The sequence below is a fragment of the Pongo abelii genome, chromosome 9 (genome assembly GCF_028885655.2).
Source record: "Pongo abelii isolate AG06213 chromosome 9, NHGRI_mPonAbe1-v2.0_pri, whole genome shotgun sequence".
Taxonomy (NCBI): Eukaryota; Metazoa; Chordata; class Mammalia; order Primates; family Hominidae; genus Pongo; species Pongo abelii.
In genome coordinates, this window is record NC_071994.2 from 104,027,155 (window position 1) to 104,315,512 (window position 288,358).

Consider the following 288,358-nt stretch of genomic DNA (forward strand, 5'->3'; position numbering starts at 1 on the left):
GTACGCCTGTAGTCCCAGCTACTTGGGAGGCTGAGGCAGGAGAATCTCTTGAGCCCGGGAGGTGGAGGTTGCAGTGAGCTGAAATTGTGCCACTGCACTCCAGCCTGGGTGACAGAGCAAGACTCCATCTCAAAAAAAAAAAAAAAGTTTAATATCTTTTGTACACTTAATCATTTATCTATTAAGGAAAAAGCCACTTAATTTGGATGAAACACTGAAATAGTGCTTGCTATGTCACACACTGCTCTAAGTTTATTTTTCTTATACTGACTTGATCCTCATAACAACCCTATGAAACAGGTACTATTGTTATATCCATTTTACAGATAAGAAAACTAAGGCAGAGAGTGAAAGCATGTTACAAGCTCACATAGTTAGCAAGTGGTACAGCCTGAAATGAGATTGAGAAGGTGTAGCTCCAGAGCATATATTCTTCCTATACTTCTTCCCTTATATCAAAGCATAATTATGGGTAGCTGACATAATTAATTCAGACATAAAAATACTTTGCTTTTTCATAGAGTACCTAAGTTGTTTAAGCTTTATGAATTCCAAACTGCTCACAAATAACTGGTCACGGATCTCTGCATATTATAGTTATTCTACTTGTTTGGATTCGATCATTTATAAGATGGGATTCAACTTCATCTGATTAGGTAAATATAACCTCCTGCCATTAAAATATAGCTTTAAAAAACTTGATCTTTGATATTAAGTATTTATTCATGATTAGTGTAGAGAGAGCTATATTCTTAGTTTGTTATAGTGACTCCATACAGTGACATACAGTGACACAAGGGAAAAGTCTCATGTGTGTTGACATTCACAACCACTTCCCACATTTTCTCTTTATTCATTAGTTAACTTCGATTGGAAAAACTCCACCAACGATCAGAATCAAGTATTTATAAAAAAACAGCATGTTGTTTCATAGGTAAATATGAAGTTTCTCAACAGTATTTACATTTGTAAATCTGAATATGGTGGCATGTTTAAAAACCGAAAACATAGTATTAACCAGGAATAAATAAAGTGTTTAAGTGATAGGAACATTTTCATGGCCAAATGATCCAATAAAGCTTTCCAGATTTTCCAGTCTATTCCAAATCTAGTTGATTCAATAAGACACAAGTATTTTGACATTTCAAACAATAATATGTGGCATTGTATCAACTCAAACTTACAGCAAGAATCCTGTTCTACTCATTTATCTTTGTGTCTCCAAGACCTAACATGGTTCTGAGATAAAAGATCACCAGGACTTGTTTTCATGACCCTGCTGATCAAAAAAAGGATGTAGCTAAGAAACTGGCCCAAATCAGCTAGGACTAGAAATTATAATGCATCTGCAGGCTATGAGACACTGCCACCAGCACCATGACACTTTACAAATGCCATGGGAACACCCAGAAATTAACTTATATAGTTCCAAGAACTCCCTGCAGCTTTTCCAGAAAATCTGTGAATAACAGACATCATATTTAGCATATAATTAAGAGTTGGTATACATAGAGCTAGCCAGCAACCCATGAGGGCTACTCTGCCTATGGAGTAGCCATTTTGCTGGATGCTGTTGCTCCAATAAACTTGGCTTCTTTCACTGTGGGTTCCCTCTTGAATTCTTTTCTGAATTAAGCCAAAAATCCTCCCAAGCTGAGCCCCCATTTTGGGGTTTGCCTGCATCAGTTCCTTATAGAATTTAGGCATTTATTTTATTTACTAAAGGAGCATATTTGTGTATTTCTAGAGCTATACTAAATTATACTCCTAGTAATGAAACCAGTGTAGTCTGAAATACTTTGTTATTACAAGTAGATTATCATTCACCTTAATGTGAAATGTATTAAATTTCATATGAAAATTCTTGTATAATACCAAACTTTTTAATCAATGTGAATAGCCAAAACAGTATATTATTGAATCTCACTAGATGTCAGTTGATTGTATTTTGTCTTTCTGATTGAAACACTGTGTAGTTGGTTTCAACTTAATTGCCTGAGAATCACTCTTTGCTTTGCTAAAATGCATACGCAGTCAAGGATATTTTCTCTATAATGCCAGATCTTCCATATCAATATCTCACCTTATGCCACATACAGCATTGTACAAATTGAAATGTTTGTTATAAATTTAAAATGACTGGTAAAAAATGTACTGATGATTAGTGCGTGTCTTGTATGTAATTGTATTGAGGTTTTAGATGCTATAATTCATTAATAAAGAGAGATAGAAATTAGTTTATTCTTTATTATCACACAGAATAACAAGAATTAGAGTTAAATTCACAATATTTTTAAAGAAAACATTATGTGAAAATGATTCATTTCAAACCACCAGCCAATTTAACATAAAACAATTGTCAAGCTGAGTAGACTGTTTTCTTATGTGAACCACAAAATATTTTCTCTGAAATCTACACTTAGTTTAAAAACAGAGATGGGATTTTGCATATTAGCTTGAAAATAAGTATATGATGATGATATTAGGTGCCCACTAGCACCTAGTTTTTACAGCTTTGCATTGTCACCCCATCACTGCCAGGGACCCAGCCCCAGGCATACACAGATGAAAGGACAGTTTCACCTTCTCAGCAAAAACCTTCAGATCAATTGTCAACATACTCTCAAATGTCTTTCCCACTCAGAAATGAGGAGCAAAGTGTATGACTTTAGACTCAAGAAGTATATGGGGCTAAATATCTTTAAAAGTATAACTCTGGACAATGTACTTAGTGACCTACTACTTACTCAAAATAGGGTAGTAGCATTAATAACTAAATAGGGCGTGAGTCGTGAGAAAGATTCCCCGCATCTCTTGCCAAGTATTAACACTAGTTTTACTAACAAGCAACGGGGTAGATAATTTTGAAGATTTCATCAACTTCAACAGAAAAAAATGTGAATATCTACCATGTGCAAAACAGTCAAAGTATGTTAGGGGAAATTTAAAACATTACATAGAAAATAAGTATGTGATGATATCGTTAAAATCCATGATCACCTAATTTTTACAGTTTTGCATCTGTTACCAGCCAGTGCCAGGAGAACTGTCAGGCACACATGGATGGATGAAGAGTCTCACCCTCTTGACAGAAAACCTCATATGAATACCCAAAGCACTTTGAAAGTATATGCTTACTGAAATAATTAATCTTTGTGTTTTTCTCTTTGGCACTGGACCTTTCTCCTGGTCAGTTGGAGGCAGGCATATTGCTCTGAGGAGAATTGGAATTGTTATAGCGGAAATGTTCAAAGAAAGTCAACCTTCAGCTTTTGACTTCCTCAATTGGTCTTTGAAATCCACAGAAAGGCAAGTCTGGAGATTAGGGCTTTCTCAAGCGAAAAACATGGTCTAAATCTCAAAGGTATCCTTAGAAGGTGGACTTAAGCATCAAAAGCTACTAGGACTAGATGAGAACTCATTCTAAGACCTGACAGAAGCCTCCAGCACACAGCAAGAGGAAGTGAGAGGCTTTCATGATTCAGAAGAAGGAAGAAGTAGGACAAAGAGGACAAATGCCTACATTCTGAGACTGAAACTTGAAGGAGGTGAGATTCAGACAAGTAAAGGGAAGTCCAGGAAAATCAAGCCTTTCATGCTTGCCCGTAAAGTCTGCGACATCTTAGAGAAGCTTGGATTTAGTGTGGTGGCAGCTGAGTGGAGGCTTAGCAGGCAGTGGTAAGCCATGGCTCTCCTGAAGGGCAAGGTGACTCCACAGCAGGGCCAGATGAGAAAACAGCTGGGCCTAAGAGGAATGAGGAATGTGCTAAGCCAGCAAGAAATGGAAGTTAGCAAAGTCCCAGCACTCTGCAGTGCTAAAGCTGAAAGAATAGATAAATTCACAAGCCAAAGACTTAAATATGAGACGACGGCAACGGGGTCTATGACCAGGCATAACTAACAAGGGACTGGTGTATGGCCAGTGAGGACCTGGAGAAAGAAACCTTCTTCCCACAGCTACTATGTACACATAGAAACCTTCTTCCTTCCCAGCTGCTGTCTGGTTAGTGGAACTAAAAAGGAAAACCAGCCCTTGATGGAAATTGAATAAGGTAATCCAAAACCAAGGCTCTTTTAGATGAAAAAACATGGATAAATTATTAAGCGCCAAGTTTTCTCTTCAACCTACTGCTCACCAGTGCTCCCTCCTCAGCTCCAAGGCTGTGGAGGGCTCATGAAGTCACAACGTTCTACTGAGAATGTAGCTTTTTTTTTTTGGAGTGGGTATACCATTTTGTAATTCCACTTGATAATGGCATCTGATTATTTGATCATAACATCATTATTTGTATACAATGCAGCAAGAATTTTGTTTTTAATGTAGGCTTTTAAATGGGCTTTGATGGAACTTTGTTCCATAGAAGGAATCCCAGATAAGGCTTTTTAAAAGCTGAGCCCAGCCATGGATTCATACCATCAAATACCTATGAGTTAGGTGAATTCCTCTCCTCTTGAGGTTCCAAGAATCTATACAAAGAATGTGTTTATTTTGTGTGGGTTCAGCACAACTCAGTTCCTCTTTCTCATTTTCTGAACCTTGAGCTGCTCTAGTCTTACCCGTGTGTATAGGCCTGGACTTTGAGGTTGGACAGACATGCAAAGGTAGGGATATAGGTGGAGTGGTACAGATTGTTTGGACAGATAGAATTCTGGGACTTGGGAAAACTAAGTTTTGTAATTTTTGGTTTCTTGCTTGATGAAAAATTTGTAATTTCAACACATAAGCAAAATGATTAGACATCTGGCCTTGTGTTTGACAATTTATATGGTGTATTTCATCTGCTTTCATCAGTCCTGTCAATGTTCCTATGTTATATCTTTCAAAACCCTTCGGGAAAATTAGAGAGGAGGTCATGATCACCTACAACTCTTCATGTTTATGACCATCATTTTCACCAAAATAGTGCAACTTCCTCAAAAATGTTCTCCCTGCTTCCAGGATTAGTCATCTCCAACTTTATTCTCCATATTCCAGTGGGAGTCTTCTAAAATATTCATATGAATTGTGCTGCTTTCCTGTTTACAACAGAATCAAGTCTACACTCTTTAACATGGTGTACAAGGCCACTGATTATCTAGACCTGGCTTTCTTCTTCAGTCTCATCATCCATCCCCACCCCACATTCTCTCTCCCCATCATGTTTGTGAAAATGTTGTTTGTGATACTCTTCTCTTCTTGCCTTTGGCATCTCCTCACCCTGCGCGTTCTGCTAATTCCTAAACTGCTTGTAGATTGTGGCTTAGCCTTGACTTTTTTCAGGATGCCTCTGCTAACCCCTAAATTCAAGGTAGGTGCTCCTCTTAGGTGCTCCAATAGTTCCCTGTACTTCCTCCAGCATAAGCATTCACAGTACAATATTGTAACTATCTGTTTACCTGTCTTTATTCCCCATCCAACTCTAAGCTCGGAGAAGATGGGAACACTGGTTATCTCCACAATCTGGCAGAGTGACTGGCATACAACACAGTAAAGGCTTCAAAGCTAGTTGCTGAGGAATAAAATGATGCCTAAAGTAAGACTTTTCAACAAAAAATAATTAATTTAATGTTTTAGGGAGCCCTCCATGTAACTTTTGTAAATCATATTTAATCCTCTCAAAATATAAAGAACTTTGATATTCTGTTTCTTTCAAATTTCAGTAAAAAGGCTTTAACTTAAACCCTTTGTGCTGATTTTTCTTATAAACATGCACAACTCAGAGAAGTTAAAATACACAGAATACTAAGATCAAAAGGAGATACTTTACTGGCTAAAGTGAGGAATTCTAAAGTCTGCCATGTGAAAATCTCTTCCTATCCCTAATCATAGCAAATTCAGGGCTTACTAGTCTAGGCAAATTCTGGAAAGTATTTCTACCTTATGGAGAACAAGCAGAGCCACATCTCTGTTTTAACAGGAATATGGTATGTTTGTATTAACTCTCCACATACTTTTTTTGGTTATTCTCATGAATTTTAAAGCCCTTAGAAAAAGATAACTTAATTGTATGTAATATATGATGACTCCAAAGCTCTGGATCTTAACCTAGTTTAGGAAAGCTGTGATAGAAGTCCATTGACTAGCTATTATTTAAAAAGCAATGACATTTTATACTATCAAGTTAAGGCTGCACAAAATATATCAAATCTGTGTGGATATAATTGTTATTCATGCTGCTCAGCAGCTTTCATTGATATGTCTTTGAGTAACAAAACATTAAGAAAACAAAATATTTCTTAATAGAAGTACAGTTTGGTGGATAGATACTTCAAGGTATAGACTTTTCTGGGGGAGGAGAAAATAAAAGGTATTTTTAGTGGCAAAAAGCTTAAAACCACTGCTGTCTAAAATAATTCATAACAGTAAAAACTCAGATTAGTAAACATCATAGACAAAGAGATCAGAAACAACATATAACTGACAAGACAAAAACATTGAACTGGGCTTCATTTAGAATAATTTATATCTGATAAATTGAATACATCAGTATTTGATGTATTAAGAGCAATTTCAAAAGATAATAAAAATAAGCTATAGCATATGTCCTGAAAACTATTTACAATACCATTTAAATATTTTATTCATACCTATCCAAATATTGACCAGGACACTAATGCCACAATGCAGAGTTAATAATCTGTACATTTTCTTTAAAGTAATGGACAGAGTATGCTTTCTTAGCTGCCTGATTCACATTTCGCTAAAAATGCTTTATCGGTTAAAGCTTTCAACCAGCTTAAAAATAATGCCTCTCCCATGTCTCCATGAGTGGAAAAAAAGCAAACAAACCTGTGTTTAACAATAAGGTCAGCATGACATACAGCAACAAGAGCCAGTAAATCGAAAATGAGGCTGACATTCTGGGACTAGGCCAGCAGTCCTGCAACAGTCTTCCAGACTCCACAGCTGCATAAGGCTTCGGACAAGCTTGGGCGCAGCCCCTGTGCCTGTGACCTGAGCTCTGCCTTGGAATGAGGTCAACTCCAAGGAGGAGAACAAACCCCTCGGTGTTTTCCTTTGCTTTGGTTATAGGATATTCAGAGAAGGTATGTATTAAATCATTTCAGCCATGAACAGCTGCTGTGTTTAACCTACTACCAACACCCCCAAATTCTTAAATTTTCTCCAGTGACAGGGTGTACAAATTATTGAAGAAAACTCTTCTTTCCTGCTTCTTTTCATAAGGCCACATTGATTCTAGGCCTAACTTTAGAAGTGTAGGTTCTATTAGCTCCAGCTAACTGATGGTCTGCAAGGCCTTCTTTCCTGAGTTTATTAATAAATAGGGATGTGATCCAACCTGAACTCAATAATCTAGGCCCAGTTCAGCTTGGATTCATCTTATGGATGTTGACTAATCTGGCTTGGATTATATTTTATAATGTGGGTGAGTAGTCAGTTGTTTTACTGCTTTTTGTTCAATTTTGGATTTAATAAGGACCATAGAGTGTGGAATAATGGTACATTAAATAGTCTGCAGATGCTAGGGAGAAACAGAGATTGTTCTTTTCACTCAGCCATGAATAAGAAAAAAAGAAACCACAAAACCTAGGTGATGTTCTTTTCATTAAAATCATTTCATGACTTAGTGTAGTAAGGATAAGCAATTTAGGACTTGGTGAACTTTTGCTAGACTATCTGGCTATGTATTTCCTGTAAAATTTTAAGAGATGTAGAAATTTCCCACATCCAATGGCTATTGAACAGGCATACTTTGGGAAAAACAAACTTATGCCATTACTTGTCTTCTTGTCCACTTCACTTTATCAGTGGGGACCACAGTTGTTGAGTTATTGAATATAAAAATAGAGTATCTTTAAATTTGAAAAAAATATATGTTTTGGCAAGTTTTGAGTGCTTCTTATGCACATGGCTCTGGAGTTGTAAAAATATTTAAAATGATTCATATTCTATCCTGACTTCTGATGTGTGAAGGATAAGTACAGATGAGAGAAACTGCTCAGGTATTCACAGCAAAAACTAAAAATGTAATAGCCATCCTACCAAAGGAATAAAAGACAGATTAAAGCAGACATAGATTTCTTGTGGGCATTTTGTATCATAACCTTCTTAGGGGTAGGAATGTTGTTTTTTGGGTTGATGACTTCATTGTAATTTCTAAACCCATTGTTCCCTTTTGTGGAATTGCTGCCATAGTAAAAATAATTTGAGCATGGGTTTTTGGAGGGGCTGTGTTCTAGTCAGGCTCTCTGTTCTAAAAAGACACTTAAAAATGTTAAAGTCAGTGTCATTATTTTAAAATGTCTACAATGAAAGAGTGATAGGCTCTTTAGAACTTTGATAAAAAACAGGCCCTAAACTCAAAACACTGTATTTTTTCAGCAGAAGAAATTACTTGAATACTTCCAGCCCTAATTTCAAATGAATTCAATCAAATATATCATAGCACATGGTGACATAAATAAAACAATGAGACTTTCTAGAATCCTGCTTTCACTGTAGAATATAGCTGGTGAGTTTGATAAAATTATAGCCAGAACTATGGCTTAATGAAAACAAAATAGTAGCAATTACTATTTCTGAAGGCCTGTATATGTTTTTTTTGGTTTCCATTTCTATTCATTACAAAGCACTTGGGAAAGGCAAGTTTAATCAGAGCGGTTAAATGACTTGCTTAATCTCATCCAGCTAGTAAGTGGCAGAGAAGGGGGGGCACAGTCCTATGTCAGCTATCTCCACAGTGCCCATCATCAAACACATGACTATCTGTGGATAATTTAAGGTTGACATGCCATGGCTACTTACAAGGCATAGTTTTGGCAAAAAAACATATTGTTCATCATATTTCCATATCATCTGTATAGCAATAAATTATCTTAATGTTAAATGTGAAAAAATAGCATAGCATTGCCTTATTAAAAAGTGCCACATCTTTAAACATTAAACACACACACAATTGTCACATAACTACTGATAATGGAGGTATAATGCTTTAGACTCAAATGGCTTTTCAAACCTTTTTACGGAAAATATTTTCATTAACTCAAGAATCTATTTCAGTAACTCAAGAATCTATTTCAGTAACTTTCAAGTATTTCCTGATATGTAACCTGTCTTCTTATGATTTAGTGTCATTTTAGAGCTACCAGAAAGAACACGACGTGTAAAATGAAGATAATGGTTATGATGACTAAATAGTAATGGAGACATTAGTAGATAGGACTTTGTAGAGAAAAAGATTTAGAAATTAGGTATTTTCCATTTGGTGAAGCCATATTCTTTTTAAAAAGGTGTTTAATTTTTTAAGCTTAGCCTTAAATATTAAATCCTAGTGTTTAGACATCTACATTGCAGACAGAGATCAACATCGAAGATATCAAACATTTTAACAAAAGCCAAACCTGTGGCCACCACATTCTATTTCCTCATAGTTGAGTGAAATTAGAAAATTTTAAAGTTATTATGGAAATTAAATCTATGCTGGTGGAAATGATTTATATCATCAAAATATTGGTTTAATTCAAAGTAACAAGAATCAGATAATAAAATGATCACAACATCAACTGTTCCCTGAGTCCATCACTTAAGCATAAAGGGCTAATAATATTGTTTTTGTTTCTTGGGTTTTTTTTTTGGATAGACCTACATTCATTTTCTTATGTCACACAGTTCATTCTGAGAGGTGTCACTCTCACAGAGGTAGATTTCCTGTAACTATTATATTTGGGAGATGTTAAAAATACTTTTTTCTTGGGATGACATTTGTGGGGAAAGTATATTGAAAGCCTTTTCAATAAGATTTAATGCAAATGAATTACTGACACATAAAGGTGTTATTTAATATTTACTTTAATGTTAGTACCTTTGTGCTGCACGGGTATCAGTAAAATTATATGTAAATGTTTTGCACCTATCTAGTATATGTTGAGTGTACAAATATTAAAATGCCTATTTATCAGGCACTGTAATTTATACCTACTACCGGACTGTAACTTTCCTGAGTTATATAGTCTTTCTTCAGCTCCAAATTCTCATAAGGCTTATTAGCACATTTTTCTTGTGCTAATACCAGGTATTCAATCAATATTTGTTGAATTAAATTAGAAATGAAGAAAGTTTTTATGCTGAGGTTTACAGTACAAAACAATTTAAGGCTACATAAACATAAGAAATAATTGTTTTGTGGAATTTTGCTTAGTGAGAGAAATAATATTCCATTCATTCAGTTTAAAAACTTAGAACAAGGAATCTAAAGTATTGTCCTTAAGACAGATAAAATACACTTCTATTCTTCTATGTTATAGTCAGTAAAGGGAGAGATCTCACAAAGTAGGAAGCAAAGGTGGAAAATTTAAAAGTGATGAAGAAAATTGATGGAGATAAAGCATGGGAGAAGAAAGTGATAAAGTCATGGGTACAGAAATATGCAAAAATGTAACCAAAGAATGATCGAAATCTACAGTAATACCAAGACAGAGAGAAAATGTCATTCAACTCTCAGTCAACAAACACTATTGTCCACTTTATATGGCTCCCAGACTCCTAGGAGAGTCACAATTGTAAAATAACATGCTACTGTAACTCAAATGTGCACAAAATGGCAGGTAAACTCTAGGAGAAGGCAAATTACTGCTTGGAAGACTCAGGGAACATTTTACAGAAATGACATTTGGCTGAGTCTCGAAGGTTGAAACATGCATGGAATTTGCGTCAAAGGTGGAAAATTCTGGAAGAAATTTCATGGTAAAAAGATCTGCATGGCTGAAACATAAGATGAATTCATGATAGTGGAGGATAAAGAGGAGAAAGGTATGTGAATTGATATCTCCCTCTTCCTCCTCTCCCTTTCTTCTTTCCTTTGATTTGAAAAGATGTTAATAAGCTCTGACCCAAAGGAGCAATTGGCAGGAAAGATATTTTACTACTTTCAAAGGTGAGAGAATTGAGAATCAGTAAGAGTGACTAACTTTCAACATGCCACAGGTGGTAAGGAGTACAGTTAGGCCATAATCTTCTGATTTCTTATGTCCACTCGCAATACCTCATTAGAGGACAATTCTCTCCCCAAAAAAGGTTATTTTAAAAACCTACAAAACCCACAATACTATTTGCATAATGATACAAATCTACTTATTAACTTCCTAAGAGATTTGTGTTTCCAATCTGGAAAATGGTCTTAACATATGAGTTGTTTTGCCTGGTTTGAAGAACATCAATCTATTTTAGTGGTTTTAAATTTTCTACATTTTTTGCATCAAAAATACTTTTGAAAATCTGAGGAAAGTTATGAATTTCCTCCTCACACAAATATATATAGACAAAATTTTGCATACCATTTTAAAGGTTCATTTTTGGAAATATAATTGAGACAAAGGGAGTTACCTAAAAATAACATATAATAGCTTTGTGTTATTACATGTAAGATTTTTTCTCTTAAGTCGACGATTTGTTAGATGCAAAAGTTAAAAATCCTCACCTACATGGTATGAAATAATATGGATAAGATATAGTTTACTTTAACAATTTTAGTACTTTTTCAATCTTGTAAATTCTTCAAGAAAATATGGGTACACAAAACAGTTAAACATTCTAATTATACTTTATAAAGAAAAATAATTAGAACCTCACAATTTTTCTCTTAAACTTACACACTATGATATGTTATAAATGTAAGGCTTTCAGAAGAACATTATAAAAACTCAAGACCTCACAATCCTGACCGAAACAAAAAGACATACCACAAAATTTAATTATTTAAAAGAAAAAGATGACATTCACTTTTTATGAAAGAGAAGGGGTTTCACCATCCCTGCCAATATCTTGGGTAATTGTGCAGCAATAACTTCAGACATCATTTCTGGAAATTCAACACTCAGTGCCCGGGACTGGATAAATGTATTCAAGCAGTACAGATGAAGTTGTTTGACAAGCTGTTGGTTTAACAAATGAGTAGAAAACATGTAATAAAAATAATAAATTCATATGCTATTCAAACATGACAATTTATTTTTCTATTTATAATATAAATACTTCTCAAGGTGTTTTTTTCTTACAATGAAAATGACTCCCACCATTTTCTAGAATAATATGTAAAATATTATATACTCGTGATAGAACATTCTGATATTATGGAAAGATTAAAGAAATGAAAGTTATTCATAATTCTACAGGATAAGCTGTGTGAACATTTTGGTGTATTCAAGTTTTTTTCTTTTTATACATGTATACAGACATATCCAAGTATACACACAATATTACACGTTTCATAAATTCTATTTGCTAATCTAGCTGTTTTATATAACAACATATTGGTTCTTCCTATGCCAATAATCCAATATCATTTAATTTTTATCAAAGTAATTCATGTGTATAATGTTAAAAGTCAAGTAGTACCACATGATTATAAAAACAAAAACAGCAGCAGCATCATCAATGCAGCCTAGCAGTTTCCTGATAGACTTCTTCCCATCCCTATTCCAGCTCCCTAGACACAACTACCTTCAACTTTTTGTAGCCAGTGTCTTTTGATATTTCTATATTTCCACTAAAGTTAGTTTTAGTTTCTACTATGGGAAATGAAGAAAATGAAGCTCTCTTATACTAGACACTCTCTTCCTCAACTACATACACGTTCTCTTCTCCCCAGAGAGAGCTTTTGGCTCAATTTTTAGCTAAAGTCAATATCCAGCATTTATATTATAAAGATTTTTTTATGGTTTTCTGCTGGACTGCATCTCCATTCTTATGACTCATTTTTATTTTGCAAAAGTGAATCACCTTGTGTTCTTGTTTGCTTTGTTTTCTCTATATTTGTCACAAAGCCATAGTCAAATTCTCCAACAGAATTGTAAAAATCACCTCAATTACAGTCACACTTAGTGGTAATCTCTCAGTTCCATTTATTTTTCCTAGAGCTGGTATCCTAGAACCCTTTGTATTACTGCTCCCATCTAGACTAACTACTGCTCTGCACAGTTATTGTGCTGGGACATCACTTTGCATCTCTGTTGGGGTGGATCTTTGGCTTAATCCCATGTTTTGTTATAAGACATCCTGTAGCAGTTCTTGAGAAAGTTGTATCTGAGGTAAACTCTAGGAGACCGTGCATGTTTGAAAATACTTTCATGCTGCCATTGTACTTGTTTGATGGTTTGGCTAGGTATGAAATTCTTTGAAGATTTTCTTTTCCATCAAATTCTGAAGGCACTGCTCCACTGTCTTCTGGCTTCCAGTGTTGCTGCAGAGAAGTCCAACATCATTCTGAATCCTGATAACTTCTATGTGACCTGTTTCTTTCATCACTGGTATACTTTAAAATATTCTCTTCATTTCTGGCCTGGTACAATTTTACAATAATGTACCTCAGTTCAATCGTGCAGTGCCTCTACACTGGACCCTTATTGTTAGAAAACTCATATGTTTCAGTTCCAGCAACTTTTATGATTCTTACATAAATTTCTCTCCTTGATTTTCTCTATTTTTTCTTCTGGACATTCCTATTAATTGGAGGCTAGAATCCCCTGAATACTAAATTTACTATAACTCTTCTTTCTAATTTTCCATGTTTTGATCTTTTATTTTTCCTCAGATTTTCCTTTCCATTTCAGCCCTTTCATTGAATTTTTAATTTCTGCCTTTCTTCATTTAATTATCCAAAAGTATTTTCTTGCTAAATGTCCATTTTAAAAATGTTTTCTGTTCTCATGTCATGGATACCATATCATTCTTATTTCTCTAAGGATGTTAGAAGTTTTCTTCTGTTCTCTGCACTGGTGTTTATTTCCTTCAAGTTTCTTTTTATTTTGCTTTCTGCCTTTCATTTTAGAGGCTTTACTCAAATAGCTCATAATCTTGGCTGTCTGTTCATATTCAGGAGTAAGACCTCAAAAGTTGACCTGGAGAGTGGGTAGCTTTTTTATGTCTTCACTGTCATTTTAATGTGATCTGAATATAGTAGCAATAAAAGCTTGTATTTCATACATCTTGACAAACCACAGATATCTTGTCTTAGTAATCCACCTCTGATGTTGGGCATTTCTTGTTTGCTTTTCTTTTTTCCCCCTCTGCTATGGTGAACATCCTTGCATGTATATTACATTTGTCTAATTATTTCTTTAAGATAAATCCTAAAAAATAGAAACTTGAAAAGCATGCAAATTTTAACTTTTGCTATATATTGCCTCATTGCCCATCCATCAGCAATGTTATTTTTATTCCACTGAAAATGGCATGAGTCTTATTTTCCACATACATACCTTTGTTTTTACTGTATATATAAAATCTTTTATAATTTTAGGCACAAATATTTTAGAACATATTCAGGAAATGTACCATAATTTCTATCAGCTATTAAATTACCCTCACATTATACAAATACTTGTAAAAGAATATTTGGGTGGTCTACATTGAAAATGAAAAAAAAAAAAAAAACCACAATACAAAGTCTGAGCAGCGTGATCCAAACACTTTTAAAATACAAGTATTAATCTGAGAAAATCATATAAAGTAAAATTTACATGTAACATTTAAAAAGTTATGGAAATTCAGAGAATAATCATTGATATTCCGGAATCAACCAAATACTTACATCATGCAAGTTATCAAGAAGTTTCGTAAGTTGATAGAAACGCTGTGAGCTCGACACAACTCCTTTTTGCCTCAAACCAATTGCCTTGATGAGCTCTCTAATGTAGCTTGACCTCATCTCCTCAAACTGGGTTTGACTTCGTAGCCCTTCCAAAGGAACTGTAAGAAGACAATTAAAAGTGGCAGTTGTGTATAAAAAGATGACATTAACAATTTATACCATATATTTCTGAGCTATATAATGATTTCTTCTGATACATGACTCTAGAAAAAAAACACCTTATATAGGAAAGAGATAGTGTTATTGATAGCTTCAGGACATATAAACTTCTAGTTCACTGGAAGAATATAAGAACTAATAGGTATATTAAAGAACACTTCAGCTGACCTATTTTAGACCTGTATCAATGGATCATGCATTTAACTTAGCATTTGCTCAAAAGAGCACCTGGCCTTATTCTACGTGCTTCTTAAATACTTGGTTTGACTTAGTTTACAGCTGCATGTAATCTGGATCTTTTTTTCCCCTTCTTTTTAATGAATACTTGGATCTCTTAGTAAACTTTTGTCTTCTTTGTATAAATCTCAAGTATTTGCCATTAAGATTATTCCTAGATGATTTATCTTTTTGTTGTAATTTTAAAAATTGCTTCATTAAGTTTTCTAATGCCTTTCTGCTGATATGGGAGAAAGGTATTAATATTTAAATATTTATCTTATATCCAGCCACTTTGTTACACAAGCATATTTTGGAGATATAGCCGGTTTGGTTCCAGACCACTGCAATGAAGGAAATATTGCAACAAAGTGAATCACATGCATCTTTTTGTTTCCCAGTCCATGTAGAAGTTATATTTACACTACACTAGAATGTATTAAGTGTGCAACAGCATTATTTAAAAAGTGAACATACCTTAACTAAAAAATACTTTATTGCTAGAAAATGGTAACAATCATCTGAGTCTTCCATAAGTCAAAATCTTTTTGCTGGTGGAGGGTGTTGTCTAAATGTTGATGGCTGCTGATTGGCCAGGGTGGTGGTTGCTGAAGGTTGGGGTGGCTATGACAGTTTCTCAAAATAAGGCAACAATGAAGTTTTCTGCATCAGTTGACTCTTTTGTGAATAATTTTTCTGTAGCGTGCAATGCTAGCAGTTTGATGGCATTTTACCCACAATAGAACTTCTTTCATAATTGGAGTCAATCCTCTTAAGTCCTGCTGCTGCATTACCAACTAAGTTTATGTAATCTTCGAAATCCTTTGTTGTAATTTCAATGATCTTCATAGAATCTTCACTAGAAGTAGATTCCAACTCAAGAAACCACTTTCTTTGCTCATCCATAAGAAACAACTCTTCATCTTTCAAGCTTTACCATGAAACTGCTTCAATTCAGTCATGTCTTCAGGCTTTACTTCTAATTTTAGTTCTCTTGCTCTTTTCACACATCTGTAGTTATTTCCTCCACTGAAGTTTTGAACACCCTCAAAGTCATCCAAGAGGGATGAAATAAACTTCTTCCAAACTCTTGTTAATGTTGCTATTTTCACCTTCTCCCATGAATCACGAATGTTCTTAATGGCATCTAGAATGGTGAATCCTTTCTAGAAGGTTTTCAATTTACTTTACCCAGATCCATCAGAGGAAACACTATCTATGGCAGCTACAGCTTTACAAAATATATTTCTTAAATAATAAGACATGAAAGTGGAAAATTACTCTTTGATCTATGAACTACAGAATGAATGTTGTGTTAGCAGAAATGAAAACATTAATCTCCTTGTATATCTCCATAAGAGCTCTTGGCTGACTAGGTGCATTGTCAATGAGCAATAATATTTGAAAGTAGTATTCTTTTCTGAGCAGTAAGTCTCAATAGTGGGTCAAAATATTCAGTAAACCATGCCATAAATAGATGTGCTGTCATCCAGGCTTTGTTGTTCCATTCATAAACCACAGGCAGAATAGATTGAGCATAATTCTTAAATTAGGATCTTCAGAATGATAAATGAGCATTAGCTTCAGCTTCAAGTCACCAGCTTCAGCTTCAAGTCACCAGCTTCATTAGCCCCTAACAAGAGAGTCAGCCTGTCCTTTGAAGCTCTGAAGAGAGACATTGGCTTCCTCTCTGTAGCTATGAAAGTCCTAGATGACATCTTCTTCCAGTGGAAAGCTGTTTTATCTACCCTGAAAACCTGTTTTTTAGCACAGCTACTTTCATAAGTAGTGATAATCTTACCTAGATCTTCTGGGTAACTTGCTGCAGCTTCTACATCAGCACTTGCTGCTTCATCTTATACTTTGTTACGGAAATGGCTTCTTAAATCTCATGAACCAACTTCTGCTAGCTTCAAACTTTTTTCTGCTCCTTCCTTACATCTTTTAGCCTTCCTAGTATTGAGGAGAATCAGGGCCTTCCTCTGGATGAGGCTTAGGCTTAAGGGAATATTGTGGCTGGTTTGATCTTCTATTCAGACCACTAAAACTTTCTCCATATCAGCAATAAGGCTGTTTTGCTTATCATTCATGTGTTCACTGGAATAGCACTTTTAAACTCCTTCAAGAACTCTTACTTTGTATTTGAAACTTGGCTAGTTGCTTGGCTCAGGAGACCTAGTTTTCAACCTATATCAACTTTTGACATGCCTTCCTAATTAAGCTTAATCATTTCTACCTCAGACTTGCAACTCTTTCTTTTACTGGAACACTGAGAGGCCATTCTAAGATTGTTAGTTGGCCTAATTGTTTTTCTTTTCTTTTTTTTTTTTTTTTTTGAGATAGGGTCTTGCTCTGTCGCCCAGGATGGAGTTCAGTGGCACAATCTCAGGTCACTGCAACCTCCGCCTCCCAGTTTCAAGCAATTCTCCCGCCTCAGCCTCCTGAGTAGCTGGGATTACAAGTGTGTGCCATCATGTCCGACTAATTTTTGTCTTTTTGGTAGAGACGGGGTTTCACTATATTGGCCAGGCTGGTCTTGAACTCCTCACCTCAAGTGATTCACCCACCTCAGCTTCCCAAAGTGCTGGGATTACGGGCGTGAGCCACCATGCCCAGCCTTGGCCTAATTCCAATATTGTTGTATCTCAGGGAACAGGGAGGAAAATTACTATTTCTTAAGCATATATTTATCCCCTGCACCCTGATCAAACCTTGGTTTCCATTTCCCCTAGAAAATAAGGCCAGAGATACAAACTTATGAAAAACAAATAAGTTAATTCTTTGGTTTTGAGTTTTCAAGATCTTGTATATAAAGGAGACTCTGAAGAGTAATTCTGGCAATTCAGTATATCTATGCAAATTTTTGTCAATTGAAAACTTAACTCTAGTATGTACATCTATATGTACATCTAGAACCTCTTTTTATTAAATTTATATAAATTTAAGGAACATCTGTGCAGTTTTGTTACATGAATATATTGCATAGTGGTGAAATCTGAGCTTTTGGTATAACCATCACCCAATAATGCACGTTGTATCCATTAGGTAATGTCTCACCTCCCTCCTACCTTTCCAGCCTTCTAAGGCACCACTGTCAATGATTCTACACTCTATGTCCATGTACATGCATTATTTAGCTCCCACTTATAAGCGAGAACATGTGGTATCTGACTTTGTCTTTGAATTGTTTCACTTAAGATATATGACTTCCTGTTCCATCCATGTTGCTGCAAAAGACACATTTTCATTCTTTTTGATGGCTGAATACTATTCCATTGTGTGTGTGTGTGTGTGTGTGTGTGTGTATGTATGTGTGAATACGTCACATTTTCTTTATCCTATTATCTGTTGATACACACTTGGATTGATTCCCTATCTTTGCTATAGTGAATAGTGCTGTGATAAACAAGAGTGCAGGTGTCTTTTTGATATAATGATTTCTTTTCCTTTGGGTAGATATCCAGTGGTGGGATTGCTAGATAGAACGGTAGTTATATTTATAGTTTTCTGAGAAATCTCCATATGGTGTTCCATAGAGGCTGTACTAATTTTCTGGACTACTTCAAATAGCAGTCATTTCAAACCTTCACAACTCTCTTTAAGGTTACCAACCAATCCCTATATTTCCCTCAGCTATAAACATGAACGTAAAATCATTTTTTCTTAATTTTTCATAGTAAATCCCTTTACTAAGACTTTAGTGTAATTTTTTTATTTTTATTTATCTTTATTTATTTTTTATTTGAGACAGGGCCTCACTCAATCACCCAGGCAGGAGTACAGTGGCACAATCATGGCTCACTGCAGCCTCGACTTCCTGGGTTGAGGTGATCCTCCCACCTCAGTTTCCCAGCTACCTGGGACTACAGGCACTTGCCACTATGCCTGGCTAATTTTTTGTATTTTTTTTTTTTTTTAGAGACGGGGTTTTCCAAGTTGCCTAGGCTGGTCTCAAACTCCTAGGCTCAAGCCATCCGCCCGGCTTGGCCTTCCAAAGTGTGATTAGAAATGGGACCCACTACATCTGGCCTTTAGTGTAATTTTGGAGAGAACAATGTAAAAATGTTTGTTCAACCTACTGTCTATTCCTGGAGGTTTATATTTTCATATTTAATGGCAAATGAGAGGTTTAAGTTCATAACTACCAAATCATCAAAGTTTTATTTTGCCAATCTTCTCCTTGCATTTATTTTATAAAAGGTATTTGAGATTGAAGATGATTTCTATTTCTTCTAGTTTGTTTTTTTAATTATTTGAGTGTTTACATTTAACTCAATTATCTGTTATTCAGTGATATAATTTGAGCTACATATCCAAACAGTTTTTTTTCCAAATATAAAACTATTTTTCTTAACATTTATTTGTTTCAGACTCTTTGATTTGTGCTTTCCACTATACTATTTATGTTCTAATATATACTTGTCTGATTTGCCCAAAAGTTCAGTATATCTCTTCTCCCATGCTGTATTAATTATAGCAGCTTTCTAATTCCCTGCATATTTTTATAATGCTTGTCTATTTATTCTTCTAATTTTAAAGATGGATTTTCAGTAGGTTTGTCAAGTTCAGCCTCTTCTCCCCAAATCTCATTAGAATCTTGATTAGAATTTGTGGAAAGCGTTAAGTACTATTCATTAAATAATTTCTTTTTCTTCCTTTTTGTGAAGTGGCAAGTGGCTAAAAATCTTGCTTTCTATGGTATGTGAGTGGAAGTTGTATGAATCTCACTTCCTTTTCTTACCACTGCTCTAGTGATCGCCTAAGTTTCTAAGTGACAACAATGAGCAGAGCCTCCCTGTTGATTAATTCCATTGTTGTTTAATTCCCCAGCATAATGTTGCCTATCCATAAATAGAGAATTATGTTAAGGATATAAGCCAATTTGGAAGATCTAGGACTATCTGTGACATAAGTGCTATAGGATTCATTCCTTCATGCAAAAAAGGGCAGGAGCTAATTACTGTATTATTAAATGTATTCCAGTTGACTCTCTGGGCCGGTTCCACATGAATATCCTTTGTTCAATCGATGCTGTGTCACCAAATTAGGCTTGAAATTCCCTGTCCAAATAGGGTTCCCAAGAGGGTTATGTATTCATCCCTGTCTTTGCATAGATTCTATGAGGAAGCCTTCCATTTCAGGGTTTAGCTCTCCTGCCCTTCCCTCCTGATCTGCACCCCCTAGCCATCTGAGATTTGGGACCTTAGAAAGAAGTCCCTGTAAAGAAGTTGCCGAGAAAGACCTCAGGCTCACCCTCGGCCTGAGGTCTTAGCTCCCTGTGGTTCTCATACAAATCACAATGAATCACAGAAGCATCAGCGTGTACATTTGAGGGCTGATCCTGCCTACGCAAGGGTGAAAGCAGCTGGTTTCTCTCTTTTTTAAAACTTTTCCCACCCAGACCCTTGGGGATCCACTGAGGCAGAGGTAAGTATGTTCCTTGGATATAAGAAAAAGTGGAATGGATATTTGCCTGTCCTTCTGGTGATCAATGCAATGCTTTATAAAACATAATTTCCTCTTTCTTCTGGGCCTATAGCTAGGCTGTATTTCCCAGCCTTTCCTGCAGCTTAAGTGCCTTGGAATGTGGGTGAAAGTGATGTATGATAGTTTCAAATCTAGCCTTCAAAATCTCTCTCACTCAGTGCTCATTTCTAGTCATGTCCAATAGAGGTTTGCAAGCCACTAGGAAGGGGTGAAGCCACTGGCTAGAAGGAGCCTGGGTGTTTCTTGCTAACTCACTGGACTGTGTCTGTGATAAAGAAACCACTATTATATTAAGATGCTAATCTTTATAGTTACATGTTTTAACAATTTATCTTGATAAAAATAATTCTAAACAAAATTATGTATTTTATGTAGTAAATACTTTGGGGATGGGGTGAGAGTGGTGGTAGCGGAGAGTATGGTTTGTGCTTATCCAATTATTAATTGCAGTCGTGTATCACTTAATGATGGGGATATATTCTGAGAAATGTGTCCTTATGCGATTTCATCATTGTGTGATTATCACAGAGTGTACTCACACAAACCTAGATGGTACAGACTACTATACACCTAGGCCTTATACCTAGGCTATGAACCTGTACAGCATGTGATTATTGAATACTGTAGGCAGCTGTAACACAATGGTAAGTGTTTGTGTATCTAAACACAGAAGAGGCATAGTAAAAATCCAGTATAAAAGATACAAATGGGACACTTGCATAGGGGACTTAACATGAATGGAGCTTGCAGGACTGGAAGTTGCTCTGCGTGAGTCAGCGAGTGAGTGGTGACAGAATGTGAAGGCCTAGGACATTACTATACACTACGGTAGCCTTTATAAACACCCTACACTTAGGCTACACTACATTTATAAAAATATTTTTATTTCTTTTATAATAAATTAGCTTTACCTTACTGTAACTTTTTTACTTTACAAACTCTAGTTTTTTAACTTTTTGACTCTTTTGTAATAACATTTAGTTAAAAACAAAAACACAAGGTACAGTTCTCTTTCTTTCTTTTTTTAGAGACAAGTTCTCACATGTTGCTTAGGCTGGACTTAAACTCCTGGAATCAAGTGATCCTCTCACCTCAGCCTCCCAAGTAGTGGGGACTACAGGCACACGACACAACGTGCCTGGCTTTCTTTCTCTATATCTTTATTCTATAAGCTTTATCTATTTCTAAATATTTTCTTTTTTGCTTAAACTTTTTTGTTAAAAACTAATACCCAAAACACACATTAGCCTAGACCTACACAGAGTCAGAATCATCAATATCACTGTCATCCACCCCCACATCTTATCTCACTGGAAGGTCTTCAGGGGCAGTAACACACATGGAGCTGTCATCTCCTAGGGTGACGTATGCCCTTTTCTGGAATCCCTTCTGAAAGACCTGCCTGAGGCTGTTTTGCAGTTAACGCACATGTACCATAGAGCCTAAAGTATAATAATAATAATAGTAATAATAATTAAAAAAAATAATTAAAAAAAAAAACTCGCTTTGTAATGTAAAAAAAAAAAATTAGAAGTAGTGACTCTCAATAGAAAAGTATACTACAGTAAATACATAAACCAGTAAGAGTTGTTTATTATCATTACCAAGTACTATGTACTGTACATAATTGTATGTGCTATACTTTATATGACTGGCAGCACGGTAGGTTTGTTTACATCAGTATCACCACGAACATGTGATTAGTGCATTGTGCTATGATGTTATGGTGGCTATAATGGGACTAGGCGATGATAATTTTTCAGCTCCACTATAATCTTAGGGAACCATTGTACATGTGGTCTGTTGTTGACCAAAATATTATTATGTGGCACATGACTGTAGTTTATTTTACTGAATTAGGTGAATATGAAAGAGTAATTAAATCATTTTATCTAAAATAAAAAGAAATTGATGAGGCTATTTTAGTATTACATGGTAGGTAAAAGATGAAAAAAATTGAGTCATTTTATTAATGTCTATAACACTATATTGGGTATTTCTTTATACTTATAATCCAAGATGTCTACCTCATATATAACTATATAATCATATTGTTTGCAACTTTTCTAATGAATTAAGAAACTAGATATCTTGCATTAAGTTACTTGAACTCACTCACTTGTATTAAGAAGTAACAATACTTTCATACAGAGGAACTCTTCTTGGCTAACTTGAAGCTTGACAAACTCCTGTGGGATCTGCCACATGGTAAGGCATAATGAATAGAATGATGATTCTTTCATCCGCTGTCTTGCATCACACACAATACACAAAAGAAAAAGCAACAGGAAAAAAAAATAGTGTCTCAGCCAGTTTAGGTAATTTATCAGGGAATATGATTTTGGTAATTACCTTACATATTATTGAATATGACTACTACTATTAACAAACAAACCCAATATGCGGAATTTTAAACATCTTCTAAACTTTTCACAATACTGAATTTTTGAGGTTAAGAAATCTTAAAACTAGAAAATTATATTAAATACACAGTGACCAAGATTAACATTGTTTCTCACTTTTATTATCACACTTTAAATACCTAAACCAAGAAAACACAGTAGAGGTGTAGGAGTTGAGAATGTGAAGCTGAAGAATTCTCAGAAATGTTTTATTTACTTGCAATTTATTTTCTATGAAAAATTATATAATTTTGTGTGCAATTAAAGAGGAGAAGTCAGTTCACAAAGCTTACCATATTTTGAACTTTTCTAGGGAAATATACAATGATACAGAAAAGAGTAAAAGAGGACATTGGGAAGCATTAATTAATTCACAAAGTTAAACACAAGTGCTGAAGGCTGAGAAAATTTAATTAAGGCATTTTCCCAACGTTGTGTTGTTTCATAATGTCCACATTAGTCAAATGATGCTAACAAGAATAATGAAAAGAAAACTAGATTTTGACTCAAAAGAGATAAGGAATCTCACTGTCATTCAAATTATTTGGCAGATTATATAATTCTCCTGAGACTCAATTTTCTAAACTGTACAATGAAGAATGCTGATTCCTTACTTATCTCAAGGAATTGCTGGATAAAATGTAATGAAACATGAAAATTATCTAAAAACTGTAAAGACTTATATAAGTGTGAGTTATACACTTCTAAGTCAGCATTCACCATTAGAACAATATAAATATTACCATGAAAATATTCTTATTCAGTTAAAGGCTATATGTAGAAAATTAATTAAAATTATTTACATATAAAGCAAATTGAAATATTTATCTTTCAATTTTTTAAATAAATTACCAGTCTAATTTGTCATTATGAAGAAAGATGTTTTTACTTTTTGAATGTAAGTCACTAACAAAAATATTTCTCATTTATTATTGTCATTAGTACCAAGCTATGAAATTTTAAATTGATAAATGAAACATTTAAGTTTATCTTTAAATATATTTCTTGATACATTCTTGATGTGTAAGCAAATTGGATTTGATAGAACTATAATATATTTTGAAACAAGAGGAAAAAGCTCCAAATATCAAATTACCGTAAAATGACATTAATATCATCATATCAAGAACACTAAATATGTGATCATCTATTGAAGTATAACTTTCAAAATTATCCTACATGTAGACTTAAAATAACAAAAACAACAAAAGTTACTACTTACTCATTTAGTATTAGATCAGGTGCAAAATACAGCATCTGCCCACTGACGTGTTTGTAGGATCTCCATCCTAGACCAAACACCATTAAGCTCATCCAAGAATACTGAATGAGAGTTATCTGGTCATCAATATGTAAGTTTCGAAAACCTACAAAACAAATTTAAAAATATGGTGACCATAAAAATGACTGAATTATGTCAAAAATGTTGAAAATACATATAAATCTGGAAATAGGTATGCATAGGGTAATATAATGTTTTCAATCTCAACATATTTTACACTGAAAATCAGAAAACATTAATAAATAATACAGCCTAAAATATCAGCAACTTTGGAAGTCACTTGAAATTAGTCACTGTGATTTAGCATTTCTGGGATTTTGCTAAGTGAATCCATCATCCATCACTCATTCATGCAACACCCATTTAATGAGAACCATTTGTGTGCCAGGCACTGTATAAAAATGAAGATGAGTAAGACTCAATCCTAGTCTCAAAAGAAGCTCACAGCTCAACAGGAGAAACAAGCACATGAGTGCCGGGGTAGAGAAGGTTAAAGGGAAGTGTATCGGTCAATCAGGAGGGAGGTCAGGAAAAACTTTCTAGAAAAAAAGAGAGAGAAGGCCTGAATGGAATATAATCAGTTTGTTAAATCTTTGGGATTTAAACATAAACTGGTCTTACTTTGTAAAACCACTGCTTTCAGTTGTGTTATATCTAATTTTCTTTTAACAACCCTTAACTATGTCGGGTAGATTCCACAGTCATCAGGTCACTTTAGTTCTCTGAAACTTAATCCAGTCTTGTTTTAAACTTCCTTGTGGCGTAAGAGATTTAGAATCTGTGTGTGTGTGTATTGGGGGCTGTGGTGTGAATGCTTTGGTCTTTCATCCTCTTTTAGGCTGTTCCATGCTGTTGGTGGCAGAAGGATGGCAGGGAAAGGGCAAATTAATCTTGACTTAATCATCACAAGTCTCTCCATGTCTTCCCAATTCTCAAGGGAAGATCACCAGCTCAACAATGAGTAACTTAAAGGTGGGAGAAACAAATATGTGTTTAGAGATGGAGGCTGGGTCAGATCATCCAAGGTCTTGCATGTCTATTAAGGAGCAATGGGAGTGACATAGCCTTGCATTGTAGATAGATCGTTTTTAGCTATGTGGTAGGTGGATTCAAGGGAATAAGTCTGGGGTTAGGGAGGACAGTTTGGAGATACTGTCAAAGCCCAGGTAAGAGATGATAAAAGCCTGAAGTAAGTCAAGTCGACACATTGGAATTAAGAGGAGAGAGTGCATCAGAAAAATATTTAAAGGGAAAAATAAAAGACATTTGTCAACTGATTGCAGGTAGATGGGAAGAAGAAGGAATCAAATACATCTTTCAGTATTTTTCTTGAATGGTAGATGATGATAACAGCATTGCTGAGATAAAATAAACGAGAAGAAACTTGCTAGGGAGAAAATAGTTTTGGATAGGAGTCAGGGGTCAACATCCTGATATCAGCTGCACATATGAATTAGAAGTATGGGGAGATATCTGGGCTAAAAATATTAATATAAATTTGAAAGTTATTTGTATCTGAGTATAACTGAAACGATGAAAATGGAGAATTTTTAAAATTAAAGGTATGGAGACAATGTTTTGCTGAGAACATCAACCACTTTCTATAAAGCTATTTTAAAAACATCTATTTTCTCTAAAAATCCACTGATGTTCTTACAAATAATCTGTTTCAAAAGTAAAACCAAAGCAAAACTTAATTCATTAGCTATCGAGAGCAAAAGAAAGTTATTTCCTGACAATGTTAATCATGTCAAGGTAGGTAGCAAAAAAGAAGGCTCTTCTCTTCATACACTTCAGATCGTCCCATCTTCATGTGAATAGTAGAAAAATTGCTATTCTCTTCTTATAACTCCTTAGCCTCAATAAGACCAAAAACTCAAATGCATATTCATAATTAGAGATGCCATAGTAAGCATTTACCTTTTACTGAGAAGGGATGCTCTTCAGTGTCTAACCTTCTTTTCTCCTTCTCACCTTTCCTCCCTCCCCTTCTCCCTCCTTTCTTCCCTCCCCTTCTCCCTCCTTTCTTCCCTCCCCTTCTCCCTCCTTTCTTCCCTCCCCTTCTCCCTCCTTTCTTCCCTCCCCTTCTCCCTCCTTTCTTCCCTCCCCTTCTCCCTCCTTTCTTCCCTCCCCTTCTCCCTCCTTTCTTCCCTCCCCTTCTCCCTCCTTTCTTCCCTCCCCTTCTCCCTCCTTTCTTCCCTCCCCTTCTCCCTCCTTTCTTCCCTCCCCTTCTCCCTCCTTTCTTCCCTCACTCCCTTCCTCCCTCCCTCCCTCCTTTCTTCCTTCCCTCTCTCCCTTCCTTCCTTTCCTCTTTTTCCTCCTCCTCCCTCACTGCTCCCTAATAGCTTCCTCCTTTCCTTCTTTCCTTCCCTCCTTCCTTCCTCCCCTCCTTCCTTTCTCTGTGTGGGCAGAGTCCCCCATTGGTTGTAGTTTTGTGAGAGCAAATGTCTCACCTTCCTACTTTCCCACTGAGAAAGCTGGGTAAAGCTTCTCCTTCCCTGGGCTTGGGGCATAGGTTTGGCCCATGGAACATATACAAACAGGAATTTGAATCAGAAAATGCTAAAGCAAAGACAAAGATATGACTATTTATTCTTGATGTTGGTGGTGTCCAGATAATGAGAACCAATGGGAGGATTTGTGATGCTTGCTTTTTAGCCCTTCAGATGTGCCTTGGCTTCTGCCCATATTCTAAGCTTGTCCTCTAGCTTCTATTCAGTGAACCCCTGGTGTCCTCTCAGTAAATTATTTTTTTTCTTTTTCTTTTGTTTTTAAAAGTCAGGGTTTTTTGTTGTTGCTTGTGTGTCTTATAATTAACATAGTTGATTTTTAATACTGGCATCCAAGAATCCTGGTTTACTCAGGTGCAGAAAGACTCTCTAAATAAGCAGCCAAAAAAATTTTTGGTATGCAAGTTTTATCATTTTTTTATTTGCATATGACTTGAATGTGTCTTCAAGTATACGTCTACATAATAACTTTTTAAGAAAATTATAAAGCTCAACACAATAAATCTAATACATAAATGCTGCTTGTAAGTCAAATATTTAAGAGACTACAAAAATGGGTAATTTTGTGGTAAGATTTAGAATCATCTGAATCATCTGACAAAGAGATCAATGAATTGTCTTAATTTTTGAAAAGGGAGCCTTTCTAAAGGGATGCACATATAAACCTCCCTATTGCTGATCTGTCTCAACAACTTGGAAGGAATTCAGGACAGAAGACCCAAGTTCCAGTCCTGGCTCTACCACTTACTAACAGCCACTTTGGAAACATCACTTATTATCACTGAATCTAAATTTCTTCATAAGTAAAAATCACAATTGACAATGATAACTAACTCAGTGAGTTGCTATGAGACAAATGGGATAATTACGCACATTGTAGAACACTATGGAGATATTTATTATTGGTCTATCAATGCAACAGAATTGCTCATTGGAGTAATACTAGTATGAAATCCACCAGTCAGTTTAATGGGAAGTCTCTAATACTAAAACACAATGGCATAAAAAAAAATTTTAGGAGGCATTTTATATATTATAGAACATATAAGATAGAACTGAAGTATAAATATTAATAATGGTGAAAAAATTTTAAAGATAAATTATGTGTTTGTTCTGGAATATGTATTTTCCAGAATATATATTTTATGTATGTTGTTATATATAACAAATTATATATTTCATATAATAGAAAAAATGGGCTGGGCGCAGTGGCTCACGCCTGTAATCCCAGCACTTTGGGAGGCCGAGGTGGGTGGATCACGAGGTCACAAGGTCAAGAGATCGAGACCATCCTGGCCACCATGGTAAAACCCTGTCTCTACTAAAAATACAAAAATTAGCTAGGCGTGGTGGCGTATGCCTGTAGTCTCAGCTACTTGGGAGGATGAGGCAGGAGAATGGTTTGAACCCGGGAGGCTGAGGTTGCAGTGAGCCGAGATCGCGCCACTGAACTCCAGCCTGGTGACACAGCGAGACTCCATCTCAAAAAAAAAAAAAAAAAAAAAAAAAAGGCTCCTAGAAAGTTAGTTTTCATTAATCAGATGTATTAAAACATTAACCAAGTGTTCAGAATAATCTCCACAAATACATTTATTACATTTATTATTTTCTATATCTTTCTTGGTGAACTTTATAACTTTCTAAAAAAAGTATTTTATAATATTTAAATATCTGACTTAACTATGCTGTAATTTTTCACTTCAGGCATTTGTTTTATGTTAACCTTTGAGTAGTTTTAAACATTTAAACATTTTACAAAATTATATAACAATTAAATTGTTCTTTATCCAAAAACAGATCCTGTCTACATTTACATGTTTACTTTCACTTTATCCTACTCTTAGTTTTAGTTTTTGTCTTTTTGCTTTTTTCTTTGTTTTTGCATTCTGGGACTAGAAATTCAGGCTTACTTTTATTTTATTACAATATTAAAGGCAAATATTATTACAATAACTTTAAATTTATAAAATTACCAATATTTATAGCAGAAACTATATTTCTGTTTGATAGAATGGAATAGAACTCAGAAAATAACATTTACTCCACCTTTTACAGTGCTTATCTGTGATAAATGTACAATGTTAAATTGACTTGAACATGCCTAGTACAGAAATGCTATTTTTTTCCTTATTAACTGTAATATCATTCATTACTTTATGCTGAAACAAAGACAGGAACACGGAGATCAAATTCCCAATGATGATAATGATCAGGTAAACTTAGTACATCTGAGATGACCAAAATGAAAAACCTTCACATAGAGAAGTGATGGATTATCACTAGGTGTGTTTAACAAATGTTTTAAAAAACCCCACTCTTCCTTTTAAGTGACTTGACCTGATAATTTCTGACAAAAGCCCTGTTACAGCTGTCCAATTTTAGCTTAAAGAATTAACAGAAAGTGTATAGTGAAGAGATGGCCTGGGGCTGGGTGTGGTGGTTCATGCCTGTAGTCCCAGTACTTTGGGAGGCGAGGCAGGAGAGTCAGTTGAGGCCAGGAGTTTGAGACAAGCCAAGACCCAGTCTCTACAAACCAATTTAAAAAGCTTGTCCAGGTGTGGTGGTGCACACCTGTAGTGCTGGGGAGGCTGAAGTTACTGGGGAGGCTGAAGCAGGAGGATGGCTTGAGCCCAGGAGTTGTAAGCTGCGGTGAGCTATGATCATGCCACTGCACTCCAGCCTGGGTGACAGAGTGAGAGCCTATCTCAAGAAAAAAAAAAAAAAAAAAAAAAGACAGCTTGTATGACCTACTAAGTTCCTCAGTCTTACTCCCAGAGTTTTGATAAAATATGTAGGTTTTGGTTCTGTAAAAAATGTCATGTAATTGAAACAGATAATCTACAACAATGGCAGAGCATTAAATATCTCAGAACCTTCTGACACAAAGCAACAACTTTCATACACAAGTATCAATGTTGAGAAGCACAAAGAAGCTTCAATATGATAAGTATAATCACCAACGTATGTTTGATGACTTATTCTGAATAAGAAGTTAATGTTTAACAGTCTGAGGTAGTATAGTTCTTTGCATATCAATTCTGTAATTTAAATTTCTATAAATATTCTTTAAGCACCTATTTGGGAGGAAGCATTATACTTGCAATTAGGATCAAGATTAGAAAGATGCTGTTTCTCCTTTAACACTATAGGCTTGTGAGACAGATAGAAAAGTAGAACACAGTTGTAACTCAGAGTCATAGTGTTATGGTTGACAAGCACAAAGGAGACAAGGGAGGTACAGGGTTCCCTCACCCAGTCTAGGAAGGCTCAGAGAAATCTTCCCAGAGCAAGTGACAAGTAATGTGAATCCTGAAAGATAATTACAGGTCAGTCAAAGGAAGATGTGGGAAAAGAGATGAGCTGCCAGGTAGGAAAAATAATATGGGCGAGAGAAGGAGGCTAGAATTTGAGCAAACGGCATTTAGGGAACGAGATCTTAGAGTCGTGTGAAGAGGAATGATGAGAGATAACACTGCAAATTCAGGAGCCAGATCACAGAAAGCCCTTGGATATTGAGGCTATGGAGTTTGGATGCTATTTGGAAAAAGAAATGGAAAATCTGATTGATAATAACTGTTTTAGAAAAATGATTCTGGGGGTAGAATAGAGGATCATTTGGGCACCATGTGAAATTGATGGTAATAGAATCAGTCAGGAGGCTGCAACATGAATCCAAGTAAAAAAAGACAAGCACCAAACTAAGTCAGGGAAGTAGCAACAGAAGTGGCATGTATAATGAATCATATATTTAATAAGTGGAGTTGATAGAATTTGACAATTTATTGGATAAGGGGTGAAGGAGAAACTGAGCCAAGGATGATACCAAAAATTCTGACTGAGGTGACATTTCAAGATACTGGAAAAGGCCTTAGGTTTATGGGGTCATACTGACTTAGAAGTCATCTGGGTGGAGCTGTGCAATAAGCAGTTGAAACTTCAGTAGTTTTGTAGAGGGTCTGGCTAATACTACATATTTAGGAGTCATTGAAATATAGTGGTAGTTGAAGACAAGACTATGAATGAGCTTATGCAGACTGTGTAGAATGAGAAATGACTGGAAAAGATAGAACCCAGAACACAAACAAATTTATAGTGTGGGTGGAAGAACAAATCCACACAGGAGTCGGGCAATGTACATAGGGAGAGAAACATACCCACCTGGAAGGGAAGTGACAAATACCTAAGCAAGAGTTTTAGCAAGAAATAGTTACTTTGCCAATAGTCCTAGAGGTAGGTGAAACACATTAAGGGCTGGAAATATTCATCTGATTTGACAAGTAAAAATTTTTGTTGCCACTGACAATCAAAATTTCAGTGGAATAGGGTGTGAGAAAAACCATGTTTTAGTCTTTATCAACACATTTATTAAGGCCTTTACTCTCAGTACGCTACTCTCTCTCTCATTTTTTTTCTGGAGAGCAATAATTTAATTATCTTCTGATTCGGGAAGGAAGAGAAAAAATCCTCTGTCAAGATGCAATGACTGTCACTGACTCAAAAGTTGTTTTAGCATGCTTCAAAAGCAGAAAAATGAGGTAAAATACTGTTCCAATATTCTGATACTAATAATCGCAAGTAGTCTGGTGAAATGACACAAAAAATAAAGTATGTCCTAAAAAATGCAAGGTTTAAAAATTCAAAGCATTGACCTAAATGGAGTTTTCACTAAGTTAACTGAAATATCAAGACAAAATTTGTGCAATGGAAATGTTTCCCTCATACCCCTCTGTCACATCATCAATTTCACTGCAATGTATTGATGTACACGATGAGGACAATTTAAAGGCGACACTGAATTGTGAATTAGTACTTTTAATTTAAACTCTAACATCTACAGTAATTTTTAAGACCCTCCTTGATCAGCCTATAACTTACACCTCTAAGTTTACTTTCCATTATTCAGTTCAAAATAAATTTATTTTCAATGGTTTCTTACCATTTGGGTGATTAAATCTCCTGAAGGCCAGTACTTACTGTAGCAGTGTCCAAGGGACTGTATGTACAAATGTGTTTTCTCAATCCGTAGCTACTAAAAGCTTTAATTACTACTACCCTATGGGGAGACTGTATAAAATTTTTGATGTTACTAAGGGACCCCCACACTTGAAAAGGTTGAGAACCATTAATATGCTGGTTTAATGCATTATTCACCAAACCTATCTCATCCTTTTCTTATTTCAGCCATACTGTTCGTTCTATCTAGAATGCTTTCTCTTATCATGATTTATCAAAGTCTTGTTTCTCCTGTAAGATGCAGTTTAACTGACATTTTTGTCTCTGAAGGCTTCTTTAGTCCTTGACGCCAAAAATGTTCTTCTGCCCCTACTTTCATTATATCTGTATCTTACATCACTTTCACATAACACTATAGTTGTTTGGGTATCTTCTCTCTGCCATTGGATTGAGAATTCCTTAATAGAGGGAATATGTCGTGTTCACTAAAAAAATTCAAATATTGTGTTGCTCTACATTTCAAATAAGAAAATATTGCCCACTAAGGCTACAGATAAAAGCCAATGTAAAATCACTCATTTGCAATGTATCCTAAGAGATGGTTTATAAATGTGCTGACATAAGGCTAGAGCATCTTGCAAGTCTCTATTAAAGAAAAAGGGGTGGGGCGCGGTGGGTCATGTTTGTAATTCCAGCACTTTGGGAGGCTGAGGCGGGCAGATCACTTGAGCCCAGGAGTTCAAGACCAGTCTGGGTAAAACAGTTAAACCCAATTTCAACTAAAAATAAAAAAAATTAGTCAAGCAAGCTGGCGCATGCCTGTAGTCCCAGCTACCAGCTAATCAGGAGGCTGAGGTGGTAGGATAAATTGAGCCCAAGTAGTCCGGGCTGCAATGAGCCAAGATCGTGCCACTGCGGTCCAGCCTGGGCAATAGAGTGAGACCCTGTCTCAAAAAAAAAAAAAAAAAAAAAAAAAAAAAAAAAAAAAAAAAAAAAAAAGAAAAAGGATATATCTAAAATATTTTTGAAGAAATATAAACTACCATTATTATAACAGATCCAAGATAATGGAAGAGTATAGACAAAGAAGAAATGAGAAAGCCCTACCAGGCAGTAAGAATTCTCAGGGCACCTGCAAATATATGCCTAGTTGTCTTCATAAATGCTGTCACCTTTGTTATGATGGTCTTTCTGCATCAGATCTTAATGTGACTTCCCAAATACAGCTTCCTATCGTGAAAGAATGATCTGATCTATTAATATATTTTTCTAGCAACAGAAGTATTATGTATATTTATATTGTGTGTGTGCGTGTGTGTGTGTGTGTGTGTCTCACTGTAAATAAGCAAGTTAGTTGACATTCTGGCTTATTAGTGAGGCTCACTTAACAAAAGTCTGTCTTCCACAGACTCATTAGTTTTATTACACATGAGTGAATGAATGAAATAAATTTCTTTTACATGCAAAACTGATGACCAGATGCTAGGATGTGCTGCACCAAAATGCATTCACACCATGAACCCAGCCTTGTGGCTTTTCTTTCTAAACCACTGTTTAATTATTAGATATTGCACACAGCAGGTACATAATAGACATTTATTGAGTGAATAAGTGAATAAAAACTGTAAGCTTATTTCAAGTCAATTGAAATTAGTTTTAAGTAGCTGATGATACTAAAGTACTTTCTACACGTGTCCCTCCAAGTCCTTTCTCAGAGGTCAAATAGTCACTCTAGTTCACTGACCATTTTCGTAATTCATTCAGTAGTGCTATTCCCAAAATGCAGACCATGAAAATATGGCTTTAAAAGTCCACAGGCCACAGGAGACTTTGATAATCTCAATGTTTCCCTGTTTTCAATTAATGGAAACAGTATGGGTAATACTAGTGTTACCATTATTCTGATTTACTACACAAAAATTACATTTTGCAGCATTAAAAAAGTTGCCACCAAATTCAATGTAAGAGTTTTCTCTCATTCCTTTTTGAGGTTGCGTGGGGGTCAAAAAATCCTGATAGATAACTGTTTCCAGTTAAAAAGGTCACTTAGCTTTTATCCAAAGTGAGTAAGTCATCTTTTCAAGTATAACTGGTTATTTTCTAATGTTGCCAGCTGATGCTAGAATCGTTTTAAACAGTAAAGAACCTCCAAAATTGCAAACAAAAGGAATATAAACTATATCAACAAAAATCAATGAAATCATATTTTCCAAATAATAGAACAATGGAGAAAAATTAAACACATGTTTAAACACTCATTTTTAAACAGAAAAAGTTCATCAATGCTATTGGGTTATTTTTATTTATTAAAGCTCTGTCAAGTTTGATAACCAGTATGTGATAAATCTAAACATTCAGAATGTTCAAAAAATTATTATCTGTTTAAGGCCTTTTGGTGAGACTGAAGCCAATAAGAATCTGGGCATTTTGATTTTTCTATAAAATTACTTCATCCCCACTAAAATACTGAATTCTATTAACTTTTCTTAATATGTATTTTTTGAAAGATTCAACAAACAGATATCTATTTTTCTTTCTGTTTCATGTAATTGAATTTTCAGTAACAATTCATCTATTGTATTTCAAACCTTTCAGGTAGAATAATAACTGAGAATTATATTAAGGAGAATTGGGAAGAAATTCTTTTTCTAAAAGTGCCATTGAATTTACTTGGGGACTAAAAGGACATAATATGTTTAATTATTGATCGGATATTAGAAAAATAATTTGATCTATAGCAATATAAGGGTATTACTGATGTGAAGAGAATGTAGTTTTTAAAAAAGTTCTATTTCTAATTATAGGAGTAATGCCTTCACAAACAATTGCTATACACGTATTCTCCTGGCTCTGCAGTCTAAGACTTAACCAAATGAGAATTTCATCCTTGTTATTCTTTCAAGTACTTGGCTCCTACAGAGCTGTGGTGAGGGAGCAAAAATAGCTGATAAGTAAAGTGACTGAAATTCTTCTGTGATGATATAATTCAAGTTCTCTCTGTTGCTGGGCGATATACTCCCTTCGGGTATAAATTAGAGGAATAGTGACTAGAGATTCTTTTCTCTGTGTGCTATTATTTTTTAAAGCAATTTATGTTTAGGAATTTTGTTTTCTTAATTTACTTTTGACACCTTACTGTACTCTGACTACTACTTTGATTTGTTATATGACTTTATACATTGTTTTATTTTCAACCAAATGAGGTTGGTTGAATTAAGGGTTAGAATAAATGGGGCATTTATAAAAAATGCTCAATTTATCATTTCTGAGCTATTCTAATATCTATGGTTGAACACATAAACCTAAGCTATTTCTTATTAGCATAAGTTTAATGTATGCCATTTCTGACTCATCAATAAGACTCAGTGTGTTCTCTAATTTTTTATATTTCTGTAACACATATTAGGGTCCTAGACAAATATTTTGAACTGCTGAAACACATACTGTCACATACTGTTTTATATTGTAGTTAATTTACTGCATAGAGTGTTTTATTTAACAATCTACTAATACAACAAACATAGTACATTTTTTATTACATGCTGTATATAAAAATTATTATTACCTGGCAATGATTTAGACCACTTGACTACTGAAAGAAGTTGCCTCTCGCCTAGTTGATTAAGACTTGTCAGCAAAGAACTGGAGGTGTCAGGTTTTGTGTTGTCATGTCCTGCATAGATCACATCTGGTTCAATGCTCATTAACAGGTTGATCAGTGGTGGAATCAACTGTATGTCTTGACCTGGTGAAAAAGTGAATCTCTGGCTTAGGGCTTGGCTTTCATTTGGAATGCCCACTGGCTGTGGGAGAGCAACAGCATCCAGTGCTCTCACAACTCTGACTTTATTGAACTTTTTAAATTTTCGACCTACAGAGAAGAAAAAAAAGTTCATGTAAATATATATAAACTCCAAATCCCAGTATAGTATTATTTTTCCTAAGTCTTAGAATCATAGCATTATACATTTCAGCATCAATCGAATAAAATGAAATAGAATAAGTGTTAGATACTAAAATTACAAAAAATTAAAACATGTAACTCTTGATTAAAAATAATTTAGGCCTCAGACTTGGATTAAATAGTTACATCAACAATCACTGGGTGGGTGAGGTGTGGGTAATTATACCAGTATTCTGCACGGGTTATGGAGCTTTTTAGCAGAAGATACGAATAAAAAGACAGAGTTTTAGCAGAGACTAAGCTCAGTATTGGTCCATATTCTGATAGAACAACCTTCCAAAAGCTAATGCTACAGACTACATTAATTGAAACTTAAGTCTATAGTGGTTGTTAAATCTTCTTTGAGGTTTTATTCTTTTAAGAATACGTTAAAAGAAAAGCATTTGTTTGCCAGCCCCACAAAATCTTTTTATACAATTTCAGTAGGTTCATTGATCCCTTAAAATCAATCCAGCTCTACTTTTATGAGATCGAAGACTCAAAATTAATAATCCTTTTTCTAAATTAAGGAAAGAGAAAGTTTATACCTGTGCTGGTCAGATCACATTTGTATTTCTGGATGATTTCTAGAGTTTCTACTTTGATGAATTCTGATATGTTAGGGGAAAAAAGATGGATGGTGAGATGAGTAGAATCTGCTTTATGAGAAATGACTGAAGGAGAAAAGGATGCTTATTTGGGCTGCTGGTAGTTTACAGATGCCTTGAGGAGAATTAGAGAAAGTTCTGGTGATGTGATATCAGGCTGGATTCGGCCCCACCTGCTTTGTGCCAGGCAAAGGGCTACTTATCAGTATGAAGTGGCTGTTTAGCCAAGGGAAGGCTGATACCTGCAATTATCTAAGCAGAGGTTGCAATCTGCTGGCTCTAGTATCTGATCATGCCCATAGATACGTTTTGTTTGGCTCAGACAATGCTGACCAGAATTATGAGACTATCCGTGAATTACTTAGGTGGCAACAATCTGTTAAAGTTTAGTTGCAATGGTTGCTTTTGGATGGGGCATGGGTATTCCAGTTTGTCCAGTTCCCTCCACAAACTGGTGGTACGCCAATGGTCTCTTTTCTTAAGTCTTGTCACTCTAGCTACTTATTTACCTGGTCTCTGTAAACATTTGTCTCTGAGATTTCTGAACTCAGGGTATTGTCATAAAGAAAAAGGATTACACTTGTTCTGTAAAGCTCCAAGGAATGGCCAGGCACGGTGGCTCATGCCTGTAGTTCCAGCACTTTGAGAGGCTGAGGTGGGCAGATTACCTGAGGTCAGAAGTTTGAGACCAGCCGGGCCAACATGGTGAAACCCCGTTTCTACTAAAAATACAAAAATTAGCTGGGTGTGGTGGTGGGCACCTGTAATCCCAGTTACTCCGGAGGCTGAGGCAGGAAAATCACTTGAACCCAGGAGGCAGAGGTTGCAGTGAGTCAAGATCACGCCATTGCACTCCAGCCCGGGTGACAAGGGAGAAGCTCCACCTCAAAAAAAAAAAAAAAAAAAAAAGCCCCAACGAGTTGAGCTACAACTTGTAGGAGATGGGAAAACAAAACAATTGCCATGGTTAAAAAACAAAGGGGATTCAAAATTATTTGCAGAGATCAAATGAGCTTTCTGGGGGAAGGAATGAGTCACAAAGGGAAGGGAAGGAACAGTTACAGAGTATATAGCATATGCCAGGAATTGTGTGTGTGTGTGTGTGTGTTTGTGTCTAAGGGAAGATAATGTTAAGAAGAGGGCTAAAGTTTCCCTGTCCTTGACTATAATCTTCAACAAAGGCACCACCTGTTTGTCCTCTTTATTTATTTTTTCCAGTGTCTTTTAGCAATACATGTCTGCTAAATGAATGAAAGAATACATTATTGTCTTTTCCATCTCCCACTCTGAATATCTTGTCTTTATTATCTATTGCTGTATGGTTTGCACTACATAATATTGTTTCAGTCAATGACAGACCACATATACAAGTGTTTTCATAAGATAGTATTTTTTACTGTACTGTCTCTATCTTTAGATATGTTTAGATACACAAATACTTACCACTGCATTACAGTTGCCTACAAAATTCAACAGAGTAACATGCTGTATCGGTTTGTAGCCCAGGAGCAATGGGCTACACCATACAGCCTAGGTGTGTAGTTGGCTATACCATCTAAGTTTGTGTAAATGCACTCTATGATGTTCAATGATGAAACTGACTACTTCATGACACATTTCTCAAAACGTATCCTGACTCTTAAATGACGCATGACTGTTTTTGTTTCCTTCAGAGAACATAGCTTTCTCCACCAGGCTTGCTGCCCTGTAAGGATAGGGGCTAGGTCCATTTCATTCACCAATGTAGATCTGAAGCTTTATAAACTGCTAACTACACAGTGGACTCCTGACTGATAAATATTTGCTGAGCTATTATAGTAGTTGTTTTGACCTAACATAGCTTAAAAAAGAATATCAGAAGAGAGTACTAAAAAGGGAATGTGAACTGCAATGTGATTTTTAAAAACCACTTTGTTGTTTTTTTATATAAGATATTTGTTCAAAGAAGTTATTCCTAACTTTTATGCGTAAGAACCTTTACTAAGTAATGCAAGTAACAAATAAATCTGTAGAACTTCATATAATTGTACTCTTAGCATTTGTCGATTGAGAAAATAGACAATGGCAAAAAGTACTCTGAATTCAGTGACAGTTTAGAATGACTTTGTATTATATTTTTGCACCTCTGAAAAATAACGACACCTGGTATTTTGAGTAATCTAAGCAGAGAGTAGGCGTGTGGGGTCAGTGGTCCCCCACTCCCCTGCCCGCTGAATCGACATCAGGAGATGACAGGCATGGGAGCTTTGTTTGCTGGAAGGAGGGAAGATTTGGGCTCAGATGCTGGGGATGAGCAAGGGGGGATAAGAAAGCGGATGGACATGGTGGCTGAATAGTTGTCTCTCATTCAAGCTGATGGATGAGGTTTTGAGGGATTGAATCAGAAGCAGAGGTAATGATTTGGGGGAGGCTTGGGGGAAAGAAGCTCCATTTGGAGAATATATTCTTTGTGGCCAATCTACAGTATGGCTACCCCTGTACTCTGCCTTCCCTCCTGTTACAATTCATACTCCTGACATTTCAGTGCCAAATCTTAGTCCTTCTCACCCACTCAGGGACTTTTCTCTGAAATCATTTGCCCTCTTGTCTGCATCCTCTAATAGTCCCTCTTACACATAATGTATTCCATGGAGAAACATCACTCTCTTCATTTCCTCTCCTCCAATTCTCCCTTGAACCTTTTCCAGTCGAGTCATTCCTCTCCTTATCCCAACCAAATTATTCTTGGCAAGGCCTTCAAAGATTTCTAAATGTCAAAAAACAATGGCCAATTCTCAGTCCTGGTCTTAACCCGGGTAAGTACTTAACACATTGATCATTTCTTTCTTCTTTTAACGCTCTTATTCATTTGGCTTCCACATATTTCATTCTTGTAGTCACTCTTTCAGTCTCTCTCTCTCTAGCTTTTTTTCATCTTCTTAACTTCTAAATCTTTGAGTACACCGAGCTCAGTCCTCAGACTTCTCTTAGATATCTATGCTCTCTTTCTAGGTGTCTGCATCTAATTCTACATCTCTAATATCATCTAGACATTAATGATTACCAAATTTACAGTCCTAGACCCAGCTTTTCCCAGAAACTCTAGACTCAACTATCCAACTGTATTCTCAGCATCTCCACTTGTATTTCTAACAGACCCCTCAAATTAATATGTTTAGAGGAGAACTTTGATGCATTGGTCCAAAAATGCATCTTCTAGGTTTGTAACTTCATTTACACACCTGCTGCTCTAGCCCCAAACTCTAGAGTCATTATTGATACCTCACTTATTTTCTCACCTCTTATCTAATACATCAGCAAATCCTGGTGGATAACCACGAAAATATAACCCAAATCCAAATACCCGTTTCCACTGCTTGCACCATAATTTACGTCCCCACAATCACAGTTGGACTACTGTAACATATGCTAGCTGGTTTCCCAGCTTTCACTTTTTGTAGACTATTTTCTATACAACTTTACAGGCTTAATCAGACTATGTCATTCTTGCTTGATATTTTCAGTGACTCCTGATCCTACTTAGAATGAAGTTAAAATTCATATCAAGCTCTACAAGGCCCAACTTACCATTGCATAGATGGTCTCTCTTCTATTCTCCCTCATGCTCCACCCATATTGATGCCCATCTTGCCCTTGAAGTGTGTTTCTGCCTTGGGGTCTTACACTGACGGTTTCCTCTGCATGAAATGATTTTTTCCTTGGATATTTGCATGGCTTGCTTCCTCACCTAATTTATATTTCTGCACATCACCTTATCAGATAGCTTGTTTTTATCTATCCTATAGGTATTTATAACATATATATCCAAAATATACAAAGAATTCTTATAAATCAGAAAGAAAAGGCATGAACAGATATTTCACAAAGGAAGAAATATATAGATGACAAAATACAGCAATATGACTGACCTCATTATTAACCAGAGAAATGCAAAGTAAGACTACATGAGACATCATCTACCTAAAATGGCAAGGACACAGAATACAGGAACACACAAAACAATGAAGAGCTGCCATGGAGTGTAAACTACTACTACTTTAAAAACAATCTAGCATTATCTAGTAAAGCCCAACATGAGCATGTATTACAATCAGAAATTTCATGCCCAGGTGTGCAGGTTACCTACAGAAACTCTCACACATGAACCACCAGAATACATGTAAAATAATGTTCACAATTGAACTGTAGGTAAAGTACAGCAAATATAAAGTGGAAGTACATGTCAATACATAAGAATAAATAAATGGGAGATACTCATACAATGAAATCATACAGTGTAGGAAAAAACAAACCAGAATAATACAAATCAAAATAAAAAACACAAATATAATATTAGGCAGTAAGATCAAATTGCATAAATATACATACCATTTCTATGGAATAGAAAAAAAGATCTCAAAACTAAAAAATCTATTGGTGAGAAATACATAGATATTAAAAAATCCTATAGAATAATATAAGAAAATGACCAACTCCAAATTAAAGATATAGAGGTTTCTGGAGAAAGAGGAATGTGATAAGGAAGAAATATGCAATCAATTTCAAGTGTAGTGATATTTATATTTTCTTAAGCCAACTGAGTCCAGAGGTGGATGTTAATCATATTGTTTTTATATGTCATTTGCTTTATATGCATTTTTTTATGAATAAAATGTATTAAAAAGTATGGCTTATTCTTAGGATACAAAATCAATGTGCAAAAATCACAATCATTCCTATACACCAATAATAGACATACAGCCAAATCATGAGTGAACTCCCATTCACAATTGCTACAAAGAGAATTAAATGCCTAGGAATACAACTTACAAAGGATGTGAAGGGACTCTTCAAGAAGAACTACAAAACACTGCTCAAGGAAATCAGGGCACAAACAAATGGAAAAACATTCCATATTCATAGATAGGAAGAATGTATATTTTGAAAATGGCCATAGTGACCAAAGTAATTGATAGATCCAATAATATCTCCATCAAGCTAACAATGACTTTCTTCACAAAATTAGAAAAAAACTAAATTTCATATGGAGCCAAAAAAGAGCCTGTATAGCCAAGACATCCTAAGTCAAAAGAACAAAGGGGGAGGTATCATGCTACCTGACTTCAAACTATACTACAACTCTACAGTAACCAAAACAGCATGGTACTGGTACCAAAACAGATATATAGACCACTAGAACAGAACAGAGGCCTCAGAAGTAATGTCACAAATCTACAACCATCTGATCTTTGACAAGCCTGACAAAAAAAAGCAATGGGGAAAGGATTCCCTATTTAATAAATGGTGTTGGGGAAACTGGCTAGGCATATACAGAAAACTGAAAGTGGACCCCTTCCCTACATCTTATACAACTCAAGATGGACTAAAGAGACCTAAAACCATAAAAACCCTAGAAGAAAACCTAGGCAATACCATTCAGGACACAGGCATGGGCAAAGACTTCATGACTAAAACACCAAAAGCAATGACAACAAAAGACAAAATTGACAAATGGGATCTAACTAAACTAAAGACCTTCTGCACAGCAAAAGAAATTATCATCAGAGTGAACAGGCAACCTACAGAATGGGAGAAAATTTCTGCAATTTATCTATCTGACAAAGGGCTAATATCCAGAATCTACAGGGAACTTAAACAAATTTACAAGAAAAAAAAAAACATCAAAAAGTGGGTGAAGGATATGAACAGACACTTCTCAAAAGAAGACATTTATGTGGCCAAAAAACATGAAAAAAAGCTCATCATCACTGGTCATGAGAGAAATGCAAATCAAAACCACAATGAGATACCATCTCACACCAGTTAGAATGGCGATCATTAAAAAGTCAGGAAACAACAGATGCTGGAGAGGATGTGGAGAAATAGGAAAGCTTTTACACTGTTGGTGGGAGTGTAAATTAGTTCAACCATTGTAGAAGACAGTGTGATGATTCCTCAAAGATCTAGAACCAGAAATACCATTTGAACCAGTAATCCCATTACTGGGCATATACCCAAAGGATTATAAATCATTGTACCATAAGACACATGCACATGTATGTTTACTGCAGCAGTATTCACAATAGTAAAGACTTGGAACCAACTCAAATCCTCATCAGTGAGAGACTGGATAAAGAAAATGTGGCACAGATACACCATGGAATACTATGCAGCCATCAAAAGGGATGAGTTCATGTCTTTTGCAGGGACATGGATGAAGCTGGAAACCATTCTCAGTAAATTAACACAAGAACAGAAAACCAAACACTGCATATTCTCTCATAAGTGGGAGCTGAACGACGAGAACACATGGACACAGGGAGGGGAACATCACACACTGGGGCCTGTTGAGGGGTGGGGAGCTAGGGGAGGGATAGCACTAGTAGCAACATCTAATGTAGATGATGGGTTGTTGGGTGCAGCAAACCACCATGGCACATGTATACCTATGTAACAAACCTGCACATTCTGTACATGTATCCCAGAACTTAAAGTATAATAATAATAAAAAAAAAAGTAGGGTGGTTGCTGGCTGGCAAGATGGCTGAATATGAATAGCTCCGGTCTGCAGCTCCCAAAGCGATCAACACAGAAGGTGGGTGATTGGGTGATTTCTGCATTTTCAACTGAGGTACCAGCCTCATCTCATTGGGACTGGCTAGACAGTAGCTACAGCTCATGGACAGCGAGCTGAAGCAGGGTGGGGCATTGCCTTACCCGGGAAGTGCAAGGGGTGGGGAAACTCTCTCCCTTAGCGGAGGGAAGCCATGAGTGACTGCGCTGTAAGGAACAATGCGTTCTGGCCCAGATACTATGCTTTCCCCATGGTCTTTGCAACCCACAGACCAGGAGATTCCCTCGGGTGCCTAAACCACCAGGGCCCTGGGTTTCAAGCACAAAACTGGGCAGCCATTTGGGCAGACAATGAACTAGCTGCAGGAATTTTTTTTCATACCCCAGTGGCGCCTGGAATGCCAGTGAGACAGAACCATTTACTCCCCTGGAAAGGGGGCTGAAGCCAGGGAGCCAAGTGATCTAGCTCAGCAGATCCCACCCCCACAGAGCCCAGTAAGTTGAGATTCACTGGCTTGAAATTCTCGCTGCCAGCACAGGCAGTGTGAAGTCGACCTGCGATGCTGGAGCGTGGTGGTTGGTGGGAGGGGCGTCCACCATTACTGAGGCTTGAGTAGGCAGTTTTCCCCTCACAGTGTAAACAAAACCACCTGGAACTTCAAACTGGGCAGAGCCCACTGCAGCGTGGCAAAACTGCTGTAGCCAGACTGCCTCTCTAGACTCCTCTCTGGGCAGGGCATCTCTGAAAGAAAGGCAGCAGCCCCAGTCAGGGGCTTATACATAAAACTCCCATCTCTCTGGGACAGAGAACCTGGGGGAAGGAGCGGCTGTGGGTGCAGCTTCAGCAGACTTAAACGTTTCTGCCTGCTGGCGCTGAAGAGAGCAGCAGATCTCCCAGCGCAGCACTCAAGCTCTGCTAAAGGACAAACTGCCTCCTCAAGTGGGTCCCTGACCCCTGTGCCTCCTGACTGGGAGACACCTCCCAGCAGGGGTCGACAGACACCTCATACAGGAGAGCTCTGGTTGGCAATCTGGTGGGTGCCCTGCTGGGATGAAGCTTCCAGAGGAAGGAACAGGCAGCAATCTTTGCTGTACTGCAGAGTCTGCTGGTGATACCCAGGCAAACAGGGTTTGGAGTGGACCTCCAGCAAACTCCAGCAGACCTGCAGCAGAGGGGCCTGACTGTTAAAAGGAAAACTAACAAACAGAAAGGAATAGCATCAACATCAACCAAAAGGATATCCACACAAAAACCCCATCTGAAGGTCACCAAATCAAAGACCAAAGGTAGATAAATCCATGAAGATGAGGAAAAGCCAGTGCAAAAAGGCTGAAAATTCCAAAAATCAGAATGCCTCTTCTCCTCCAAAAGATCACAACTCCACCAGCAAAGGAATAAAACTGGATGGAGAATGAGTTTGACAAACTGACAGAAGTAGGCTTCAGGAGGTGGGTAATAACAAACTCCTCTGAGTTAATGGAGCATGTTCTAATCCAATGCAAGGAAGCTAAGAACCTTGAAAAAAGGTTACAGGAATTGCTACCTAGAATAACCAGTTTAGAGAAGAACATAAATGACCTAATGAAGCTGAAAAACACAGCATAAGAACTATGTGAAACATACACAAGTATCAGTAGCCAAATTGATCAAGCAGAAGAAAGGATATCAGAGACTGAAGATCAACTTAATGAAATAAAGCATGAATACAAGATTAGAGAATAAAGAATGAAAAGGAACAAACAAAGCCTCCAAGAAATATGGGACTATGTGAAAAGACCAAACCTACATTTGATTGGTGTACCTGAAAGTGACGGGGAGAATGGAACCAAGTTGGAAAACACTCTGCAGGATATTATCCAGGAGAACTTCCCCAACCTAGCAAGACAGGCCAACACTCAAATTCAGGAAATACAGAGAACACCACAAAGATACTCCTCAAGAAGAGCAACCCCAAGACACATAATTGTCAGATTCACTAAGATTGAAATGAAGGAAAAAATATTAAAGGCAGCCAAAGAGAAAGGTCGGGTTACCCACAAAGGGAAGCCCATCAGACTAAGAGCAGATCTCTCTGCTGAAACCCTACATGCCAGAAGAGAGTGGGGGCCAATATTCAACATTTCTAAAGAAAAGTATTTTCAACCCAGAGTTTCATATCCAGCCAAACTAAGCTTCATAAGCAAAGGAGAAATAAACTCCTTTACTAGACAAGCAAATGCTGAGAGATTTTGTCACCACCAGGCCTGCCTTACAAGAGCTACTGAAGGAAGCACTAAACATGGAAAGGAACAACCAGTACCAGCCACTGCAAAAACATGCCAAATTGTAAAGACCCTCGATGCTCGGAAGAAACTCCATCAACTAACGGGCAAAATAACCAGCTAGCATCATAATGACAGGATCAAATTCACACATTAATACTATTAACCTTAAATGTAAATGGGCTAAATGCCCCAATTAAAAGACACAGACCAGCAAACTGGATAAAGAGTGAAGACCCATTGATGTGCTATATTCAGGAGACCCATCTCACATGCAGAGACACAATATGCTCAAAATAAAGGGATGGAGGAATATTTACCAAGCAAATGGAAAGCTAAAAAAGGCAGGGGTTGCAATCCTAGTCTCTGATAAAACAGACATTAAACCAACAAAGATCAAAAGACAAAGAAGGCCATTACATAATGGTAAAGGGATCAATGCAACAAGCGGAGCTGACTATCCTAAAAATATGTACTCAATACAGGAGCATTCAGATTCATAAAGCAAGTTCTTAGAGGCCTATGAAGAGACTTAGACACCCACACATTAATAGTGGGAGACTGTAACACTCTACTGTCAATATTAGACAGATCAACAAGACAGAAAATTAACAAGGATATCCAGGACTTGAACTCAGGCTCTGGACCAAGCAGACCTAAGAGACATCTACAGAACTCTCTACCCCAAATCAACAGAATATACCTTCTTTTCAGCACTACATTGCACTTATTCTAAAATTGACCACATAATTGGAAGTAAAACACTCCTCAGCAAATGCAAAAGAATGGAAATCATAACAAACAGTTTCTCAGACCACAGTGCAATCAAATTAGAACTCAGGATTAAGAAACTCACTCAAAACTGCACAACTACATGGAAACTGAACAACCTGCTCCTGAATGATTACTGCATAAATAATGAAATTAAGGCAGAAATAAATAAGTTATTTGAAACCAATGAGAACAAAGACACAACATACCAGAATCTCTGGGACACAGCTAAAACAGTTTTTAGAGGGAAATTTATAGCACTAAATGTCCACAGGAGAAAGTGGGAATGATCTAAAATTGACACGCTAATATCACAATTAAAAGAACTAGTGAAGCAAGAGCAAAGAAATTCAAAAGCTAGCAGAGGACAAGAAATAACTAAGACCAGAGCAGAACTGAAGGAGACAGAGACATGAAAAACCCTTAAAAAAATCAATGAATCCAGGAGCTGGTTTTTTGAAAAGATTAACAAAGTACATAGATCACTAGCCAGACTAATAAAGAAGGGAGAAAAGAATCAAGTAGACACAATAAAAAATGATAAAGGGGATATCACCACTAATCTCACAGAAATACAAACTACCATCAGAGAATACTGTAAACACCTCTATGAAAATAAACTAGAAGTCCTAGAAGAAATGCATACATTCCTGGACACATACACCCTCCCAAGATGAAACCAGGAAGAAGTTGAATTCCTGAATACACCAATAACAAGTTCTGAAACTGAGGCACTAATTAATAGCCTACCAACCAAAAAAAACCCAGGACCAGACAGATTCATAGCTGAATTCTACCAGAGATACAAAGAGGAGCTGGCACCATTCTTTCTAAAACGATTCCAAACAATAGAAAAACAGGGAATCCTCCCTAACTCATTTTATTTGGTATCATCCTGACACCAAAACCCAGCAGAGAAACAACAAAAAAGAAAATTTCAGGCCAATATCCCTGATGAATATTGATGCAAAAATCCTCAATAAAATACTGGCAATCCAAATCCAGTAGCACATCAAAAAGCTTATCCACCATTATCAGGTCAGTTTCATCCCTGAGATGAAAGCCTGGATCAACATATGCAAATTAATAAACGTAATCCATCACATAAACAGAACCAATGACAAAAACCACATGATTATCTCAACAGATGCAGAAAAGGCCTTCGACAAAATTCAACATCCCTTCATGCTAAAAACTCTCAATAAACTAGGTATTGATGGACTGTATCTCAAAATAATAAGAGTTATTTATGGCAAACTCACAGCTAATATCATACTGAATGGGCAAAAGCTGAAAGCATTCCCTTTGAAAACCAGCACAAGACAGGGATGTCCTTTCCCACCACTGCTATTAAACACAGTAGTGGAAGTTCTGGCCAGGGCAATCAGGCAAGAGAAAGAAATAAGGCATATTCAAATAGGAAGAGAGGAAGTCAAATTGTGTCTTTTTGTAGATGACATGATTGTATATTTAGAAAACTCCATCATCTCAGCCCAAAATCTCCTTAAGCTGATAAGCAACTTCAGTGAAGTCTCAGGATACAAAATCAATGTGCAAAAATCACAGGCATTCCTATACACCAATAATAGACAAACAGAAAGCCCAAACATGACTGAACTCCCATTCACAACTGCTACAAAGGGAGTAAAATAGCTAGGAATACAAGTTACAAGAAATGTGAAGGACCCCTTCAAGGAGAACTACAAATCAATGCTCAAGGAAATCAGAGAGGACACAAATGGAAAAACACTCTATGCTCATGGATCAGAAGAATCAATATCATGAAAATGGCCATACTGACCAAAGTCATTTATAGATTCAATGCTATCCCCAACAAGCTAACATTGAATTTCTTCACAGAATTAGAAAAAACTACTTTAAATTTCATATGCAACCAAAAAAGAGCCCGTATAATGAAGACAACCCTAAGCAAAAAGAACTAAGCTGGAGACATCAGGCTAGCTGACTTCAAACTATACTACAAGGCTACAGTAGCCAAAATAGCATGGTACTGGTACCAAAACAGATATATAGACCAACGAAGCAGAACAGAGGCCTCAGAAATAATGCCACACATCTACCATCTGATCTTTGACAAATCTGACAAGAAAAAGCAATGGGGAAAGGATTCCCTATTTAATAAATGGTGTTGGGGAAACTGGCTAGCCATATACAGAAAACTGAAAGTGGACCCCTTCCTTACACCTTATACAAAAATTAACTCAAGATAGATCAAAGACTTAAATGTAAGACTGAAAACCATAAAAACCCTAGAGGAAAACCTGGGCAATACCATTCAGGACATAGGCATGGGCAAAGACTTCATGACTAAAACACCAAAAGCAATGGCAACAAAAGACAAAATTGACAAATGGGATCTAATTAAACTAAAGACCTTCTGCACAGCAAAAGAAACTATCATCAGAGTGAACAGGCAACCTACAGAATGGGAGAAAATTTCTGCAATTTATCCATCTGACAAAGGACTAATATCCAGAATCTACAAAGAACTTAAACAAATTTCCAAAAATAACAACCCCGTCAAAAAGTGGGCAAAGGATATGAACAGACACTTCTCAAAAGAAGACATTTATGTGGCCAATAAACATGAAAAAAAAGCTTATCATCACTGGTCATGAGAGAAATGCAAATCAATATGACAATGAGATGCCATTTCATGCCAGTTAGAATGGTGACCATTAAAAAGTCAGGAAACAACGGGCGCTGGAGAAGATGTGGAGAAATAGGAAAGCTTTTACACTGTTGGTGGGAGTGTAAATTAGTTCAACCACTGTAGAAGACAGTGTGGTGATTCCTCAAGGATCTAGAATCAGAAATACCATTTGACCCAGCAATCCCATTACTGGGTATGTACCCAAAGGATTATAAATCATTGTACGATAAAGACACATGCACACGTATGTTTATTGCAGCACTATTCACAATAGTAAAGATTTGGAGCCAACCCAAATGCCCATCAATGATAGACTGGATAAAGAAAATGTGGCATATATACACCATGGAATACTATGCAGCCATCAAAACGGATGAGTTCATGTCTTTTGCAGGGACATGGATGAAGCTGGAAACCATCATTCACAGCAAACTAACACAAGAACAGAAAACCAAACACTGCATGTTCTCTCATAAGTGGGAGTTGGATGATGAGAACACATGGGCACAGGGAGGGGAACATCACAAACCGGGACCTGTCGGGGGGTGGGGGGCTAAGGGACGGATAACGTTAGAAGAAATACCTAATGTGTAGATGATGGGTTGATGGGTGCAGCGAAACATCATGGCACGTGTATACCTATGTAACAAACCTTCACGTTCTGCACATGTATCCCAGAACTTAAAATATAATAAAAAAATTTGAAATAAATAAATTAAAAAATTGAAAACATTAAAAAGTATGGCTTATTTAAATATCATGCATTGAAAAGATAAGATGAAGAGTCTAGGAAACAGTATTGCACAATTATTCTTGATGTATATGTGACTGAATCTGGATGATGATACTATGAGAAGAAATTTTTATGACAAGTGATATGAAAGGTTTTTGAGAGAGATTAGAAGTGAAAGCTTAAATATAACCTAAAAATAAAAATTCTGAAATATCTCAGCAAAAATCCTATAGAGAATGGGAGCAGGGAGAAAAAAAGCTTATAAACTTCTTTAGCGTGTTTTAATAAAATAATTTGGTAAAATAAGGCAGGCATAATTATTAAATTCTGATATAATAAAAGAAGAATACAGATTTTTGTATTTTCTACTAATTTTTCTATATCTTTACTATTTTTTTAAAACTACAAATGGAATTTTTTTTTTTTTTTTTTTTTTTTTTTTGCGACAGAGTTTGTGTCATACTGCCTCATAATTACCTCTTTTCCATTTTCTTTCTTTGCTAGCTTGGTCAAGTTTCCCTTTATTTTCTCTTTCCTATTTAACTTTTTCTATTAATTCAGAAGTTTTAATTTGCTTTTCCAATTTCCTAGTGTTTGTATTACTATCCTGAAAAATCTCTGTATTTTTCTTTTATCAGAAGAATCTCTGTAGTTCAAATGAATTTATAGACAGTCATCCTTACACTACCTATATAAAATTATGGAAGGATGTCTAGAGGCATGCTTCTACTTCAGATTACCAAAATGATAATGACCACTGCGCAGTGCTGGGATCAGTCCACTGGCACTACACTTTAACAATCCTTCATAGCACTGATAGTGCTTGCCTTCCGTTTTTCAGGATTCACCACCAATTTCCAGATCAAAACAGAGTGTGCCTTTGTATATACTTCAAAGAAAACAAAGATGCTAGACAACAGGAAATATAAAGTGAAATCAGGTATTTTCCAAAAACCAAAACTATACTAGAATTGATTTTTTTAAACGTATATGTCTTAATCATTCAAATAAAGTCAACTACAATGGAGGAGATATTTGAACCCCTCAATTCTAACTTTTTACTGAGTCTAGAAAATAATAAATGCTTGTAGATACTACTGAAAAGTTCTAGTTGGCAAACCATAAAAGACATCCCATACAAACACAGAAAAATTTTAAGCAAAGAAATGAGAATGAATAGTCTGAGGACTATCTCCAGCTAGCATGTGTGAGATGGTGTTTAGGGTAAACAACCAGACTGATGAGAAAGACATCAGTTGGCTGCAGGCTCCAATGCAGCGAACTTGGGGAGCAATGTGAGAGGTGCTATCTCTGAGAGATGCTGATTCAAAGGCCAGGATTTGGGTGGAAACAGAGATGCCCATAAGAAGAAGATTCTGTGAGGTCTAGAGAGGCAGGTGGTAGCCATCACCCACAGTAGATCTTGCCTTAAAGAGGAAAAATGATTTTTGTTCTTAGGGTATTAAAGGCACAGAGCAGGACTCTATACTTCTAGAAAAGATACCACTGTGTCTTAAATTCAAGAATTTTGCAGTTCTTCCAAAGAAGACTTGTAGCCTTGTTGGCTTTCAAGTGTAGGAGGAGAAAACAAAAAACAACAAAAATCTTTACTACACAACCCACACTCTCTAGCCCAGAAAGTTATTCTCTTTGCCATAAGAAGTGGTTGAATCTAGGTGGAGGAGGAGGTAGGGGGAGGAGAGCAACTGGCTTTCTAACACAACTTTTTAAAATGTGAAGATAAAGCTCTCTACCAAAAAAGAAAATAGAAAAAAAGAAAAACCCATAAAACCTATAACTGTGGATTTAAAAAAATTTCAACGAAGATAACTATTCACTTAATCATTCTTTTACGTAGAAAGCTACTTATTTTTGAAAAAGCGAATTACCTTATACTAGTTTAGCATTTTTACAACTGCAAAATATAAAGCTGTATTCATTTCAGATATTTTTTTGTGAGTCATTAAACAAAAATGTTTTCTAGAAGAAAGAAGATGGAAGCAGAACACCTAAAATAGAAGATATATTACCATCCTTAGGGGTGTAACTATCTTCCCACTCAGTGCTGTACAGCAGTGAACTAAAGCAAAAGTTCACTGTGACCTGTTCAAGGTAGGGAAGTGATTCATTAAAAACAAGAATCATATGCAACAAAGAAATCAAATAACTCAAAACATAATTTTTATAATCAAAACATAGCCACGGAAGCAGATAAGAACAAACTGCTCCTAACAAAATCTATGTCATGACATGTCAAAACATATTTATTACCTCTATTATTCTACTGTAAGATTTTATTAAATCTTTTAAAAGCTTTCTAATATTCTCTCATGTTTTATCTTTTGTTATTCAAATGGTCTCTATGTCAGAAATGAGAATTCTTAGCCATAACAGCATGATATTGGTATAAAAACAGACACAAAGACCAATGGAACAGAATAGAGAACCCAGAAATAAAGCCATGCATTAACAGTCAACTCATTTTTGACAAAGGTGCCATGGACATACATTGGGGAAAGGGCAATCTCTTCAATAAATGCTGCTGGGAAAACTGGCTACCTATATGCAGAAAACAGAACTAGATCACTATCACTCACCACATACAAAAATAAAATCAAAATCGATTAAAGACTTAAGTGTAAGATCTGAAACTACAACACTACTACAAGAAAACTTTGGGGAACTGCTTTAAGACATTTGGGTAAATATTTTTGTAGTAAGACCTCAAGGCATAGGCAATCAAGGCAAAAATTGACAAATGAAATTTCATCAAGCTAAAAATCTTCCGCACAGCAAAGGAAATAGTCAACAATGTGAAGAGACAAAGAATGAGGGAAAATATTTGAAAACTATTCACCTGACAAGGAGTTAATTATCAGAATATATAAGGAACTCAGCTCAATAGCAAAAAAAACAAGTAATCCCATTTAAAAATAGGCAAAATGTCTGAACAGAAATTTCTCAAAAGAAGACATACAAATGCCAACAGATACATGAAAAAATGCTCAACATCACTAATCATCAGGGAAATGCAAATCAAACCCACAATAAGATATTATCTCACCCCAGTTAAAATGGCTGTTACTAAAAAGACAAAAAATAAATGCTGGTGAGGATATGGAGAAAGAGAAATTCTCATACACTGTTGGTAGTAATCTAAATTAGTACCGTAACTACGGAAAACAGTATGGAGGTTCCTAAAACTAAAAACAGAACTATCATGTGATGCAGCAATCCTATTGTTTGGTATAAAGCCAAAAGAAAGAAAATTGGTATATTGAAGATATTATCTGCATTCACATGTTTACTGCAGCACTAGGCATAATTGTCATTTACCCCTCCTGTGTAGAGATCTTGGTGCAGGGGGCCCCTCTCTATTCCATGCCAAAGCAGATCTCTAGGCATCTGGAGCACCCACTCTCCTGAATCAGGAGCTTAGGATGCCTCCCATGCAGAGAATTTGCAGCTGAGGAGGTTTCCAAGCTTCAGGTCTGTGTACAACTCTGGGTGGCCACCCATTGGATTCTTCCTTGGCACTGGTGCTTGTGTCTGCCATCAGGGACCTGCAGGTGGACCTGCTCGGTCCAAACCTGCCCTTTGTGGTTCCCATCTCCTTGGGGCTGAGCAGGGAGTTCCAACTACTGTGCATTCTATGAATCAGAATCAGCCCATTGCCTGAGGCAATGGAGAGCTTTCGCTCGGAAACAAGGATCAAGTATATTTCCAGCCACATTGGTCACAGCCAGCTCTTACCTATACGTGCCGCCTATCGGCTTGTGGGATGACCTGCAGAGCCCAGTATAAAACCTGCTGAAAGAAGCACATAGGGCTGTAGAATCAAAGTGAAAAGATCCTACCCAGCATTCTTTAGAGGCACAACCCCTAGAAAAGGGGGAAAAGGGAAACAAAAAAATATTAAAATAATAATACCATTATAGGGAAAGAAAAAAAAAAAGAAAAACTCCTACCCACATGAAAATAAGTACAAAAATTTGAAGTGCCAATGTCTCCAGATGAGAAGAAACCAGTGCAAGAATTCTGGCATAATGAAAAATCTGATTGCAGTGACATCACCAAGGGATTGCACTAGCTTTCCAGCAATGATCCCTAACCAAGATGGAAACTCAGAAATGACAGATAAATAATTCAAAGCATGGATTGCAAGGAAGCTCATTGTAATCAAAGACAAGGTTGAAAACCAACACAAACTTCTAAAGCAATCTAGGAAATTAAGAAAGAAATGAACATCTTAAAAACCAATAGTAGCTTCTGGAATTGAAAAACTCACTTAAAGCTTTCAATCATATTTTGAAATTCGTTATCAACAGACTGGATCAAGCAGAAGAAAAAATTTTAAAGCTTGAAGGCTGGTCTTGTGAACTAACCCAATCTGATAAAAATAAAGAAAAAAATTATTTTAAATGAGCTGTTTTTGAGAAATTTAAGATTATATAAAGCAAAAAAAAAAAAAAAACTATGAATTATTGGCATTCCTGAGAAAGTATGAGAAAAAGAAAACAAACTGGAAAATATATTTGAGGGAATAAGTCAATAAAACTTTCCTAATCTTGCTAGAGAGCTAGAAATCCAGAGAACATCTGTGAGACACCACAAACATGAACATCACTGGCTAGGCGTGGTGACTCACGTCTGTAATCCCAGCAGTTTGGGAGGCTGAGGCAGGTGGATCATGAGGCGAGGAGTTCAAGACCAGCCTGGCCAAGATGGTGAAACCCCGACTCTACTAAAAATACAAAAAATTAGCCAGGCACGGTGGCAGGCGCCTGTAATCCCAGCTACTTGGGAGGCTGAGGCAGGAGAATCCATGGAACTTGGAGGGTGGAGGTTGCAGTGTGCCAAGATCTCACCACTGCATTCCAGCCTGTGTGACAGAGTAAGGCTCCATCTCAAAAAAAAAGAACATCACCAAGGTATATAGTCACTAGACTGTTCAAGGGCAACATTACAGAAAAAATCTTAAAGGAGGCCAGAGAAAAGTGCAGATCACATAAAAAGGGAACTCTATCAGGATAATAACAGATTTCTCAGCAGAGGTTTGCAAGCTAGGAGAGATTGGGGGCCTATTTTCAGCATTCTTAAAAGAAATTCCAACCAAGAATTTCATATCCTGCCAAACTATGCTTCATAAGTGCAGGACAAATAAAATATTTTCCAGGCAATCAAGTGCTAGAGGAATTTGTTACCACTAAACCATCCTTACAAGAGATCCTTACATGGGAGTTCTAAACATGGAAACAAAAGAACCATACCTGCTTCCACATAAACACACTTAAGCACATAGCCTGCACACCCTACAAAGCAAAAACACAATAGAAAGAACAAAGCAAACAGCCAACAACTAAACAAGGGATCAAAACCTCACATATAAAAATTAACCTTGAACATAAATGGTCTAAATGCCTGATATGGTTTGGTTCTGTGTCCTCACCCAAATCTCATGTTGAATTTTAATTCTTAATGCTTGGGGAGGGACCTGATGGGAGGTGATTGGATCATGGGGGCACATTTCCCCCATGCTGTTGTTGTGATAATGAGTGAGCTCTCAGGAGATCTGATGGTTTAAAAGTGGTGGCACTTCCCCTCTCACTCCCTCTCTCTCTCCTACTCTGCCCTGGTAAGACATGCTTGCTTCCCATTTGCCTTCCACCATGATTGTAAGTTTCCTGAGACCTCCTAGCTATGCTTCCTGTTAAGCCTGCAGAACTGTGAGTCAGTTAAAGGTCTTTTCTTCATAAATTACCCAGTCTCAGGTAGTTCTTTATAACAGTATGAGAATGAGCTAATACAGAAAATTGGTACTGGGAGAGTGGAGCACAGTTAAGAAGATACCTGAAAATGTGGGAGTGACTTTGGAACTGAGTCATGGGCAGAGGTTGCAACAGTTTGCAGGGCTCAGAAGACAGAAAGATATGGGAATGTTTGGAACTTCCTAGAGACTTGTTGAATGGTTATGACCAAAATGCTGATAGTGACATGGACAATGAGTCCAGGCTGAGGTGGTCTCAGATGGAGTGAGAAACTTATTGGGAACTAGAGTAAAGGTCACTCTTGCTATGCTTTAGCAAAAAGACTGGTGGCATTTTGCCTCTGTCCTAGAGATCTGTGAAGCTTTGAACTTGAGAGAGACGATTTGGGGTATCTGGTGGAAAAAATTTCTAAGCAGCAAAGCATTCAAGATATATGTGGCCTGGCTGTTTCTAAACATGTATGCTCATATGCATGAAAAAAGAGATTATCTGAACCTGGAACTTACATTTAAAAGTGAAGCAGAGCAAAAAATATATTGGAATATTTGCAGCCTGGCCGTGCGGTAGAAAAGAGAGAAAAAAAAAACATTTCCTGGAGAGAAATTCAAGCCTGCTGCAGAAATTTGCATTAGTAAAGAGGAGTCAAATGTTAACAGTCAAGACAATGGGGAAAATGTCTCCAGGGCATTTCAGAGATCTTCACAGCAGCCCCTCCCATCACAAGCACAGAAGCCTAGGAGGGATTAATGGTTTTGTGGGCCAGGCCCAGGGCCTAGCTACTCTGTGCAGCCTTGGGACATGGTGCCCTGCATTCCAGCTGCTCCAGCTCCAGCTGTTGCTAAAAGGGGCCAAGGTACATCTTGGGCCAGGGCTTCAGAGGATGCAAACCCAAAGCCTTGGTGGCTTCCACATGGTATTGGGCCTGCGGGTATGTAGCAGGCAAGACTTGAGGTTTGGAAACCTCTACCTAGATTTCAGAGGATGTATGGAAATGCATGGATGTCCAGGCAGAAGTCTGCTTTAGGGGCGGAGACCTCATGGAGAACCTCTACTAGGGCAGTGTGAAAGGGAAATGTGGGGTTGGAGCCCCTGCACAGAGTTCCCACTGGGGCACTGCCTAGTGGAGCTGTGAGAAGAGGACCACCATCAACCAGACCTCAGAATGGTAGATCCATCAACAGCTTGCATTGTGTGCCTGGAATAGCTGCAGGCATTCAATGCCAGCCTGTAAAAGCAGCTGTGGGGGCTGTACCCTGTAGAGCCACAGGGTGGAGCTGCTGAAGGCCTTGGGAGCCCACCCCTTGCATCAGTATGCTCTGCATGTGAGACATGGAGACAAAAGAGATTATTTTGGAGCTTTAATATTTAATGACTGCCTTGCTGGGTTTTGAACTTATTTGGGGCCTGTATCTCCTTTGTTTTGGCCAGTTACTCCCATTTAAAATAGGAGTATTTACCCAATGCCCATACCCCTATTGTATCTTGGAAGTAACTAACTTGTTTTTGATATTACAAGATCATAGGTGGAAGGGACTTGCCTTGTCTCAGACGAGACTTTGGTCTTGGACTTTTGGGTTAATGCTGGAATGAGTTAAGACTTTGGAGGAGTGTTGGGAAGGCATGATTATGTTTTGAAAACTGAGAAGGACATAAGGTTTGGGAGGGGCCAGGGGCAGAATGATATGGTTTGGCTCTGCATCCCCATCCAAATCTCATGTTGAATTGTAATTCCTAATGTTGAGGGAGGAACCTGGTAGGAGGCAATTGGGTCATGGAGGCAAATTTACCCCATGCTGTTGTCATGATAGTGAGTGGGTTCTCCCAAGATATAATGATTTAAAAGTGTGTGGCACTCCCCTGGCCCACCTCTCCTACTCTGCCATGGTAAGATGTGCTTGCTTCCCCTTCACCTTCTGCCTTGATTGTAAGTTTCCTGAGGTTGCCTAGCTATGCTTCCTGTTAAGCTTGTAGAACTATGAGTCATTTAAATGTCATTTCTTCATAAATTACCCAGTCTCAGGTAGTACTTTATAGCAGCACAAGAATGGACTAATACAGTGTCCCATTTAAAAGTCATAGAGTAGGTCCAGGCACAGTGGCTCACACCTGTAATCCCAGAACTTTGGGAGGCTGAGGTGGGTGGATCACCTGAGATAAGGAGTTCAAGACCAGCCTGACCAACAAGGTAAAGTCCCATCTCTACTAAAAATACAAAAATTAGCCAGGTGTGGTGGCAGGTGCCTGTAATCCCAGATACTCAGGAGGCTGAGACAGGAGAATTGCTTGAACTTGGGAGGTGGAGGTTGCAGTGAGCTGAGATCACACCACTGCACTGTAACCTGGGAATCAGAGCAAGACTCCATCTAAAAAAAAAAAAAAGTCACAGAGTGGCAAACCAGCTAGGAAAACCAGACTCATCCATGTTCTGTATTCAAGAAACCCATCTCACATGTAATGACACCCATAGGCTCAAAGTAACGGGTTGGAGAAAGATGTAGCATGCAAACAGAAAACAAAAAAGAGCAGGGGTTGCTATTCTTAGATTAGATAAAACAGACTTTAACAACAGTAAAAAAGGAAAAAGAAGGGCATTGCATAACAATAAGGAGTTCAATTCAATAAGAAGATTTAACTATACTAAATATATATGCCCTCAACATTGGCACACCCAGATTCATAAAACAAGGACTTCTAAGGACCTAGAAAGCCACACAACAATAGTGGGGGGACTGATAGCATTAGATCATTAAGGCAGAAGACTAACAAAGAAATTCTGGACTTAAACTCAATGCTTGTCCAATTGGATCTAATAAACATCTACAGAATAATCCACCCATCAACCACAGAACATAAATTCTTCTCATCTGTACACAGAACATATACTCCAAGATTCACCACATCCTTGGCCATAAACCAAGACTCAATACATTTTAAAAAGTCAAAATCATGCCAGTCATACTGTCAGGTCACAGTGGAATACAAAGAGAAGCCAACATCAAGAAGATCTGTACAAACCACACAATTACATGGAAATTAAAAAGTTTGCTCTGGATAACTTTGAGTAAACAATAAAATCAAGGCAGAAATAAATTAAAATAAATGAAAATAGAGACACAACATACCAAAATCCCTGGGATGTAGCAAAAACAATATTAAGAGGAGAGTTTACAGCTCTAAATGCCTACCTCAAAAAGTTAGAAAGATCTCAAATTAATGACCTAACATCACACCTAGAGGAACTAAAAAAAAAAAAAAAACAAGAACAAACTATCCCTAAAGCTAGCAGAAGAAAAGGACAAACTAAAGAGCAGAACCGAATGAAATTGAGACCCAAAAATCTATACAAAGAATCAATAAAACCAAAAGTTTTTTTTAAGGATAAACAAGATTGATAGACTGCTAGCTAGATTAACAAAGAAAAAAAGAGAGAAGATTCAAATAAACACAAACAGAAATGACAAAGGTGACATCACAACTGATCCCACAGAAATATGAAAGATCCTTAGATAACTATTGTGAACACCTCCACACACACAAACTACAATATCTAGAGGAAATGAATAAATTCCTGAAAATATACAATGTCCCAAGTTTAAATCAGGAAAAAACTGAAGCACTGAACAGACCAATATTGGGTTCCAAATGGAATTAGTAATAAAAAACTTACCAACCAAAAAGAAAGCCCTGGCCAGAGAGATTCACAGCTAAATTCTACCAGATGCACAAAGTAGAGCTGGTACCAATTCTACTGAAACTATTTCAAAAAATTGAGAAGGAAAGTCTCCTCCGTAAGTCGTTCTCTGAAGCCAGCATCACCCTGATACCAAAACTTGTAAGAGATACCATGAGAAAGGAAAACTACAGGACAATATCTCTGATAAACACAGACACAAAAATTCTCAACAAAACACTAGCAAACCAAATCAAACATCCAAAAGTTAATTTACCACGATCAAGTTGGCTTCACTCCTGGTATGGAAGGTTAGCTCAATATATGCAAATCAATAAATATGATTTACCACATGAAAAGAATTAAAAATAAAACCACATGATCATCTCAATAGACACAGAAACAGCTTTCAATAAAATGCAATACCACTTCATGATAAAAACCTTCAAGAAACTAGGCAACAAAGAAACATACCTAAAAACAATAAAAGACCACAATGACAAACCCACAACCAACATCAGATTGAATGGGCAAAAGCTGGAAGAATTTTCCTTGAGATCTGGAAAAAGTTAAGGATGCTCACTCTCACCACTCCTTTTAACACTGGAAGTGCTAGCCAGAGCAGTCAGGCAAGAGAAAGAAATAAAAGGCATTCAAACATGAAAAAAAGAAGTCAAACTATCTCTCTTGCATATTACATGATTTTATAACTAGAAAACCCTAAGGACTCCACCAAAGGCTCCTAAAACTGATAAATGACTTTAGTAAAGTTTCAGGACACAAAATGAACATGCAAAAATTAGTACCATTTCTATACAATTATAGCATTCAAGGTGAGAGCCAAATCAAGAAAGTAATCCCATTTACAATAGCCACATACACACACAAAATACCTAGGTATACATATAACTAAGCAGATGAAAGATTTCTACATGGATAACTACATAACATTGCTAAAAGAAATCACAGATGACACTAACACATGTGAAAACATTCCATGTTCATGGATTAGAAGAATCAGTATTGTTAAAATGGCCATACTGTCCAAGCAATCTACAGATTCAATGTTATTCCTATCAAACTACCAACGACATTTTTTCCAGAACTAGAAAAAGCTATTCTAAAATTTATATAAAATCAAAAGAGCCCAAATAACTACAGCAGTCCTAAACAAAAAGAAAAGTCAGAGGCATCACATTACCCAATTCCAAACTATACTGTAAGGCTACAGTAACCAAAACAGCATGATACTGGCACAAGAGCAGACACATAGACCAATAGAACAGAATATAGAACCCAGAAATAAAGGTGCACACCTACAGCCATCTGATCTTTGACAATGTTGACAAAAATAAGCAATGCAGAAAGGGTTCCTTATTCAATAAATGGTGCTGGGATAACTACCTAGTCACATGCAGAATAATGAAATTGGACCCCTACATTTCACCATATACAAAAATTACCTCAAGGTAGATTAAAGATTTAAATATAACACCTCAAACCATAGGAATCCTAAAAGAAAATCTAGGAACTATGATTCTGGATATCAGCCTTGGAAAATAATTTCTAACTAAGTTCTCAAAAGCAATTGAAACAAAAACAAAAATTAACAAGTGAGACCTAATTCAACTAAAGAGTTTCTGCACAGCAAAATAAACTACCAATGGAGTTAACAGACAACCAACAGAATAGGAGAACATATTCACAAACTATGCCTCCAACAAATGTCTAATATCCAGAATCTATAAGGAACTTAAACAGTTGAAAAAGCAAAAAAAAAAATCTCACCAAAAAAAATGGGCAAAAGACTTGAATAGACACTTCTCAAAAGGAGACATACAAGCAGCCAACAAACACTTAAAAATGCTCCATATCACTAATCATTAAGATATGCAAATCAAAACCACAATGACATACCATCTTACACCAATCAGAATGACTATTATTAAAAACTCATGCCAGGCATGGTGGCTCACACCTGTAACTCCAGCACTTTGGAGGATCACTTGAGCTCAGAAATTTGAGACCTAACTGGGTAACATAGTGAGACCTTATCTCTACAAGAAAAAAATAAATAAAAAGTTTGCCAGGTGTGGTGGTTCGTGCCTGTAGTCTCAGCTACTCAGGATGCTGAGGTAGAAAGATCACTTGAGCCCAGGAGATTGAGGCTGCAGTGAGCCATAATTGTGCCACTGCACTCCAGTATGGGTGACAGAGTGAGACTCTGTCTCAAAAAAGAAAACCCAAAAAACTCAAAACCTAATAGATGCTGGTGAGGCTGTGAAAAAAAAGGGAATACTTATATACTGTTGGTGGAAATGTAAATTAGTTCTGCCACTGTAGAAATTGGTTTGAACACTTCTCAAAGGACATTTTTTTTCTTTTGAGACAGAGTCTCGCTCTGTCGCCCAGGCTAGAGTGCAGTGGCGTGATCTCAGCTCACTGCAAGCTCCGCCTCCCAGGTTCATGCCATTCTCCTGCCTCAGCCTCCCAAGTAGCTGGGACTACAGGTGCCCACCACCACGCCCGGCTAATTTTTTGTATTTTTAGTAGAGACGGGGTTTCACTGTGTTAGTCAGGATGGTCTCGATCTCCTGACCTCATGATCTGCCCACGTCGGCCTCCCAAAGTGCTGGGATTACAGGCGTGAGCCACCGCGCCCAGCCCTCAAAGAACTTAAAACAGAACTACCATTAGACCAGCAATCCCATTACTGGATATATAGCCAAAAGAAAATAAATTGTTCTACTAAAAAGACACATGCACTCACATGTTCATCACAGCACTACTCACAATAGCAAAGACATGGACTTAACCGAGGCACCCATTAATAGTGGATTGGACAAAGAAAATGTGGCATATATACACCATGGAATATTATGCAGCCATGAAAAGAATTAAGTCACGTCCTTTGCAGCAACACGGATGTAGCTGTAGGCCAAGACCCTAAGCAAATTAACACAGGAACAAAAAACCAAATACTGCATGTTCTCACTTATAAGTGGGAGCTAGACATTGGGTATTCATGAGCATAACAATGGAAACTGAGGACTACTAGAGGAGGAAGAAAGAAGAAGAAAGGATTGAAAAACTATTGAGTACTATGCTCAGTACCTCGGTACCTAGGTGATGGGATCATTTGTACCTCAAACATTAGTGTCACACAATATACCCAGGTAACAAACCTGCACATGTACCCACTGCAGCTAAAATAAAAGCTGAAAAAATAAATAGAGCTGCGATTGCTGGAAAAAATGGTCTAATACACTCTTTCCCAGAGTGTAACACATAATCATTTATGGTATACAAGCAGTTTTTAGGTGGTACATCGAATATATATTTTAAATAGTTAAGAATGTATATTAAAGTCTTTTAGAAAAATTATAACTGGCATATCAAATCCATTATTTCAGAGATATTATTGCTTAGGAAGAGGCTAAGCAAACAAAAATATTAGAGTAATGAGTTTAGTAGTGAGTCTGCTTCCTGATAATCCCCACTAACTCTGCTTAATGTCTTTCCACAGCACTTATCATTATTTGACGTGTACATTTGTTGCTCGTCTTCCCACAGTGTAAGATCTATGAGGGCAGGAATTTTGTCCATTTTCTTTGCTGCTATATGCCCAGAACTTAGAATAGTATCTGGTAACTAGAAAGGGCTCAATATACAGTTACTGAAAGAAAGGGATGGGGTGCAAGTTAGAAAGCAACTGAGGGGGAAGAGGGAGGAAGGAAAGAAGGAAGGAAGGGAGGGAGGGAGGGACAGAAGGGAGGGAGGGATGGAGGGAGTAGAATTAAGCAAATAAGTAATATAAAAGGTATGAAAATGCAGCAATAGCTGTGAAGTCCATAGAATATGGCTTGGGAAGCATAGGAATAACAGGCTAAAGTAACAAGCAGTTTGGTTAGAGAAGATAAAGGATTACAGATGCTTGAATAATATGCTAAAGGCCGGGTGCAGTGGCTCACGCCTGTAATCCCAGCACTTTAGAAGGCCGAGGTGGGCAGATCACCTGAGGTCAGGAGTTCAAAACCAGCCTGGCCAACATGGTGAAACCCCATCTCTACTAAAATACAAAAATTAGCTGGGCGTGATGGCGGGTGCCTATAATACCAGCTACTCGGGAGGCTGTGGTATTTTAATCAAGAAATTATAAAATTCTATAAGTGATCTAATTACATGAATTACTGTAAAGTGCCCAGCATGTTACCTGGGTGATTAATTTTGGTCCAGCATGTTTGCAAAAACAAAGGAGGTGACAGTTGTATATGCTTTAAACTTGACAAGCATTGGTCTAAATATAGCATTTCCCAAAGGAAAATACACATGTTGGTGGAACGCAAGCTGTTTATAGTTAGTGCGCTGAAAAAACATTTTTAGCTGTAATAATTACGTAATATTTTTATTATGTTTTTAAAAAGTTATATCTAGATGTAAAAGCCACGATTCCCAGACAGTGTTGTGCAGGATGTGGCTAAGCGAAAAAATGCAAGGGAGTAGGGGTGTCTTGCATAACCGTGGCTCGCTTGATCTCCCTGACTCTGCTATGTTTTTATTCAAACTATCTGTCACAATCTGACATTAATTTTTTAAATGTGTGCTATATTACTGAAAGTTTTAGAGATTCTAATAAAAATATGGGAAAAGGGAATTACTAATATAACTCTTCATCAAATGGACTCCTACCCCAGTTACAGTAATCTTGCTTTAATCAATCACTTGGAGAAGCTAGTAAGCAATGTACCTGACCAATTTGCAGAGTCAATTTTTTGAGCTGAAAGGAATGTTAATGCTCTGGAAGAGCTGTGGTCACACAGGAGATGGGCAGGAAAGCCTAGACTCCAACACATGTTACTTAATGACAGGTCAGTACATTGCCCATTACCTCTACTTATAGGCAATATAGATGAATGGAGTTTTCTCCTCTTAACAGATCTCAATGTGCTAGAAAACTGTAAAGTTAACGGAATGGTATTGGTTGCTTCATTCAGACACTCACATGTGCAGTCACTGCCAATAATCAAGACAGAAAAAACAAAACAAAAACAAAAATGAATAAGAAATTGCAATTTTCTGACACACAGTTTTATGGTATAAAGATTACACAGTATGCTATTGATGAAAACATGAGAATTACCTCCAAGGACCATGCCAGCCTGACAGCACTTTCTAAGGCGACATGCTGGGCAGTTTTTTCTGCGGATTTTATCAACGATGCAGTCATTTCTTCCAGCACATAAGTAGTTATGCTGCCCTAAAAAAACCAAAATGAGTCAAAATTACTTACAATATCTACGATTCACTGGAAATTCTATGCAGTGACAACTGAAATAGAGACTAGATACACATCAGCAAGTACATGACTCAGCCAGCTTCCTGCCTGGCACAGCTGAATGTTGGTGAAACTATAAAACTGCTCAGTACTTTACCTGTGCCTTTAGGAGCCTAAATTAGGTGAGCATAGCTGAAGAATCAATCCTAGGGCTCCTTTAAAAGTCTTTTGCAAAAGATTTCTGTTTATCTTCTTAATGGTGTCAGTATCAGATTGCCTTCAGATGTCATTTCAAGATTAGCTACACGTTTCTGATAAGCATTAGTTGTACAAGGTGGTCAAACTCTAGTAAAACCTTTCTTTCTGACATTGATGCCTTCAAGAAAACAGATACAGACTAAAGAATTGGAGAGGTCTCTGGAATAGACCTTTTAAAAAAAATCTAAATGCTTAGTTCTATTGGAAAAATCCCAGAGCTGGTTCTCTCTTTAAGGAACCAACGGAAGAGCATGTAAAAAAGATCACTTATTGTACTGAATTTAATACCTGCCTTATTTTGACTACACATTAGAAAATACCTTGAACAGAAATAATGATAAAGGGAGAACTTAAAACAGATAGAAGTACTCAATAAAGAAGAGAAACATTATAGAAGTATAGATTATACACATCGCACATCACCCTGGGGTCACTTTGTGTAGAGGAAACTATGGATGCCTTCAAAAAGGTCTGGCACATGAATTTAATATTCAACAATGATTTTTAAACCACAAATATGTTAATAAGGCATGGAACAATCTAATTTATTCAGATTTAACAAAAATAAAAAAATTCAGCTTAAACATGTAAACGTTAATTTACTTTTTTTGACACTCTCTTTTTTTCCCAATAAATTTTTTTAAAACAGACTGTGAGTCTTTTAATATCATCAGCCTACTTCAGCCTACTTATACTTCTGAAGCATGACACATAATTTTAAAAGATCATGGAATTTTCCTGTAGTATTTTACATTAGTTAAGATTAAAATCAGAGTTTTCTGGCCAAAGTTTGTAGTAAGGGAACTCAGAGGTACCTAAAACATGTACTTAATCAAGCAGGGGAAAGGATTAGCCTAAATGACAAAGGGCAAAAATGTCAAAAGGCCTATCTATGTGACAGCTGATATCAAGAAGGTTCCTGACCTCAGGCATTTCTGGAAAAGCACAAATATTTTCTTAAAGATGCATGCCTCTATAAACTTATGTTCATGTACACTCACATAGTGTTCATCTCTTGTTTAGAGTCCCAGGAATTAAGCCTTCACCTAATAAAGGGTAACTGTGAAGCCTCATATCTATGCTGACTTTTGTGCACATAATGCCATTCCTACAGGAGGTTAGCAGAGTGTACTGCATACTACTTTCTGATTTGACTCTAATTTTTTTTTTTTTTTTACCACAAGTTATATATTTAGGCTATAGGAGTGACTGTGAGAGCAAGGTGTGTGTAAGTCAGTCTATCAATTGATCATCTATTTCGACCCTATACTGATATCTCATAAGAAGAGAGAACAGAAAATAGCAAGATTTTCTTTTCTCTTTTTTTTTTTTTCCAGACGGAGTTTCGCTCTTGTTGCCCAGCCTGGAAAGCAATGGCACAATCTCGGCTCACCACAACCTCCACCTCCTGGGTTCAGGGAATTTTCCTGCCTCAGCCTCTGAGTAGCTGGAATTACAGGCATGCGCCACCACGCCTGGGTAATTTTGTATTTTTAGTAGAGACAGGGTTTCTGCATGTTGGTCAGGCTGGTCTCGAACTCCCAACCTCAGGTGATCTGCCCACCTTGGCCTCCCAAAGTGCTGAGATTAGAGGCATGAGCCACCACGCCCGCCAAGGTTTTCTCTATACAGAAAACAGACTTCAAGAAATAGAACACGCAGATGTAATTGTTTGAAGAGAGGCTGTCCTACTCTCTGCTCCTAGGTCATAAATACGCACGAAAAAGGTCTGATCTAAACACCAGAAGCTGGCATGCTGTTGATCTGTCTCACTTACATTTCTAAAATGGCCTACGATATCATCTCCTTATTCAGTGTCTCAAGGAGAGTCCTCCTTACCAACGGTTTTTGCTTTTGTCCCTCAACAATTCCTTCCTACCTGCTTTCAAGTCCTGCTCCATCAATTTCCTCCTTTCTCTCCTAAAATCTTTAGTCTCTCCAGTTCAATGATGTCCTGCTCTCTCATTATTTTTCCATCCAAAAAACTTCCAGCACCAAAAAAAGGAACCCTAGCTCACTCTAGATTCTCCCTGAATACATTCCCCTTTTTTTGGTCATCAAAGTTGTCGAAAACATCATCTACATTTGCTGTTTCTACCTAACTTCCTTTATTCCTATGTGGTAATTTGACTTGTATATTCACTATTCTTATAAAATGTCTTAACATCGTCAAAGATTTTTTCATTCCTAAATGCTGTGAATGCTTTCCTGACCTGAATCATTTGCTTCAGGTAATTTCTTTGCCCACCTGTCCCATTGATTCATATTTTGGGGCCTCTCTTTTCTGACTCTTGACCTGTCTTTCCAGCAGTTCCTTTTAAATTCCCTTTGTCAACTCCTCTTACTTTGCTTATTCTTTATATGTTGTGTGCCACTGCACACACTTTGTGGGTAGTCTCATTATCTTTTGATGGTCCCAAAATCTCAACATGAGCTCTGACATTCCAGTCATATTTCTAGGTACCTCAAACTCAATATATACAAAATACAATTAAGTGGTTATCTGTACAAATTATATCATGAATTGTATTATTAGAGAAATTCTATAAGAACATAAGGAAATTCAAAACAGAAAATAACCTACAATTTGATAATCATGCATCTATTCTCATTTTTGCTTCCTTCTTGCTAGGGTTTGAATGTTTGTGTCCCCTTCAAAATTCATATTGAAACTTAATCCCCAATGTGACAATATTAAGAGGTGGGGTCTCTGCCTTCATGGATGGAATCAGTACCCTTTTAAAAGGGCTTGAGGGAGTGAATTTGGTCCTTTTTGCCCTTTCTGCTATGTGAGGATGCAGCAAGGGGCGCCATTTTGGAAGAAGAGAGCAAGTTTTTACCAGACATGGACTCTGTGCCACCTCGATCTTGGACTTTTCAGCCTTTAGAACTGTCAGAAAATATTTCTGTATTTATAAATTACCCAGTCTAAGGTATTTTTTTATTGCAGTGGAACAGACTAAAGTATTTCCAAACTGTCTATACAAATCTAAATGGTATTTAATATCTATTTGTTAATATTTAAGTTAATGTATTTATACTTTTATAAAACTCTCATTCAACAAGTATTGAGTATCTACTATATCCCAACACTATTTACTTACTAATCCATGTTTTCCCCCACTAAATTAAAATGTCATCTTAGTTGCTGACACTACATTGTAGTACCGAAGAGCAAAGTTACAGAGGCCAGACTGCTTGTTCAAAGCTCAGATCTGCAACTTACTATCCACAAATAAAAATAATAAAAGAAGAACAGACAATTATTAAGCACTTACTATGTGCCAGGCATTGTTATGAGCTATTGACATATATTAACTCATTTCATCATCAAAGCAACATTTGGAGGTATTATTATTCTCATTTTATACAGAGTTAACTGAGGCATCTAGAAGTTAAATAACATGCTCAAGGTCACACAGTTAAACATTTTAGGTTAATTATCTTGAGAGGTAGTATAGAAAGTTACTGTTTAAGTGTGAATGTCAATCTCATCACTTAGTAGCTGGATGACATTTGGCAATTAAAATGAAGATAACATTAGTACCTTGGATTGGATCTAAGGAATACACAAGCTCATGTAAGAGCTTAGAATAGTCTGGCACATAGCAAGTACTTAACAAATGTCTATTATAATTATGATTACCACTCATCTAAATCTCAAATATAGTTAGATTTTTTCTAGATGTGGTCCAACAAGTCTATATCTAGTTAAGTTATTCAGTTTTTAAAGGCAACTTAAAGATATTCTCAAACGTGCATGAAATTGGGAAATAAGACCCTAGTATGCTCTTCCTAAAGATGTAATCCAGTCAACAATAGATACGTTATAGCAGACAATGTATGAGGTAGGAAGTCTGGTATGAAGAGACTGATGATAAGTACCAAATAAATTTAAACATAAGTATAAATTTAAACATGAGTATAAATAAGGAAATTATAGTTACCAAACAGAATGCAATTCTTATAAGTTTGGAAGAAAAAATGACTTAGATGTCCAATATTTAAAGTTTGAGTTGGAAGGATAATTTTTAATAATTAAGGTCACTGGCATGAAGTCACGACCTTGAGGGGTTGGCACGACTCATATCATTATAGACTGCCTGTGACAGTCTGGAATGGTTTAAAGAAATCTGGAAGCTCAATTCACTCTAACTTTTCATCATCTTTAACATTAAGTGATGAGCCATCAAAACTGCAAAGTAGATGCATTATTATGCAAACAAAATATGGGGAGTATAGTTAAAGGTTTATCTTCTCAAGCAATTTTTTGGCTTAAAGAAATGTTGTAGCCAGTCAGTTCCAACTAGAGCTGACTAAGAGAATTTGGCATGGGGCCCAGGCATTGCCTCTGAACCATAATGCACAGCCAGGACTCAGAGCCACCAAGAATGCAATGAATGCAGTGGGAGCCACTCACTACATCAGGTACCTGGCTGTATATGCAGGTGAAGAAAGGTCAGGCACAAGTGCATTAGCCCTGTCACAACATTTTCCTGGAAATCTAGAAAAAGATGAAAATCTAACATAACATCAGTTGCTACCATTTTCTTCAGACAACAGTCCACAGTTTATATTCTGGTTTTGAGAAACACATCCCTGTCTAGATCCACTCACTCACTCATCATAAACCGTAGGTTGATGGCTCAAATTGCATACTATTTCTTCTCCTCAGTCCAACATAACATTGTGACTCTACAACAAGTGTAAAACACGTCACTATATTAAACCACTCAGAGAAGTCCATTTGCTACCATCTTTGCTATTTACCTACATTATCACCACCAGGAGTTATAAGACATTTAGGAACACTTATAAGCTATAAGCCACCACAAACAGGTTACATGGCATAATGATAAATAGGGGAGTTCACCCTACTAGGAGCCACTATCTAGCTCTCTCCCTTAATATATGCATCATCTGCCCCTGTTGAAACCTGGGGAGCTTAATAGAGCACTATGCTTCTTTCTCCTTGCAAAACTGATCTGTTTTAGGGTGGGGAAAGCAGGGGGTGAGTTCAAATTGTTATGTCTTTTCTTTCTAATCACATACTCTTTCCCATGTTCTTTATGCTCCAGAGTACTAACATCCTTGGATTACCCCCACACTCTCTCATGCCTCTATGACTTTCCTCCCTTCCTTCCAATTTATCAACTTAACGAAATCTCACTCATCTTTCAAGCCTTGGCTTAACTGTTCCCCTCATCTGGTCTTACCTGACTGCTCTCATAAAGGCTTTAGACATTTCTTCTGTGTACCAAGTGCACACTCAACGTATTCCTATTGTATATACTGTGTGCCTATAGCTACTAGGTTCTATAAGAGTAGGAACTACTTAGTTTGACACTTTTAACTCTTGTGTAAAATACAGTTTGATAAATATTTTTTAGATAAGTGTATATACAATTATACCTATCGTTTCACTTATATTTGTAAATATAGTTATACTCAACAGTATAAGACATATTTCACTTATTGTCATATATAGTAAATAGTCACTTGCTTCTGATTTTTTTACCACCTTTTAACTTTTTTTCTTACAGAATGCCTTTTATTCAGTAATCTCTTGCTTTTTTATAGTAATAGACCATAATTAAACGTGAAGTCTAACAAGATTATTTTTAACATCTAATTTCCAAGTGTTACTCTTTTTTTTTTTTTTTTGAGCGGGGTCTCACTCCATCACCCAGGCTGGAGTGCAGTGGAGCGATCTCAGCTCACTGCAAGCTCTGCCTCCTGGATTCATGCCATTCCCCTGCCTCAGCCTCCCAAGTAGCTGGAACTACAGGCGCCCGCCACCACGCCTGGCTAATTTTTTGTATTTTTAGTAGAGATGGGGTTTCACCATGTTAGCCAGGATGGTCTCGATCTCCTGACCTTGTGATCCTCCTGCCTCGGCCTCCCGAAGTGCTGAGACTACAGGCGTTAGCCACCGCGCCCAGCCCCAAGTGTTATTCTTAATAAAAAATATTCTGTGAAAATAAAAGCACTATCAAAATGTGATTAGATCATTTTATTTGCCTAGTGAGTTACAAAAATTTTAGATAGATGACAAAATTCCATTTTAAAGGAAATAAAATATCTTTATTATAAACAAGAAAGGGACTTACCTGTAAAATAAGAAATCTATATTGTTTGTGTTGCTTCTCAATATGAGCACAAGTGAACATAATTCACTTAGGTCTGAGAGATTTCACAATTTTTCATGGCATTTTTGAAAAGAAGGGGAAAATACATAGTCAAATGGCAGGAAATAATATATGTTCAATAGTTCAAGGAATGAAATAGTGAAAGTCAGTACGGTATGACCCACAAGTCATGGGCTTGAAGCAACACGAACTGGTCCATATGAGGGCAATCTTTCTACCACAAACACAGAAATACTGGATAAAATATAATAGAAGCATGTTGCTTAATTACAGTCTGGAAAAAAAGGTAGGTAAATCTCTATAAGCCAGAAAAGAAAAAAGAAATGAAAGCCAGAGGAACAAACTTAACTGAACTCTGCAGCGATCCAAAAAAGTTTCAGATACAGATATAAGAAATGCCTAAAAGATAAGAAATGGGGTTTAAAGCCCATGAGAGGATGGGATATATTACTTCAGTCCCAATGGAAGAGAGTAGCAAGGCTGAACTATATGCATAAAAATGTAGAACCTTAAAAGGCTGCCTTAGCAATGAAAACAGGGCTAGAAAACACTATCCAGAAAATGCCAGGAAGCCAGGAATCTGTCCAAAATTCAGGGTGAGGACAAAAATCATTTAAGCCAAAAACAACATAAACAAAATAAAATATTGGCCTTTAATGGGAGGTGACTTTTCACTATCACATGGTATAGGAACCTGGGCCAAGGAACAAAGACTGGTACAGGACCAGTGAAATTGCCAGGGTCCTTGGAGAGGCAAATGAAAAGCCTATCTGTAGGGACAGGTGTGTACACACGCAAAAAATAAAAGATTTGTACAAGAATATTTATAGCAGCAGTGTTCATAATAGCCTCAATCTGAAAACAACCCAAATGATCACCTATAGCATAATGTGTAAACAAATGGTTTTATTTATTCAATGCATTATTACAGCAATGAGAATAAATGTCTAGCTCCATGCAAAATGTGGATGAACTACATAAGTATAATGTTGTGTAAAATAAGCAGACATAGAAAAATACTATCTGATTCCATTAATATAAAGTTCTAAAATAGTTCAAACCAATCTATCATGTTAGAAAGTGGGATGGCAGTTACTTCTGGGGAATGATTGGAAGGGGCAAAATGAAGCTTCTGGGAACCTAATGATCTTTAAATTTTTTAGTCTGGGTGATAATAACATCGTTTCATTTACCTACGAATAAGCTCTACATCTTTGAGTGCCTTTCTGAAAATATTTATCAATAAAAGTTTCTTTCTTTTAAAAACTGGCTCCAGCTAAAAGGACAACCTAGAGAGTATTGTGATCCAACAGAATCTGTGTAGGGTCAGTCAGCGGAAGTCCAGAAGCAGAGGGTCATGGTCATGTCCAGAGAGAAGAGAGGTGTCTACTGCATTACAGTGTTACAGGATTACAGTTAGAGCCTCTCAGTAAAGTATCTCCATGAATCTCACCAAAGTAACCCACTAGAGGAAGAGCAGCCTGTAATCACCCACCAAACACAGATAACCCCAGTGACACTAAAATTCCTACTTGTTGTGTAAAACTGTACTCTCTGTCTAACTTCTCTTCCCACACCTTGGCCCTGGAAGGGTCAAAATCAGCTGTCAGTGGGTGAGTGTAGGCAGCATAAACAGAGAAGAAGCAGATCTTATTTGTTCTTCCCTTTAGGCTTCAAGCTCAAAGCAGTGAATGCTGAATTGGGGCAAAGAAGAAATCTAAATTTAGAAGATGATTTATAAATTTGGCATAATGCTTCCCTGGGCATTTTGATTACTGATATGGTTTGGCTTTGTGTCCCCACCCAAACCTCATCTTGAATTGTAATCCCATAATCCCCCCATGTTGTGGGAGGAACTCAGTGGGAGGTAATTGAATCATGGGGGTGGTTTCCCCCCATGCTCTTCTCGTGATCATCATGAGCAGTGTGATCAATCAGTGAATTCTCATGAGATCTAATGGTTTTATAAGAGTCTAGCATTTCCCCTACTGGCACTCATTCTCTGTCCCGCTGCCTTGTAAAGAAGGACATGTTCGCTTCCCCTTCAGCCATGATTGTAAGTTTCCTGAGGCCTTCCCAGCCATGTGGAACTGTGAGTCAATTAAACCTCTTTCTTTTATAAATTACCCAGTCTTAGGTATTTCTTCACAGCAGCATGAGAACAGACTAACACAGTTAGTGGAATGAGATTGTTCTTCTGATTAAAATCTATGGGACTGGCCTAAGATTTTATGCAGGAGATGGAAGAACTAGTCTACAAAGCAGGTTTTGTTGTTAGAGGTAATAATGCTGATACTAGTATTTTGAATCCACACACACACACACACACACAATACATATAGATAAAACAACTAGTAATTATTTTGATTTTGCTAGAAATACAAACATAAACCAGTAATTCTCAACTAGAGGCAATTTTGCTCCCTTCCTCACCAGGACATTTCACAATATCTGGAGACAATTTTGGTTTATGCAACTAGAGGGCAGGTATTATTGCAGAGAGGCCAAAAATGCTGCTAAACATCCCATAATGCACAGGACATCCCCCCTGCAACAATTATGTGGCCCAATAGGTCAATAGTGTAAGGTTGAGAAATCATGGTACAAACTCATGATCCCCTTACTTTTTCAAAAAGAGATATTTTCTAGGTCTGTTCACTGAAAATGCCCAGAAGTAAAGACAACTCCAGCAGGAATTCAGATTTTCACATCTAATATAATTTTCATCTAAAAGGAACCAGAGCTCCTTGGGGAAATGACTGATCCAGGACTAGGGCAGGAAATGTGCAAGTTGAGCCTGGGATGCTTTGCTGTGACAGATGATTTGCTTTTACTGAGGGCTAATAAAATTGTGTTTCATTGACCACTGATAATTCACACCAACCAAAGTTAAAACCATTTGAACATCAAAAAGAACTGGTTCAAGTGATTAAAACACATTGAATACATATTTAAAAAAACACGAGTACATAATGATATGTAAGAAGAGAAAGAATGAAAGAAACAAGAGGAACTCACTGGAAACCACTGGAGATTACTAGGGCACAAACTTAACAACTTTGAAAACTGAAAATTAAAAGTAAATAATAAGTATCTGTTAGGCTTTCCATTATTGAGCATATTTTAAGATTACCAGATTGCCTCTTGGAAGAGAGAGAGAACTATTAAAAATATTTATAGCTGATAAAATCAGAAGGGATAATAGAAATAGAGAATCATCCTTTTGCAATTCCTAATGAAATGGCCACCACTTGTCAAGTCTGAAAAGACAATTAAAATACTCCTCCATTTTCCAACTACATATCTCTGTGAGGCCACATTTTCTTCCCATGCTTCCACCAAAACAACATATTGGAACAGACTGACTGTAGATCCAGATATGAGAATCCAGCTGTCTTCTATTAAGATAGACATTAAAATGACTTATAAAAATGTAAAACAATGTCATTCTTGTCATTAAATTTTTTGGTTTGAAAAATTAGTATCTAATGGGTTTGCTTTTTTTTAAATGAGCTAATAAAAAGTTTTTTTTTCTTTTTATTATTATTATTATTATTATTATTGTTATTATAATACTTTAGGCTCTATGGTACATGTGCGCAACGTGCAGGTAAGTTACATATAATAAAAAGTTTTAAAACATGAGTTTTAATTTCTAACACAGTAAATACTGAGAGAGATAATTCACGTATACAAAAGCTCTTTGGGCTTGCAGCAATTTTTAAGCACATAAGGGGGTCATGAGATCACTGTCTGAGAACCGTTGGTCTGTGTAGGATTCTTGTCAAAACGTTTAACTGGCATATAATTATGTGGGGGAAAATATCAGACAAAGCCAGATTATGGAACTTTCTACAAAACGGCTGGCCTAGACTCCTAAAAAAATGCCAATGTCCTGAAAGACAAAAAAAGGTGGGAGATCTTTTTAGATTAAAGAAAACTAAATAGAGTTGTTAACCAAGTAAAATACACAATTCCTGACTGGATCCTGAATGAAAAAAAAATCCTATACAAAACATTTTGGGAACAACTGAAGAAATTTTAATACTGGCTGAATATTAGAATTGTTTTATCAATGTTAAAATTTTGGGATGATAATATTATGGTTATAATGGAAGATGTTCTTGTCCTTAGGACATGAATTTTGAAGTCTTAAGAGGTGAAATGTCATGATGTCTGCAACTTACCTTCAAATTGTTGATTATAGATATTTGCTGTACTATTCCTTAAAGTTTTTTGTATGTTTTCTGGAATCCAGCATATTCTGAAGATGCATGCAGAATGAGACAAAGGTTCAGACCAGTTTTTCATGTTAATAAGTCAGGGGATGGTCATGTAAAGTAGAATGAAGAGTGACTATCTAGCAGAGTGTGAAAGACAGCTGGACAATAACAAACCAGTAGGTTTTAAAATATCTTCATGAAGATCCAAGGATTTTTGATAAAAGTGAAGGAAAAAGGTGTGGGGTGAAGGAGAGAAGGAAAATCTTATTGAGTATATTAGAGACCAATATACTAAGCATTTAACTGGTTTATTTCATGTAACCTTGTAAATAAGTAGATATATAAACATTTAATTTTCCCTAGAACAGCAGTCCCCAACCTTTTTTGCACCAGGGACAGGTTTCATGAAAGACGAATTTTCCACGGACCGGGGGCAGTGAGGGGTGAGGGGGTTGGGGGAAGCGGTGATTTCAGGATGAAACTGTTCCACTTCAGATTATCAGGCATTAGTTAGATTCTCATAAGGAGCACAACCTAGATCCCTGGCATGCACAGTTTGCAATAGGGTTTGCGCTGCTATGAGAATCTAATGCCGCCACTGGTCTGATGGGAGGTGCAGCTCAGGCAGTAATGCTCACTCACCTGCTGCTCACCTCCTGCTGTGTGGCCTGATTCACAGCAGGAGGTGAGCAGCAGGTGAGTAAAATGGCAGGAGAAATGATAATGTATGTTCAATAGTTCAAGGAATGAAACAGTGGAAGTCAGTATGGTATGACCCACAAATCGTAGGCTTGTTCTAGGTTGGGGACCCCTGCCCTAGAAGAAATAATAAAGTGCGTGGAAATTCCCAAGGATGGAGCAGATCTAAATAGTCTTTGGACTGGAATCTAAGACAACACAGAATATGCTGGCTAGAGAACAGACCACTGGGCACTGAACACCAGGTGTGAGCATCTGAGACCTTAAGGGTGATCCTGGGGAGGGATACAGCACACTGGTGAGCAGCAGGGCAGAGAATAGCACCTCCTGTCTCTTACCCTCGCATGTTACTAAACTTCACCCTGAACTACAGGACACTACAGGAATCCCAAATTAGTCCAACCATCAGACAAACAAGTACTTCGGTAGAGACTGGGCATATTCCTGACCTCTCACATATATAAGAATATATGTTATCTTCACCCAAGAATAGCAACTCAACCTGATGGAATTTTTGCCAATCTCAGCATTTAGTACTCAAAGAGGAAATCTAATGTCAACCCAATTTTTATGTCTTAGTAGTTAACCAGTTTTATTAATCCTACTTAAATGCATATAGGGTGTTTTTTCTTCTTATGAAAAATTAAAAAAAAATTACCAATATATGCAAAGTTTTAGCTTTTTAAAATTATATTTACTTGGGGTGCAGTGAGTCCTTTTGATCTAAAAAGTAAAATTTTTATTTAACTGCTAAACTTACTTCTGTTATCCGTGTTCTACCACCTATTATTAGCTATATAACCTTGAGCAGATCATTTAACTTCTTGGCACTACATTATCCTCATCTATAAAATAACAGTTTAAAAGTTGCTTTGAGGGTAAAATAATGTATATAAAATCTATAGCACCATAACAGACACAGAATAAATGCTTAATAGTAATTATGACAGTTCAATAAACAAATATTTCTTGAATATCTACCATGTGCCAACATTGTTCTAGGTGCTGATGACACAATGTAGAAATGATCTCGTAAAAAAGATACATAAGGAAGAGTCATTTTCTATAATCAATTAATACTTTTGCTTGCCTTGTTTTTTAGTTTCTTCTTCAGAATCACTGGATATTTATGGGTTGCAAATGTGCTCTCTATTCATCATATCTGTTGTCCAACAGCATAGTGATAAGGCCATATGCTTTAGAGTCAAATAGACTTTCATTCAAATTCAGTTCTGTCACTTTCTGCAGCATGATAAAATTATTTAATCAAAATCTTAGTTTTCCCACATATAATATAGAGATAAACATTTTATAAGGCTGTTATATGGATTAAGTGAGCTAAATTAGATGAAATGTTACCACAATGACTGGTACATAATAAAAACAATAAATCATAGCATGTAATTTTCACCAGTTTACCAATTTCTCTTCATTCTGAAGTAACTCCTTAAATGTGAACTCTACATAATTGGTGTCATTTCCTGCTCTTTATGACGACCAATATGGATTTTAACTCTGTTATTGCATTTTGGATCATACTGCAGTATTTTCTTATCTCATCCAGCTATGCTTTTATCTAATCTGGTTGTTTCCTTATGACACTCAGTCTTGTTTCACAGATACTGTTGTGTTTGTAATAACTCAAAGCAGATTATTATCCAAATTTTTATTTTCTTTTTCAGCAAATAAATTTTAGGCATATTTTTCCTAAGATAGAATCTGCCTATTACTGATATTAAATGTTACTGGTGTTAAATGAAACAACTTGACAACACTCTAGTGGGGGAATGTGTTAAGTGAGACACTGGCAGTAACCAAAGATTGCTATGTTTCAAGATATTCATGGAAGCTAGAAGCTGGAGCTGGAATGGGTTGAAGAAGTGGGGAGTGTTGGGGAAAGGAATTAGAGAGGAAAGAAGAAATTGCTAAGATGCTAAGAGATGACAGGGATTGTTTGAGGATGTGAGTAAGGCTAGAGCTGGCTAAGACAGGGAGAAGAGTAGTAGATAGTACAATCAGAGTGCAGCAGAGTGCAGATGCTGTAGGGCCTTGAAGGCCACTGTAAGAAATTTGATTTTTCTCTAAAAGATATGGTACCACTGGACACACTGGAGCAGAGGGGTAACATGATCTGACTTATATTTTAACAGTATCACAATGGCTTCTAAGTTGAGGGCAGACTCTCAACCTCCGGAATCTAGGAGGGTAAGGATAAAAATGAGACTGTCAAGAGACCACTGCAATACATCCAAAGGGGAATAAGAGTGGCTTGAACCAAAGTGGTCAGTGGAGGTGGTGATAAGAGGTCAGGTTCTGGATGTTTTCTGAAGGAGGAGCCAATTGATTTAAAGAGTCCTATTTGGTAGCATATTCCTTTTTTTTTTTTTTAAAGAAATGAAGCTTTCAGGGACCTTTTCAAGGAGAACTACAAACCACTGCTCAAGAAAATCAGAGAGGACACAAACAAATGGAAAAACATTCCATGCTCATGGATAGGAAGAATCAATATCATGAAAATGGCCATACTGCCCAAAGTAATTTATACATTCAATGTTATCCCCATCAAGCTACCATTGGCTTTCTTCACAGAATTGGAAAAGGCTACTTTAAACTTCATATGGAACAAAAAAAGAGCCCACATAGCCAAGACAATCCTAAGCAAAAAGAACAAAGCTGGAGGCATCACACTACCTGACTTCAAACTGTACTACAAGGCTATAGTAACCAAAACAGCATGGCACTGGTACCAAAACGGATATATAGACCAATGGAACGGAAAAGAGACCTCAGAAATAACACCACACATGTACAACCATCTGATCTTTGACAAACTTGACACAAACAAGCAATGGGGAAAGGATTCCCTGTTTAATAAATGGTGTTGGGAAAACTGGCTAGCCATAAGCAGAAAACTGAAACTGGACCCCTTCCTAACACCTTATACAAAAATTAACTCAAGATGGATTAAAGACTTAAATGTAAGCCTGCAAACCATAAAAATCCTAGAAGAAAACCTAGGCAACACTATTCAGGAGATAGGCGTAGGCAGAGACTTCATGTCCAAAACACCAAATGCAAGGGTAACAAAAGCCAAAACTGACAAATGGGATCTAATTAAACTAAAGAACTTCTGCACAGCAAAAGAAACTATCATCAGAGGGAACAGGCAACCTACAGAATGGAAGAAAATTTTTGCAATCTATCCATCTGACAAAGGGCTAATATCCAGAATCTACAAGGAACTTAAACAAATTTACAAGGAAAAAACAACCTCATAAATTTGGCAAAGGATATGAACAGACACTTCTCAAAAAAAGACATTTATGCAGCCAACATACATGAAAAAATGCTCATCATCACTAGTCATTAGAGAAATGCAAATCAAAATCACAATAAGATACCATCTCATGGCAGTTAGAATGGCAACCATTAAAAAGTCAGGAAACAACAGATGCTGGAGAGGATGTGGAGAAATAGGAAAGCTTTTACACTGTTGGTGGGAGTGTAAATTAGTTCAACCATTGTGGAAGACAGTGTAGCAATTCCTCAAGGATCTAGAACTAGAATTACCATTTGACCCAGCAATCCCGTTACTGGGTATATACCCAGAGGATTATAAATCATTCTACTATAAAGACACATGCACACATACATTTACTGAAGCACTATTCACAATAGCAAAGACTTGGAACCAAGCCAAACGTCCATTAATGACAGACGGGATTAAGCAAATGTGGCATGTATACACCATGGAATACTATGCAGCCATAAAAAAGAATGAGTTCATGTTCTTTGCAGGGACATGGATGAAGCTGGAAACCATCATCAGCAAGCTAACACAAGAACAGAAAACCGCATGGTCTCACTCATAAGTGGGAGTTGAGCAATGAGAACACATGGACACAGGGAGGGGAACAATACATACCTGGGCCTGTCAGGGGATGGGAGGCTAGGGGAGAGATAGCATTAGGAGAAATACCTAATGTAGATGACAGGTTGATGGGTGCAGCAAACCACCATGGCACGTGTATATCTATGTAACAAAACTGCACGTTCTGCACATGTACCCCAGAACTTAAAATATAAGTAAAAAAAGGAAATTAAGTTCTTCATGTCATCATTCTAAATAATGTGTTCTTTTTTCTTCCCTTCAATTATCTTACATTGAATTATTTCTGACCATGAATCAGCTTTTCATCTATCTTTCCTGAAGCTGTTCTGCTCCTCTCTTTCTAAATAAAACAATCTCTCTGGAACTCTTGCAAATGCCCTAATTATTCACATATCTTCTAACTTATAAAATGTGAAATTGTATAAAGTACTTAGTTATACCTGACATCCATAATAACATAGTTAGCTAACCAGTAAGCATTTAGAGAATGTAAGGAACTACACATTACATGCAAAATTTTAAAAAGAAACCACAATCATTTGACCTCACATACTATCGAGAAAGGAGTTTAAGACAGCTACATAAAAAACATTAAAAAATTACAAAACTATTTGTCAACAAAGTTGTTCATGTCCTTGTGCTACTCTGATGCAGGATTATAACAGTTACACACATGCAAATGGTTAATTCCTTCCCTCATATCTATGAAGTTTAGTTTTTTCTTCCTGATTATAGAAATCCTAAATTTATCAATGTTCAACTTCATTATTTCTTCAAATTCTGTTTAGGCATATCAGGTGACTTAAGATTCTGTTATAACTTTCTAGAATCTCCCCAGTCTCACTTGAAACTGGCTTTGTAAAAAAAAAAAAAAAAAAAGGTAGAACTATTATGGATAATTAATTAACATTTTCCTAAATGTTATTTAAGTCTAGGCACCAAAATATATAAGATTTGAGCCGGCCAGCCACAGTGGCTCATGCCTGTAATCCCAGAACTTTGGGAGGCTGAGGCAGGCAGATCACTTAAGGTCAGGAGTTTGAGACCAGCCTAGCCAACACAGTGAAACCCCGTCTCTACCAAAAATAAAAAAATTTGCTGGCCTTGGTGGTGGGCACCTGTAATTCCAGCTACTCTGGAGGCTGAGGCAGGAGAGTCACTTGAACCTGGGAGGCAGAGGTTGCAGTGAGCAGAGATTGTGCCATTACACTCCTGGGTGGCAGAGTGAGACTCCGTCTAAAAAAAAATAATAATAATAAATAAAATAAAATAAAATAAATAAATGAGCCTAGGCAAGGTGGTTTATGCTTGAAACTCCAGCACTTTGGGAGGATTGCTTGAGGCCAGGAGTTCCAGACCAGCCTGCAACAAAGCAAGGCCTTGTCTATTAAAAAAATATCTGGAGGTTGAGGTGGGAGTATCACTTGAGTCCAGCAGTTCAAGGCTTCACTGAGCTATGATCATGCCAGTGAACACCAGCCTGTCTCTAAATAATAATAAATTTTAAAAGTAAAAAATATTTTTAAACGACTTGACTACAATAAGATTTTTAAGTCTTTTCAATAAATCTCTCAATCAGTTGCTAGTATCATCTCATGCTTCAAACACAGTGCCCAGTGGTGTGCTTTAGTGAAAGCAGTTTAATTTTTGGAGTCTGCCAGAACTGGGTTTGGTTACCAGCTCCATTACTAACTGGCTGGGTATCTTTAGGAAAGTTAACTTCCTTCCTTGTTTTAATTCTTGTATCTGAAAAAAGGAGATGGTAGTAACTTCTCAAACAGCTCTTAGCTGAAAATTAAGGGAGATACAAGCATATCGTATCTTATTGTGCTTTGCTTAATTGTACTTCACAAATATTGTATGTTTTACAAATTCAGGGTTTGTGGCAGCCCTGCATCCAGCAAGACTATGGGCATCATTTTTCCAACAGCACATGTTCACCTCCTGTCTCTGTCACGTTTTAGTAATTCTCAAAATATTTCAAACTTTTTCATTATCATCTCTGTTATGGTGATCTATGATCAGAGATCTTTGATGTTATTACTGTAATTGTATTTGGGTGCCACAAACCTTGCCCATGTAAGACAATAAACTTAACTGATAAATGTGTGTGTTCAGACTGCTCCACCAATTGGCATTCTGTCCTTGTCTCTTTCTTCATGATTTCCTATTCCCTGTGTCACAACAATATTGAAATCAGTCTAATTAACAACCCTACAATGGCCTCTAAATGCTCAAGTGAAAGGAAGGATTGCATATGTCTCACCTTAAATTAAAAGCTAGAAAGATTAAGCTTCATGAGGGAGGAATGTCAAAAGCCAAGACAGGCCAAAAGCTAGGCCTCTTGCACCAGTTAGCCAAGTTGCAAATGCAAAGGAAAAGTTCTTGAAGAAAGTTAAAAAGTGCTACTCCAGTGAACACGTGAATAATAAGAAAGCAAAAAACAGAGCAAAAAAAGCCTTATAGCTGATATGGAGAAATGCTTAATGGTCTGGATAAAGGATCATGCCAGCCACAACATTCCCTTAAGCCAAACTTAATCCAGAGCAAGGCCATAACTCTCTTCAATTCTATGAAGGGTGAGAGAGGGATGAAAGCTGTAAAAGAAGAGTTTGAAAGTAGCAGAAGCTGGATTATGAGGTTTAAGGAAAGAAGCCATTCCCATAACATAAAAGTACAAGGTGAAGCAGCAAGTGCTGATGTAGAAGCTGCAGCAAGTTATCCAAAAGATCTAGCTAAGACCATGGATGAAGGCAGCTACACTAAACAACAGATTTTCAATGTAGATAAAACAGCCTTCTCTTTGAAAAAGATGCCATTTAGAACTTTCAGAGCTAGATAGAAGTCAATGCCTGGCTTCAAAGCTTCAAAGGAAAGGCTGACTCTCTTGTTAGGGGCTAATGAAGCTGGTCATTTGAAGTTAAAGCCAATCCTCATTTATCATTCTGAAATTCCTAAGGCCCTTAAGAATTATGCTAAATCTACTCTGCCTGTGTTCTAGAAATGGAACAACAAAGCCTGAGTGACAGCACATCTATTTACAGCATGGTCCACTAACTACTTTAAGCCCACTGTTGAGACCTACTGCTTAGAAAAAAAAAATTCCCATGAGCACTGATGGAAATGTACAAGAAGGTTAATGTATTCATGCCTGCTAACACAACATCCATTCCGCAGTCCATGGATCACTGAGTAATTCTGACTTTCAAGCCTTATGATTTAAGAAACTCATTTTATTAGGCTACAGCTGTCATAGACTGTGATTCCTCTGATGAATCTGGGCAAAGTACATTGAAAACCTTCTAGAAAGCGTTCATCATTTTAGATGTCATTAAGAACATTTGTGGTTAATGGGAGAAAGTCAAAGCATCAGCATTAACAGCAGTTTGGAAGAAGTTGATTCAAACCCTTATAGATGACTTTGAGGGCTTCAAGACTTCATGGAGGAAGTAACTGCATATGTGGTAGGAATACGAAAAGAACTGGAATTAGAAGTGGAGCCCAAAGATATGACTGAATTGCTAAAATCTCATAAAATTTGAACACATGAGGGGTCTTGTCTCATGGATGAGCAAAGAAAGTGGTTTCTTGAGATTCAATCTGCTCCTGGTGAAAATGCTGTGAGCATTGCTGAAATGACAACAAAAGATTTAGGATTTAGGATATTATATAAATTTAGCTGATAATGCAGCAGCAGGTTTTGAGAAAACTGATTCCAATTTTCAAAGAAGTTCTACTGTGGGTAAAACACAGCATTGCATACTACAGAGAAATCTTTTGTGAAAGGAACAGTCTATGGATATGGTAAACTTCACTGTTGTCTTATTTAAAGAAATTGCCACAGATACCCCAACCTCCAGCAGTCACTACCTTGATAAGTCAATGACCATTCACATCAAGGCAAGACCCTCTACCAGCAAAAAGATTACAACTTGCTTAAGGCTCATATGATCATTAGCAATTTTAGCAATAAAGTATTTTCAATCAGGGTATGTACATTGTTTATTTAGACATAATGCTATTGCACACTTAACAGACTACAATATAGTATAAACATAACTTTTTTAGATATAAGAAAGCAAAAAATTTGTGTGACTTGCTTTATCGCAATATTTGCTTTATTGTAGTTGTCTGGAACAGAACCTGCGATCTCTCTAAGATATGCCTATAACAAATACATATAATGTGTCTACTATAGTGCCTGGTATATAGTAAGGACACAAAAAGTGGAAGTCTCCAACCTCCCTCCCTAGCCTCTCACATTTTTTAGAATTCTTCCTAGAGAAGGGAGCATTCTTGGTAGGGGCCACAGCCTGCCTGCCTTCTATATTTCAGCTTCACTGCTTTAGGGAATGAAAAGTAGTGTTTTCTCGGCAAAAGACTCAAGGCCCCCAGATCTCGATCAAAGAGTATTTTAAATAATCTTAGGTCTGATCTCCCTGGCATGACCTTCTGCCTCTATTCCCCATTGCTTCTAGAGTTAATGTTCTCAAAAACAAAGCCAACCATATTACCTCTCAAGCTTTGTATCTGGCTCCCCTCTGAGCCAAGTAGAACTTTAAGAAACAGCCAAACAGCTAGCTGAAATGCCATTTCTGGGTCCCTTTCTTAGATATTTTGACTTGGCTTACCTGGAGCGAGGCACAGAAATCATCTCAAACCAGTACCCAGGTGATTCTGAGGCAGATAGCTTGAAGACCGAAAGAACACTGGCTTACCAGACAAAATCCAAAGTCGATCAGGAGCCAACTTTGGGATGTGTTGGTTTGAGATATTCAGTCTGGAGTTCAGGGGAAAGGTCTGGGCTGGAGATAGAAATTTGGGAGTGATTGGATTATGGGTGGTTTATCCACAGTTTTGAGACTAGATTAGATAACCAAGGAAGTAAGTATATAAACAGAAGGGAAGAGGACCAAATACTCAGCACTGGACCCTCTCACATTAAAAGCTAAAGGAGAACAGTTTGAAGGGGAGCTAGTGAGGAAAATCAAGAGAGGGTCATGTCCTGAAAATCAAGCGAATAAAATATTTCCAGGAAGGTGGAGTGATCAATTGTCAAACGCTACCAATAAGTTAAGTAACATGGGACTGACAATTGCCCATAAGATTTAGCAACATGGTAACCTTGACAAGAGAAGTTTTGGTGGAGCAACAGAGGTCAACAACTGATTGGGTTAGGTTTAAGAGTGAATGGGAGAAGAAAAGGTGTTAGAAGAGTTTTTCTGTAAAAGAAGAAGAAAAATGGTGGCTGAACAGTAAGTGAAATCAACAAAAGTATTTTGTTTATATTTTAAGATGGGAAAAGGAAGAGCATATTTGTAGGCTGACAGGAATGATCCAGTAGAGAAGGGGAAAAATGATTTAAATGTTGGGGGAGAATTGGTGGAGCCTGTCCTTGAGTCAGCAGGAGTAATCTGGATCTAGTGGTCAAGGAGAGAGGGCTGGACTTGAGAACTGCAGATCTCTGGTAACAGAATAAAAATGGGATTATAGTTCAGATGCCACTTCTGTCCATACAGATGGTGGTAGCAATTTCAGAAAGTTTTTTCCGAAAATTAGGAAGCAAGGTTGTTAGCTGAAAGTGAGGACAGCGGAGTGCTGGCAGGCTGAGAAGAGAAGGCGGAAGACACCCATCCAGAAGCCATGGAGAATGAGGGGACTGTCTGCAGGGCAGATTATCTAGTCATAATATTCACTTTCAATTCCACATATCAGTTATGAAAAGCTTCTTTTACCCAGAAATTCAGCTAGCAAGTATCTACTCTCCCTGATGTCAATCAATTTACATTACAAATACTTAGGACAAAGAGACGCTAGATAATGAATAAGAGGTAATGTTAACAAATAAGAGAGAAGGTTCTGTGGCTTCCAATCTCAGCTTTACCATTTTATTTACTATTTATCTGTGCAAGTGATTTAAAATCTTTGTGTTTAATATAACACATTTAGCCAAGTTCCTGACATATGTGTTCAATAAATGCCACTATTATGAAATGTGTTCAGAACCTAACCACTGAAATTTTTTGGAAGATTTTTTAAAAAGTTAGAAAATCTTATTTCAAAGTGTTTATGTATGAAACTATAAAATTTTGATCTCTTATAATATCTTCACAACAAAATCAAATAACAGTGGAATCATCCCCAAAGACTTGTTTTCAAAATGCTATCTACAAAACAACAGTGTCTTTCAAACGGAAGTCACCTCCTTCTTTCTATCATGAACATTATCTTTCACTTGAAGGGGCAGATTAACTGTACCTTCTGCTAAATATCTTTTTTTTTTTTTTCGAGACAGTCTTGCTCTGTCGCCTAGGCTGGAGTGCAGTGGCGTGATCGCCACTCACCGCAAGCTCCACCTCCCAGGTTCATGCCATTCTGCCGCCTCAGCCTCCAGAGTAGCTGGACTACAGGCACCTGCCACCATGCCTGGCTATTTTTTTTTTTTTTTTGTATTTTTAGTAGAGACGGGGTTTCTTTCACCATATTAGCCAGGATGGTCACGATCTCCTGACCTCATGATCTGCCCAGCTCGGCCTTCCAGAGTGCTGGGATTACAGGCGTGAGCCATCGCACCCGGCCTATATATCTTCTAAGTATCATACTACTGAGACACTTGTCATCATAGGAAAAGTCAGCAATCTGAAATGCATATCCTTTTATAAAGGACAATGTAAACAGCAAAAATTTACTTAAGGTTTGGGAGGTAGCTGGAGGTCATTAAAACATGAGATAGTAAACAATTCCAAGTTTGCTATGAGGCACTACCAGCCTAGGGATTTATGGATTATTACCTGCAGTAGGGAAATTCTCACAGGCATCGACTCTCCTTGAGCCTTTGCTTCCTACTCAGTTGTTAGGCCCTTTCTATTTCCTACTCCTTGCCCCAGCTGCTAGCCTGCAATTCCCTAATTTCTATTAAAATAGTACATAGAGAGGTTCATTTCTTCATACTTTCATCCCCCGCTCCACCCCATCCAAAGTGGCCTCTGGATGGGCTTTTGCACAAAGAAACACTCACTGAAATACTCGGCTTAAAGAAGATAAACCATTGTGGTCTCCACTGTTAATAACAAAAAAGTTGCCACAAACTTTGAAATTACAATAATTCTTAAAATTTAATATTTTTCATATAATACTTAGTCAGGATTCAGACTTTTGCCTTCCATACCCCGCATTTAAACACCAGGGTTAGATCTCCCTATCCTATACTTCCAAATTCTCAGCTCACACCTCTCACAGATATTACCAGACTGCATTTCTGCAATGTGTTTACGTGCCTTTCTCCTAAGTTATAAATTTGGCTCATCTATTTTTGAGTCTCAATATGTAACACAAATCCAGGCACAAAACGGCATTATTTTTGGTATGAGTTAATAAATAAGCAGATGACTAAATGAAGTGACAAACCAGAACATCTCAATTCTCAGAAGTTATTTTGTGCACAAAAAATTATATTATTTCAATATCCTGCTGAGGACATTATGTAGAATATAATACAAACAATTGGAAATTAAACTACTTCTCAGAATCTGTGTTATCGGTTTCCTAGCTGTTCTCTCTGACTTCAAGCTATCTAATCTCTGTTCAAATACATTCTGCTTGGTGCTTTGAGGATAATCCTCCCTAAATACTACTTTCAACATCACTCCTTTACTGAGTAAAATGATCATGTACTTCCTATTTCTGAAGGTGACTTCCCCCACCCCCACAATTCTCTTGTGTTGCTTTCATCACCCTTCTCAATTGGTTCCAATCTACCCACTGAACCCATTCCTCTCTCCACAACTCTGGCTCAGGTCCTTAGTGCACCATCCCCAGACTGTTTTCTTCATCCCTTACCTTTCTGACGTTAATCTTTCCAATATACTGCTGATATACTAATTTTCCTAAATATTAAAATATGCCACTACACTGCCCAAAAATATTTAGGGGCTTCTCACTCTTTACTCAATTAATTGTAAACACCCCATTGTGTCATTCCACATTTTCTTGACCTTCTGTTTTATAATAATCCTCACCATTCCTTTAAAGCAGTGGTAAGCTAACTTTTTTGGGGGTAGGGATAAGGGGTCACTGATCTCTTTCAAAAGCTCATGAAAAGAATTATCCTAGAAAAAAATACAAATAATTTATATATAATCATAAGGGATTCTGACCATGTTCCATGCTTTAGCCAAATTGTCCTGCTGCTCAGTCTGTAGTTTTTGTTTATAAAAGCCATTACAATTCTTGCTATCAAAAATTTCATGCATTCTCAGCAGCCCATCTAGCATGCTACCCTTTCCATAAAAACATATTTTGGTCTCCCTAGTTAAATATGATCTTTTTCCCCTTGAAATAAAAAACACATTTGGTTTATATATTACCTATATTATACTTGAATATGGGATAAACTCCATGATTGAATGAAAACTATATGAAGTTAGGTAATATGGCTTATTTATCTTTTATAGCTCCCTGCAGAACCCAGCACGGTAGTAAGAATTTATTAAAAAGGATAAGAATAGGCTGGGCGCCATTGCTCACGCCTGTAATCCCAGCACTTTGGGACACCAAGGTGGGAGGATCGCTTCAGGTCAGGAGTTCAAGAGCAACCTGGCCAACATGGTGAAACCCCATCTCTACTAAAACTACAAAAATTAGTGTGTGTGGTGGTACATGCCTGTAATCCCAGCTACTCGGGAGGCTGAGGCAGGCAAATCGCTTGAACACAGGAGGCAGAGTGCAGTGAGCTGAGATTGTGCCACTGCACTTCAGCCTGGGCAACAGAGAGGGACTCTGTCTCAAAAAAAAAAAAAAAAAAAGATAAGAATAAATGATAAGAATTGTTTATAAAAATTTTCAGGGCTGCTACATTGCAAAAAGCCAGCAGGCACTACTCTCAACATAGTCTATAAATCATTTCTGAGTACATGACCAAAATCTCTTAGCTGAAATGTATCGGACCAATTGTGTTTCAAAATTCAAAATTGTTTGTATTTTAGAAAGATAAAATAGAGCAACACTTAATAAAACATTATATTTATGCAGCAAAATGTATGAATATTTACATAGACTACAAGATGTCCTCATGTGATTTCAGATCAGATTTTGCTGCCAAACAAATTCACGTCACGTTAGGTATTGTTGACAAGTGACTACAACAAAATTTTTGTTTGCAGTGCTTTTTGAATATTGAGATTGTGTGTGAGGAATTGTGGGCTGTGTCCATTCTTGTCTCCATCTAGTCAGGAAGGATTCCTTAATTCATGATACAGAGTAACCTCAAGCTTTTGCTTCAATATTCTTCAAGTTTCATTCTTTCTTAGTCTCTTTCAACATTCTAGGGTACCTGAAGGTGAAAAGTGACACATATGGTCACTAGACAGCATTAGGGCAGCAGAGGCTAGCTGAGACTAGGCGGGGCCAGTGTGGAGGAAAGTCAGGCACCAACTTGGTGTGTAATTGCAGCCCCTTCAGTAAATACTTGCTTAAAGAATGAAGCTGGGTGCAGTGGCTCATGCCTGTAATCCCAACACTTTGGGAGGCTGAGGTGGGCGGATCACCGGAGATCAGGAGTTCGAGACCAGCCTGGCCAACATGGTGAAACCCCGTCTCTACTAAAAATAAAAAAATTAGCTGGGCATGGTGGTGGGCGCCTGTAATCCCAGCTACTCGGGAGGCTGAGGCAGGAGAATCACTTGAACCAGGGAGGCACAGGTTGCAGTGAGCTGAGGTCAAACCACTGCACTCCAGGCTGGGTGACAGAGCTAGATTCCATCTCAAAAAAAAAAAAAAAAAAAAAAAAGACCAAAACATGTATCAGAAATTGGAAGTCTCTCATCCTGACAGTAAGCACTTAGTTATTTTCTTTTAGATAGCTCTCTATACCTAGCAAGATCAAATGGGTACAATTTTTTACCCAGAATGATATTGTTCCTTGCTTTTTCATAAAATCAAATATTTTAGAGACTTCTTGACATCTGTAGTATAGACAGCTAACTCACTCTTTTCATTGCAAGGGTATACCACAGTTTGCTAACCTCTTTTTAACAGACATTTGGGCTGTATTCAGTTTCTCAGTATTATAAATAATGTAATACTGCAATAAACATCCACCTAAAGGTATTCTAGAGTTCTGTAAGGATGAGTTTCTAGAAGTAGAATTGTTGGGCCAAAGTAACGCATATTTTAATTGACAATACCAAACTATCTTCAGATTCTCCAATGGTCATTATTTGTTATTCATTATTATTCCAGTAATCAAATTGCTGAAATTCCCATTATTATTTTAATCAGTAATGCTTATTAGTAAGTTAAGCCTTTTTCATACTTCTGTGGGCTGTATTTTGTGAACTGTCTTAATATTTTTTGTTCATTTTTCTTCCTGTTTGTCTTTTTCTTGATTTGTAAGAATATTTTGTATATGGGTAATAATTTCCTTTTGATTTACATATATGTTACAGTTTCCTAATTTGTTGTTGTCTTTTGACTTTATGAATTTTTTGCCTTATATAAGAAATTTGAGATTATATAGCAAATGGAGCAAATTTGTTTTTGAATTCTGGATTTTATATCAAATTTAGAAAGTTTTCCATCCCAAGATTATAAATACATACCTCCATCATCTTTCCATACTTTTAGGTTTCTTTTCTTTAAATAAAAAAAAAATTAAGTTGTTGACCCACCTGAAATTTTTCTTGTGTATAATAAGCCAGGAGTCACAATATTATTATATTAAAAAAAACTATCAAAAATAAACGTTTCTTAATTACTGTCTGTGTTTTTAAAGGCTTTGAATAAGTCTCACTAGCTCAATAAACTACCTTTTCTAACTACTGCAGACAAATCTCTGCCAGTACTACTATTACTCGGGGTAAGTTAATTAACTTCTGAGTCTTTGCTTACATATGAAGTGGGAATGGTAAATTCTACTTTTTAGGATTGTTGTGAAGAACAGAAATATTAAATATAAAGCATTTAGCATGGTTTCTATTACATATAGGCAATCAGTAATGACAACTCTTGGTACTTTCCTCTCTAGTGCACTTATAGCACCCTAAGTCTGCAACACACAATTTAATCAAACACTAAATTGCAGTGTTGTCTGTTAATCACTCCCACACACACATTGCAGGCTCCTTGAAATCAAAGACTGTATCTTTTGCTGCAAAGGAATATCCAGTGGAAGTTAAGGGCACTGACTCCAGGAGTGGAGTTCTGCTCTACTGTTGACTAACTGAACAAATCTTATCTGGAAAATGAGGAAAATAGAACCTGTCTCAAAGGTTTGTTGCAAGAGTTAAATGAGTTAGTAAACAAAGAGACATTAGAAGAGTACCTGAATTTAGTAAACACTCAATAAATGATAACCATTATTTTTACCCTTTAATTTTTATATTTCCTACAAATGCTACAGCATTGTTTTGAGTTCACGGTCCATACTCACTACATGTGTATTCAATCTCATAAATAAATCACTTGATCATAGAAGAGTAAATAGCATGAAAAGTATTTGCATTTTTTTCCTAAAGAAATAATGATTACTACTAAATACTATGCTTTAAGAAAAAAGTTATGATTCCTTAAAATGTCATATAAAGTACATAACACAAGATGCTGTAGTAGCAGTTAAAAATAAAGCTCAAAATCTGTTAATTTTTAAAAAATGAGCATTAAAATGTACTTGTTTTGTAGGAGTTAAAATAAAAAGGAAAACACAATAGGCTATTTACATATCACTTATTAGAAAGCATAACATCTCATCAGAGGAGAAAAAAATGTCTTGATGATAAACTATATGACGTATGCATTATATTGTTAATTATATGAGGGCCATCTAGCCACAAGAAGGATATTGTGTTCATCGGCCCGTCCTCAAATTAGGTAGATAGGGAAGACACACAGAGTATGGGACTTTCTGATGTTCTTAAATGACAATGGAGTTTAAAAACCAAGGTGTAAACCAGCAGTCCTCAACCTTTTCAGTATCAGGGACCAGTTTCGTGGAAGACAATTTTTCCACAGATGGTGTGGGATGGTTTCTGGATGAAATTGTTCTACCACAGATCATCAGGTATTAGATTCTCATAAGAAGTGCGCAACCTAGATCCCCTGCATGCACAATTCACAATAGGGTTCTCACTCTTATGAGAATCTAAGGCTGCTGCTGATGTGACACGAGGCGGAGCTCAGTCTGTAATTCTTGCTTGCCCACTGCTCACCTCCTGCTGTCTGGCCCGCTTCCTAACAGGCCACGGACCCGCACCAGACCATGGACTGGCTGTGGTACCAGTCCACATCCTAGGGGTTGGAAATCCCTTGTGTAAATGACTAGTGTGCCTATTTTTGAGTGTCTGTCTTAAGTGTCAATTATTTCAATCAATCCTTTAAAGAAGTGACGGATAAAAGATTCCCTGAACTTACTTTGTTTTTTTTGACAAAAGCAAAAGCTCTATAACTCAGATGTGATTTTCGGCTGATAATGTGGCTATGCTGTTAGAAGAGTGAGCAGCTGGACTTTAAATCTTGATCACAAATGGTCATCTTGTCTTTGCACAAATGCCAAAAAGATACCAGCAAATAGAGCCAAAAAATTTCTTAGGAGTCACTCGAATAAACACTTGATTGAGACCTAAGGGTTTCCTGTTATAAAGGAGCGTTTTTTAAAAAAAAGGTTGGCTGAGAATCCTTTGTCCCAATAAAAATCTCAAGTGGAAATATAAGCCAAATAAAGAAATACAGAGCTGTTCTGAGCAGAAGAAGGAACTTGACTGAGTTAAGGAGCACAATTTGAAAACCAGTCTCTTATAAGAGACCATGTATTTACCTGAAAAAGTATAAAGTAATTAATATTTGCTCAAATACAAAACAGTCCAGGAAAACAGCACAGAAGCAGGAATTTAAGACACAGAAGTTAGAGTCAGACCTCCTGAATAGTAGAAACCTCTCTTTATACCCATCTGTAAAATATAGATACTAACAGAACCTCCACCTCAAAGGACTCTTACAAGGATTAATTGAGCAAATCCAGTGAAGCAGTTAAAACAGTGCCTGGGTTATAGTGAAGGCGACTTTAGTGACTATTAAATGAATAAGCCTCTTGCACAACATCAAGATATGTTAGTAGAATAAACTGCCATCCTTCTCCATGTGTCTAACTGAATACTACGGTGTGTTGGCCATGGCTCTGGCATAACTTGAATCAAGGTATTCTCATGTTCACTAGTTGTACCACGGGTTTGTTCTGTTTTGTTTTCTTCTTCTTGGTTTTGTGCATGTCAAAGACAGGGTCTGCATACATTTTCATCTTCAGTCCCAGCACAAGCGACTTTTAAATGTAGGATCAATACATGTATCTGAAGTGAATAAATTAGTGAATCAAATCATCTTTGCAGAAGGTAGAAAGTTAATCATCTAGTTCATTTAGAACTGTATCAAAATACTTCAATATATTCTGGAAAGAGAAGCAAGACATATACCAAAGGAGAAAAGTACAAAAAGGGTTTACTCAAGTAATAGTGTAAATAGTAATTCCTAAATGTAATGATTTTTCATATTATGAAATATTAAGCAGTGGTTAAAAAAACAAGTTAGAACTACATATATGAACAATAGAGCTTCAAGTCATTTTTGTATCAAAATAACATGAATGATGCATACATTATTATATATAATACCATTTACACATTAACACACCCCAGAGAACATATTCCACACACACATACACATGGGAAAAACTGAGGTAGAGGTATAGAAAAATGGTAGGCAAGGGAACAGATTAGAGGTATTGATCAAAGAGGACTTAAACCTTATTGATAACATTTTCATTTTTTAAAGGAGATGGATTGTTGTGTTACTTGAGTAATTAAAGTACAATGATTCAGTGGCCAGAACAGGAGCAGTTATTAGCACTAGCATGCATGGCTAATACCACTGCTTCTCCTCTGGCTCTTGTAGTGGTATTAAAGTACATGTTCTGAAAGAGTATTAAAAATTTAGGAGCTCTAAATAACCAAATATGAACAGATGAAACCAAATGCTATCTTTTTAACCATTTCTTTTTCAGTACAGTAGAGGTTTATTTCAATGAACCATAATGTAAAGTGGTGCTTAAAACCAGTCTATCATTATCCATGCTAAATATTAAACTGAGAGACTTCAGCTTGAAAAGAAATTGGATATAGAGTTTTGAAATAAGGTCTAGCGAATTACCACATATTTATTTTTAGGGTAATGTGAAAGCTGCTATAGAGTAGACTCTATTGGAGATTAAATGAATATAAATAAGATTATTGGCAAAATATCTTCTCAGAGCCCAAATATTATTCAAATTCAAATAGATTATAGTGGAAGAGATTGATGGATAATCTGTGCACTACAAAAGATAGAGAAAGCATTACAGAGTTCTAAATATAGAACAAATAAATCACAGAAGTTGCTAATGAAAAATTGGATGTTCAATCTATTTCTGATGCTGTGTCAAGGAGAACTATGCTACCAAACCAGTTTTCATTACTAGTCTATGATACCAAGTATACCCAACTTTTGAAAGAAACACTTTATTCATAGAAGTATTTCATTTCTGTCTAGTTTCCTCTGTAGTCTATTTATTGTGATGTCTAGGTCTGAAAAACTTTCCCCATTATCTGACAGAGGGGTCAATTCTCTAGTTGTCCAAACACTGCATAAACGAATCACTTACCACATGTGCAATTAGTCATGTGTACACAAATAGGTAAAATGTCTCTCTCCACCACTACACTATAAACTTCAGTCAACAGCCAGCAAGGTCTCTCTTGTTTTACTGCAGTTTCACCAGTACCTAACATAGTGCCTGGCGCATGGCAGGTACTCAATAAATATATGAACTAATGTAATTAAGGTAATTACTTCATGAACAATTAATATATGAATAAAAGAATGAGGATAGGCCGGGTGCGGTGGTTCACGCCTGTAATCCCAGCACTTTGGGAGGCCGAGGCAGGCGGATCACGAGGTCAGGAGATTGAGACCATGGTGAAACCCTGTCTCTACTAAAAAATACAAAAAATTAGCCGGGCATGGTGGCAGGCACCCGTAGTCCCAGCTACTTGGGAGGCTGAGGCAGGAGAATGGCGTGAACCCGGGAGGCGGAGCTTGCAGTGAGCCGAGATCGCACCACTGCACTCCAGCCTGGGCGACAGAGCGAGACTCCATCTCAAAAAAAAAAAAAAAAAAAAAGAGTGAGGATAATATTGCAATACAATTGAAAATCCTTCAATACCTACTTAGCTTAGTGTCTTCTAAGTAATACATTTCAACTGTATTATAACGTGTTTAATGATATTACATCAAATGTATTCACAACAAATGCTGTCACTGAGTAAAGCATCCAAAGAATAAAAGTGTGGCATTATCAGTTATGATGACTGGATCTTGTAGCAGTTATTTACTGGATGCCTAGTATATTCCTAGCACTGGGCTGGTTATTGTGTACTGGCAAAGATAAGCCATTGAAAAATAGTCCTTTCCTTCATCACACCAGGTTAGTAGTCTGCATCTGTAGGACTGGCAGGTCATTATTACTTTCTCTCTTTGGAAGGCATTAAGTCAATTCCTGACCCTTTCATGGTTCACTCCAAACCTACAAGTCTTGGTAAAGAAATGCAATGGGCTATCCAACCAACTGGTTTTTGGCCAATACTATATCTTAAACAGTTCAATTAGCTTAAAAGAAATCATCTTTCCCAACTCCTTTCTCCCATTTCCTGGGTGGTATCTTATTTCTTTATCTCTTTTCTCTTCTGTCTCATATCCAGGGAAACCCAGTCATCCAGAATGACTTTATAGGCTTTATCACCTCCCATTCCTAACGTGGGAGGGAGGTGAAGAAACTGGCTGTTGGCTCCTGCTTATGTCTTCTTATTGCTGCGCTAAATGTGAAGTTAATATGATCCATCTTTTATATCACACACTTCTCATTACCCCTGCTCTTGCATTCTCCTTTAGGATTCACTTTTACCTTCCTAGATGTTTCATCACTTGGCTCACATCTTTTCTTCTAACCCTCCATTGTTTTTCCTTGACTGCATTTCCTGTTATGAGAAAGGAAGCACAGTGGTCGAGGGCAGGGATTCTGGATTCATATCACCTGGATTTGAATCCTGACTTTACCATTTCCTAAGTGTATTAAGACAGCTTAACATCTACAGGTCTTAGTTTCCTCATTTGTAAAGTGGGAGTAATAATAATAATACCAACATTATAACAACTAAATAAGTTAAGACCTGCAAAGCACTGAAATAGTCACTGGCACAGAGAAAGCATTTTATAATGCCATCATTTTCATTATAATCCTTGGCAACATTAGTATCCATATTGTTGCCTGTTTACTTTAAACTTCTGGCCATATTGGCATCCACACATAGCGCCACCTTGAACCAGCTCATCACGCAGCATTGCTTTATTGAAGATTTTGAACCTGATATAAGTCCTTCTACTTATCTTTCTCATTCCTGAAAACTCCTAGAACCTTCTCTCTATTCTCTTGCCTTAAACTACCGATTCTCCAAATTCACCCAAACACTAGCAATCTAGTTTCTCAACCTTTAACTCTCTCAATTTCCTAATGTGAACATTCAATGCTTAGTCAGTGTAATCTTAATTTCTTCACTCTTCTTTGACTGTTTACACTTAAAGCTCTCCTCAATGCCTAGAGAGCTTATTTGTCCTTTACTAATCAAATGTTCATATCTTCCATGAAGCCTTCTTCATCATTCAAGAATATACATATTCCAGCCCATAACCACCTCGCTCTGTCCAAATACAAACACTCACAAACCACACAGTTCTCAAATACATTACAGAATTGCTTACTGGGCATTTACTGAGAATCTTTATTTAGATATTTTATGTGCATATGTTACCTCCCTAACTGTTCCTTGAAAGTAGAAATGTCAATGGAAACTGATAATATGTCAGGCCTTCTTTTACATACTTTACAAGTATCAGCTCATTTAATCTTTAGAGCAACCCTAAGAAATAGCCACTGTTATCCTCATTTTATCTCAAGGCAGAGAAAAGTGAAGTCAGAGAAAGGGTATCTTTGGCATAAATTGCTGAATGAACTTACTAATGTAGTTCATAATCTTGTTCTAGTTTCATGAATGATTTATCTGCATCAATCTTAAGCAACTCTTTGTAATTGTTGCTAAATAAAGGTGCTTCACTTCTAGTACTCAAGACTATAGGACCATGCCAACAGCCAGAGTCCAACAAATGCTTTCTAAGAGTACATTTGGAAAGACTTCCTCTACAGTTTTGGATGCTATTCTAACAAAATGATGAGAAAGCATTTGTATTTTAGTTAGGGTGCTCTTTGTTCTACATATGCACTTTATGAAATAACTTCTGTGAATCAAACAGTTTATATATCTAGTTTTGCATATCATCTCTGATTTACAAGCGCTGCGATGTAAAAATATTTAACCTATGTTTACTAACAATCAGCTACTAACTAGTTTTGTGACCTTTGGAAACTCATATTTATGTCTTTGAGATTTGCTTATCTTTCAAAAGAAGGAGCTGGGGTAGGACAAATTGGCCTTCAGAGGATTCTAAGGGAGTCATTCACTTATAAAATTATACTATCCTTAGGAGACTTTAAGAATAGAGGAAATCATATTAATGCAGAAGGGAATGTTTCAGAAACCAGAACCAAAGTCAGATAAAAAAGGTAACTCCAATTACCCATTGGAAAACTGACTTTTCCACACAAAGAACTTCCAACTGTAACTGTAAATAAATTATGTCAATGGGTAAGAGCCACTCTCAGTTGCCCTATTTTCTCAAGTACCACTTTTAACACTGCCTCGATTAGTTTAAAAAGCAATCAAACCCCCTAAAGCTGAATATGTTCAACATCAGTAAAATACATTCATCTTTTGTGTGAAAAAAATCATGTTCTAAAAATACACGAAGCAAATATTTGTTATGAAGAACTCCTTTGAAAGCTCCCTTAAAGTGAAATTTCCTATTACCTGCTTTTCTGCTTGTAAGGAGAGGGCTCTTGAAACAAACCAACAAAAAAAAAAAACCTCAGAACAGGAAACAAAAAACTAACATTCAGATCTTTGGTTCCTTGTCTAGGTGTGATCTCAGCACTCCAGAGGGAATCCTAAGCTTCATTTTACATAGTTATACAATACATTTATTGCTGGTATTAAAATATGAAATCTTTCAATGTATTTTTATCTTCTAATGTAAAGATGTTTGGCTGCTTAGACTTTAGGTAGAAAGAAATTCAAAAATATTTTCTTTGAAAGTTAAAATCTGAAACACACTATGCAAGTAAATCTGAAATCATTAAGCATGTTAAGTTCACTGAGTTTAAAAACATGAAAGTTTTACTTAAAGCAAAATACTTCTTTAGAAATTATGTTACTGTGATGTCCAGATTTTTTATTTTAAACTGTTTAATCCTGTCCTCTTATACACTTACAAAAATATACTGAACAAAAAGAGAATTCAAAAATTTGTTTAGAATTACTATTTTGTAAATATTACATAAATATTCATGTAGTCAAAAGACAGTATCATGTAGAAAACTGCATCATATATATGTTGTGATATATGTTCGTGTATGTACAAATATGTATACGCATACATGTACATATGTGTCAACTACCATTTTTCTTTTAATCAAAATTTTAAAGTACTGCATACATATATATCTGCATAATAGATATATAAAAGTACTATTAGAACAAAGCTGTTTCCTGAAAGCTAAGCAGTTAAGGAACAACAGCAGAACTGTCCTCAAGATTTTTATGACTTATATCTAATACTGAAAGTGTTAGTCAAAGAGTATGCAATTATAGTACCCAACCACATTCAATTTGAGTATCATAAATAAAAACATATTGTTAAAATGTCATCATATATTTTAAATTATATGGAAATATCACCATTTCTCAGAAGAAACAAGGAATAACTGAAATCTATACAATATTAGATGGTCTCCATTTACAATTAAACCAATAATAAAGGATCGGGGAAAGGAGCCTACCTTCCATTGCCCTTTTAAAGAAGACCTTACAGCTCCCACAGGTAAGGACACCATAATGACAGCCTGATGCTTCATCCCCACAGATTAAACAAATCTTCTGAGGTAATGACTCGAAGCTGTATTGTGGGCTCTGGCTGGCTTCTGAATCCGGCCTTGAAATGCAAAACAAAGTACTCCATTTATTTTTAAGTGCACCACTATCTAATACTAAAGGTTTCTTAAACCAGTATTAACAGGGTGAAAGGAGATTTTAAAAACAGAACTCTATATATACACGTGAAAGACATGCAAACTAAACTTGGTAACAGACTACCTGTAACTGGATGCACCACATTTGTAAATGATTAGCCATTCATCAGTAGCACCAATATAAAAGAACAATAATTAGTGTATAACATTATGTCCTAGAAAGCTAAAGTCGGTTAAAAAGAAATCTTTCTACAAAACTCTTTATATAGAAACAATTTAGTCTTTGACAAATGAAATGTTATGTCCTTCCTGTCTGTATGCTGGGTCAAAACAAATACGGTTTGGCTTTAAAAGTTCGATGGTACTTTGCTTTTTGGTTTTGAGTTTTTAAAAGACAACCCTGTAATCATTGCTTACTTAAACAAGTATATGTTTGTCATTTTAAAGTATTGTCCAATACACTGACGCTGTTTTGCCTATTCACAACATAAGATTCCAAACAGAGCATTCTTTTTTTACATTCCATTACTTCAGTATGCAAATTAGTGTTTTTTAAACCTGTATATAAAAAAAAGTTGTAGTGAATCGCAAGCAACAAGAAAACGGTGCAATGCAGTGATAGGTGTTTAAATCCACAGTTTAAACATTTCCCACGTGAACTTAATTTTAATCTTGAGATTCTTAAGAAAACTGAGCCATTAAAGTGTTCAAATCCCTAAGATGGTGCTGCTTTCGGTTCTGGCCGGCCACCTCTCAAGTCCCACCCCTCCCGGGGGAACCGTGCCTTAACTCCTCTCCAAGACAGGCACTCCTGGTAAACGTCCTTCTTCTAAGAAAGAAGCATTTCATAAAGCCCCCAACTCGCCGTGCACTTTCTGCCCCACTGGGCTACAGCGGACCTAGTGTGACGCTGCACGTTTTAAATCAGGGTTGGTTCCGCTTCGGAATCTGGAAGATTCGGAAAGTTAAAAAAAAAAAAACAAAAAAAAAAAACAGCTTTCACGGAGGCACGCCCCAAAAATAGTATATTCTGCGCCCACCTTCGTGTCCCCAAAAGAGTGAGGAGAGGAGGGAAGAAGAAGGGAGGCAACTGCCCCTGTGCTGTGTCCCGCTGCCCACCCCCTCCGGCCGCCCGGGGGAGCGCAGCGGTGCGCCGGGGCTGGGGCTGAGGGTTGGCCGCCGCCGCCAACGGAACCGCTACTCCCGGACGCGCTGGGCGCGCCCCGTCCCGGGCCCTCACCTCAGGTAGTTGAGATAGGGCGGGTAGACCTGCGGCAGGCCCTCCTTGAGCACGGCGGCCTGGTAGCCGAGCTGCGGGAGCCCGTTGAGGCCGAGTGCAGGGTAGAGCGCGGGGGCCGCCCCGGCGGCGGCGGCGGCGGCAGAGGCGGAGGTGGAGGGCAGGCCGTCCCGCGGGAGCAGGCAGCCGCTCACGCCCGGAGCCTTGCAGGGCGGCGGCGCGAACGGGCCCTGCTGGGGCGGCGCGCCCTGCGCTTTGTACAGGATGCACTCCAGGGTCGACCCCGAGGAGGACGCGGACGAGACTGAGGCACTGGCGGGTGCGGCCGTCACCGCCGCTTCCCCGGCTCTGGTTGGGGGCGCTCGCGGCGGCAGCGGGGGCGGTGGCCCCAACGGGAAATCCGGGAAGGCGGCGGGGTTGGCACCGGCCACAAGGTAGGAACGCGGGGAGCGCGTGGAGGCCTCCGCGCCTTCCTCCTCCTCCTTGATCTTTAGAGCGGGCGGCTGGAAGTCGCTATAGAGAGGGTACGCGTCGTCCTTGGGCTCGGCGTCGGGCGGGTACGCGCAGTCGGGGAAGTCGCCGACAGCGACCGGGGTGGACGAGGCAGAGGGTGAACTCCGCGGCGGGGCAAAGGCGCTGGCGGCCCCGGCCCCGCCGTCGTAGCTCTCGTCTTCCAGCAGCTGCCGAGTGCGGGCTGCCAATAAGGCGTGATTGAGAGGCAGGATGGGCACGTGGATGAAATCCATCACCGTGGTGGCCAGCGGGGAGCGCCCGGGCGCCATCGGCGCGTCCTGCTCCACCAGGGCGACCCTGGGCGCCGAGAAGCGGGAATCTTCCTTGGGGACCAGGGCGACGCCTCCTGCGGCCACCCCCGGCGGGACAGCTGCGGCTCCTCCTCCAGCCGCCGCGCCACCCAGAGCCCGAGGTTTGCCCTTCAGAAGCGGACCCGCAGAGTCCTCGGACTCGGAGCCATCCTCCTCCTCAACCTCCACCGCAGCGGGCTGCGGAGACGGCTTCACTGGGGCCCCGGACCAATGAGGGCTCCCAGAGGCCGGGAGCAGCAGCTGCCGGGATGGTGACAGGCCCCGGGGCAGCACCTTATGGGCAGCTGCCGTCCCGGAGCTGTCTCCAGCCTTGCCCCCGGACCGGCTCATGAGCGGGGACAACACCCCCTGGGTAGCGGGGGCAGCCGGTGGATCTTCGGGAAGTTCGGGGCCAAACAGGCACCAAGAGCTGGTGACCTCGCAGGCGGGAGGGCTGGGTTGGCTCTGCCCGGGACCTGAGGGCGCCAACAGAGTGTCCAAGACACTGTCCAGCAGTCCGCTGTCCTTTTCTGGGGGACTAGAACTGCTGCCTCCAGCACCCCTTTTAGCTTCAGCTCTGGAATATGCGCCCTCCACGTCCGACAGCGACTGCTGGTCCTGCGTCTTTTCGTCGGAGGGGTCCTGTCCCTGGCAGGGCCGAGGGAAGAGTAGCCCGTCCAGGGAGATAGGTATGGCCGAAACTTCAGGCAAGGTGTCCGAGGTCTGGCTCCCCGGGAACGGACCTACGGCTGGGCGACACAGCAGTGGGGATCCGACCTCGGGGGAGGGTGGGCCGCCCGCCACGTGGGGAGCCCGGGGACCCTTTGCCTTCAGCTCAGTCATGACGACTGGACTCCCCTTTTCTCCTCCCCCGTCTCCAGGGAGGAGGGAAAAGGGAAGGAGGAGGGGGTTTCGGGAATATAGGGGCAGAGGGAGGAGAAAGTGGGTGTTGAATGTGGCTGGACCGGAGGGATCTCCACCTCCTGGGTCGGGGGCGGGGGAGGGCGGCGCTGGTCAGCTCCTGCCCTTGGCCTCCATCCTGTCGTCAGGGGAAGGGTGGCTGTCGTTTGTCCCAGCGAGCGGCAAGTGGGAAGCGCAAGAAAAAGTAGTGATTGTAGGGATCTCGTCTCCTAACTGGGAGAGTTCTCCAGGAGAGTTCTCCAACTTCTGTCCGAGGACTGGAGACGCAGAGTACTCACAAGTCCGGCACTTGAGTGGCTGCGGCTGCGACGGCAATTTAGTGACACGCGGCTCCTTTATCTCCCGACTTTTTCTCTAGCATCAAACTCGTGCATGCTGTGAAGCTCTCAATCCCTCGCTGAGTTCCACTGCCCTTCTCACTAAAACCCTGGGGCTAGTCAGACCTCTCGGTACAGCCCATTCCCAGGAAGGGTCGGGCTTCCGCTGGCTCCCTGCTGCGGGCGACAGTCATCTCCGAAGATCTCAGTTCCCAGCAGTGCGGGAGCACCAGCCGCCTCGGGTTGTAGATTTCACTCAAATGACAAGTGAAGCTAGTTCTCATTGAGAATGCCACCCACACGCGCAAATACAACAAGGCTTACCCCGATTAGTGACAGCTGTGGACTGGCCAGACAGCTTTCTAAAACGCCTCCTCCTCTAGGGAAGCCCCGCCCAAAGCCCCTCCCTACCCCAATTACGGGTAGGATCTGAAACTCTGGAGTTGGCATTTCCACTCGTTATTCTGAATGCTAGTCTCAATAGCAGGTTCTTTGGGATGGAACCTCATAAGCATATTACATTTTGTTTTGCAAATTAAGAATTATGCCCTATCTAATTGGAAAAATGAATAGATTCTGTCAGAAGTAGAATTTTTGTCACCATTTTAAGATTTCAGTTTTGTAAAGATTTAACACAGAGGAAGACATTTGGCTACATTATCTTTTAAAATAATAAATGTATCAAGGATGATTCTAAATACTTTAAGAGATTCTCTCCCTTATGAGTTCCATAAAAGTGAATGCTTTCAAGTTTCTCCTGCTGCAACCAACATGTCCTGCTCCTCCTGAGTATCCTCGGCGTGACAAAGAAATTTGGGAGTGGGAGATGGTAACACCTCTGTATCTATGATGGAAGTTTGGATGTTGTGTGCCATACTTCGATTTGTCTTAAGGAATGTGTTCCAATTTTTAGTAAATAGCACTTTAAGGAAAGTTTCCTTTAGCTCCAGCTTATACCCTGTGCTACATCATAAGATTCTCAGTAGAGATGTTGAACAGTACTTTTTCCCCTAAATATTCTTAGTCTGAAAAGTAATTGTCTTTGAGCTCATAAAATGGATCCCTTCTAAATTCATGAAGTTAGTAGAGAAAGGGAAGAATATTGCAATGGATATTTTAGATACACAGTCATAAACTATATTTGACCCAAGACCATTGGGTATTTTAACATCATCTTAAATATACCTTGTTCAAAACAGAGTGAATGATTTGCAAATTTTCTTATAGGACCTCAAGGTCTAGCTGTGCTAATGCCTCATAGTTTATCTCAACCATATATAAAGAATACAGAAGAAGACTTCAGGAGGTGGGGGAGCCACTAGAGGTAAGGAGCCTGGACCCCTCGATCACCTGGGGAGGGGCTACATAAGTGAGAAACAAACCTTTATCCTGTTAGGTTACTAGGATTTGGAGTTGGTTGTTCTAGCAAGTAGTTTACTCTGATTAATTTTAGGTATGTGGGAATTAGGCAGATAGAGGAAAGGTAAAGATAATTCCAGGAAGCAGGTATAGTATGTTCACAGGGCATCAAATAGCAGGATATAATATGGCAACTACAAGGGGACTGTTATGAATAGAGTAGGAGCAAGTGTGGGCACAGAAGTATATGAGACTAGAGAAGTAAACTAATTTATTAATATCATTATTGTTGTTTTCAGGCTTTCTCTTTCCGGCCTATCTTAAAACAGTTACCATGCTTTATTGAGGTATAATTCCAATATCATACAGCTCACTCAAAGTATCAATTCATTGATTTTTCATGTACTCAGAGTTGTGCAACCATCACCACTATTAATTTTGTAACATGAGTATGACTCTAAAATCTCAATACCCACTAGCAGTTACTCCACATTTCTGCCTGAATCTCCCAGCAGCCACTAATATGCTTTTTGTACCTGTGATTTGGCTATTTTGTATCAAGGTTCATCCATGTTCCACATGAATCAGTACTTCACTCCTTCACTCCTTTTTATTGACAAATAATATTTCATTGTATGGATAAACCACATTTTATTTATCCATCTCTATCAGTTGTTGGACATTTGGGTTGTTTACACCTTTTGGCTACCATGAAAAATCCTGCTAATGAACATTCATGTACAAGTTTTTGTGCAGCATATATTTTCCTTTCTCCTGCGTATATGCGCAGGAGTGGAATTGCTGGGTCACATGGTAACTCTCAGTGTAGTCTTTGGAGAAACTGCCAGACTATGGTTCAAATGATTGTACTTCTTACATTTCCACCAGCAGTGTATAAGGGTCCTAGTTTCTTCACATCTTTGACAACACTTTTTATCTGCCTTTTTTGTTATAGCCCCCCAAGTGTGTGAAGTGGTGTCTCACTGATTTATTTATATTTTCCTGATGGCTAATGCCACACAATGTATAGAATTTGTAAAATCAGGACAGCATTGCCAGGTAGTCTTCTAAGCCTTTTACCTGTGTTAACTGCATTCCTTCAACAGTCTCACAAAATAGGTACTGTTATCCTAATTTCATAGTTGGGAAAACTGAGGCACAATGTTACCCAGTATTATAAAGTTAAGTACTGCAACCCAAACCCAAGACATCAAATGACAGCCTTCTTAGGAGTGTGATTTTAAATGTCAGATGCCATGTAATTTGATTTCCTGGTTGCTGCTGTAAAATTGGCACTTGGCCTCATTTTAAATCTGACAAACTATATTTGGCTTGATTTTGGTTGGTTATAATAATTTCCTTGTCAGAATGCCTGGGGAGGTTGTTTCCAAAAGATTGAAAATCTTGAAGTGGGAAAACAACAATAAAGATGTCCAGCATGTCCTAAATCACCACTATTCCATAAATTTTAATGCTGGGTGATTAGCATTTTTGGCACAGGAACTTCCCAAATGTATGCATCTTTGAATGAACAAAATTCACTGATTAAATTCAGGTTTGATGGGGCTTCAAACCTGATGGGGCTTCAGGTTTGATGGGGCTTCAAATATTCCTGAAGACTGTTTTTGGAGAAAAGGATTTAAATGTGGAAGTATTTTTTCTATAGTTTGGAAAAAAACCCACTTTATCAAGATATAGTTGTCATATAATAAGCTTCATATATTTAAATTGTATAATTTGTTGTTATACCTGTGAAACTAAAATGATAAACATACCCTTTGCCTCCAAAAGTTTCCTCATGCCATTTTTTAAATCCCTTCACACTATTCTATCCCATCCGCTTCCCCTAGTACTAATCACCACTTTCTGGCAAGCCACTAATCTGCTTTCTGTCACCATATATTAGGTTTTTAAAAATATTTATATCTGATTTATTAAACATTAAATTATACATATGCATATGCCTTTTAGGTCTATTTGCTTTAGATGTTTTATTAACAGATTTTACTTTTGGGAACAATTTTGGATTTACAGAAAAATTGAGCAGATAATATAGAGAATGCTCATATATCATTTGTACAATTTTCTCTGTTAGCATTTTAAATTAATAGGATACATTTGTTACAATTAATGAACTAATAATGATAAATTGTTATTAACTAATATTCATAGTTTATTTAGATTTTCCTCATTTTCACTTAATATCCTTTTTCCTTTCTAGGATTCCATCCAGGACACCACATTTAATTGTTATGATGTCTTGTGCTCCTCTTGGCTGTGAGAGTTTCTCAGATTTTCCTTGTATTTGATGACCTTGATAGTCCTTAGGAGTACTGGTGAGGTATATTGCAAGATGCCCTTCTATTGGGATTTGATGTATCCTCATGAGTAGACTAGGGTTTTGGGTTTTGGGGGGGTGGAAATCAAAGAGGTAATGTGCTGTATTTATTACATCATATGAAGGGTATAACATGACTTACGACTGTTAATGTTGTTCTCCATCACCTGGCTAAAGTAGTGTTTGTCAGGTTTCTCCATTGCATAGTTACTCTTTTTTCCCTTTTTGCATACTCTGTACTCCTTGGAAGGAAATCATTATGAGTCACTTAAGGAAGTGTGGGGGAGTAGGGAGTTATGCTAGCCCTCCTTTGGAGTGGAGTATCTACATAATTTATTTGGAATTCTGTGTGGAAGATTTGCCTCTTCTCCCCCATTTACTTCTTTATTCAGTCTTTTCTTTATATCTGTATGGATTCATGAATACTTTGTTACTCAAATTTTTCCAGTTTTTGGCATTGGGAGCTTTTTCAGTTGACTCCTGTGCTCCTTGTGTGTATGTGTGTGTATGTGTGGACTTTCTTACTTTCTGGTATTAGAAGATGCTACAGGCTCTTCTTGTATATTTCCGGCCCAAGTCGTAGAATCAGCCATTTATCCAAGGAAGTTTGAGACTTTTTATTGGAAACTGGTATAGAAATGAAGATCTAGGTGCCAAATAAATTAGGTTTTATTTCTTAGAATTGTATATAATATAGTGTATGCTTTTCTCATTTGGTTTCTCTCACTCAGCATAATTATTTTGAGATTCAGCTAAATTGTAGTATGTATCAGTAGTTAATTCTTTTTATTCTTTTTATTTATATACTATAGTTTGTTTATCTGTTTAACTGTGGATAAATATCTGAGTTGTTTCCAATTTTTTGGTATTATAAATAGAGCTACTATGAAAATATTGTACAAGTCTTTGTATGAACATGTGTTTTCATTTTTTCTGGGTAAATACCTAGCAGTGAAATGGCTGGATAAATTAGTAGGTGCTGTGGTCTGAGTGTTTGTGTTCTCCCCAAATCTGTGTGTCAAAACCTAATCACCAATGTGATAGTCTTAGTAGCAGGGGGCTGTTGGGGAGTGATTAGGTCATGGAGCACTGCCTTGCCCCTTCTACCATGTGAGTACACAATAAGAAGTTGCCATCTAGGAACTACAAAGCAGGTCTTCACCAGACATTGAATCTGTCACCTTTATTGTGGACTTTCCAGCCTCCTGAACTGTGAGAAATAAGTTTCTGCTGTTTATAAGCTACCTAGTTTATGGTATTTTGTTATAGCAGCCCAAATGGACCAAGACAATACATGTACATTTAACTGTCAAACAATTTTCCAAAGTGATTGTATCATTTTACATTTCCACCCAGTATATTAGAGTTCTAATTCTTCCAAAAGCTGGACAACAATTGGTATAGTCAGCATTTTTAATTTTAGCAATTCTAACAGGTAGGTAGTGGTATCTCATTATGGTTTCAATGTGCATTTCATTAATGACTAATGATGTTGATCATGTTTTCATGTGCTTATTTGTGATATTTATATATTCCTCTTCTGTGTGTCTGTTCAAATTTTTGTTTGCTTATTTTTAAAAAAATTGAATTGTTTTGTTATTGTTGAATTTTCAGAGTTCTTTATGAATTCTGTTAGAAGTCCATTGTCGTATATGGGATTTGAAAGTAGTTTCTTCTAGCCTGTGGCTTGTCTTAAAGTTATCTTAACAGGATCTTTTGAAGAGCAGGTGTTTTTAATATTGATAAAACTCTTTATTTACATTTTTATGAATTATGCTTTTGGTGTCATAACTGAATATTCCTTGCTAAACCCAAGGTCATAAATGTTTTCTGTCATGTTTTCTTTTGGCTTTATAGTTTTAGGTTTTACATTTATATCTGTGATACATTTTAAAGTTACTTTTTAATATGGTATAAGGTCTAGATCAAAATTTACTTTTTTGCATGTGGATATCCAGTTGTTTCAGCGCCATTTGCGGAAAAGAATACCCTTCACTAATTGCCTTTGCACCTTTGTTGAGAATCAGTTATTCAAATATGTGAAGATCTGTTTCTGTACCCTCCATTCCGTTTAACTGTATTATTGGACAGTTTTTATGTCAATACGTTTTCTTGATTGATGTAGCTGTAATTTTTTAAGCTGTTCTTTTTTAAATCCCTCTGTATAAATGATAGTGTTCTTCCTCTAACCTTCCAGCCCTGGGGGTGCGGAGGGGCAGCCCACAGCTGGTTGAGGGAAGAGACGGGATCGAAGGTGTGCTCTGAAGCTACAGGTTGCATGAGAGGCAACCCATAAAGTTTCTAAGCAGAGTGGTAACAGTGGGCCCCCACTTCTGTTTCTGAACTCCAGCTCTCGGCCTGTTGGTGACTTTGAACCCCCTCCCCAGAAATGGAAATGCCAAAACGGAAGAGCCCTCAGCCACTAGCTCCCTTCCCAGTAGGACAGAGTTAAAGGCTAGACCATCTTCCCTCCTGGGTGGAGCCCCGCTTCCCCCCACGGATACTTAATGTACTAGTGCTCCAACTTTATTCTTCTTTTTCAAAATTGTTTTGTCTAGGTCATTTGCATTTTCATGTAAATGTTAGAAGCAGTTTGTTAATATCTGCAAAAAAAACCCTTCTGCAATTTTGATTAGGATTGAGCTAAAATTATAGATCAATTTGGAGAGAATTGGCTTCTCACTAAAATTAAGTCTTCCAACCCATACAGGTAATATATCTCTCCTTCTCTCAGCAATGTTTTCAAGCTTTCGGTGTACAAGTCTTTCACATCTTTTGTCAGATTTCTTTCCAATTATTTCATATTTTTGCTGGTATTTTGGATGGTGTATATATTAGCTTTCCATTGCTGAGTCAGCAAGTACCACAAACTTACTAGCTTGAAAGAGCACTCAGTTATTATCTTACAGTTTCCGTGGATCAGGAGTCTGGGCATCGGTTGGATGGATCCAATGCTTAGGGCTCACATGGCTGCAATCAGTGGATTAGCCAACACTGCGTTGCCATCTATGGCTTAGGGTGCCCATCTAGGCTTATTCAGGTGACTGGCAGGCAGTGTTCAGTTCTTGGCAGCTGTAGAACTCTTGTGACTTTCATCTTCTTTGAGGTCAGCAGGAAACAATTTTACTCATGCTTTTTAAGGGTTTCTGCCTGATTAAGTCAGACCCTCCCAGATGATGTCCATACCCGTATTATTCAAAACTGATTTGGCATTTTTTTTTTTTTTTTTTTTGCAGAGTCTCATTCTGTTGTCCAGGATGGAGTGCAGTGGCATGATCTCGGCTCATTGCAACCTCAAGCTCCTGGGCTCAAGCGATCTTCCTGCTTCAGTCTCCCAAGTAGCTAGGACTATAGGCATGCACCACCGTGCTTGGCAAATTTTTATTTCTTATTTTTTTTTTTTATGGAGATAGGGTCAGTCTTGCTGTGTTGCCCTGGCAGCTCCCAAACTCCTGGGTTCAAGTGATCCTCCCCACTCAGCTTCCCAAAGTGCTGGGATATGCAGGCATGAGCCACCTCACCTGACCTGATTTGGGATCTTAGTTACATCTTCACATTTCCTTTTGCCATAAATGTAACATTATCCACAGAAGTGACATCGATCATATCGATATTCAAGTCCACATTCAAGGAGAGGCAATTATACAAATACTGTACAATGGGGGGCAGGAATTTTGGATACCATTTTATAATTATACTGAATTTCTATATTGTGCATTCTTAGTGTTTACACAATTGATCTTTAGCTGGAGTGATGAGGTTGGGAATCCTTGCCAGTTTGTTGATTTTAGGAAGAAACCATTCAGTCTTTTAACATTAAACATGATGTTTGCTGCAGGTTTTTCATAGATACCCCTTCTCAGGTTGAAGAAATTCCCTTCTATTCTGAGTTTGCTGAAAATTTTATTAGGGGTAGATGTAGGTTTTTGTCAAATGTTATTTCAGCATCCGTTGAGATAATCATATAGTTTTTCTTTTTTAATTGGTTAATGGTGAATGACAGTACTTCAGCTTTGAATGTTAAATGAACCTTGTATTCTTTGGCTAAATCCCACTTCATCATAATGTGTTACTTTCATATATTGCATTTTGATTTGTTAAAAGCTTGTTTAGAATTTTAAAATTTCCACTCATTAGGAACACTGGCCTGTTGATTTCGTTTCTTGTAATGACTTTATCTGATTTTGGTATCATGAATTCCACTGTATACTATACATAGTATATTTTCTTTCATTTTTTGAGATGGAATCTCACTCTGTTGCCCAGACTGGAGTGCAGTGGTGCGATCTCAGCCTACTGCAACCTCCACCTCCTAGGTTCAAATGATTCTCGTGCCTCAGCCTTCCGAGTAGCTGGGACTACAGGCGCATGCCACCATACCCAGCTAATTTTTTTTTTTTCTTAGTAGAGACGGGGTTTCACCATGTTGGCCAGGCTGGTCTTGAGCTCCTGACCTCAGGCTCAGGTGATCCACCCACCTTGACCTCTCAGAGTGCTGGGATTACAGGTATGAGCCAATGTGCCCAGCCTACATGGTATATTTTCATATTAATAGAATGAAATAAAAGAATACAATGATAGGTGTAGTTTTCACAGATAAATGTATTTTGGCACAAGCTGCTCTTTGGTGTTGGCTATCCACTGTGACAGTGAGCATAGCATGCAAAGAAAGTCCTGAAGCTTCCTTAAACTTGAAAAGATGATTCAGTTTTTTCATGTTTGCTTTTCAGTTTTTATAGCGAACTAAGGAATCATTCATTCATTTTTACAAACATCTGCCTGTACTATGTCATTAAACAGCTTGCTTTGTATGTTATTTTCCAAGTTGTACTACATTTTCTGCACTGTCATATATAATGTTCATAAAACTTCACAACATATGTATTATTATCTCCATTTTGCAGATGAGGAAATTGAAGCTTGCTGTCTTAGAAATAGTTGTTAGGAGAGCCAGAACTCACTACTAGGGCTTCTGATATCAAATCTAGTGTGATTTTTAGTTTAAATATTGTGTTTCTTTATTTTTTACAGTACCAAGTGTTGGATAGTTGACAAGATTCTTGGAGTTATGTAGAAACATTTAGTTGCTCTGAGGACCCAGAAATACGAACACATTCAGAAGGGCATATTGGGCCACCCAGACCTATGATTTGGCTAGTTGTTAGTTTTTATGTCTATACAAGTTTGAGAAATAGGATTTGATATCTGTGGTTCTAGCTTGAGGCATTTCTTCTATATTTACATAGGGCTAATTGCAGGTGTAACTTGGGACTTGATGGATATACAAGAGAAGGAGTATACAGAGGTCACTTCTCTGACCTTCCTGGTGCTCCCTCGGTTTCTGAATTCACTGCCCCAATACAACCACGGGGTTACTAAGGCCCTTCCACAGATGTACGGAATAACCTGCAAAGTATACCTGATTTTTATACCCATGTTAGATAGTATATATTTTGCCTGAAGTAACAGGATACTCAATGAAAAGTGAGTTATATAATAGATGTTTATTATCCCTCATAACAAGAAGTCTGGAGGAAAGTAGTTCTAGGGTTGGCTAACCATTGGCTCAGTAATAGTCTCACGGTCCCAGACTCCCTGCCTTTTCAGTGAGCTAACCTCAGCATCCAAAGATGGCTACTAAAGCTGCAGGCATCAGAGCCTCACATAACCTCATACAGAATTAGGAATAAGGAGAATTTCTCTTGGCATTATTTTTTCAAATCAGGGGGAGAAATTCTTACCCAGAAGCCCACTCCATAGACATCCTATCAAAACATATTGGCTAGAACTGAGTCATCTGCCCACTACTAAACCAGTTACTCAAAGAAGAATTTGATTAGACTAACCGTGGTTCGTCTCCCGCAGCTATGTCCACTGCTCTGCATCCTTTGCTATCAATATGTGAACACAACTGGGGTTTAGTTAGAAGGGAATAAGGGTAGGGAGATGGCTGTTGGGAATTCAACAAATAGTGTCTGACATTATACCAAGATCTTATTTCCCTCAGAGTCCTAAGTGACACTTAATCTAAACTGAGAAAGAAATTCACACTAATGTATGAATGAATTTAATAGCCCACTTATTTTTATAAATGTAATCTTTTCATATATTTATCCTGATTATTTTTTATACATGCGTGTGTACATACATATTGGCAATTCTATTTTACATGATATTTCACAGTAACTATCTACTCCAAATATCCCTTTAGGTGCCTTAAATTAACCTTCAGCCTTATGCACTAATTGCTGATGGCTATGGCTCTCATTTCTTTGGTTCTACAGTTTAGCATACAGTTGTTCAGAGTTTACACATAGCTTCATTTGTTACACTTTTGTGTCCATGGGACTATATACACTTAACTAGACCTAGCTTGTATTGCAGTTTGGAAATACTTTTAATTTTTAATTTTGTTGTCTAGTTTTTTCTCTTTAATGTAATATAGCTTTTAGGGATTTTTTTATATTACTATTAAAAGTTTATAGGCTGGGCGCGGTGGCTCACACCTGTAATCCCAGCACTTTGGGAGGCCAAGGCGGGCGGATCACGAGGTCAGGAGATCGAGACTATCCTGGCTAACACGGTGAAACCCCGTCTCTACTAAAAATACAAAAAATTAGCCGGGCGTGGTGGCGGGCACCTGTAGTCCCAGCTACTCGGGAGGCTGAGGCAGGAGAATGGCGTGAACCCAGGAAGTGGAGCTTGCAGTGGGCCGAGATCGTTTCACTACACTCCAGCCTGGGTGACAGAGCGAGACTCCATCTCAAAAAAAAAAAAAAAGTTTATATAGAATATTTTAGGATAAGGAAAGACTGGCAAATGTAAGTACTAAAGATAAAAATCTGCCATAATCTGTAGTTTATATGGTTAATATGAATGATACATTTTGTGCACTTAAGAGGAAAGGTATCATGATATTGGGCAGGAGTGTGAAGGTTAAGAACTAGAAGGTAATTCCTCTACTACATTCCGCAATCAAATCTTTTGAAGCAAGAGTCATAAATACCAGCTGTTTATCTTAACATATATATATTTTTTAAGGTGAAGCAAGTTTGTTAAGAAAGTAAAGGAATAAAAGAATGGCTATTCCATAGGCAGAGCAGCCCCAAGGGCTGCTGGTTGCCTGTTTTTATGGTTATTTCTTGATTATATGCTAAACAAGGGGTGGATTATTCATGAGTTTTCTAGAAAAGGGGTGGGTAATTCCTGGAGCTGAGGGTTCCTCCCATTTTTAGACCATATAGGGTAACTTCTGGATGTTGCCATGGCATCTGTAAACTGTCATGGCACTGGTGGCAGTGTCTTTTAACATGCCAATGCATTATAATTAGTGAATAATGAGCAGAGAGGATGACCGCAGGTCACTCTTGTCACCATCTTGGTTTTGGTGGGTTTTGGCCAGTTTCTCTACTGCAAACTGTTTTGTCAGCAAGGTCTTTGTGATCTATATTTGTGCTGACCTCCTCTCTCTCTCGGTGACTTAGAATGACTGACTGCCTGGAAATGCAGCCCAGTAGATCTCAGCCTTATTTTACCCAGTCCCTATTCAAGATAGAGTCACTGTGGTTCAAATGCCTCTGACATATCCCCCCTCTCTTTTATAAGAGAACCCTTAATCCTAAGGGTTGCAGAAGGATAAAGATCCACTTTCTGTAACTTCTTCATGCTGAATAAGGGCGATGAGATTTCTGCCTAAGTATTAGGGTCTTTTGAATTCAGGGTAGAGAGGAGCTCAGTCAGAAAGCGTCAGTATAGTGAGGCCATTCATAACTCTGAGTTCTGACAAAAGGTGATATTTGGAAGATGAATAAGTGTTTAATTTAAGAAAACATTCAGTAAGCTTATCCTGCATTCCTACACAAAGAGTACAACAGCAATATATTTCACAACAGTAAAGCAAAATAAGTGAAATTATCCCAAGTAAACTAAATAAGAAGGCTTTCCATGAACTGGGCAACTGGTGGAACTAAGCTGATATGGGGTTGATAGCTGATTCCAATGTGTGCCCAGAATTAGGATATTGATTCAGATTTATACATTACCCATCCTTCTTGTTTTTCTTGAGCTGCAGTCAGAGATCGCTGGCTGGTTCATAGCAATAAGCAAGGTTAGCCTAAATTGCAGGAAAAAAAAAAAAAACTGATAAGACTAGTATATAACAACAAGTATACCATAGTTCTTGAAACATATTTTTTTTCTCTCTCCAGTCTTCCATTTTTACTAAAGACAAACGATGAGAGTCGAATTTGCTTTATTATACTTTATTTGTATGAAGTGCAGCAAGAATAATTATTTTTCACATAGGCTTGTAAAATTGGCTTTGATGGAATTCTCTTCCATAAGGAATTTCAGATAAGATGTTTTCTTAAAGCTGAGCTCAGCCATGGGTTTGTACCCTCAACTACCTACGAGTTGGGTAAATTCCTCTCCTCTTGAGGTCCAAAGATAACTTGGGGCTCCTGGGTCTGTCAGAAAGTGACATTCTTTACTTACCACAGTTCAGGAAGCTTGCACAGGGACAGGGTAGACAAGGTATGAAGACAGTTTTCCCAAGGGGCTTTTATTGGCTCTGTAAGTCAAGTTTTATTTCTCAAAGGAAAGCATAACATTCAAGTCAAAGCCTTGGTAAAATAACCAGTTTCTCCAATTGTGTCCTGTTACAAATGAAAACAGATTTATTGTACTTATGGAAATAACTATATTGCCATAAGTCAATAAAACTTACAAATAGTTTCTAAATTATGGAGAAGTCAGGTAGAGAGAAACAAGTATGGTCCAAATTTTGTTCACAGGAATATACTTTACTCAAGTGTTAAAAGCTGTAAATAGCTTTTAAAAAAGTTTCCTTGACTCTGAAAAACAAAACAAAGGATCAACAACATTTTGAGCAAAATGTCACATAAGTTAGTTCAGTCTTCTATTACTTCACTCCATGCAGTTAACTCCTGTCCTACTTGATAGTCAGCGACATTTCAGCTGTCCATGATTCCTGAAAGTTTTTTTCTCTATCCTAATGTCACACAGTCTCCAAAGTTATTAGAAACCTGCATTCAAGAACACCTGTTAGAGTCCTGTAGTTGATTATAAACCACCTTTTAAAGAGGATTAAAACAAGAAAACAATTATCTGTGTATGATAAAAAGTTTTAGTACAGCCACTATTAAAGCCACAATTAACTGGGAATTTTGATTACTTCTGTGGCATACAACAGTTTTACATAACAATTGTAATTATTAATAACACACTAAGTCATATGAGAATTATAGGAGTTTCTCATAATTTTGGAACACATACCAATAACACATTTATGCAAATACAACCCAAAGAAAGCCAAACACCATTTCATATTTGACAATGGTTTCTGTATGATTTTTATACCAAATAAGCCAAATGTCACTTTTGGACTTTAGGTGACCTAATATCTAAAAAATTAATTAGGTCAGAAAAACACATACTTTATAATTTGATTTTGGAAAGTTTGTAAAATATCAGAGATTTAAGACACTTGATATTATAAAATAGAATTCCAGGTTACTGTAAGTCATTCATTTAGCCAAAATAATAACAATATTTTTAAAAAGAGAAAAACCTTTACTCATTAATAGAGGGAAGACTTAGCTTTTCCAACAATCTTTTTTCTTTTCTTTCTTTTTCCTACAGTTTATTAAAAAAGGCAGACAAAAATCTTTCATTCCCTAATTTGTCTAGGAGGAAGGAAAGGAATGTAATACTGTTATGATAATTTTGATAAAAAAGGAACAAATGCTGTGTAAAATAGTGGTATCTTTACAAGCTTAAACACCAGAAATAATACTTTCTCATGAGGTTAACAAGATCAATATTAATTTTATAGTCGAGTTTAAAATAAAATAATGATAATTTTAAGTTTAAAACTATAACATGAGACAAAAAAGGCTTTCTCTTACTTTTACAGTTATACTACATATAAGTACTATTAGTATTGAGAAGGACATTGGATTCCCAATAAAAAGAAAAGGAGCGTATACATACAACTGGAAAATCATACATTAAGAAAAATATAAGATGCATGATTAAGTGCAAAAAAAAAAAATCTCCCTATCACCAGACCATTTCTGGAGCTGCAGGCCTTTTTCAGTTGTCAGCCAAACTCATTCCTTACAAAAAGCCTTCATTTTTTCATTATTCTGACTTAAAATAAAAACTACTCAATTCATTGAAAATTTGAAAATTTTGGCTTAGCAAAAGCCATTATCTTTTTACAATACCAGTTATTGTGAAAGCACAATATAACAGCATAGCTAAATTTAGAAAATATAAAACATGGTAGTAGTTCTCATCTTAAATAGCTACCTGTATAGAACAATTCCAGTAAACAGGAATAAAAGAGAAGGAAGGGTCTCAAGCTCAGATAGTCATTTATATTTTATTGCCACAGGAGATCCTACTTCCCTTTCTTTTCTCTGACATTCTCTTTCTATGTTGCTAATTCTCAATCAGGTTCATGCATTTTTGTTGCTATTCCACATTAAGGTGGGCTTCAACTCTACTTTCCTAGATGTTTATCTTCAATTGACTGCCAGTTTTCATTCTACACCATATATCTCTCTTCCCAAAGTCTTGATCATTATTTGTGAAGGAATGAGAGAAACAGTTTATTGGTAAAAACCGTAATTACAAAAAAAAAGTTTGACATGGTATAGGCTTTGAAATAAGTTTTTGATAATAAAAAAATTTCTAAGAATTAAAACTCCTATAACCACAGAAATAACCGCAGATGTTTTCTTTAGGCCTTAACTTTAGTGTACATGAAGAAATGGTGATGAAAACTAGTTATTAAGAAGACTTGGCCAGGCATGGTGGCTCACTCCTGTAATCCCAGCTCTTTGGGAGGCTGAGGCAGGCAGATCACTTGAGGTCAGGAGCTCGAGACCAGCCTGGCCAGCATGGTGAAACCCTGTTTCTACTAAAAATACGAAAATTAGCCAGGCATGGTGGCACATGCCTGTAGTCCCAGCTACTTGGGAAGCTGAGGCAGGAGAATGCCTTGAACCTGGGAGGTGGAGGTTGCAATGAGCCAAGGTCGCGCCATTACACTCCAGCCTGGGTGACAGAGTGAGACTCCGTCTCAAAAAAAAAAAAAAAAAAGATGACTTAATTTTAATTTTAGAATTCAAATAATGTATCACTTAAAGATGGTTGTATCTTTTTCCTCCTCCTCTTTCTTCCATAAATCAATTTAATCATGTTACCTTTACTAATGCTTCTCATTGTACTATTTAATATGCTTCTACATTTATTTGTATTCAGCTTTGTCTTAATATTCTTCCTTCCCTACTTATATGAGCAGGTCATTCATAGAGCATTTTCTATTTTTCACCTTTCTTTCCATTCTCTTTCCACTTATAATATTCTATCCAGTGATTCTTATTCTAATATTGGTTTTAATTTTAGATTTTTGTTGGTTAAAATATCTAATGCCAACTGCTGTAGATTTCATCACCAAATGTGGTTTCTTTAGTCTTTTTCAAAAGGTGAAAAATCCTCACTAAGTTCTTATATGTTCAAAGTTCTTGGTCTTCTGTCTTTATACTTGTAGAAGTGCTTGACTGTGTATGAAATCTGGGGGATTTTCTTTTGTTATGTATCTTGTAGGTGTTGCTCCTCTTTCCTGAATGTGGAGAAGACTCATGCCATTGTGTTTTTCTTTCCATTACAAGTTTCTTAAGGAGCCTTTCTTCATCACTGAAGTTTAATAGACTTTCTAAGATCAGTATTATTGTTGACTATTCTGAATCAGATTGTGATATGATTTTGATGTGCTGTTTCAATATGTACATTAAATTCTTTTATTTTAGGAAAGTATTTCCTTTTTAAATGATAGCTTAAAATATTCATCCTTTTCCATTGTTATTTTCTTTTTTGGAGACTACATTTATGAAATTGTTAGGTCTCTTCCGCCTGTGTTATATATCTATTTTCTTTCTATTTTTAAAGTTTTCTTTATTTCTCTTTTTTCTTCTTTTTGCTGTTTATTTCCTATAATTACTTGTGTGTCAATTTCCCACAATTTACATAACAAATTACCACAAGTTTGGTGGCTTAAAACAACAGAAATATATTCTCCAACAGTGCTGGAGACTAGAAGTTCAAAATCAAAGCGTTGGCAAGATCGTGCTGTATCTGAAGGTTCTAGGGACGAATCCATTTTTGCTTCTTCGTAGCTTCTAGTGATTCTCAGAAATCCTTGGCATTCCTTGACTTTTATCTGCATATATCCCATTTCTACCTTCATTTTTACATGGCCTTTTTCTCTGTGTGTCTCTCTGTGTCCTCTCCTCTTATATGGGCACCAGTCATTAGATATAGGGCTCAGCCTAATCCAGTATGATTTCATCTCAAGATCCTTAACTAATTACATTTGCAAAGACCTTATAAGGTCAAATTCACAGGTATGAGAGCTTAGGACTTGAACATATCTTTTAGGGAGACACAATTCAACCCACTACATGGGGTGTCTATTTTGTTTGTACTCATTTAATTTTTTAAAACTTTTTTTTTTTTTAAGATTCAGGGAGGTACATGTGTTTATTCATTACATAGGTATATTGCATAGTGGTAAGGACTGGTTTTCTAGTGTACCCATCACCCACGTATTGAACATTGTACCCAATGGGTAGTTTTGCAATCCTCTTGCACTTCATTTTGGAGTCCCCAGGGTCTTTTGTCTCCCACTTTATGTCCTTGTGTTCTCATTGTTAACGTTTTTATTTGGAAATAATTTCAAACTTACTGAAAAATTTCAAGAAGGGTCCAAAAGCTCGCATATATCCTTCATCCAGATTTTCCAACATCTTGTCCAATTCAGTTTACTGTTTGCTCTATCAAATCTAATCTAGCTAATCTATTATATAATATCTATTCATTCATTTACAGTTACAGATTGAAATACATTTTTTTCTGGACCATTTGGGAGTAAGTTGCACAAATCATACTGCTTTACCTCTAACTACTTCAGTGTGAACAAGGACAATTTCTTACATTAACATAGTATGGTTATCACCCTCAGGAAACTTGACACTGAAACAATACATTAATCTGTCATTTTTCTAATTTTTTCAATTGATCAAATAAAATTCCTTATAGCATTTTTTCCCTCCAGTTCAGGATCATGTGTTACATTTAGTTGTCATGTCTTTTTAATCTCCTTTAATCTAAAATAGCTCCTTAGCTTTTCTTAGTTTTTCATGACTTTGACATTTTGAAATATGCCGGTTCTTTTAAAACAATAGACTAATCCTCATTTTTGGTTAGTCTGTTGTTTCTTTATGATTACATTCAAGTTAAGCTCTCTGGTTGGAGTACTGTATTAGTGATTTTGTGTCCTTCTGAAGACATTACATACATACCTCTGCCTGGGAGTCAGAGGTTGCAGTGAGCCGAGACCTCGCCACTGCACTCCAGCTGGGTGACAGAGTGAGAGACTCTATTTTCCCCTCACCCCCTCAAAAAAGAAAGAAATCATGAGTTCTTACTGATACTTCCAAATTCAACTGATTGCCATAGAGGTGTCCTTGCCTTCCCCCATTCTGTTTGTATCTCACTTCTTCCATAGGGAAAGAGAACATTGGTTCCCAGCAACATCAAAGTATTTACTCTCTTATACATAAAATAATCTCCTAATTATTTTATGCATACCACTATAAAAATACCTACACAAAATTCCAATTTAGTTTGCTCTTCTTCCCTTCATCCCTACCCACAGACTGAAGCACTATAGTTAAATATTGTGTTTTAAAAAATAGGGGTTTTAAAAAAATTTCTCTCCAGGATGATTATGTTATTCATTTGTAATACTGTTGTGTACATTTGTTTCAACTTGCTCTAAGTATTAGATATTTTAATAGTTTGTTTCTCAACTCCTTGGTGATTTATTTTTATAGAATATGTAGAACATTAACATACTTCCAAAAGTCATAACTACACAAAAAGTTATCCTCAGTGAATTATGCCCTCTCCTGTCCCCTTCACTTTACTCCCAATTTCATTTTTTTCTAGTCAATGCCCCTTTTCTTTTTGTTTACACATTCAGATGTGTTTGCTTTTTTGCTTCTTTTTATTTCTCACACAAAGGGTAGCTCTTTTTATTTACTATATTCCAGAAATAATTTTATATCAGGCCAGAGAGATCTTCTTCATTAATATTTACAGCCACATAGTACTCTGTTGTCTGCATATAAGCAATAGTTTATTCAAATAATATCTTATGTTTGAACATTTAAGTAGTTTCTAATATTTTACAAGAAAGAACTATCTTGTGCATATGTATTTTCATATTCTCGGAAATGTACATTCAAGGTAAATTCAAGAGGTAGGATTGCTAGGTATGAAAGATAAATGAATGTGCGGTTTTGTTAAGTACCAAATTCTCGTCCATAGAAGTTGTACTGTTTTACACTCCTACCAGCAATGCAAGAGAGTGCTTGTTTCCCTGTAGTTTCATCAACAAAGTGAATTTTAGCTTTTGACATTTTACCAGTCTGATAGATGAGATATGATATCTTTTTATGTGCTAATATTTTTATATTTTAAGGGGTCTTTATATCATTATAAATTTCCTATTCTTTTGCCCATTTTATGATTTTTTGGAGTTTTTCTTTCAATTATTAAAATCTTTTTATATTTAGAGATATTATCCCTTTATTTGTCATATATGTTGTAAATTTTTTTCTGGCACATTATTTATATTCCCAATTTCTTGTCATTTCTTGCCATGAAAAATAGTTTTTAAAAATTTAGTGTAGTTCAGTTTGTTAATTTAAAAAATTACATCTGGAATTTTTTTTTAAGAGACAGGGCCTCACTCTGTGCAATGGCACAATCGTAGCTCACTGTAACCTCAAACTCCTAGGCTCAAGGGATCCCCCTGCTCAGCCTCCTGAGTATCTAGGACTATACATAGGTGCCACTATGCTTGGTTAATTGTTACTAACTTTTTTTTTTTTTTTTTTTTTTGCAGAGATGGGGGTTTCACAATGTTGCCCAGGCTGGTCCCAAACTCCTGGCCTCAAGCTATCCTCCTGCTTTGACGTTCAAAAGCACTGAGATTGTATGTGTAAACCACTGTGCCCAGCCTGGAATTTAAGATATAATTGCAAAGTCTTTTGCTACCCTAACTTTATAAAGGAATTTACCCCTGTTTTTTATTTAGTACTCACATAGTTTAAAACCATTTAGATCTTTATTTCATTTGGAGCTTATTCTTATTTATGGTATGAGGAATGGATTTAAGTTTATCTTTTCCAAATGACTTTTCAGTTGTCCCTACACCCTTAATTATAAAGTCCATTTTTGCCCCCAGTGATTTGAGATGCTATCCTTGTCATATATTAGATTTTCCATATGTAATAGGGTTTACTTTTGTACTCTCTATTCTGTTCCATTGGTCTTTCTATTCGTATAGTAGTCCACATTGTTTTAATTACAAAGGTTTTATAATATGTTTTAATGTCTTATGGGGCTAGAACATCTTCAAAACTATTCTTTTTTAGTGTTTTGCTCACTGTCTCTTCTTGTCTATTTTTTACGTGAGCTTTAGTATTAACTTACCTCGCTCTATAAAAAAGATTGTTGGTATTTTTATTGGAATTGAATACTTCATAAATAAAATTATATATTTATATGAAAATAAATACATGGCAAATTAAGTTAGCAAGAAATGAAATCTTGATGATACTGATAAGTTCTAACCAAGAACAAAATATGTCTTTCCATTTTTTTTCTTTCTTATATTACGAAATTTAATGAGAAACAAAGTCTTTTTGTAGGCCCGCCCAATTTCATGTTTTTTCCTACATTAGTCCAGTACCTAGACTAGTTTATTACTCCATATGCCCCATTCTTTTCCTTTTTTTAAAAAATTATACTTTAAGTTTTAGGGTACATGTGCACAGCGTGCAGGTTAGTTACATATGTATACATGTGCCATGTTGGTGTGCTGCACCCATTAACTCGTCATTTAACATTAGATATATCCCCTAATGCTATCCCTCCCGCCTCCCCCGACCCCACAGCAGGCCCCGGTGTGTGATGTTCCCCTTCCCGTGTCCATGTGTTCTCATTGTTCAATTCCCACCTATGAGTGAGAACATGCGGTGTTTGGTTTTTTGTCCTTGTGGTAGTTTGCTGAGAATGATGGTTTCCAGCTTCATCCATGTCCCTACAAAGGACATGAACTCATCATTTTTTATGGCTGCATAGTATTCCATGGTGTATATGTGCCACATTTTCTTAATCCAGTCTATCATTGTTGGACATTTGGGTTGGTTACAAGTCTTTGCTATTGTGAATAGTGCTGCAACAAACATACGTGTGCACGTGTCTTTATAGCGGCATGATTTCTAATCCTTTGGGTATATACCCAGTAATGGGATGGCTGGGTCAAATGGTATTTCTAGTTCTAGATCCCTGAGGAATCACCACACCGACTTCCACAATCGTTGAACTAGTTTACAGTCCCACCAACAGTGTAAAAGTGTTCCTATTTCTCCACATCCTCACCAGCACCTGTTGTTTCCTGACTTTTTAATGATCGCCATTCTAACTGGTGTGAGATGGTATCTCATTGTGGTTTTGATTTGCATTTCTCTGATGGCCAGTGATGATGAGCATTTTTTCATGTGTCTTTGGCTGCATAAATGTCTTCTTTGAAAAGTGTCTGTCCATATCCTTCACCCACTTTTTGATGGGGTTGTTTGTTTTTTTCTTGTAAATTTGTTGGAGTTCATTGTAGATTCTGGATATTAGGCCTTTGTCAGATGAGTAGATTGCAAAAATTTTGTCCCATTCTGTAGGTTGCCTGTTCACTCTGATGGTAGTTTCTTTTGCTGTGCAGAAGCTCTTTAGTTTAATTAGATCCCATTTGTCAATTTTGGCTTTTGTTGCCATTGCTTTTGGTGTTTTAGACATGAAGTCCTTGCCCATGCCTATGTCCTGAATGGTATTGCCTAGGTTTTCTTCTAGGGTTTTTATGGTTTTCAGTCTAACATTTAAGTGTTTAATCCATCTTGAACTAACTTTTGTGTAAGGTGTAAGTAAGGGATCCAGTTTCAGCTTTCTACATATGGCTAGCCAGTTTTCCCAGCACCATTTATTAAATAGGGAATCCTTTCCACATTGCTTGTATTTGTCAGGTTTGTCAAAGATCAGATGGTTGTAGATATGCGGCATTATTTCTGAGGGCTCTGTTCTGTTCCATTGATCTATATCTCTGTTTTGGTACCAGTACCATGCTGTTTTGGTTACTGTAGCCTTGTAGTATAGTTTGAAGTCAGGTAGCGTGATGCCTCCGGCTTTGTTCTTTTGGCTTAGGATTGACTTGACGATGCGGGCTCTTTTTTGGTTCCATATGAACTTGAAAGTAGTTTTTTCCAATTCTGTGAAGAAAGTCATTGGTAGCTTGATGGGGATGGCACTGAATCTATAAATTACCTTGGGCAGTATGGCTATTTTCACGATATTGATTCTTCCTACCCATGAGCATGGAATGTTCTTCCATTTGTTTGTATCCTCTTTTATTTCATTGAGCAGCGGTTTGTAGTTCTCCTTGAAGAGGTCCTTCACGTCCCTTGTAAGTTGGATTCCAAGGTATTTTATTCTCTTTGAAGCAATTGTGAATGGGAGTTCACTCATGATTTGGCTCTCTGTTTGTCTGTTATTGGTGTATAAGAATGCTTGTGATTTTTGCACATTGATTTTGTATCCTGAGACTTTGCTGAAGTTGCTTATCAGCTGAAGGAGATTTTGGGCTGGAAGTCAAATTGTCCCTGTTTGCAGATGACATGATTTTGTATCTAGAAAACCCCATCGTCTTTCCATTTGTTAACATGTCGTTCCATAAGTTAAGACTACATATGTGTTTTTAACCAGTGTTTTATAGTTTTCTTTGTATAGCTTTGAACATTTGAAGTTTATTCTGTTTTATATTTTCCGTTGCTATATAAGTGTAATTTTCTTTTTATTTTTATCTCGTAATGGCTACTATTTGTGTATACTGATTCTACTGATATTTGAGTGTTAATTTCATAATCTACTACTTTGATGAATTCTATTGAGTTAGTAGGATTTTCCAAGTATACCACCATATTATCTGCATGTAAAGATGGTTTTATTTCTTCTTCTGTAATTTTTATACCTCTTTTATCTTTTCTAATTGCAGTGACTTATGTGTCTAGTATTATGCTAAGTAGTAGAGATAATGGGCATCCTTGCCTTATTTCTGAACTTAATTGGAGTTCCTGTGGTGTTTCCTCATTAGGTCCAATGCTGCTTTAGGATTATGAGAGAGATATATATGTATATGTATATATACACATATATAACAATGTTATATGCTAATGATAAGTTATATGTAATATGTATATATGTGTGTGTGCGTGTGTGTGTGTATATATATATATATACACTAAGTATTCATAGCTTCTTATTGTCTCTGAATGTTCGCTGAATGGGAACATACACAGACACAGAGTATAAAGTATATACACACAGTAATATATGTACATATGTACTAATATATATATACACATACACATATATTACTAAGTGTTTATAGCTTCTTATTGTCTTGAATTTTTCACTGGGAATGAGTTTGAATTTTGTCAAAGGCTTTTTCATATTTATTTTTCATCAAATTTAGTCTTCTGAAATTTTTTTTGGCCTTTTTTCTATTTTTAATCCTTGAGTTTTTCAAGTTCTTGATTCATCTACACTTATTGTTCTATCATAAGCCACTGTTTTCTGGCTATCTCTTCCCTGAGTTTTTGTATTTCTGCTTTGTGGTTTTCTTTCTTCAATGTTTGTCCAAAGCTTAGTGGTTTACAATTTTCATATGATCAGTGTCAACACTGCTGATTTTTAAAATAAAACTATTTTGTTATTTCCAATATTTATTTATTTGTTTATTGACATGCAATTGGATATATTTATGGGTATAATTTTATGTTTTACTCTCTATATATTGTATAATGATTGAATCATGGTATTTTGTGTATCCATTGCTTCACGCATTTGTCATTTCTTTGTGGTGAGACCATTCAAAAGCCTCTCTTCTAGCTATTTTGTAATATGCAATACCTTAATGTTACCATCATTACCCTACTGTGCAATAGAATACCAGAATTTTTTTAAAATTCTTATTTTAAGTTCTGTGATACTATGTGCAGAACATGCAGGCTTGTTACATAGGTAATCATGTACCATGGTGGTTTGCTGGACCTATCAACACATCACCTAGGTTTTAAGCCCAGCATACATTAGCTATTTATCCTGATGCTCTCCCTACCCCCACCTGACCCCCACCTGCCGACAGGCCCTGGTGTGCATTGTTTCCCCCCCTGTGTCCATGAGTTCTCATTGTTCAGCTCCCACTCAGGAGTGAGAACATGAAGTAGAACACCAGGATTTATTTCTCTTATCTAATTGTAACTTTGTACCCATTGAGCATCCTCTTCCCATCCTCCCCTTTCCCCTCCTGTCTCCAGTTTCTGGTGAACATTCTACTATCTGCTTCTGTGATATCAATGAGTTTTTTAAATTCTGCATATGAGTGAGATCATGTGGTATTTATCTTTCTGTGTCTGACTTATTTCTCTTAACATAATGTCCTCCGGGTCCATCCGTGTTGTCACAAATTACAGGATTTCATTCTTTATTATGGCTGAATAGTATTCCATTCTGTATATATGCCACATTTTCTTTATCAATTCATTTAACACTGGTTAAAAACACATATGTAGTCTTAACTTATGGAACGACATGTTAACAAATGGAAAGACGATGGGGTTTTCTAGATATAATAGATATCAAACACTTGGGTTGATTACAGATCTTGGTTGTTATAGATAGTGCTGCAATAAACACGAGAGTGTGGATATCTCTTCAATATGCTGGTTTCATTTCCTTTGGATATATACCAATAAGTGGGTTTGCTGAATCATATGGGAGTTCTGTTTTTAATTTTTTCGGGAGCCTCCATACTGTTTTTCATAGCAGCTCTACTAATTTATAATCCCATCAATGGTGTCTAAGTGTTCCTTCTTCTCTATTCTTCCAGAACACTTGTTTTCTATTGTCTTTTTGATAATCACCATTCTAACTATAGTGAGTTGGTATTTTATTATGGTTTTGATTTGCTTTCCCGTGATAAACTCTTTTTCCATTTTTAAAACACAAAATTGTTGTGTAGATGCAGTGATTCTTCTTTTTGTTTCTCACACTTGATTTAGTTTTATATTTATGAACCAGCTGTTTACAAGAATCTCACATTGGAGAAAGGGGAAAGACCAGGGTAACCTGGCACCTCTATAACTCAAAGGCTGTCACCTCTGTTATAGTGACAGAGCTAGGTTTTATTTCATTTTTTCTACTACTTTTTGAATCTATCTTGGCTCAGAGGAGGTTCTAGTGCCATACCTAAACTTCTTCAGGTTCTAATCTACCTGTATCACCAAGGAAGAGATCATGCCTTCTGGAAAATCTCCCTTACATATAGAAGATTTTAAAAATCATGTTATTATCTACTATCCCTGGGTCACTTCTGAGCTCTCTTTCTCTGCCTCCAAGTGTGCTCCCCAGCCTTGCTCATAGCAGTTCCCATTCAGAGTGTGGTCCTCTCCTGGGTATGTTTATGTGGTGATAGTTGTCACACTATTCTCCCATTGTCCCCTCCTTCCCCTTGAGTTTTATCATATCTCATTTCAGTTTTCTGCAAGGTGTTGCTAACAATTTTGCTATGGGCAGCATTTACACAAAATTTGTAGCTTGGAGGTATTTATTCTGTCTTCTGCCTTTGTTGACCATTGAATGCATTTTTTTCTAATTATTCTTATTTCCCTATGGCTTTCTAGAGAAGTGGAATAATTCATAACTTAGTTGCCACCAAGTTTTTCCTGGAAATTGAAACATTTTACAATATTTTCTCTATTTTACTTGTCATATGACTAGTTATTTAAATTCTTTGTGTGACTGTTTACTGATTTTCGAAGTGGATTACTTAGTATCTAGTAAGGTTGATGTAGAGCACATTGAGATACTAAAGTTGGCATAATATCTGGTATGTGGTAGGTGTTTATTATGGACTGAATTGTGTGCTACCCCACCCAATTCATATGTTGAAGCCTTAATCCCCAATTTGACTATATATGGAGGTAGGGCCTTTAAGGAGGCAGTAAGATTGATTGAGGTTATAAGGATGGAGCCTAATCTGATATGACTGCTGTCCTTATAAAAAGAGGAAAGGTAGAGTTCTCTGTCTCTCTCTCTCTCTCTCTCTCTCTCTCTCTCTCTCTCTCTCTCGCTCTCTTCCCCGCTCTACATGCATGTGAACCCAGAGGAAGGACTGGGAGGGCACACTAAGCAGGCAGCCCTCTGCAAGCCAGGAAGAGAAGCCTCACCGGAAACCAACTCTGGCACCTTTACCTCAGACTTCCAGCCTGCAGAACAGTGACAAAATAAATCCTGTCATTTAAGCTACCCAGTCTTTGATATTTTATTATGTCATCCCATGCAGACTGTATTAGTCAGGGTTCTCTAGAGGGACAGAACTAATAGGTTGGATATATATAGAGAGGGGAGTTTACCAAATAGTATTAACTCACATGATACAAGGTCCCACAATAGTCTGCCTGCAAGCTAAGGAGCAAGGAAGCCAGTCTGAGTCCCAAAGCTGAAGAACTTGGAGTCCGACGTCCAAGGGCAGGAAGCATCCAGCATGGGAGAAAGATGTAGGTAGGCTGAGGTCTTTTCCTGTTTTTTTGCCTGCTTTATATCCTGGCTGCACTGGCAGCTGATTAGATGGTGCCCACCCAGATTAAGGGTGGATCTGCCTTTTCCAGCCCACTGACTCAAATGTTAATCTCCTTTGGCAACACCCTCATAGACACACCCAGGATCAGTACTTTGCACCCCTCAATCTCATCAAGTTGACACTCAGTGTTAACCATCACACAGACTAATAGAGTATTCATTAGAGTGTAACTGCTAATAATAACAATTGGTGGTGATGGTGATGATGATCCTAGAAGTCCAGGCCTATGGATACTTACTGATAAAGAATTGAAAGACCTGCTTTGAAAACGGAGTTTTTAGGAGGGATATAAATAAACTTTCTGCTCTGTTACTCTCCCCTTTCCTTTTATTAACTGGATTTAGAAATACTTTTATTTGGTAAAAGAAATATTATAAATCTTCATACATATGGCTAATATTTCTGGCTAATTACCATGAAGCAGAATAACCATTAAGCATATTATTAGAGATACCCAATTAATTTCATTATGTGCTTGATTTTAGTACTAAATTTAAGCAGTTTATGCCACCTCACTTAGGTCAACTCTAATTATGATACATGTCTTTCTAGTATTAAATGCAAAAACAATGAGATGTCTGTAGCTCCCTTTATTATTACTTGCATTTCTTCATCTTTCTTTTTTTTTGAATACACAATTTATGATTTTGATACTGAATGCATAAAATTGTTCTTTCTTTCTCACTGGGAGGCCTGCCTTCCAAGCTGCTTTTTTGCCAAAAACATTTACCAGGACTTTCAAAGTCATCTCTTGTTTTCAGTTATTATTCTCTTTTATGACAACTACCTTTAAAGAGATTTGGAAGTTAGTCTATATTTGAATTACTGTGTGTGTTTTCTGTGTTTACATGTAATTCCAACTTAAAAATCAAAACATCTTCACAATTCCTTTGGTATCTCATTTTAAATAAAAGTATCTTTTTTTTTTAACTGAAAATCTAGATTAGATATTATTTCCTCTATGAAACCTACCTGGACACTCCCAGTGCAATCAGAGAAATTTATTGTTGTATCAGAGCACTTTCCATGTTGTGTTGTATTTTGTGTACAGCATATAGCATGCAGTACAGAATTTAATGATTAAATGTGTCTCCAGTTAGACTCCATGTTTCTTGGGAATATAGACTGTATCTTTTCACATCCTCAGAACCTAGCATTTCTCTATGTTGATTTCATTATTGTCAGATCATACTTTGCATGCTTTCAATTCTTACAAATTTAAGTTTTCTGATTCAGAATATGGTCTGTGCTGGTGAATGTTCCATCTGCGGTTTCAAAGAATGTATATTGTGCTGTTTGGGGATGTGAGACTCTATAGCATTTCAGTTGGTTGATGGTGATATTCACTTCATCTATATCCTTGCTATTTTTCTGTCTACTTCTATTTATTTTTGAGGGAGAAGTGTTGAAGTCCCCAACTATATTGTGAATTTGTCTATTTTTCCTCAGTTCTATTAGTTTTGGCTTCATGTATTTGCAAACACTGTTTGATGCATATACATTCAGAATTATTGTATTTTCTTGATGAAATGCCCCTTATATTATTATGTAATTTTCTTCTTATTCTGATAATTTTCTTTGCTGTGAAGCCTACTTTGAACAATATCAATATATCCATTTCAGGGTTCTTTTCATTAGTGACTGCATGGTATATCTTTTTTTGTCCTTTTGCTTTTTTTAACTGAATAGATGTATCTAGTTTTGGAGTACATGTAATAATTTAATACATTCATATAATTTACAGTGATCAAATCAGTGTACTTGATATATCTATCACCTTAAATATTTTTCTTTTCTTTATGCTAAAACCATTTTATAGTTTACAATACTGTTAGATGAAAAATAGCTAGAAGACAAGAATTTGTGCAATACCTTATTGTAAACTATAGTTACCCTACTGATCCATCAAACACTAGGTCTTATTTATTCTATCAAACTGTATATTTGTACTCATTTGATACGATTTGGCTGTGTCCCCACCAAAGTCTCATCTTGAATGTAGTTCCCATAATCTTCACATGTTATGTAACTGAAGTAATTGAATCAGAGAGGCAGATACCTTCATGCTGTTCTCATGATAGTGAGTTCTCATGAGATCTGGTGGCTTTATAAGGGGCTTTTCCCCCTTTGGCTTGGTACCTCTCACCTGCTGCCATGTGCAGAAGGACGTGTTTGCTTTCCCTTCTGCCATGATTTTAAGTTTCCTGCAGCCTCCCCAGCCATGTGAAACTGCGAGTCAATTCAGCCTCTTTCCCCTTATAGATTACCTAGTCTTGGATATGTCTTTATTAGCAGCATGAGAATGGACTAATATAGTAAATTGGTACCAGGTAGTGGGGTGCTGCTGTAAAGATACCCAAAAATGTGGAAGCAACTTTGGAACTTGGTAACAGGCATAGGTTGAAACAGTTTGGAGGGCTCAGAGGAAGATAGGAAAATGTGGGAAAGACTGGAATTTCCTAGAGAATTGGAGGGCTCAGAAGACAGGAAGATGTGAAAAGCTTGGAACTTCCTAGAGACTTGTTAAATGGCTTTGACCAAAATGCTGATAGTGATATGGACAATGAAGTCCAGGCTGAGGTGGTCTTAGTTGGAGATTAGGAACTTGTTGGGTACTGGAGTAAAGGTCACTCTTGCTATGCAAAGAAACTGTCAGTATATTACCCCTCCCCAGAGATCTGTGGAACTTTGAACTTGAGAGAGTTGATTTAGGGTATCTAGCAGAAGAAATTTCTAAGCAACAAAGTGTTCAAGAAGTGACTTGTTTGCTGTTAAAAGCGTTCATTTTTATGTAGTCACAAAGATATGGTCTGGAATTGTAACTTATGTTTAAAAGGGAAGCAGAGCATTAACATTTGGAAAATTTGCAGCCTGAGGATGCAATACAAAAGAAAAACCCATTTTCTGAGGAGAAATTCAAGCTGGCTGCAGAAATTTGCATGAGTAATGAGGAACAAAATTTTAATCACCAAGACAATGGGGAAAATGTCTCCAGGGCATGTCAGAGACCCTCACAGCAGCCCCTCCCATCACAGGCCTGGAAGCCTAGGAGGGAACAATGGTTTCTTGAGCTGGGCCCAGGGCCCCCCTGCTCTATGCCGCCTCAGGACATGGTGCCCTGAATCCCAACTGTTTTAGCTCCAGCTATGGCTAAAGTGGGCCACATCTCAGGCCTTTGCTTCAGAGGGTACAAGCCCCTAGCCTTGGCAGCCTATATGTGGTGTTGGGCGTGCAAGTGCACAGAAGTCAAGAATTGAGGTTTGGGAACCTCTGCCTAGATTTCAGAGGATGTATGGAAATGCCTGGATGTCCAGGCACAAGTTTGCTGTAGGGGTGGAGCCCTCATGGAGACCCTCTGCTAGGGTAGTGTGGAACGGAAATATGGGAAGCTAAAAGGGTGAATGGTCCAGTGGGGCTCCCCACACAGAGTCCCCACTGGAGCACAGCCTGATGAAGCTGTGAGAAGAAAGCCACCATCCTCCAGACCCCAGAATGGTAGCTCCACCAACAGTGCACCTGGAAAAGCTATAGACACTCAATGCCAGCCATGAAAGCAGCCAGGAGAGGGGCTGTACTCTGGAAAGCCACAGGGACAGAGCTGCCAAATCTGTGGGAGCCCACCTCTTGCATAAGCATGAACTGGATGTGAGACATAGAGTCAAAGGAGACCATTTTGGAACTTTAAGGTTTAATGACTGCTCTATTGGATTTCAGACTTGCATGGGGCCTGTAGCTCCTTTCTTTTGGTCAGTTTCTCCAATTTGGAATGGGTGTGTTTACAATGGCCCCGTTGTATCTAGGAAGTAACTAACTTGCTTTTGATTTTACAGGCTCATAGGTGGAAGGGATTTGTCTCAGATGAGACTTTGGACTTGGACTTTTGAGTTAATGCTGGAATGAGTTAAGACTTTGGGGGACTGTTGGAAGGGCATGATTGTGTTTTCAAATGTGAAATCATGAGATTTAGGAGGGGTAAGGGGCAGAATGATATGGTTTGGCTGTGTCCCCACCCAAATCTCATCTTGAATTGTAGTTCTCATAATCCCCATGGGTCATGGGAGGGACCCAGTGGGAGGTAATTGAATCATGGAGACAATTACCCTCATGATCTTCCTATGATAGTGAGTTCTCATGATATCTGATGGTTTTATAATGAACTTTTACCCCTTTTGCTCAGTTCCTCTCTGTCATGCCGCCGTGTGAAGAAAGATGTGTTTGCTTCCCCTTCCACCATTATTGTAATTTTCCTGCAGCCTCCCCAGCCAAGCTGAACTGTGAGTCAATTAAACCTCTTTCTTTTATAAATTACCCAGTCTCAGGTATGTCTTTGTTAGCAGCATGAGAATGGACTAATACACCATTCATCAACTTCTCTTCACTCCTCCCTCCCCCTTACCTTTCCTGGCCTCTATAAACACCAATTTATTCTCTATTTTCATGAGATTCACTCTTAGCTTCCACATATGACTGAGAACATGCAATGTTTCTTTTTTATGGCTGAATAATACTTCTTGGTGTATATGTACAACACTTTCCTTATCCTTTTGTCCATTGATGGCACTTAGGTTGATTCTGTATTTTAGCTATTTAGAGTAGTGCTGCAGTAACCATGGGAGTGCAGATGTCTTTCCAATATATTGGTTTCTTTTCTTTTGGCTATATATACAGTAGTGGAATTACTGGATTATGTGACAATTCTATTTTTCATTTTTTGAGGAACCTTCATACTGTTCTCCATAATGGCTGTACTAATTTACATTTCCACTAACAATGTACAAGGGTTCCTCTTTCCCCACTTCCTTGCCAGCATTCGTTATTGCCTTTTTGATAAATGCCATTTTAACTGGGGTAAGTTGATATTTCATTGTAGTTTTCATATGCATTTCTCTGATGATTAGTGATGTTGAGCATCTTTTTATATACTTGTTTGCCATTTGTATGTCTTCTTTTGGGAAATATCTATTCATATCTTTTGCCCATTTTAAAATCAGTTTATTAGATTTTTTTCCTATTGAGTTGTTTGAGCTCCTTACATAATCTGGTTGTTAATCCTTTGTTGGATAGATAGTCTGCAAATATTTTCTCCCATTCTGTGGGTTGTCTCTTCACTTGTTGATTGTTTCCTTTGCTGTGCAGTAGCTTTTTAGCTTGATGTAATTTCATTTGTCTATTCTTACTTTGGTTATCTGTGCTTTTGAGATCTTACAAAAAATCTTTGCCTAGACCAATGTCCTGGAGTATTTTTCCAATGTTTTCTTCTAATAATTTCATAGTCTGAGGTTTTAGATTTAAATCTTTAATCCATTTTTATCAGATTTTTGTATATGGTGAGAGATAGGGGTCTAGCTTTATTCTTCTTCATATAGCTATCCAGTTTCTCTAGTATCATTTATGTTAGAGACTGTCCTTTCCCCATTGTATGTTCTTGGTAGCTTTGTCCAGGATGAATTGACTGTAAGGGCATAGATTTATATTTGGGTTGTCTATTCTGTTCCATTTGTCTATGTGTCTGTTTTTATGCCAGTACCATGCTGATTTGGTTACTACAGCTTTGCAATAAATTTTGAAGTCAGGTGGTGTGGTGCATCCAGCTTTGTTATTTTTTGGGATTGCTTCAAGTATTCTGGGCCTTTTGTGGTTCCATATAAATTTTAGGATTATTTTTTCCATTTCTGTGAGTAATGTCATTGGTGTTTTGATAGGGGTTGCATTGAATCTGTAAACTGCCTTGGGTAGTAGTGACATTTTAATCATATTAATTATTTTAATCCATGAGCATGGAATATTTTTACATGTTTTCATGTGCTTTACAATTTATTCCATCAATGTTTTATAGCTTTTCTTGTATTTATCGTTCACTTTTTTGGTTAAATTGATACCTAGGTATTTTAATTCTTTGTAGCTATCATAAATAAGATTGCTTACTTTATTTTTTTTCAGATTGTTTGCTTTTGGCATATATAAGTGCTACTGATTTTTTAATGTTGATTTTATGTCCTATAACTTTACTGAATTCATTGATCAGTTCTAGCAGTTTCAGTATGGGTTCTTTAGGTATTTCTAAACATAGGATTATGTCTTCTGTGGACAAGGCTAATTTGACTTTTTCCTTTTCAACTTACATACCCTTCATTCATTTCTCTTTCCAATTACTCTGGCCAGGACTTCCAGTGCTATATTGAATAAAAGTTGTGAAAGTGAGTATCCTTGTCTTCTTTCTGATCTTAGGGGAAAGGCCTTTTATTTTTCTCTATTCAGTATGATATTAGCTGTGGGTTTGACATATATGGTCTTTATTATTTTGAGTTATGTTCCTTCTATATCAAGTTTGATGAGGATTTTTATAAAGGATGTTGAATTTTACCAAATACATTTTTTGCATCTGTTGAAATAATCATTTAGTTTTTGTTCTTGGTTCTATTAATATGATGTGTTACATTTATTGATTTGTATATGTTGAACCATCCTTGAATCCCTGGGATAAATTTCACTTGATCATGGTATATGATTTTTTTATTGTGATATTGAGTTCTGTTCGCTAGTATTTTGTTGAGGATTTTTGCCTATGTTAATCAGTGATATTGGCCAGTAATTTTCTTTTTTCACTGTGTCCTTGTTTTGGTATCAGGGTGATGCTGAGTTTAGATGTATACCCTCTTCAATTTGTTTTAAGAGTCAGAATAGTATTGGTATTAGTTCTTTAAATTGTTTGGTAGAATGTAGCAGTGAAGCCATCAGGTCCTGGGCTTTTCTTTGATGGGAGACTTTTTACCACAGCTTCAATCTCATTACTCATTATTGGTTTAGTAAAGTTTTTTATCCCTGGTTCAATCTTGATAGGTTATATGTATCTGAGAATTCATTCATTTCTTCTAGCTTTTCCAACTTGTTGGTATATGATTATTCATAATAGTTTCTAATGATTCATTATATTTATGAGATCTCAGTTGTTTTGTCTCCTTTTTCATTTCTGATGTTACTTATTTGAGTCTTTTGTTTTTCTTAGTCTAGCTTTTAGTTTGTTTTTTAGTTTGTTGATTTAGTTTGTTGATTTGGGTCTCTTGCATTTCTTAGTCTAGCTTTTAGTTTGTTGATTTTGTTTATCTTTTAAAAAACAATTTTTCATTTTATTGATCTTCTGTACTTTTTTAGTCTCAATTTATTTCTGCTTTGATCATTCTTATTTCTTTCCTTCTACTAATTTTGGATTTGGTTTATTCTTACTTTTCTATTTCCTTGAGGTGCACCATTAGGTTATCTGAAATCTTTCTACGTTTTTGATATAGGTATGTATTGCTATAAACGTTCCTCTTAGTACTGCTTGTGCTATATTCCGTAGATTTTACTATGTTGTATTTCCGTATTAATTTATTTTAAGAAATTTTAAAATTTCCTTCATAATTTTTTTATTGACTCAATATGTTCAAGAGCATGTTGTTGAATTTCCATGTGTTTGTGAAGCTTCTGAGATTCACTTTGTTATTGATTTCTAGTTTTATTTCATTGTGGTCACAAGTGATACTTGATATGATTTCTACTTCTCTGAATTCTTTGAGACTTGTTTTGTAGTCTAAGATATGGTCTGATCTGGAGAATGTTCATGTTCTAATGAAAGGAATTTGTATTCTGCAACAGTTGGGTGAAATGTTCTATAAATGTCAGTTAGACCTACTAAGTCTAGTGTGTAGTTTAACTCTGATTTTTTTTTTTTTTTTTTTTTTTTTGGTCTGGATGATCTGTCCATACTGAGAGTGGAGTGTTAATGTTCCTTACTAGTACCGTACTGCAGTCAATCTCTCCCTTCTAATCTATTGATGTTTGGTTTATATGCTTGGGATCTCTGGTGTTGGGTACATAGATATTTATAATTTTTATATCCATTTGTTGACTTGGCCCCTTTATCATTATATAATTACTTTCTTTGTCTCTTTTTACAGTCTTTGATTTGTAGTCTATATTTTTTTCGAGGTAGAATCTCGCTCTGTCGCCCAGGCTGGAGTGCAATGGCGCAATCTCGGCTCACTGAAACCCCCACCTTCTGGGTTCAAGCAATTCTCTGCCTCAGCCTCTTAAGTAGCTGGGATTACAGGCGCCCGCCACCACGCCCAGCTAACTTTTTTTTTGTATTTTTAGTAGAGACGAGGTTTCACCATATTGGCCATGCTGGTCTTCAACTCCTGACCTTGTGATCCACATGCCCCAGCCTCCCAAAGTGCTAGGATTACAGGCGTGAGCCATGGGGCCTGGCCGATTTGTAGTCTATTTTATCTGAAATAGGTATAGCTACTCCTGTTCTTTTTTGGTTTCTAGCTGCATGGAATATCTTTTTCAACCCCTTTACTTTCAGTCTATAAGTGAAATGGGTTTCTTAGTGGCAGTATATAGTTGCATCTTGATTCTTTATCTATTCAGCCACTCTGTGCCTTTTAACTGAGTCAATTTACATTCAGTGTTCTTATTGATAAGTAAGGACTTACTACTGCCAATTTGTTATTTGTTTTCTGGTTGTTTTGTAACTCCTTTCTTTCTTTCTTTCCTTCCTTCCTTCCTTCTTTCTTTCTTTCTTATTGCCTTTCTTTGTGATTAAGGGATTTTCTCTGGTAGTGTGTTTTAATTTGTTGCTTTTTATTTTTTTTATTTATTTATTTTTATTTACTTTTTTGAGACGAAGTCTTGCTCTGTCACTCAGGCTGGAGTGCAGTGGCACAATCTTGGCTCACTGCAACCTCCGCCTCCTGGGTTCAAGTGATTCTCCTGCCTCAGCCTCCCAAGTAGCTGGGATTACAGGCACATGCCACCATGCCCAGCCAATTTTTGTATTTTTAGTAGAGATGAAGTTTCACCATGTTTATGAGCCTGGTCTCAAACTCCTGACCTCGTGATCCGCCTACCTTGGCCTCCCAAAGTGCTGGGATTACAGGCATGAGCCACCGTGCCCGGCCGCTTTTTATTTTTAGTGAATCTATTATCAGTTTTTCTATTGTGGTTACCATGAGGCTTATGAAAAACATCTTATAGCTATAACAAGTTATTTTAAAGGGATGACAACTTATCTTTGATCATAAATAAATGAATAGAAACAAGGAAAAACAACAAAAACTCCTTACATTTTAACTTTATCTCTGCTACATTTTAACTTTTAGTTGTCTTAATTTACATATTTTTATATTACCTAAATCTTAACAAGTTGCTGTAGCTATTACTGTTTTTGATAGATTTGTCTTTTGGGTTTCATACTAGAGTTATGGGTAGACTCTATACCATAATTACAGTATTATTTTGGGTTTTTCTGTGTAATTTTACAAGTGGATTATATATCTTCAAATGTTTGTTGTTTTCATTGATGGTGGCTTTTTTTGTTGCATATTACTGTTTCTTTTTTTCTTTCAGATTTGAATAACTCCCTTTAGCATTTCTTGTAAGACAGGTCTGGTAGTGGTAAATTTGCTCAGCCTTTGTCTGGGAAAGACTTTATTTCTCCTTCATATTAGAAAGATAACTTTGCTGGCTGCTATATTCTTGGATGGCAGTAGATTTTTGTTTTCTTTCAGCACTTTGAAAATGTCCTTCTGCTTCCTCTGGGCCTGTATGGTTTCCATTGAATGAAGTCTGTTAACAGATAAATTGGAGTGTCTTTATTCATTATTAGCTTCTTTTCTCTCTCTTTGTTCTTTGTCCTTGACCTTTGAGAGGTATTTTTTTTTTCCTTGACCAGGTTTTGCTCTGTCATGCAGGCTGTAGTGCAGTGGCATGATCATGGCTCACTGTAACTTCAACCTCCTGGGCTCAAGCAATCCTCCTGCCTCAGCCTTCTGAGTAGCTGGGACTACAGGTATATACCACCATGGTCAGCTATTTTTATTTTTTTAATTTTTTGTAGAGCTTGGGTCTCACTATGTTGCCCAGGCTGGTCTTGATCTCCTGGCCTCAAGCAATCCTCCCATCTTGGCCTTCCAAGGTGCTGGGATTACAGGCGTCAGCCACTACATCTGACTCTGGGGTAGTCTTACTTGGGTCAAATCTGTCTGGTGTTCTCTGACCTTTCTCTACCTGGATAAATTTATATCTTTCTCATGTTATAGGGCGTTTTCTGTTGTTTCTTCTTTGAATAAACTTTCTACCCCTTGTTGGTCATTTCTCTCTCTCGAGAGAGTTAATAATTCTTAGATTTGATCTTTTGAGGTAATTTTCTATTTTATAGGTGATCTTCAATGCCTTTTTTCTTCATTTTTCTCCTCTGACTGTGTATTTTGAAATAGCCTGTCTTCAAGCTCACTGATATTTTTTCCTCTGTTTCATCCATTCTATTGTCGATAGCCTCTAATGAATTTTTCAGTTAAGAAAATGTATTTCTCAGTTCCAAGATTTGTGTTTGATTTCTTAAAATTATTATTTCAACCTCTTTGTTAAGTTCTTCAATAAATTTGTGAATTGATTTTCTGTGATAGCTTGGAGATCACTGAGTTTCCTTAAAACTACTATCTCGAATTCTTGGCCGAAGAGCTCAAATATTGCTGTCTCATTAGGGTCAATTCCTGGTTTCCTGATTTGTCTATTTGGGGAGATTATGGTTTGGTTCCGTGTTTGCTGTTATTTCTTGTAGATGTCTATGTCTTTTCATTGAAGGATTATTTATTCCAGTCTTCTCTGTCTGGTTTGTTTTGGTTTGTATTGGATATATCTGTATAGAGTTTCTTTACTGCTAGGTTCTGCCTCCTTTTTGGCTCTAGGTGGTGCCTTAAGCCAACAGGGGTGATCCTAAAAGGGATGTCCCAGCAGTGTGGTATGGGAAGGTTGGTTAGGGGTTCATGCCCTAGGGACCTATTAGAAGAACCCCCTGCAGCATGGTGATGCTGAACAGTCACTCTGATTTGGTGTCTTCTTTGGCCAAGTTACAGAGCAGTTTCCAGGACTGGGGTTGGTAGTTCCACCTCCCTGCTTTGTTTCTGCCTGTCTTCAGGGTTATACCTCCCTTCATACATTCGCAATGCTTCACATGGGTTAAGGCAGGGACAGGTCTCCTGCCAGGGAACCCACAATGGTGGGGAAACTAGTTTTCACTGTGATCTCACTTTTTCCAGTGTAGAAATAGTGAATTTGGGGGAAATTTTCCACATGTTTAGTGCTGGGCAGAATTGGGGAGAGGTATCATGGATGGGGATATCTAATTCTCTTACAGTCTTTTCAGTTTTTTCACTTCTCTTTTGCTCTGTGAACTGTCTCATTTTCATATTTAAATTCTGGGATATTTCTGACGAAAAGTTTGGTGTGGTGTATTTGTTTTTTGTTTTCAGGAGATTGCGGAGAGTGAAGCTAGCTTGCTTCTATGCTTCCATTTTGGAACCACCGTCTTTTTGCTTTTAACCAACCTATGTCATTATATTTGAAGTGAGTTTCTTGTAAAAAAACATATATTTTGGTCTTTTATTTTTTGGTTTTGGTTTTATTCTGAAATTTTCTGTATTGGTGTTTTTAGAGAATTTATACTTATATTTGAGTTTCCATCAATCATTTTATTATTTGATTTGATTGTTAACTATTTTTTATTCCTGTTTCTCTTTTCTGCCTTCTTTTTACTCATTTGAACCTTCTCAGCATTCCAGTTTTGTTAACCTAGCGTGTTTTTGATTATGTCCCTTAATCTAACATTTTAAATGGATGCTCTAGGAATTAAAATGAAATCACTTAACTTTGACAGCTTACTTAGAATCAATATCTTACCACTTCAAGTGAGATGTAGAAACCTTACCAGTATATAGGTCCTTTACCATCTCTCCTTAATTTGTAGTTGTCTGTGTACTATATATCCATACATTAAAAATCCCATCAGAAAAATGTAACAATTTTGTTTTCAACCATCAAATTTTAAAGAGCTTGAGGATAAAGAACTTGAGGAGATTTAACCAGATATTTACCATTTCTGTTCTTCTTTCATTCCCTACATTCAAGGTTTCCTGCTCACATCATTTCCCTTCTCTCTGAAGAACTTCCTTCAGCAATTCTTTTAGACCACATCTGCTTGTGTGAATTCTCTTATTTTATTTTTTTCCTGCAGAGAATGTCTTTATTTCATTTGTCTTTATTTCTGAAGGTATTTTCACTAAATATGAAATTCTAGATTGATGGTTCCTTTCTTTCAACACTTTAAACCTGTTCTATTTCCTTCAGGCCTCCATGGTTTCTGATGAGAAATTCACAGTTATTTGAATCATAGCTAGTGCATTGTTTATCTCTTCTTGCTTTCAACTTTTTTTCTTGTCTTTATTCTTCAGCAGTTTGATTATGTCTCTTGATTTTGATTTCTATGGGTGGGTTTATTCTATTTAGTGTTCTCTGATATTTTTAAATATGTAAGTTTATATTTTTCACTAAATTTCGAGAGTTTCAGGCATTATTTACTCTAATTTTTTTTCTGCTTCATACTCTTTATTCTCTTCTTTAGATATTCCATTGACATAAATATTAGACTTTTTGTTATTTTCTCACAAGTCTCCGAGGCTCTATTAATTTATTTAAATTTTTTGTTGTTGTTCAATTTGGATAATTTATTTTGATCTATTTTCAAATTCAATGATATCTTGTGTCATCTTTATTTTACTTTTGAGTTCATTCAAATTTATATATATATATATAATGAGTTATTGTATGCTGTAGTTCTAAAATTTTAATCTGGATCTTATATTTCTTTGCTGATAGTTTATACCATCTGTTCATTTCAAAAGTGTGTGGCTTTACTTCTTTTAGCATTTTTATAATACCTGCTTTAAAGTTTTTGATAATTCCAACATCTGTACTATCTTGGTTTTGGCATGTTAATTATATTTTCCTATGAAAATTGATATTTTCCTATATTTTTGAATATGGAGTAAATATGAATTATATCCTAAACATTTTGAATATTATATTATGATATAAATCATATATATTATAGTACATATAAATCTTGATATTTTTAGTTTAGTAGATAATCCACCTGGTTCATTTTAGGTACAAGTCATGACTGACCTATTTTCTGTTGTCATGTCTGTTTCTTGTCAGTTCCACATATAAAGTTTTTGCAGTGTTGTTTAGATCTGTCCTATAGGAGGCCAGTCTGAGATTAGGGAGGTGACCTATCCATAGTTCTCTTCTTGTAGGCTTTGATATGTTGTTTAGTGTCTGATTCATAAATACAAGCTTAGGGGTAAGCTCTAGAGTTCATAAACAACTCTATGGGGTCTTTTTCATGAGTTATTCTCTCTCTGTGATCTCCTTGGTATAGTACTTTTCAGGTCCTGACCTTCCTTGTTCTGGTCCTCTGGCCAAAGACTTGAGACTTTAATTACCTGGTCTGCTGCACATGCACAGTTTAGCTGACCATGCCCAGGTCTGGAGCTTAGCACCAGGAAGACAAATAATTAAACTAACAAACAAAACCTCCAAACTGAAAAGTAGATGTTTATTCTACCATTTTTGGAACACTGCTATCTGATCAGAGAGGATGTTTCCCCTTTGCTATGGTCTGAATGTTTGTATACCCCCAAAATTCATATGTTGAAACCTAATTACCAAAAAAAGAGAGAAAGAAACCTAATTACCAATGTGATGATATTAGAAAGTGAGGCCTTTGGGAAGTAATTAGGTCATGGAGGCAGAGCCCTCAAGAATGGGATTAGTGCCCTTATGAAAGAGGCCCCAGAGATCTGCATTGTCCTTTCACCATTTGAGAAGGTACCATCAGGATCAGGAAATGGACTCTTACCAGACACTGAGTCGGCTGGTGCCTTGATCTTGGACTTTCTAGCTTCCATAACTGTCAGAAAAATATTTCTGTTGTGTATAAGCTCCCAATCTAAGGTATTTTGTTGTAGCAACCTGAACAGACTAAGACAGAAAATTGGTCTGAAGAAATGGATTGCTGCTATATTAATTACTTAGAAATATGGATGTGGCTTTGGAACTGGGTAACAGAAGCCAGAAGAGTTTTGGGGTACATGTTGTACACATCTACTCCTGAAGAAAGGAAGGATAAACAGATGACTCTTTCAAGAATTTTAATTGAGAAGGAGATATGTCAGTAACTAACTACAAGGTCAAGGAAGGATTTTATTTTTCTTAAAGGAGGGAAACTTGAAATGTGTATAGGGTGAGGAGAAGGAGCTTGTAGAAATGGAAGACACTGAGAATGTATGAGGAAGAAGGACTAAGATCTTGGAGGATATGAGGAGAAGATGGAGTTGAAACCATTGGTGGAGAGATGGGCTTTGATCAAGAATGAAATCTCTTGCTAAGGTCGAAGAAAGGAGGCAAGGAAGTCATCTCTTAAAGCTCAATTCATGCATTTACTGGACATGATATGTGCTCAGGACTTTGTTGGATGCTGGGGTGGGATGGAGAAGGGAATAGTAATTTAAGACAAGTACAAAACACTGTTCTCAATAATTATGCAATATGTTATAAGGTAGAATTAAGTTCCAGCTTCTTAGTGCATCAGGAGAAAGAGAAAGACAATCTTGAAAGTATAAAACGCTAACAAATATAAGCTTAATAGCACTGAGTTTAAAAATTGTAATCAGAGAATATAAGTGGATATCCACTCTGTATCCTTGTTTTGTTAGACTCTCACATTGTGCTAAAGCACGTTCTGTTTGTTTTGAACACATTTGAAGAGGGACCTTCGCTCTCTGCTATGGTACACACACTCCACTTCAGTTTTCTGCCTGGCCTCTTAAAGCATTAAACAATTGGACTAGAAAATCTGCATGATCTTTTTTAGCTTTAGATATCATGATTCTCAGGCAGCTTCCCTGGAGATCATATTTGTTAGCAGAAAACTGTATGCTAGGGATCACTAGAAACAAACGATAAATTTAGGAGGGGACCCAAAGGAGAGCTATTCCTTTCCTTTTGAACTTGACTTCTGGTACCTTCCTAAGCATCATATATTAAATTATTTTTTTTCTGTATAAAGTACAATCTCACTAGACATCTGTTTTCCTCTCTTATCAAATTTTGAAGTAAAAATGAATTACTGCCAAAACAAAGTAAAAAGAATTATTTTATACTAGTTTAAAATAACACCATCTAAATTATGTGTATTGCTTAACCTTAAATGGAAAACTTTCCATTTGTGGGTGGATGTTTTTCACCTATGGGTATTATAAATCATGTATGAAAATAATGGAGGATATTGGTAGGACTCGGAAAATTTTTAAAAAAATATTTAGCACCAAGGAAAAAATCAACTATTTAAACATTTTTAAAGGTATTCTAACATTATGTACTCTGCTTCCCTTTCTCTCTGAATGGACTATGTAGACTACTGAAATTAATATTTAGGAAAGGAGGACAACGATTAGTATAACTGAGGCTGAAGAGAAATCCTTTATTATCCAGGAAGATCATCTCTGTGATGGCAGAGAGAGGAAGGACAATCTTCCTGGGCGATCAGGGAAGCTAGTTCAAGATTATTCTCACAAATAGTTGTTCCTTTCACTCCCTCAACATACCTTGTTTTGCACCATTATAAGACAAATAATGCAAATATGAAAGATTATACTAAATCTTATCCTCACTTTTACTTTTGTATAACATGCCAGGATTTGGGTTAATTTACCATGTTTTAGAAATAGTATATTCTGTCTTTGTAGCATATGTCCCAACTAATTAATTGGCCTGGCCTTGATAAGCTTTTATGCATTTTCATTTTAAATTTGAATTTCAAAATTAAACATAATCTTTATGAACAGTTGTAATGATCACCATCTCATATACACAGAAAAAAGACAGTCAAAGTTGAGCTATATTCAGAGCTATTTCAGAATTCATTAAAGACTTTAACCTCAGAAATTATTTTTCCTTGGTACCCTGATGTCAGACTTTTTTATTTTTATTTTTTAATGGTTTGTTTATTTTTAAACGTTGTGGTTATATAGTAGGTACATATAGACCTCTTTAATAATTGCAATACCTGTTAATCAACTTTTTCCCCATATACCTTCATTCCTTCCATTTCTTCCTTAAACTAGTTTTCATCTTTACCAATGAAGTGCAAGACTTTGGAATGAACAAGAAGTATTTGGGTAGAATGATAACTCAAAGTGAAGACTCAAAGTGAAACAGTCAATTGGAGGAGCCTGCCTGAGAGACTAGAGTATAAAACCTGTTTTAATATGGAAAAACAAAAATGCAGAGACCACATGGAAAAGCAGCAAATGGGAAAGGGAAAGGAAGAGAACAAGAGAAGGAAGTAGGCTTTCATGGACTCCTTCATAGTAATAAATCTCAATTCACTTGGAGCTCTTTCTTTTTCAGTGACTTTTATTTCTGCCTGTAGAAATTGTTTTATGTAGGTAGCAGTTTAGAATGAGGAATACTATTATGTTTCCTATTTTTAAAGATTTGTTGTATTGATTAAATTGAACTTTCATAATAATCGGTAAGGTGAGAAGATAATGACTTCTTCCAAACTTAGATATTGCCATATTTTAAAATGAGCTAGTATTACAAAAAATAAACAAACAGAAAGCATCTTTGTAAATAATTGGCTTGGCAATGAAGTTGGAAGGTTTTGCAATTAATTTTAATTGATCAATCTGATATTGTATTTTGTATTTATCTTATTTGCTGCTAATGTGGGTACATTCTGTTTCTCAACATTAATAATATGTGCATATTTATATACATGAAAAATTAGTATAGACAGGCATTATGAGAATCCTGCACAATATAGAAAAGTTCAATAAGCATGTTGACTATGTAATACATTTTAAAGTACATTAGCCTCAATTAAATAAAATGTCTATAGCTATTCACTGGTACAATTTGTTTAGGGATTCATTCATTAGTCCATTTTCAGTCCTTTTCCTTGGAAAATATACCTTTGAAAACAAGTTTTGCCAAATTGACCATGATTGGCTCTGCTTAATGTATTTTATTATAAACCTTTCATCACCTTAAATCAGTTTCAATGGATTCATTTTACTTAAAGAATCTTTCCTTGCCTATTTTAAACAAACTGTCTTAGGCATGATTCATTGTTATCTTCAGGTTACTGTGTCTTTTGTTTTTCTTATAGGATCTTATTCTTCTCTGTTGTATATTTATATATAAGTTTCCACCAAAGAAGAATCTCCTTGGTGTATGTGACCTTCAGACTCTCAGGAAAATGTTACCTGTTGGCATAAACAAACCACCACATCTCAGTGGCTTTCCACAGTAGAAGTTCATTTCTCACTCACTGAAAGTGCAGTAGTGGTGTTTCTGATGTGGACAGCATTCATCATGGTCTTTCAGGTGCAGAGGCTCCTTATAACTTGTGACTCACCACCATCCTCTAGGTCTCTGAGGCCTCTGTATTTAGCCTTCAGATGAGAAAACAAAATGGAGAATTTTAGCTTGGGGTTTTAATGCCCGGGCTTGTAAATAGTGCTTATCATTTCTGCTCACATTCCATTGTTTAGAACTTAGAAGGCCACACCTAACTGCAGGGCAGACTGGGAAATGTGGTCTAGTTAGGTGCCCAGGAAGAAGAGGTTGTGTTTTCCAAATTTCAGTCACGTCATGCTTTTTTCTTATGCTTCTTTTTTTTTCTCTTAAAATAATTCTCATTTTCTTTCTGTTGAATTTAATCATTCATTCATTCAACAGATGCTTAATGAATGTATACTACATGGTGGGTACATACCATTCTAAGCACTTGGGATGTATCAGTGAACATTTCTCATTTGGAGTTTGTCTGATTTTTTTTCATGATTAGATTCAGATTGTGCATCCTTGACCAGAAACTACTCTTGGTTCTTTAATGCATTTGGTTAAATATATTGTCTTTCTTTTATGTTCTAAAAATGACACACAGCTTGGGAGTAGTTGAATATGAAAAGTAAGGTTACAGTATACTTGTGGAAAAGGTATGTCTAACATTATGTAATTTTAATTTAAAATGTGCTTAATAGCTTCTACTTGACATGCCTACCCAGAAAAGAATATATTTTATAAGTAAATTACATACAATACAGACATATTGATAATCTTTACAGTTACTATTAATGACTCATAAATAAAGCTTATTTTCTCCATATATCAGGAAAGAGATGTATTTATTAGAAGATTTTGGTAGGTAAAATTCTCTAGACCTTGATGAATAACAGCAGTAAAGATTATAGCTAGTGTTTCTTATATGCTCCTATGTACCAGATAATGTTTAAGCATTTTACATGCACAACTCTATAATGTAGATACTATCATATCTAATTTATGGTGGGGACACTGAAGCACACAGACTGAGTTACACACCTAACAAGTGGCAGTCAATATTTAAACTCAGGCAGTTTGACTTCAGTGCGCATTCTCCTAATTTCTATACTACTGTAGACTCTGAAAATGTTTGCTGAGTGGATTAATGAATGTATGAAGAAAATGGAGGGCGTAGACCAGATATGCCTTCTGGATCAAAGAGTATGATTCTGTGATATGATACTTATGACTCTTTGGGTTTTATTCCAATTGGATTATAATGGGTTTTATTCCACTTGATAAAATTATTAATTTTATGAAGCTAATCATGTTTTATAATACTTTTTAGCTACAGGTAAAAAAGGAAAACCCTATAATGACCCATCTTATTATTTATGTAATTATTTATTCATTATTTATTCATTCATCAGATAGATATCAAGCCTCTACTGTGTGCCAGGCCTTGTGGTTAAAACACTTAAAACAAACAACAGCAAAACCTAAACCCATATAGGGTTCATAGTCTTAGGGGTGGAGTTGAAATTGATATAAACAATAAATGATTACCCATATAGAAATTAATTCCTATAGTGGTAAGTGTAGTTAGAAAAGCACAAGACTTTTATTAGAATATATAAAAGAAGGACTCAACCTGATTTGAATAGTCAGGAAATGCCTCCCTGAAGAAGATGTTTAAGTTGAAAGCTTGAGTGGAAATTTAAAGTTAAAACATCAAAAGTTGAAAGCTAAGTTAAAAGAATGAGCAGCAGATAACCAGGGAGGGAAGAGGGAAAAAGCCTTACTCTAGGCAGAGAATATGTGAACTGAGGCCTGATAGAATGAGATGTATGGATTTTTCTCAATACGTATCTATCAATCTATCGTGTGCCAGGTAAGATGAGAACTGAAAAAGGGCCTTGAATTAAAAAACCTGGTCATTGGTGCATTGATGCCCTTAATGAAGGCAGGCATTGGATTGGTGGGGGTAGAGGGGTTAAATGGGAGATAAGGAAGTAGAGATAGTATTGTTTTATATTGGTTAAAGTCGTGATTTATAGCTATTGTTTTTTCCCTAGGTTGGGCTTACAGTTCTGCTCCTCAGTTTACATCCTCTATGGTCAGGTCTTGTTCTAACTTCCCAGCAAGTAATGGATTTGTCTCATTGTTTATTGTATTCCATGATACTCCTATAATTCTGCTTTATAGCACAGTAGGGAAGAGCTTAGACTCTTGAGTCAAAGTAGATCGAGTCTGAATCCTGGCCTCAGAACTTGCTGGCTGATTTGACCATGGGTATTATATAAACATGATGAACCTCAGCTTCCTCAGAGGTAAAATGGAGCTATTAATGGTATCTCCCTTGTAGCATTTTTGAAGGACTAAATAAAATTTTCTGTGAATCTGGCATAGGGTAGTGCCTCAGTTAAAAATAGTAGTTTTTCCCCCATATCTTGACTATTGTGAATAATCCTACAATGAACACGGGAGTGTGGATATCTCTTCAACATACTAATTTCAGTTCTTGGATATTGAGTGCTGGATGACATGGTAATTCTATTTTTAGGCTTCTTTTTTTTTTTTTTTGAGGAACTTATATGGGAGTGGGGCAGGGAAATGCTGGATGGTGAAGGGTGTGGGGTCCCTGGCGAGGGCTCCACCCTTGGGCCTGTACCCACAGACCTAAGTGAGGACAGGCACTCCTGTTTTCATGCCCAAGTGTTGCACTTTCCAAGGCCACTCTGGCCTGCCATGCCCCCCCTATCCTGTGCCTATAAAAACCCCGAGACCCCAGTGGGCACATACCACAAGTGGCTGGATGTTAAGAGGAACACACTGGCAGAAAAGCACACTGACAGAGGTCGGCAGACCATCGATGGCAGAATGACGTGGACGCCGAAGGAAATTCAGCCAATGGTGGTTGGAGGAGAGCCCGGTTGCTAAGCGGCCAGACTCCAGGGAAGACCATCTTCCCACTCCATCCCCTTTCTGGCTCCCCACCCATCTCCTGAGAGCTACTTCCACCACTCAATGAAACATTGCACTCATTCTCCAAGCTCACGTGTAATCCAATTTTTCTAGTATACTAGGGCAAGAACCCCAGGATACAGAAAGCCCTCTGTCCTTGCAATAAGGCAGAGGGTCTAATTGAGCTAATTAACACAAGCTGCCTGCAGACGGCTAAGCAGAAAGAGCACACTGTAACACATGCCCACTGGGACTTCGGGATCTGTAAACAATCCTAGACACTGCTGTGGTGTTGGAGCCCCATGACTTGCCCATCTGTATGCTTCCCCTAGAGGACTGAGCAGTGGGGCACTGAAGAAATGAGCCACCCCTATCACATGCCCTGTGAGGGGGATAAGGGAAAACTCCTCCCGTTTCAGAGCCTTTATACTTTTTTCCAAAATGGCTACACTAATTTACAATAACATTTATTAAAATAACACTTTGAAAAAGTGTCAGTTTTGTTATTGTTCTATTTCTAGTAGCTAAGCCCCCTTTAACAGTCTTTATAGAATGAATATAGTGAAAAATTATTTTCAAATTTACTAGAAAATAGTTTGTCATTTGAATAAAGTAGGTCTGAGGACATTTGTACCTTCTCAGAGCTCAGTTCATGGCAGTGACTGAGGAGGAGATTATTAGGTTCATGATTTTGAGGGTGTGGGAGAACCAGGATTGGCTGAAGTCTTACTACTAGGGTTTTCTTCATCTAGTTAGTTGACAGGAGCCAATGTAATTATCTGTTGGGCATTCTGCCCCACAACTCCTCGATCATTGCCACTGGCTCACTCATGACTTTGGGACCAATATTCTTCATAGGGATAGGGAAATATGAAAGTTGCCCCATCAGCAGCTCAGTGACTCAGCTGTCAGGACTTTGCACACTGTATATATACCACAGTGGTAATAAATGAGCACTTACTGTGTTCTTTACTAATGTCCTGTATGACTAAGGTCTTGCCCTCTACTCTTAACCTAGAACTCGGTTCATTCTCCTCAATTCCAGAGCTGAAGTCTTCCTAAGATTGGGTCTTTTCTGTTGCCCTGAGTGACTTTTGATTCTGATTGCTTCCTTTCCTGGATCTCTACTGATTCTATACTATCAGGCTCCACCCTGAAAGAATTCATCTGTCTGCTGGGATCTGTGTCTATTGCCACTTCAGACCTCTCTGATGTTGAGTACTTACCTGCCTATGCATCACATCATTGTCTAGGGTTATAGCTTTGCAAATTACCTGGTTTCCCCTCATGAGACTTTGTGTTGGTTGGATCCTAGCCAAACCAAGTCTGGTCTGTTCTGCTGCCAGCCAATCCCAGGTTCTGCCATCCTTGTCCTTCTCATGGCCTTTGCATGATGAGTCATGGAACTCTTTAAAGCAATTCTGCCTTTGGACCCATAAAATTTTAAAGTTTGTATTAGCCACATTTTAAAACATACAATGAAGCAGCTGACATTAATTTTAATTTAATCCAATATTTTGTTCATTTTATATTATTTATCTAACTGAGTATATACAAAAATACCATTTAAATATGTAACAAATGTAAAAATACTAATAAGATATTTTTTCATGCCAAGACTTTGAGATCTGGTGTGTATTTTATACTTTGTCACATCTCAATTCAGACTAGAGCTGCTGGAATGTAATTCACATTTAGAGTGCCTCATAGGTGGAGGCTACTGTGCTGAACAGTGTTGTTCTAGAAATGGATGGGAGCATCTGTCCTTCACAGGCAGAGAAGAAAAGCTCATCTCTGATATACTGAATTTCAACTAAGAGGAAATCCACATCCTGACATATCTCTATATGTCTCTTGCGTTATTTACAAGTCTGACAACTACATTCCTGGCCACTAGCTTTCTTGTTACAGTATGCATTTATGCATATAATAAAATAACCTCATTTATTCATTCATTGATTTATTTGCCAAATATTTATTGGGAATATTCCAGTTGTTACTGGCACTGTTCTAGCTTCTTGGAATACATCAGTAACGAAAGAGAGAAATATTTTGCCCTTGTGGAGTTTACATCATACCAGGAAGAAGCAGGTAATAAATCACTAATAATAAAGAATTATATAACATGAATGTTAGAATGTGATAGTGGTATGTAAAAAAGGAAAATTAGGGAAGCCTAAATGGGTTGGGAGTCTGGGGTGGGGAAGTGAGTTGTAGCTTTAAATAGAACATAAAATATACAAGATAATAATATAGAAGATAATAGAAGAAATATGAGAAGAAATATAGAAGATAATAGAACATAAATGGAAGATAAAGAAGTAGGTGATGAGATCACAGAGGTTACTGGGGTCAAGTCAGGATCCTAGGCTAGGTGCTGTCTGAGATTCAAAGATGAGTCAAAGCCCCATTCTTAAGGGAATCTATCAGGAGCAACATAACGAATATATTGATAATTATGATGCAATGCTAAATATAACAATTGTCATGAAAGAATTTGCAAAAGATACCACAGGAATTAAAAAGAAGATTCCTAAAGGAGGCAATGTGGTAGAAGAAAGAACATGGGCTTTGAAGTTAAATAGACCTGGATTTGCATCCCAGCTATCATCTGACCAGCTGTCAATAGGATGAACAATGATCCTGGATTGCCCAGGTCAGTCTGGTTTTAACACTGAAAGTTCTACATCCTGAGAAGCCACTCAGTATCAATTTTAGCACTGAAAGCCCGACATGAGAAATGTCTCAGTACATTTTTACCATTGAAAGTCCCCACTTCAGTTCCTGGCAAACTAGTTTGGTTGGTTTGTGTGACTCTGGGCCTGTATCCCCACAATTAAGAATAAACCCAATCTTGTGTGATTGACTTAAGGATTATATATAAAATATATAAAACACTTGTCACATTGGAGGCAGTAAATATATGGTATTTGTTATTTGATTGATGGGGTCAAGGGAAGACTTCATGGAAGTGGTAGGGTTTGACTTAGACTTTGAAAGAATAATGAAATCTTATTTGATATAGGGCAAGATAATGCTTAACTGGCAAAGATGGATAGAGGTAGAAAATAGGGCAAAGGGAACAGGATGACCCAAAACACAGGAAAAGAAAAATTGTGGGGTATCTTCTAGGGACTGGCTAATGTAGCTCACATTGGGTTAAGTGTGGGATATGATAAGTACAAGAAAGGATTAAGGTTTAGAAAGGTGATTTAAGAATTCTTCCTATATATCTTAAATGCAAAGAAGAGGAGTTTTAAAATTCAAATCGCAAATATTGTTTGATTTCCCAAGTTTTGTCTTGGTAAATATATTTAATGAATGCTTACTTGTATTGCTATTAAGCCAGATAAGCCAAGTTCAGAGACATAATTTCTGTTTTTTAATAGAGTGTTTCAGAGTCATATTGTTCATAAATTACATGTAAATTATGGTGAGCTGTACTTATTTGTAGTTTGTAAAGAGTGTTATAGCATGAAAGTTATTTCATAGCCATTTTTATTTTTATTGGTATTATCTAACACTTGGCATTAGACCTAAGTGATTGATTATTTTAAAATACAGATTATTCACTGAAAATTACAGCAATGATCCCATGAACACATATTAAACTTTCACAGTAGGATAAATTATATTTTAATTCTGTGGAAGCAATCAAATGATCAATAAGTTTTTGGTTTCAGGAAAATTGGGGTTTGTCTTAGTCCTTTTGTGCCACTATAAGAGAATATCTGAAACTGGATAATTTATAATTAACAGAAATGTATTGGCTCACAGTTCTGGAAGTTGGAAAATCACTGGCATTTGTCTGATGAGGGCCTTCTTGCTGTGTCCTTCTATGGCACAAGGTACAAGGACAAGAGAGCAAGGAGGGGGCCAAACTCACACTTTATAATGGCACGAATCCTGCCCCGAGGGTGGAGCCCTCACACCCCATCACCTCGCAAAGGTCTCATCTCCAAACACTGCCACAACTGCAACCAAATTTCAACATTAGTTTAGAGGGGAGAAACATTTGAATTATAGCAAGGTTCAACTTCAGAACACCACATTTTATTAAGTTAGTATATTAACTCTGCTGTGCTTTAATTTATTTTTTCTTGTATTTCTAGGTGTTAAAAAGGCCTAGCACCTTGTAAGGACAGAGTGTGTGGTATAGTGGTTAAGAGGGAAAACTCTTTAATCAAACTGCCTAGTTTTGAATAATGGCTCACCCTGGTGGTGACCCCTTGCTGCAGTGCCTATATCTCCATTCAAGGAAGGATTTGTTAGCCCCTCTGGATTGACAAAGCTGTAGAGAGCCCCCTTGCCCAAGTTCATACTGCCCCTCTACCCTGCCCACCACCATCCAGAGGTAGCCCACATGCATTTACTGATTGAGCCAGTGGTATAAAGACCTGGCCATTTTTGCCTAATGAAAGACAACACCATTGGGCCATTTTTGCTCTAGCCCTGTGAGGTTTGTTGTTGAAATTATATCACAGATGAACATCTCTGCCTGTGCACTCTCTATATCTTCAGCTCTCTCTCACACACAGTTATTGATCTCAAGGGTAATCGTTAATGAACAGTTCTGCATAGCGAACCTCATATCAGAGTCTGATTATCAGATAACTCAGTCTGCCGTAATTGATGCCTAGAATGGTCTGAGAAAGCAGGTAATAAGATGGGGTTTAGTGGTGAGATTGCTTGCTGCCTGACTGGCAATATTCTGAGGTTTGTGGAGCACAGACAACCCTGGACATGTGGTAGTGGTCCTATAGATAAAACTTTTACTGGTGGTAAATTTGGCTGGTAAATGGGTAGAAGGGGATGCAGTAGCTGATTCTATATATCAAGCATCCACAAGTATGAGGAGAAAGTAATGTTAGGGGAAGTGAAATTGGATGGCTATTGCTAAGCTCATTTGACACTCTAGAAAAAGAGAACAAAAGACAGACTGCTTAATAGTCAATTGAAAGCCAATGGGCTTCCTTTCTATCATACAAACAGCCCCTTGTGTCCTGCAGAGGGAGGTCAGAGAAAGCTGGATCAGGCATAGTACTTAATCATCAGAGTGGCTGAGCCTCAAAGAAGATGTAACTCCCAGTCAAGGTAAGTCTGCCATGAAAGAATAGGACACTGGCACATGCAATAGCAACATCTGGGTTTTTACTCCAGAACTTTTAAACCCCTAGACTTCTCTGAAACTCCTGACCCTTCAGAACTGGCCAGCTCTCTCTCTCTCTTAATAGCTTCCACCAAATCCCTTGTATTTGCAGACAGTAGAGAGGTCTCTTCTTAGCAAGTCAACATGTGACCCCTCAGAATGTCTCCTCATATCCCTGCCACCACCATGAATAAAATTAATGAGGATTAAATAACAGCACAATCAATCTGGAAAGCACTGAGCTTGGAAATGGAGGAAAGGAACTATACCCCAAAGGAGCTGCACGACCCAGCTAGACTGTGTGGACAGGAGCCAGGGGAGACATGTGGGACTGGATTCTGAAGGGTGCTTGATCAAAGGGGCAGGAAAATAAGAATGAAGAAGGAGAGTTTGATAATTCTGGGAGTACACGCCCAAGATACAGAATTTATACCCTGACAAAGACCCCAGGAAATGGTGAGGAATTGTTATTACAGTGGGCTAGAAGCATAGATAAAGCAATGGCCCATGCTCAGTGATGTTGAAATGCTGGGTTTGCTGTGGAAGATGATGAAAGAAGGGATTTAAGAATTCAGGGAACTGGGCATGTAGAGTAAATATTCTATGTAAGGCTGGAAAACCCACCAGATGATTAGGTTTTAGGGAAAGGGACAGAGAATACACCATTTACAAAGGCTATAAAAATTGCACCAGCATCACTGTAGACTCTCCTCTGTAGGCCAGAGCTGGTGATAGGAGAGACCAATCTAGAACTGGTCTCATTGATTGCAATGGGGATGGTAGGAGCAAAAACAGTTGAAACCAGGTGGTAGCACTGAACTTTTAAAATCCAGGTAAATGCAATTATCATAAAGACCATTAAGATCAGTGAAGCAGCGAAGGGGGTGTGATCCTCAGATCATTATGAAGGTGCTAAATGAAGCTCATGTTGCTAGGGCAAGATAAGAGGCAATCCAAAAAGATAGTGCTCAACTAGCACCATCAGAAGAAATCAAGTATGGATGGTCAAGGAGACTGAGTGTAGTTTCCCGAACAAAAAGTCAGCCATAATCACTAGCCAAATGTTTGAACTAGAGCCAGCATTTGGACCTAGAACCCAATGATGGAAGAAGAACCTGGGTCCTAAGGGAGCTGGCAATATCTCAGTAAGCAGTGGCAGTAATGATTCCCCATCCTTCCCCAATGAAAGCAACAACCATGTTCCAGGGCAACTGAATATAGGGAAAGAGGAATACACAAACGTTTGGAAGATTGTTAGACACAAGGCCTGAGTTGATATTGATACCTAGAAACCTGAAGCATCAAATGTCCTCCTACACTCACTCTTTTCCTCTTCTAATCAGTGTACATGGGATCCACTCAATACATGGAGTTCTAGCCAAAGTATACCTCAAAGAGGGACTTTTGGGGTCCTTAAGCTCACCTGGTGGTCAGTTATTTGGTCACTGAAGGCACAATTTGAATAGGCATATTTGATATTCAGTGCAACTATCACATTGGACCTTTAACCTGTGGGATAAGAGCTATCATAGTGAGGGAAGACCAGGTGGAAAACTTTCACATGCTCTCCCCTGCCTCATCCAAATTAATGAATCAAAACAATATTAAATCCTGGGGTACCAGGAGTGGTGGAAATTAATACTGTCCTAAAGATTCTAAATGACACAGGGGTGACGTTTTGCATCATATCTCCATTTAATCCCCAGTTTGGACCCTGAAGAAACTAGATGGATCCTGGAAGATGACAGCATGCTATCATAAACTGAAATCAAGAAGTAGTGCTAATTGTAGCCACCACACCACATGTGACATCTTTGCTCAAGCAGATGACATGCCCTCAGGCACATGGTATGCAGACATTGATCTGGCAAATTTATTCTCTCTTTCCTGTCAGAAAAGAAAAACAGAAACAGTTTTAGTTGTGAAAAGGACAAGAGTATACATTTAACAGTTTTGCCTCAGTGGTATAACTGCCATTCTGTAATGATATGGTTTGAAGAGATATGAACAATCTCTTATCAACCATTTAATATATACATCAAATATGCACTGGGTAGTGAGCATTCTAAGATGCTGTCATAGACCACTGAAGTCCCAGCTGAAGCACCGGTTTGGAGATGTATATTATGAGGATGGGATGCTGTCCTCCGGGATTTAGTGTATCTCTTGAGTCATATCTTTATACAGTACTGTGTTCTCAATAGGAAGAATACTTGAGTCCAGGAACTAAGGGGTGGAAAGAGGAGTGGCTCTGTTTGTAATCACTCCCACAAATCCCCTTGGGAAACTTGTGCTTCTTGTCCCTACAACTTTTGTATCTGCAGTATGATCTTCACATCAACTTTGGGATTTGCAGTTCTCATGGCCCAAAGAGGGGACACTTTTACCAGGGGTACATAAAAATTATCATTGAACTATATGCTGTGGTTAATATCTGGGTAATTCAAGCTTATTGTTCATAGGGAATGTTAGACAAGAAGTGAAGTCAGATCTTGGGTAATTAACTCTGATAATCAAGAATAGGAAATGCAGTTACAAAATGGGGAAAGGCAGAAATATGTTTGGCACCCGGTTGAGGTACTGGGTGCCTCTTGGTGCTTTCTCAACCAATTGTGACAGTAAATGTACAATGCAGCCACCCCACTGTGAGGCTCAGGGGCTCAGACCCTTCAGGAACGATTGTTCAGGCCAACAGTTAAGCAATTGAAACCAGCAGAAGTGCCAGCCAAGGGTGAGAGGAATCTGGAATAGATAATAGAGGAGGGAGAGTATCAGTGTTAGTTGAGACCAGCTATAGACCAATCTTTTTGTAAATTTCCCCCAGGAAGATAGGTTACTAGATTTTGGACATGCTGCCCTCTTCATATAAATGAAAGAGAGGATTCAAACAACATGAGGAATAGAATGTGTTGGACACTGTGATGTGCCACCAAGATCTCTCTTTAATGAAGGGCCTGTTGCCCGCTCTCTGCAAGTGCTGTTGACAAACAGCTTTTAGGTCTCAAGAATTGCTTCAGGTCTAATGAGCCGCTTTGCTTATGGTCCCACCCTTCTGAATGGGCCCCTGACTGAGACCAGGTTACCAAGTTCTGGCCCTTTTTGGCCCAATGTAGAACCATTCTTATGAGCTGTTTTCTCTCTTTTTTCAAATGATTGATAAAACTATGATCAGGTCTGCATCAGAGCTCAGCTTCAGCATTTACATTCAGTAAACGCTAGCTATTGTTGATTGACAAACAGGATTATTTTAAGGATAGAGTAAGAAAAAAGAGGTGAGACTATTGTGAAAATATTTTAATGATCAGTGTTCATATAAACAAGTTTCCTACATTAACATATTTTTTTGTCTGATGTAAAAGGTAGAAGTAATTTTATACCATTAGAAATATTTTGTTTTCCTCTCTTGCCTCTACTCTTGTGTTTCCCATGGTTACAGTTACCTAGAGAAACTGATTTCTTTCACACATTAAGCCCTGCGAAATGAATGGGATGATGTAACCAATCTTCTAATCACAACTGTGTGGGTGTGTGGAGGGGTGTGTGTGTGTGTGTGTGTATTCAAACCATAGACACTCAACAGAGGTTCTATGACAGAGTTTTCACTCTTGAAATGTCAGCGCGGCAAACAATATAAATATTAAACAGTAACACAGTGTTAGCTTTTTTTTAACTCTAAAAGAAAAATAACTTTGTTTCACCAATTCAGCTAATAATTTTAACACCCATTACTTACCTTTTAACATCCATTACGTTCCTGGTCCCAATCTAGGAATGAGGGATATGAATAAGTGATCCCCAAAATCTTACTCTTTAGAAATTTGTAGATATCGATTTTTATGTTTTCTAATTTCCTGGTAATTCCTACTAATGTGGTCATTGAGGAGTCAACTAAAAAAGGAGTCTTTTAATTTAATAATAATATAATAACTGCCATCTGTGAAGCACTTACTATGTGGCAGACATCATGCTAATAGTTTTATTAATATTTAAGCAAACTTAATAAATATCTATGAAACAGCCTCTGTGTACCAGGCACATAGTGAACACTAGCATGATGGTCTATGCATCAGGCACATTGCCTGTCCTTACAGCACTGATTGCCTTGTTGGGAAGACAAACCTACAATATAAAAAATGCTATATTATGGAAATAAAAGGATAGTATTGGACAAAGAATAACATAGAAGAAGTCTCAAACTATTTTTGCATGGTCAGGGAAAGTTTTTCAGAAAAAGTGATATCTAAGCTGAGACCTGGAACATAAGCCTGCTTTGGCTAAGAGATTGAAGGCTTCAGAGGAGGAATAGCATGCACAAAGAGCAGAGGAACCAGACAATTTTTATCAAGCTGGAAAGCAATGTAGTTAGTGTGAAACAGTGATAAAGGCATCTAGAGAAGGGAGCAGAGGACCAGCCAATCATAACAGTCCTTGCATACCCATAAAGCAGTACCCATGAATGTATTCTCTACTTTTTCCTAGGGCAATGGGAAGCCATTACCAGGATTTTGGTAAGGAGACAGATGACTTTTTGTATTTGCATTTGAAAAGTTTCATTCTGGCTGCATCATAGGTTACAGAGGTAAGCAAGACCAGAGGCAGCAAGGTGGCTGTTCAAATCATCTCTGTGTTAGAGGTTAGTAGTTTGGATAAGGAGAACTTTGGGATTAGCAAGACATTTAGAGGTTCAAAGCATGTTTAGAAAACAGTAATAATAGTTATTAGGGAATGTTTTGGGATGTGGTACTGAGGCCAAGGAAGAATAGGAGTGCTGCACTTGGTCCTGCAGATGTTGTCTTGAACAAAGGATGGCTGCTCAGGAAATGAGTAGGTGCTGATTTTTCTGTGAGCCCAGCTTACCTGATTGTGTGCTCTGGCATGGCCTATGTCCATCAGGGGAAAAGAAGATCTTTTCTAAGTTGCACAAAGATGCCAAATGGGCTACTGGTGACCAGGGAGGATGTTAACTATGATCCCAAGGTTTCTAGTTTGGACAGTTGGATTACTGCTAGCACCATTTGCTGAGACTGGGGACAGAAGTGGTGGTGGGGAGGAAAGTCATGAATGCAGTTTGCACCACAGGCTGGGAAGGGTGTGTGGTGTGTGTGTGTGTGTGTGTGTGTGTGAGAAGTTGGTTAATCGATACAAATATATAGTTAGATAGAAGAAATAACTTCTAATGTTTAATAAACAGGGTAGGGTGACTATAGTTAATAACAGTATATTGTATCTTTCAAAATAGCTAGAAGAGCGGATTTGAAATGTTCCCAACACAGAAATGATACATACTTGAGGTGATGGATACCCTAAATACCATGACTTGCACATTCTGTGCATGTAGCAAAGTGTCATATGTACACTATAAAAATGTGCAAATATTGTGTATCAGTAAAAACTTATGAAGTAATAGTAAGTCCATTTTATAAGAGAAATTGACTCGTAGAGAGGTTAGTGTTTTTCTTGAGGACATATAGTTAGTAAATGGTAAAACTAGGATTCAGATCTTGATGCTATATTTTTTTCATTCCTATAATTCCTACAAAATAAGAAAGACAAAAGTCAATTACCATATTGTGGTGTCAATTACCATATTATGGGAACTACATTATGAAAATAGATGTGATTTTATTTGGGAAATGTACCTGAAAAATTGTTAAGTCATTTGTATATTGTATATTTTACTTCTGAATATCCAGAAACTTAATTTCAAGAAATGTTTTTGCCTGTAAGCTTTCTTTTCACTTTTCTTGTCTTCCCTCTTGCCGTTGTATTGATTTTCTTTTTTTTTTTCTTTTCTTTTTTTTTTTTGAGATGGAGTCTCACTCTGTCACCCAGGCTGGAGTGCAGTGGCGCAATCTCGGCTCCCTGCAACCTCTGCCTATGGGGTTCAAGCAATTCTCTGCCTCAGCCTCCTGAGTAGCTGGGATTACAGGCATCTTCCACCATGCCCAGCTAATTTTTGTATTTTTAGTACAGACGGGGTTTCACCACGTTGGCCAGGCTGGTCTTGAACTCCTGACTTTGTGATCCACTCGCCTCGGCCTCCCAAAGTACTGGGATTACAGACATGGATTTTCTCTCTCTTTTTTTTTTTAAAGCCCTTTCTCTTCTCTGTTATTCAAGCTCTAACTGTAGCCTTACTTCCTCCAAGAAAAGATTCCAAACATCCTACTTGATGTAAATATTCCTCTCATGAGCTTCCTGGGCATCTTGTGTATACTTTCACTTGAATTATCACATTACGCTAATGTTGGTTTACTTTTAGTTTTATATTCCTAGTACCTGGCACATAGTTACTATTCAGTAAAGAGTGCTCGATAGAATACTGTGTGAGTGAACCACTTCTCAAGGCACACCTCTTCTAATAAGCCTTCATTGATTTACCCATTCTATCACCTAGTCCTGTGACTCCCAGACATGAGTGGACATAAAAATGAACTAGGAATTTTTTTAAAAACATAGATTTACAGGCCTACAGTAGGTCACTCCAGACCTACTGAATCTGAGCCAGCGCCAAGTTATCTGGACTTAGAAAAAGTTTCCCACATGACTATACAGTCCGACCACCCATTTAGGAACCACTGCTTTAGCCCCCAGCACAGTCTGATAAAACTCTTCTACAAATGTGTGCTTACAGTTGTTATATTTTATATGGTAGTTTATGTAATAAATTTGTTACATCATCATTAAGGAATTTTGAGATAATTATATATGCCTAAACTTTTTAATATAACACCAGAAACTCAGCAGGGTGATAATGGTGATAATACATGCTTGTCCACAGCTTGTCCACAGAGTATTCTCCTATGTCTCATATCTTAAATTTATTTAGTTACTTACAGTCCTTTCATTTTAAGAGAGTTGCATGTCACACTTTGTATATTAAGTAAAATTAATATAAACATACACGTGAAGCAGGTATTTTTTCTACTTCTTGGTAAAACACATTTTGTATGATCATATTACTGCTTTAGAAAATATAGAAAACATTTTTTATCTTGCTGTCTGTTATGCACTTTGTAAATTTTGCCAACACAGAATCCATCTGGGCTAAGGCCAGCAGAACTGTTTCACTTTTGCCTTGTTTGCGTATTAACAACACAGCTAATGTCAACATGGCTTTATTTGCTCTTGCTCCAAAAAAGCTGACCAGAATCCATGTAGATACCTTATAAATCATTTAGATTTTCTTCTGCACCATTAAGAAAGTGTTGACATTTTTTAAAGGAAGGCTTTTTTTTTTTTCAGACTACAGTAATTCTAACATTGAGCACCAAAATCATTTTCAGGATGGCATTATTCATTTTTCTAAAATGCCATGTCCAGATCCCCATTTTTTTCAAGAAGCTTGGCTGAATTAAATGAGTGACTTGGCTTGACTTAACCTCATAAACTTCAATGTCTTAACATTTTGCCGTAGAAGTACATTATCATTGACAGGGCATGTTTTATGTTTTTTGTTCCCATTTCCTCTGTTAGTAATCAAGAAAACTTGGAATTTCTTGATGCAGTAAATATCTCTGCGTCAATAATGTAGTCATACTTTCTGGATTATTTCTCAATACTTCTGTTAATGTGACATCATTTTGGATTATCTTACTAAGTCTTTTATACTCTCACCATACTTTCAGATCTAAGATTTATCACTTGTCCTTCCTTCTGCAAGTATGCTGCTTCCTAGGGCTGAGATCTCTGAAGGAGTTATGATAATTTCAACATCCCAAGATTTTGCTATACGTTCTTTGGGGAAGAGCATCTCTCAAGAGTGGCATTTTCCAAATAATCTCATAGGAGCCCTGTCAAGTGTAAGCATACTTCTGTAACAAGTTAATTCATTTTTACCCATTTTTTGAGATGATATTTACTGGATGGGTTGAGTTACTGAACCTGTTCCTGCTGCACTCTCCAGTCATATCACAATTCTGCCATCCAATTGCCTGTGTCACAACATTAGTGTCCCTACCTCCATTCTTCCTAATTCTACCTCATCCTCTATATAAGGGCCATGATAAGGTCTTCAAACATCATATTTAGGTCATTCTTTTGTAAAGTCTGCAGAAATGCCTTCTTTCATATTAAATCCACTTTGAATTTCTCAGTCTACACTGAGTCCTCTTGTCACTAAGCTGCCTGAAGGCCATCCCACGTCATCATTTGTTGTTGTCCAACATGATGAGCTCTTGGTTCCTAGCCATTCTATTTTTCTTTTAGTTTCTGAACTTGTTCTCACATTTCATTCCTTCTGTCATGTTCAATGCATTCCATTTTAATCACCTCCTTGTTCTGTACTCCTTCAACAATTATATTTAGCCATAGCTAAGGGAGAGCTGAATTTCTGAAAATATTTGTGGGACTCTAAAATTAGCAAGGCAAGTTGCATTTTCAATTCACTAGAGGGAGTGAATTTAAATACTTAACCTTCCTAGAAATTACTCTAAGAAATTAAAGGAGTCCTTTTAAAGAGTAAAAAATTCCTCTTTAAAAGAGCAATTTAGAATCACAGAATAATAGAAGCTTAGTCTAAGGAGATCACTTAATCCTAAACACTAATTTTTTTTTTTGAGTCGGAGTTTCACCCTTTTTGCCCAGGCTGGGGTGCAATGGCATGATCTTAGCTCACTGCAACCTCTGCCTCCCAAGTTCAAGCCATTCCCCTGCCTCAGCCTCCTGAGTAGTTGGGATTACAGGCATGCACCACCATGCCCAACTAATTTTGTATTTTTAGTAGAGACAGGGTTTCACCATGTTGGCCAGGCTGGTTTCAAACTCCTGACCTCAGGTGATCCACCCGCTTCAGCCTCCCAAAGTGCCGGATTACAGGCGTGAGCCACTGTGCCTGGCCCTAAACCCTAATTTTAAAGCAACTAAATTATATCATTGTAGTTTGTGTTATATTACATGTTGTTTATATGTTGCCTTGTGCTATGGTCTCAATGTTTGCATGCCCCCAAAATACATATATTGAAACCTAATCACTGATGCGATGATATTAGGAGGTAGTCCCTTTGGGAAGTGATTAGATCATGAGGACAGAGCCTTATGAATGAGATTAGTTCTCTTAGAAAAGAAGCCCCAGAGAGTTGCCTTGCCTCTTCCACCATGTGAGGACACAGTAAAAAGGTGTTGTGAGAAAGTAGGCCCTCACCAGACACCAAATCCCTGCTGGTGCCTTGATCTTGGACTTCTCAGCCTCCAGAACGGTGAGAAATAAGTTCCCGTTGTTTATAAACTACTTTGTTTACAATATTTTGTTATACCAGGCCAAATAACTAAGACACGTTAGAGCTGATTTCTTAATGTGTCATATCTTGTTTTCCTACTTGCTCCTCCTGTATTTTCTTTCCTAGTTATTGGCACTTTCATCAATTCAGTGGCTTGAGCTAGGAACCTAGAAGTCATCAAGACCTCACTCCTTTGCTCAACTCTGCACCATAATCTCTTCAACTAGATGGTGATCTCTTGAGAACAGGATAGAGCGTGTTCAACATCCTATCTTTTCTACCTAGCACAGTAATTAGAATACAGGAGGTAGACAATAAATTCTTGAATTAGTAAATGAAACTTATCCTTCTCTCTTCCTTATATCTAAACCATTATCAAGTTCTTTTGATTTTATTCCCTAAATAGTTATTTAATCTGATCTCTCTTCTCACCGCTGTACATTCCTTCTGATTTTACCCCCTAAATGGTTATTTAATCTGATTTCTCTCTCACCTCTGTTCTCATTATCTCTTATCTAGACTGTCAAAATAATCTGTTTATCCAATCTTGCCACCCTACCCTCTATTACCATTTTTCAAAATGATTCATTTTGAATTAAAATACGATATTGCCACTGCTGGCAGAATCTTTTCAATGGCTTTATATCATCCACAGGATGTTTTTTAAGCCCCGTAGCATTAGACAAGGCCCTTTGTGAGTCCTTCAACTTTTCCAGCCTCAGGTTGTGTTACTCACTCCTCTTTTCAAATAGTACCAAACTGATTTGGTATTCTTGTATACACCATGAGGTATATAGCAGATGGACTCAGCCTGGGTTGGTGAAAAGGTCAGAGAAGGATTCCTAGAGAGAAGGACACAGTAGAGAGACCTGAAAAATTAGTAAGAGTTAGAGGGGAAAGAAGGCAGAGACTTTGAAAAAAATATAACCTTACCTCTTTTTGCCCCTATTTGGTTCTAAGTTATAATTGTTTAAACCTTGAAAATTTATTGCCTGGAGTATAAGCAAGATGCTGCATCAAGCCTTTTCTCAGTTAAGTCATGTGGTTGGCTGCAGGATCTTTCATTCATTTACTCATTCAACAATTATTCATTGAGTTCTGTTTATGCGCCAAGCATTGTGTTACACACTGATGGTATAGAGGTGGGCAAATGAGGCAAGCACCCTGACCTCGTGGAATACAGACACAGTCATTACTCAGTTACCCTTCAAAGCCTAAGACCTAAAGACTTGATTGGACCACAAAAGGAAACCAGAAATGCCAAAGATGTATCTTTAGCCCCTTATCTATGTGAATATTGTGCTAATCCAATAAGGAATGAATAACGATTCTCCTTAGTATATGGTGGTGAGAATAACTGATACTTTTACCTCTTTGACAATGATACTATCGTACAGATGAATCACAAGGGATCAATTTATTTAGGCATTATTCTAATAATGGTTAGTGGACAGTTTTGCCTTCAAGCATGGAATCAGTCTAACAAAATCTTAAAAGCTTTTTGAATTCACATCAATGTCATCACAGGAGTAGTTTTTTTTAGGTGGAATTGATGTTTACTATGCCCTTAAAGCAATAATATTGCACTGTAAGAGGCTTAACACATTTTTAACAACCTCTCTTACCATCCTAGAAGCACTGTTGGATACATGTTTTGAAGTTGATGTGGTTTCAGTGCAGAAAGGTTCTTTAAGGTAGCATGAAACACAAATCTAGCACTGCAAATAAATCCCTGGTGTTATTTATCAGGGTTTTGGATAACCTAGGTGTCATTTGTGTAAGTAACACAGAGGTCTCCTATGTGGCTAATTACTCAACATAGTTTTTAATCTTACTAGCTGATGTATGAATGCCAAGAACATATCCAAATTGTATATTTGCTACTCTTCTGTAAGTATGTTTTTTAATATCTAATATGACCAGTTTAACTTATTGTTTCAATTCTCTATTTGCAACATTCAAAAAGAATTCTTTACTAAAATCTTTTAGTGTTTTATTTTCAATTCAGTATTTCCTAAATTGTGCTTTTATTTAACTAGTTTTATGCTTTTAACTCATTCATCTGGAAAATATTTTGAATTTTTAAAAATTACGCATATCTGGTCATGTCACTCCATAACAAGTTAAATGAACGAAGAAACCAGCAGTAAGAATGAAATGTGAAGATGGGAGGGAAAGGCAAAAGAGAACCCATACATATTCTCAGGTAGGCATCAGAGGCCAAACATAGGCAAAGAGTCAGGGTAACTGTTTACCGAATGTCAGAGAAAGAAAAGAGATCCAGAAACTGTAGAATCAAATCTAGAGCCAGGTGTGTAACTATGGTTACTACGGTTACCGTCTGTTACTTTAACCAAGAAAATGGAAGGCATCAGGAATCCAGTCACAACTAGGATTGCATGGCATAAAAATCAATTAAAAAGTATTTCACCTATTTGGAGAGTAATAGAACTATAGGTCAGAAAATAAGAGTCCTGATATCACAGGAAAATCAATATTATACCATTAGCACCACTACCACTCCTATGGCCATTACTTTAACCTTTATGAAGATGTATGTTTCCTGCAATATACCCAGTGAGATGCCTAGATTTTGATAAAGGTGCTCGGTGTGCCTGTTTACATGTCAAAAATACTCGTCAGGCCTAGGTACCTGCCACTATAAACTAGTAAAGCTATCTCAGTATTTTCTTTGCATTCAGAATCCTTTAAAGTGGTATTTTTCTTGTTCTTTTATAATAGTTAGGATGAAGTAAAATTCACGTGACACAGAAAAGTTTCAACATACACTGAGATGGAAGGGAGAATAGCAGAAACAGAATATCTATGGTTAGGACACAGGGAAGGGGGAAAGCACAGTGAAGGAGATAAAGAAGGACTGGTGAAAGAGTAGGAGAGAACTTAAAGAATACAGTCTTCCCAAGCCAAGATAATAGCTATTAAAAAGAGGAGAAATGTGTGAAGGTGAGAAATGCTTAATTTCATCAAGTGCTATAGAGGAAACAAGAATGGCGAATTTGGTAATTAAAAAGGCATTGAAGGCTTGGGGAAAGTGGAAATAATAACAATAATAATTAATGTCCATTGAGTACCGTCTACATTATTGAGTACCCTCTACATTATTTTAAGAACTTTTTATATAACATCTTATTTAATCTTCATAACAACACTAAGAAGTTTAGGAGGTAGGTACTAGTACTAATCTCATTTTGTAATGAAATAACTAAAGCACAAAGACATTGGGTTACTTACTGAAGTATATGACACTAATGGAGAAGCCATGATTTAATCCTCACAGTCTAGTTCTAGAACCAAGACTTTTAATGGAGGCTGATTTGAATTAGGCTGAATTTGAATTAGGTGCTAATGTTCTTGAGAAAATGTGGGAATGAGCCAGAGATGTCAGTAGAAGGTGACATGGTGATGAGGAAGGATTCTTACAACAGAAGGGAGTGGACTCAAAAGAAGAGAGTAGTTGGACCAGCTATCTATGGAATGAGTCTAGAAGTACTAGTGGAGAAGAAGGGCATGTAGACTTTTCATTTCTTTAGGAGTGAATGGCCCTGACATGATTCGGTTGGGAAGGAAGTAGGAATCTTAAGGAAAACAAATTATTCAATTAAGATGAAGAGGATAAAATGTTCAAATATTAAAAAAGAATTTGTTTTAGGGGCCATAGTGATTAGGCTTGCAGAAAATACCAACAGGTTGGCAGCAGGTTAGAGCTGTGCTGAAAGGGATGAGATCATGAGACAACAGTAATGAAGAAAGGGTAGTAAGTGATTATGTACCTCAGGACTGAAGGGACAAGAGGTCAGGAGGCACTCTGTAGGGGCCTAGATGTCTATAGGGATGTGTTTAAAGGGAGTGTTGAATAGATAGAAAAATACTTTGTTTCCAGGTTCCAAATATAATGTTATTATGTTGGTAGAAGCATCTCCAAAACTCCGGCCCTAGAAATTAGGTCCTAAGTAAGCTTTAAAAGTGGTACTCCCAGTCTTGGGAGATTCATGTTAAAATTAAACTATAAAAAAACTAAGAGAATTCAGAAAATTATTCGAATGAAGAAGTCCTTTATAAGTATGACAAAAACTTAGAATTCTTAAAAGATTTTTAAATTAAATTAAATTGAAAACAATTTCAAAATAGAAAAAAAACCCACTATGAGCAAAGTCAAAAGATAAACTCAGTAAATATTGGCATTTTTTTAAATCATAAATACATTTTCTGATATGTTAAGAATTTCCATAACTCAGTAAAAGGTAATTAGATTAATAGAACAATGGCCAAAAGACATATTTATGTTCACAGAAAACAAAATATAAATGGTTTTTATACATAAGGAAGATGTTCAGTCTCAACCACAGAAACGTGTTGAGGAAACCGTAACCAGCTATCATTTTTTCTTACCAGCTTAATCAAGATAAAATAGTTGATAAGTTACTATGTTGGCAAAGGTATAAGAAAGCACATACTTTCATACATTATTGGTGAAAGTACAAATTGTATATTTGGCATATGTTTAAAATTAGTAATGCAGCATACCCTTTGACCCAGCAACTCGACTTCTCGTAATTTATCCCATAGGTATAGTTGCACATATGAAAATGAAATATGACAAGTTATTCAATGAAGCATTATTTGTAATTATAAAATATTATTGCATATTATTATTTGTAATTATAAAATATTGTAAACAGTCTAAATGGAACCAGTGTAAATTTGGAATTAGAGAAACAAATTGTGGTAAAATGGCATGCTCTTTAATTATTACAGAAAAGAAGTAAAGTATAAGGAAGCTGTTTAAGTACCCACAAGGAACAATCTCCAAGGGAAAAAGCAAGGGGTATATAGTGCACTATCCTTTGTGTAAATATAGGAGATGCAACAGAGATATATGTGTTTATTATTTTTACGTAGTATAAATCTGGAAGAATGTCCATACATAGAAAATAAATCCAACAGACTTCCCTGGTTTCCTCAAGGGATGTAGGTAGCATAGGAGATGTTTAGCCATTGTCTATTCTTCTATGTCTTTTGTATTTTTAAATGAGTTGCCCTGTCATTGGGGTTCCTTGTTTCAGGATAAAGATAAGGCCAAGAGAATTGTAATTTTCAAAAACAAAACTTGATCAGCAACAGGTCCCCAGCAAAGAGCTTAGATAAATTGGAATGGTGGCTTAAGGGTAGGTTTATGAGAGTCATAAATTCCAAATCAAGGCTTGTGCATTCCATTTTGCAGGCAATGAGGAAGCAATGAAGGACTCTGAGCAAGAGAATGATGTATATGGGCCATTGTTTTGGAAGATTCATCACAAATTCATGTTCAAGTAGATTGGAGGAAGTAACAACAGAAAGAAAGGCCAATTATGAGACCATTGCAATACTATATGGTACATATGTTGCATATGTTTTAATATTATGTATAAAATATAAAAACACTTCAAAAAGTCAGTTATCGCTAACTTCCTTCCTCCTTTCTTTCATTCTTACTATACACTCCAGAAAGAATTGAAATTGATAATACCTTGTCACCTAACTTCCATATTCTACTTTTCTCCCCAGTGTTTGGCATCTTTGACATTTTAATAAAAAACAAAACAGTTAGAAAGATCAATTAATATTGTCTTTGGAAAAATTGTTAATTTGTGTTTATTTGCTTGACTCTTTTTTCCATTTGAGCTAAATGTGATTTTGAAGGACCATTCATCATATACTTCAGTTTAAAAGTTTAAGATTAAGATTTTTAGACCAAGTGAGAATTTGAACACGAATAGGATCTAATTTTTAAAAGTAAGATTTGGAATTTCCCATGGAACTTAACATTTATGCTTACTTGGGAGTTAGTGAAGACCTTGCTTATGAATGTGGCAATGGAAATGGAGAGGAAATGACACATTTGAGAGGAAGCTTTGACTACGCTTATGGACTAAGTGGATTTTAGAAAATACAGAAAAGCAGTGGTTACTTTTGAACCTGGTATTAGGAGAATTACATTGACTCTAAAATGAAAGAGAAAGTGGGAGGAAATGGAGGCAAGGCAAGCATTTCATAGAATTGCTATTTTATGTTTCTAATAAATCAAATTTGGTTTGGCAGTAGACATCAAAGTGGCAATAGCCAAGCAACAGACCTCGAGCTCACGGAGATTAACATGGCTATGCAGATTAGGGAATCATTTGTACAGAGGCAGGTGAGTTTTCTGAGAGTATAGAGAGTTTAAAAAGGGATAGCTTGAAGGAAATGTTCCTTACCATTTCAATAATGTGTAGCAAAATTATTCAGCTGGTGTTTGAATTGGCATACAAAGTCATTCTGATAATGATAGAATTTGTGTAATAGTTTTCATGTGAGAGCTGAGACTAAGATAAGCAGTTGCATGCACCATGCATCATAGCAGTTCTCCTAATACATATCTGTCCAGAAAAACCAGAATTTGGAAACAATAACAAATTTGTTCAATGGGTGTTGTATGTTTTCATGGCTGTTTTTTACAAATGAGGTCAGTGTATGTGTAATTAGATTAACTCACTTCAGTATGCTTATCTCATTGTAACACAAAATATAGATTCAGGAAAATCAACTACTCTTATTCATTAAAACATTAAGTTCAGTTGTGTAATATTTATAGTTATGCCTCAAAATTATGGGAAAACAATCGGAAACATTGTTTCTTAATGTACCAAATAGCAGACAACATAAACCCCTTAGTTCACTATGACACAGTTTCCAAATTACCCTATTTGATATATTTTTGCACTCCATTTTAACTTAGAAATAGTATGATACATATTCTTCTCAAGATATAAATCAATTGAACTATGTGATAACTCTAAACAGTTTAATTCTTTTTTAAAGCAAATGGTAGCAGTATTAAACTGTATTTATTTAAATAATTTAAGAATTGAGAACTTTAATGTGAGAGTGTATTCTGAAACAGAATTATGCCTTCCTACCTATAAGAGGAAAATTTGAAAGTTTTCTCAGGAAAATTATTTTTTACATATTTGATTTTAACGTACTATAGAAGAAAATTTTTCTGTTTTAATAAGTGAATCATTACATAGTCACAGCTAAGTATTACTGAAACAAGTATCACATTATCAATATAAATAGTTTAGAAAATTAGACTCAATAATGGGGTAAAGACTGTGTTAACATTTAGGAAAAGTAGATAATGTATCATTAAGAATGAACACTAATGCAAATTTTAACAATACTGTGCAATTTGTTGGTTCTCTATCTTGTATTGGAGAAGACTTCTTGTCTAACCTTGATTTAATTGTACCCTGTACATAAGCATTAACCTCATTTGGGTCATAAATGTGAATCAATAGAGTTAAAAAATACCACATTTGACCTTGCCGTAATGCCAAAACTTTACATATTTAATATTGTATTCCTTATTTAATGTGTTAATTTCATTTGGAGATAATATAACCATCTTCATCTTTAAAAACATAATTGAATAATGAAGTAAACCAAAACAAGCATTTGAATCATCATTTAGATTTTAATAGCCTTAAGACTGAAATAAATGGAGACAATGTGAGTAAGTTACACTGACATAAAGAATAAGTTTATGGTGCAGGTTTAACTACATTCTGTTACAAATTGTGCCTGGAGAGTTTTATAGTTTTGTTTTCAAGGAGGTAGAATTAATAGGAATTGCATCAGGAATACCAAGCACTATGAGAATGAGGAATCTCAAATTACTCTTCTGACTCTCTGCTCCTAGCAATGATCAGATATTTAAGTAAAGACCCCATTAAGACAAACCGACAAATTGTAGTTAATGAAACTTTACATGTACCGAAAGTATGAAGGGGTCTCACAAAATGCTAGTGCCCCTTTTGGTTTTATGTTTCTTTTTTAAAGAATAAGTTTGAAGAAAGAGAGAGAACTAATAATTTTCTTGAACTGTGATATCCAACCTGCATCCCTATTGTGATTGGTTCTGGGAGTTCAGAGCAGGACTGATTAGCAAGTCTACTAGAAGGCAACTAGGCAAGTCATGCATAAAAAGTGACTTCAACATCACCCAAAGAAGGAGAAAAATGATGAAACCATAGAAACTCCACTAGGTCTCAGATGCTCTTAATTCACCAATATCCCTGCCTTGAAAACAAATGCAGCCTTTTGAAGTTTGGTCATTGGAAAGGTTCAAGCAAAGCTGAATGAATTTATTTTAAGAAAGTTGTATATCAGATTTTGCCTTAAGTAGAGGTTTGAGCTGGATGACATATAAATCACATGCAATCCAAACAGTCTATAATTATTTGTATACATACATATATGTCCAGAGACAGTATGCTTACCGATTAAATTTTGTTTCAAAATGCAAATTCAACTAAAGCTTTATTTTATCTCATGTAAATAGCTGTAATTCTCTAAATCACACATTGCTTCTAAGAAACTTCTGAGTAATTTCTGATTCTTTGAACAGTCCCCTAACAGTCTTATTTATTAATCCATTTTACAGATGAGAGCATCAGAGACAATAACCAAGGTCTTATAGATACCAAGTGAGGAAACTGGGATTAGAAGTCGGTCTATTTCATTGGAAATGCTGTTTTCATTCTTTTTCTCTGGAAAAGTTGTCATCCTGTGTCTTTCTTGTAGTATATATATTAGAGTAATAAAACTTTATTTTCCTTTTCAAAATGTTTGTCTTTATAGAGTTGTAATCCTGCTTAAGTGCAACATTTCTAATTTCTAGTACATAGAAGAATTAACAATTACAAATTCAAAGAGCTGTAGAGTCTTGCTATAACATCAAATTGTAACATATTGATTGGCCTTATACTATCATATGTATTGAATGAGAATTCAAGAAATTTCTGGATTGAAGAGCTTTGGTTGTGATTAGGTAGCACCATAGATAACCATGACGAAATAATCCTGCCACTTCTAAAGATAAATTTTCCTGGTCAGACTCCAAACTTCATATTGATATCTATGCTCCATTGTTGTATCAGAAAGATGCATTATGAATTTGGTTTTATAATTACAGGACATATATATGTCTAATAAGCCAATAACCTACAGAGCTATCTTTAACACAGCTTTCTCATCTCTAAAACACCACTGTCAGTTTTAAAAACTAGGCTTTGGCTTCTGCAAAACGAAACTTAATCTTTAATATAAGGGACATTCAGTAAGCATTGCTAGCTCTTACTCAATGTGAAAATCAACTTACAATTTACCAACCTTCAAAAAAATAGGAGTAAAAAGGGGAAACCACTGCTTTGTATTTGTCTCAGCCATATTATGACAGTAGGGGACACAAGAAGAAACACTGTAAGGTAATAGTCCTAAAATAGGGTCCCAATTGACTCTAACCAGGGACCCACCCAGAATGCAAATTCACAGTCCATAACATCTTCCAGGTTCTGGGACTGCATGTGTCTTGGGACACTCAGAGAGAAATCTTTTCCTGCTGTGTGAAGTAAAACAAATTGCATGCCAAAGTTGTATATCACCATGAGTTCAGATATTAGTTGCACATTTTTTAGCTCATTTTGAAAATGTAAATTATAAAATGAAATTAATTTTAATAATAGAGTTTAAAGTAAAGCTTCCAGAGCCCAAAAGCACTTGCCCTGGCTTCTGCACTGGCTCACCTGTGTGCTCCCTCTGGCGAGGGGTGGAGTGTAGCGGGTCCCAGTAAGTAGAGTTCACCTCTGCCGGCACTGAAGCAGCTGGCTAGTTCGAGCACCTGTATACTCCAGTTCCCTCCTGGGAATGGATCAGGGAAAATCGTGCTTCAGTAAGTTTATTCCCCTAAGTGGGTACTCTTGGCTCCAACATTGACCCTCTTAGGTGCCAGGATAATTTGTGTACATGCATGTGCATGTGTATGTGTGTGTGTGCAAGCACTATTAGAGTAGTCCATTAGATACAGTTTAAAATTACCATCACCTTCATATGTTGCTTGGATCCTTAGTCAGTGTAATGAAGTACATCCTTGGAGCGCAAGCTGGATTCAAATCCTGGCCCTGACACTTATAAACTGTACCATCTTGGAAGTCATGTAATCTCTACAAGACTGATTGTATGTCCTTGAGAAAGTAGAGATAATAGTAATGCCTACTGGGCTAGAAATATTTATGTAAATGGCCTCCTATAGTCCCCGAATCTTCTTGTAAATTCATATCAAGTAATAACAGGTAATTTTAAAGTGTCATTTTCCTGGGAATTTGTTAGAAATGCAAATTCTAAAGCCCCACCCCTCACCTACTGAATAGAAAACTCTGCTGGTGGGGCCCAGCAATCTCTGTTTTAACAAACCTTCCAGGTGATTCTGACGTACACTGAAGTTTGAAAATACTGGTCTAGAACAAAGAAATTATTGCTTAGCTTTGAGTCTCAAAGCTGACTTTCTTATGTCTCTAGAAAGACAATAGTATTAAAAATTAGGCTTTTTTCATTGAGAAAATTTCTAAGTAGAAAAACTTCTCTTTGCTTATGTAGTGAAAAGCTTACTGGTCTGAAGGTAGAATTTTATTAAAAGCCAAGGTATGGAGAATGTATAGAATTCCCTCAGAGACAGGAGGGAGAAGTGCTGAGTGCACAGCCCTTCCAGTCCTGAGAGAAGAGGAGAAAGAGACACACAAATGACCTTGCGTTTCCCCCTCATGGTGGGAGTACCTGGAAAATGAGGAGAAGAAATCAAGTAAAGGATAATTTTCTTTCCTAGGAACACTCCATTATAGCAGGTCTTTCTTTCTGATGCTGAGAGCACAGTCCTGAAAATTGCTAGCCCTGAAAAGAAGTTCCACATTTTCCCTGGTACCACATCCAACAAGGTGCCAAAGCAGTGGAGCAGCAATGGCTACGGCATGGCTTTATGTAGTAGGAAGAAAGGAGCTGAAGTTCCCAGGCTCCTCAGATGGCTTGGAGGAAAGAACTAGTGAACTGGAATAGGGCTGTGGCTTCCATCAAGGAGGCTACAGAGTGAAAAGACCTCTCAGGTCTTCAGAAGTAAGGAGAGCCAGCACAAACTTAAACAGTGGGTGCTGGCATTATAACTTGATAACCAGCTGTGCTTTTGGACAAAGGATTTTGAATTAACTGAATATTTTTCACAAAAAGACTACTTCAGACCACTAGAAGCTAGTGGGAATGGTCTCTTGAAAGCAAGATAAGCTACAGCAAATAAACAAAATGTTAGTTTTTGCACACTCAATAATAAAATATCATTCACCTTATACATCAACAGACCTTCTTACTGAATTTGTTATTCACTCTTTTGAGAGTACTAGATATATAATAAACATATAACAAAGATGTTTAAAACTTACTTCGAAATGTGCTTTAAAAAATCTATTCAATTTATAATCTTTTGCATACCAGTTTACGGTCTCTTACCTTTAGGTTTAAAATCCATAGCTTATGTGATTTTAGTTTAATTTATAAAAAGGTACTGAGCAAGTGTTATTAGCCAATAGATGTGCTGAAATCCTAGCATATTATCAATGTGCTGGAATATTGTTATTAATACAATATTTAATATTTAACATTTATTAATATTAAATATATTTAATAAATTTGATAAATTAAAAATCTTGCTTATTAACAAAAACTTCTTGTCTTGGCCTTTTTCTGCTGCCAAATAATTCCTTTTACACTCCTTTAGATGAAATATTTTGCTGATGAAATTTCCCCTTTTCCCTTCTTTTCTCTGAGGACTCACAATTTTTATGGATAATGAAAATTATACTTTGTTCGTAACTGTGTTTCTTTATTCTCTCCCCATTTGTTGTTGAGTCCCTATTCTTTCTCTTCCTTGTACACATTCATGCTTAATTTTCTATCTTGTTCTCTTTTGTTTCCATGTTAAGATTGACCTTTTAAAGATCTTTCATACTTAATCTGTTTTCTCTTTTGGGCACTGAATTACTTTCCTTAAAGATTTTCCTTGGAATTAAAAAAAATGTGTAATATAAATTTATTGTCATTATTTAGTTCTTCTAGACTGAAATAACCCAAGATGAGGTGTTTCCATTTTCAAAATTTGTTTGTACCTCTATGTTTCTACAGTTACCCTCAGAGCTTTAATTTCACACCACTCTCTGGCTCCTTCTGCCTCCACTCCCATTCCAGCTAGACTCCAGCCCAATTTGATGTTCTTAATCATCTTGCTAATTAATCCTTAATATGCCCCACATTGTTTTTCTTTAAGACATATTAATAGTTCAAAGACCATGTTCTTCAAGAAGTTTGGCTAAGTCTGCCTTCCTTTAAAGCTGACAGTATGAAATTTCATCTACATTTTGTATTTTGTATACTTTTATAACTCAGCAATCATATTTTTCTGAGAACCATCATATTGTCCTGCTCCCTCTTCTCATCCCAGCATATCAGTTTATCTCTGTATGAATCTAGATTTCCATCTCCATCTAAGACTACTGGATGTACTTCTGGATCTTGAGATGGTTTTAAGACATGTTGGCAAAATTTTGGACATTCCTCCACAAGAGTTGGCCGAATTGGATTCCCTCCCCTTGAATCTTGGGCCAGTCTTAGTGACTCACTTCTAGTGTGTTGGATGAGAAGCAGAACGGCCATAAAGGTTAGGTTAGGAAAGGCAATTCAGCTTCTGCCTGTTACCCTTTCTTGAGACACATGTCTTGGGAGCCCTGAGTTGACACATGAGAAATCTGTCTATCCTAAAGCTTTGCACTGGAGAGGCCACATATAGAAGCCACATAGAGATGCAAAGACCCAAGGAACTCCAGCTGTCCTAGCCCCCAACAGTTTGAGTCTTCCCAGTGTCAACCGCCAGACACAAGGGAACAGAAACTTCAGATGATTTCAGCCCAGTTTTCAAGCTGCCCCAGATGACTGAGCAGGACAGAAATTAGGTGTCGCTTCTGAGTCCTGCCCAGATTGCATATCTGTGAGCAAAGTAATATACCTTGTGTATTCCCACTGTTTTACTTATCATGAGCTACAGTCACTGATTTCTCAGCTCAGAGAGATTATTCTGCTCTGCTGGGCTTGACCATGAAATGTGCCTCCATGGAGAACGTCCAGGCAAACATGATACTCATGTGTGCCAATCACAACCCTGCACTTTTGTGTTGTTGCTTATGGCAAAAAGGTGAGTTCACTACCAGTTACAACATGGTAACCAGAAGTGGAGACTTCATTAAAGTAAATTTATAAAGTGTTCATTTACTTTTGTTTTGTTTTTTGAGAGAGAGTCACTCTGTCACCCAGGCTGGAGTGCAGTGGCACAATCTCAGGTTGCTGCAACCTCCGCCTCCTGGGTTCAAGTGATTCTCCTGCTTCAGCTGCCCAAGTACCTGGGACTGCAGATGTGCACCACCATGACCAGCTAATTTTTGTGTTTTTAGTAGAGATGGGGTTTCACCATGTTGGCCAGACTGGTCTTGAACTCCTGACCTCAAGTGATCCACCTGCCTTGACCTCCCAAAGTGCTGGGATTACAGGCATGAGCCACCATGCCCAGCTGAATGTTCATTTATTTTGACGGAGATAAAATTTAAAAACAGAAATCTGCTGGGCAGGAAAAAGATATACCATGGAGTATTTTTTTTTAATTAACTTTTATTTTAGGTTGTGGGGTACATGTGCAGGTTTGATATATAGGTAAGCTTATGTCATAAGGTTTGTTGTACAGATTATTTCATCATCCAGGTATTAAGTCTAGTTTCCAGTAGTTTTTTTTTTCTTCTGCTCCTCTCCCTCTTCCCACCCTCCACCTTCAAGTATACCCCAGTGTCTGTTGTTTCCCTCTTTGTGATCATGAGTTCTTATCATTTAGCTCCCAGTTGTAAGTGAGAAAGTGCGGTAATTGGTTTCCTGTTCCTGTGTTAGTTTGCTAAGGATAAGAGCCTCCAGCTTCATCTGTGTTCCTGTAAAGACATGATCTCATTCTTTTTTCTCACTGCGTGATATCCCATGGTATATGTGTACCACATTTTCTTTATCCAATTTGTCATTGATGGGCATTTAGATTGATTCCATGTCTTTGTTATTGTGTATAATGCTACAATGAACATTCATGTCCATGTGTCTTTGGTAGAATGATTTCTATTCCTCTGTGTATACACCCACTAATGGGATTGTGGGGTTGAATGGTAGTTCTGTTTTTAGCTCTTTGAGGAATTGCCATACTGCTTTCAAAAATGGTTGAACTAATTTACACTCCCACCAACAGTGTATAAGCATTTCCTTTTCTCTGCAACCTCACCAGCATCTGTTATTTTTTGACCTTTCAATAATCGCCATTCTAACTGGTGTGGGATGGTATCTCATTGGGGTTTTGATTTGCATTTTTCATTGTGGTTTTGATTTGCATTTCACTAATGAACAGTGATATTGAGCTTTTTTTCACATGCTTCTTGGCCGCCCGTATGTCTTCTTTTGAAAATCACCTGTTCATGTCCTTTGCCCATTTTTTAATGGGGTTATTTTTCTCTTGTAAATTTAAGTTCCTTATGGATGCTGGATAGTAGAGCTTTGTCAGAAACATAGTTTGCAAATATTTTTCCTATTCTGTAGGTTGTCTGTTTAGTCTATTGATAATTTCTTTTGCTCTGCACAAGCTCTTAAGTTTAATTAAATCCCGTATGTCTTTTTTTTTTTTTTAGATGGAGTCTTGCTGTGTCACCCAGGCTGGAATGCAGTGGCATGATCTCAGCTCACCGCAAGCTCCGCCTCCTGGGTTCATGCCATTCTACTGCCTCAGCCTCCCGAGTACCTGGGACTACAGGCGCCCACCACCACACCCGGCTAATTTTTTTTTTTTGTACCTTTAGTAGAGATGGGGTTTCACCATGTTAACCACGATGGTCTCAATCTCCTGACCTCATGATCCGCCCACCTCGGCCTCCCAACCATATGTCAGTTTTTTGCTTTGGTTGTGATTGCTTTTGGTGTCTCTGTCATAAAATCTTTATGTGTTGCTATGTCTAGGATGGTATTGCCTAGGTTGTCTTCCAGGGTTTTTATGGTTTTGGGTTTTACATTTAAGCCTTTAATTATTATAGGAGATGGCAGAAAGAGTTCTTAGTAATTTTAATCACATAAAATTATTTACTTTTTGTTTTCACCCCTGAAAAGTGGTAATAAATAAGATGTGGACATTTATTTTCCTCCTAAAGAGATATGAAAAACCATATGTTAGAGTTTACTAAAATATGAAGGTCACTTTGGCATTTTTATATACTCTTTAACATTTTATAATCATTTATGTAAAACTTTAATGTACAATGTTCTTAATTCAGTTTTTTAATTGACAAAATTGTACATATTCATGGGGTACATAGTAATGTTTTGATACATATATTATATTGGGATCAGATCATGGTAATTAGCATATCCAATATCTCAAACATTTTTCATGTGTTTGTTTTTGTAATGTTCAATATACACCTTCTAGCAATTTGAAACTATGTATTATGGTTAACTATATTCATCCTACAGTGCTATAGAACACTAGACTTTATTTTTCCTATCTAGCTGTAATTTTGTATCCTTTAACAAATGTCTGCTTATTCCCCCGTTCGCCTTGCCCTTCCTAGCCTCATCTTCTGTCCTACTTTTTATTTCTATGAGATAAACTTTTATTAATTAATTAATTAATTTATTTATTTATATTTAGCTTTCACGTATGAGTGAGAACATGCAGTATTTAACTTTCTGTTCCTGGTTTATTTCATCAATATGATTTCCTCCAGTTCCATCCATGTTCCTGAGAATGACAAGATTCATTCTTTTTTATCATTGAATAGTATTCCATTTTGTATATATGTTCCATTTTCTTTATTTATCTGTCGTTGGACACCTAGTTTCATTTACTATCTTAAATTCCCACCCATTTCATATCTTACATTCCCACCAACAGTGTATGAGTTCCCTTTTCTCTGCATTCTCACCAGCATTTATTATTTTTTGTATTTTTAATAATAGCCATCCCAACTGGGGTGAGATGATACCTCACTGTGGTTTTGATTTGCATTTCCCTGATAATAAGTGATGCTGTTTTCGTATGTTTATTGGGCACTTATATGTCTTCTTTTCAAAAATGTATTTTCAGATTATTTTCGTATTTGTTAATTGGATTTTTTTTCTTTTGACATGTTTGTATTCTTTGTTTGTATTCTTGGTATATTCTGGATATTAACCTCTGGTTGATGAGTACTTTGCAAATATCTTCTCCCATTGTGTAGGTTGTCTTCTCACTTTGTTGATTGTTTCCTTTGCTCTGTAGAAGCTTTTAAAATATATATATATATATAATCCTGTTTATTTTTGCTTCTGTTGCCTGTACTTTTGAAGTCTTATAAAATCTTTGCCCAGCCAAATGTCCTGAAGCATGTCCTCTGCTTTCTTCCAGTAGTTTTATCATTTCAGGTCTTCCATGTAGGTTTTTTATCCATTTTGAGTTGATTATTGTGTAGGGTGAGAGGCTAGAGTCTAGTTTCATTCTTCTGCATATGGAAATGCAGTTTTCCCAGCACCATTTATTGACCGCCACTTCCCTGCAGTGAGTGTTCTTTGTGTCTTTGTTAAAAATTAATAGACTGAAGATATATGGATTAATTTCTGGGTTCTCTAATCTATTCTATTGGTCTATGTGTCTTTTTTAATACCATGCTGTTTTAGTCACTATAATTATGTAGTATACTTTCAGGTTTGGCAGTGTGAAACCTTCAACTTTGTTCTTCTTGCTCCAGATTGCTTTGGCTATTCAGGGTCTTTTGTGGTTGCATGCACATTTTAGGACATTTTTCTATTTCTGTGAAGAAAGTTATTGATATTTTGATAGGGATTACATTGAATATGTAGATTGCTTTGGGTTATCTGCCATTTTAACAATATTAATTATTCTCATTCATGAGTATTTGGTATTTTTCCATTTGTTTGTGTCCTCTTTAATTTCCTTCTCAGTGCTCTGTAGTTTTCCTTGTAGAGGTCTTTCATTTCCTTGGTTAAATTGATTTCTAAGTATTATTTTTGTAGCTATTATAAGTGGAATTGCCTTCTTAACTTATTTCTTAGCTAGTTTGTTGTTCATGTATAGAAATGCTACTGATTTTGTATATTAATTTTGTATCCTGCAAATTCAATGAGTTTGTGTACCAGTTCTAAGAGTTTTTTGGATGAGTCTTTAGATTTTTCTGTATATAAGATTATGTCATCTGCAAACAAGGACAATTTGACTTCGTGCTTTTCAGTTTGAATGCCTTTATTTATTTCTCTTGCCTGATTTCTCTGGCTAGGACCTCTGTGTTGAATAACAGTGATGAGAGTGGGTATCTTTTTTTTTGTTCTAGGTTTTAGAAGAAAAGCTTGAAGCTCTTGGTAGCTGTGGGTTTGTAATATATGGCCTTTATAATGTTGATATACTTTCCTTCTATACCAAATTTATTAAGACTTCTTATCATAAAAAGATGTTGAATATTTTTATAAGCTTCTTTTTTGTGTCTGTTGAGATGATCATATGGTTTCTCTTCTTCATTCTATTAGTGTGATATATGACATTTATTTATTTGTGTATGTTGAACCATCCTTCTAATCCTGGGATAAATCCCACTCAAAGACAGTGTATTATCTTTTTGATATGTAGTCAGATTCAGTTTGTTAGTATTTTGTTGAGGATTCTTCCATCTATTTTCATCAGAGATATTGGACTGTAGTTTTTTGTTTTGTCTTTATCTGGATTTGATATCAGGGTTATGCTGTCCTCGTAGAATGAGTTAGGAATAATCTCCTCTGTTTCAATTTTTTAATATAATTTGAGAGTTGGTATTAATTTTTCTTTAAAGGTTAAGTACAGTTTAGCAGTGAAGCCATCCAGTTCTGGAGTTTACTTTGTTGGAAGACTTTTTATTATTGATTCAATCTCATTACTTGCTATTGGTCTATTCAGGTTTTCTATTTCTTTTTGGTTCAATCTTGATCAGTTGTCTGTGTCCAGGGATTTATCCATTTTCCCTAGGTTTTCAAATTCATTGTCAAATAATTGTTTATAGTAGTCTATAATGATTCTTTGTATTTCTGTGGTATCTGTTGTGACATCTCTCTTCTGTGATTTTATTTATTTGAGTCATCTCTCTTTTTGCTTAATCTAGCTAATGGTTTGTCAATGTTGTTTGTTTTTTTAAATCAGCTTTTATGTTGATCTTTTGTATTGTTTATTCTATTCTCAATTTCATTAATTTATGCTGTGATCTTTCTCATTTATTTCCTTCTACTAATTTTGGGTTTGGCTTATTCTTGCTTTTCTACTCCCTTGAAGTGCATCATTAGATTACTTACTTGAAGTCTTTCCAGTTTTTTGATGTAGACATTTATTGCTATAAACTTTGCCTCCTAAAATACTGTTTTTGCTGTATACCATAGGTTTTGTTATGTTGTGCTTCACTTTTCATTTGTTTCAAGAATTTTAAAATTTTATTTTTAATTTCTTCCCTCACCCAATGGTCATTTAAGAGCATGTTGTTTAATTTCAATATATTTTTATAGTTTGAAATGTTCCTCTTGCTATTGATATCTGGATTTATTCCATTGTGGTCATATAAAGTACCTGATATGATTCGATTTTTAAGCATTTTTTGAAGCTTGCATTGTTTCTTAAGAGATGGTCAATCCTGAAGAATATTCTAAGTGCTGACAAAAATAATGTGTATTCTCAATTTAAGTCATCTCCCAAAAGAGGATTTTTCAGGGAAGAAACAGATCATTTAATTAAAAACCTTCTGGGCAAGAGAATTAGCAAACTTATTAATTCTCCTGATGAGCTCCAAGACAACTTTCAAGAGTTCTATGACAGCTGGCATAGCAAGCCTACTGACTACCATGGTTTGTTGTTACCGCATATCCAGGGGCGGGAAATCAAAGTCTGGGCCCAGCGCTCTCTGCGTTGGATTCCAGAAGCCCAAATCCTAGTTGGTGGCTGAGTGGCCAGTATGAGCAAACTCTTGTAAATGATGGAGGAAGTCCAGAGTTTACAAAAGAAGGTCGATGAGAGACACCACAGCCAGCAGGCCCCCGAGGCTGAGGCCCACTGCCTGCTGAGGAACTCTTCCCACCTGTCCTCTTTGTTTCCTTTCGCTCTGCTCCAGCGACATTCCTCTAAGCCGGTCTTACCCACAAGTGGCTGGAAAGCTTTGGAAGATGAAGATGATTTGGCCAAACGAGAAGATGAGTTCGTGGACCTAGGGGATATGTGACCTGTTTATTGAGTGATTGTGAAAGAGGAATGTGGGAGATTGGGACAGCTGATCCCCGGATTCGTGTCACACTGCAGCTAATGCTGGCCGGATCCTTAGCCTGGCGCTCTGTTGGAATAAATCTGGGTCTTCAGGAAAAGAGGTGGCTCTCATTATTTTTCGTGGTTCTAAAAGACTATGCATTCAAAACCACATCTGTAGTATTATTAATTGGAAGGAATTATTACTTGACCCGTAATAGGGTTGTGACTGTTTTCTGATGCCTAAGTATTATACAGAGCCCACAATGGCCAGTTTACTACCAGAAAGGGCTTCAGTAAGATATTCTTGGTCTTGATACTTTCTTCAGATCCACTTTGTGCCAAGATAATTTATCCAGTCATTGGGAATAGTAAACTTCTGTGTAACCCATCTCAATTATAAAGGCAAGTTCAGCTTTACATATTTGTATGGCGAGTTGAAGATTCAAGTAGAGGTATTAAGATGTGTGGCATTTACTTAAACAGTCATGTTTTTCCTTTCTACGCCCCCTTGCCTATAAAACAGCTAGGAAATTCCACTGGTGTCATCCATCCTGAAGCTTCAGATCGCCCTCCCACCTTCATAGACTGTGTCACTTTGCTTGTGGGTGGGGGCTAGCCAGCCACAGCCCTCTTTTCTGTGTTGCCAGCCCCAGGTCTTCCTCCGCCTGCTCCACACCACTCCCCACTGTCCCTCTGCACTCCCTGCCTCCATGTGGGTAGTGTCTCACTGCTAAACCTGTTGGTTATGCTGGGGGGATCTCTTTCTTTGCCTGAGGAGCTTCTGTTCGTCTGAGGTCTCTTGGTGTTTGGATAAAATTGCTTCACCTTTTTCTACTCACCTGCTGAGGCTTTGGAGCACTTGTGATTGCGGTTTTCTGCAGCAACCCCTGAGCTGAGTTCCTCGCATTCCTTTACCTTTACAGACTGATGGGATTGGGTCACCTTTGAATGTGGCTTTCACAGGAAAGCAGTTTGAACATAAATATCAGAAGTGATGATTATAATATGATACTTCAGTGATTTTAAAAGCCATAAAAGAAACTTGACTATGCCTGGTCACCTTCTTGGATCTGCTGTCTGATTATATATATATTTTACTGCAGGAAAGTATACTTTGTAAGGAGTAGTTATTATTTATTTATTTATTTTGTTCTCAGTGGAACCCTGTCAAATCCCATAAAAGTGGAAAAAAAACAAAACTCATTAGAATGTTTTAAATTGAATGTTTGCCTTTTACATATATTTGCTCTTCAGCATGGATCCTAATTTGAATGTTACATGTTTAGAAAAACTTTCAGCCAGGTGCAGTGGCTCACAGCTGTAATCCCAGCACTTTGGGAGCCCAAGGCGGGCAGATCACGAGGTCAGGAGATTGAGACCATCCTGGGTAACACAGTGAAACTCCTTCTCTACAAAAAATACAAAACATTAGCCAGGCGTGGTGGCTGGCAACTGTAGTCCCAGCTACTTGGGAGGCTGAGGTGGGAGGATCCCTTGAGCCCGGGAGGCAGAGGTTGCAGTGAGCCAAGATTGTGCCACTGCACTCCAGCCTGGGTGATGGAGCAAGACCTCATCTCAAAAAACAAGAAAATTTGAAACTGTTGACTAAGAGGAGTTTCTAGGTTTGCACTGAATTGGCTTTTGTGCATACAATGAATTGTTTTGCTGTTCTCCCCATTCCGTATTAATGCAGGAGCCAGGTTGGTCTGTTAATAGGAAAAAAGTATTGGGGGAACCTGCCCCCAATATTTCAACATAGGTTATTTGTATTTTCCATATGTGTCAGCTGGCTGAGAAATAAAGAGAGACAGTACAAAGAGAGGAATTTTACAGCTGGGCTGCCAAGGGTGACATCACATATCAGTAGGACAGTGATGCCCACCTGAGTCTCAGACCAGCAGGTTTTTATTAAGTGTTTCAAAAGGGGATGGGGTGTAAGAACAGAGAGTAGGTACAAAGATTACATTCTTCAAAGAGCAAAAAGCAGAACCACTGATAAGGGTCTAACAAAGATCACATGCTTCTGAGGGAACAGGGCAAAAGGCAAAAGCAGAACCACTGATAAGGGTCCAACAAAAATCACAGGGCAAAGGGTGAAAGCAGAACAACTGATAAGGGTCCAACAAAGATCACAAGGCAAAGCACAAAAGCAGAACCACTGATAAGGGTCTATGTTCAACAGTGCATGTATTGTCTTGATAAACATCTTAAACAATAGAAAATAGGGTTCGAAAGCAGAGAACTGGTCCGACCACGAATATACCAGGGTTGGGTTTCCCATCCCTAGTAAGCCTGAGGGTTCTGCAGGAGACCAGGGCTTATCTCAGTCCTTATCTCAACTGCACAAAACAGACATTCCCAGAGCAGCCATTTATAGACCTCCCCCCAGGAATGCATTCTTTTTCCAGGGTATTAATATTCACATTCCTTGCTAGGAAAAGAATTTAGCGATATGTTTCCTACTTGCACGTCCATTTATAGGCTCTCTGCAAGGAGAAAAATATGGCTCTTTTTGCCCAACCCGGCAGGTAGTCAGACCTTATGGTTGTCTTCCCTTGTTCCATAAAAATCACTATTATTCTGTTCTTTTTCAAGGTGCACTGATTTCATATTGTTCAAACACACATGTTTTACAATCAATTTCTACAGTTGACACAATTATCACAGTGGTCCTGAGGTGACGTACATCCTCAGCTTATGAAGATAACAGGATGAAGAGGTTAAAACAGGCATAAGAAATTATAAAAGTATTATTTGAGAACTGATAAATGTCCATATTACAATGAAATCTTCACAATTTATGTTCCTCTGCTGCAGCTCCAACCGGTCCCTCCGCTCGGGGTCCCAGACTTCCCATAGCATGTATCCCTTTCTTTTTATATAAATGTGCCATGGCAATGAAGGCTTGTTCATTTTCTCAGTTTTGATGCAGGATTCTTTGACTGGTCTGGCACACTAAAAACAAGCTGATTAAACAGAGAAACATGATTCCAAAATTTACTACAGTGGAGCCCCCAATAGACTTAATCCAAGTCGTGGGGTTTAGTCCAGAAAGACTTCCTGCCACGTGATCTAATGCCTTAGCTCCAGGCACAATGGATAAATGAGCTTGAGAGGCTTCAAAAATGTGTTTCTTTGATTTAGTTACGTCCAAAGATAAATTATCTTCCCTACCCAGAAGGTGTCCTTTGACCATTTCCCATGAATGATCAGTCTTATTGTAGGAATATGGTGTGACACAGAAATCAGAAGTATTCCAATTGCACTGCATTTGCATGCGATGTTCAAGACTCATTAGCCAATCTCCAAGCCAAATACCAGACTGTCTTAAATCATTAATTTGATTAGCTGATTTTTGATCAATGTCCTGTTGAGAATTCCATATTTGGGTGGAACTGGCTTGCCAATCATTAACAAAATGAGCCGTTTGAATAGATTGGTGTAATGCCACTAGAGCAGTGGTGGCCAGTGCAGTGACTGTAATTAGGCCCATGATCACAGTGATTAAAGTAAAAACAAATCTCTTAGATCTTTTGACAGTTCGTTGTAACACTTCATTAATTAAACGTACTGATGGGGAAGATTCCCAAGTTCTGGGTAAAGTTACTGGTATCCAGATTCCCTCTCGAGTTTGAACCAACATTACACTTTCCTGAAGTCAAAACGGGAGTTAACACAAGTGTATAAATGACAATTAATGCATTGGACAGTTGGATTGTTCATCCAAATTTTGATATTTCCCACTAACAGCATGTGAGGAGGCTTAACACAACTCTGTATAGGAATAGTCAGGCTGGAGGTAAACAAAGCAGAATATTTGAATCTATGGTGATACTGAGGGGGAGGAGTGGCGGTGGCAATGCCCGATGTTCTCTGCCATAAAGAAGCAATCCGAGGTGCCCAGGGATGCTGAAGAGGTAGAGGGGCATACCTGGGTTGAGAAGAATTATCATAATACCAGTCAGAGTCTCATAAAGGAGGATTGGCATCAAAAAGAGGAAGAGGGTTCAAAGGGTATTTTTATCATGGGGTTCAGAATCACAGATGTGAGGGGCAGTAGTGGGGACAACAGACAGAAAAGTTTCCCCTTCTCATACTTGCAGTCCAGACATGGCAATAGCCAATTTCCAAAGTTCTGGGTGTTCTGGGCTCAGAATGGGGAATATCATATGAGGCCTCAGGGGAGTAATGCCCCTATCTTCCTATTTTAAGGGAAAGAATGAGGTGAACCTCCTATGCAAAGTAGGATGATGATCCTCATCCTCCTAATAAGAAATAAAATAAGTAGCCTCCAGGCATTCCCTTCTGCCAGAGGAGCAATTGTTTTTTAAATAGCCCTTTGGTGCCCAGTCTATTACTAAACCATATGAGTCATTTTTTAATACTACTGCATGTGAGTTAACACAGTCTTCCCAAATTAAAGTTTTAGATGGGCCCTCAAAATTTTCTGGACATGGTTTTCCTACAGGTTTATGTTGAAAGTATGGGGTATCTCCTATTACTCCCCCTTTCATTTGTCTTAAAGGAGAAAGGGAGAGGCCAGAGACCAAATGTCCCTGTTCCCCTGTGGCTGATCTCTCCGGAAGGTAAGCAGCCCAGATTTGAGTTTCTAGATGGATACAACCAGGTCCATGTCCAAGGCAGAGAGGAGGGTATTTATAACCCATAGTAACATTAAATGTAGTGCCGCCTTCTGGTTGAGTGGGGCAACAGTCATCTGTAGCTCCCGGCATCCACACACTATCATTAGTATAGATTTCCACAGAAGCATCCATCCAGGTGAGAGGTCAAATAAGTGGAGGAAAAGGCACATAAGCCCAATAAGAATAATTTTGTGTAGCAGGTAAATCAGTTTGAGGGGAAACTGGTGAGAGAGAAAGTATAAAGAGGAGAATTATTAAATAAAACCTATTGTAAGCGAGATCCAGTGCTGAAGGAGGAAGAGAAGAAGAGGGGGATGTTTTTCTCAGGCTAATAGAAATGGTGAGATTTTTAGGTTCATAAGGAGAAAAAGAAAGGGAATTAGGAGAAGTGGAATTAGTTAGAGGGGTCTCCGTTGCCATTAGGGAGGATAGAACCAGACCCATTTTGATTTGGCATGTCATTTTCTGAGGAGTCGGCACAGATCTCACCAGGTATGAGGTGGTCTCTGACATGGATGTCTCTTCCCTGTGGTTTTCATTGTCAGTATTCACATGAAGTTTAAGTCTCCTAGTGGGCACCCAGACAGGGGATTGATGATCTCCTGGTGAAACATAAGCATACCCTCTTCCCCACGTTATAATTGTTCCAGGTTCCCAGGTATTGTTCTGGGAGTTTTCCCATAACACTGGCTTGCCTTCATTTAGGGACAATTTTTTGCCTGTATAATGACGTTCAGCTGCAGTCAGAATATTGTCTTTAGGAACACTTAGAAAGTTTAAAGTAAACAATGTTAAATGTAATTGTGAGTGGGGAGTGGTTAAATTATGCTTTTGTTGCTCAGACTGTATGGACAATTGAGTTTTTAAAGTGCGATTGGCCTGTTCCACCACAGCCTGTCCCTTAGGATTGTAAGGGATTCCAGTAATATGGGAAATTCCCCATTGTTGCATAAATAAATCAAAGCCTTACTAACATATCCAGGGGCATTGTCTGTCTTTATCTGATATGGAAGCCCCATAACTGCAAAGCAAGAATACAGATGTCTTTTAACATGGGCCATGCGGTCCCCTGTTTGGCAAGTAGCCCAAATAATACCTGAAAAGGTGTCTACAGAAACATATACATATGAAAGTCTGCCAAAGGAGCTAACACGAGTCACATCCATTTGCCATATATTGTTAGGAGTTAGGCCTCTGGAATTAATGCCAGGTTCCTGATTTGGAAGTACAAAAATTTGTCACTGAGGGCAGCAATGGACAATAAGCTTAGCCTCCTTCCAGGTGAGAGTAAATTTATCTTTTAATCCAGCCGCACTGACATGAGTGAGATTATGGAACTCCTGAGCCTCTTGGATTGCAAAAGAGACCAAACAGTAGACCTTATGGTTTCCAGCAGACATGGGTCCTGGTACAGTGTTATGAGATCTAATATGTGTAATATAGAAAGGGTGTCTACATTGGTGAACCACCTGTTGTAACCTTGAAAATAAAGAAGCCAATTCAGAATTATCAATATGTTTGATAGTAGCAGTTTCTATATTTTTAGTGGCATGTACAATATAAGCAGAATCAGAGACAATACTTAAAGGTTTGGAGAAATCCTGTAAGGCAGTAATTATAGCAATTAAGTCTACCTTTTGAGCAGAGGTATAAGGAGTAGAAATTAGCTTGTCTGTAGGACCCACATAACAAGCATTTCCATTACTGGAGCCATCAATGAACACTGTAATGGCCTCAGGAATGGGCTGATATTTGGTCAATTGAGGGACCACCCAAGAAGTCATTTTTATAAAATCAAACAATTTGTTTTTTGGATAATGATTGTCAATAACACCGATAAAATCAGTCAAGTGAATTTGCCACAGTATGGAAGGTTGAAAAGTGGCTTGGACTTTGAGCTGATTTAAAGGAACCACAATTAAATTCGGATCAAATCTGGAAATTTTAAGTATTCTACACAAAGCTTGTCCAATTAAGGTGGCCATTTGGTCCAGATAAACAGACATAGGTTTTGACACAGAATGAGGAAGAAAACACCACTCCACTAAATCATTATGTTGAACTATTAGCCCAGTAGGGGAGTTCAATGAAGTGAAAACCAGAAGCTGAAAAGGCTGAGATGGCTGTACCCTAGACAACTGTGTAGTTTGGATTCTTTCCTCCATGAATTCCAGTTCCAGTGAAGCCTCAGGGATCAAAGTCCTGGGACTGCAGAGATTGGAATCTCCGCATAGCATAGAAAACAAGTTAGACAGTGCATATGTTGGAATCCCTAAAGTAGGTCTTAAATAATTGATGTTACCTAAAAGTTTTTGGAAATCATTTAAGGTTTTTAAAGAATCTCTCCTAATCTGAACCTTTTGAAGCTGAATACATTCTTTATCGACCACCAGTCCTAAATATTGAACAGGAGTGGTCTGTTGAATTTTATCCTGAATGATGTGTAATCCAGCCTCTGTAACACGGTGGCTCAGAAATTGATAACAGTCAATTAATTCTTTATCAGTGGGGGCAGCAGTTAATATATCATTGATATAATGAAGAATATAGGCCTGGGGAAATTGAGCTCAAACTGGTGAAAGGACCTGTCCAACACAAAGCTGGCAGATGGTAGGGCTATTCAGCATTCCCTGAGGGAGTACTTTCCATTGTTAACAAGTTGCAGGCTCCTGATTATTGATAGATGGTACAGTAGAAGCCAATTTTTTTCACAATCCGATTTATGTAAAGCAATATGAAAGAAACAGTCTTTAAGATCAATAACTATGAAAGGCCAATTCTTAGGTATTAAAGCAGGGACAGGCATGCTGGGTTGGATGGCTCCCATAGGTTTAATTACAGCATTAATGGTCCTTAAATCAGTTACCAACCTCCACTTGCCTGATGTCTTTTTTACTAGAAACACAGGAGAATTCCAGGGGGAAAGAAGGTTCCACATTTCCAAGTTGTAACTGTTCAGAAACTAATTGAATTAAAACCTCCAGTTTTTCTTTAGAGAGCGGCCACTGCTCAATCCAAACAGGTGTTTCAGATTTCCATTGCAGAAGAACAGGATTAGGAGGTGTAGCAGTGGCCATCATTAAAAAGGATAACCTAAACCAGCCCTGTCTTCTTTTACAGTAATTTGAAGAGGTTTAGTAATTCCTTCATGTTTTGGACCGAGACTGAGTCCAGGAACAAACCCCATGTTTTCCATTATATGTTGACTGGGAGTGCTATAAGAGTTATGTGGAATATTAATTTCAGCCCCCCATTGTGCCAGCAAATCTCTACCCCAAAGATTAATGGGGAATGGCATGATATAAGGCTGAATTGTACTCTTTTGACCATCAGGGCCAGTGCAAGGCAAGATAAATGTGCTCTGGTGAACTTCATCAGCTTTTCCAACCCCTACTAGTCCCATGTTAGTGGGATGTTTAAGCCAGGAGGAAGGCCATAAATTAGAGGAAGTAATAGAAATATCAGCCCCGGTATCTACTAGGCCCTCAAACTTTTTTCCTTGAATGTGTATGGTGCAGGTGGGCTGTTGTTTAGAAATTACATTAATCCAATAAGTGGCTTTTTCACTGCCAGAGCCCATCCCAGGTCCCTGTGTCTTATCTCCATTGTTTAAAACAATATTAGGTAGTAAAAGTAATTGAGTAATTGACTCACTGGCCGGAATGGAGACAGGAACCTTGGTAGACACCATAAGTTTAATCTCGTCAGATGAATCAGAATTAATGAGACCAGTATGAACTGTGATACCTTTAGTAGTAGTGGATGCCCTGCCTAACACCAGGTCCACTGAACCTTGAGGTAAAGGGCCGGTGACCCCCATGGGGACAATTAAAGGCAAAGAGGTAGTAAATTTAGAGGAATGGAACTACAGAGGTTGACCACCCCATCACCTACTGTGGAGGTGGACAAGCATTGTACTGGGACAGAAGAAGAGGCTGGGACCCATCTGGGTTGGCTGTAGGTAAATTTGTTTGTGCTGGGGGCTGTGTTGGGGCTGCTTGAAGCAGAAATGCAACATTGGTCTGAGTCTGAGGTGTCCCATTTGATATTGGGGCCTGGGACTGGCCCTGCTTCCCATTTCCATGGTTCTGTGGCAAGGGATTTCCATCTATATCAGTCTTAGAGTGGCAAGTACTTGCCCAATGTTTACTTTTATGGCAACGAGGGCAAACAGTAGCAGGAGCATTTGGCCATGTTTGCTGAGCTGGCTTGGCCACTTTTAAGTTTTTAACAGTGCAATTTTTTCGAGTATGACCAAGTTGACCACAATTATAGCAGGCTCCAAGAAAAGAATCAGTCGAGCCAGTTTGGTTGCCATCCTTCATGGCCTGTGCTCACAGAATAGCTTTGTGGGTCTCTGATCCAATGCCTTCACAAGCTTTAATATATGTAGGCAACACCTTGTGATCAGGTAAATTTTGTCATTGGATGGAACGCATACCATTTTACACTCATGGTTCACATTCTCAAAAGCTAATATACGAAGGCGAATGCCTTGAGTGTGCTCATCAGAGACAGATTTTTCAACAGCATCTTGTAATTTAGCCAAAAAATCAGGATATAATTCATTGTGACCCTGTTTAACAGTAGTAAAAGAAACAGGAGCTTGGCCCAGGGTGCGTAATTTATCCCAAGCTCTCATACAAACCTTTGTTACTTGTTCCATGGTAAGAGCATCAAAACCTAATTGGGTGGTAGTGTCAGAGTAATTATCAGAGCCTGTGAACTGAGCCTGAGTAATTGTAATACCATCAGCCCAATTTAACTGAGCCTGCAGATGGGCCTCCTCTGACCACCATGTATGGAATTATAAATGCTGAGATGGAGTTAGAACAGCTTTTGCCAAAAGGCCCCAATCTAAAGGAAGCAAAATGACCTCTATACAAAGAATCTGTAATACCATTTTAGCATATGGAGAAGTAGGACCATACTGAGTACAAGCATCCTTGAATTCTTTTAAAAAGGTAAGATTGAGCAGCGCATATCAATGCACTTGTACCCCTTGAGCATTGGGAAGTTCCAGCGCAATCACATAAGCCCACACCTCTAATCCACTTGTTTCTTTGTTCTGGCATAATAAGCATTGAACAGAAGTTTCAAGAACAGGCACATGAGACGAAGTCAGCATAGAAGTGACAGAAAAAGTATGTGTAGATAAAGGAAACTGAGGTTGAGGAGGTCAGACCGGTATGAGAGTGTGAGAAAGGGGCATTGGAGGAGCAGAAGAGGCAGAAGCATACTGGTGATTATTGTCTCAATCCTGTGCAACCACAGTGGCAGGGGTGTCCATGCATGAAGAAGGCTACAGAGAAGCAGGTTGAATGGATGGCAAAATGACTGGTTAAGGGACCAAAATGACAGGAGAGTGAGGGGCTGTGGTGGAGAGGGGAGGGCCTGCAGAATTACAGGTAAATTGTAGTTTGGTCCTGGAGCCATTACATGGCTCTGGAGGCAAAGGCTGCAAAGGTTTGAAGAGGGAAGAGTTAGCATAGATATGGTCCTGGGCTGTCCGAGTTGGGGCCATGGGAGCTACAAGTACTGGCTCCTTGTGAAAAGAAATAAGATCATCGGGGGTGACATTAAGCCAAAATCACCAGTTAGTATTGGATCCTCAATATCCTCAGGTAGGGGAGGAGAAAATGAAGGGAGAGGCTGAGCAGATAATGAAGGCTGAGTGGGAGAGGAAAGCTGAGGAAGAGGTAGAGGGTCGCCAGATTCAGAAAACTGTGGTAACTGCAGGGGGCCACAGGATTGGCGTGTCATTAGGATGGCACATACCAAGGCCCAATCACCTGAAACAGTGACAGGAACATAATTTCCTTTCAGGATCAGTTCCCAGAATTTTGCACCAACAGGATCCCATAGTTCCACATCTCATGTTCCCTTTTCAGGAAACCAAGAACAGTGTTCTTCCACCACCCTGAATAGGGTGACCATATTTTCCATGGGTACCCAAACTCCCCCATTTTAACAGGAGTTTAATATAGCAGAGATAAGCATAACGTTTAGACTTTGCGTGACCTATAGTTACCCCGGACAATACACAGTCAACTCACCAATCGTCAGGGAGCCGAACACGCATTTCTGTGAGCCAGACTGATGAACGTTTCTACATACCTACCAGAGGAAATCGGGTTCCCACATGCACTTAGGAAAAAGAAAACCACATTGGCGTGCCAGATATTGGGAGAACAAACCCCCAATATTTCAACGTAGGTTCTTTCTATTTTTTATAAGTGTCTGCTGGCTGAGAAATAGAGACAGTACAAAGAGAGGAATTTTACAGCTGGGCTGCCAGGAGGTGACATCACATATCGGTAGGACTGTGATGCCTGCCTGAGTCTCAGACCAGCAAGTTTTTATTAAGGGTTTCAAAAGGGAGGGGGTATAAGAACAGAGAGTAGGTACAAAGATTACATGCTTCAAAGAGCAAAAAGCAGAACCACTGATAAAGGTCTAACAAAGACCACAGGGCAAAGGGCAAAAGCAGAACCACTGATAAGGGTCCAACAAAGATCACAGGGCAAAGGGCAAAAGCAGAACCACTGATAAGGGTCTATGTTCAACAGTGCATGTATTGTCTTGATAAACATCTTAAACAATAGAAAATAGGGTTCGAAAGCAGAGAACTGGTCTGACCACAAATTTACCAGGGTTGAGTTTTCTCAACCCTAGTAAGCCTGAGGGTTCTGCAGGAGACCAGGGCTTATCTCAGTCCTTATCTCAATGGCACAAGACAGACATTCCCAGAGCAGCTATTTATAGACCTCCCCTAAGGAATGCATTCTTTTTCCAGGGTATTAATATTCATATTCCTTGCTAGGAAAAGAATTTAGCAATATGTTTCCTACTTGCAAGTCCATTTATATGCTCTCTGCAAGGAGAAAAATATGGCTCTTTTTGCCTGACCCCACAGGCAGTCAGACCTTGTGGTTGTCTTCCCTTATTCCATAAAAATCGCTATTATTCTGTTCTTTTTCAAGGTGCACTGATTTCATATTGTTCAAACACACATGTTTTACAATCAGTTTCTACAGTTAACACAGTTATCACAGTGGTCCTGAGGTGATGTATATCCTCAGCTTACGAAGATAACAGAATTAAGAGATTAAAGTAAAGACAGGCATAAGAAGTTATAAAAGTATTATTTGAGAACTGATAAATGTCCATATTAAGATGAAATCTTCACAATTTGTATTCCTCTGCTGCAGCTCCAGCCGGTCCCTCTGCTCGGGGCCCTGACTTCCTGTAACAAACATTGAGGGGAGGGCAGGATTCATGCATCTGGGGGCTACACACATGTTCTGCCTTGATTGCTTTAAGAGTTACTAGTGAGGCCAGTGTTAGGCTTGCAATAGGGATTTTAAAATACACTAACTAGTTCCTTAGCTACCTTCACATACATTCTATAGGCCTTCTTAAATTAGCACTAACCTCCACTTCCTTCTCTGCCCCATTGCCTCCCAAATATCTATGGAGCTATTTTTGTTACCACATTATAACATGAATATGTATATGGTAGCCTCTTCAGGCTTCATAATTTCCATTCCAAAAATGCCTGGTGTGATGCTTTACACTCTACAAAGTATGGTTTAAAGGCACAAGGTCATGGCCTTTGTCATAGCAGTTGAATGTTCATTGAAATACTTTTCTATGATTTTTTTAAAAATTACAATAGAAAAATAAGCTGTTTTAAAGTGTAAGGTCATGACAATTATTGTATTTATATTTGAAATCAGATTTCCATAACTTGTATTTGTGTACAGAATTATCAATGGGTTTACATATTGTGAAATTTTTATCTGAGATTGGGACATGGATTATGCTTAATGGTCTCATTAAGCTGAAATGAGGCCATGTACTTTGTTTAATATGCTGTACTGTGCAAGTTTGGAAATGCACATTAATTTACTGTATATAATATCTAGAGTTTGTTTATACCTCCAAGTTTTTACACTGAGGATAAACTAGCTTTAATTAAATTCAAAACTTTTTTTTCTTTATAAGGGAATAGGCTGTTGAGCTAAACCTGTATACATGAGCTTTTTATTTTCTGGATGCACAATGAAAGTTTATACTTGTATCTCACTGCATCATATCTGATTGCAGAAACTAAAGTACAATTTACAAGCAAAAAAAAAGAATGTGTATTCTGTAGTTGAGTGAAATGTTCTGTAAATGTCTGTTAGGTCCATTTGGTCTATGGTGCAGTTTAAATATGTTTCCTTGTTGATTTTCTATCTAGATGATCTGTCTAATGCTGACAGTAGGGTGTTGAAGTCCTTAACTGTTTTTCTATTGGGTCTATCTCTTCATTGTAATCTAATAATATTTCCTGCATATGTCTGGGTACTTTGGTGTTCAGTGCATATATATTTGCAATTGTTATATTTTTCTTGCTGAATTGTTCCCTTTATTATTACATAATGTCCTTCTTTTTCTCTTTTTACAGATTTTAATTTCAAGTCTGTTTTGTCTGTTATAAATATAGAACTCTTGCCCACTTTTGGTTTCCATTTGCCTGAATATCTTTTGCCATCCCTTCACTTTTAGCCCATGCATGTCTTTACAGGTGATTTGAGTTTCTTGTAGGCAGCACAGAGTTGGGTCTTTTTTTTTTCTTACTCAGTCAATCTATACCTTTTAAATAGGGAATTTAATTAATTTACATTCAAGGTTATTATTAATAGGTGAGGACTTACTCCTGCCATTTTATTGACTATTTTCTTTCTTTTTTTTTTTAACATATCCTTTGTTCCTTACTTCCTCTCTTATTGTTTATTTTTGTGGTTGGGTGCTTGTCTGTAGTGATACCCTTTGGTTCCTTCTTCTACCTGTGAGCTTTATAGTTTTGCATGTTTTTATGATGGTGATTATTATTTTTTCACTTCCAGATGTGAAGTTTCCTTGAGCACTTCTCGTAAGGCTGGCCTCATGGTGATAAATTTTCTTAGTTTTTGCTTGTCTGTAAAAGATTTTGTTTATCCTTCATTTCTGAATGATAGCTTGGCTGAGTACAATATTCTTGGCAGGCAGGGGTTTTTTTCTGGTACTTTGAATATATCATGTTATTTCCTCACCTATGAGGTTTTGGATGAGAAATCTGCTGTTCTACTAATGGGGATTCACTTATATTGACTTACTATTTTTATCTTACTGTTTTTATAATTATTCCTTTGTCTTTGCCTTTTGACAATTTGATTATAATGTACCTTGGAGAGAACCTGTTTGAGTTGAATCTATTTGGGGCTGTTTGAGCTTCCCAGAGCTGGATGTTGATATCTTTCCCAATATTTGGGAAATTTTCTGCTATTATTTTATTAAATATATTTTCCTCACTTTTTGTTTTCTCTTCTCCTTCTGGAATGCCCATAATACAAAAATGTGTTGCTTAATTTTGTCTCATAAATCCTGTAGGCTTTTTCTCTTTCTTTTCTTGTCTGCCTTTGCTATTTTAAAAGACTTGCCTTCAAGTTCAGAAGTTCTTCTGCTTGGTCTAGTCTTTGTTGAAGCTCTTAATTTTGTTTTTCTATTATTTCATTCATTGAGTTCTTCAGCTCTAGGATTTCTATTTGGTTCTTTTTTTATATCTAACTCTGTTGAATTTTTCATTGAAATCATGAATTGCTTTTCTGATTTTGTTGAATTATCTATTATATTCTCTTGTATCTCACTGAGTTTCCTTAAGAATATTCTTTTTATTTCTTTTTCTGACATTTCATATATTTCTTTATGATTGGGATCTGTTCTGGAGAGTTATTATTTTCCTTTGGAGGTGACATGTTTTCTTGCTTATTCATGGTTGATGTGTCCCTGTGTTGACTTCTGTGCATGTACTGGAAAAGTTGACTTTTCTCTTTTATTGAATAGGTTTCATATAGAAAGAGCTATTTGTATAAATGAGCCTTGGTGTGTTGGTTTGATGGAGTATATTGGCCTTGGTTCTAGATGCAATCATGTAACTCTCCATGTAGTTTCTTTAGCTGTAATCCATACTGGTAGCATTTGCAAGTTTATCATCAGCTTAGACAGACAGAATTTGTGGTATAGCTCTCCAGGAATGGGCTTGCCAGGCTATTTCTCAGGTCAGGGTCATTTTTACACAAATGGTGGTTTGGCTGACTTCATATCTGGCTCACTGGGGTTGGGGCCATGGGGCTGTTACTCTGGCCAGGAACATAGGTATGTGGTTGCTTTGTTGGTTTGGGAATGTGTTTGTCAGAGGCAGCCCACAAGATTGTTTCTCAGGCCTGGGATGGGGCACAAGGCTACTTGGCTGGCTTGGGGATATGCTTACCAGAGGCATTCTGACAGGCTGTTTTTTAGTCCTGCTGTGTGGACACATAGCTACTGGGCTGGCCCAGTATGGCACATATCTGCTTGGGGTGACCCATGGGGCTGTTTCTAAGGCCCAGGACACAGCTGCATGACTTCCCAGTTGATCTGGGGATATGTTTGCTTGGGGTGGCCCACACAGGTGTTTCTCAGGCTCAGGATGTGATCCTATGGCTTTTTGGCTGATCTAGGGACATTTCTGCTGGGTATGGCCCACAAGATTATTTCTTAAGTCTAGGATGTGGGTGCACAGCTGCTAGGTTGGGGAACAGACATCAACTCAGCCAAATCATAGCTGATCCTGGACCCAGGCTCCTCACAGCTAGCTGGTTGTGGTATTTAGCCATCAGTATGGGCTTGGCATAATGAAAATGGAGTTACAATACTGAAGAAGTATAGTGGCTACTGGCTCCCAGAGGAGGGTGCACTCCAGAGGTGGCTCTGGTCTCAAGATGGCACTATGCTGTAGCAGCTTGTCTCACAGGGGTTGGTGAGGGGGAGATGGTGCACACTTTATGTGCCTAGTCTGAGGCAATGCATCTGCATGAATTCCCAGCAGCCTTCCAACCTGGGCTCAAGGCTTGCTGAGTACTATGGAGCTTCTCCTATAGTAAGAATGGTAGGTGTTTTCAGTGGCACTGGAGAGTGGTGGGATCATCTGCTTACCTTTTCCCTGCAACTGGAAGTCTCTCTTAACTCTGGGCCAATCTGGTCCAAGTGGTGGAGACAACACAACAGAGGTGATGACCTCCTGGAATTGCAGTCACTGCAAGTGTATCTCCACTCCCCTACTGCACTCCAGTCCTCTCCCTTTGACACTCCAGTGAAATCTTAGCTGTTTATTTGTTGTTGCCTTGGTCGTTTGTTGTCACAGAGATGCATACTCAGCATCTCTAGTCAATCATCTTGCTCCAATTTTTTTATCTTTATAGCTAAAGAGCAACATAGCAAGAAAATCAAAGACGCTGTGTCACTTTTCTACAAGTTGTTTTAAAACATTATGTTTTGAAGCTTTTTCATTTTACATATGACTCAGTTACAGTTATTACTTAGCTTTCTTTGAATGGATTTTTGAATTTAATTGCCACTAAACTAATTTTGCTTTTCAAAGTGTTTTGTTGCTATAATTATAACTTATTAGTTATATGATAAGCGACCAAGATGGAATACAGCTACTCAAAATTCTGTACAATAATTATACCAGTTGGAAATTGTAGCTCAGGAAAGATGTACTGTTAAATGAAAATTTAGTAGTTACTAAATGCTGAGTCAAAACTAATCTTCTTCAAAGTATAAATCAACTCTCCAGATTGACAAAACTAAAGACTTTAACTTTTCTTTTTAGTTTATTATAATGAGAACACAGTTTGGGGAGGTGTCTCTTTAGCAATTATTACCAATATAACAAGACTTTTTGAAAACTAGTACTCAATGCCCTAAAATGAAACAAAAAGCAAAATAAAATAACATAAACAAACAAAAGAGATAATCAAAATCAGTTTTTTTTTTGTTTTTTTTTTGAGATGGAGTCTTGCTCTGTTGCCCAGGCTGGAGTGCAGTGGTGTGATCTCAGCTCACTGCAAGCTTCATCTCCTAGGTTCATGCCATTCTCCTGCCTCAGCCTCCCGAGTAGCTGGGTCTACAGGTGCCTGCCATCACGCCTGGCTAATTTTTTGTATTTTTAGTAGAGATGGGGTTTCACCATATTAGGCAGGATGGTCTCGATCTCCTGAAATTATGATCCGCCTGCCTTGGCCTCCCAAAATGCTGGGATTACAGGCATGAGCCACTGTGCCCGGCCTCAAAATCACTTTAAAAATGAAACATCTTAAATAAAAATATAATTCAAGACAATGCAAGAAATATAATCTAGAAAAGTTATATAATGATGAATCTTCTATTTCCACTTAAATGTATGAGAGGGCTGTCCCTGTGATGTATAGACTAAGGAGGCAATTGCTTCTGGAGTGTAAGTTAAGAGGCACATCTTACTCCTACTCCTGAATATCTCTGGTTCAATGAGCTGAAATTCTGATCTTTAAATTTCTGCTTCTAGAAGTAAGGTTAATTCTGAAGGCATTCCTGCCACAAATTAATTAGATCCTAAATAAAACATGCATTTTTCTAATGCATTGCTAGACTCAAGGGAGTTAAGAAAATCTCCAAGAATCACCTCCTAAATAAACACATATTATGAAAATTGATACGTGAGTTTAGGCTAGAGTAGCACCACTGAGCGGTAACTGCAGAACAAGCTGGACAGGTGAAGTTGCCTAAAAAAAAGAAAAAAAGTGCTGATATTAGTGAAGAAAGAAGAGACAGTGTTGTCGGTTGGTTGCAATGTGGAATCGTTAAACTGAACTCAAGTGATTTCAGATTGACAGCAACTCCTGGCTTTTAGTAGAAGTGGTGCAAATCCTCTCTGGAAGATAACAACTTCTATTTAGACTGTAAAATTTTCAGAGATTAAGCTCAAGCAAATTTAGCTCAAAATAAAGATCAAAAAAACACAAAAGAGATGACTTTATGACTGAAATTTAGCAAAAACAAGAGAGATTTCCCCAAGGGTTGTGGATATTGAAACTAAGAAACAGAGAACACAATATAACTAAAAATGAAGTGTCTAAAAATATAAAAAAACAGAATCTGAAATGCAAAAGCAGAGGCCTCAAGAAATTACTAGGGTTATTTTGAAAAAAAAAAACAAATAGAAATTTTAGGTATAAAAAATAAAATTGTTTTGAAAAATTGATATTAAATAGCAGATCAGGCACAGCTGAAGAAAGATGTGAACTGGAAGATAAGCCAAAATAAATCACTTAGAATATAGTACATAGAGAAGACAAAAATATAGAAGAAAGTTTTAAAAATATGAAGGAAAGAATAAGATTCAATATAAGGCAAAGGAACTGCTACAAAGTCAGAATAGAGGAAATTTAAAAGAGTGAATATTTGCAGAAATAATAGCTAAAAATAAATGAAAAATATGAATCCATACAGAGAGAAGCAACGCAAATACCATGCAGGATAAATTAGGAAAAAAGTACACCTTCACACTTTGTGATGAAACAGCATAAAACCAAGGAGAAGTTCATAAAAGCAGGCATAAAGGCCAGGCAGATCATCTATGAAGAGGTGACAACAGTGAAATGTGTAAGATAAAAGAACTGCTGAAATAAATAAAGCAAATGACTATAGACAGCAGGTAGGAGACAGAAAAAAAGAAATGGTGCTCAAATATGTTGGGAAACATATAGGTAAACGTTGTAAGATACTAAAAATAGTGCTATCTTATTTGTAGGTTAAAAAGGAAACAGAACTAAAGAAAAACATGTTAATTGGGAGGAGAGAGTGATAGTAAAGTGTTCTAGAACACTGCTTAATACTTTATCAGCTTGTTGATGGTTTTAAACAAGAGGATTCTCATTTAATGAGTTGTCTAGCCACTCTGAAAATGTAGGATGGACCCCCATACAAAATTTGGTTCAAATGTCAAGATTGATGAACACACAAACACACACACACACACACACACACCCAACAGGGTATGAAAAAGTTTATTACTCATACAATAAGATTTGCTGGGGAAAGCAGGGAGGCTCTCAGGCATTCCAAAAATGGCTTGCAAGGGCAAGAAAAGGAAACTGGCTTGAGGCTTTCATGGTGATTAGTGGTGGGTCTGGGTCAGGGTTCCTACATGAGGTTTAAAACTTTCCATGGGTGCCAAGGGGAGAAAAACCTGAACTTTCTTATTCAGCTTGCACAGATATGTGGCAGAAGAGGAAAAGGGAGGGTGAGGCTTAAAAGTTGTCAGCAGCAAAATGTTAAAAATACATGGAGTCACATTTTTTATTACAATTAAATCCTGATATATGACTGATGACTGAAATTCACCATGTTTAATTTAGTGGATTACAAACTTCAATAAGCCATTATAGTTCCATGTAAGGCCTGTAGCCTGAAGCCAGTAAGGGAGGTGAAAATTTCATTGGAAGCATTATTTGAAAGTCCAACATTGGGGGGGAGGAGCCAAGATGGCCGAATCGGAACAGCTCTTGTCTACAGCTCTCAGCGTGAGCGACCCAGAAGACGGGTGATTTCTGTATTTCCATCTGAGGTACCGTGTTCATCTCACTAGGGAGTGCCAGACAGTGGGCGCAGGTCAGTGGGTGAGCGCACCATGCGCCAGCCGAAGCAGGGGCTCGGCATTGCCTCACTCAGGAAGCACAAGGGGTCAGGGAGTTCCCTTTCCAGGAGTGACAGACGGCACCTGGAAAGTTGGGCCACTCCCACCTGAATACTGTGCTTTTCCGACGGGCTTAGGAAACGGTGCCCCAGGAGAGTATAGCCCACACCGGGCTCAGAGGGTCCTATGCCCATGGAGTCTTGCTGATTGCTAGCACAGCAGTCTGAGATCAAACAGCAAGTCTGCAGCAAGGCTGGGGGAGGGGCGCCTGCCATTGCCCAGGCTCGCTTAGGTAAACAAAGCAGCCTGGAAGCTTGAACTGGGTGGAGCCCACCACAGCTCAAGGAGGCCTGCCTGCCTCTGTAGGCTCCACCTCTGGGGGCAGGGCACAGACAAACAAAAAGACAGCAGTAACCTCTGCAGACTTAAATGTCCCTGTCTGACAGCTTTGAGGAGAGCAGTGGTTCTCCCAGCACGCAGCTGGACATCTGAGAATGGGCAGACTGCCTCCTCAAGTGGGTCCCTGACCCCTGACCCCCGAGCAGCCTAACTGGGAGGCACCCCCCAACAGGGGCAGACTGACACCTCACACGGCCGGCCAGGTACTCCAACAGACCTGCAGCTGAGGGTCCTGTCTGTTAGAAGGAAAACTAACAGAAAGGACATCCACACCAAAAGCCCATCTGTACATCACCATCATCAAAGACCAAAAGTAGATAAAAGCACAAAGATGGGGAAAAAACAGAGCAGAAAAACTGGAAACTCTAAAAAGCAGAGTACCTCTCCTCCTCCAAAGGAATGCAGTTCCTCACCAGCAACCAAACAAAGCTGGATGGAGAATGACTTTGATGAGCTGAGAGAAGAAGGCTTCAGACGATCAAATTACTCCGAGCTACGGGAGGATATTCAAACCAAAGGCAAAGAAGTTGAAAACTTTGAAAAAAATTTAGAAGAATGTATAACTAGAATAACCAATACAGAGAAGTGCTTAAAGGAGCTGATGGAGCTGAAAACCAAGGCTCGAGAACTACGTGAAGAATGCAGAAGCCTCAGGAGCCAATGCAATCAAATGGAAGAAAGGGTATCAGCCCTGGAAGATGAAATGAATGAAATGAAGTGAGAAGGGAAGTTTAGAGAAAAAAGAATAAAAAGAAATGAGCAAAGCTTCCAAGAAATGTGGGACTGTGTGAAAAGACCAAATCTACGTCACATTGGTGTACCTGAAAGTGACGGGGAGAATGGAACCAAGTTGGAAAACACTCTACAGGATATTATCCAGGAGAACTTCCCCAATCTAGCAAGGCAGGTCAACATTCAGATTCAGGAAATACAGAGAACACCACAAAGATACTCCTCGAGAAGAGCAACTCCAAGACACATAATTGTCAGATTCACCAAAGTTGAAATGACGGAAAAAATGTTAAAGGCAGCCAGAGAGAAAGGTCGAGTTACGATCAAACGGAAGCCCATCAGACTAACAGCGGATCTCTCGGCAGAAACCCTACAAGCCAGAAGAGAGTGGGGGCCAATATTCAACATTCTTAAAGAAAAGAATTTTCAACCCAGAATTTCATATCCAGCCAAACTAAGCTTCATAAGTGAAGGAGAAATAAAATACTTTACACACAAGCAAATGCTGAGAGATTTTGTCACCACCAGGCCTGCCCTAAAAGAGCTCCTGAAGGAAGCACTAAACATGGAAAGGCACAACCGGTACCAGCCACTGCAAAATCATGCCAAAATGTAAAGACCATCGAGACTAGGAAGAGACTGCATCAACTAACGAGCAAAATAACCAGCTAACATCATAATGACAGGATCAAATTCACACATAACAATAATAACTTTAAATGTAAATGGACTAAATGCTCCAATTAAAAGACACAGACTGGCAAATTGGATAAAGAGTCAAGACCCATCAGTGTGCTGTATTCAGGAAACCCATCTCACGTGCAGAGACACACATAGGCTCAAAATAAAAGGATGGAGGAAGATCTACCAAGCAAATGGAAAACAAAAAAAGGCAGGGGTTGCAATCCTAGTCTCTGATAAAACAGACTTTAAACCAACAAAGATCCAAAGAGACAAAGAAGGCCATTACATAATGGTAAAGGGATTAATTCAACAAGAAGAGCTAACTATCCTAAATATATATGCACCCAATACAGGAGCACCCAGATTCATAAAGCAAGTCCTGAGTGACCTACAAAGAGACCTAGACTCCCACACATTAATAATGGGAGACTTCAACACCCCACTGTCAACATTAGACAGATCAATGAGACAAAAAGTCAACAAGGATACCCAGGAATTGAACTCAGCTCTGCATCAAGCGGACATAATAGATATCTACAGAACTCTCCACCCCAAATCAACAGGATATACATTTTTCTCAGCACCACACCACACCTATTCCAAAATTGACCACATACTTGGAAGTAAAGCTCTCCTCAGTAAATGTAAAAGGACAGAAATTATAACAAACTATCTCTCAGATCACAGTGCAATCAAGCTAGAACTCAGGATTAAGAATCTCACTCAAAACTGCCCAACTACATAGAAACTAAACAACCTGCTCCTGAGTGACTACTGGGTACATAACGAAATGAAGGCAGAAATAAAGACATTCTTTGAAACCAACGAGAACCAAGACACAACATACCAGAATCTCTGGGATGCATTCAAAGCAGTGTGTAGAGGGAAATTTATAGCACTAAATGCCCACAAGAGAAAGCAGGAAAGATCCAAAATTGACACCCTAACATCACAATTAAAAGAACTAGAAAAGCAAGAGCAAACACATTCAAAAGCTAGCAGAAGGCAAGAAATAACTAAAATCAGAGCAGAACTGAAGGAAATAGAGACACAAAAAACCCTTCAAAAAATCAATGAATCCAGGAGCTGGTTTTTTGAAAGGATCAACAAAATAGATAGACCTCTAGCAAGATTAATAAAGAAAAAAAGAGAGAAGAATCCAATAGATTCAATAAAAAATGATAAAGGGGATATCACCACTGATCCCACAGAAATACAAACTACCATCAGAGAATATTACAAACACCTCTATGCAAATAAACTAGAAAATCTAGAAGAAATGGATAAATTCCTCAACACATACACCCTCCCAAGACTAAACCAGGAAGAAGTTGAATCTCTGAATAGACCAATAACAGGAGCTGAAATTGTGGCAATAATCAATAGCTTACCAACCAAAAAAAGTCCAGGACCAGATGGATTCACAGCCAAATTCTACCAGAGGTACAAGGAGGAGCTGGTACCATTCCTTCTGAAACTATTCCAATCAATAGAAAAAGAGGGAATCCTCCCTAACTCATTTTATGAGGCCAGCATCATCCTGATACCAAAGCCTGGCAGAGACACAACAAAAAAAGAGAATTTTAGACCAATACCCTTGATGAACATTGATGCAAAAATCCTCAATAAAATACTGGCAAACAGAATCCAGCAGCACATCAAAAAGCTTATCCACCATGATCAAGTGGGCTTCATCCCTGGGATGCAAGGCTGGTTCAATATACACAAATCGATAAATGTAATCCAGCATATAAACAGAACCAAAGACAAAAACCACATGATTATCTCAATAGATGCAGAAAAGGCCTTTGACAAAATTCAACAACACTTCATGCTAAAAACTCTCAATAAATTAGGTATTGATGGGACGTAGCTCAAAATAATAAGAGCTATCTATGACAAACCCACAGCCAATATCATACTGAATGGGCAAAAACTGGAAGCATTCCCTTTCAAAACTGGCACAAGACAGGGATGCCCTCTCTCACCACTCCTATTCAACATAGTGTTGGAAGTTCTGGCCAGGGCAATTAGGCAGGAGAAGGAAATAAAGGGTATTCAATTAGGAAAAGAGGAAGTCAAATTGTCCCTGTTTGCAGATGACATGATTGTTATCTAGAAAACCCCATTGCCTCAGCCCAAAATCTCCTTAAGCTGATAAGCAACTTCAGCAAAGTCTCAGGATACAAAATCAATGTACAAAAATCACAAGCATTCTTATACATCAATAACAGACAAACAGAGAGCCAAATCATGAGTGAACTCCTATTCACAATTGCTTCAAAGAGAATAAAATACCTAGGAATCCAACTTACAAGGGATGTGAAGGACCTCTTCAAGGAGAACTACAAACCACTGCTCAAGGAAATAAAAGAGGATACAAACAAATGGAAGAACATTCCATGCTCATGGGTAGGAATAATCAATATCGTGAAAATGGCCATATTGCCCAAGGTAATTTACAGATTCAATGCCATCCCCATCAAGCTACCAATGACTTTCTTCACAGAATTGGAAAAAACTACTTTAAAGTTCATATGGAACCAAAAAAGAGCCCACATCGCCAGGTCAATCCTAAGCCAGAAGAACAAAGCTGGAGGCATCACATTACCTGACTTCAAACTATACTACAAGGCTACAGTAACCAAAACAGCATGGCACTGGTACCAAAACAGAGATATAGATCAATGGAACAGAACAGAGCCATCAGAAATAATGCCACATATCTACAACTATCTGATCTTTGACAAACCTGACAAAAACAAGAAATGGGGAAAGGATTCCCTATTTAATAAATGGTGCTGGGAAAACTGGCTAGCCATATGGAGAAAGCTGAAACTGGATCCCTTCCTTACACCTTATACAAAAATCAATTCAAGATGGATTAAAGACTTAAATGTTAGACCTAAAACCATAAAAACCCTAGAAGAAAACCTAGGCTTTACCATTCAGGACATAGGCATGGGCAAGGACTTCATGTCTAAAACACCAAAAGCAATGGCAACAAAAGCCAAAATTGACAAATGGGATCTCATTAAACTAAAGAGCTTCTGCACAGCAAAGGAAACTACCATCAGAGTGAACAGGCAACCTACAAAATGGGAGAAAATTTTCGCAACCTACTCATCTGACAAAGGGCTAATATCCAGAATCTACAATGAACTCCAACAAATTTACAAGAAAAAAACAAACAACCCCATCAAAAAGTGGGTGAAGGACATGAACAGACACTTGTCAAAAGAAGACATTTATGCAGCCAAAAAACACATGAAAAAATGCTCACCATCACTGGCCATCAGAGAAATGCAAATCAAAACCACAATGAGATACCATCTCACACCAGTTAGAATGGCAATCATTCAAAAGTCAGGAAACAACAGGTGCTGGAGAGGATGTGGAGAAATAGGAACACTTTTACACTGTTGGTGGGACTGTAAACTCATTCAACCCTTGAGGAAGTCAGTGTGGCAATTCCTCAGGGATCTAGAACTAGAAATTCCATTCAACCCAGCCATCCCATTACTGGGTATATACCCAAAGGACTATAAATCATGCTGCTATAGAGACACATGCACACGTATGTTTATTGCGGCATTATTCACAATAGCAAAGACTTGGAACCAACCCAAATGTCCAACAATGATAGACTGGATTAAGAAAATGTGGCACATATACACCATGGAATACTATGCAGCCATAAAAAATGATGAGTTCGTGTCCTTTGTAGGGACATAGATGAAATTGGAAATCATCATTCTCAGTAAACTATTGCAAGAACAAAAAACCAAACACCGCATATTCTCACTCATAGGTGGGAATTGAACAATGAGAACACATGGACACAGGAAGGGGAACATCACACTCTGGGGACTGTTGTGGGGTGGGGGGAGGGGGGAGGGATAGCATTGGGAGATATACCTAATAATAGATGACGAGTTAGTGGGTGCAGCGCACCAGCATGGCACATGTATACATATGTAACTTACCTGTACATTGTGCACATGTACCATAAAACCTAAAGTATAATAATAATAATAAATAAATAAATAAATAAATAAATAAGTAAATAAATAAAAAACCATGTGTGCTTGGCAAATGAAATAAGTTTTTATTAAAAAAAAAATAAAAAAAAGAAAGTCCAACATTGTGTAGGCTGAGAAGTGAAATGAGTGCCTTGGTCACTCATTACTATGGTTTGTGTGTTTCTGTCTTCTCCAAAATTCGTGTTGACGTGTAATCCCAACTGCAACAGTATTAAGAGATGTAGCCTTTGGGAGGTGATTAAGTCATGAGGGCTCTGCTCTCGTGAATGGTATTAGTACACTTATAAAAGGGTTTGAGGTTGAAAGGAGTGCTCTCTTGCTTTTCTGCTCCTCCTCCACATGAGGACACAGTGTTCCTCCCCTCTGGAGGATACAGCAACAGGGTGCCATCTTGGAAACAGAGAACAGCCCTCATCAGACACCAATGCTAGTACCTTGATCTTAGACTTTCCAGCCTCTAGAACTGTAAGAAATAAATTTCTGTTCTTTATCAATTACCCAGTCTAAGGTATTTTGTTAGGGCAGCATAAACAGACTAAGACAGACATTAAGCAATATCCATCTCTATCTGCACATTTTTATAGATTCTTGTGCCATTCAATGGTCTGACTGCCTGGACTGATCACTGTTGGCAGAAACAATTCCTTGTACAAGGTTGGAACTTTCTGGGTAAAGAATTCTGGGAACATTTTGTCTCATAGAGACAATATATACAAGTATTATTCTTGAGTGTCTTTCAGGCTAGAAGTGCAAGATCAAGGTGTCAGCAGGTTCGGTTTCTTCTGAGGCCTCTCTCTTTTGCTCTCATCCTCCACCTGTGTGTTGTCTGTGTCCTAAACTCTTCTTATGAGAACACCAATCATATTGGATTTCAGCCCACCCATGTGACATCGTTTTACCTTAATTATCTCTTTACAGGCTCTATTTCCAAATACAGACACATGCCACTTACTGAGCATTAAGACTTCAGCATATGAATTTTGGAGAGGCAAAATTGAGCCTATAACAGGTATACTGTGTCCCTTTGAAGGTAAAGGCAAATTGTGGTGGAAGGCTATTCAAATAGGCCCTGAACACTAACCAAATCTATAATACAAAAATCTGGGCTAGGTGCAGTGCCTCGTGCCTGTAATCTTAGCACTTTGAGAGGCCAAGGCAGGCAGGTCACCTGAAATCAGGAGTTCGAGACCATCCTGGCCAACATGGTGAAACCCTGTCTCTACTAAAAATACAAAAAATTAGCCAGGCATGGTGGCATGTGCCTGTAATCTCAGCTACCCGGGAGGCTGAGGCAGGAAAATCACTGGAACCTGGGAGGTGGAGGCTGCAGTGAGCTGAGATGGCACCACTGCACACCAGCCTGGGCGACAGAGTGAGACTCCATCTCAAAAAAAAAAAAAAAGTACTGTGTCCGGAATTGGTGGGTTCTTGGTCTCACTGACTTCAAGAATGAAGCTGTGGACCCTCGCGGTGAGTGTTACCATTCTTAAAGGTGGAGTGTCTGGAGTTTTTTCCTTCTGATGTTCAGACATGTTCAGAGTTTCTTCCTTCTGGTGGATTCATGTTCTTGCTGGCTTCAGGAGTGAAGCTGCAGATCTTTGCGGTGAGTGTTACAGCTCTTAAGCTGCTGCATCTGGAGTTGCTCGCTCCTCCCATCCAGAGTTGTTCATTCCTCCCAGTGGGTTCGTGGTCTCACTGGCCTCAGGAGCGAAGCCACAGACCTTCATGGTGAGTGTTACAGCTCATAAAGGCAGTGCAGGCCCAAAGAGTAAGCAGCAGCAAGATTTATTGCAAAGAGTGAAAGAACAAAACTTCCACAGTGTGGAATGGGACCCGAGTGGGTTGCCACTGTGGCTTGGGCAGCCTGCTTTTATACCCTTATCTGGCCTCACCCACATCCTGCCAATTGGTCCATTTCACAGAGAGCTGATTGGTCTGTTTTACAGAGAGCTGATTGGTCCATTTTGACAGGGTGCTGATTGGTGTGTTTACAAACCTTGAGCTAGACACAGAGTGCTGATTGATGTATTTAATCTTTTAGCTAGACATAAAGGTTCTTCAAGTCCTCACTAGATTAGCTAGATACAGAGTGCTGATTGGTGCATTTACAAACTTTGAGCTAGACACAGAGTGCTCATTGGTGTATTTACAATCCCTTAGCTAGACATAAAGGTTCTCCAAGTCCCCACTAAATTAGCTAGACACAGAACACTGATTGGTGCATTTACAAACCTTGAGCTAGACACAGGGTGCTGATTGGTGTGTTTACAAACCTTAAGCTAGACACAGAGTGCTGATTGGTGTATTTACAATCCCTTAGCTAGACATAAAGGTTCTCCAAGTCCCCACTAGACTCAGGAGCCCAGCTGGCTTCACCTAGTGGATCCCACACCAGGGCCACAGACAGAGCTGCCCACCAGTCCTGTGCCGTGTGCCTGCACCCCTTAACCCTTGGGTGGTCAATGGGACTGGGCACCACAGAGCAGGGGGTAGTGCTCGTCGGGGAGGCTTGGGCGATGCAGGAGCCCACAGTGGGGAGGGGAGGCTTAGGCATGGTGGGCAGCAGGTCCCGAGCCCTGCCCTGTGGGAGGCAACTGAGGCCTGGCAAGAATTTGAGCACAGTGCCAGCAGGCCGGGACTGCTGGGGGACCCGGTGCACCCTCCGCAGCTGCTGGCCCAGATGCTAAGCCCCTCACTGCCCAGGGCTGGCAGCACCAGCTGGCCACTCTGGGTGCATGGCCTGCTGGGCCCACTCCCACCTGGAACTTGCACTGGCCCGTGAATGCTGCAAGCAGCCCCGTTTCCCACCCGTGCCTCTCCCTCCACAACTCCCCGCAAGCAGAGGGAGCTGGCTCTGGCCTCAGCCAGCCCAGAGAGGGGCTCCCACAGTGCAGTAGTTGGCTGAAGGGCTCCTCAGGCATGGCCAGAGTGGGCGCTGAGGCCAAGGAGGTGCCGAGAGCAAGCGAGGGCTGCCAGCATGCTGTCACCTCTCAATCCCCCCTCTAAACAGGACACCCCAACTGCTGTTGGGAATTTGGCCAATGACCACTCTAGCTACTTCCTGCTGCATAGGGGCGATGAAGGCATCCTGCAGTTGTGGTGTCCTCCAGCGGGGAGCTCTCTAGGCCAGTGAAACTGCCAGCGGGTCAGTCCAGGGGTCCTTGGTAGAAGTTGTTAGTTGAACTCATTTGGGGTTCCATTTGTAAGACCACCTGTAGCTTGATTTCTTCGATTCTAGAGGAAACAAATTTGACAAGAAGGTTAAAAATACAGGGCCCAAAGGTGAGTAACAGCAAGATGGCTGTCATGGGACCTAGAAAGGGGAGAAGCCATGTTGCCCAACTCCAGAGGTTGGTATAAGAGTTTGAAAGCCGTTGTCTGATTTCAGAAGCCTTTTCCTGTAAAATGCCAGGCGACATCTCATACTACCCCTGACTGGTTAGTATAAAAACAACACTCTCCCCCTAAGAAAGTGCAGAGTCCTCCTTTCTCAGCAGTGAGGAGGTCTAGGCCTCGGAGGTTTTGGAGAGTCACTGCTGCTAAAGAGTCTATTTGGGATTGTAAAGTAAGGATAGATTTCATTATTTCTTGCAAACTGTCTGAGAAATCCTTTGAGAGTGTGTGATAGTAGGATAATGAAGTAGATAAACCAGCTATTCTAGTTCCTGTAGCAGTAGCCATTCCTAACCCTATAAGTATGGGTATTAGTTGTATGGCGCTGTGCTGACGGACTTGAGCTTTGAGGGGTACTGATAAGGTCTGATTTCCTGGGGCAATGTTAATGTTGGGACTTAGAAAGACTAAGGTGCAGGTGCCTGTCCAGTTAGTGGGGAGGCAGATATAGGTCAATGTTCCACATAAGAAGAATATACCTTGGCTGGGTAGACAGAACTGGTTATGTATGTTAAAAAGGTGTGTGAGTTTGTTATTTTCATTTTCCCATACTCCTAGAGTACTTGCCAAGGTAGCTCCAGTGAGTGGCTGGGAAGGGGTGTTGGGAGCAAACTGAGTGGCTCCCTGTGTTCTATTTTCACATTGGAGAAAAAAACGTTTAGTATCCACTAGGACCATTCGAGACAGTGATTGAAAGATGGGATGAGAAGGCATTCACTAGTGGTGGGGGCGCTGCTGCAGGGGGTCCAGGGGTGAATGGTCATGCAGGGAGTATGTTTGCCATTACAAAACCTGGACTGTTTGTTAAGCAGAGAGGAGGTGGTGATTTTGGGGGGCCATGAGAAGTGGATAAGCCATCTGAATGGAGCTGTTTGGGTGACTCAGAAGTTACTATGATCAGTTGGGGCTTGAAGTCATAGGGTGTAATTACTCTGATGCGGTAGTAGGTGCCCCAGGGGCAGGCCTGATAACAGGTTGCATTGGATGCATAAAGGGGCTTGGAAAGTTAAAATAGTATTCATGGTTATGGGGCCTTGTATGGGCTTTTCATTGCTTGTGTAATAGGTGAGGTTGGAAATCTAAAAATGTGAAAGTTGCATTGCACATCCTGTTGGGGTATTCTTGGTCCTATCAGATATGGGGAAGTTGGCTAATGATTGCATATTTAGAAGTCAGAAAGGGTCTTTTCCTTCATAACGAGGGTGGTAGGTCTAGTTGGTAAAGACCCAGTTTTTTGCGGGAATGGGAGTGGCAACATAGGCAGAGGTTGATAGAGAGATACAAAGCCAACAGTCATTTGCCAGGGAAGGATTGGACTGGTTTAACAGAGACTGAGTTAAGTTGAGAGTCTTGTAGTGGTAATTAGGAGCTAGTGGAAGGGGAGGGGTGATGTATGAGGTATCCAAGGAAGCAGGAGGGATACATAGGCAAAGAGAAAATAGGAAAGTAAAGAGGGTGTTCTGGAAAATGAGATCATTTTATCTAGGCTGAGTTAGAGGTAGGAGTAAATTGCTGTCAAAAGGAAGGAAGATAGAAAGAAGGTTGATGTGATTAGGATTTTCATCCTGGCAGGAGCTAGAGTATTTAGTCCTATCACAAAGAGTATGGTTAATATTCTGTTTTCACTTATCTTTTTTAAGGAGGAAGGGGTCTTTCCTCAGGACCAGTGGTAGAAGCCTTTTTAGTCTGGGATGTTTCCTTCCAAAATAGGAGGTGCAAGTCCTCCAGTGGTTCGCAGGTGTATCGAGGCTGTTCTGGCTGATCTTAGGACTCCTGAGCTGATGGCCCCGCAGGTTCTTCAGGGGATGTCCAAAGTTTAACTCGGGTGTGGTTAATCCAAGATTCCACTCCTGCCAGCTTAACTGCAGTGGGAGTAGAGAGGATTACCGAGTATGGTCCTTTCCACAAAGGGTCCATAGTTAGGGAGGTAGAGGGGAGAGATTTGACCAACACTAGATCTCCTGGTTGAAACAACTCTGTTCCCTTTTCTCTGTGGCATCCTTCAGATAGGTTTTTAAGGTTTTGTTGATATTTTGCCAAAGAAGTTATATCTTTGACCAAGTTGGCCGTTTCCTGATCAAGTAGGAGGTCATTTGTGGGAAAAGGTTGTCCATACAGCATTTCATATGGACTGAGCCCCATTTTGTGAGGAGAATTTCAGATTCTCTACAGGGCCATGGGCAAAAGAGTAGGCCATGGGAGATGAGTTTCTTGTGTTAGTTTCCTTAAGTGCCTCTTGAGTGTTTCATTTGCCTTATTGACCTTCCTTGAGGATTGTGGTGTCACTCTGTAAGCTTTGGGGAAGCCCAAATCTAGGAATTATTTCATGAATTAGGACTTTAATCACTTCCTGAGCCTTCTCTGTCTTGCAGGGGAAAGCTTCTATCCAATTTGTAAAGGTATCAACACAGACCAACAAGTATTGAAATCCCTTTGACTTAGGCATATGGGTGAAGTCTAACTGCCAGTCCTCTCTGGGATGGTGACCTATTCTTTTTTGCCCCAAAGGGGCCTTACGATAAACCAAGGGATTATTCTTTTGGCACACCTCACAGGCTTTGACTACCTGTTGGATGGTCCAGAGGAGATTTGGCCCTGTAAATAGGGATTTGGCCATTTGATTAGTGTTTTCAACACCCATATGAAAAGTTTGGTGGAGGGTTTTAAGTATTTTCCACTGGCTGGCTTCAGGTATAAGTACCTTTCCTTCTTCTGTCACCAATCACCCCGAGGGGAGAAAACTGCCCCCGTGAAAGTCCCTACTCTGTTTCAGTTGGGGAATACTGGGGCTTAATCTCTTGGAGGGGGTTGTTCCATACCAAGGGCCATTCCATAGGTATTTCTAGTGGGGGGTTCCGCCTGGCAGCAATTTTGGCCTCAGCATCTGCCTGTTGGTTTCCTTCTGCCTTGTGTCCTTCACCTTTCTGATGGCTTTGGCAGTATAAGACTGCAACTTCCTTGGGTTTTTGCATTGCATGCAATAACTCTATAATTTCCTTGTGGTATTTAATGGGGGTTCCCCCAGAGGTTAGGAACTCCCTTTCTTTCCATATTGCAGCTTGGGCATGTAGGATTAGATAAGCATACTTGATATCTGTATACACACTTATTCTTTTTCCCTTTCCCAGTTCTAAGGCTCAGGTAAGTGCCATTAGTTCTGCTAACTGGGCACTGGTCCCTGGGGGAAGAGGCTTACTTTCAAGTATGGTTACATCACTAACTATGGCATAACCTGCCCTTCATATCCCATTCTCCATAAATGAACTTCCATCGGTATATAGGTTAAGGTCAGGATTAGCTAAGGGGACTTCTAAGAGATCATCTTGGGCAGCATAAGTCTGGACTACAATTTGTTGGCAGTCATGCTTGATTGGTTCCCCATCCTCTGGGAGAAAAGTGGCAGGATTGAGGGCCATGCACATGTGTATTTGAAGCACCAGTCCCTCAAGTAGTGCCTGGTATCTAAGTAGGTGGTTGTCTGATAGCCATAAACTTCCTTTGGCATCTAGTATGCCATTTAAATCATGAGTAGTCCAGACAGTGAGATCCTTTCCTTGTATTATCTTGATAGTCTCTGACACTGAGACAGCCACTGCCGCAACTACCCTTAAACAGTGAGGCCAGCCTTTTGCTACTACATCAATTTCCTTACTTAGGTATGCCACTGGTTGTGGGGTTGTCCCACGAGTCTGAGTAAAGACTCCAAGAGCTATCCCTGCTCTGTCTGTGATGTATGAAGAGAAGTTTTGTCCTGTCAGAAGGCTTAAAGCTGGAGCTTGTACTAGGGCCTGTTTTAAGGTTTTGAAGGCTGCTTCTGCCCCTTGTTCCCATTCTACTGGATGAGTATTTGCCCTCTGGATTTCCTTGATTAGAGTATAGAGGGGCCTGGCTATCCTGCTGTATCTGGAGATCCATAGTCAGCAAAAGCCGATAATTCCAAGGAACCCCCACAACTGTTTTAATGTCTTAGGGTGAGAATAAGCCAGTATAGGCTGTATTCATTCCTTGCTGATGGCCCTGGTCCCTCTGGTTAAGATTAGGCCTAGATATTTGACTTGCTGTAGGCAAAGTGGGGCCCTCAACCTAGGCACCTTGTACCCTTGATTAGCTAGAAAGTTCAAGAGATCTAGAGTAGCCTGCTGGCATGAGGCTTCCAAACTGGTAGCCAAATGTAAATCATCCACATACTGAAAGACCAGAGTGCCTGGACTTGAGAAGTGGCCTAGATCTTGGGCCAGTGCCTGACCAAACAGATGAGGGCTATCCCTAAACCCTTGGGGCAAGACTGTCCATGTAAGTTGGGATGTGTGGTCTGTGGGCTCCTCAAAGGCAAAGAGAAACTGGGAGTTAGAGTGCAGGGGAATACAGAAGAAGGCATCCTTGAGGTCCAGAACCATGAAACATTCTGCTTTCTCTGGTATTTGAGAGAGCAGGGTATAGGTGTTGGGTACAACTGGATATAGAGGAATTACTGCCTCATTGATGAGTCTAAGATCTTGCACTAGTCTCCACTGACCATTCAGTTTTTGTAGTCCTAGAATTGGGGTGTTGCAGGGATTGCTATATTTCCTTACTAAGCCTTGAGCTTTTAAATGTTTAACAATATCTTGTAATCCTTTATGAGCTTCAGGCCTTAAGAGATATTGCCTTTGATAAGGAAAAGTGGTGGGATCTTCTAACCTTATTTGGACTGGGCAGGCATTTTCTGCCCTTCCAAATTGTCCTTCCAATGCCCAGACTTCAGGGTTGATTCCCTCCTCAAGTAGGGGACAACAAATTGGTAACTTGTTCCCCATATTCATGTAGATAATAGCTCCAGCCTTGGCTAATATATCCCTCCCTAATAAGGGTGTGGGACTTTCAGGCATATCAAGAAAGGCATGTGAAAAGAGCAAAGTCTCCCAATTACAACTGAGGAGGTGGGAGAAATACCTGGTTACAGGCTGTCCCAGGATTCCTCGGACGGTAACAGACCTTGAGGACAGTCGTCCAGGACAGGAGATTAACACTGAGAAGGCTGTGCCAGTGTCAAGGAGGAAGTCAATTTCCTGGCCCTCAATGGTTAAACATACCCAGGGCTCAGTGAGGGTGATGACATGAGCTGGCACTTGCCCCAGGCACCCTCAGTCCTGTTGTTGAATCATCTGGTTGGGGGCTTCTGACCCAGAGAACCTTCATCCTCTGGGGCATTGCACCTTCCAGTGATTGCCTTGGCATTGGGGACATGGATGAGGGGGCAGCTTGTTTCTCATTGGACAATCCTTTTTAAAGTGTCCAAGTAAACTACAGTGATAACAAGCCCTACCGGGTGATTGGCCTGCTCCATTTTCTGTCCTCTCTGAACCACCAAGGTTTGTTTGTCTGATGGCCATGCCTAAGGCTGCGACCTTTCTCTGATCTTGCTTTTCCTTTTGGACCTGTTCCTCTTGGTGCCTATTATAGAACACCAAGGTTGCCAGGTTTAATAATGCCTCTAGATTTTGTTCAGGGCCCAGGGCTTGCTTTTGGAGCTTTCTCCTGATATCTGCAGCTGATTAGGTAATAAACTTATCTTTTAGAATCAATTGACCCTTGAGTGAGTCAGGTGACAGGGAGTATATTTTCTTAAGGCCTCCCATAGCCACTCAAGGAAGGCAGAAGGATTTTCTTCCTTTCCCTTAGTTATGGTGGACATCATTGAACAATTCATGGACTTTTTTCTAATTCTCCTTAGTCCTTCTAGAACAAAGGTCAACAGATGTTTACAACTCCAGTCCTCATGATCTGAGTCAAGGTCCCAGTGGGGATCCATACTGGGGATGGCTTGCTGATCAGTAGAGAATCTGTCCCTTTCTTTGGGTGTCATTCTATCATTTACTTGACTAGGATACCAGGTATCTCCAAACTCTCGGGCTGCAGCTAAAGCTGCATTCTTTTCATTAAAGGCCAGGGTTTGATCTAACAGTAGCATGACATCTCTACAAGCGAGGTTGAATGTTTGCCCTAGACCCTGTAGGACATCTATGTACCTATCATGGTCATCTGAAAACTTCCCCTGGTCTGTCTTAATCTGCTTTAAATCAGAGAGAGAGAAGGGGACATGTACCTGGGTTGGACCAAATTCCCCTCCCCCTACAGCTTGAAGGGGAAATAACTGATAGCCCGGTGTAGGGGGTTGTGATCCTTTGGAGATTTCTTTGCTTATGTCCTTCTGGGCAGGGGAGATTAGAGGAGGATTATCATTAATATGAAGGGGAGTTATAGGGAGGCTAGGATATGGGGGTAAGCTGAGAGGTCCTCCTGTGGGCTGTAAATTGTAAGCTTTGCATAGTTATGTATTCCCCCTCAATGAAAAGAAAGCTTGGACATAAGGTATTTCACTCCACATGCCTTCCCTCTTACAGAAAAGATCAGCTGCAGGATAGTATTGTAATTTATACTTCCTTCGGGTGGCCATTTTTCCCCATCAGAGAGAGAATATTGGTGCCAAGCCATAGTGTAGGAAAAAACGAGCTGCCTCTTTTTCAAGGTTTGTGGGTCAAACTGGTCCCAATGGCTTAGGATGTATTTCAGGGGTGAGCCTGTTGATGTCTGAGTGTTTCCCATCTGAAAGAGAAAACTGCCCACACTTTTGGTTTGTTTTGTTTCTCCTCCTGCCCAAGAGCCCGCAACAGTCCCTGGACCCTGCTGATCGGAATAGTTGCACTCACTGACGCAGCAGCAGAAACACTAGTTTTCCTCCCAGACCACATGGTGGACTGAGGAAGGTCGGATTTAGTGGCCCTTACCAATGCATTCTCAAAAACCTGCACCCTTGCCTGTCCTCCTAGACCACAAGGAGAACCAAGAAAAATCGGATTTAGTGGCCCTTACCAACGTATTCTTGAAAACCTGTTAGAGTCCTAAGCATTCTCCTGTTAGTATTGGGACTTTACCTGTGTCCTATAAAGATGTTATGCCCCAGAAATGAAGTGGAGGGCCATACCCTGAGGGAGGGAATGGATCTCCAGAATTGGAAGAGTGATGCCTTTTGTCCTCCCTTATATGAATAGGAAGGATACAATTTCTGAGGCTCCCCATATCATAGCTTCAGGAATAGCTTTTGTTAGGCCTGTTAGTCTGAGGAGAGATCCTAAAATTCCAGGTCGTCCCCACTATGATGGGGCTTTGGGCAAAAATTATGTCCTTCTGATTGGTGAGACCAGGTGGCTAAAGAATGTAACAGAGCCCTGGAGTTTATACTAGAAATCATTTTTATAGGAGAAACTAGAAAAGCACCAGAGACAGGTAGTGATTTTTAGAAGTGGGACTAACCTTGGAGAAGAGAGGTGAGAGGAAGTTTGCCTGGCAGGCATTAGGACCCAGGGGGCAAAGGTCAGGATAGATCGGCGAGTCTCACTTGGACGACATGCCTTTGAGAGGTCTGCTCACGGCCGCAGGGTCAACCAACTTGTTGTCGGGACCCCGGAGCTGCATGACTTTCCTCTCTGTCGACCCTCAGCTCAGCCCAGAAGTCCAGGAAAAGCAGAAGCTGGTTCTAGGCAAACCAACGCTCCCAACTCCGAAGAGTCGGGAGTTGTTAGAGAGCCCTTTCCCAGAAAGCCTGACACCAGTGTCTTTAGTCTGGCAGCTAGTCGCTTTTAACTGGCTGACAGGTGCCCAGTATTTAGCCTCTGAATTCTAAGGAAAAATAGGACAGAATAGCAAGCGAAAGGGGTCCGATGGTACTCACTGCTTGGCGATAGGTGACAGTCTCACCACTCAGCGATAGGCGATGGTCTTACCACTTGGCAATAGTCTCATTGCTTGGTGATAGGCGATAGCCCCTTCGTTGTTGCCAAAATGTGTCCAGAATTGGTGGGTTCTTGGTCTCACTGACTTCAAGAATGAAGCCACGGACCATCGCGGTGTTACACTTCTTAAAGGTGGTGTGTCTGGAGTTTGTTCCTTCTGATGTTTGGATGTGTTTGGAGTTTCTTCCTTCTGGCGGGTTCATGGTTTCACCAGCTTCAGGAGTGAAGCTGCAGACCTTTGCGGTGAGTGTTACAGCTCTTGAGGCACCATGTCTGGAGTTGTTTGCTCCTCCTGTCCAGAGATGTTCATTCCTCCTCATGGGTTCGTAGTCTTGCTGGCTTCAGGAGTGAAGCTGCAGACCTTTGTGGTGAGTGTTACAGCTCATAAAGGCAGTGCAGACCCAAAGAGTGAACAGCAGCAAGATTTATTGCAAAGAGTGAAAGAACAAAGCTTACACAGTGTGGAAGGGGACCCTAGCGGGTTGCCACTGCTGGCTCCGGCAGCCTGCTTTTATTCCCTTATCTGGCCCTACCCACATCCTGCTGTTTGGTCCATTTTACAGAGAGCTGATTGGTCTGTTTTACAGACAGCCAATTGGTCCATTTTGACAGGATGCTGATTGGTGCATTTACAATTCCTGAGCTAGACACAAAAGTTCTCCAAATCCCCACTAGATTAGCTAGACACAGAGCACTGATTGGTGCATTTACAAACCTTGAGCTAGACACAGGGTGCTGATTGGTGTGTTTAGAAACCTTAAGCTAGACACAGAGTGCTGACTGGTGTATTTACAATCCCTTAGCTAGACATAAAGATTCTCCAAGTCCCCACTAGATTAGCTAGACACAGAGCCCTGATTGGTGTGTTTACAAACCTTGAGCTAGACACAGAGTGCTGACTTGTGTATTTACAATCCCTTAGCTAGATACAAAGGTTCTCCAAGTCCCCACTAGACTCAGCAGTCCAGCTGGCTTCACCTAGTGGATCCTGCACCAGGGCCGCAGGTGGAGCTGCCCAACAGTCCCACGCCATGGCCCACACCCCTCAGCCCTTGGGCGGTCAATGGGACCAGGCACTGCAGAGCAGGGGGCAGCACTCATCGGGGAGGCTCAGGACGTACAGGAGCCCATGGTGGGGGTTGGGGGGAGACTCAGGCATGGCAGGCAGCAGGTCTCGAGCCCTGCCCCATGGGGAGGCAGCTGAGGCCTGGCAAGAATTCAAGCAAAGGGTTGGCTGGCCGGCACTGCTGGGGGACCTGGTGCACCCTCTGCAGCTGCTGGCCCAGGTGCTAAGCCCCTCACTGCCTGGGGCCAGTGGCACTGGCTGGCTGCTCTGAGTGCGGGGCCCGCCGAGCCCACACCCACCCGGAACTCACACTGGCCCATGAGCACCTCGCTCAGCCCTGGTTCCCACCTGTGCCTCTCCCTCCACACCTCTCCACAAGCAGAGGGAGTCAGCTCTGGCCTCAGCCAGCCCAGAGAGGGGCTCCCACAGTGCATCGGTGGGCTGAAGGGCTCCTCAAGCATGGCCAGAGTGGGCTCCGAGGCCGAGGAGGCGCCGAGAGTGAGCGAGAGCTGCCAGCATGCTGTCACCTCTTAGTACAATTTGCTGAGTAGATGGAGCCAGTAATTTCAATAATATTGCATATGAGTGCCTTAATGAGGGAGATCACAGTTTTAAGACTGTGGTTAAGCCCTGTGAGGAACCACTCATTTTTTCCAACTTTAAGAACAGGCCAAATAGAGCTGTTAAGTAGAGACACAATGGGGATAATCACTCTTCTTCAAATAGGTCTTATATAATGATTTTAATTTTTGAAGTTTCTGTTTTAATTTACATTAGGCAGTATTAACTATTTAAGTAGAGAGGGATCATCCATAGGGTCCTATTTTGTAAATCCAGCTTATAAGGGATAAAAAGTTAAATTTAGTTTATTAGCTATTGGCTTAAAGCATTCATGCCTACTATGGGATATTTTAAAGCAATGGATGCTATGATCATGGAAATTTAGGAAAGGCAATAGTTCTGGTAATTAAGGTGACACATAATTCTTTGTTCCCTTTTATGTTCAGTAACTCACTTAAGATTATAGGGGATACCTTGTTTAAATTTAGTGAGATCCTCAGGTACAACTAATTTAGGCCACAGTGTGGATGAAGGCTGTAAGATTTTCCAGTTGATATATTTCAGCAGCTTTTATTTTTTTATTTTTTTATTTTTTATTTTATTATTATTATACTTTAAGTTTTAGGGTACATGTGCACAATGTGCAGGTTAGTTACACATGCATACATGTGCCATGCCGGTGTGCTGCACCCATCAAATCGCCATTCAGCATTAGGTATATCTCCCAAAGCTATCCCTCCCCCCTCCCCCCACCTCACAACAGTCCCAAGAGTGTGATGTTCCACTTCCTGTGTCCATGTGTTCTCATTGTTCAATTCCCACCTATGAGTGAGAATATGCAGTGTTTGGTTTTTTGTTCTTGTGATAGTTTACTAAGAATGATGATTTCCAATTTCATCCATGTCCCTACAAAGCACATGAACTCATCATTTTTTTTAATGTTTTTCTTTTTTTAAAATTTTTTTATTATTTTATTATTATTATTATTATTATTATTATACTTTAGGTTTTATGGTACATGTGCGCAATGTGCAGGTAAGTTACATAAGTATACATGTGCCATGCTGGTGCACTGAACCCACTAACTCGTCATCTAGCATTAGGTATATCTCCCAATGCTATCCCTCCCCCCTCCCCCCACCCCACAACAGTCCCCAAAGTGTGATGTTCCCCTTCCTGTGTCCATGTGTTCTCATTGTTCAATTCCCACCTATGAGTGAGAATATGTGACGTTTGGTTTTTTGTTCTTGCGATAGTTTACTCAGAATGATGATTTCCAATTTCATCCATGTCCCTACAAAGGACATGAACTCATCATTTTTTATGGTTGCATAGTATTCCATGGTGTATATGTGCCACATTTTCTTAATCCGGTCTATCATTGTTGGACATTTGGGTTGGTTCCAAGTCTTTGCTATTGTGAATAGTGCCGCAATAAACATACGCGTGCATGTGTCTTTATAGCAGCATGATTTATAGTCCTTTGGGTATATACCCAGTAATGGGATGGCTGGGTCGAATGGAATTTCTACTTCTAGATCCCAGAGGAATCGCCACACTGACTTCCTCAAGGGTTGAACTAGTTTACAGTCCCACCAACAGTGTAAAAGTGTTCCTATTTCTCCACATCCTCTCCAGCACCTGTCGTTTCCTGACATTTTAATGATTGCCATTCTAACTGGTGTGAGATGGTATCTCATTGTGGTTTTGATTTGCATTTCTCTGATGGCCAGTGATGGTGAGCATTTTTTCATGTGTTTTGTGGCTGCATAAATGTCTTCTTTTGAGAAGTGTCTGTTCATGTCCTTCGCCCACTTTTTGATGGGGTTGTTTGTTTTTTTCTTGTAAATTTGTTGGAGTTCATTGTAGATACTGGATATTAGCCCTTTGTCAGATGAGTAGGTTGCGAAAATTTTCTCCCATTTTGTAGGTTGCCTGTTCACTCTGATGGTAGTTTCCTTTGCTGTGCAGAAGCTCTTTAGTTTAATGAGATCCCATTTGTCAATTTTGGCTTTTGTTGCCATAGCTTTTGGTGTTTTAGACATGAAGTCCTTGCCCATGCCTATGTCCTGAATGGTAATGCCTAGGTTTTCTTCTAGGGTTTTTATGGTTTTAGGTCTAACATTTAAGTCTTTAATCCATCTTGAATTGATTTTTGTATAAGGTGTAAGGAAGGGATCCAGTTTCAGCTTTCTCCATATGGCTAGCCAGTTTTCCCAGCACCATTTATTAAATAGGGAATCCTTTCCCCATTTCTTGTTTTTGTCAGGTTTGTCAAAGATCAGATAGTTGTAGATATGTGGCATTATTTCTGAGGGCTCTGTTCTGTTCCATTGATCTACATCTCTGTTTTGGTACCAGTACCATGCTGTTTTGGTTACTGTAGCCTTGTAGTATAGTCTGAAGTCAGGTAGTGTGATGCCTCCAGCTTTGTTCTTCTGGCTTAGGATTGACTTGGCGACGCGGGCTCTTTTTTGGTTCCATATGAACTTTAAAGTAGTTTTTTCCAATTCTGTGAAGAAAGTCATTGGTAGCTTGATGGGGATGGCATTGAATCTATAAATTACCTTGGGAAGGATGGCCATTTTCACGATATTGATTATTCCTACCCATGAGCATGGAATGTTCTTCCATTTGTTTGTATCCTCTTTTATTTCCTTGAGCAGTGGTTTGTAGTTCTCCTTGAAGAGGTCCTTCACATCCCTTGTAAGTTGGATTCCTAGGTATTTTATTCTCTTTGAAGCAATTGTGAATGGGAGTTCACTCATGATTTGGCTCTCTGTTTGTCTTTTATTGATGTATAAGAATGCTTGTGATTTTTGTACATTGATTTTGTATCCTGAGACTTTGCTGAAGTTGCTTATCAGCTTAAGGAGATTTTGGGCTGAGACAATGGGGTTTTCTAGATATTCAATCATGTCATCTGCAAACAGGGACAATTTGGCTTCCTCTTTTCCTAATTGAATACCCTTGATTTCCTTCTCCTGCCAAATTGCCCTGGCCAGAACTTCCAACACTATGTTGAATAGAAGTGGTGAGAGAGGGCATCCCTGTCTTGTGTCAGTTTTCAAAGGGAATGCTTCCAGTTTTTGCCCATTCAGTATGATATTGGCTGTGGGTTTTTCATAGATAGCTCTTATTATTTTGAGATACGTCCCATCAATACCTAATTTATTGAGGGTTTTTAGCATGAAGTGTTGTTGAATTTTGTCAAAGGCCTTTTCTGCATCTATTGAGATAATCATGTGGTTTTTTGTCTTTGGTTCTGTTTATATGCTGGATTACATTTATCGATTTGTGTATATTGAACCAGCCTTGCATCCCAGGGATGAAGCCCACTTGATCATGGTGGATAAGCTTTTTGATGTGCTGCTGGATTCTGTTTGCCAGTATTTTATTGAGGATTTTTGCATCAATGTTCATCAAGGATATCGGTCTAAAATTCTCTTTTTTTGTTGTGTCTCTGCCAGGCTTTGGTATCAGGATGATGCTGGCCTCATAAAATGAGTTAGGGAGGATTCCCTCTTTTTCTATTAATTGGAATAGTTTCAGAAGGAATGGTACCAGCTCCTCCTTGTACCTCTGGTAGAATTCGGCTGTGAACTCATCTGGTCCTGGACTTTTGTTGGTTGGTAAGCTATTGATTATTGCCACAATTTCAGCTCCTGTTATTGGTCTATTCAGAGATTCAACTTCTTCCTGGTTTAGTCTTGGGAGGGTGTATGTGTCGAGGAATTTATCCATTTCTTCTAGATTTTCTAGTTTATTTGCATAGAGGTGTTTGTAATATTCTCTGATGGTAGTTTGTATTTCTGTGGGATCAGTGGTGATATCCCCTTTATCATTTTTTATTGAATCTATTTGATTCTTCTCTCTTTTTTTCTTTATTAATCTTGCTAGCAGTCTATCAATTTTGTTGATCCTTTCAAAAAACCAGCTCCTGGATTCATTGATTTTTTGAAGGGTTTTTTGTGTCTCTATTTCCTTCAGTTCTGCTCTGATTTTAGTTATTTCTTGCCTTCTGCTAGCTTTTGAATGTGTTTGCTCTTGCTTTTCTAGTTCTTTTAATTGTGATGTTAGGGTGTCAATTTTGGATCTTTCCTGCTTTCTCTTGTGGGCATTTAGTGCTATAAATTTCCCTCTACACACTGCTTTGAGTGCATGCCAGAGATTCTGGTATGTTGTGTCTTGATTCTCGTTGGTTTCAAAGAACATCTTTATTTCTGCCTTCATTTCGTTACGTACCCAGTAGTCATTCAGGAGCAGGTTGTTTAGTTTGTATGTAGTTGGGCAGTTTTGAGTGAGATTCTTAATCCTGAGTTCTAGCTTGATTGCACTGTGATCTGAGAGATAGTTTGTTATAATTTCTGTTCTTTTACATTTACTGAGGAGAGCTTTACTTCCAAGTATGTGGTCAATTTTGGAATAGGTGTGGTGTGGTGCTGAAAAAAATGTATATCCTGTTGATTTGGGGTGGAGAGTTCTGTAGATGTCTATTAGGTCCGCTTGATGCAGAGCTGAGTTCAATTCCTGGGTATCCTTGTTGACTTTCTGTCTCATTGATCTGTCTAATGTTGACAGTGGAGTGTTAAAGTCTCCCATTATTAATGTGTGGGAGTCTAAGTCTCTTTGTAGGTCACTCAGGACTTGCTTTATGAATCTGGGTGCTCCTGTATTGGGTGCATATATATTTAGGATAGTTAGCTCTTCTTGTTGAATTGATCCCTTTACCATTATGTAATGGCCTTCTTTGTCTCTTTGGATCTTTGTTGGTTTAAAGTCTGTTTTATCAGAGACTAGGATTGCAACCCCTGCCTTTTTTTGTTTTCCATTTGCTTGGTAGATCTTCCTCCACCCTTTTATTTTGAGCCTATGTGTGTCTCTGCACGTGAGATGGGTTTCCTGAATACAGCACACTGATGGGTCTTGACTCTATCCAATTTGCCAGTCTGTGTCTTTTAATTGGAGCATTTAGTCCATTTACATTTAAAGTTAATATTGTTATGTGTGAATTTGATCCTGTCATTATGATGTTAGCTGGTTATTTTGCTCATTAGTTGATGCAGTCTCTTCCTAGTCTCGATGGTCTTTACATTTTGGCATGATTTTGCAGTGGCTGGTACCAGTTGTGCCTTTCCATGTTTAGCGCTTCCTTCAGGAGCTCTTTTAGGGCAGGCCTGGTGGTGACAAAATCTCTCAGCATTTGCTTGTGTGTAAAGTATTTTATTTCTCCTTCACTTATGAAGCTTAGTTTGGCTGGATATGAAATTCTGGGTTGAAAATTCTTTTCTTTAAGAATGTTGAATATTGGCCCCCAACTCTCTTCTGGTTTGTAGGGTTTCTGCCAAGAGATCCGCTGTTAGTCTGATGGGCTTCCCTTTGAAGCTAACCCGACCTTTCTCTCTGGCTGTCCTTAACATTTTTTCCTTCATTTCAACTTTGGTGAATCTGACAATTATGTGTCTTGGAGTTGCTCTTCTCAAGGAGTATCTTTGTGGCGTTCTCTGTATTTCCTGAATCTGAATGTTGACCTGCCTTGCTAGATTGGGAAAGTTCTCCTGGATAATATCCTGTAGAGTGTTTTCCAACTTGGTTCCATTCTCCCCGTCACTTTCAGGTACACCAATCAAATGTAGATTTGGTCTTTTCACATAGTCCCACATTTCTTGGAGGCTTTGCTCGTTTCTTTTTATTCTTTTTTCTCTAAGCTTCCCTTCTCGCTTCATTTCATTCATTTCATCTTCCAGGGCTGATACCCTTTCTTCCATTTGGTTGCATCGGCTCCTAAGGCTTCTGCATTCTTCAAATAGTTCTCAGGCCTTGGTTTTGAGCTCCATCAGCTCCTTTAAGCACTTCTCTGTATTGGTTATTCTAGTTATACATTCTTCTAAATTTTTTTCAAAGTTTTCAACTTCTTTGCCTTTGGTTTGAATATCCTCCTGTAGCTCAGAGTAATTTGATCGTCTGAAGACTTCTTCTCTCAGCTTGTCAAAGTAATTCTCCATCCAGCTTTGTTCCGTTGCTGGTGAGGAACTGCGTTCCTTTGGAGGAGGAGAGGTACTCTGCTTTTTAGAGTTTCCAGTTTTTCTGCTCTGTTTTTTCCCCATCTTTGTGGTTTTATCTACTTTTGGTCTTTGATGATGGTGATGTACAGATGGGTTTTTGGTGTGGATGTCCTTTCTGTTAGTTTTCCTTCTAACAGACAGGACCCTCAGCTGCAGGTCTGTTGGAGTACCTGGCCAACCATGTGAGGTGTCAGTCTGCCCCTGTTGGGGGGTGCCTCCCAGTTAGGCTGCTTGGAGGTCAGGGGTCAGGGACCCACTTGAGGAGGCAGTCAGCCCGTTCTCAGATCTCCAGCTGCATGCTGGGAGAACCACTGCTCTCCTCAAAGCTGTCAGACAGGGACATTTAAGTCTGCAGAGGTTACTGCTGTCTTTTTGTTTGTCTGTGCCCTGCCCCCAGAGGTGGAGCCTACAGAGGCAGGCAGGCCTCCTTGAGCTGTGGTGGGCTCCACCCAGTTCAAGCTTCCTGGCTGCTTTGTTTACCTAAGCGAGCCTGGGCAATGGCGGGCGCCCCTCCCCCAGCCTCGCTGCTGACTTGCTGTTTGATCTCAGACTGCTGTGCTAGCAATCAGCAAGACCCCGTGGGCGTAGGACCCTCTGAGCCAGATGCGGGCTATACTCTCCTGGGGCACCGTTTCCTAAGCCCGTCGGAAAAGCACAGTATTCGGGTGGGAGTGGCCCGATTTTCCAGGTGCCATCTGTCACCCCTGGAAAGGGAACTCCCTGACCCCTTGTGCTTCCCGAGTGAGGCAATGCCTAGCCCCTGCTTCAGCTGGTGCATGGTGCAGTCACCCACTGACCTGCGCCCACTGTCTGGCACTCCCTAGTGAGATGAACACGGTACCTCAGATGGAAATGCAGAAATCACCCGTCTTCTGCGTCGCTCACGCTGGGAGCTGTAGACCAGGGCTGTTCCTATTCGGCCATCTTGGCTCCTCCCCCTTCTGAACTCATCATTTTTTATAGCTGCATAGTATTCCATGGTGTTCAGCAGCTTTTAAAGTTAATTTAGAACTTGTGTTCTAGATGCGCAAAAGCTGATCAGCATTCTTATTTTTTGTATGTAAATTCTTTAAGGAAATTTTGGATTTCCAATTGGGTCAAATTTTGGACCTCTGTTTCACTTTTTTTGTTTGTTTCTTCCTCTTGCATCCAGGTTTCTTTCTTTTCTTTCTTTCTTTTTTTGGTGGTTCCTTTATTTCTTCCTTCCTTCTTGCCTGCCTGCTCGCTGGGCATCTTGGTGGTTATGGGATTACTTTGGAGGTGGGGAGGTACTCTCTACTCTGCTCATATTTTTAAGTACGAGATTCTTCAAGAGATTCTCAAACCAGCACCATCAGCATTAGGGGCCTCTCTCATGGCAGTGGCAGAATTAGCCTTTGGCTGTGCCACAGGGCTGCAATAGGTCTTTTCCTTACAATCTTGAGGATCAGGATATTTTCTGGTGACAGAGGCATAGGCAGCAGCAGCAGCAGCAGCAAAAATAGGACGTATTTGCATTTAGGCGTGTGACTTCAGCAAGCCACACAGTAACTACTTTTCCATGCAAGTGATCACCCAGTGGATATCAGTGTTTCCTTTGAGTGTGCTATAGAATGGAGATAACACCTGGTTAAGGCATATGACCATGGGGTCCAGGGTAAAAGTCATCCTGAGCTTATGCTAGAATCAAGACATATGATTTTTTCTGAGTCTTACACAGGTCTGGGATAAAGCACAAGAGCCAGTGTCGCTTTAACAAGGGCTCCAATACCCTCACCTGGCTCTAAATGTCAGTTATAATATCTGACTTAGATCCATTAAATCTATAACAAAGGCTTGGTAGGACTCAGCAAATGTAGCATAAACTGGCACAGCTCAAGGAGAAAACTCACCAACAGGCATGAAATTCCGTTAAAAAAGTCAAATCAAACGAAAAAAGACTTCCAGTGGTGGTAATTGTGGTCTATACACCCTGCTCACAGCACCAAGTATAGTGCACACTGCTCTCCACACAAAACACCAAGCCAGTTGCCTTTCCTTTATCTTTGTAGCCATTTTTGGACTTAATTCAATACACCCTACTTTCTCCAGTAAGCTTCATTATGTGAGGAGTAAACATTTTTAGGCCCTGTTTGTGTGTGTGTGTGTGTGTGTGTGTGTGTGTAGGGGGAAGGGGGAATGTTCTTGTGACATCATCAGACTGAACCCAAACCAAATTTTGGATAGAGCCCATACTTTTTCAGCTGGATGGCTACAGCAGCTTGTCTAGTGGGGCTGAGAATGTACCTTTCAAATGAGCTCCCAGGTGAGACCACACTTTGGATAACAAGATTCTAGAGTTCTTTTATTGCTTAAGGTCTTAAGATGCTGAATAATTAATACCTAATATAAATGATGAGTTAATGGGTGCAGCAAACCAACATGGCACATGTATACCTGTGTAACCAACCTGCATGTTGTGCACATGTACCCTAGAACTTAAAGTATAATAAAAAAAGATGCTGAATAATTAACCACAAAAGAAAAGTGTATAACAGCCAAAAGCATTCAATGAAAATGAAATTGAGGAGCAAAAAAAAAATATATAAAAAAGATGTGACAAATATATCCAAATACCTGTATAACAAATCCAAATATGTCAGTGATCATAGTAAACATAAATTTTTACTGAACTGAAACTGGCAGGTAAAAATATAAGTTGCTTATATGTTATTTTTGAAGACCAAGAAATGTAAAGACAAAAAAACTTGAAAGTTAAGATTAGAAAAAGATATTCCAGGCAAGTACTAACTGAAAAGAAAAGGAAAAGCTAGGTTAGGATAGGTATATCAAAATCAGAAAAAATACATCTCTGATAAAAAGAATTAAATGGCAAAGAGAGGATCAATGTATAATGATAATAAGGGAGGAGACCACCCCTCATATAGTCTTATGCCCAATTTCTGCCTCCAAAGAAAGAAGAAGTAAAAACTAGAAGGCACAAATGAAATCCACAGGCAGAGAGCCTGGCACTGCACCATGGGCCTTGTAGTTAAAGATCGACCCCCAACCTAACTGGTTATGTTATCTATAGATTCCAGACACTGTATGGAAAAGCATTGTAAAAATCCCTGTCCTGTTCTGTTCCATTGTGATTACTGGTGCATGCAGCCTCCAGTCCCATACCCCCTGCTTGCTCAATCGATCATGACCCTCTCATGCGGACCCCCTTAGAGTTGTGAGCCCTTAAAAGGGACAGGAATTGCTCACTTGGGGAGCTCAGTTCTTGAGACAGGAGTCTTGCCGATGCTCCCGACCGAATAAACCCCTTACTTCTTTAACTCAGTGTCTGAGGGGTTTTGTCTGTGGCTCTTCCTGCTACATTTCTTGGTTCCCTGACCGGGAAGTGAGGTGATTGGTGGATGGTGAAGGCAGCTCCTTAGGGGGCTTAAGCCTGCCCTGTGGAACATCCCTGCAGGGGACTCTGACCAGCCCAAGTGATGCAGATCCTGAGAGTGCTCTCAGGTAGACATTTGCCCTGGCAGGATGCCTCGCCAGAGCAGTGTGTGGCAGGCTCCCATGAAGGATCAACGCTGTGGCTGAACACTGGGAAGGAACTGGCACTTGGAGTCCGGACATTTAAAACTTGGTAAGACTGGTCTTTGGAACTTGCCCACTCCATTTGAGTGGAAGCATGGCCTGATCACCCATGGCGTGCCTTTATCGGTGCTTTGGTTTTGGTTTTGATTTGGTTTGAATTGCTTGACAGGAGCGGTCTTAGGAACTTGCCCACTCCATTTGAGTGGAACCGTGGCCTGATCACCCATGGCGTGCCTTTATCGGCACTTTGGTTTTGGTTTTGGTTTTGACTTGGTTTGAATTACTTAACAGGACTGGTCTTGGGAACTTGCCTACTCCATTTGAGTGGAAATGTGGCCTGATCACCCACGACGTGCCTGTACTGGCACTTTGGTTTTTGTTTTTGACTTGACTTGGATTGCTTGATACTTTGGTTTTGACTTGGCTTGGATTTCTTGATACTCTGATTTTGGTTTTTATTCTGGTTTGGTGTAAACTGTAAAAGTGTGTGTGTGCCCTTTTTACCCATTCTTTATTTCGTGGTATGTGTGTGGTGTGAACGTGGTGTTTTGTCTCAAGGGAACATGGGTGAGACACAAAGCAAGCCCACCCCACTAGGAACTATGTTGAAAAATTTCAAAAAGGGATTTAAAGGAGACTATAGAGTTACTATGACACCAGGAAAACTTAGAACTTTATATAAAATAGACTGGCCAGCATTAGAGGTGGGTTGGCCATCAGAAGGAAGCCTGGACAGGTCCCTTGTTTCAAAGGTATGGCACAAGGTAACCTAAAAAGCCAGGGCACCCAGACCAGTTCCTGTACATAGATGCCTGGTTACAGCTGGTTTTAGATCCCTCCACAGTGGTTGAGAGAACTGCAGCATAAGCAGCTGGCAGAGGCAGAGAGAGAGAGAAAGACAGAGAGGAGAGAGAGACAGGCAGAGAGGACAGAGAGAGAGACAGAGAGGAGAGAGAGAGAGAGACAAAGAGGAGAGAGAGAGGCAGAGAGGAGAGAGAGAGAGGAGAGAGAGAGAGGCAGAGAGGAGAGGGAGAGACAGAGGAGAGAGAGGCAGAGAGGAGAGAGACAGAGGCAGACAGAAGAGAGAGAGAGGCAGGGAGAGAGAGATTGGGGCAGAGAGGGGTGCAGGGGCAGAGAGGGGCCAAATGAGGCCACTGACAACCTGTAGCCTTCTATCAAAAATCCTTAACTCAGTAATCCATGGATGGCCCAAATACATTTAACCTGTAGCAGCAACTGCTTTGCTAACAGAAGAAAGTAGAAAAATAACTTTTAGAGGAAACCTCACTGTGAGCACACTTCAATAGTTCAGTTCAGAACTATCCTAAGTCCAAAAAGCAAAAAAGTAGCTTACTAACTCAAAAATCTTAAAGTATGGGGCTATTCTGTTAGAAAAAAAAGGGAGAATTTATATAAAGAGGAATGTTATGTGGTAAATTATTGTCCTAAAATAGGGAAGAATTTATATGAAAAGGAATGTTATATGGTAAATTATTTTCTAAAGTAAATTAACTTTTTTAAAAAAAAAAGGGTTATAAAAGGAAATTCATGCAAGAAATGTTGTATAATTTAACAGTAATTAAGCCTCCTAAATATAAAACTATTAAAGAAATGTTTTATATGCAAGGTATATAAGGAAAGTAAAATATACTTTTGGTAGAAGAATTATAAGGAGGCATAAGAATATAAAGTTTTACCTATATTAAAAGGTTAAAAATATGTATATTTTATTTTAAAGGTTTGATCAAGTTTTAAAATGTTATTTGGAAAGAAAATTCTGTGTGTAAACATTGGCTAAAGTTAAAGAGGTATCACCCAGTTTTTCTGTAAACTGGACATTAAAAGCATAACAGATTTTTCTTAAAGAACCAACCTGCTCTTTAACAAAAATTATAAGAGGTTAAAAATAGCCTATAAAATCTTACTTTATGGTCAAACATTGAAAATTGGATAAATATGTCTACAAGGTTTCATTAAAATTAGGTTTAACATTAATAACACACTAATATAAAGGTAAAATTTAGCTTATCTGGTATAAAAATCATACAGGAAGCATTGTTAAATGTAAAATGGTATTTGGCTTTCTTTGGTTTAAAAAACTAAAGAAAAATAATATAATAAACTAAAAAAACTAAAAAAGTTTAGTTTAAAAAAGTTAAATATATATATATATAAAAATAGGTGCTAAGGGAAATTTCTCAGTAAAAAAGGCACTAAGGACTATAAAGTCCACCGCCAAGGTCCCCACATTTAAAACAAAAGGTCAATTTCTTAAAAATTACGTACTTGGTTTATCTTCCATTTTCCTTTCCCTCAAAAACTAAAAGTCTTTTAGCACATGTACCACCCCTAGAATTTCCGGTAAACCAGCACCAGCCTGAAGATCACATTCTCATCAAAGGGTGGAAAGAAGAAAAACTTGAACCAGCCTGGGAAGGACCCTATCTTGTGCTGCTAACCACCAAGACTGCTGTTCATACAGCAAAAAAGGATGGACTCATCACACCCGAGTCAAGAAAGTGCCACCCCCTCCAGAGTTGTGGGCCATAGTCCCAGGGGAAAACCGTACCAAACTCAAACTAAGAAAAATTTAACTCTTTCATCTATTCTATTACTCTTTCTTCTTTCCTCGTTCTATTGCTGACCATCTAGTTATTAACATAACCAAGTCAATTTCACCTCAAACTATTGCATTTAATGCTTGCCTTGTTATACCCTGTAGGGACTTGCCAAGTCAAAGACAATTTTCTACTTCAGAAAAGCACTTCTGTCCCTCCTGACTTTCCTCAGACTGGGCATTAGTAGACTAGGACATTTAATCTGGAGAGATTTCAATAAAGACCCCAGTGCCAACCAGAAGTCTTGCCTCCCAATGTAGAGCTTTTGTGCCATAGTTGGTCCAAGGTTCTGTGGACCACTAAAGAGCAAGGATGGACTGTCCCAACCAGTTTTTGTAATTTCCTAAAACCATACATTCATTTTACTAGAGAATCATAGAAATTAAAGACTTAAACTTTAGCAATTAAGACAGGATACCAAGATGCAAATGCCTGGTTAAAACGGATCAAATATTCCATCTGCATGTTAAACAAAAGCAATTGTTATGCTTGTGCACATGGCAGGCCAGAGGCCCAGATTGTCCCCCTTCCACTAAGGTGATCCTCCAGTCGACCAGGCATAGGCTGCATGGTAGCTCTTTTCCAGGATTCTACAGCCTGGAGAAATAAGTCATGCCAAGCTCTCTCTGCTATATCCCAAAGTCCGGCACCCTGAAGGTCAGCCCCTGGGGGCCATCCAGCTTCCGTCTCCCAACACTAAGTTCACTTCATGTCTCTCACAACAGGGAGGAAACTTAGCATTCCTTGGAGACCTGAAGGGATGCGATGAGCTTAAGAATATTCAAGAGCTTATCAATCAGTCAGCCCTTGTTCATCCCTGAGTGGATGTGTGGTGGTATTGTGGTGGGCCTTTACTGGGCACTCTGCCAAACAACAGGAGTGCCACTTGTGCTTTAGTCCATTTGGCTATCCCTTTCACCCTGGCATTTCATCAACCAGAGGGAGAAAAAATAAGACATCATAAAGCGAGAGAAGCCCCTTATGAGTCTTTCAACTCTCACATCAACTTAGATGCAATTGGAGCCCCGCAAGGAATACCAGATTGATTTAAAGCTTGAAATCAAATAGCTACAGGATTTAAGTCAATATTTTAGTAGGTGACAGTTAATAAAAATGTAGATTAGATAAATTACATCTATTACAACCAACAGCAATGAGCTTTTCATGAGTTAAAAGAAAAACTTAGGTCGGCCCTAGCCCTGGGGCTACCTGACCTGACAAAACTTTTTACACTTTATGTGTCAGAAAGAGAAAAAATGGCAGTTGGAGTTTTAACCCAGACTGTGGGGCCCTGGCCAAGGCCAGTGGCCTATCTCTCAAAACAACTAGATGGGGTTTCCAAAGGCTGGCCCCCATGTCTAAGGACTCTGGCAACAATGGCCCTGTTAGCACAAGAAGCAGATAAGCTAACTATTGGGCAAATCCTAAACATAAAGTCCCCCCATGCTGTGGTGACTTTAATAAATACCAAAGGACATCAATAGCTAACGAATGCTAGACTAACTAGATACTAAAGCTTGCTCTGTGAAAATCCCCACATAACCATTAAAGTTTGCAACACCCTAAACCCCGCCACCTTGCTCCCAGTATCAGAGAGCCCGGTTGAACATAACTGTGTAGAAGTATTGGACTCAGTTTATTCTAGTGGGCCCAACCTCCGAGACAATCCTTAAACATCAGTAGACTGGGAGCTGTACATGGATAGGAGCAGCTTCCTCAGCCCCTGCAAAGTGACTCTGAAGAAGATGACAAGCCCTTCTCCAGTCACACCCAGAAGCTGACTGGTCCATGCATGGCTGAAGCATGAGGAAACTCATCACAGAACTCATTTTCCTTCACATTTGGAATTTTACAGTAAGGACTTCAACTGTCCTTCCTCAGATTGAGGACTGTTCCCAGTGTATACATCCAGTCACTGAGGTGGGACAAAGGGTTGCTACAGTCCTGTTATTTTATGGTTATTACAAGTGTACTAGAACTCTAAAAAGAGCTTGTTTGTATAATGTTATTCTACACAAGGTATATAGCCTAGGAAATGACCAACCTGATGTGTGTTATGACCCATCTGAGCCTCCCATGACCAAAGTTTTTAAAATAAGATTAACGTCTGAGGACTGGTAGGGGTTCATAAATGATATGAGTAAAGTGTTAGCAGAAACAAACAAACAAACAAACAAAAGGTGCCCAAATAAGTCACCTTAAAGTTTGATGCCTGTGCTGTCATTAATAGTAATAAGTTAGGAATAGGATGTGGTTCTCTTAATCAGGAAATAGGCCATATGGCAGAAAATAAGTACATTTGTCATGAATTAGAACTGTGTTAAAAATGAATGTGGATTCTGGTCTTGTGTCATTTAGGCTACTTGGATAAAAATAAAAAGGATCCTGTCCATTTTCAGAAAAGGAAAGTGGCCCTTCCTGTACCAGTGGTCAGTGTAACCCCTTAGAACTAGTAATAACCAACCCCCTTGATCCTTGCTGGAAAAAAGGGGAGTGTGTAACCCTAGGAATCGATAGGGCCAGACTGGATCCTCGAGTAAATATCGTGGTTTGAGGAGAAGTTTATAGACGCTCTCCTGAGCCAGTATTTCAAATCTTCTAGGATAAACTGAATGGGCCAGTACCAGAAATTCCAGGAAAAACAAGAAATTTGCCCTTTTTGCAATTAGCCAAGCATGTAGCCCAGTCTCTCAATGTCACTTCATGTTATATACAGAGAAGAACTGTAATAGGGGATCAATGGCCATGAGAAACCTGAGAATTAGTACCTACAGACCCAGTTCTTGATGAATTCTCGGCTCAAAAGAATCACCCTGATAACTTCTAGGTCCTAAAAGCCTCAGTCACTAGACAATACTGTATAGCAAGAGTGGGGAAGGACTTCACCCTTCCTGTGGGAAGACTCAGCTCCCTTAGGCAGAAACTGTATAATAGTACTACAAAAACAGCCACCTAGTTGAGTTCAAGCCACACTAAAGAAAAATCCATTTAATAAATTCCCAAAGTTGCCAACCATGTGGACCCAACTGGAGTCCCACCAGGACTGGACAGCCTCCACTGGATTATGCTAGATATGTAGGCATAGAGCTTACACCAAATTACCTGACTAGTGGGCAGGTAGTTGTGTTATTGGCACTATTAAACCATCTTTCTTCTTACTGTCCATAAAAACAGGCGAACTCCTCGGCTTCCCTGTCTATGCTTCCCATGAAAAGTGAAACATAGCCACAGGTAATAGAAAAGATAATAAATAGGCCCCTGAGAGAATCATACAATATTATAAGCCTGCTACTTAGGCACAAGACAGCTCGTGAGGATACCCAACCCCCATTTACATGCTCAACCGAATCATACGGTTACAAGCTGTCTTAGAAATAATCACTAATAAGACTGGCAGAGCCTTGACTATTCTGGCCTGGCAAGAAACTCAGATGATAAATGCTGTCTATCAAAATAGATTGGCTCCCAACTACTTGCTAGCAGCTGAAGGAAAGGTCTGTAGAAAATTTAACCTTACCAATTGCTGCCTGCATATAGATGATCGGGGAAGGTTGGAGATATAGTTAAAGACATGACGAAACTGGCACATGTGCCCGTACAAGTGTGGCACAGATTTGACCCTGAGACCATGTTTGAAAATGGTTCCCCGTGCTAGGAGGATTTAAAACTCTTATAATAGAAATTTTAGTAGTAATAGGAACTGCTTACTGATCCCTTGTTTACTACCTGTACTCATTCAAATGGTAAAAGTTTCCATCACTACTCTAGTTCACCAGAATGTTCACATTCAGTTCACATTCAGCACAAGTGTACTACATGAATCACAATCAATCTGTCATGCAGGAAGACATAGGTAGTGAGGATGAAGGTGAGAACCCCCACTAATAAAATGAGTGTGAGTCTCAAAGAGGGGAATAAGGAAGGAGACTATCCTTCATATTGTCTTATGCCCAATTTCTGCCTCCAAAGAAAGAAGTAAAAACTAAAAGGCAGAAATGAAATCCACAGGCAGACAGCCCAGCATCGCACCCTGGGCCTGGTAGTTAAAGGTCAACCCCTGACCTAACCAGTTATGTTATCTATAGATTCCAGACATTGTATGGAAAAGCACTGTGAAAATCCTTGTCCTGTTCTGTTCCGTTCTGATTACCAGTGCATGCAACCTCCAGTCATGTACCTTCTGCTTGCTCAATCTCACGACCCTCTCACGCGGACCCCCTTAGAGTTGTGAGCCCTTAAAAGGGACAGGAATTGCTCACTTGGGGAGCTTGGCTCTTGAGACAGGAGTCTTGCTGATGCTCCTGGCCAAATAAACCCCTTCCTTCTTTAACTCGGTGTCTGAGGGGTTTTGTCTTCTGCTCTTCCTGCTACAATAACAGGCTTAATTCACTAAGATTTGATAACAATTCTAAACTTGTATCCACCAAATAAGATAACCTCAACTGATATTGATGAGGAGGTCTAATAAGTATTCATATATATATATATATATATATATACACACACACACACATATATATACACATATACACATACATGCATAGACACACATATATGTAATTCATGGGGATATAAATTGGTACAATCTGCTTTAGATTTATGTTTAAAGTTTAATAGTCTCATGTAATAGAATTTATTATTTTTCTCCTAATTATATACCCTAAAGAAAATCTTGTACATATGCAAGAATATTCATAGTGTTACTATTTGTAATAGTAAAATGGTTAGAAACACCTTAAATGTCCACCAACAGGAAAATAGATAAATTGTTGTATATTCATGAAATAGAATGTTATATAGCAGCAAAAAAGAATGAATTCCAGCTGTACACACAATTTGGCTCTATCTTAGAAAATATTAGGGAAAAATTCAAGTCATTAAAGATTACATAGAGTACAATTCTACTTTTATATATCTAGAAATAAGCAAAAGTAAACAAATATTGTTTAGTGACAAATACATATTTGAAAAATTTAAAAATTTAAAAAGCAAGGAAAAATATATCCTAAAATTATTATAGCAGTTACCTGTGGTAGCAGGAGGACTGGAGACGAGAGGAACATAGGTAGACACTAATGTACTTATTATACTATTATTCTTAATCTGTTTGCTGGATTATTTTAATTAATTAACATACATGTTACATGTAGTCTCTCATATGAGTCAGATATTGTATTATGAACATTTTTAATTTAAAAATATGAAAAAATATAAGGCATATCCCATGTCTAATGTATAGCAAACAACAAAAAATCCTAGCTTTTGTTATTGTTATAAATAAAGAAAAGAAATTGAGAGAATCAAATTGAACAATTGCCTACATTTGGAGGAAAATTAGCCTCCAGTCACTAAAGAGGTCAAGGGCAGTGTGAGGGCACCTGGAGCTTATTGGGCAATGGGAGAAATGATAACTAGGAGAGTGGGGAGGAGTTAGTAAAAGGGTACTGGCAGGAAAAATCTGGTGTGGTGCAGGCTGCTAAATGCAAATATTTAGCAGTTTCTCATTATATGTGGCTTATAACACCTCCATGGGATGTTCAAACACCTTTGGGAAAAGCCACATTTAGTGTTGCCACATTTAGTGTTGGCTCTGCACCCACTTCCCAATTCACAATTTAACATCTTAGGAACAATGCACATTAACAGTTGTGAGAAAACCCACTAGTTAGCAAACAAAAACCAAAAACTCATTCAGCTTTATTTAACTAAGTAGTGCCCAGTTTAACCATGAAGCTCTTTTCTCTGTGTGTAACAGTATCTTATGGAACTGACTTTTCTTTAGAGTTCAAATTGAGAAAGTCAGGCCTACTTCATTTTATCTATAGCCAGTAGAATTGTAGGGCCATATTTGAACCAGAGATCCTAGGCGAGGTAAAATGACTTGGGTTCATATGGGAAAGACTGTGAAGAATTTAAAATTTGAAAGTTAACTCAGGCTTTGACATAGTTGCCATATGTTGGCTTACCAATTAAAATTCCTCTTTATATTTATCTTTGTGGTAATATAGATTTCCTTTGTGTTTCAGAAGAAATTGTGTCTGTTCATGTTTGGTATATATGCGTACACATGTGACTCTATGTGTAGCAGTATTTTTTCTTCTACATGAATTGCCAGCAATCTGTAGCCAGCTATATCCTATCTCAGTCTGAATTTGGGAGTTTAAATTATTAAGGAGTTTGATGACCTGGAACAAGCAGTTCATCTGGTCAAAGATTTGGAGGAATGAAGCTGAACAGAAACCAAAAACAGACTCTTACTTCCTGTGATGTGTGGTAAATGGAACATTTTGAGGTACTAATTTAAACCCCTTGTGTTTTGGGTACATAATATTCCACCAAAAGTCATTCGAGGCTTCTTCTAAATCTACTTTACAATCTTCAATTTTTCTGTGTTATTTATTTGTATGAAGTAAGGTTGGAGGAGCAATGGCTTCAAGCCAAATAGGCTTGTGATTTTTCTAAATCAGAAATTGCCTAAAATATTTCTGTCTTTCTATGCCCTGGGTCATGGTGTTCTACTGAGTTCAGGCATAGTACAGGCAACTTCCAAATTATTTTATTTCCCCTTTTTTTCAGACTTAGATTCTAGCAGAAACATTTTCAATCTTCAGTCAATCACACACAGTCTATGTTTAAGCTTAGTGCTAAAACATTACTTATCTTACCTTAAGAAACCCGGGAATTCAGGTAGAATATATGATCTACAACAATAAAGGAGTAGAAGGATATGAATGAATGAGCCTGATTAATATTCCTTGGTAATTTTTTTTTTATTTTTTCACAAATTGCTTTGAGAACCTTACAAATGGGCTGGTATGAAAATTTCTTTCCCTGACTATATTCTGTAACGGTATATTGATTAGCTGATATAATTATTGTGAATACCAGAAATGTTACTGCAATGGATAGGTAAGGAGCATTTAATTCAGAGAGAATATAAAGCAATAATTGGAGAAACTTTTGAATTTTGTGAAAATGGAAAAAAGGTATTGAGAAAGACTATACCAACACTAGTGAGACCTTGCTAGACAACTAAAAGGCAAATTATGTATAATCAAACTGTCATGATGTTAATTTCAAGTTCCCTTTCATCACCACAGGGCTAACTATGCTTAACTAAAGTGGTTTTATTTGGTTAAACAAAGAAGATGGAGCTAGTCGGGCTTATATTTGTATTTTACTCTTGTTACTCAGGTTCTGCCAGTCCTTTTCTGTGCATCCTGGGCTGGTCTCTGCCACAGGCTCTGGGCATCTTTCCCATTGTAGTCACAGAGCCCTACACCAAGCGGGGAGTTAAGTAAATGCATGTTGACTAATGGTTGAGTGCATGTGCTGGGATAGTCATATTTTGTTCTGTTTTGTTGTTGTTGTTGTTGTTGTCTTGTTTTGTTTTTCTCAAGACAGAGTCTTACTCTGCCACCCAGGCTGCAGTGCAGTGACACAATCTTGGCTCACTGCAACCTCTGCCTTCGGGGTTCAAGGGATTCTTGTGCCTCAGCCTCCTGAGTAGCTGGGATTACAGGTGCCAGCTACCATGCCCGGCTAATTTTTGTGGTTTTAATAGAGATGGGGTTTTACCATGTTGGCCTGTCTGGTCTCGAACTCGTTACCTCAGGTGATCCGCCCCCCTTGGCCTCCCAAAGTGCTGGGATTACAGGTGTAAGCCACCCTGCCAAGCCATGTTTTGTTTTAAAACATATTTACAAAGCAACGCTAGGCTCTGCATTTCCTGAAAGTTCATTTTAGAAACATTATTCATTTTATTATTAGGAACAATTTGCTTTCTTCACTCCATGCTGCATAAGGATCTAGCATTAGTTACTCAGAAATGGCCTTGTGTTTTTTCCTCATAGCACCTCTGACAATAGTGCTCTCTGTATTCCACTTGATCAACATTCTTTATTCTGCATTCTACCTGGGAAATTACTGGTTTTGGTGGGAGAAGTAATTTCATTATTGAAGTATGAGCTGAAAATAGATTGCCTCTAGTTCGGGAAAAGTCTAGATACCATGACACTTCCTGGATAACATCATTAACGATCTCCCATTGGCTATTTCTAAGCCATTTTTGCATCCAGGGCTACCCTTTCGCATTCATTGTTTAATTTAGTCCTCATACCATATAAAATAAGGTCAAATTACTACTGTTTTCACTTCAAGAGACCTAAAACACAGAGATATTATATGAGTTGTTTAAGCTCCCACAACTGATAATCAGGCCCTAGATTCTAATCCTACAGCTTGCTCAGCTCCAAAGCTCTAGCTTTTACATTGAACTTGCTGTTATACTGACTATTGTACATTGACTATGTAATTCTATACATACAATGCCTATGTGTTCATTTCTATGGCACTGTATTTCCTTTTTAGCAAAATATATTTTATTAATTTAGAAGTCATTGATCTGGGGATTTAAGCTCTTAAATTTTAAAGCAGCTTTCGCTCTCTCTCTCTCTCACTCACTCTCAGAGGTTGGCTTTATTTTGTTAAATTATAGCAATGAGGCAATGCCAAATACAGTTTTTAAATGACTACATATTTCAGCTGAGTTTGAAGGGTGAGTGAAATGTTGCCAGGAGAAGGGAGAAGGGATGAACTGGCAAGATAGAGGGAGTAACAAGTATAAAGGCATTGGTGCATGGAAGCACTTGATGCAATCAGAGATATGAAAAGTATCTAAATACATGAAGATTTTCAAAGATTTCTCAAATTTTCTGTTATAGATTCTGAGTGATAATTTGATAAATCATTTAAAATGAGTATACAGGAAAACCGTATTGTGAGAAATTGACTTGAAGCCTTGAAGACTAGCTGATCTTAATGTTTAAACAGATTCCCATACTACCTTCATTTTGAAACTCAAAATGAAATCCTTGTGATGATTCAAGTTCTGGGGTTCTGATACAGCTGTTTTAGCTGAATTGTGTTAAACAAAAGATTACATACAATTATTTTTTGGAATTAATATTTAGTTGTATATTGGAAGCAAGGATGTATAAGGACATCTTGTTCAAATCCTATCTTCCAGCAGTTTTAAAATATCCTAAAATGATGACCAACTACTTATTTGAAAAAGATCTCCACAAATCGCTTTTGTATACTGTTACAGGTTAACTGCTTGTATGATCAATACATTCTTTATTTCTAATTAAATTCAGAATCCTCCTAAAAAGGCCCCACTAGTGTCCACAGTGATTTATTGTATATTAGAATCTATTCGCCTTTCTCTTACAAGACACAAAATTGGCATGAGGAAAGGTGCCTGAACTCTATTTCAGCTCCTATCCCTTTAGCTGGACATATTTGTGCAGGGAAAAACTGGCACAAGTGATCTTACCTGATGACCTTTTTAAAATACAGATTACTAGGCTGCATTTAAGATCTATTGATTCATAATCTCTGATGATAAGATTTTTTAATTCACTTGTCCAGTGATTCTTTTGGAATCACATGACCCTTGTCTAAAAACTGAGTTTTGGGAACCACTGCTTTTCATAGAAACAAAATAGAGAAGGTCAGTGCCTTCATTCATTCATTCATTTATTCATCCAAGAAATAGCCATGGAGAGCCCCTTGTGTGTCAGAAGTTATGGAAATAAAAAAGACACAATCCTTGATCTTAAGGAACATCAGACTATATGTATTATATCATTATATTTAAAAATAAACTACTTAACCAGATGTGTTACCGTGGAAGGATGGAGGAAATTCTGTAGAAAACCTAAATTTATAGGAATCTAAAAAAATTTCACCATGTAAAAGATAACTGAGCTGGGACTTAGAGGATGAATAAAAGTTTGCCAGGCAAGGAAGAGGGTGAGCAATTCAGGGAACAAACAAAGCAATGAGTGGACGAAATTTCTGATGGACTTAGAGAATGGCAAGACAGTTAGGGTGGCTAGAGTATAGGACATATGGATAGGGAAGTGGTAGCAGAGGTTGAATTTGGAAAGATAATTAAAAATCAGAAGTTCCATGCTATGAATTTTATTTTTTATTCTTTATTCAGGAGTCAACCAAACTTCTTAATGGATATTTTAATGTGAACATTTTGCTTTTAAGAATAACTCTCCTAGCAGTATGGAAGGAGTTTCTTAAGTATGGGATTTCATAAGAGTAAGAAACTGTTGAAAAGAAAGCTGGCTAGTCCTTCTTCTTCCTCTCTCACTCTCTCTCTTGCTTTTGTTTTCTTTTCTGTCCCTGTTCTTCCTTTCATCTACCTTTCATTCATTCTCTCCCTCCCTCCTTTCCTTCTCTCTCCTTTCTTTCTCTTTCCTTCCCCTGTCTTTCTCTCTCCCGTTTCCGCCCCCCCCATCTTCTTCCTTCCTGCAAATAGGTATTAAGAAGCCACCATGTGCTAGACTCATTACTAGGCTTTAAGGATACAAAAATAAATAAATAAATGATGGCCCTGCACTAAGGAGCCCATTGTCCAGAAAGGGAGACAGACAAGTCAATCTGCCACTATGGTGTGGTGAAAGTTATGAAGAAGATGGGAAAAATGTCACCATGTAGGAGATGATGAAAGCCTGCAGTGAGATAATGGTAATGGGTGAGGAGAGTAAGGTCAGAGCTAGTGGGCAGTTCTGTAAGTTTTGATAATAATACACATAATACAATTATATAGCACTTAGCACACAACTGTCTAAGACGTGTGTGTGTGTGTGTGTGTGTGTGTGTGTGCGCATATGTATTTAATCCTCACAAGCACCCTGTGGAGTAGTACATCCAATACCCATTTTACAGATAAGAAAATTGAAGTAGAGCGAGCTTAAATGATTTTGCTGGGCTCTCATGACTAGTAATCTAGCCATGAAATTAATCTTGGCTCTACCAAGGTTACTGTCATTCAGCATTGACTCTAGAATCAGTGCTCTGAAATGGATGGTGACAATAAGGGATAGGGAGGAGTACATGAACACTGTTAAACTTTTAACTTGAGAAATTGGTTAGATGATAATGCTGTTCACTGAGAGAGGGACTACATGGGGGGTGGTAGTGTGGTAGAAAGATAAACTTTATTTGGTAAATATTAATTCTGAGGTGTATACACTTATGGACGTATTCAATACTCTTCTTTAAATATGGGTCTGGAGCTCAGGGAAAATATGTAAGCCGAGTAAGACAAGGAGAACAAGATTGGATGGAATTCTAATTCTGGGCAATATCTTCATTTAACAAGAAGGCAGGAAAAATCCTCCGCAGTAAACAATACCAATTACTCTCAGTTACTCATATAAGTTCACTTTCTTGTCATTTGAGTATTTCTGAGTTATATCACTACTATTATTTATAATAATTTATTCTAGAGCTACAGTGATTTTTAGTGCCTTTACACAAATAAACATGTAGTCTCATTTGATCTTCATGATAGTCTTTGAAGGGAGGCAAAACAGATAGGAGGAATGGAGATTCAGATAAGTTTTGTGATTTGCCCAGAATCACACATGTTCAAATCTGTAGTCAAGCCTTCTTATTTGACTTCAGTTTTAGTACTCTTTCATTGACATATGAACCTTTTCCTATGAATACATTCTATTTATTGTTTACCACAGTATGTAATTCATCGTGGGTAGTAGGCATCTGCTTATTTTCCAAGGAATATGAATTTAGCTGAAACAATTTTTTTTACACTTTACAGTTTCTAAATTATCATATTTAAAGCCACTACTAAATTATATTTCAGCATTTAATGTGACTATGATTGTGCTGCCTTGTCCATCCTTCTTATTTAAAGTTTAGGAAATGAGGAAGAATAGAAGAACATTATCTTAGAGTTTCAAATCAGTATAAAAATATGTCTATCTAGCTATTGATTGGAAAATGAATTTTTTTCTTCTGAGGTTTTACATTTAAACACTAAAGTTCTTAAAATGATCCATAATGCCTCATTTCATCTGGTTCTCCATTATTGCTGACATTCATTTCTTATTGAGCTAGAGTTTTTGCCATTCCTTCACCCCTCCATGTACATTTTTACCTTGGAGTCTTAGAACTCTGCTTTACTATGAACTCCATTCCCGAGATCTCCTCCAGGCCCTTACCTCCTTTTTTGTTCATGTCTCCCAACTTCCCAGCTTTTTATCACTCCCTATTTCTCTTTCTTGTTTTTTTTTTCTTTCTATAGCAATTACTATAATTAGAGAATTTGCCATAATTTAAAAATTACTGTAATTAAAATTGCTTTACTATAAAGCAATTACTATAAATTAAATTTTCAATTTAATTCATACTTGTACTTTAATCTTTATTAGATATTTATCTCCCCACACTAAAATAGGAGCTGGGTTTTTGTCTGTTTTTTTCACTGCTGACGCTACATCCTCAATATCAAGAACAGTACCAGGCAAACAGTAGGCACTCATTAAGTAGTTGCTGAATGAATGAATAATATCGAGAGTTGTCCATAGTTACACAACTTGTGGGTGAAAGAACATGAAGAAAATAGAGAAGAGTGTAATATACAAGTGAATATTTTTAGTAGACAATTTTTAGAAGATAAATTCATATATATATATATATATATATATATATATATATGAGTCTTGAGAATTAGAATACTTTCCATTCAGTACTATGTTTCATTATGCTGAAAAGCTGTCACATTCTCATCAGAGCACCTTTAGCTAATAGGAGGTACCAAAGATGAGAGCATTAAGATAGAGAGAGCATGGAAATCAGAGGCAGGTTATCTGTGTTTCTTTTCCATCTGCTGCTCCATAGTACATTTGTAGTCTTGGTCAAATCACCTAATATCTTGATTCCCAGTTTCTAAATGCAGAAATTGAAGTACCCTGCCTACAATCTCACACAGATATTGCTAGGAATAAATAAGGGAGGTAAGAGGAAGTATTTTGTAAATTGGAAGGCATTATTAAAAAATGCATTCTTGCAGTAGTATTTTGCTAATACTACTTAGCAAAGACTTAGTGATTATATACTGGAAAAACTGTGTGATGATCAGCCCTATCTAGTAGGTATGATTATTGTCTCAAAAGAACAATGTAGGGGTCAAGATTAAATGTCATAATTTGATTTGAAGAATATTCTTATAAACACCCATTTGGATTTGGTTCAATTTGCTAATATTTTAGTTAATATATTTTTTCTCTCCCTGCACCCCAAATCCAATTAATTTTACAGTAAAAACAAAGGTTGAAAGGTTCAAAAAATTAGTGCAGTTTCTTCTGGATTTGGGTTTATGATTAGACTTTTTCAAGATGCATTTTAAAACTATTTTTTCAGTTAAAAATCTACTCCCAATGTGATCTTTGAATTTTCATAATTTTTAAAATTAGAATCTCTGGAAACCTCATCACATTTTTTTAGTACTCTAAAATAATTCTTGAGATATATTACATTTTTTATAAGTTTTTAAAAATTTCTCATCTCTAGATAGGTATTTTTATAAGACTCTTGACTTATTATTTATTCTGTAATCATCTCCTAATAAAATCTTTTTGGTCTTTAGAAGATCTAACTTTCTCGTCTTCAATAAACCACATTGAATTGGTTAAAGCAGATTATAAATTATAAGGAGGGAGGGGAGACATCAAAAGTGATTCAGAGGTATGGTAAGAATGTGGCCAAAACTCAAATAATAATAAATAAGAGTAATGACATTTTCATCTCACTAGCTAGTTAATTGACGTTTTTGGTTCACCAGTTCCACAGTGAATAATAACTATTCCTAAATAAGACATAGTAAGCATAGCCACAATGTTGAGGTGAAAATATATTTAACTTCAGAATGTTCATCTTTTAATTCTAGCTACTTAATCTACTTCTAGATCTCAATGTAGAACTGTCAACTAATTCCATATTTTCATAGTATACTACTCATATGCATTGTTTATTAGTTTTTGTATCTGTTGCTTTACTATTACCGAAGAGGAAGTACTTTCTAAATTAGAAGGCATTATAAAAATGTGTTCTAGTAGCAGTATTTTGTTAAACAATGAAGCTATAAATTCACTGGTTATTAGAGAAGATCCACTGAGAAACTTTGTAATATTGAACATCAAGATCTTGGGTCTAACTCTAAGAAAAGTTAATGTAATTTCAGGCTTTGAAAAGCCTGAGAACTATTTCTGGTAAAATCAGAAATATCAGATTTCCAGATCCTGGAAATCAAAAATAATTCAGGACATGAGAAATCTTCAACACATCCTGGATTTTTAAACAAGTTTTTAAAAAACATAAAAGTGATCACTTTTAAAACCTTAGCTACAACAGTGGGAAGATAAGAATCAATGAAAATGTACATTGTGGACAAAGTTTGTTTTTTTTTTTCTGGAAGAGAAGTCATGGGTCATAGATTAAGAAGAATACTCTTTGTTTCTGGGGCATTGTGCTCTCCAAATCATAGTAATTAAATTCACCAAGAATATAAATCTTTCCCTTTCTTTCATTCTCACCTTCTTTCTTTAGATCCTAGTTATTCCTTGATGGTTCTATTTTCACTATCAAGGCATATGTTTAATGAACAATTAAAATTGCTCTAATAATGGATTATTCATCACATATTATCAGAAAAATATACAATGATATCTGACAGTATTATAGACATCATATTTATTGATTCACTGTAATTAAAATTTTAATGAACTATAAAAATGTAAAATTTTTAATTTTAACAGGTGAAAAATATGTGGTATGAGCACCTTTCCTGCATTCACCGTGGCCATTGATAATTGGATATAAAACTCTTTCCTGCTGACCCAGCATATCACCTAAGAATCTTTGTCAAAACCTACCTGCATTTAGTGTCCTTTCCTTAACAATCAAATCTAAAATATTATCTTTATCTTTAATCTTTCAACGTAAAATGATTATTTTCTTTATCTTTTATTGAGTGGTTTAATAGTATAAAGTAGAAATCCAGTCAACACTTTAAAACAACCCTCAGTTTCTGATTAGTTTGGTAGTAATGGTGGCTGTGGGTCTTGGTATATTTGGTTGCCCTGAGAGGTGAACCTGTGTCATAAGTCTATGATGGTATGATTGGCTGCAATAGATTGGATAATGCACTACATCACTCACAACCCATCACCTATAGAGTGAAGAGTGTTGCATAATAACCACAGCAATTTAATCTTTGCAGTCTTTTTTTTTTTTTTTTTAATGGAGTCTCTCTCTGTCACCCAGGCTGGAGTGCAGGTGAGTCAAAAGTTAGGAAATTGGAATTCTCTTTCTATATATCTGTGATATGATAGGGACTCGCAGATATATAGAAAGAGAATTACAAGTTACAGAAGAGAATTCCAAAGTCAGGAAGCTGGAATTCTCTTTCTATATATCTGTGATATGATAGAGACTCACAGATACATAGAAAGAGAATTCTAGCTTCCTAACTTTTGACTCACCTGCAGGCTTATATATAGGTGAGTCAAAGTTAAGAAGTTGGAATTCTCTTTCTATATATCTATGAGTCTCTATCATATCAGTAAAGAACAGAGGTGTCTCCCAGTGAAGGCATGTTGGCATTTGCAGAGGACAATTCCTTGTGTGCAGGACTCTGCCTCACATTGAAGGATGTTTAGGCTCTCCCAGTTCCTATTCCTTAAGTTCAGCCCCTCTAAGTTTCAATATCTGTGAAAACAAAAAATCCACCTTTTTTTATTTCTAGGCTGTAAGCATAGCAAAAAAGTATTGTGTTATGTTAATTACTATGCTCTTAAAGATATATATACACATATGTCTTATGTATATATATATGATGCATGTATCTTATATGTATATATATAGATGCATGTGTGTGTATATATATGTATATATATATTTATTTATTAGATGCCTCACAAACCAGCCATTACATCTAGCCAAAGATTTTTATCAGGAATACCGAGGTAAAAGCAAGCATCTATCCTTGGATACATGGTGGATAAAGGTGTATATTCTGTAGATAAAGCAATAGATAGCCAAAGGTGAATTCAAATTCATTTTTAAATAAAATCCACAAAAATTAAGGGCTTTGATAAATGAATCTTTCACATGCCTAAGCTTGTTTTCTTGTTTGTTTTTAAACTCCACAGTTTCATGCTGTTGTCTTACCAAAGAAACATGGTTACTTCTGTGGTGTATTAGAATGAATAACTATAATGACAAGAGAGAATGATGTTCTACAAGGATAATTCTAAAGTATGGTGAGATACATCTTGATTGAAAAAGGAAGGAAAAATACAGCTTAATAATACAGGAAAATATAGGAAATATAAAGCCTAATAATAGAAACAGAACACATTCAATGTGTCCCTTTCTTAACCACATTGCTTTAAAGAGCTAAACAGATGTTGTAACCATGGTAAGGAGGCAAAAGGCCATATGTCATACATAACACTGCCACTCCTTCCTTCTCTGGGAAGCTAGGTTGTTAGTTGTCCCGGTCAGAGTCAGGAGATGGCAGGTGACAACAATAAAATGATTACTGATACTTAAGGAACTCAGTGTTGCACTCTTTGTCTCTGTTAATCTTCATGGAACTCTTGTCTGGCTGCCCTCCAGGGAGCAGCCTCTAGTTTGGTTCTACCTCAGCCTCAATGCAGAACTCTGGGATTTGCAGCATTTTGCCCCAGAGCAAACCCTCCTCCAGGAAACACTGAGCAAGAGAATGTAATGAAGATTTCACAGGGGACTGAGCAGATAGTTCACATCTCATAGAACAGAGCAGAGCAAACAACTTAATGCAATTCTCCATTGGATGTTTTTATTTTCATCTGAAATCCCTTCTTTAATGACCAGACATTAGGTTTTCTCTCTCTCTTTCTCCCTGCCTTTCATAGCTCCACTATGACTTATGACACTGGTTCACTTATCAGGGCAACCAAATATGTCAAGATCCACATCCAACATTACTAACAAGCTAATCAAACGAATCAACCCAGCTGTGGCCCGATATTTGTAAATAATGCTTTGCGAAACAAAAAGCCCTGTAGTTAATGGAGTTCTCCATTTTTATTAAGTGGCCAAAAAAATCATCAAACCTTCATCTAGCTGGCCTTTTGGGGGTACAGGCAGTATCTCCCATTTCACCCTTGCACACACACTCTTCAAGCAGTTTATCTAAGTACCCATCACTGTACCAAGTGAGCTCAGGTATTCCACCACAGAGGAAGAGGAGGGAATTGAGAATCAACGTCTTGGATCCTAGCTCTTAACAAGGTTGAATATTTATTCAAGATTTATCTGAGCATCAGATTTTTATTTAAACGTTGATAATAGAAATATAAAACCTTAAGCTTGACAAAATTGCTTTGTATGTACTTTACTTCATTTGATCCTTGCAACAATCTTAGCAGAAAATATTGGGAAATAGTTTCTTTCTTAGCAGAAAGTAAGGGAAAGTATTGTCCTCAGTTTCCAAATCAGAACATCAGGGAGGGACAAGAACTTGCTCCAAGACACACAGCCATGGCCGGGAGTGGTGGTTTATGCCTTCAATTCTAGCCCTTTGGGAGGCCAAAGCAGGTGGATCACCTAAGGCCAGGAGTTCGAGACCAGCCTGGCCAACATGGCAAAACCCCGTCTCTACTAAAAATACAAAAAATTAGCTGGGTGTGGTGGCAGGTGCCTATAATCCCAGCTACTCGGGAGCCTGAGGCAGGAGAATTGCTTGAACCTGGGAGGTGAGGTTGCAGTGAGTTGAGATTCTGCCATTGCACTCCAGCCTGAGCAACAAGAGTGAAACTCTGTCTCAAAAAAAAAAAAAAAAAAAAAAAAAGACACACACCTGTTGTGTAGTGAGATTTGATCCCCGATATTCTAATTTCAATCTAGTACCCTTTTTACTTTATTGTGTTACTTTGTTCATAGATAAAGTAAAAGTATGTTCTAGATATTTGTTAAAATAATTAATATCAGAAGCAAATGGCTCCACTCCAAGAGAGAAAAGAAAAAGTAAAAAAGCCATTATTTTAGACTTTGAACTGGAAAAAATATTTTCAAGCACAGTATGAAGCTGACAATCAACAAGTTCATTGATTAAACATCCTTTTCCATCATCAAATTTCATAATTTTTTGAGAGAGGAAGGTACTCTTTAGTAGAGTTTTCACCATTTATTATCAAGGTTTTAGATTTTTACTGTATCATTACTCGAAATGGCAGTCACCTAACCCATGGAATTAAATCTGCTATGTAACGTTCCTCACATAGGCATTTAATACCCCCATTCAGGAGGCACAAGATCAGTTTCTTTGTCACTATTAATATGCCACCTGGCCTCAGAAATGGAGTCTGGGAGATAGCTTTATAAACAGCAGCCTAACACATCATGTGAACACAAAGACAAGAAAATGAAAAAAGAGAACTTAGGACTCTTTTTATATAGATTTCTAGGAACAAGTACAAGATCGGTTAGTTCTCCGTTTTTACTCAAAACTTAATGAGACAGTCAAGTGTAGCCATGAGTCTATCCCACAATGAAATAAACCTGGATGTCAAGATCACCTTTCCTACCATCTGCAGTGAACTCCATTGCCACCAGTTTATAGATTATGGAAAAACTTGATTAGGTAAAGAGGAAAAAAATGTTTGAAAGAGAAGTGAGTCACATAATAACAATTAATCTTTGCTAGGTATTTTGAACCTGGGGTTCATCAGAGGATGCATAACACTCCGAAATTACTCTCAAAAATATATTTCTTCTTTGTTCTGGGGAAGGACATGTAGTTTTCATAAAACTCTCAGAGGCTGGGCACGGTGGCTCACACCTATAATCCCAGCACTTTGGGAGGCTGAGGCGGGTGGATCACGAGGTCAGGGGTTCGAGACAAGCCTGACCAACATGGTGAAACCCCGTCTCTACTAAAAATACAAACAAAATTAACTGGGCGTGGTGACGGGCGCCTGTAATCCCAGCTACTCAGGAGGCTAAAGCAGGAGAATTGCTTGAACCCGGGAGGCGGAGGTTGCAGTGAGCCGAGATCATGCCACTGCACTCCAGTCGGGGTGGCAGAGCAAGACTGTCTCAAAAAAAAAAAAAAAAAAAAACTCTCAGAGGCACTCAAAATCCAAAGAAAGGAAAGCTGTTCAGTCTGAAGATGGATTCAGCCCCTGGGTCATCTGACTCAAAGCTTAATCTCTCATTTGCAGATTTGAATTCAACATTTTACCTCATTTAATCACATCCTTTTCTTTAGGTTGGCATTGTAATAACTCATGATAAACATGTTTCACCCAGTTTTGACTGCAGACATGAGATTTTGTGCCCAGACTTTGAAACTTCTCTGCTCAGAGACCTTTCAGCTTGTTTTGTTTTGTTTTGTTTTTGGCTTCTATGGCCTTAACCATGGAAAACCCCTACAGTTAAACTTTCATTGGAAAGACCTCTTTGAGCTCTAAACTTGTTATATTCAATTTCCTACTGGATATCTCCACTTAGGTTTCACCCAGATGTTTAAAGTTTAATATAATCAAAATAAACCTCAACACTGTACTATAGTACCATGACCCCCACATTTGGAGTTTTCACATCCCTGCCAACACTTAGCATTGTACAGCATTCTAATATTTGCCAATCTGATGGGTATAAATCCTGTTTAATTAGCATTTTTCTAATTGCTATTGAGTTTGAGTAATTATTTGTTTGCATGTCCATCTCCCAATTAGACTGTAAATTCCCTGCAGATAGAGACCATGGGTTCTAGTTTTCATTTCCTAGTTTCCAAAACAGTATGTGGAACATGCTCAAGATCAATAACTTTCTATTTACTAAGTGAGTAGATGAATGAACTCATCAGAATCTCAGAGACTGCTGAAAAAGTGGCCTCTAGTTAAACAGAAGTGGGCTGTATATATCAAATCCAGGTTTAATCAAAGCTAAATATAGAGAATTGACACAATTTACTTTTAAAAAGTTGTAAGTAAGGTTACTTTTGAAACTCCTCTGACTAAGTCTCAATAAATTCAATTTTCTTCTCAGTGTGTGGCACAGGGGAAAGAGGATGATTTTCAGAGTCAGTCATGTCTGTTTTGCATCATGGCTCTGACCTGTACTACATTTGTGACCTGAGGCAAGTAATTTAAACTCGGGGGAAAATAATACCTATTTCACAGAGCTAATTTATAAATTGTATTTGAACATAGCAGTGTATTGTGTTTGGTATGTGGTATATTAGGTGGTCAGTAAATGTTAGCTGTTACCATTTTTGTTGTAAGAATTTCATAAAATTTCAAAGTACAATTTAAATTGAATTTCCATTCTGTTCTGCAGGAGTTATCTTAAAGAGAAGTATACTACATATTCTATGTGCTCTGCAATGCCATTAATTGATTATTGCCATTTTCAGGATGACTGACTTATTGATGTTAAACAGCTTCATTGAGGTGCTGGTTTTTAAATCAAAAGTTTCTGATATGAAAAAAATCTGAAGATCTTATTTTCTTTCTTCTGATACCATTTTCTCATTAAAAACAAAAAAAGAAAGAAGAACTTTAAGGGAGCATATTTAGCACTATTATGATTGTACTTGTAACTTATTTAAGTCAAATTTTAAACAATTTATTAAGTGTGTGTTGAGTGTATTATGTTTAGTATAACAACGTGTATCCATCGGTTTTGTTGCAAAGATGCTTCCTGAGAAACCACCCTAAATTCAATGGCCTACAACAATAAATCATTGATTCTTTTTAAAATTATTTATTATTTTATATTTTTGCATCTTTTTATTATTATAACTTTAAGTTCTGGGATACATGTGCAGACTGTGCAGGTTTGTTACGTAGGTATACATGTGCCATGGTGGTTTGCTGCATCCATCAACCCATCATCTAGGTTTTAAGCCCCACATGCATTACATAATTGTCCTAATGCTATGCCTCCCCTTGCCCACCACCCCCAACAGGCCCTGGTGTGTGATATTCCCCTCCCTGTGTTCTCATTGTTCACCTCCCACTTACGAGTGAGAACATGTGGTGTTTGGTTTTCTCTTCCTGTGTTAGTTTGCCAAGAATGATGGTTTCCAGCTTCATCCATGTCCCTGCAAATGACATGAACTCATTCTTTTTTATGGCTGCATAGTACTCCATCGTGTATATGTGCCACATTTTCTGTATCCAGTCTATCACTGATGGGCATTTGGGTTGGTTCCAAGTCTTTGATATTGTAAATAGTGCTGCAATAAACATATGTGTGCATGTGTCTTTATAGTAGAATGATTTATAATCCTTTGGGTGTATACTCAGTAATGGGATTGCTGGGTTAAATGGTATTTCCGGTTCTAGATCCTTGAGGAATCACCATACAAAAGGGTTCCTATGTTTCCACATCCTCTCCAGCATCTGTTGCTTCCTGACTTTTTACTTATCACCATTCTAACTGGTGTGAGATGGTATCTCATTGTGGTTTTGATAACAAATCGTTTATTCTCAGACCCACATTTATATGTTGACTAAGCTCTGGCTATACCAGACTGGTCTCGGCTTGGCTTGGTTCCAAACTACAGGCTGTGATCATATCTACTATATATGCTTTTTACTCTCCATGGACTAATGAGCTACCCATGACATGCTTTTCTTAAAGCAATAGCAGAGGTGCAGAAAGCAGGTCCAACCACAGCACATTGGTGTTTGAGGATTTATCTGTGATATCACTAGTGATGTACAGGCTTAGTGGAGGAGGTAATACTGTACTTCAAGCAGGCACAATTTCAATAGACAAAAGGAGAAAGCAAATTAACCTTAGTCAACACTTACTATACATCAGGCACTTCATATAAGTCATTGTATTTATTTCTCACAACAACCTTGTGTGAAGTGGTTGTCATCTTCTTTTATAAATGAAGAAACAGAGGCTTAGAGATATGAAATAACTAGTTGGGGTCAAAAAATTAGTGGTGGGGCTGAGGTTCAAAATCATGTACCCAGAGGCTATGTTTCATCCTATGCTAGCTCAAGAAATAGCGTAAAATTACATTTCAAGGTGCAGAAAAGCAAACGCTTGAAAGTGGGAAAACATGAGACGTATTTTGGCATTGGCAGCTAACCCTGTTGGGAAAGTTTGATGTAAAAGCCAAAGGCATGAAGACAAGGCCACTCAGATTGCACAACAGGCTAATTTGTGTTTAATTTTGAGCAGGCTCTGAAGAACCATTGAACAGAAACTAGGTAGTTCAGAGATGCACTTTTGAAAGATTAATTCATCAAGTTATATGGAAGATAGGGAAACATTTGGAACTTTGCAGACAACTCAAGAAGTCATCACAATAATTGGAGTGGTAATGAGGGCTGACCTAAATTGGTGATGTGGAAACAGAAAGGAAGAGACAGATTGTGGAGGACACAAGCCAGGCAGAACAAACAATTTCCTGGCAACCTGTTGGATAGGGTAACTAGAGAAAGGAAAGAGCCAAGAATAACTCCAATATTGTGCAGGGATAACTGCAAAAATGGTAGTGCCATTAATAAATGTAGAAAGGACACAAAGAAGAGCTAGATTGAGGGAAAAAGAATGAGTTCTGTTTTTGGCATGTTAGGTTTGAGCACAAAACTATTTGAAATGCCTGACAGTCATAAAAAAAGGTTGACAGTAAGCTGTTGATTAGAATTTGTTCTTACCTTCTTTCATACTAATAGAATCGTAGCTAAGCTATATGGCAATATATTCCCCAGACCCCTTAGATTTATCTAACATGACTAAATTCTCACAAATGTTGTGTGAACAGAAGTCATACCTGTCTCCTTTAGACTTCTATGTGTGCATCTCCATGCTCTTTAGGCTTAAATATTGATGACCAGAGCCACCTTGGAAGTCACATGCTGAAGGTTATAAAGCTGCTAATTGCTAACCCCCTGCAGCACCCTCCCTAGAATGTTTCATGAATGTTTATAATAAATAAACATCTATAATCCTTAAGAAATGAAAATCTATAGTCCTTAAGTTTTTTTTTTTCTTTTATTCTTAACAGTGCAGACCACCATTACTATTTCACCAGTTAGTATCTTGCAGTCAGATTGTCATAAGAGAAACCCAAACTGTGTGACATTAGATTAGCAGTTAAACTTGAAATCTGGAATTCTTGGATGCTGTGGTCAAATGTTTTGCAAGTGAATTGCTTGTAATAAATCGGAGGGCAGAGCAAGTGCTTACCTAACCTAAAGCTCTAAGGAAAGTATTTGGAAAAAAGTGAAAATTTCCTGTGTTGGCTGCTCCTTGTTGCTTTTATCAAGGTATAAAAAAAGATGAAGAACCTAATCAAAAATTGATAGGTTTGCTAGCAGAGATGGAAGGAAAGAAAGTACAGACTTTTAGGACCATGTCTACCTACTCGTTTCTGGTTTGGAAAAGCTTCTGCATCTCACATAGCAGGAGATAAGATATCTATAGCTCAAGTGCCTCCTGTGAAGACTTCCTAGTCAAAGAAAGGGAACTACCTACAAGAAAAGCAAATTGAAATATGGAGATGCCAGTCAAGCATCTATTCAGATGGCCTTATTGGAGGCCAGTTAAGGTAAGAGAGAGGCACAGGAGCAAGAGAGCAAGGAAATAACAGAAGGCAAGAATGTTAGTATATGCAGCTGGCAAAACCCAAACATTTTTGAGTGAATTATATTGCTAAAGAAACCCCTGAGCCTAGTCTGAAAAAGCTTTTGACTGTTTAAGCAAACTTTGGGCTTTCAAATTTGTCCCAAAGATGAATATCCCTCAGGAAAGGCATAGTCCTGTAGTAGTCATTTTTAGATGCAAGATGGGATGTAGTAGTCAAAGAAGTGCTTATCTCTATCAGAGAGCCAAGTGAAGGTCCACGGAAAACAATGAGTGACAGAATTCTTCCCAGAAAGCACAACTAGGGTTTACTTAAAGAAATTCCTTCACAGTCAGCCAGGTGTGGTGGCTCACGCCTGTAATCCCAGCACTTTGGGAGGCCCAGGCAGGTGGATTACATGAGGCCAGGAGTTCGAGACCAGCCTGGACAACATGGTAAAACCCCATATCTACTAAAAATACAAAAAGTAGCTGAGCGTAGTGGTGGACGCTGAGGCAGGAGAATCGCTTGAACCCAGGAGGTGGAAGTTGCAGTAAGCTGAGATCGTGCCACTGCACTCCAGCCTGGGCAACAGAGCGAGACTCTGTTTCAAAAAAAAAAAAAGAGAAAAGAAAAAGAAATTCCTCCACATACTGCAGGCATCCTCACACTGTCTGCCCAAGGATGAGTTCATTTTTGCTTTCACTGCATACACCTATTCCTGCTACCTCTCCTTTTATTTTTCACTGGAGTCTCCCGCACCCTCAATACATCTCTTGTCTACCTTATTACATCTGGGCATCTACTTCTTGGGAACTATATTAATGGTATCAGCAGTAGTCCAACAAAACAGGTTTTAAGATGGGCTTAAGTACTGGCTCATCATCGTCTAGTGAGGGGAACTCCATTTCATGTAGATTGTGGGGCATGGATAACCCCTGGCACCAGGTGGAAGGCCAATGGCTAAGCTTTCACCAACACCCATTTAGAAGAAAGCCCTGGTGGCTAGGAATGCCCTTAATGGTAGGATGATTCAGACATTTGAAAGGTATGAATGGAAAAATGTCTATAGCAACAGGGAGGTAGGCTGTTAATTAATAAATTGCATTGATGCTTAACAGAGAGAGTGAAAAATGAGAGTAGTTAATAAATTGTAAAGTCTATCTGTGAGAGCCAGCAGGCCTCTTTGGCCGTTAGTAAAGAGTGGGTGCAGCTGAGGAGTGTGCTCAGGCCTCAATAGTTAGAATTGCAGAGCTCCTGTGAATTTTAACTGCTCAGCCCAGAAGGGTCAGGGCTTGACCTTATGTTAAGGTCAAGGCCTTGATTGGGAAAACCTGGGACCACCAAAATACAGGATAGGAACGTATGGGCCATGTACTTTTAAAAAAATTGGCTTACAGACTTCTCTGAACTGAGAGCCAGGGGCAGCTGGCCTCTCTCTAACAAGAGCTGGAACTCCCCTAGTGTGAGAAAACAATGCAGCCTTCCCCTGCCACAAGGTGACCCCTCAGAAGATCCCCACCACCTCTTCTGCTCGCTGCCAGCAATATACTGAGGATTGAATATCAACATAACCTGGATAGAGATGAGCTGGAGCATGATAAGGAAGAGAAGATTACATTCACAAGGGAGCTTCAAGTGTTAGCTGTTTTGCCTAGCAGAAGACAAGACAATATGCATGACATTGGGTTTTGAGGGTGCCTGATTAAGAGATCACCAACATAAGACTGAATAAACAAGAATTCAATGACTTGGAGGCACTTTCTCAAGACACAGTATTGAACTCTGGCAAAGACGCTAGAGGATGAGGCAAATTTACTTCTAGGGTGACACTTAGCACTTGGAGAAAGTGATGGTTCATTCTGAGTGAAATAGAAATGCCTGAGTTGTCCTGGCAGATAATAGAGGCAGGAATCAAAAGGCTCAAGGAGTTGGCATTCTGGCATAGATATGTTTTGTGAGGCTAATGGACTCACCATAGGATTAGGCTCTATAGAAAGGCCCAGAGGACACCATCTCCACCAAGGCCATCAGAGATGTGCTGTGTGAAGTCACAGCATCAATAATAAGTTCAGCTGTGGGTTTCCCTACAGACTAGAGATGATGGGAGGAGAAGCAGTCACAGAGTTAGGTTCATTAATGGTAATGGGATGATAAAGCCCCCAAATAATAGAAGAGTTGTCAGTGCTTACTCAGTAGAGACCAGGCAGCTGTAATTACCATAACAACTGGTAATGTAAAAGGGGCAGCCAAGGGAGCTTGACCCACAGAGAGTTGTGGAGATGCTTAATTGAACTTGGTGTCCCTAGGGGCAAAATAGATGGGCAACCAACAAGGATGCTACATAATATCTATAATCAGAAGAATGGGAGAATGAAGGAAAAGCATGTTCAGGGCTTGGCTCAGTTCCTGAACTTGAGCCAATTTTCAGATTCAGAACTCAGTAAATAAAGAGATGGTTGGGTTATGGGGAAAGGGCTCTGCAACACTCAAGTTCTGCCCCAAAGGAACCTAGTGAGTGGTGTGCTGGAGCTGACTCTTACCGGGTTCAGAGAGTTAACTGTATCTTTTTCCAGTTACTTGATAGAAGCTTGAAATTTATCAAAGTAGGAGAATTTATACCATGGAAATTAGCAAACACTATGAAAGAGGATATTCTCCTCTTAGTATTCCTTACCCCCGAGCTAGTTGTTAAAATACTTAACCAGCACACCACTGCCTACAGCCCTTTACTCAGGTACACTGGGAAAGGAAGGATACCCAGATATTTTGAGAACTATTGGACACATATTCTGAGTTGATGTTAGTACCCAGAGACCCAAAGCATGCTAATGATTCTCCTCTTAGAATGGAAGCTTATGGGAGACAGGTGATAAATGGAGACTGGCTGAAGTTTAGTGTACATTGGGTTTGTAGACATTTCCTAGTTATCAAATTAATAGTAAAGAACAAAATACTTGGCTATTTGAACAACTACCACAATTGTTCCTTGGCTTGTGAGGTTAAGAGTTGTCATAGTAGGGAAGTCTCTGAAACTGGCCCCTCCTTACCCTCCTGGCCAAGATAGTAAATCAAAAACAACAATTTTGTTCCTGGTGTTGGCTGAGGTTGCCACCAGTAAAGCCCTAAAGGCTGCAATGTCTCTTTTTCGTTAACTAGTCTAGTCCCTATAGAAACCATATGCATCCTGGAGAATGATTGTGGAGTACATGCTCAGCCAAGTCATAGCCCAAATTGTAGCTTCCCTATTGAATGTAGAATCACTGCTAGCACCCATGAATAAGCCCTCTAACACATGGTATGTGGCTTTTGATTTGCACACATGTTGTTTCTTCTTCTGAAAAAAATAAGAAAAAGTTTACATTTCCAATCCATTTTGCCCTGGGGGGAACATGGTTCTCCCACTCTCTGCCATAATATAGTTTGAAGAAATCATTTAGACACCCTGCAAAGCATTACACTGATTTATTAAATTGATGACCTCAAGCTGAAAGGGCAGAATGAGCAAGAACTGGTAAAAGAAATCATAGATGACACAACAAATGGAAAAACATCCATCCTCCAGTATGGAGGCCTTGGTGGTAGCACACATGTACTCCTGAGGGTGAGAAGAGAACCCTATGGAGATTCAAAAACCTGCCACTTCAGTAAAGATTCTGGGGGCATGGTCAGGCATGTGCTAGGACATCCTCTCTGAAATAAAAGACTAATCACTGCATCTTGCATTCCTTCTCACAAAAAAGTAAACATAACACCTGATAGGCTTCTTTGAGTTGTGAAGACAGTACACTTCAAACCTAAGAAAACTTCTGTGGTCCGTATACTGACTGCCAGCCAGCACTGAATGGGTCCCAGAACAGGTAAGGGCTCTGTAGCAGGTTTAAGTGCAAATACCGTCCAAAAGACCCTTTGATGTTAAGGTTTCAGTAGTGGAAAAAAGATGGAGGGTGGAATTAATGGAAATCCCCCATTGGAGAACAATAATGCAGACTCCTGGAATTCTGGAGTAGGACCATATCATCTTCAGTGGAGAATTACACATTTTATGAAAAATAACTCCTGGTATATCCCTGGGCCCTATGGAAACAGAATGCTTGGCCCTGGAACACCATGTGGCCATGTCCAGAACTGCTGATTATTAGGTGAGTTTTGTTGGAATTAAGTCATATGAGTCATTTGGGCCCAGTACAGCCCATCATAGAGATGAAATGGCATACCAGGTATTGAGCCTGGGTAGATCCAGAGTTCAGATTTAGCTTCAAGAGCAGGCAGCCCAGGCCTCCATGTAACCCAGCACATTTGCTGCTGTGCCCTCCTTTATTTTACACCCATGCCATATGGATGGTCCTGTATAACCAGCTGAGGAGGAGGCAAAGGCTCTAGATTGACTTATGAATGGGTCATCTTGATATGTGGGTGCAAGTTAAAAATAGACAGTGATTGCATTTCTGTCAAACTCAGGGATAGGCCTCAAAAGACAGTAGAGAGGGAAAGTCTTCCCAAAGCACATATCTGTGAATAGGAAGGATACCCAGTCATTCACTTTGTGTGGAAGCGGCCTGAGGTGAGGCTATGAATAGATTCCTGGGCAGTGGTCAATGATCTGGCCATCTGGTCAGGGACCTTTGAAGGAAAAGGACAGGAATATGAGAAAGAGGTCTGGGGTAGAGAAATGTGGATAGATATATGGGAGTGGCCAGAAAATATACAGATCTATGTATCATATGCTAACACCCACCAGATAGAACCAATCACAGAAGGGGCACTGCACTGACCAAGTTGACAAAATGACTTAATCAGCTGATGTCCGCCAACTTTGGTGTGTTAGTCCACCTGGCATTGCTATAAAGAAATACCCAAGGCTGTGTAAAGAAAAGAGGTTTATTTGTCTCACAGTTTTATAGGCTGTACAAGCAGCATGGCACTGGCATTCTTTTCTGGTGTGGCCTCAGAAAACTTACAAACATAGTGGAAGGCAAAGGAGGAGCTGGCATATCATCTGGTGAGAGAGGGATTAAGAGAGAGGGGAGGAGATGCCAGACTCATAAACAATCAGATCTTATGTGAACTTGTAGAGTGAGGACTCACACATTACTGTGGGATGGCACCAAATCATTCGTGAGGGATCACCCCCATGACTCAAAAACCTCCCACTAGACCTACCTTCAACGTTGGAAGTTATATTTCAACATGAGATTTGGAGCAGACAAAACATCGAAGCCATATCACTTGGTCATTTGTTATCTTAGAGCTGTCACAATGGGCATGAATTGAGTGGCTGTGGTAGCAGTGATGGAGACAACATATAGGCCTAACAGCATGGATTCCTACTTATCAAGGTTACCTACCTGCTGCCACCTCCAAATATCCTACAGAGACCAATACTAAGCTACCAAGTTGGCATTATTCCTTAGGACAACTAAGCCCTTGCTTAATGGCAAGTCGACTTCCTTGCACTCCTTGCAGCCTGGAAGGGCCTGCAGTTCATTCTTGTGTGGATAGATCTTTCAAATGTGGGTTAACCTTTTCTGCCATGGAGCCTCAACCAGCACCCATATCAGGGAGTTATAGCATGTCAAATGGTCAGGTTCAACATTCCATATAACATTGTATTCAGCTGGGCGTGGTGGCTTATGCCTATAATCTCAGCACTTTGGGAGGCTGAGGTGAGTGGTTCTCTTGAGTCCAGGAATTTGAGACCAGCCTGGGCAACCTAGTGAAACCTTGTCTCTACAAAGAATACAAAAATTAGCCAGGCGCAGTGGCGTGTGCCTGTAGTCCCAGTTACTTGTGGTTCTCCCACCTCAGGATTGCTTGAGCCTGAGAGGTTGAGGCTGCAGTGAGCCATGATTTTACAATTGCACTCCAGCCTGGATGACAGAGTGAGACCCTGTCTCAAAAAAAAAAAAAAAACCCACAAACAAACAAAAACAACACAAAATATTGCATTCAACAAGGGAATCCACTTTTCAGCAGAGATATGAGATAGGGCCATGTTCATGGAGGGACCTACTATTTGTGTTATATACCATACATTCTATATCCCATGCAGCCAGCTGGATGGGCACTGGCAATGGATTACTGAATATACAGCTGAAGTACCAGGTTAATGGCAATACTTGAAAGGATGCTATGCTGTAGTATTCAGCATATGCATTAATCATAGACCTCTATATGGTGCTGTATCTCTAGTAGAAAGAATACATGGGTCTGGAAACTTACAGATGGAAACAGGAGTGACCTTACTGATTATCACTCTCAGTGACCCATAGAAGCACTTTGTGTTTCTTGTCCCCACAATTCTAGGCTATGCAAATTTAGTGATCCTGACTCCCAAAGGGGAGCACATTCTTGCCAGGGACACAACAAAGATCCCATTATTGTACAAGCTGTGTTTGCACTTTGGGTTCCTTGTGCTCAGGAAACACCAGATAAAAAGAGCCACCATTTTGGGAGAAGTAATGGCCTCCAATCAACAGGAGGAGGTAGGGCTACTTTTACATAACAGGGGCATAGATTAATACATTTGGAACCCACATGATTCAATTGGATATCTCTTGATTCTTCCATAACAGTTGTAACTATGATTAACATATGCAGCAACCCTGGCCTAAGAAGTCTGGGCTCAGACTACTCAAGAAAAAGAGTTTGGGTCATATCACTTGGTAAATAGCCAAGATCTGCGAAGACAATAGCTAATATCAAGGGGAATGTATTATTTATTACTCGTTATTTTTTATTTTTATTTCAATAGCTTTAGGAGTACAGTGGTTTTTGTTTACATGGATATATTGTAGAGTGGTGAAGTCTGGGCTTTTAGTATACCTGTCACCAGATTATTGTGCAGTATACCCAATAAGTGAAGTTTTTAATCCCTCACCCCTCTACCACTCTTCCCCTTCTGAAGATAATAGTCTCCAATGTCAATTATACCACTTCTATATATATACCAATTATAATTTGCATGCCATAACTTAGCTCCCACTTATAAGTGAGAAATATGCTATTTGGTTTTCCATTTTTGAGTTACTTCACTTAAGATATTGGCCTCCAGTTCCATCCAAGTTGCTGCAAAAGACATTATTTCATTCTTTTTTATGGCTGAGTAGTATTCCATGTTGTGTATATACCACCATGGTATGTGGTGTATATATATATATATATATATACACATACACACACCACATATATATATACACCACATATATATATACACACCACATTTATATATATATACCACATTATATATATACATTTATATATATATACACCACATTTTTCTTTATCAACTCATCTGTTAATGGGCCTGTAGGTTGATTCTGTATCTTTTCAATTGTGAGTTGTGCTATGATAAGCATATAAGTGCAGGTATCTTTTTGATATAATGACTTCTTTTCCTTTGGATAGATACCTAGTAGTGAGATTGCTGGATGAAATGGTAGATCTATTTTTAATTCTTTGAGAAATCACCAAACTGTTTTTCGTAGAGATCATACTAATTTATATTCCCATCAGCAGTGTGTAAGTGTTCCTTTTTCACTGCATCTGTACCAACATCTTTGTTTTTTGACTTTTAAAAAATGGCCATCCTTGCAGAGTAAGTTGGTATCTTACTGTGGTTTTAATTTGCATTTCCCTGATGATTAGTGATATTGGGCACTTTTTTTGTATGTTTGTTGACCATTTGTATATCTTCTTTTAAGAAATGTCTATTCGTGTTGTTTGCCCACTTTTTAATAGAATTACTTTTTTTCTTGCTGATTTGTTTGAGTTTCTTGTAGATTCTGGATATGAGCCCTTTGTTGGGTGCATAGTTTGTGAATATTTTCTCCCATTCTGTAGGTTGTCTATTTACTCTTGTGGTTATTTCTTTTGCTGTGCAAAAGAATTTTAGTTTAATTAAGTCCCATTTATTTATTTTTGATGCATTTGCTTTTGGAGCCTTAGTCCTACATTTTTTTGTTTTTTTTGGCCTAAGCCAATATCTAAAAGAGTTTTTCCTAGGTTTTTTCCTAGAACTTTTAGGGTTTCAGATCTTACATTTCAGTCTTTAATTCATCTTGAGTTACTTTTTGTATATGGTTAAATATAAGGATCCAGCATTGGATAGCATGTGGCTATCCAATTTTCCCAGCACCACTTATTGAGTAGGATGCTCTTTCCCCAAGTTTTTGTCTGCTTTGTCGAAGATCAGTTGGTTGTAGGTATTTTGCATTATTTCTGGGTTCTCTATGCTGTTCCATTGGTTATGGGTGTACTTTCGTACTAGCACCATGCAGTTTTGATTACTATAGCCTTATAGTATAATTTGAAGTCAGCAAATGTGATGCTGCCAGCTTTGTTCTTTTTGCTTAGGATTGCTTTGGCTCTTTTTTGGATCCATATGAATTTTAGGATTTTTTTTCTAATTCTGTAAAAAATGACACTGGTAGTTTGAGAGGAATTGCATTGAATCTGCAGTTTGCTTTAGACACAATGGTCATTTTCACAATATTGATTCTTCCGATCCATGGGCATGAGATGTTTTTCCGTTTGTTTGTGTCATCTATGATTTCTTTTACCAGTGTTTTCTAATTGGTTAAACATACTCTGAGATGATATAGATATAGATAGATATTTGCAGCTATTGTAAATGAGATTGAGGATAGTGGAGGAGGGGGAATATAATAAGTACCTGTTGTGATCCTGAGCCTGACTGCAACAATGGGTACTGGAGTTCATCTCATTAACTTCCCTCTTCTAAATGTCCCCTCAGGTAGAAAGGTCCACAAAAACTATGAAGGAGTTTCTCCTGAATGTATAGAGGTGTGGATTTTTACAATGCAAAGGATAGACTTTGGAAACATCACTAGGATTGCCAAGAAAGCCTGCAGCAAGAATGATTGTTAGATAATAATTCCTATTTGCCACACCTTTGGAACTTTGCATTTTTAAAGCTGAGTCATGGACTTCCAAGGAATGCTTCTAACCTGTGAATGAGCCTGGTGGAGGGTTTGTGAGGAGACCATTCCTGCATGATGCAATGCAGGACTTCTCTGATAGGTAGTCTTTGCTCTTGGACTCCCCTTAGGCATGGCTTAGACATTCTCAGAACAGCAATAAAGTATATCTAATTTTTTCTTGATGTTTTCTTCCCAAAGGAGTAAACCTATGACAATATCTGAGAGAATGAATGGATATCAGTTTAGCCCTTTACCTAGAAAGCCAGTCTACCTCATGATGCCATGAACCTTGGATTCTGATGCTGCCTCATTTTGCAATTCTCAGTTCAAATTAAATCTCTTGAAAACTTCCATAAGCTCCTCAGGTAATGTTACATACTTCTTCTTCTGGGCTCCTGTTGTATCTTTGAGCTTCAGTTATAACAGCCACTGCAACACTCTAACAAATGTTAAAACAAATAAAATAAACACATGTCTAAAGATGAAAATAGCATTTTGATATGTTTTTCCAGCTTTTGCACTTTGATTTTTTTTCTTTTTTGAGACACGGTCTCACTCTATCACCCAGGCTAGAATGCAGTGGTGCAATCATGGCACCTTCAACCTCCCTGGGCTCAGTGAGCCTCCCACCTCAGCCTATCAGGTATCAGGACCACAGGTGCACACCACCAAGCCTAGGTAATTTTTGAATATTTTGTAGAGATGGGGGTTTTGCCCTGTTGCCCAGGCTGGTCTCAAACTCCTGGATTCAATGATCCGCCTGCCTCACTGGGATTACAGGCGTGAGCCACTGCATCTGCGCTGATGTATTTTTTTGATTTTTAATTTTCTACATATAAATTTGTACAGCCTGGGCAACATAGAGAGACCCCATCTCTACAAAATAAATAATTATAATTTTATATGTGTATATAGTGAAATTTTATATTCACTATATGCATAGTGAATAGAAAATTATAGTGAATAGAAAATTATATATGTGTGTGTATATATATAGAGAGAAAGTAAAATTTTGCTGTTCAGTGTTGTTTTAAAAATTTCTTTAAGCTTAGTGAAGTTCTGGTTATTGCTTTTGAGGGCAACCAAAGGAGAAGGGAGCACCTTTGAAAGGAGCAAGGGAAACTGGAAGGGAGAAGGAAGGGCATTTTAAGACTATGAAACAAGTTATAGGACAGGAGGATTGGAGTGGAGCAAGCAGGGATATCCTGCCACTTAGTGTTGGTGCCCTGAGGAGATAAGACCTGGAAGAGGATGGCCATATGATGTACCTAAGGATGTTGGACTGAATCTATTGCCGTTCTTGGCCTTTGCAAAGATTCCTGTGTCAAACACACAGTAGTCCAGAGAAAAGATGCATGGGATTCGATAATGAGGGTGTTCATGGTAGCCTTAATAGAGGAGAGGCTAGAGGTATTTTTTCTATCTTCTGGGCACTGTAGACCAGGTGCTTCTTAGACTCTGGCACTTCTGAAAATCAGTTTCGTGTCAAATGTATGACATAGGAACTCAAGGTCAGATTTAATTTAATTAAAAGAAAATATAGAAAGGCACCTATATTAAACGCCTACATTTAGAGACCAGGATTTATACCCACTATAATTTTTTGTTTTTTGAGACAATGTCTCACTTTGTCACCCAGGCTAGAGTGCGGTGGTGCAATCATGGCTAACTGTAGCTTCGACTTCCCCAGCCTCAGCCTCCCAAGTAGATGGGACTACAGGTGCATGCCACCAAGCCCAGCTAATTTTTCTACTTTTTGTAGAATCAGGGTTCTGCTATGTTGCCCAGGCTGGTCGCAAACCCCTGGGCTCAAGCAATCCTCCTGCCTCAGCTTCCCGAAGTGTTAGCATTACAGGCATGAGCCACTGTGCCTGGCCTACCCACTGTAATCTTAATCCCTAAACCTATCCAAAGAAAACCTCCTATTACCTCCAATCTGTTCTCATACTCTGAAAAATATCTGCTCTTATTTCTATAGTTGTGTGGGTTACATTTTTCCTATCCCCTTCAGAACCCTTCTCAAGTTGTTCAGATTTTTATTATTAAATAAAAGATAAGACACCTAAATTTATTAGGTTATATTCTTCTTAATCCAGTAGATTTTCTAGAATTGTATGTGTTGGATGAAGGCAGAGTGGAGGAAAGGAGATAATAAGCTCACTATTCTCCTTTGGCATGAATTTATCTCCCACATGAATCTTCAGCTAAGAGTAAGAGAATCACTGTCCCAAAGCAGTGGCTCATTGGAGTTCCATAAAATGATCAGAAGCTGAGATGAACAGAAAACTTCCTCCTGGGACCATACTTGGGCAGCACATGTAGTCCTGATTCAGTCTGTGCATTGTCTGAGCACAAACGTGCTCTGATCCCATGCTGGGGGAGTACAGCTCTCTGTCCATGGGGAATGCTGTACACACCATCTACAAGCCTTTATTAAACTAAGGCCAATTTGAAATTCAATTCATTTGTCTAACCAAAGAGGCAGTGCAGAGAGTTGGAAAGAACAAGAGTTGAAGCTAAGCAAGTTTAGGCATAAAACCTTAGATGTGCTACTGAATGTACTCTCAACTTCCATATCTTTATCCTTACTTGTAAAATGGGAATAATAGCACTTACCTTGCAGGACTGAATATTTGGAGAAGTAAATGAGACATACAGATAATATGCCAAGCATATTATAACCAATAAATATTAAAAATTCAAGAGGAGTCATGTTAAGGAAAATAATTGTAATGAATAATATTTTGTAAAATGACTAATGAGATATTGTGGTAAGCACTTTATCATTCACATAAATCTCAGGAGATAAGTGCTTTTATTGCATCAATTTCATAATTAGGAACTTGAGGCACAGAGTGGTTAAGGAACTTCCCTGGCATGTTATAGCTAATAAGGCTTCAAATCCAGTTATTTACCTCCAGTACTGTGCTATTAAATATTTTTCCAGATAGTAATGCCTTCTTTCGCAAAAAAGAAGGAAGGGGTTAGATTATCTAAGGACCTGAAACACATAGAATGACCTTATTATTCCTGATCTTAAATTTAACATTCAAGGGAAGCTCTTCCTTTGAAGTCCAGAAGGAATAATGAAATGCATTTTAGATTTAGAATCATAAAACCTGTGAACAGTTTTGTTTCAGCACTTATTGTAAATCACTTAACACCTCTGAGCTCTTTATATATAAATAGTGGCAATTATAATCTTACCTCGTTGATAGGTATAAATGAGGAAAAAGTCGTGCAAGCCCCCTATAAATGTAACTGCCTAACAAGTATTAGTTGCCATTAGTAAATGAGCCTAATTATACATTCAAGAGACTAAAATTGAAATAGCAATTACGTGACTGTTCTCTCCATTCCACTGAAAAATGCACCAGATTATATGTTGCCCTTCAGCGTGTAACATATAATCAATTTCAAAATATTTTTAACATCCAAATTTCTAGAATGATTTTAATAGTATAAAATTCATGTGGATGAAAGCAGAGAATGATGGCACACAGTAATGCCTCTTTCTTTATTTTTACGGGAAGTTTCATGAGAGGATGAGAAACAACAGGTATCTAATATTCTGAAGGATGGCATTCTGGGGTTGCCTAGGTTACTCAGCAGGATGCATTATCACGTTATGCCTCATATTCTTTTGGAGTAAGTAAAAATGGGCAAGATGTGAGGCATGGAAGTTAAGACTTCTGAAAAGAAACTTGCATCATCATCACTATAATCGAGAATGTGAAAAGATTTATTTTCACATCACTTTTTAATTCATTTATCCAGTAACGTTAGATGTGTCCTGTCTATGGAACTATACTAGATGTTGAAGGAGGTGTATCTAGAAATGTTCAGTCTGGTTGAAAATACAGGATATATACAAATGGGCAGGGCGCGGTGGCTCACGCCTGTAATCCCAGTGCTTTGGGAAGCCATGGCAGGCAGATCACCTAGGGTCAGGAGTTCAAGACCAGCCTGGCCAACATGGTAAAACCCGGTCTATACTAAAAATACAAAAATTAGCCAGGCATGGTGGCACGTACCTGTAATCCCAGCCACTCATCAGGCTGAGGCAGGAGAATCGCTGGAACCCGGGAGCCACAGGCTGTAGTGAGCCTAGATTGTACCACTGCACTCCAACCTGGGCGACAAAGCGAGACTCCAACTCAAAAAAAAAAAAAAAAGGATATATACAAATGAAGTAAATAACAAATAACATTGTAGAAGGGTATATCATTGACTGAGAAAATGAGTAATATCGCTGGTAAATGCAAAGACAGCTCATAGAAAAGAGTGAACAAGACAATGAGGGAAATTTTACAGGAGCAAGAAAGAAGCCTGGGGGTCAGGAGTGACTGGGTTTCGAGAACTTATGAAGAAGTTCTTTTGGCAGAAACATGATCAATGAACTATAAGCACTATTCAGCAAAATAACTGAACAGGGGGAGGAATGTTCAGTTATAGAGAGCTTTGAATGTAGGCTGAGGAATTTAAGTGCATTATGTGGGCAGTGGATGTTGAAGTGGCAGTAGTGGGAAAGAACAGAGGTCTTCTGTCCACTCAGAAGGCAGCCTTCGCATGGTAGAAGGATAACTCTTGAGTTTTCTCTGAGGTCTTGACCTTCAGTTATGAAAGAATTCACCTTTAAGTATCAGAAAACAACCAACAGTGGCTTTAAACACATGGGCAAGTGTTTTTACTTGTTTACTTTTGTTTACTTTTCATGTAACAAAAAGGCCACAAAATCCGCATTCAGATCTGTCATGAAGAAGCAATGGTGGCTCTTCTGTCTTTCTGTTCCACCATCCTTACCATGATGCTTTGGTCCTTATGGCTATAAGATGGTGGCCACATCTCCAGACAAGCAGGAAGAAAAGGAAAAGGCAAATGCAATAAGCAAAAGCACATGCAATGAGAATCTACCACTAAAACATTTTCCTAGATGTCCTACCTATTTAATTCTTGCTCACATTAATTTGCAGGAATGTCAGAAGGACCATCCTAATTGCAAGGTGGCTGCAAAGCAACAATCTTAGCTGGACAAATTGCTGCTGCAAGCAAAATTGGAGATTTGTAGGGAAGAGAAAACTAGACATGTATGAGTGTCTGGTCTCATTGGATATTTGGATCCAGAGGCCATCTTGAAGATATAAAATATTTTCTTAATATCTTGGAAAAATTGTTTCTGTTTCCTGGGCAACACCTGGATAAATAAGTGAAGGGATGCCTGATTGGGTTTTTCTCTAGTTCAGTCAACTGAATAGGTTGTGGATGAACCCTCCAGATTCTGACATTACATTGCCCATCAGCCCCACTTTTCTATTTTATTGTGTCTTGTTCTGGGCCTTCAAAGCTATATTTGGAAAAGCTACACTAAGAGATACTAACTAGATGGCATCTTAAACCAATATTTAATGATTTCTTAGGTTTTAATTTGGTATTTTTATTCTTTCTTTGATCTAAACAGAGTAGAGCATTTTAAACCTCATTTATGGGGCTTTGTTTTAATGTGAGTTCTTATTTCTCATTTTATTCCCTCTTGGTCATTATTTTTCTTTCCAATTTTTATTTTAATTTCAGAGGGTACATGTGCAGATTTGTCACATGTGTAAATTGTGTGTCAAGGGGGTTTGGTGTACAGATTACTTTTTCACCCAGGTAATAAGCATACTATCTGATAGGTAGTTTTTCCATTCTCACCCTCCTCCCACCCTTCTCCTTCAAGTAGGCCCCAGTGTCTATTGTTCCCTTCTTTGCGTCCATGTATATTCAATGCTTAGCTCCCACTTAAAGTGAGAACATGTGGTATCTGGTTTTATGTTCCTACATTAATTCGCTTAGGATCAATTGGTTTTTAGAGTTGTTTTTAGTTTCCCTTTGTCTCCCTGCAGATATTTCCAAGCATGTTTTCCCTAATCTTAAACATAGTAAGCCTAGTTATTTCATAAGATATAAATTTTGATGATTCTACTATCTCAAGTCTTTGTGGATTTATTTTAGTTGTTTCTTATTTCTTCTGTTCTTGTTCCTTATGTGCCTAATTATATAATTATGTAAGATAATATATAGGATAATTATATTAGATTATATTATATAGGTATATTTTAAGAATATTATTTATTTTAAATATAAATATATTTTTAAAAGTACAGTTATATATGTATTACATCATAATATGTACATCATAATATATAATGAGATATATATACTGATAAATATGTTATTCATATCATTGATTTCTAGTAGGTTCTACAGGTTTGGGGCCATTAAGGTTTGAGGTTTTCTGGGCCGTTCAGGTGATGCATATCCAGGCCATAAGTCTGCCTGAGAGCTGTTTGCATTCAGTTCCTACTAACTCTGAAGCTGTAGCCTTTTGGAAGTCTTATCAGATGTGGATTTCCCACCTGGGCTAACTTTAGCTATTGTATTCCTTCCCCACAAATATATTGAAATCCTTTGCTTCTGGATTTGCAAAAATCCTCCAGGCAAAAGTGTTTTAGAAAATTGGGTTTCCTCCTTTGACCTTCCAAACATGGGCAAAACCATTCCCCACTATATTGTTGGCTCTTTGATGCTTTTAAGATTAATTCATTGTTTTTTCAGTAGTCTTCAGATAGATGGTTGTCCAAATTACCTAGACGACCTTTATCGAAATACAAAGTAATTATTCTTTATTATTAATCCTTCTTTTTCTTCCCTCCTCTTCCTCCCTTTCCTCTTTTCCTCCACCTCCTCCTTTTTCACTTTCTTCCTTTCCTGTTTTCAAAAAAAATTGGTTGTGTGCCTACTATTGCCAGTCATTACTTATGTTTATTATATTTACGTAACATATATCTTTATAATTTCTTTTATTTTTAATGTTTTTGTGATTTTGTTTGCAGTTGTAAGTAGCATATGGTATATTATTCTTTAACTCAATGTGGGAGTATTTTCCTTTAATAGGTTTATAATTCTATACTTAATATTAGACTCAACCTTTGCTGATTTCTTAACTATGCATTCTTGTGCAATTAATTAACCCCCTTCACTCTCATTTACTTCATGTCATTAAAAGGCATAAAAAAAGTATTTTCTTCATAGGATTGCTTTGAGGATTAAACAAAATAGTTTATTTAAACCTCTTAACCACAGTATTTGAAAGCTTAATATATAGTATATTATTATAGTTATTATTTTTATTAATTATAAACAAGACTAACCTAACCCACTTACACTTATTGTTGTAACTGATATGTTTTCCTTTACTTTGGCAATTTTTTTATACTTTAAAATTTAAAATACTTTTCGATATTTTCTTTGTTTTCTATCTTTTGTTTAATATATGCACATACAGTGATTTATAGGACAAAATCCTGAATTAAAGTCTACCAATGGTTTACGTGTATAAAATATGTAATTAACTATACATATTAATTAGTTAACCACTTAATTGAATTTGAAATTTAATAATATGATTATAAAATCAAAATGTATAAACATATTTATGGTGACAAATTTTCTACCATTGTTTTCCGGTCAACCGAATTCTTCTTTCTAAAGGGGAATAATGTTTTCACTTCTAGAGTATCTGTAAATATAGCATATTATGCCTTTTCAATTATATATGTAAATATATTTTTTCCTTCTTTTCCTTGTTTTACACAACTAATCACATACTGCACACATTCTCCTGCTTCACTTAATAGCTATGTTAGAATTTGTTCAACATTAACATAAAATAGCATCTTTATTTTGTATGAATTCTTTTAATTCCATCATATGAATGTATCATAATTTATTTAACTATTTGCTTATATTGTATAAGGGCATTTAGATTGTTTCCAATTTTTTTGCTTGCACAAACTGTTTCAAAAAATAACTTTGTACATCTGACAATTTTTACTTATGCAAACTTATTTTTAGGTAAAATTTCTACAAGTGAAACTGCTGGGTCAAAGTGCATGCACATTTTAATTTTGATTGATATTGTCAAATTGTCCGTCTTAAAGATTATATTAATCTAAGTTGTTACTAGAAATGTATAAATAAGATTGCCTGTTGCTTCACATTGTTGCCAACATAGTAGTTTCAAACATTTTAATCTTGGCCTGTCTGAAGTGAAGAAAGGCATCTGAACATAGCTTTATTTAAACTTATATTTCTTGATGTCAAAATCAGGAACAAAACTATAGCCTTTTGCTATAGACTGAACATTTATGCCCTCCCAAAGACTGTATGATGAAACCTATTCCTCAATGTACTGGTCTTATGAGGTGGGGTCTTTGGGAGGTGATTAGGTCATGGGGCTGGAGCCCTCATGAATGGGATTAGCACCCTTATAAAAGAGACTCTAGAGAGCTTCCTTTTCCTTTCTGCCATGTGAGAACACAACAAAAAGATAGCTGACTGTGAACCAGGCAGCAGGCCCTCACCAGACACCAAATCTGTCAGCACTTTGATCTCAAAGTCTCCAGAATAGTGAGAAATAAATTTTTATTGCTTATAAGCCACCCAGTCTATGGTATTCTGTTACAGTATCCTGAATAGACTAAGACTCCTTTGATTCCCTCTTTACACAAGCCAAAATTCAACTTTGCTTACCCCCTCTACCACTGATATCATCAATTTAGATATCCCACTCTCACATATTCACAGTATGCCTGCTCTCCAAATTTACATGTTTCTATAGTCCTTTGATCATTCTATTTTCTACTATTCATTAGCCTATTCACGGTCCTGTTTTCCTGTCTAACATAGATCCTTTATGCATCAATTCCATCACTTACTTCCCATGCTGTGCTTCTACAAATAGCCATGTGGCAAAATCACAATCTCTGATTAAGCCAGCTGTCCACCCCGCTGCAAGGATGTGGGCAGCTGGACACTGCTGGGGAAAATCACACCACCAGGCTGACCAATGTCACATCATCAGACACAGCTCCCCAGTCCTATATAGGCCCTCAAGGCTGCCGAGTAGTTACTGAAGTTACCACATTCTTTCATGTTCAAACTTACTATTTCAAATATTTTTCATCTTCCTCAGACTTCCATCACTCTTCACCAATACTTCTCATTTTCCAAAAAGGTCTCCATTTTCCACCCTGTGTGTAAAAGAGAAACTTTTGTTCAGGAAGTCCCTCAGTTTAACAGTACCAAGTCTATACAAACTTACATGGTTTGGCTTTGTGTCCCCACACAAATTTAATCTTGAATTGTAATCCCCAGGTGTTGAGGGAGGAACCTGGTAGGAAGTGATTGGATTATGGGAGCGATTTCCCCCATGCTGTTCTTGGGATAGTGATTGAGTTCTTACAAGATCTGATGGTTTTATGTGTTTGACAAGTTCCTCCTACACACACTCTCTTGCCTGCTGCCATGTAAGACGTGCTTGCTTCCCCTTCTGCCATGAGTGTAAATGTCCTGAGGCCTCACCAGCCATGTGGAACTGTGAGTCAATTAAATCTTTCTTTATAAATTACCCAGTCTCAGATATATCTTTATAGCAGTGTGAGAACAGACTAGTACACAGACCTCATCCAACTTTCTTCACTTCCATTCTAGTAAGAAAGGAGGTAATATCAATTTCTCTTACCTAAGACCAATTTATTTACCTTTACCTTTGTTTTTAGTCACATGTATTCCTGCTCTCTCATGGAAATTGCTCTACTAATTATTTTTTTCTGTCCAGCCAACTTCTCTCTATACTGGTCTTTTGCATAAACATTTAAATATGCATCAGTCACTCTTATTTCAAAAATAAAGAAACTCATTCTCTTAATTCCCTAATTCCTCTCCAGTAGTTCAAACCTTGGGAAGATTATTTAACTACACCACTTCAGTTCACTTTCTTTCCAACTGCTTCCTCAATCAATCTACTCCAATTTGACCCACCTCCAGCTTCATGGGAACTTCTCTCCTGAGTTTGCAGCCATTTTCTTTTGCTAATTGAAAGAATACTTTTTTTTATTTTCATCTCACTTGACCTCAACTGCATTTGACATTGTTGATCATTTCCCCCTTTTTGAAATTCTTCAGGTTTCTATGACACCTACTCCCCTAGTATTCGTCTCTCCTTCCTGAATATTCTTTCTCAGTTCAACTTTTCCTCTCCACCTCCTCTGGTCATCCCTTAAGCATGTAGATTCTCCCCAGCCATCGTCCCTATGTCCTTCTATCTTCTCACATGTCACTCCTGAATTACCTAGAAAGACCAGCTCAGATTGTCCTAAACTAAATTCTCATTTCATCCACTCATTTTTTTTTGTTGGGGGGGAGGACATGGTCTTACTCTGTCACCCAGGCTGGAGTGCAGTGATGTAATCATGGCTCACTGCAGCCTTGAACTCCCATGCTCAGGTGATCCTCTCACCTTAGCTTCTTGAGTAGCTGGGACCACAGGTGGACCCAACCACGTCTGGCTAATTAAAAGATTTTTTTGGTAGAGATGAGATCTTGTTATGTTGCCCAGGCTGGCCTCTAATTCCTGGGCTCAAGTAATCCTCCTGCCTCCAAAGTGCTGGAAATACAGGTGTGAGCCACCGTGCCTGGCCCTCATCTAAACTTTTAAAATTCCCTTTTCACCACCTTTCCATTCTCAATAAATAAAACCACTATGTACTTACAACTCAAGCTAGAATCTTGGTAACTATCACCAAATTTTGACAAATTTGTTTATAGCCACCGGACCTCTCTTCATCACCTTTTTATCTGGGCTGCTCAGATAACCTCACAAGTTATCTCCTTTGGTTTATTCATGACCATCTGCATTTATGTTTCACTCAGAGTCAGAGTGATCTCCCTAAAGTACAGATTTGATCATGTAACTTTTCTGTTTAAAATGCTTCAATTACTTCTTATTTTCCACTGGGATCATGTTCAAGATTCTTAACATGGTGTATGAGACTCTGCGTGTCCTGGCCCCTGCTTGCTTTTTGCCTCCTCTCCAACCACTCCCTCCTTCAGTCTAGCTGCTTCAAGTGGAGTGTGCCATGTTCTATGTTTTGTCCTCAGATCTTCAAATATGCTCATCTATTATTATGAGACAATCTTTAGCAGCTACCAACCTCCTTGCCTCTTTTCTCCTACAAGACTAACTGCCTCTTATCCTCAAGTCCCCTTTCACAGGTTATGTGCTCAGGAATGTTTTCTCTGAGCCCTCCTCATCTCACTGCCCCCCACCCCCTCACACACACCAGTCTAGGTTACGGCCCTTTGTTCTGTGCTCCTTTGTCAACTGCTCTTTTCCTTTATTAACATTCATTATACTTGTATTTATTTTTTATATCTTTGTTGAGATACATTTCACACACTTTAAAATTCATCCATTGAAATTGTACACTTGAGTGGTTTTGAGTATATTCTTGAAGTTGTGCAACCATCACCACAATATAATTTTAGAACACTTTCAACACCCCGGAAAGAAACCCCATACAAATTCACAGTCATTCTCCATTTCCGCTCTCTGTCCCCCTGTCCCAGACCCAGGAAACCACTAAGCTGCTTTCTGTCTCTAAAGATTTGCTTGTTTTGGACATTTCACATAAATAAAATCATGCAGTGTATAACTTTGTGTCTGGCTGCTTTCATTTAACATGACTTCAGGATTTCTCCCTGTTATAGCATGTATTACTATTTTGCTGTTTCTTATTGCCCAATAACATTCAATTGTATGGATATCAGTTGATAGACAATTGTGTTGTTTTCCATTTTTTCTTTTTTCTTAGACAGAGTCTTGTTCTGTCTCCCAGGCTGGAGTGCAGTGGCATAATCTTGGCTCACTGCAACCTCTGCTTCCTGGGTTCAAGCGATTCTCCTGCCTCAGTCTCCCCAGTAGCTGGAACTACAGTCGTGCATGACCATGCCCCGCTAGTTTTTGTATTTTTAGTAGAGACGGGGTTTCGCCATGTTGTACAGGCTGGTCTCGAACTCCTGACCTCAGGTGATCTGCCTGCCTCAGCCTCCCAAAGTGCTAGGATTACAGGTGTGAGCCACTATGCCTGGCCTTTTCCATTTTTTCTATTATACTTATGCTGCTACAAATATCCATGCACAAGTTTTTTGTGGACATACATTTTCATTTGCGGGGAGATGTAAACTTTGAAGTAGAATTGCTGGATCATATTATAACTCTATGCCTAGCATTTCAAAGACTATTTTCCAAAGATGCTGTGCTGTTGTACATTCCCACCAGCAATGTATGGGGACTCTAATTTTTCCACATCCTCATCAACACTTGTCTGTCTTTTTGACAGATAATCTCCTCTTTCATTTTTTATTTTTAGAGATTTGTGTCTTCTCCCTTTCTTTATTGGTTAGTCTAACCAAAGTTTGGCAATTTTGTTAATCTTTTCAGAAAATCAACTTTTCATTTTGTTGATTTTCTCTATTGTTTATTTTATTTTTACTACAATCTTTATTATTTTCTTTTGTAACTGAACCTAGCTTTGGCTGGTTGTTGCTCAAAAGTCATACTCCAGAGTCAAGAGTTGGTGGGAGAAAAAGCAGTCTTATTCAAGAACCATAACCACAGAGATGGCAGACTAGTGTTGCAAAGACTATCTCAGTTCTTCAAGCTGGCTGGAGGGTTTTAATGGTGGGGTGGGGGGAGTATAGAGAAACTGCACACAGAGGTTGACTATATGCAGGTAAGCATGTCTGATCTTGATGACTGTCTTGAGCAATGGGCCATCTGGTGGTCTGGCTGGCATCAGCTTGATTCCAACAGAAATATAGATTAACTGCTCAGCATTCTTCTTGGAGAGGAATGTTCCACAACCTTGATTCTGTGCTTAGTTTTCAAGGCTACTTCCTGGAGTTCTTTAAGCAAAAAAAAAAAAAAAAAAAAAAAAAAAAAAAAAAAAAAAAAAATGAATTAAACATTACGAAAAGCCTAGCATAGAAAGAAAGGGGGAAAAAGAAGAAAAACAACTGTTTTTCAAGAAGGATGGTAGTTTCTGTTACACTTCCTTCTGCTTTCTTTGGGTTTAATTTGCTCTGGTTTTTCTAGTTTCTTCAAGTGCTTTGAGAACTTTTTTCTTTTAATATGGGCATCATTAGCTATAAATTTACCTCTAAGCACTGCATTAGCTGCATTCCGTAAGTGTTTGTCTTTTCATTTTCATTCATTTTCAAGTATTTGCTAATTTACCTTGTGATTTCCTCATAACACATTTGTTATTTAGGAGTGTGCTGTTTTTTTGTTTTTTGTTTTTTGTTTTTGTTTTTTTCTTTCTGAGATGGAGTCTAGCTCTGTCACCCAGGCTGGGGTGCAGGGGCATGATCTTGGCTCACTGCAACCTCTGTCTCCTGGATTCAAGTGATTCTCCTGCCTCAGCCTCCTGAGTAGCTGGGATTACAGACACATGCCACCATGCCTGGCTATTTTTTTGTTTGTTTTTATATTTTTCATAGATATAGGGTTTCACCATATTGGCCAGGCTGGTCTCAAACTCCTGACCTCAAGTGATCCACCCACCTCAGCCTCCCAAAGTGCTGGGATTACAGGCATGAGCCACCACGCCTTGCCCAGGAGTGTAGCGTTTAATTCCACATACTTATGAATTTCCCAAATTTTCTTTTGTTGTTGAATTTTAATCTTTCTTTATTGAAGTTGCAGAACATTCTTTGCATGGTTTTAATCCTGTTAATTTTATCGAATATTGTGCATAGCTTAGCATGTTCTGGAGAAGTCCATGTGCACCTGAGAAGAATGTGTATTCGTTGTTGTTGGGGGAAGTGTTCTCTAGCTGTCTGTTAGATGTAATTGATGTGTGTATTTCTTGAAGTTATCTATTCCCTTGTTGATCTTATACCTCAATTGTTCCATCCATTATTGAAAGTGGGATATTGAAAAATCCTTGTTGAATTATCTCTTCTTTTTCTTCTGTCTTGGTTTATGTATTTCAGGACACTGTTGTTAGATATACATATAGAATACATTCTATATGTTTATTTAAAATTGCTATATTTTCCTAATGAGTTAAGTCTTTTATCATTATAAAATGACCTTGTTACTCTCTAGTAAAACAGTTTTTAGTCTCAGTCTATTTTGTCTAATATAAGTTTAGCTACTCTAACAGTATTTTGGATATTGCTTTTATGGTATTATTGACATGCTGTAGAAACAAGGTGGACCCTGTTGGTTTCGATGTCAAAACTGATGACACCACACACACACTAAAAGCATATGAAAAAATTAATTACTCACATAATGATCCTTTCTGGGAAGATCAAGTGACTCCCTAGCAAATAAAAAAATGTGATAAGAACAGGGAAAGGAGAGACTAGCTTGGGGTTTATGAGGGTTGATTTTGGGTGCAACTTGACTGCATCAAGGTGTACCCAGATAGCAGGTAAAGCATTAATTATTCTCAATGTTTTAGGAGGCAGTAAGCCCATACCTCTTCTTCTGAAAGAAAAACCCAGGTGGTTTGGCATTTGATTAGAATGATTGGGATGCCCCAAATGTGTCTGTGAAAATGTTTCCTGAGAGAATTGGCATGTGAGTAGCTGGACAGAGGGGAAGATCTGCCCTCAATGTGGGTGGGTACCATCCAATCAGCTGGGGACCTTGATGTAACAAATAGTGGAGGAAGAGTGAATTCTTGCTTTTTCTGCTGGAGTCAGGTGCTCTTCTTCTGCCCTTGGATGTCAGAACTCCATTTCTATGGCCTTTGGACTCCAATACTCACACCAGTGGCCCCTGGGGCTCTTGGACTTTTGACCTTGGACTGAGAGTTACACCATATGCTTCCTTGACTCAAAGGCCTTTAGCCTTAGATGGAGCCACACTATCAGTTTATGAGGTTCTGAGGTGTTCTGACTTGAACTGAACATGCTACTGGCTTCCCTGGTTCTCAGCTTATAGACGGCCTATTGTGGTACTTCTTAGCTTTCATAATTAAGTGAACCAATTACCCTAATAAATTTTTTCCAATACTTCTCTCTTTATATATATTCTATCAGTTCTGTCTCTCTTGGGGAACCCTGACCAAAACAGGGTTTTTCTGGTGGTTAGAGGGTAAGGCAAGAGTGAGAGTTCCCACACGTGGTTTGAACTCCTACAGGTCAAAAATTGTGAGCATTACAGTTTCTTTTCTCACTTCAGACTTCCCACACCTCGTCTTCCCAATTACTCCCAGCAGAAGATCTTTCATCATATCTTATTGAGAAATGGAAGCAACCTAAGTGAACTCCATCTTCCCACTTCTAATTTCCCTGCATCTAAACCATACTATTTACATTCCCTTTTCTTACAGTATATGGAGTGTCACTGTTCCTATGAAAGGTCAGTTTTCACTTGTACTCTGGATTCTGTCTCCTCTATTCTTCTCAGGGTCTTTATTTCAGCCATTGTTTCCCTCTGCTTCTCTCTCTAAGCAATCCTCTCATGATACAGAGATGATCTAGTATCTCCTCCCTTGATCTCACATTCTCTTTTTTTTTTTCTCTCCAGCTAACATCTTTTTTTTTTAACTTCCTTATTTGGGGAATATAAATGAATTTTGTGTTTAGGCTTGGGTTCCATCCCCAACTTATCTCATTATGTATATGCAAATATTCCAAATTTCAAAAAATCAACAATCTGAAATACTTCTGGTCTCAAGCATTTCAGATGAGGGCTACTCAACCCATAAACCTTCAGGGCAAACATCTTTCTGGACCACAGTGCTTCACTGCAAACTCAACATTGAAAGCATAACTCATTTATCTTCTACTTCAAAGTGAAGGAAGCGTAACCTAGCTGACCTGTGTTAGGTATTTTATTTATTTATTTATTTATTTTATTATTATTATACTTTAAGTTTTAGGGTACATGTGCACAATGTGCAGGTTAGTTACATATGTATACATGTTCCATGCTGGTGTGCTGCACCCATTAACTCTTCATTTAGCATTAGGAATATTTCCTAATGCTATCCCTCCCCCCTCCCACCACCCCACAACAGTCCCCAGAGTGTGATGTTCCCCGTCCTGTGTCCATGTGTTCTCATTGTTCAATTCCCACCTATGAGTGAGAATATGCGTTGTTTGGTTTTTTGTCCTTGCGATAGTTTACTGAGAATGATGATTTCCAATTTCATCCATGTCCCTACAAAGGACATGAACTCATCATTTTTTATGGCTGCATAGTACTCCATGGTGTATATGTGCCACATTTTCTTAATCCAGTCTATCATTGTTGGACATTTGGGTTGGTTCCAAGTCTTTGCTATTGTGAATAGTGCCGCAATAAACATACGTGTGCATGTGTCTTTATAGCAGCATGATTTAAAGTCCTTTGGGTATATACCCAGTAACGGGATGGCTGGGTCAAATGATATTTCTAGTTCTAGATCCCTGAGGAATCACCACACTGACTTCCACAAGGGTTGAACTAGTTTACAGTCCCACCAACAGTGTAAAAGTGTTCCTATTTCTCCACATCCTCTCCAGCACGTGTTGTTCCTGACTTTTTAATGATTGCCATTCTAACTGGTGTGAGATGGTATCTCATTGTAGTTTTGATTTGCATTTCGCTGATGACCAGTGATGGTGAGCATTTTTTCATGTGTTTTTTGGCTCCATAAATGTCTTCTTTTGAGAAGTGTCTGTTCATATCCTTTGCCCACTTATTGATGGGGTTGTTTGTTTTTTTCTTGTAAATTTGTTGGAGTTCATTGTAGATTCTGGATATTAGCCCTTTGTCAGATGAGTAGGTTGCGAAAATTTTGTCCCATTCTGTAGGTTGCCTGTTCACTCTGATGGTAGTTTCTTTTGCTGTGCAGAAGCTCTTTAGTTTAATGAGATCCCATTTGTCAATTTTGGCTTTTGTTGCCATTGCTTTTGGTGTTTTAGACATGAAGTCCTTGCCCATGCCTATGTCCTGAATGGTAATGCTTAGGTTTTCTTCTAGGATTTTTATGGTTTTAGGTCTAACGTTTAAGTCTTTAATCCATCTTGAATTAATTTTTGTATAAGGTGTAAGGAAGGGATCCAGTTTCAGCTTTCTACATATGGCTAGCCAGTTTTCCAAGCACCATTTATTAAATAGGGAATCCTTTCCCCACTGCTTGTTTTTGTCAGGTTTGTCAAAGATCACATAGTTGTAGATATGCAGTGTTATTTCTGAGGGCTCTGTTCTGTTCCATTGATCTATATCTCTGTTTTGGTACCAGTACCATGCTGTTTTGGTTACTGTGGCCTTGTAATACAGTTTGAAGTCAGGTAGTTTGATGCCTCCAGCTTTGTTCTTTTGGCTTAGGATTGACTTGGCGATGCGGGCTCTTTTTTGGTTCCATATGAACTTTGAAGTAGTTTTTTCCAATTCTGTGAAGAAAGTCATTGGTAGCTTGATGGGGATGGCATTGAATCTATAAATTACCTTGGGCAGTATGGCCATTTTCACGATATTGATTATTCCTACCCATGAGCATGGAATGTTCTTCCATTTCTTTGTATCGTCTTTTATTTCATTGAGCAGTGGTTTGTAGTTCTCCTTGAAGAGGTCTTTCACATCCCTTGTAAGTTGGATTCTTAGGTATTTTATTCTCTTTGAAGTAATTGTGAATGGGAGTTCACTCATGATTTGGCTTTCTGTTTGTCTGTTATTGGTGTATAAGAATGCTTGTGATTTTTGTACATTGATTTTGTATCCTGAGCCTTTGCTGAAGTTGCTTATCAGCTTAAGGAGATTTTGGGCTGAGACAATGGGGTTTTCTAGATATACAATCACATCATCTGCAAACAGGGACAATTTGGCTTCCTCTTTTCCCGAATGAATACCCTTGATTTCCTTCTCCTGCCTAATTGCCCTGGCCAGAACTTCCAACACTATGTTGAATAGGAGTGGTGAGAGAGGGCATCCCTGTCTTCTGCCAGTTTTCAAAGGGAATGCTTCCAGTTTTTGCCCATTCAGTATGATATTGGCTGTGGGTTTGTCATAGATAGCTCTTATTATTTTGAGATACATCCCATCAATACCTAATTTATTGAGAGTTTTTAGCATGAAGAGTTGTTGAATTTTGTCAAAGGCCTTTTCTGCATCTATTGAGATAATCATGTGGTTTTTGTCTTTGGTTCTGTTTATATGCTGGATTACATTTATCGATTTGTGTATATTGAACCAGCCTTGCATCCCAGGGATGAAGCCCACTTGATCATGGTGGATAAGCTTTTTGACGTGCTGCTGGATTCTGTTTGCCAGTATTTTATTGAGGATTTTTGCATCAATGTTCATCAAGGATATTGGTCTAAAATTCTCTTTTTTTGTTGTGTCTCTGCCAGGCTTTGGTATCAGGATGACGCTGGCCTCATAAAATGAGTTAGGGAGTATTCCCTCTCTTTCTATTGATTGGAATAGTTTCAGAAGGAATGGTACCAGTTCCTCCTTGTACCTCTGGTAGAATTCTGCTGTGAATCCATCTGGTCCTAGACTCTTTCTGATTGGTAAGCTATTGATTATTGCCACAATTTCAGAGCCTGTTATTGGTCTATTCAGAGATTTAACTTCTTCCTGGTTTTGTCTTGGGAGGGTGTATGTTTCGAGGAATTTATCCATTTCTTGTAGATTTTCTAGTTTATTTGCTTAGAGGTGTTTGTAGTATTCTCTGATGGTAGTTTGTATTTCTGTGGGATCAGTGGTGATATCCCCTTTATCATTTTTTATTGCATCTATTTGATTCTTCTCTCTTTTCTTCTTTATTAGTCTTGCTAGCGGTCTATCAATTTTGTTGATCCTTTCAAAAAACCAGCTCCTGGATTTATTAATTTTTTGAAGGGTTTTTTGTGTCTCTATTTCATTCAGTTCTGCTCTGATTTTTGTTATTCCTTGCCTTCTGCTAGCTTTTGAATGCGTTTGCTATTGCTTTTCTAGTTCTTTTAATTGTGATGTTAGGGTGTCAATTTTGGATCTTTCCTGCTTTCTCCTGTGGGCATTCAGTGCTATAAATTTCCCTCTACACACTGCTTTGAATGTGTCCCAGAGATTCTGGTACATTGTGTCTTTGTTCTCATTGGTTTCAAAGAACATCTTTATTTCTGCCTTCATTTTGTTATGTACCCAGTAGTCATTCAGGAGCAGGTTGTTCAGTTTCCATGTAGTTCAGTAGTTTTGAGTGAGTTTCTTAATCCTGAGTTCTAGTTTGATTGCACTGTGGTCTGAAAGACAGTTTGTTATAATGTCTGATATTTTACATTTGCTGAGGAGAGCTTTAATTGCAACTATGTGGTCAATTTTGGAATAGGTGTGGTGTGGTGCTGAAAAAAATGTATATTCTGTTGATTTGGGGTGGAGAGTTCTGTAGATGTCTATTAGGTCCACTTGATATAGAGCTGAGTTCAATTCCTGGGTATCCTTGTTAACTTTCTGTCTCATTGATCTGTCTAATGTTGACAGTGGGGTGTTAAAGTCTCCCATTATTATTGTGTGGGAGTATAAGTCTCTTTGTAGGTCACTCAGGACTTGCTTTATGAATCTGGGTGCTCCTGTATTGGGTGCATATATATTTAGGATAGTTAGCTCTTCTTGTTGAATTGATCCCTTTACCATTATGTAATGGCCTTCTTTGTCTCTTTTGATATTTGTTGGTTTAAAGTCTGTTTTATCAGAGACTAGGATTGCAACCCCTGCCTTTTTTTGTTTTCCATTTGCTTGGTAGATCTTCCTCCATCCTTTTATTTTGAGCCTATGTGTGTCTCTGCACGTGAGATGGGTTTCCTGAATACAGCACACTGATGGGTCTTGACTCTTTATCCAATTTGCCAGTCTGTGTCTTTTAATTGGAGCATTTATTCCATTTACATTTAAAGTTAATATTGTTATGTGTGAATTTGATCCTGTCATTATGATGCTAGCTGGTTATTTTGATTGTTAGTTGGTGCAGTTTCTTCCTAGCCTCAATGGTCTTTACAATGTGACATGATTTTGCAGTGGCTGGTACCAGTTGTGCCTTTCCATGTTTAGTGCTTCCTTCAGGAGGTCTTTTAGGGCAGGCCTGGTGGTGACAAAATCTCTCAGCATTTGCTTGTCTGTAAAGGATTTTATTTCTCCTTCACTTATGAAGCTTAGTTTGGCGGGATATGCAATTCTGGGTTGAAAATTCTTTTCTTTAAGAATGTTGAATATTGGCCCCCACTCTCTTCTGGCTTGTAGAGTTTCTGCCAAGAGATCTGCTGTTAGTCTGATGGGCTTCCCTTTGTGGGTAACCCGACCTTTCTCTCTGGCTGCCCTTAACATTTTTTCCCTCATTTCAACTTTGGTGAATCTGACAATTATGTGTCTTGGAGTTGCTCTTCTCAAGGAGTATCTTTGGGGCGTTCTCTGTATTTCCTGAATCTGAATGTTGGCCTGCCTTGCTAGATTGGGGAAGTTCTCCTGGATAATATCCTGCAGAGTGTTTTCCAACTTGGTTCCATTCTCCCCATCACTTTCAGGTACAACAATCAGACATAGATTTGGTCTTTTCACATAGTCCCATATTTCTTGGAGGCTTTGTTCGTTTCTTTTCATTCTTTTCTCTCTAAACTTCCCTTCTCGCTTCATTTCATTCATTTCATCTTCCATCACTGATACCCTTTCTTGCAGTTGATTGCATCTGCTCCTGAGGCTTCTGCATTCTTCATGTAGTTCTCGAGCCTTGGCTTTCAGCTCCATCAGCTCCTTTAAGCACTTCTCTGTATTGGTTATTCTAGTTATACATTCATCTAAATTTTTTTCAAAGTTTTCAACTTCTTTGCCTTTGGTTTGAATTTCCTCCATAGCTCGGAGTAGTTCGATCATCTGAAGACTTCTTCTCTCAACTTGTCAAAGTCATTCTCCATCCAGCTTTGTTCCATTGCTGGTGAGGAGCTGTGTTCCTTTGGAGGAGGAGAGGCGCTCTGCTTTTTAGAGTTTCCAGTTTTTCTGCTCTGTTTTTTCCCCATCTTTGTGGTTTTATCTACTTTTGGTCTTTGAAGATGGTGATGTACAGATGGGTTTTTGGTGTGGATGTCCTTTCTGTTTGTTAGTTTTTCTTCTAACAGACAGGACCCTCAGCTGCAGGTCTGTTGGAGTTTGCCAGAGGTCCACTCCAGACCCTGTTTGCCTGGGTACCAGCAGTGGTGGCTGCAGAACAGCAGATTTTCGTGAACCGCGAATGCTGCTTTCTGATCCTTCCTCTGGAAGTTTTGTCACAGAGGAGTGCCTGGCTGTGTGAAGTGTTAGTCTGCCCCAACTGGGGGGTGCCTCCCTGTTAGGCTGCTCGGGGGTCAGGGGTCAGGGACCCACTTGAGGAGCCAGTCTGCCCATTCTCAGATCTCTAGCTGCATGCTGGGAGAAGCACTGCTCTCTTCAAAGCTGTCAGACAGGGACATTTAAGTCTGCAGAGGTTACTGCTGTCTTTTTGTTTGTCTGTGCCCTGCCCCCAGAGGTGGAGCCTACAGATGCAGGCAGGCCTCCTTGAGCTTTGGTGGGTTCCACCCAGGTCGAGCTTCCTGGCTGCTTTGTTTACCTAAGCAAGCCTGGGCAATGGCGGGCACCCCTCGCCCAGCCTCACTGCCGCCTTGCAGTTTGATCTCAGACTGCTGTGCTAGCAATCAGCGAGTCTCCATGGGCATAGGACCCTCAGAGCCAGGTGCGGGATATAATCTCCTGGTATGCCGTTTTTTAAGCCCGTTAGAAAAGCACAGTATTGGGGTGGGAGTGACCTGATTTTCCAGGTGTCGTCTGTCACCCCTTTCTTTGACTAGGAAAGGGAACTCCCTGACCCCTTGTGCTTCCTGAGGGAGGCAATGCCTTGCCCTGCTTCAGCTGGTGCACGGTGCGTTTCACCCACTGTACTGAGCCCACTGTCTGGAACTCCCTAGTGAGATGAACCCGGTACCTCAGATGGAAATGCAGAAATCACCCGTCTTCTGCGTCGCTCATGCTGGGAGCTGTAGACTGGAGCTGTTCCTATTTGGCCATCTTGGCTCCAGCCCTGTGTTAGGTATTTTAAATATGGAAATCCTGATATTCATAACAAATACATGATAGTATTATCTACATATTCTTATGTATGTATCTCTTATGTATGTATGTATCTCTAAATGAAATTTAGAGAGTTAAAATAACAAGCCTTGGGTCTTGCATAAGAAAATAAATTAATCAAATCAGAGTTAATGAATATAATAAAATAACTGAAAGGTTTTGGTTTTTTTTTGCATTTTTTATTTCCATAGGTTTTGGGGGAACAGATGTATTTGGTTACATGAGTAAGTTCTTTAGTGGTGATTTGTGAGATTTTGGTGCACCCAACACCTGAGCAGTATACATTGAACCCAATTTGTAGTCTTTTATCCCTCAGCCCCTTCCCACCCTTTCCTCCTGGTTCCCCAAATTCCATTGTGGCATTCTTACACCTTTGCATCCTCACAGCTTAGCTCCCACTTGTGAGTGAGAACAGACGATGTTTGGATTGCCATTCCTGAGTTACTTCACTTAGAATAATAGTCTGCAATCCCACCCAGGTTGCTGCAAAGGCTATTAATTCTTTCCTTTTTATGACTGAGTAGTATTTCAGTGTGTGTGTGTGTGTGTGTGCATGTGTGTGTGTATATCACAGTTTCTTTATCCACTCGTTGATTGATGGGCATTTGGCATTTGGGTTGGTTCCACATTTTTGCAGTTGCGAATTGTGCTGCTATAAACATGACTGTGTAAATATCTTTTTCATATAATGAATTCTTTCCCTCTGGGTGTATACCCAATAGTGAGATTGCTGGATCAAATGATAGTTCTACTTTTGGTCCTCGAAGGAATCTCCATACTGTTTTCCACAGTGGTTTTACTAGTCTGCATACCCACCAGCAGTGTAGAAATGTTCTCTCTTCACTGCATCCATGCCAACATCTATTTAAAAAAATTTTTTTTATTATGGCCGTTCTTGCAGGAGTAAAATAGTATCACATTGTGGTTTTGATTTGCATTTCCCTAATTACTAGAGATGTTGTGCATTTTTTCTTATGATTGTTGGACATTTGTATACCTTCCTTTGAGAATTGTCTATCCATGTCCATAGCCCACTTTTTAATGGGATTGTTTGTTTTTTCCTTGCTGATTTGTTTGAGTTCATTGTCGATTCTGAATATTAATCCCTTGTCATATGTATAGATTGTGAAGGTTTTCTCCCACTTTGCAGGTTGTTTATTTACTCTGCTCAATGTTCCATTTGTTGTGTAAAATCTCTTTAGTTAATTAAGTTCTACCCATTTATCTTTGTTTTCATTGCATTAGCTTTTGGGTTCTTAGTCATGAAATTCTTGCCTAAGCCAATGTCAAGAAGGGTTTTTCTGATGTTATCTTCTAGAATTTTCATAGTTTTAGGTCTTTAAGTCCTTAATCCATCTTGGGTTGATTTTTGTATAATGTGAGAGATGAGGATCCAGTTTCATTCTCCTACACGTGGCTAGCCAATTATCCCAGCACCATTTGTTGAATTTGGTGACGTTTCCCCACTTTAGGTTTTTGTTTGCTTTGTCAAATAACAGTTGGCTCTAAGTATTTGGCTTTATTGCTTGGTTCTCCATTCTGTTCCATTGGTCTATGTGCCTATTTTTATACCAGTTCCATGATGTTTTTTGTGACTTTGACCTTATAGCATAGTTTGAAATCAGTTAATGTGATGCCTCCAGATTTGTTCTTTTTGCTTAGTCTTGCTTTGGCTATGTGGTCTGTTTTTTGGCTCCATATGAATTTTAGGATTTTTTTTCTAGTTCTGTGAAGAATGATGGTGATATTTTGATGGGAATTGCATTGAATTTGTAGGTTGCTTTTGGCAGTACAGCCATTTTCACAGTATTGATTCTACCCACCCATTTATGAGCATGAAATGTGTTTCCATTTGTTTGTGTCTATGGTTTCTTTCAGCAGGGTTTTCTAGTTCTCCTTGTAGGGGTCTTTCACCTCCTTGGTTAGGTATATTCCTAAGTATTTTATTTTATTTTTTGCATCTATTCTAAAAGGGGTTGAGTTCTTGATTTAATTATCAGCTAGGTTGCTGTTGGTGTGGAAAAGAGCTACTGATTTGTATACATTAATTTTGTATCCTTAAACTTTGCTGAATTTATTTACCAGTTATAGGAGCTTTTTGGATGAGTCTTTAGGGTTTGCTAGGTATACAATCTTATCATCAGGAAGCAGCGACAGTTTGACATTCTCTTTACCAATTTGAATGCCCTTTATTTGTTTCTCTTGTCTGATTGCTCTAAATAGAACTTCTAGTATAATGTTGACTAGAAGTGGTAAGAGTGGGCATCCCTGTCTTCTTCCAGTTCTCAGAGGGAATGCTTTTAACTTTTCCCCATTCAGCATTATGTTGGCTGTGGGTTTGTCATAGATGGCTTTTATTACATTGAGGCATGTCCCTTGTATGCCAATTTTGCTGCTGAGGGTTTTAATCATAAAGGTATGCTGAATTTTGTCAAATGCATTTTCTGCATCTATTGAGATGATCATGTGATTTTTGTTTTTTAATTTTGTTTGTGTTGTACCACATTTATTGACTTGTATATGTTAAACCATTCCTGCATCACTAGTAAGAAACCCACTTGATCATGGCAGATTATCTTTTTGATGTGTTGCTGGATTTGGTTAGATAGTATTTTGTTAAATATTTTTGCATGTATTTTCATCAAGGATATTGGTCTGTAGTTTTATTTTTCAGTTATGTCCTTTCCTGGTTTTGGTATTAGAGTGATACTGTTTCATGGAATGATTTAGGGAGGATTCCCTCTTTCTCTATCTTGTGGAATAGTGTCAATATGATTGGTACCAATTCTTATTTGAATGTCTGGTAGAATTCAGCTGTGAATCTGTCTGGTCCTGGACTTTCTTTGTTGGTAATTTTTTAAAATTACAATTTCAATCTCACTGCTTGTTACTTTTGGTCTGTTCAGCATATCTAATTATTCCTGATTTAAGCTAGGAGGGTTGTATCTTTCCAGGAATTTATCCATCTCCTCTAGGCTTTCTAGTACATGTACATAAAAGTGTTCATAGTAGCCTTGAATGATCTTTTTATTTCTGTGGTGTCAGTTGTAATATCTCCCA

At 38.2% G+C, this 288,358-nt stretch overlaps 1 protein-coding gene and 1 long non-coding RNA gene across 6 annotated transcripts; one reads left to right on the plus strand and one right to left on the minus strand.

The window, feature by feature from the left end:
• Positions 1–2,232: 2,232 nt before the first annotated feature.
• On the minus strand, positions 2,233–101,937 carry PGR (progesterone receptor). The gene is made up of 8 exons (XM_002822387.5): positions 99,531–101,937; positions 98,102–98,253; positions 63,719–63,835; positions 35,163–35,468; positions 24,075–24,219; positions 22,570–22,700; positions 14,529–14,686; positions 2,233–11,871 (listed from the first exon to the last, which is right to left on the minus strand). The coding sequence occupies exons 1-8, from the start codon at positions 101,171–101,173 to the stop codon at positions 11,716–11,718; spliced, it is 2,808 nt and encodes a 935-aa protein (XP_002822433.2). The 5' UTR covers positions 101,174–101,937; the 3' UTR covers positions 2,233–11,715.
• Positions 99,848–167,047, plus strand: LOC112135513 (uncharacterized). 5 transcript variants are annotated; one of them, XR_008511333.2, is made up of 5 exons: positions 99,848–99,961; positions 102,796–102,892; positions 105,149–105,263; positions 120,264–120,353; positions 143,117–143,908. It is a non-coding gene; the product is annotated as an uncharacterized LOC112135513 (long non-coding RNA). The 5 variants fall into 5 exon arrangements; XR_008511334.2 differs by lacking the exons at positions 120,264–120,353; positions 143,117–143,908 and adding an exon at positions 166,897–167,047; XR_002916800.3 differs by lacking the exon at positions 120,264–120,353.
• Positions 167,048–288,358: the final 121,311 nt, after the last annotated feature.

Coding starts and splice junctions, on each gene's coding strand:
- PGR (XM_002822387.5), bottom strand. CDS start 101,173: ATGACTGAGCTGAAGGCAAAGGGTCCCCGGGCTCCCCACGTGGCGGGC. Junction 98,254..99,530: donor CCCTATCTCAACTACCTGAG/GTGAGGGCCCGG, acceptor TTGCATTTCAAG/GCCGGATTCAGAAGCCAGCC. Junction 14,687..22,569: donor ATTGTTACTTCTTAATACAA/GTGAGTGAGTTC, acceptor GTCTTCTTACAG/TTCCTTTGGAAGGGCTACGA.